This window comes from Manis pentadactyla, chromosome 10 (assembly GCF_030020395.1).
Source record: "Manis pentadactyla isolate mManPen7 chromosome 10, mManPen7.hap1, whole genome shotgun sequence".
Taxonomy (NCBI): domain Eukaryota; kingdom Metazoa; phylum Chordata; class Mammalia; order Pholidota; family Manidae; genus Manis; species Manis pentadactyla.
The window spans coordinates 9,396,617-9,601,613 of NC_080028.1; the positions used below are offsets into that span (position 1 = coordinate 9,396,617).

Sequence of the window (204,997 nt, forward strand, 5' to 3'; positions counted from 1 at the left end):
ACAGTACCGGGTTACTGCAAGTATTTCTGTAGAACAGACTTCTAGAAGTGGGTTTGCTGGCCAAAAAGTAGGAACATTTAACATTTTGCTAGGTATTAACTAATTGCCCTTAAAACCATATCATGTACTTTAACAACAGCAAGTGGAAGTGTCCTTTTCACCACACCCTCCCCAGCATTAGTTTTATCCATATTTAAAATTTTTGAGTGAAAATATTTTATAATATTCCTACAAGTTATTTATATAAAGGTAATTTGACATACATCTTTAGCCAATTGACCATGAAATTGAATCATCTCAGGACTGGGCAATCCACATCTTTATCTGATATATGACACACACCAATGAGACTATATCTCCTGTGCTTCTGTATTCTGGTAGGGAGGACGTTTGCATTTCCTGATAGTTTTCAGTCCTTTTCATCATTGGACAGGGCAGCTCTGACTACAAAAGGGTTTCATGTCACAAAAGTGTGCCTACTGTATGTTTCCATCATCAAAAACAGGCAAAACCAATTTTTGGTGAGGATGGTGATTCCCTTTAAGAGGGGGTAATATTTGAGTTGGGTGGGGCAGAAAAGTGGCTTCTGGTAAACTTCTGTTTCTTGACCTAGGTCGTATTTATATGTGTATGTTCATTTTATGAATTATGCTTTTTATTTTTTGCATGTTTAAAGTTTTTTTTAAAGTAGGCTAGCTCTACGTAAATGCAAAAGGCAGCTTAAGAGGCCAATGCCACGGACTTTTTATTTTTTTATGGGATCTTTTAAGAAATGCTAGAAGACCAACACTCTTGAAGGTAGAGAAGCCAATCTTACGTGGAAAGTACAGACATGAGTGACTCCAAGTGGAAAGTCACAATGCTAATGTGACGTTTTAGAACTTTAACCATTAATTTTGTTCATATGCACAAGAGCAATGCATCATTTTTAAAAAACCTATGGTTAAGACTAAAAGAGCGATTTCAATAATTATACAATTGCAAAGGGATAAGAGAGGAATATTGGGAATCATGCAGTGCTGAATATTCAGAACCATAGTAGATGAAAGCTTTCAAGGAGAAATGCTCAGTGGCAGCAAAGAAGACATATGTAAGACTGATGCCTGGCAAGGGGTCACAGCTGAAAGACAAGAGGACAAAAATGCCACTGAGTGAGTAATGATGCCCCATGCCAGGCACAAAGGTGACTCTGCCATGATGGAGAGAAGGTGTTCTAGAACCCTGACCTCAGCTCCTCATTGCCCATCCCTCAAGTCTGTTTTCTACCTTTTCTGTTTCTGTCCTGTCAGAATTTAAAGCTGGTAATACAGTTCTTAATTTGCATCAGTGGGGGGCATAGATTCTTCTGAGAACCTTAGAAAAATCCCTTCCATAAAAAATACACCTTAGCCTGGATCTGTACCATTGTGCAGAAGGATCCCCTTGCTAGGCTTCAAGCTGAACAGTTTCCTGCCTGCCTGACCCTGCGCTGGCTCCCCTACCCCCACCCCCATCCCCCACCACAGCCTCCCTCACCTCTTCTCTAACAGCTCTTCCTAATCTGACACTCAGCACTGAAGTTCACAAAACTGCTGTAGTGATTACAAGAGATAATGTCAAGATCACTCTGTTATTAGATTTGGTTAATAAAGGCTTTAGCCAGAACTGAAGGATGTACTTGACTAAAAACAACAATAGGGGTTGGGTCTGGGAGACAAGGATGATTTCTCCCTTTTCTCTTGCAGACGTTCATTTAACAGGATCACCCTTGACTTAGCTTATACCCCACATCCATCAGCCAACACTGTGGGCCCCACTTTACAGGGCAGTGGTGATGTAGAGTGGGACCCACATCATTGTGACAAACCTGCCCCTCATTCCTGCCCCTGATTCCTGATTCAGTCCTGGCTCCATTCTTTCCAGCTGTGTAATCTCGTTTTTCCATCTAAAAGTGGGGTATGAGGGTAAACCTGAATTGTCACAAGAATTATTAATAGGCGGTTGGCATCAAGGTTGCCAACTGCACTGATCTAGCAATAAGCGAAGTCTCAGTTGTTCCTATTACCTGCCCCTGAAGATTTACACCCTGTGTATATTTGTATCCTTCTCCAATTTTTTCTTTATTTTCCTGTATTAGAACACAGACAGGAGCTGCTTCTGTCCATCCCCCATGGAGCTGGCCCTGGACTCCAATAGCAGCCTCCATTTGAGGCTACTCTGCACCCAGCAGCTCTCTTTCACCTTGAGCTGTGAATCAGCAGGTTCCCACCTTCCCCTGTATGATCTAGACCAGTTTCTGAACCTCCTGGAGTTCGGTTCCCTACCTCCAAATAGGCATGCTGACCATCCCTGCTTCACAGGGCTGAACTGAGGAGAAATGGGAGGGCGAGCGAGGTCCTAAGGCCAGTGCCAGGCAAGTAACAGGCACTCAGAAACGGCTGACCAGAGAAGCCACCCTGGTCTAAAGCCCTAGGCGCTCTGTCCCTACCCCGCTCCGGGAGCTGGGTCCCTCTGACTTTGGCGGGCTCCCTCCTCCAACCGCAGCAGCTCTGCTCACGCCGACTCAGCACAGATTCCCACTCTAGGGATGCAGCCCTCAGCCCCAGGTGCTCGGCCCCTGCCAGGTCTGAGCGAGTCCCAACTCCCTGGAGGACGAGGGGCGGGAATGGAGGCAGAGGGACTGTTTCCGTGGCAGGTCAGCCTTTGCCGATGCGCAGGAAGCTGGAATGCTTCTCCTGCAATGGTGGCACTTCCCCACAACCTAAAATTCTGTCTTTGGATGGAACAACAGAGGCTTAGACTCCAGACTCCATTCACTTCTCCAAGAACTAATGCTGCTTTTTCCAGTCACTCTGGCCACAGACAGATTATATAACCTCATTTAATTAAAAAAAAAGTAGTGTCAACGGAAAAGTAGCACAAAAATATGGTGTTGCTGTGGAAGGCTGGTGCAGGCTGATGTTTGGGGCTGAGGAATGAAGCCAGAAGCTGTGGATCTGAGGAAGGAGTGTTCTTTCTCTAAAGGATGGAGAGTGTGGCCTGAGGGGAAGCCAGCCAGGAGAGCTGCTCGCCGGAGATGCCATAATACAGGGTTCTTTAGAACTGGCGCTGTACCCCACCACCAATGCCAGGGGGTGGCATGATGGACTCCTGCTGCTTCTCCCAGCAGTGTCAGGCCAGCAGGAGTGAACCTGGGACAGGTGCATTTGTACGTGAAGTGACTGGAGAGCACCAGAAGACTCCTCACTGCCGCAGGCCTCCCTGAGGCCCGATTTACACACTCGCCTCCCTGGGCCACGCAGCCGTTCCTACTGAAGGCCCTGGCCTGGAATCCTGGTTTGGGCTGTCACTGTCCTACTGCCAACCCAAGGGGTCAGTACCTTTAGGCCCGATCGCAGGACCTAATCCACTAGTTTAACTAAAAGAAACCCCTCAGCCACATCCTACTCTTCTGATCAGTAGGTTTCTCCCTACTTTCCTGACACATGTCTTTGGGGTGTTCACTTCCTCCTCCGGCTGACACTCTTCAGCTCATCCAGCTCCTTCCCCATTACCTGGGACTCAGCAATGGTCTCAGAGAGCTGAAAGAAAAAAAGCGGACCATTACAAAGGGCATTTCTAAGCCGTGTCTCAGGTCTGCAAGGCCGGCTCTGGGCACTGGGAGAGGCCTTCTGGCATTTCTCTAGCACTGCCAGCTGGCCTCCATGATGGGAACCCCTCTGTACCTGGGCAGAATGTAACCACCTGATGACCCAGGGCCTCAAGTCCATCAAGAACATTATAATCCACTCTGTCAACATTTTTGATTCCCTAGGGTTGCATGGCACTCACTGTGTTGAGCACTGCAGGCCTCAGGGGTTGAAAAAGGCCAATACTGCCAAATCCAGGGTGAGAGGATTAGGGTCTAGGTTGCTTCTGAGCTGTAGCTAACTAACATAATGGTAATTAGGGGAAATGCTTGAAAAAGAATGCAACTTTCCTCACTAGGCTCTTTCAATGGATTGTAGAGTAACAGGTGCAAGACACTCAAGTTAGGGCAGAGAGAGAGATCCACTCTCAAAACATTTCCCTCACTGGGAAGAGTGAGCCACACTTCCAGAGCAATACACTATCCCAACTGTTTTACTTGTATTATTAACTCACTGTGAGGTATCTCTCACTATTGTGCCTGTTTCATTGCTGAAGAAACTAAGTCTCTTCACACAGAGCAGTTAAGTAACTTGCCTAAAGTCAGACAGCCATGGTGGAGCTGGGCAAGAACAAGGCAGTTCGGCTCCAGAATGCCTGCCCTTAACTACTACGGTGTATGCTCTCCTGCCTCTCAAGGACCTTGACCTGCACCTCCAGGTCCAGCAGGCGGCTGTTTTTAACAGCCATAGGAAACCAACACCAATGCATGTTTGCCCCACAGGAGGTTTGCCCTGGGCACTGCCTAGTGCCTGCTTGGTATGGGACGCCTCCAAGCCGTGAGCACTGTCCTTCTTTCCGTAATGCCTCTATCCCAACCTTCATTCCTCCCTGTACCCTTCCACATTCAGCTCAAATATCCCTTCCTCTTTGATGTCCCTGACCAGACAGAATCACGTTCTTTTTTTCATGTGCTGGCGCCAGGCCCTGTATAGACTCCGCACTGTCATTATGTTTATTGTCCATCTTCCCACCAGTCTGTCGGCCCTTGGGGGTAGGAACTGGGTCTGATTTGTATCTCTGGATTCAAAGCAACTTACCTAGGCAAGCAGCCTGCCCAGAAGGAAAGCCTAGTCCTCCCTTCCCATCACCTTCCTCACCATTTCCAGCAGGATGTCTACTTTGAGCCGCAAGAGATTGTTCTCTTCCTCCAGCTGCTGGTTCCGCCTCCAGAGGCGCTGAGCCTCCCTCTGGTCCACACCTCCACTAACCCCCATCTCTGGTGGAAGGATAGAACCAGTAGTTAGGAGGGGGATTTTCTTCTACTGTCTTGTTGGACAAATGGCAGAAAATTAGCCCACCTGCTACCCACTGGCCATTTTCAAACTTGAGGCTTTGTCCCGTCAGGTTCATGGTGGGAGTCCCGTAGTCAAGGCCCAGCTCCACCTCCCAGGTTGACCGATCCAGCTGTGGGCGAGACACTACACGCTGGCTTCGGGAGGCGGAAGGCCGAGGGCTCCAGTGCCTCCTCTGCTAGCTATACGACAGCTCATTTCTTCTAATTGTTACCCAGCATATTTAACAACATTTTTTAAAGTCAGAAAATCAAATAAGGCACAATGAAATGTTTAAACTTTGAGAGAGAAGAAACATACTGCTTTATACAACAGAAGTTTTCCAAAAAAGCTATGTATGCTGATATTTTTAAACTGAATTATTTTACAGCTACTAGGCACCTAACAATTTAAGACAGTCTACTGAAAATATTTAGTAGTCAAAAACCCTTTTAAATGTAATAAGCCCCTAAGTTATCATTTGCTTACTATGGATATATATGTCATGAAAAAGGCATAAAATGTTAACACCCAATTAGCTATAGTGATTGTTCTTTAGTGTGATTTTCAATGTTTCTCCAGCTCGTTGAGCACCCGACCTTGCCATCAGGACTGCTACTGGTATGCAGAGATCAATGCGACCAGCTCTGCCCTCGAGGAGCTTGGAAACGGCCTTTGGAGCTGTAACATATCCTTTTGAATGTGGTTAATAGAGGGAAAACATCATCCTTTGAGAATGAGCTTGATTCTTAGACATGACTAAAACTGTCCTGGCCAAGTCTTGGGAATAAAATGCAGTCAAACTGGATACATCATTTGGAATCAGAAATCATAATGAGATTGACTGTCTTAGCAGTTTCTTGAACAAGCTCTGACAATAATTCCCAATTTTAGGAGTTAAAAACTGTTTTCAGCAATTGCAATTAATATGAATGAAAAGGTTGCCCTCCTATGAGGATGCCTCTCTAGAGGACCACACTTTCTTTAAGAGACCAGGCTTGCACTCCAGTCAAGCTGCACAAGAGACTGAGCCCAGTACTGACACTCACATTATGCAGGTTGGAGAGAGAAGCAGACTTCCGAGGGGGCGTCTTCTTCGGACTGAACGTATTCCCAAAGAGAGGCATCTTTGGCCTGATGAAAGAAAGGTCAATGTTCCCTTCTCCTAGGGTCAGAAAAAGTCAGTGGTACTAACAGTTGGATCGGTGACCTTATGCCACTGTCCTCAAATCATGAAAACATACATCTTTTCATGTGGCTATTAACAATCCTGGTAATAGCTTCCAAGTGTTGAGTACTCACTATGCGCAAGGCGGTATGTGAAAATCTTTGCAGGCACTAACTCATAATTCTCACAACCACCCTTAATTAGCTCATTTTATTAGCACCATATGACAGATGAGGTTTAGAAAGACTAAGGTCCTAGTGAAATAAGCCAGGTGGAGGAAGACAAAAAATATGATTTCACTTGTATGTGTAATCTAAAAACAAAACAAAAAAGCAACACACTCACAGACACTGAGAAGTGACTAGTGGTTACCATGGGCGAGAGGTTGGAATGGGTGGGTAAAATAGGTGAAGGGGATAAAGAGGCATAAAATCTCAATCTTAACATAAATTAGTCACAGGGATGAAGCACAAAATCTCAATCATAATATAAATTAATCACGAGGACAAAAATACAGCTTAGAGAATATAGTGAATAGTTTTGTAACATCTTTCTATGTTGACAAATAGTGACTACACTAGTTGGGATGAGGCTTTAATAATGTAGGTAACTGTCGAATTACTATGTTGTATACTTGAAACCAATATAATATTGTGTGTCAACCACACTTCAATTAAAGAAAGACTAAGGTCCTAAGTAGTAGCTAGTATTTGAAAGCAGGTCTGTGTGTTTATGTTAACCACATGCAAATGCCTAACTTGCCTGTCTTAACTTTGGACCCAAGACAGCATCACCAGATTTATAGTTTAGAGCAAGGAATGCAATTGTTCCCGTATGCTGGTGAGAATCACATGTGGGTGATAGTCTCTGCATATGTTCCATTTTAAAGAAATCAAACTATTTATAGCTCACTTTCAGATTGTTAATAATGTCCCTTACTCAGTCCATATGTCAGGTCTCCTGTCCTGTATGTTAGGTGAGGAGACCAGTGAAAGGAAGAGGCCACAACAGGGAAGAGCTGACCCTGACAGCCATACCTGCTTTCAGCATTACTACATCGTTAAGTAGATTTACTGACACTGCCCGTTTTGGCTGTGGAGGAAAAGGAAAAAATAAGCCTTTTTGTATTTCCAGTAAATACAGAAAAGTACACAAATCATGTGTATGACTGCAAGAGTCTCTCTCTCTCTCTCTCTCTCTCTCTCCTGTGTAGCTGCCCTCCAGATCAGGAACATTTCATCATCCCACAAGCCTCACTCAACAGCTTTATATCCGTAGATTCGTACAGTATGTTCCCTTTTGTGTCTAGCTCTCTTTACTCAATATCATGTTTGTGAGATTTATCTATGTTGTTGTATTTGGTGGTAGCTTATTTACATTGCAATGAAATATTCTACTGCATGAAGTAGAGGTTTGGACCATTTCAGTTTTTGTCTATTAAAATAGTTTTTTTGTGTATTAAAAATAGTGCTGCTGAGGCGGAGCCAAGATGGCGGTGTGAGTAGAGCAGCGGAAAACTCCTCCCAAAACCACAAATATCTATGAAAATATAACAAAGACAACCCTTCCTAGAATAAAGACCAGAGGACACACGACAATATCCAGACCACATCCGCACCTGAGAGAACCCAGCGCCTCGCGAAGGGGGTAAGATACAAGCCCCGGCCCCGCGGGAGCCGAGCGCCCGTCCCCCCAGCTCCTGGCGGGAGAAGAGCAGGCAGAGCGGGAGGGAGACGGAGCCCAGGACTGCCGAGCACCCAGCCCCCGCCATCCGGGCCAGAGTGCAGACACAGTGTGTGCCCAGGGGGCCCTGGATGCTAGGGAAACAGGGCAGCAGGACCGGTGAGCGGGTGCCTGAGGCCGGCGCCTGAGGACAAAGAAAAGCGAGTGGTTTTTTAAAAAAATTATTTATTTAATTTTTTTTTGGTGGTTGTTGTTTTGTTTTGGCAGGTGCTTTTTGGAAGTCTTAAAGGGGCAGGGCGGGACACTTAATCCAGAGGTAGGGAATCCGGGGATCTCTGGGCACCCTAACCCCTGGGCTGCAGGGAGCGGGGAGGCCCCTTACGGAGATAAATAGCCTCCCAGCAGCTCCTGCTCCAACGCGACTCCACCACTTTGGAGCAGCTGCCCGAGCCAGGCCACGCCCACAGCAACAGCGGAGATTAACTCCATAGCAGCCGGGCAGGAAACAGAAACCCTGTCTGCGCGCAGCTGCGCAGCACAAGCCACTAGAGGTCGCTGTTCTCCCAGGAGAGGAGGGCCACAAACCAACAAGAAGGGAAGTCCTTCCAGCCGTCACTCGTCCCAGTTCTGCAGACTATTCCTATCACCATGAAAAGGCAAAGCTACAGGCAGACAAAGATCACAGAGACAACACCAGAGAAGGAGACAGACCTAACCAGTCTCCCTGAAAAAGAATTCAAAATAAGAATCATAAACATGCTGACAGAGATGCAGAGAAATACGCAAGAGAAATGGGATGAAGTCCGGAAGGAGATCACAGATGCCAGAAAGGAGATCGCAGAAATGAAACAAACTCTGGAAGGGTTTATAAGCAGAATGGATAGGATGCAAGAGGCCATTGATGGAATTGAAACCAGAGAACAGGAACGCATAGAAGCTGACATAGAGAGAGACAAAAGGATCTCCAGGAATGAAACAATATTAAGAGAACTGTGTGACCAATCCAAAAGGAACAATATCCGCATGATAGGGGTACCAGAAGAAGAAGAGAGAGGAAAAGGGATAGAAAGTGTCTTTGAAGAAATAATTGCTGAAAACTTCCCCAAACTGGGGGAGGAAATAATCGAACAGACCACGGAAATACACAGAACCCCCAACAGAAAGGATCCAAGGAGGACAACACCAAGACACATAATAATTAAAATGGCAAAGATCAAGGACAAGGAAAGAGTTTTAAAGGCAGCTAGAGAGAAAAAGGTCACCTATAAAGGAAAACCCATCAGGCTATCATCAGGCTTCTCGACAGAAACCCTACAGGCCAGAAGAGAATGGCATGATATATTTAATGCAATGAAACAGAAGGGCCTTGAACCAAGGATACTGTATCCAGCACAACTATCATTTAAATATGATGGCAGGATTAAACAATTCCCAGACAAGCAAAAGCTGAGGGAATTTGCTTCCCACAAACCACCTCTACAGGGCATCTTACAGGGACTGCTCTAGATGGGAGCACTCCTAGAAAGAGCACAGAACAAAACACCCAACATATGAAGAATGGAGGAGGAGGAATAAGAAGTGAGAGAAAAAAAGAATCTCCAGACAGTGTATATAACAGCTCAATAAGCGAGCTAAGTTAGGCAGTAAGGTACTAAAGAGGCTAACCTTGAACCTTTGGTAACCATGAATTTAAAGCCTACAATGGCAATAAGTACATATCTTTCAATAGTCACCCTAAATGTAAATGGACTGAATGCACCAATCAAAAGACACAGAGTAATAGAATGGATAAAAAAGCAAGACCCATCTATATGCTGCTTACAAGAAACTCACCTCAAACCCAAAGACATGCACAGACTAAAAGTCAAGGGATGGAAAAACACATTTCAGGCAAACAACAGTGCGAAGAAAGCAGGGGTTGCAGTACTAATATCAGACAAAATAGACTTCAAAACAAAGAAAGTAACAAGAGATAAAGAAGGACACTACATAGTGATAAAGGACTCAATCCAACAAGAGGATATAACCATTCTAAATATATATGCACCCAACACAGGAGAACCAGCATATGTGAAACAAATACTAACAGAACTAAAGGGGGAAATAGACTGCAATGCATTCATTTTAGGAGACTTCAACATGCCACTCACCCCAAAGGATAGATCCACCGGGCAGAAAATAAGTAAGGACATGGAGGCATTGAACAACACAGTAGAACAGATGGACCTAAAAGACATCTATAGAACTCTACACCCAAAAGCAACAGGATATACATTCTTCTCAAGTGCACATGGAACATTCTCCAGAATAGACCACATACTAGACCACAAAAAGAGCCTCAGTAAATTCCAAAAGATTGAAATCCTACCAACCAATTTTTCAGACCACAAAGGCATAAAACTAGAAATAAATTCTACAAAGAAAACAAAAAGGCTCACAAACACATGGAGGCTTAACAACATGCTCCTAAATAATCAATGGATCAACAAACAAATTAAGATAGAGATCAAGGACTATATGGAAACAAATGACAACAACAACACAAAGCCCCAACTTCTGTGGGATGCAGCGAAAGCAGTCTTAAGAGGAAAGTATATAGCGATCCAGGCACACTTGAAGAAGGAAGAACAATCCCAAATGAACAGTCTAACATCACAATTATCGAAACTGGAAAAAGAAGAACAAATGAGGCCTAAAGTCAGCAGAAGGAGGGACATAATAAAGATCAGAGAAGAAATAAAATTGAGAAGAATAAAACAATAGCAAAAATCAATGAAACCAAGAGCTGGTTCTTTGAGAAAATAAAATAGATAAGCCTCTAGCCAAACTTATTAAGAGAAAAAGAGAATCAACACAAATCAACAGAATCAGAAATGAGAACGGAAAAATCACGACAGACTCCACAGAAATACAAAGAATTATTAAAGACTACTATGAAAACCTATATGCCAACAAGCTGGAAAACCTAGAAGAAATGGATAACTTCCTAGAAAAATACAATCTTCCAAGACTGACCAAGGAAGAGACACAAAAGTTAAACAAACGAATTACGAGCAAAGGAATTAAAACGGTAATCAAAAAACTACCCAAGAAAAAAAACCCCGGGCCGGACGGATTTACCTCAGAATTTTATCAGACACACAGAGAAGACATAATACCCATTCTCCTTAAAGTTTTCCAAAAAATAGAAGAGGAGGGAATACTCCCAAACTCATTCTATGAAGCCAACATCACCCTAATACCAAAACCAGGCAAAGACTCCACCAAAAAAGAAAATTACAGACCAATATCCCTGATGAATGTAGATGCAAAAATACTCAATAAAATATTAGCAAACCGAATTCAGAAGTATATCAAAAGGATCATACACCATGACCAAGTGGGATTCATCCCAGGGATGCAAGGATGGTACAACATTCGAAAGTCCATCAACATCATCCACCACATCAACAAAAAGAAAGACAAAAACCACATGATCATCTCCATAGATGCTGAAAAAGCATTTGACAAAATTCAACATCCATTCATGATAAAAACTCTCAGCAAAATGGGAATAGAGGGCAAGTACCTCAACATAATAAAGGCCATATATGATAAACCCGCAGCCAACATCATACTGAACAGCGAGAAGCTGAAAGCTTTTCCTCTGAGATCGGGAACTAGACAGGGATGCCCACTCTCCCCACTGTTATTTAACATAGTACTGGAGGTCCTAGCCATGGCAATTAGACAAAGCAAAGAAATACAAGGAATCCAGATTGGTAAAGAAGAAGTTAAACTGTCACTATTTGCAGATGACATGATACTGTACATAAAAAACCCTAAAGACTCCACCCCAAAACTACTAGAACTGATATCAGAATTCAGCAAAGTTGCAGGATACAAAATTAACACACAGAAATCTGTAGCTTTCCTATACACTAACAATGAACCAATAGAAAGATAAATCAGGAAAACAGTTCCATTCACAATTGCATCAGAAAGAATAAAATACCTTGTAATAAACCTAACGAAAGAAGTGAAAGACCTATACCCTGAAAACTACAAGTCACTCTTAAGAGAAATTAAAGGGGACACTAACAAATGGAAACTCATCCCATGCTCGTGGCTAGGAAGAATTAATATCGTCAAAATGGCCATCCTGCCCAGAGCAATATACAGATTTGATGCAATCCCTATCAAATTACCAGCAACATTCTTCAATGAACTGGAACAAATAATTCAAAAATTCATATGGAAACACCGAAGACCCTGAATAGCCAAAGCAATCCTGAGAAAGAAGAATAAAGTAGGGGGGATCTCACTCCCCAACTTCAAGCTCTACTACAAAGCCATAGTAATCAAGACAATTTGGTACTGGCACAAGAACAGAGCCACAGACCAGTGGAACAGATTAGAGACTCCGGACATTAACCCAAACATATATGGTCAATTAATATTTGATAAAGGAGCCATGGACATACAATGGCAAAATGACAGTCTCTTCAACAGATGGTGCTGGCAAAACTGGACAGCTATATGTAGGAGAATGAAACTGGACCATTGTCTAACCCCATACACAAAAGTAAATTCAAAATGGATCAAAGACCTGAATGTAAGTCATGAAACCATAAAACTCTTAGAAAAAAACATAGGCAAAAACCTTTTAGACATAAACATGAGTGACCTCTTCTTGAACATATCTCCCCAGGCAAGGAAAACAACAGCAAAAATGAACAAGTGGGACTCTATTACCTGAAAAGCTTCTGTACAGCAAAAGACACCATCAATAGAACAAAAAGGAACCCTACAGTATGGGAGAATATATTTGAAAATGATAGATCCGATAAAGGCTTGACGTCCAAAATATATAAAGAGCTCACCCACCTCAACAAACAAAAAACAAACAATCCAACTAAAAAATGGGCAGAGGAACTGAACAGACAGTTCTCCAAAACAGAAATACAGATGGCCAACAGACACATGAAAAGATGCTCCACATCGCTAATTATCAGAGAAATGCAAATTAAAACTACAATGAGGTATCACCTCACACCAGTAAGGATGGCTACCATCCAAAAGACAAACAACAACAAATGTTGGCGAGGCTGTGGAGAAAGGGGAACCCTCCTACACTGCTGGTGGGAATGTAAATTAGTTCAACCATTGTGGAAAGCAGTATGGAGGTTCCTCAAAATACTCAAAATAAACTTACCATTTGACCCAGAAATTCCACTCCTAGGAATTTACCCTAAGAACGCAGCACTCAAGTTTGAAAAAGACAGATGCTCCCCTATGTTTATCGCAGCACTATTTACAATAGCCAAGAATTGGAAGCAACCGAAGTGTCCATCAGTAGATGATTGGATAAAGAAGATGTGGTACATATACACAATGGAATATTACTCAGCCATAAGAAGAAAACAAACCCTACCATTTGCAACAACATGGATGGAGCTAGAGGGTATTATGCTCAGTGAAATAAGCCAAGCGGAGAAAGAGAAATACCAAATGATTTCACTCATCTGTGGAGTATAAGAACAAAGGAAAAACTGAAGGAACAAAACAGCAGCAGAATCACAGAACCCAAGAATGGACTAACAGGTACCAAAGGGAAAGGGACTGGGGAGGATGGGTGGGTAGGGAGGGATAAGGGGTGGGAAGATGAAGGGGGTATTAAGATAAGCATGCATAATGGGGGGGGCGGGAGAAAGGGGATGGCTGTACAACACAGAGAAGACAAGTAGTGATTCTACAGCATTTTGCTATGCTGATGGACAGTGACTGTAAAGGGGTTTATAGGGGGGACCTGGTATAGGGGAGAACCTAGTAAACATAATATTCTTCATGTAATTGTAGATTAATGACAACAAAAAAAAAAAAGGAAAGGGGGATTACTCCCTGATAAGGGTAAAACTAACTGTAAATCAATGATTAATGCATGCTTTAAATATCCTTAATTTTGATCATTTAAAGGGTGTCAGATGATCAGCTATGGAAGTACATTTTTCTGATAATAAACCTTTCTCTTAAAAAAAAAAGCAGTTCCTGTGTGGTGACCTCCAATAAGTTCTTCACAGTGGTATAAAGGGCATATCAAAGTGTAGGCAAAGGGTCTGTTTGTGTTTATACAGAGGATCAAAGCCTAATTTGGCTACCCAGAAAACGAACTAAGATACGATATGAAGAAGAAGTTCCAACATCAACATAGTCTGGAAGAGTCATTCCAGAAGATGATCATCAAAAAACTTCAACAAAGATCCTGGCACTGTTGCAGTTGTAGCTGCATTCATCCCACTGGTTCCTGGAATGGCCATTGGAATGAAGAAGGAGATATCTAAGCTGGCCTGTGCATACAGTAAAACAACAAATTTGACTGGATCTATACTGTTGGAACTCAACCAAGAATTAGGAGAAGAGCAAGTTGCAGCGCTCCAAAATCTTGAGACTACAGACTATCTACTGTTAAAAGAACACATGGGATGTGAACAGTTCCCAGGAATGTGTTGTTTTAATTTCTCTGATTTTTCTCAAACTATTCAAATTCAGTTAGACAATATCCATCATATCATAAATAAGTTTTCACAAATGCTTAGGGTGCCTAACTGGTTTTCTTGGTTTCACTGGAGATGGCTGGTAATTGTAGGTCTGCTTTGGTTATGTAACTGTATTCCTATTATGTTAATGTGTGTGCGCAATTTAATTAGTAGTTTAAAACCTATACATGCTTAAGTTACTCTACAAGAAGATAAGTCAAAGAAATAATCAATCTTCCCATGTTTTCATCCGTCTGCTACTTCTATAGTTTTTCTTCTTCCTTCCTAATTACAACCCTTAAATAGAATTCGTGCCTCATATCAAATTTACCGAGTATCATAATTCTTCCAAGTGGTAAAGATACCTCAAGACAAATGCTGGGCATAAAAGCCACAGGGCATAAATCTGCAAAGTAAAAAGCTAACCTTTTCAAACAATATTGCTTCTCTCTCACTTACCAACTTTACATTTCTCTGTATGGCCCTGGAAGATGGCTGGTTAGCCAGAGACAGGTAAGATTCCTCAAGGGAGGAACAACCTAAGACAGGCACAGTCACAGGGGGACCATCAGGTGAGAAATTGGGGATCAACAGAGGTGAGGCTTAGAACCTCACCCCCACTGTTTTGAGATAAATCTTCTGCATCCGTGGATGTTTTGTTGCCCTTGTCTAGCTTGGATTAATACTTAGTCTATAGGCACACACCTGATCATCTACATTTGCTTTCTTACAGCACTAAACTATGTTTTCTACCTTTATCTTGCATCTACCTACCACTTCAGCATTTTATTTAAAAAAATATAATAATAATAATAAGGGAGAAATGTGGGATTCACATATAAATCAAGTATAAAATCAAACGAATATTCATATTTGATCTGATTGTTTATAGTTCATAATGTGTGATCAAAACCAAAAGTTTCTGTGATGACTGCTCTTGTACTGTTCACCATGTAAGAACTTAACTCACTATGTAAGAATTTGTTCACCATGTAAGAACTTGTTTGTTATGCTTCAGAAGATCGGAGACCGATGAGAATTAGGCTTGGGGTGGATTAATGATTGTGCATTGAGTCCCCTATACAGAATTTTATTGTTGTTAACAACCATTTGATCAATAAATATGAGAGATGCACTCTAAAAAATAAATAAATAAAAATAAATAGTATCAATGTTATAGGTAAGGACAAAATAAATAAGTAAATAAATAAAATAAAATGTGACATATGTAAAAAAAAAAATAGTGCTGCTAAGAACACGCTTGGACATGTATTCCTGTATACTTAAGTAAACTTCTCTGTTTCTATACCTAGGGGTGGAATTGTGTCATACATTCATATATTCAGCTTTAGAAGCCACTGCCAAATGGCTTTCCAAAGTGGTTGTACCAATTTGAACTGCTACCAACAGTGTACAAGAGATCCTTGTGAACATTTGGAATTTCCTATATTTTTATTTTATCTATTCTAGTAAGTATGTAGTGGTGTTACATTGTGTGTTTAAATAGCTTTTCCCCAGTTGCTAATTAAATTGGGTACCTTTTCATGTACTCATTGGACATTTAGATCTCCTTTTTTGTGACATGCTTGTATAAGCCTTCTGCCATTTTTCTGTTGGGTTGTCTATCATTTTCTTGTTGATCTCTAAGGATTCTTTATATATGTCATTTGCATATATAAGGAATACTGAAATACCTTCTTCCAATCTTGGGCTTGCCCTTTTGCTTTCTGATTGGTTTCTTTTCAATTAAGGAAGTTTCTTAGTTTTAATGGATCCATTTCTTTTTAATGATTAGTGTTTTTGTATCCTATTTCAAGAAATTTTTGCCTACTCCAAGGTCATGATATTTTCATATACTAACTTCTGGAAATTTTGTTGTTTTAGCTTTCACATTTAGGACTATGCCTTATTTGGAATTAATTTTTATATTTGGCGTGAGACAGGAGTGAAGGTTCATTTCTCCCCATTTATTACCCAATTTTAACTTATAACACACAAGTAGCTTTAAAAGATTCCTTCTTAGAAACTGCAGATTGAAAATAACAATAATGAAAGTAAAAATGAGCAAAAAGAAAGCAGCAGAGCTCTCGCTTTTCTTACTCCTAGGCATAAAACTTTCCTTCACTACATTGTGTGATAAACAGTAATGAATTAATCATATCTGACAAGAAGTTGGCGAAGAAAAGAGGGAACTTGTCAAGACTATTTGAAACAAAGTTTCATGTCAACTATGATTAAAAGATAACTCATAGTATGTTTTCAGCAATGGGGAGATTAATGTCACTAAAATTAAAGATAAAAGTTTAGAAGCTTGTCTGGAGGTTTTACAATATGCAATACATAAGTATACGTATATATGATTTATAAATAAAAACAAAGATATTTAGGGGTGTGTGTTTGTAATTAAAAATAGCAGTAGACCCACAACCTAGGGACAGCATTTGGGCCTGGGCACAACACTTTAGGACTTAAGACGAACCAGAATGCTTCCAGCTTGGTGGTAGACGGGACAACCGTGGGGACCAAGATGCTGAGGTGAGGGAGTTTGAAGCTGTGCTACCACATCATCCAAAACCCAGTAGAAGGCCCTGGCATTGTTTCTGCTAGAGAAAAGAAAAAGGGCAGAAGAGGGAGGACCATTAATCTTATGTCTGTGGAGGGCAGGACAAGAATGAAATGGGAATATTCAGGAAGAAAGATTTTAACTCAGAAAAGGGCACAGTAACAAAAACTAATACAACTTCCTGCATATACACTGGGTTGGGCCCCATGCTGGGCACACTTCATGTATTTCTTTTATTCCTTGCAACAACCCCATAAGGTAGGCATTTTCCTTACACATCAGAGATGAGAAAACAATTTTCTCAAGGCCCACAGCCATGGTCAGTTGGCTAAAGGTATATAAAATTATATATCATACATATAAATTATATATCAGATTATCTTTGTATTAATAACTTGTGGGATCCATCATAAGAAGAAGCACTTTCACCCATCATATTGGCAAACTTTAAAAGATGAACAATATCCAATGTTGGTGAGGGTGTGAAGAAAAAGGCACTTTCATTTATTCTTGGTGGAAACAAAAGATGTTATAATTTTTCATTTAGGCAAAACCTAGCAAAGTTTTCAATGTGCATACTTTTTGGCCAACAAACCCACTTCTAAAAAAGTATCCTCCAGCAAGAATTTGACATGCTCACACAAAGGTTCTCTGCTGCTAACAGTAAAAAATAAATAATCCAAAATGTCTACTAATGGCTAAGAGTAGCCAAATACATTGTGACATTCTTTTTTTTTTTGGTATTAATATACAATTACATGAGCAACATTATGGTTACTAGACTCCCCCTATTATCAAGTCCCCACCACATACCCCATTACAGTCACAGGTAAGTCAGCATAGTAAGATGCTATAGAATCACTACTTGTCTTCTCTATTATATCGCCTTCCCCATATCCCCCCCACTACATTATGTGTGCTAATCATAATGCCCCCTTTTCCCCCTTATCCCTCCCTTCCCACCCATCTTCCCCAGTCCCTTTCCCGTTGGTAACCACTAGACCATTCTTGGGTTCTGTGAGTCTGTGGCTGTTTTGTTCCTTTGGTTTTTTCTTTGTTCTTATACTCCACAGATGAGTGAAATAATTTGATACTTGTCTTTCTCTACCGGGCTTATTTCACTGAGCATAATACCCTCTAGCTCCATCCATGTTGTTGCAAATGGTGGGATTTGTTTTCTTCTTATGGCTGAGTAATATTCCATTGTGTATATGCACCACATCTTCTTTATCCATTCATCTACTGATGGACACTTAGGTTGCTTCCATATCTTGGCTATTGTAAATAGTGCTGTGATAAACATAGGCGTGCATATGTCTTTTTCAAACTGGGCTTCTGCATTCTTAGGGTAAATTCCTAGCAGTGGAATTCCCGGGTCAAATGGTATTTCTATTTTGAGTTTTTTGAGGAACCTCCATACTGTTTTCCACAATAGTTGAACTAAATTACATTCCCACCAGCAGTGTAGGAGGGATCCCTTTATCCACATCCTCGCCAACATTTGTTGTTCTTTGTCTTTTGGATGGTGGCCATCCTAACTGGTGTGAAGTTGTAGCACATTCTTAACAGGGGCACTTCACTCATGGCCTCACTAGTTCTCATAGCCTTAAGCAGATAACTGTCATCAGTATATTACAGATGAGGAAAAGGAAGGGTCTGGACTAGTTGTCTCTTAAATCAGATCCAATAATCCACAACCAACTCTGGCTGAGACCCTAGGGACCTGACGCATTAATGTGGACCTAGAGATCCCAGCTGCCCACTTGGCCTAAGGCAGCCTTCTTTCTCATGAAACTCCCTGGAGAGGAGGAGCTCAACACAAAAAAAGTGAAGGGAGAGCATTTGGGTTCTCATCATCAGTTTGCTCCCCCACCCCCCAACTGGGACCCCAGAACTTATCTTCCCTGAGCCTTAGGCTTCTTTATTTGTAATCAAGGATATCAATAGTATCCACTCTCAGGTTGTTAGAGTTCTTTAATGTTTATTAAAAGCTGCGGCATTTGTTGCTCAAAACAACCCTGGGAAGTAGATCAAGTATGTTCCCTCTACATATCAGAAAACTGCGGCTTAGAGAAGTAATTTGTCCCCAATCACAGCGTGGCGTGGGAAGGCGGTGGAATTGGGCTTCAAATAAGGTCTACTCCTCTGCGCTAATAATAATTATTTCATCTCTGTGCAATGCTTTACAGTTTGCAATGGGCCATAAAATAGATTATCTTATTTTATTCAAACAAGAAGATAAGGGGCAGCCTTTGGCTTTCATTGGATTCTGAGAGAATGCGTCCCCGAGTTCAGAGCCTGCCAAGTACGTGCCACACAGGTACTCTGCCACCCAGGGCTACTGGACTCCACTAACGGTAAGGAACAAACGTTCACTCGCACGCCCTCGTTTAATCACCTTCACGGACCGGGCGCAATAACTACCCCAATTTACGTAGGCGAAACACCCTTCAGTAAGGGCGGCGGCTGGCCTGGGGTGAACCCGGCCTCCTCCCCCTGCCCCACGCCCTCCGGCCGCTCCAGCTACTGGAGACCCCGGGTCCCCTGAGGAACGCGCGGGCGTCCCACCCTGGGGCGACGACGGGTTTGGACCCCTACCTGACGCGTCCCAGCAGCCTGGGCACAAACGCACCGGACACGACCCGCGGCCGCACACCGGGGTCGGCGTCACTCGCACAGACCACAGCTGTGAAGCCCCTCCGCTCTCAGACCGCACGCGCACGCGCAGCACCGCCTCGGCCTCTACCACTGAGGGAAGTGGGGGTGCACGGGGTCCCCAAAGCGAGCTTAAGCGAGGCACCAGAAATGCTTGAGGACTGCCTCGATATATATTAAATATATTCCACAAAGGAATTGTCTTCTAGAGGCATTTTCATGCCCCATGCTATAGACTAGGACGAGGAACTGCACTCGCCCTCCCCACAAACCAATTGGTCTGGTCTCCCAGCCCGTAGGGCCGTCGCCGCGGTACGTGCCTGCTAGTGAGAGTTCCATTGTTGTGGGAGGGGGGAAGTGGTGTTTGCGCCCGGCGTTGCCTGGAGACGGCCGGGATTCACAGCCGCAGAATGGGCCTCTCCCCGACGTCCCTCCTCCAGACCACAAAGCAACGGGCATCCCTTCTTGGTGGGTGTGGGGGCAACGTGTGTCGGGTGTCCCATCCAGAACTTTACAGGGTCTCCTGAGGGGTCTGTGGCGGAACCGGCCCTGAGTTCTTCGGTTTCCGCCGCCTTCAGGTAGGACTTACAGACCGACCGTGACCCGCCCTTCCCGCCTCCCCTAGCCTACTTCCCACGCCCCGACTCTGATCTACTAATACAGCAGGGGAAACTGAGGCCCAGGGACCACTTCACGGTCTCATTGACCAAGGGACAGAGAACTATTGCAGTCCTAACAGTGTTTATTATTGGTTCCATTTGATAAATGAAGAAACTCAAGAGTCGTTCAAGGGATATATACTGGGTGCCTAGTGAGTACATCAAGTCATCCAATAAGGGGCAGGACCCGTGAGTCTCTGGCTCCAAGTGCAATTTTCTTCGAGCTACACTCAACTTCATTGAAAAGTGGAGAACTCCATGTGTTAGAACCAAAATCTGCCTGGTATAACCCAGCAGTGTTCAGTGGAAAAGTAATGTGTGCCTTATATATGTAATTTAGAATTTTCTAGTAGCCATATTTTTAAGTTAAAAAAAAATCAAGTAATATTAGTTTGAATAATATTTTATTTAACTCATGTGTCCCAAATATTATCATTTCAACATATAATCAATAAATTTATACTGCTTCATTTTAAAATTTAAAGTGATTAAAATTTTAGTTCTTTAGGCACACTAACCAAATTCCAAGGGTTCAGTTGTCACATGTGGCTAATGGCTACTGTCATGCACAGGTCTAACCTTTTCCTAACTTTCTACTTTTGCTTTCTTCTGCTTGGATGGTATTTTTTCCTCTCCTGCTTTATCTAATTTACTCCTGCTTTTCCTTCAAGTCTTGACCACCTTAATGAGGATTAATAATAAATGGGTAAATATTCATTATTATGTTGTCACATAGCACTGTGTACCTCCCTTCAAAGCAGTGGTCACAGTTATAATTCACAGCTATTTATGTAATTGTTTGATTATTGCACGTCTCCCCTAGTAGACATAAACTCCATTAGAACAGGGCTCAAGAGTAGTTTAGCTCACCATCCTGTCCCGATCAGGAGCACACCGAGTGTCAGGCACTCAGTAAATATCCATTGAATGACTGAAGGTTAAGGTAGACAAAGGTCTGTCTGACTCCAAGGTCAGCATTGTTTTAACTTGTTTAACATGTTTAAGTTATAACATGTGAACTTTAAACAGGGCACATTCAAATTTTGGCTGCTATAAGAAGTGCTTCATGAGGGTAAAATGTTTTTTATTCTTCTACTTTTCTGCCCCAGTACATTCAATAGTGCAGGGCACAGGTAGATATTCAACCAAGTTAGTTTTCTTCCCATCCTATTTTCCTCCCCAGGTGGTGACAGTAAGTACTTATCAGGTTTCAGAGAATACTTATCCTAAAATGGTATCATGAAAAATTCAAAAGGGAACAGAGTGTGTATTTTAAATAGTTCTTTTAAGAAGCATAATATTAAAGTCTTCCGTTACTCATGAGCAATAATGTTAAGCTAAAGCAACAGTCTTCTTGACAGGGTCGCCCTAACCTTGGCTGTTCAGAAAACACGTTGTAGTTTTCCAGTCATGCTGGGGAGTGGGTGGGATGAAAGTGAGAAATTTGAAAATGCACCTGCCTCCCTCTTACCCTCCCCTCACCCCATGCCTCTGTGGGTAAAAGCTAGGAGCAGGAGGGAGGAGATAGTATTGACCTGGGCCTGAACCAGCCTTTCCTGCAATCCAACTGACTGGGGACAACTTTTTCCTGTTTGGACTGGAAAAAGTGTGGTGAATGAGTCTAAAATGGAATCAAATATTGAATAAATATAATCCCTAGGGAGTAATTTGCCTAAGGGAGAAAGATGCAGAAGTAAATAATTTCAGTATTTTAAGTGCTGTAATAGATGAAAGCAGAATCCTGGACTTCACAGACAGGTAGTCTGGAGCCCCCACCTTGTCAGCTCTCTGGTCTCCTTATTTTGAAAACTAAAACAATTTTCACTGGGAGCTGGGTGGGGCGGTGGGCAGGCATCAGCAGGCAGACAGAAAAGGTATATATGCCTCAAAATCTTCAGTTAAGAATGGGCTTCTCAGACAAAAGCCTTAATTCCCCATGTTGCATACAGCATGTGCCTCGCTATCAGGCCTGCTTACCAGACGAGCACAGTCGTGCTTTCTAAGATGTTTCTGTGCTATTTGTGATTTTCCAGGAGGCTGGCTGAACAGAAAACAAGATTAGAGTGGGAAATGAGAGGATCTTAAAAGTAGAAACTTAACTATTTGTCAGTTTAAAAGAAACTGGACGATGGCTCATTTCAGGAAGATGGAAGTCATCAATGTCACCGCTTTGCCCTTGGTACCAGTGGACGAGGCCCTGGCCGTCTCACTCGCTGCGCGGAATGCAAGGAAGAGTGCTGTGGAGAGGGGCCTGGAGGACAGCCTGCCCTGTATCCTTCTGGGGTGCCATCTACAGTTGCGGCTTGAGTCTGTAACCTGCGTTATTAGTTTGTTCCTTACATGTTCATCAAAGCCCTACCAATCCTCTAAAAGAATTAGAGACTTGAAGGATTGTTTGACTAAGATAATCAGAAAGAGCCCCCAAAGGGAGTAATATTGGAAGTATTTGTTGAAAGAATGAGAAGGAAGAGGAAAGAAGCTCATTTATTTCCCATAGTTTCCTTCTTTCCCTTCATACCATGCAAAGAATCGTAGGTAGCCAAGAGGTCCTGGTCCAGCCGTTTGTGCTCTGACCAGTGAGCTGTGTTGTTTTTTTTTTAACTCCAGTTGGCTTCACCTCTCCTCACCTGCCAGCCCTTCTGCCCAGGCTCAGAGTTCACCCCTCTGGCATCATCCATTCTCTATCAACATCTCACTTCTCTAGCTCTGCCTTTGCTGATCCTCCGCTCACTTCCAGCCCTGAACTACATCCCAGGGACCCCCAGAACACCATCTCTGGAGGACCTTAGAGCTTGCCCTGCGAGTAACCCTGTCAGGATATAAATAAGCCCCGGGCTTTCCTTCTCCGAACATGAGCTTTGACTTTCAAGTCATGCTGCTGCCAGCCAACTGGCATGTGTCCCTCTGCATCCCATCCCTCCCACACCGCTCAGAAACCCTGCTCAGGATGAGTGCAAGTGATCCCATCAGAATCTCACTTCTCTGCTTCAGGGTCTCACTTTTCTGGGCCTTTTTCTGAGGTCTGTCCTCTCTTTTTTCTTAATCTCACACTCACCTCAGCCTAACCCTTTTCACTCCCTTTGAATTTGTCATATCCCTCAGCATCTTTGTCAGTCAAGTGTGTCCTCAGATTTGTAAGAATACTTGAAGGTAATGGAAATAAAAGTGAACCTCGTTTTATGTGAAGGCAATAAGGAGTGATAGGATTATGGGTCTTTTACAAAAGATAGATCTTAGACCAATTGAAGCTAAGACAGAAAGAAATGCAACTATAGAGAGGGTAGCAAGAGGAACCACTGAACTGAATAGAGATTTCAACAGTGATAAAAAGGTAGAGATACCCTTTGGTGCAGTTCTCCCTCATCTGAAAATTTCCCTTAAATGGATAATCCAAAAAATGGAAACAGCTCTCTGTGTGACTGTGTGCATCACAGCACTGTTTGTGACTGCAAAAAATTATAAACAACTTACTCAGATACTCAATAGCCAAGGAACAGTTAAATATCAGGGTGCATCCTCTAATTCATATATTGGTTCATATAATGACACTTAAAATATGATGAAAATTATTTAGCCCTACTGAAAATGATCATAACAATGAAGAGAAGTCAGAGTAGTAAAATAGGCATACACTGACATTATAATTTGCTAAAATTAAGTATGTATGTATGTGCTGAGGACTTGATAATGGGGGGAGTCCAGTAACCATAATGCTGATGTAATTGTATATTAATGATTAAAAAAATATATAAAAAATACAGAAATCTCCCCAAGTCCTAACACAAGTTGTTAAGGTAGTAGCAGAGTGGATAATTTATGTATTTTCTAAGATGTCTAGGAGGTGGTTAATTTTTGTTTATAATTTATAAAAGCATCTCTTCTAAACAAGAGAAAAGAAGTATGAATATTTACAAAGAAAATAATTAAGTGGAGAGAGAGCACAGAAAGGAAGTGAGCCGCCATCCTTGCCAGGCCAGCCTGGTCCCGTTTGCATGTGATCACACCCATAGTCTCCTTAGCTGACTCACCTCCCAGCGTGCCTCATTGGCTCCATGCACCAGGTGAACCAAACCATTGCTGAAATAGATCTGAGCCCCAACGCATTGGTCAACAGTCTGGTGAGTTATGGGTGTGAGGCAAGTCTTCTGGGAGGGATGGGCTGGGGACCCCTCCATTTATTTGACAGTACATTTGCTAATAGAGGTCTCACAGATAAATATTTCAATTAGTAAACTTTAGTGTTTAGAGCAGTTTTAAGTTCACAGCAAAACTGACCTGAAAGTACAAAGTTCCCATATACACCTATCCCCACACATGCACAACCTCCCCATCACCACATTTGTTGCAGTTGATAAACCTAAATTGACACGTCATTATCACCCAGTGTCCATTGTTTACAGTAGGGTTCTAGCATTGTGCCGTACATGCTTTGAGTTTGGACAAATGTGTAATGTCATGTATCCACCTTTGTACTATCATACAGAATAGTTTCGCTGCCCAAAAAGTCCTCTGTGTTCCTCCTGTTCATCCCTCTCTCTCCGCAGCCCCTGGCCACCACTGATCTTTTTGCTGCCTCCATAGTTTTACCTTCTCCAGAATGTCGTATAGTTGGAACCAATACAGTATATAGCCTTTTCAGATTGGTTCCTTTCAGTTAGTGGTATGCATTTAAATGTCTTTTCATGGTCTTTTCTTTTTTAGTGCTGAATAACATTCCATTATATGGTGTACCACAGTTTATCCATTCACTTACTGAAGTACATATTGGTTGCTTCCAAGTTTTGGTAATTACGAAGAAAGCTTCTGTTTTTTCATAATTTGTTATGAAGAAAAAAAAACATTTGTTTTCAGGGTTTTGTTTGGACATATTTCAGTTCATTTGGGTAAATACCAAGGAGTGTGATTCCTGGTATGTTTAGTTTTGTAAGAGACTGCCAAACTATCTCCCAAATGAGTGTACCATTTTGCATTCCCACCAGCCATCAACTAAAGTTCCTGTTGCTCCACATCCCCACCAGCATTTGTTGTTGTCAGTGTTCTGGATTTTAGCCATGCTAATCAGTGTCCTGTGCTATCTCATTCTTGTTTTAATTTGCAGTTCCCTAATGACATGTGATATTAAACATCTTTTCATATACTTACCTGTCATGTGTATATCTTCTTTAGTGAGGTGTCTGTTAAGGTCTTTGCCTTGCTTTTAAATGGAGTTGTTTGTTTTCTTGTTGGGTTTTAAGAGTTCTTCATGTATTTTGGATAGTAGTCCTTTATCAGATATGTCTTTTGCAAATATCTTCTCCCAGTCTGTGGCTTGCCGTCTTACACTCTTGACATTGAGAGCAGTTTTTAATTTATCAATTGTTTCTTCTCAGGTGCCTCTAGTGTTGTATCTAAAGTCATCACCAGAGCCAAGGTTATCTAGGTTTTTTTCTATGTTATCTTCTAGGATTTTATAGTTTTGCATTTTATACTTAGTTCTATGACCCATTTTGAGTTAATTTTTGTGAACAATGTAAGGTCTGTTTGATTTCTTTTTTTTTTTTTTTTTTGTATGTCGGTGATTGACTAATCAGCACCATTTAGTGTTCCTGACATGGAAGCAAAGTATGTGTTGCCACATGATCTTACATTTCGCCTGCTTCACTTGCTTATGTTACCGTCTACGTCTCCAGACAATGAGAGAGACTCAGACCAGATGAAAACCCAAGTCATTTGTTGGCATGCAGTTCTATAGATTGGGAAGACCTTCTCTGCCAGATTGCACTTGGCCTGACCTTTAGTCCACTGTGCTCCCCCAGCTCTCCTCCTCTCCCATCACATCTCTTTAGCTTCTTTGGTCAGTCTTAACCCTCCTACTTTACATCCTGCCAGTTCACACCACCTAAATCCCCTAACTCCTTTCGCCTGACAGTTTTGCTTCCCACCAAGTCCTGGCCTAGTGATTTGTCTTCACAGTTTCTAGCCTCACCCTCACCCCAGATTTTTCACTGCTGACTTTTGGAATCAGTTCAGCTCTTCAGTCAATCTTCTTGTCTTATATTTAAAATTTTAAATAGATTAAATTTTAAAAAGGTAATGCATACTTATTCTTAAATATTCAAACCCTCTATAAGTATATAAGTAAGCAGCAAAAGTCACTTTTCCCCCAGCTGTATTTCCCTCCTTAGAAATAACCATTGCTAATTGTGTGGTGTGTATCCTTCCAGAACTTTTTCTTACACATTAGAAATATACAACACATACATTTAGGATTATTGTTTTCTTGTTTTAACATAAATAGAATCATACCATAAATACTGTTTTATAACTGGCTTTTCCTTTTCTCTTATTGATTCATTCATTAATTTTTATTAGCATAAATGAAAATATGATTTATTAACATAATACCTCTTGTAAATTTTTCAAAGTCAGTACTGTTGACCTGTCCCATTTTCATGGCTGCATAGTATTCTGTAGGTGGATATGGCATCATTAATTTAACTATTCCCTATTGATGAATATTTCAGAGGTATTTTCATCATAATGAACATGTAAATATTTTTGTACATGTATCTTGGGTTCATTTGTGAGTACTTCTGCAAGATAGAGCCCTAGAAGTGAAATGTGAAATATTGATAAATACAGTCAAATTGCCTTCCACACAGGTTAAGCCATTTTTTACTGCTGCAGAGAGGAGACCACTAGCTTCAGTCTCCCCTGCCCCACTGTTGAGCAGGGCTTAGAAAGGAATTTTGAATACAAGCAAAATATGCACACACACACTATTTGAAATGATTCCACATAAGTTAAAAGACACTCTGTACACGTATATGTGGGAGGGGTATAGCATCAGACGCAGGGCTCTGGGTTAAGACTAACAGCTTAAATTCCTGCTCTACTGTTTCCTCAAAGCGTGACATTAGGTAAATTATTTAACCTTTATGAGTCCCAATTTCCTGTAAAATGTTGGTAACATTAATAATGTATCTACCTGATAGGGTTGTTGCAAGAATTAGGTGAGTTGAAGCTCATGAAAACCCTTGGATCAGGGTTTAGAAGAGTGCCTGGCTCACAGGAGGGACATTGTATATGTTTTAGCATGTAGGAAAAAAGCCTGGAAGGATACAGACCAAACAGTTAATGGGGTCAGCTCTGGAAAGGGGTGAGATGGGAGGTGGGTAAAATTTTATTTACCCCATATTCTTCTGTAATGTTTGAGTATTTTACAACAAGAATGTATTTATATGCCACTTCTGTGATTTTTAGGCATAATTTCTAAATTAGGAAAAAGAATGATGTTATCTTCCCCAAAGCAAGGTCTGGTAGCTTTGCAAGCCTGCCCACCCCACTATTGACCTATCTCCTCAGGTATCCCTCATCGCCAGTCAGACCAGGATGGGTCCTCAGAGGATCTAGAGGGAGGGACCCCTTGCCTGTCATCTCTGTTCCTCTGCCCAGGCAGCTGGTCAGATCTGCCTGCTGCCCTCAGAGCCCATCCCCAGGCTACCCTGCCCAACCTCTGTTGGCTGCACTTCGCCTCGCCTTTTATACACCAGGCCTTGACTGTGTGGTTGCTTCTCCTGAGTTGGCACCCACAGTCAGACTGGTATCTCCAGCTTCCATACTGCCCTACTGGATGGCACCCAGCATCATGCCTGGTACAGAAGAAGTGCTTAACAGATATGTGTGAATGGCGAGTGGGCCATCCCCTTAGAAGTCCCAGGTCCTCCTCGCCACTTCCCACATGGCCCAGGTCCTATTCTATTCCTTCCATGCCCTACATGCAGGTCTCCCTCCCGTCTCTGGCCGTGAACCTTGCTTAGCTCTTCCCAGTCTCACTTCCTCAAGAGATTATTCACCCACCACTGCAGCCTCACCATTTACCCCAGCAAAGCCACGCTCCTTTGCTCTCTGCCCGCAGGTCATTACCTCTGGACAGGCCTTCCCTCACCTCCACCCCAAGTCTAGCGTAGGTGCCCTCCTGGCCCACCCCACGGCAGCACCTCTCACCTTGTAATCCCTGGCTTCCCTCCGCTGGTCTGTGAGCCCGTGAGGGGCAGGGATGGCACGCACTGCTCCCTGCTGCTTCCTTGGTGTGGCATAGCCTTCGGCCTCTAGTAGGTGCTCAGGAAATACCTGCGGATGATGCATTCATGAATTTTAGCTTCTCCCTGTTTTCTGTCTCCTAGTCCTAGCTACCTAGAGGGGTGATAAGAAATCATCAGACTCCCCTGAGAGCTTTTTAAAAACTACAACTGAAAAGTGCTGCACGTGTATGCTCCCATTTGAGCGAAATGCCGCTGGAAGGCTATGCAGAAAATGAAGGGTGTTGGGTGAGGGATAGGAGGGAGGCATTTTACTGTACTATTTGATTTTGTGCCATGTAAGTTATATGCTGGTTTTTAAACTTTAAATAGAGAACCATTCAGGAGTCATAATAAGTAAACAGTTCAGGACCCAACAAAGAACTAAGGAATAAGCCTCTCTGATGAATCTGTAGATCTGAAGAATCCCCCAGCAGTGCTGGTCCTCAGTAGCTCTGAGAGGCACCTTCCCCAGGAACAACCCCTCTCGAAGGCCCTGAGGTCATCTCAGATGCAAACTGAACCCAGTGCTGGTCTCATCCTTTTACCCCTAAAACTTGCTTTTCTTCCAGTGTTCAACTATCCTTTCTGCTCTCTGTGTGTGCAAATCTTGTCCACCCTTCCAAGGCCCTGACGCTATTGACTACAATGGCATCAGAGACATCGCTCTGTGCTACATGAACACACATCCACCCAATTCATTCATCATGCCTATCTCAGTGGATTTTATTGGCACAGGAATGTTGGTAGACTTACTGATGTGACCCCTTTCCCCACATACACACATGCCATTTCAGGAGAATGGGGGGACGGCTGGGGAGGCACATCACAGTTTATCAAGCTAAGGAGACAAATGCCCCATCATTTCCCCCCACACTCATATCCCACCTCTTCTGGGCACTCCTCTGTGACTGCTCCAGCTTATATTAATCTCACTTGTTTGAATCCTTAAACATAGCAGTTTAGGACTCAGTTAGTCCATGCATGTTGACTTTTGACTCACTGAAGAGAGAGTAAATTCCTTGAGGGGGAAAAACACTGAATCATATTCTTCGTTAAGTGTTATCTGAGCACAGTGCTAGGCTCATGGTGGACAATCCGTACAACCTGTTGGGTCACTGACTTCATTTTTATTTTTTTCCTTTTTAGGAAGGGGTGGTGGCGGTGGAGGAGGAGCTAGATCAGGAGAAATCTCTTGAAAGGTCAAGGATATGATGATTAATAATAATAGTTGCCCTTTATTGAGCAGCTCTTATCTGGTAGCCTCTGTGCTAGTGTTTTAAGATGTATTAAATACTTTATAGCTGATCCTTGTAAGAACCCTGGAAGGTAGGTATCACTCTCCACCTTTTAAAGAGAGATTAAACAATAGTTTGTAACTTGTGGAGCCATGATTGGAACCTGTTGCAAATCCTGTTCTCAGAAGTGTAGCCAGGAGGGGAGTGGCAGCATGAGAGAGGGCAGGCAGGGGCGGGGGGGATATATTGGTGGTGACAAGGGGATGAGGTCAGTGCCACTGACAGCCACCAAGGTCCTGCCACTTACGGGAAGATAGCAAGGGGCTGTCACAGACTTTGCTCCAGGCCTTTTGCACACCAACAGAAGAAATGGCCTGGTCCTGACCCTCCCCCTCCCCCTCAAGATTTGCGTTAATCCCTAATGCCCCATTTCTTTTTGGTTTTTGAAGGCAATTGAGAGATTTGAGTTGGAGAAGAAGGCTTTAACAGAGAAAAGTCGCGGCAGCTTGGGAGACAAAGGTAAAAACCCCTTCTCGTAGCCTCGATGGTGTCTTCGTGGGGTTTGGTTCTTTCAGTATCTAAAATGCAATTAAGTAGGAATGTCAAGTTTCAGATGAGGATATTTTTGTCCTCTTCTGAAGGAGCCTGAAATCTGGCTTTAGACATTGGAGGGCAGGGCAGTACCTGCAGAGACTACCTGCTCTGTGACACACTGTGCCAGGTGCTTTCACATGTATTCCTCCTGTACGTCTTTGTAATGCCCCTGCCTGTGAGGTAGGCACCATTGAATACATTTTATAGATGAGGGAACAGGCTTGGGTGGAAGGGAGCAACTTGCCGAACCACACAGCTTGTCTGTGGCAGGTCTTGGGTTCATCCTGGCCTGATTTCAAATCCCGTGCTTTGTCTTCTACTCTGGGCTGCTTCTCTGGCTCAAGCAATCTAATTGAATAAAGAGGGAAGCGCAGTAAGTTGGCACACAGGTGGGATCTAGTGAAACTAACAGTGGGAGTATCATCCGGCGGCTCAGGTTAAATGAAAAATCACAATTATAATTACTTCCCAACAGTGGCAGACCCATGGCTGCTCACATCCTATTTGTCTTCTTTCAATCTTCTGCAGACAAGAGTCAAAGAAAATCACAGTACACTTGGAGAGACGTGGAATCCAGGAATGTCAAACCTTCTTTTACTAGAAGGGTAAGGATCTCTTGCTGGGTCTGTCTCTAACAGGTTTCTGCTGGGCATGACATAGATTTTATTCCTGGGGAGGGGATCCTTGGTACCTGGATTATTCAGGAAAAGAACAGAGGTCCCTTTTTATAGGATCTTACAGTATCTTAAGGCTTGAATTTTTCATAAAACCCTCAAAAGGGTAGAATGAGGAGTGATCCAGAGGTCGTTTGTCTGTTTATTTTTAGAACTTAGATGGTATCCCCCCTTAGAAACAGTGAGTTCAGATTCGGCTCACGTGGAACCCCTGTGCTGCGTGGCTGCGAGAGGCCCGTTGTCTCAGCTGGGCTAGTGAGTCCAGCAACGCAGACCCCAGGAAGCTGACAGTCAGGAGTCGCCGACCTGTCCAGCATCGTGCAGCTTGTCAAGGGCAGAGCCCCGCTTCCTGCTCAGCTCCGACCCGCTTCCTCTGCTGCCTCTGTGGCAGCAATCTGGTCACCTCGAAGCTACCCACTTAGGATTCTCCGAAACTTGCTTTCTAAACTACCCAGATCATATGTATTCAAACCTTTAAATGCCAAAGAATATGGAAATCTGCTATTTTTGTCCTCTTTTCACCTGTTAGCCTAGGAAATTCCCACACAGTGTAAAGCCTAAACGCTGTATCTGCGAGGAAACTATAACACTACCTGTGATGGGGGCCGAGCAGGTGTAAATGTCCTGCCCGAGGCAGTACAGCCAGTAAACAGGGCAGCTGACATGCGGCCCCAGGTTATCTGACTCCAAGTCAAAGAGATTCATCACCGAGTTCTTCCTTTGTCAGAGCCATAGCCCAGTTAGAGGGTAACGCAGTCCCTCAAAATGTCTCCCATAGGGTGCCTTTGGGTGATAGTAATTGGTTCCTCTTTCTACTTTCCGTATTTTTACATGTTTTATAATCATTATATTTTTTATTCAAAAAATCCATTGAATGATATATATTGAGAACCATATAGTCATATCCTTTGATCAAATATTGCTATTTTAAGAAATTCATAACAAATAACCCAAAAGGCACAGAAGTATATGCTCCAATGTTATTAATGACATTGATTGGAAGTAATCAGTGAGTAGTTAATTAAGTCGTAGACATCTTCACAACAGGATATACTATTTTAATGATAAATTTGAAAACAATGTAGCAATGTGAAAAATCTAACACTAAATGGACAAAGCAGGACATAAAAGTATGTATGTGTATATATGTAGTGTAAAGTGACTGAAGTTACATATATACACTTATATAAATGCGTGTGTGTATTTTTCCTTTTCAGGAAAATAATGTAAGTAGGTGTTTAGTGAGGGGGGCTGGGATCGTGAGCACTCTCATCTTCTTCAAGGTCCTACAAGGTTGTTATGTGGTTTTCATCATAAAAAGGGGAAGATAATTACTAAAATTAAATTGGCATTAAACTAAAAAAAGGGGGGGGAAGATACCCTAATGTTTTAAACTGTCAAAACGATAGACCCCTTTTTCATATTCTGCTTTTTTGCTTTAGAAAACACCAGATAAAAATCTGCTGGCAGAGCTGTACCAGCACCCACAATTTCACAACTCTCAGCCAAATGAGCTTCCAAACGGGGTGGACTTCTGTGGCCTGGTGGGCAATGTGGTCCGGGCTGAGAGAAACCCCCTTAGTGGCAAGGTAAGGAAAGAGAGCGGCGCTCAGCTTAGTGGCGCCCAGCTGTGGGCCCAGCTGGGCCCCAACTGTACAGTGACCCATGTGTCAGACAGACACAGCTATCCCTGTGTTTTACCCCAGGATCACATCGGGGCAATTGAGTTTGTAAGTGTCTGAGCTGAGATTAGAACCCGAGCCCTTGTTCCCTCCAAAGCCTAGATTCTTTCTACCAGGGTGCTGGTCTCCAGACTGTTCTGATCATGCGTCCTATTAGCAAAAAATTTTGCGTACACATCCTCCTGATATCATTTCTTTATGAATGATATACATGTTCTGTTGTCTGTTGCTCTGTTGTATATTAGGAAACGTAATTTCTTTCCTTTCATAAGTAGGCATTAGTTAGAATATTTCTTCCCATGCCCCATCGTACACCTTGGGGTGAGTTACGCACTTGGAGAGCAGTGTACCAGAGCATACTGGGTTCCGTAGGAGGAAGGGAGTATTCTAAGGCCTGGAAGAACCTGCGTGCGTATGTGAAGCTACACTGGTCACTCAGGAGGTGGGGGTAGTTGTAAGGAAGTGTGGGGATGGGTGGAAACCCAGGAAATGGTCTTGGCAGCCCTACAGCTGAGCTTCATCACCCTTCATGGTTATACATTAGTTCTGGTGTCCCCAGAGCAACTGGTCATTGTCCCCTCAGCTCCTAACTGGTCACCCCACCATTCCTGGGACCCAGCTTCTTAGTCTCTTCTACTTGTACTTCTCATAGCTGCATTGAACCACACGCCCCCATCTCTCTCTGTTTCTCTCTTTCTCCATCCCTCTCTCTTCCTTTCCCACCCTGCCTCCTTTTCTCCCTACCCCTCCAGTCCCCTTTCTGTCCTTCCTTCCCTCTTCTCCATTTCTCCCTGCCGCCCTTTCTCTGGCTGTGTCCCTACACCAGCTCCATCTGTCTCATTCCTCTTGTGTCCTGCATTCGGACTTGCTAAGAGTGATGAGGTGTTCAGGGCAGCCACTGCCCAGGATGACAGGGGTGTTTGCTGGCGTTCCTGAGCCAGGCTCCAGCATGGGCTGTGGTCCGCAAGTGGACAGCTGCCTTCCACCAGCGCTGGTGTCTGGGCCAGGTGCCCGACCCCCTGCTTCTCTCAGCAAAGCGGTGGATCAGCGGCAGGCACTCAGGCCATCAAATCCCCTCTAGGACAGTGTGAAAAACTGCTCACCATATTGTTATTTACGATCCCAAGGAACTGGAAGGCAGTACACCTTTGTGATTAAGTAGCTCTCTGGGTTCTAGCTTCTTCTCCTATAAAATAGGGTCTATAAAATAACTCCTTGAGGAGTTATTGTAAAGTTAAGTAAGATAATGTGTATAAAACCACTGAGCCCAGTACTTACTTAGTTTTATGTCTTAAGCTGTCATATAATGGTAGTTGTTATTCTTAATGTTATGAGAAACAATTTAATGACCAATAATAGAATAGTACAGTCTCCTTGGTTATATATATCATGGATTACTTAGCCATTAAAATTAATGCTTATAAAAAGTATATTTTAACATGCTTTGCTATGATGTTAAATGGAAAAATATCAGTATATAAAACTACACTGCAATGTTATATAAGCACACACAGAGGAAAATCTGGGGATGAAGCCCTACATAGTTATTACCAGGGTTCTCTGAGTGATAAGATTATCACTTTCTTCCTTTTTTTGTAATTATGAAAGGAGGAAAGCCTTGAGAACAAATGGGTTGTGTTTCATGGTTCTGCTGTTGCTGTGTGACCTTCCAGCCCACATCCTTGCTTGCCCTTGACAGGCACACCAGCACAGCCACATGTGTGTCCCATTTGCTGTGTAGGTAGTGCCCAGGACAGTGACGACTATGTTTTTTTTTAATGTCCCATTTTTGAGGTGCTCTGGAGAATGTTTTCCTTAGGCCTTAAGAACAACTGTACATCTCCTGGAATGCTTTCAGTCTTATAACTGCTGCTGTTTCCTAGGAACTTAGGGCAAATATGTGCCTCCTTTAGAAGGACCCTCTTCCGTCCTGCTCAGGGGCCACCCAGACTTCTCCTTGCCTCCTCACATCCTCTCCCACCGCCTCCGCCTCCCACTCTGCGGCCGCCTCGCTCTGCTCCGGAGAGTCTGGAGGCCAAAGCAAGACCAGGAGCCCCATGGGGACAAAAGCCCTGACTGCCTCGGGCAGGAGTGTGGCCCCAGCCCAGCGCCGAGCCTCGCCCGCAGCTCCTCTGAGGAGCTGCTCACACCCGCTGGCTTCACATTCCCACTGCTGTTCTGCAACCTGGATTCCCACCCTCCCCATCACTGAAAGCGGCACCAGTCAATCCACCATGACCTCTCGGATTGTCAAGTTCAAAAGATGCATTTCTGTTGCTATCTGAGGTGACCGCTCCACAGAACTGAACCAGAAGATGACTCCCTGCACTCTGAAGTCCTTCCCTGCCTTGGTTTCTGTGGCAGCTTTCTCCCTGCACTCAGGCAGCACACCTCAGCCTACCGAGCCCTTCACCATCCATGCTCTTCAGGACCCCTGCCTCTGCTCTGTCTGTCCCTCTGCACAGACCCCTGGGGGGCATCTTCTCTCCACAGCAAGCTAATCACAACTTAAGAGCTGTCACTACCTGCAAACTCTTTGCTGTGCTCCCGACTCCCATATCTCTCTGCCTCCTGCCCTGATGCCCTCCAGACTTCTCAGCCTCATCAGACCTGCTTCTCCTCTTGGGTTCCTTATCTTGCTGAAAACTACAACCTTCTATCAGGGCATCAACCAGTCTCCTCCCTTCTCCTCAGTCCCACATCCAAGCAGTCACTAAGAGTCAAGTACCATCTTTACTCTGCCTCCTCCTCTTTCCCACGGCCACCGTCAAGTTCAGGCCCCACGCCTTCCTGTCCAGATCACTGCACGGGCTGCTCAGTGTGCTGTCTGCCCCGTCCCCTCAAATGCATCTTCTACACTGCCTCCAAGGATCTTTCCAGAACACCAGTCTCATGGTGTACCTGCCCTGTTGAAAATTCTTCAGTGCCGGCTGTGCCCTTCCCCCATCCAGTTTCAGAGCAACCCTCGGTCCTGTCCCACAGGCACCTCATAGTCTGGCTCCGGCCTGGCCTCTTAGCGCCCATGCCCAGTGTTTCCACTGCAGAAACCCCTTCAAGTTCCCCAACCAGGTGGTGCTGTTTCACAGCCTTGGTACACGCGTTCCCCCTCTCAGAGGAGCTCTCAGTCCTCCCTTCTTCAGTCATTCTTACCCTTAAAACCTTCTCTGGTACCCCAAGCACAGATCAGCTGCTGCTGTGGGCTCCTATCCCCTTCAAGTCCTTCTCTCCGGGCACCTATCACACTGTATTATAAATGTCTGTTTACCTGCTAACACCTCAAGGGCAGGGACTCTATCACCATCCTGAGTACCTCATAGGTGCTTAATAAATATCCTTTGAAGGGCTTAAATGAAATCCCTTTTGAAAGGATGAAGGCATATGAATAAAATAAACAATAAAGAACTGACACACCCTTAACGAGTGTTTCCTAAGAGCCGGGGCACTAAGCGCTTTGTATAAAGATCACACCTCATTTAGTCTTTGGAGCAATCCTCAGGGTAGGGACTAACACCGCCATCTCCATTTTCCAGATGAGGAAACTGAGCACACACAGGTTCAATAACACTACTCAAGGTCACACAGCTCATAAGTGTTAAGAGCTGGATTTGAATCCAGGCAGTCAGGTACCAAAGTATGTGCTTAACTGCTCTGACTACACTTCCTCTCTAAGGAAGCTCAAGGAATGGTGGAACAGACAGTGAAGAGCAGGGCTCTCAGAGTTCCTTGCTAAGGAAGGAGGTGCTCTGCCGCTTGGTGGCTGTATTACTTTGGTCAAATGACTCTAGCTCTTTGGTCCTTGGTTTCCTTATCTGTGAAATGGAGATAATAACACATGCCTTGTATCGTTACTGTAGGGGTTAAATGAAAATGTGTAAAAACACCTTGCAAGGCAAACAGTAAGCACTCTGTGGATAAAATGAAAGTTCCTGTGGCCAGGATTCTCACCTGGCCCTGGTTGGCTAGCTCACTACACAGGTGTGGGCAACATGTTGTTACTGACTCTATATAAAGAGCTCTGCCCAGTGCTCTGCCAGACACGGTGGCACAGCTGCAAGGCTGCAGGAGAGCAGCGCAGAGGCTAGAGTGGCAGCGTGAAGGACAGAGGCCCAGAGGATGGCTGTGGGCACAGGGGCAGAGACTGGCTTGCTGCGTGCAGGCTCCCTCTTAGTGAACGGGATTTTAGTAATTGACCTGCCACCGTGGAAATAAAGTTGGGTATAACCCTTTCACCCCAAGAACGTTCTACTGTCATTTCTTTGGTCACACTGAATCCATAGTGAATTTGCCCGGGGCTGAAACCCATTGGCAAGACACACTCACTAAAAGGTAGTTTTTTTTTTTAATGGACTCCAAAGTGTGTTGACTCCAAAGAGGACCGGCAGAAGATGGTGTGATTAGTAACAACGACAAGCTGTGGAACATAGGAGGAAAGGCAGGTCTTGAGTGGAGATGATTAGGAATCTGACTGTGGCTATTCATATTCAAGTACCATCTTTACTATGCCTCCTCCTCTTTCCCACGGCCACCATCAAGTTCAGGCCCCACGCCTGCCTGTCCAGATCACTGCACGGGCTGCTCAGTGTGCTGTCTGTCCCGTCCCCTCAAATGTGAGGCTGTGGCTATTTAAAAAAAATAGCAATAATAATGTGAATTTTGTTTCTTTTCAAGTCTTTCTGTTCAGATAGAGAATTAGAGAAGTTCCTCTCTTCTCCTCATCTAAGAACCATATGGCTCGATAGCTTCTGGTGGATCTTTCATGAAAAGTACCAGGTAAATGCACATCCGATCGGTCTTTTCCATTGCTTAAGTTACTCCTCTATGGAACAAATCCCAACCTCTTTAACACGGGCTTTAAGCCCCTCTGATTGAAGCCCCACCACCAAAGCCTCGTCTGTCACCCATGCCTACCCCGCCGTGCCTCGCCCACAGACCCTGGGTGTGCCCCAACACACCAGGTCGCACAGCTCCCTGAGCTCTAGGAACTGGGCCATGTCACGTGGCTGGTCAATGGCAGGGCTGCGAGCAGAGTCAGGGGCTCCTGGCTCAGGGTGAGGGTGCTTTCTTCAACACTCTGCTTCTATATACATACTTTATAAATCCCATAAAATGTAAATAATAACAGGTTAAATATCTTGAGAATAAGAGTCCTAAACATGAGAGAAATACTTATTTAAGAAACATAGCCCTCCACTGTTTCAACAGGGGACCCTAGTGACCCTTCTCCGTTTTTATTCCTGATAGCCAAACAAGGAGGTCCAGAATAAGCTGTTCGACCGGATATCCCAACATTACGCCAATCTCTTGTTTCATGAACCCAGGTCCCACTATGAAGAGGCTCTCTTAAAAGTGAGCATCCACTGTTCAGGGAAAAAAATCACATTGAATATCTACTCACTCCTAATGCCAACAGGATGCCCTTAATGTTCTTTCTATGAGGGAGTAATTAGTAAGTTGTGATATATCCATAACACTGACTTGTAATGCAGCTGTTACAAAATACAAGGTAGATTTTATACACTGGGAAAGATGTGTATATAGATATTTAAGTGTAAAGCGCAATTTATACAACTCTGTATAAATGAAATATATATGTTTTTTATATGTATGTGCGCCTATGAATAGAAAAAAATCTGAAAAAATGCATACCAAACTCTTAGAATGGTTGTCTCTGGGGAATGAGGTTATAAGAGACTTTTTTTTCTATTTTATATATTTCTGTAGTATTTAAGCATGTAATTTTAAAATGAAAAGTACAAATACACATATCTACTTTGTATATATGAGTGTATGTATATATATGCTAAAAGGATTGCTAAAAAACAATATAAGTGAATATTTACATGATTTAGGATGGGGAAAGACTTAATATGATCCTAAAGAAATTACCATAAAGGAAAAGACTGATTAACTATATAAATTACTTATACTACTACAAAGTTAAAAGGCAAATGAGAAACTATGCAAAAATACTGGTAGCATGTATGTCACACAACATAAAGAACTCTTACAAATTCTTAGACCAACGGACAAAGTTCATAAACTAGAACTTCAGCAGGATAGGATAGAAATACAAATGGGAAAAAAAGGTAACCTTTAACAATAATCAAAAATACAAATTAAAACAGTCATTTGATACCCCTTTGTGCATGCTAAATTGCATAGGTTCAAAATTATAATTCCCAGTGCTGTAAAGGATACAGGGAAATGGCACACTGACAATGTGATACAATTATGCAAAAAGGCACTTATCCTAGCTAAGTCACTTAGGCTTTCTGTGCCTTCCGTTTCATTATCCATAAAGTGGGGATAATAATGCCTCTCCTGCTGAGTTGTCCTAAGGATTAAATGAGATGGTATTTGTGAGGTATCTGACATATTATCCAGCACGTGATAAGCCCTCAACATACCATATCTGCTGGAACTATTATTATGATTCCATCTTCTGGAGGCCATAATCTAATATACAGGAAAAGCTGCTTTCATTCATGCAGTCAAAACATATTCATAGTCCAAACAAATTTCTGACTATGGGCCAGACACAGAGATGGCCTAATAAAAATAAATGTTCTGCATAATTTGTAATGATACGACTTAGAAACAAGACAATATCCACCCATTGGGGATGTTTTAGCAAATCTTGATATGCCCTCTCGGCACAATATTATGAAGTCACTGTTGAAAAAAATCCCAGAGTTTATAACAACCTGGGTAAGTGCTTATGTCATAATATTACATGAATAAAGCCAGATATAAATGTATAATTTGAGTTCAACCATAGTTAAGAAGCAACTACAGTACCACCTGTGCTTAGAAGAAAAATCAGTAAGTAGTACTTGCTCTTTTCTCTGGGAGACAGCAAGATGGGTAGGGCAAATGTGTCTTGTCATTTTCTGGGCTACTCTTTGGCCAGGTTGCAGAAGAGGCTGAACCAAACTATGTGCAGAGGAGCTGGGGGAGGGAGGAGGTTGCTGACCAAGCATAGTGTGATGTTTGAGGGGTGGTCCCAGGTAAGGTAAGGAGTCCACCGAAATATGGGGCAGCTGCAGACAGGAACTGCTCCCCTCATACACAGGAAGGCAGTATGGTAGCCAGTAGAGTTTTATCACAGATCCTTTCTGAAGTCAGGGGCTCTTTTCTGGATATGGAAATGTCCAGAATATTGCCTGAGCTCTGCTTGCTTTCCCAGAGATTGCCATCACTTCTGAGTAAAGCCTTGTACACCAGCTTCTGTTGCTGCTTTCCACAGTCCTGGTTCAACACACACGAATTTAAGTCTGTCATCTGTAACACGATGAGCCTGTGGATTTCAGGTGAGAGGTAGCTGCCTTCTCCTGGGGAAAGCAATTCCAGAAACACTTTTCCCCCTGAGCCTGGGTATGTTATCCTTCACCGATGCAGTTGTCCTCTTCTCTCCTTGACATTAAAGAATGTAAAATGTGTGGTCAGAGCCCCAAGGAATACTGCTTCCTGCTTCCTCAAAACAGTTCTGAGACATTCCTAGCCTCCTTTTGGTGCCCAGCTGTATCTGCAGGGAGCAGGTTTCAGCATCTGTTTCTTCTAGGTAGTTAAGGAAAGTTGTGTATCATTGTTTACCAGCCAAGTACCAGCCCTGGTAGTTAACTGTGCTCTGTGGCCCATGGACCCAGCACTCTCGAACCCAAAAGCAGTACGCTGGTTAGATAATCCCACCCTTCCACCCCCGATGTGACCCCAAGGGGCCCAACTGTAGCCCCCATCTACTCGCAGCACTCACAGTCCCAGTCTGATGTTTTTGATCACTGATCCAATCACCTAACTCATCATTAGTCTATTCCAATTTTGTTTTTCTTCATGGTTCAGTCTCAGCAGTTTGCGTATTTCTAGGACTTTATCTATTTCTTCTAGGTGATTAAGGAAAGTTGTAAATCATTGTAAGGAAACGCTTACCAGCCAAGTTCCAGATGCCAGCCAAGGGCCAACTTTATAAGCAGTACTTTCTAAGGATAGCATTTTGGGCTCGCTATGTTAACTCTTCTGCACCCCCGTTTAGTCCTCTTAACATACGCAGCATCAAAGAAGTACAACAGCAAACAAATGGGGAGCAGGCATTCAGGTCCAGGCTGACCAACTGCAAAGCTAGGTCTCTGACCATAGTGCAGTCCTGCCTCCCATTCTCTGACTCTTTTGGCTGTGCCTCTTTCTCTAGTAATAAACTTCCCATCCACTTAGTTCATGCAATGGAGACAGCAGCTTTCCTTAGGGGCTGAAAATTTCTCAAGTAATCCTAGGTCTTTTCTTTCTGAAACCAAAGAACTAAGGGAGAAAGTGGGGTCCCTCTAATGTCTTAGGGTTCAGATTCCAAGAAGCCAAGACTGTAAAACAGTTTCCTTAAAAGAAAAGCATTAGTCCCATCACCTTCATATATTGGGGAGAACCCATTTCCAGCACTTAGCTCAGTGTGATAAAATGTTGAACCAACATTTACTAAGAGCCTGTTTATCATGTACTAAGTCCAATACTAAGCCCTGGAGGTGCAAAGATGAATAAGACTCAGCCCTCAGGGAGCTCATAGTCCAGCAAGAGCAGAGGACCTAGGCAGGAAAACAAGTAACCACAACGCCTTCACCTCTGTGTAGCACATCACGGGTTCACATGGCTGTGGTGCGGACAGATCCTCAAACCCGTGCTGTCAAAAGGGCAGGATGGGCTTCACCGTCTCCATTTTCCAGATGAAGAAACCAAAGCCTTCTGGAGAGGGAATGACTCACCCGAGACCGCAAGACCAGCGTGGGTGGGGCTAATGCTGGAAGGCCAGCTTCCCCAGGACCAGCAGGGGGCGTCTCAGAGGCCTCTGCCTCCTGTTCTCTTTTCTGGAAGTTTTCATCATCACTGTTCACTCCCTCTTAGGTATATATCCTTGCCTGCAGAGCTATAACCGTTGGGACTATTCAGCACTGGATCCAGAGAGATTCCAGAGAGAAGAATTAATGTTTCAGGGAAGAAGACAGATAAAGGGTGAGGTACCCTTATGGACTCCTGCTCTCTTCGCCTGCCGCACCTGGCCCCCATCTAGCTGGAGGAGGGAAGGGCGTTAGTACTCAAGGCCTCTCGGCGAGGCCAGGTTCTCTCTCAGGTACCCCCAGCCTAGCCATCACAATGACTGAAATGCTGATGCTTAGGAACCGCAGGTAGAGTCAGCACAACATAATTGTTGGGATGTGGGAGCAGAATTTTACATTATAATAGCAGATACTAGTTATTGGGAGTCTAATAGTGCCAAGTACTGTGCTGGGCTCTGTATCCTTTTTATTTAATCCTCACAACAACCAACTGAAGTCCACACTAAATCCTCTTCACAGAAAAGGAAACTAGAGTTCAGAGAAGCACACTGCCCGAGGCCAACTTTCTTATTGCCCTCCACAGGCAGGAAAGAGCACTGTGTGCCAGGCATGCATGGCCCCTGCCATGCAGTCTAGCGGGCAGTTTAACAGAGCAGTGATATTATGGTGGGTCAGGCACTGTGATGGGGATTACAGGCAACATGGGGAGGGGCATGCAGTCCAGCCCTGGGAGGGTCCGCAAGCAGCAGTGGGGCTGAGATTTGAAGGATGTGTATTTTAGGCAGGTGAAAGGGAGAACTACTGCTCCAGGCAGGGGGAACAGCATGTGAGAAGACCCAGAGGCACTGAAGGGAACAGAGAGGCAGTCCTTATGTCAGCAGTGAGAGGGTTATAATGGGTAATCATGGGTGTCTGAGTAAGGATTTAAACTCAGAACTGCGAAAGTAGGGAGACAAACTCTTGGATTAGGTGGGTATTTTCTCCAGCTAGGTGGGGTGTCTGCCCCTTTTTATGGGGCACCTCAGGAATGTAGCAAAGCCTTGTCTTTAATGGTCAAAAGGACCCAGACAGCAGACAACATTTGGCTATTCAAATCCCTTGGCAACATTCAGGACCCTCTGGGGGTGGGAGATAGAAGAAAAGAAATTACTTTTTTCTTAAATATGCTGAAAACTACATATTATCAAAGAATATGAGTCTGAGCACATAGCTATAATTTGATTAATAGTAAAAATAACACTAATGCATACAGATTTGTTCCCTGTTCCAGCCACTGTTTGAAATACGTTTTGTTTTATCCCCACCCTGTCCTCCTGAGAGATCCCATCACACAGCAGGAACTGAGGTGCAGAGAGGTTCCTGTGCCCAAGGCTTCCCCTCAGTGCTGGGGAGCCAGGATTCTCCCCAGACAGGCTAACTAACCTCCTGCTGTCAGACTTGGGTCTCTTTGGCCAATTAAACCCTTTCCCTCCCTCAGTCTGACGCCCTTAGGGGAGGTAAGGGCCCTAGGAAGGAAGGAGGCATCTCCTAAGAGACATTGCTCTCTCACACCTTGGTGGGCCTCCTGGCATGGAGGGGCCCTGGCCAAGCTGCTAGCCTGCTGCCTACCCAGCCATGATCTGCAGCACCTCACCAGACCAGCAGCACAGTTTACCAAGATGGCCCAGTGATCTGTAAGCACACTCCAGTTTAAGAAGCCTGGTCTAGGGCACAGGGGGAGCATACCAGGTAGCGCTTGGAGAAGAGGATGGCTGCAGTTGCTGGATGGAAATTATAATAGCCACCACTCAGCTGGGGCCAAGCACCCTCACAGCCTCCTTCTAAGCATGTGCATTTACTGCCCCACTGAATAGGTTCACCTTCACAGCACTCGTCATGGACACCCGGGAATTTCAAAGTGAAAAAAAAGCCTAACCTGTGAATTGTCTTCAAATTTTATGATATTTCAATGAATATTAATTTAACACCTTATGAGTTTACTTTTTTAGATGATTACTTTTTTAGTGTGTACTAGAGTGTTGCTTTTTTAAGTGTTTAATCCAACTTTTATTCATTTCAATTTTGCAGGATTCTGAATCTTTTGTTTTTCTTTTGAAGATAGTACTTTTTTTTTCAGGCTGGTTGAGGGCTTGCCTTGGGTACTGGGTCTGCATACATGATCTTCTTTAATTGGCTCATCAGCACTGCAGAGTAGTTGGTATTTAAACCTTTTAACAGGATCAGAGAGGTTAGGTAATTTGCCCAAGGTCACCCAGCATGTGGAATGACAGAGGACTCTGTTTTGTCTGAGGCCGGTCCTCCTGCTGTTTCTGTTGCCTCTGGGGAAGGGGCTGCCTCAGAGCTCCTGGTCTTCAGTGTAATCCCCAGGACAAGAAGGAACTGAAAAACAACTTTTTCTCTTCCCTAGGAAGACAGTTCTCTTTTCTGACTTCTAAGAGACACTTCCTCCAGAAGTCTGCCCAGAGCAGGAAAGCCCAGTGCCCTCAGGTGAGTGGGGAGGCCCAGACCCAGACCCCCTGCAGCCCCACAGGCTTCAGTGACTTCCAGTCGGCTCCTCATCTCTGCACTGTCTGCCCATAACCTCAGGGAGGGACATGGTGGTCCTCCAGTCCACCTGGAAGAGTGGAGTGCCAAAGGGTGACCACCGCAGTCTAGGAGGAAAGGACGGGAACCACTTCAAGGGGGGACTGCAGCGCTGGTGCTTTACGTCTTTTTCTCCCCATTGATCCTCATCACAAGCACAGCCTGGCTGACACCTGAGTGCGTTAGTTCTCTGCCCTGTTGACACCCCCTTCTTCGTCCCTCCCAGCACTACTTCTCCTCTCCCTCCCCCAGAGCTCCCTCAGTTGCAGGAGGCTCCCTCTCCCTCAGGACCTTGGGACCCCTGCAATCTTTTCAAACTGCTGGCCCTGCCCTACTCCTCCCACCCTGAAACACCCTCCTCCCAACCCAAATAAAAGGCACTTCCAAACCTCAGAAGGCTTCTTTCCCCCTGCCTCTGGAGTAGACTGACCTGCCTGGCTCTGCCATGTCTGACCAGGCCCGTCTCCACCTTCCCGGATTCCTGGGGCTCCTGCTGCACGGGCATTCTTTCGGTTCCTAGACTCCACACCCCCTACCAACACCAAGCCTATCTACCTGCCATTCCTCTTGTCCCAGGTATGCTCCCTCCACCACTGCATCATCTTTGTCACCATCTCCCATCGGTAGCATGAAACAAGCCAAACCTACCAATAAGGGTCTATTCTTTCTAGAGAGCTGGAAAAAATCAAAGCTCAAGCAAACTACAATTGAGGCCTTTTACTGCCTATTTTTCTAAGTAACACTTTACTGACTGACACACAGCCTCGGTCACTGGTTGACCATTGTCTTCGACTGTCTTTGCGCTGCAGTGGCAGAGTTGAGTAGTTGCAATGGAGACTTTATGGCCTGCAAAGTCCACACTGTTTCCGGATCTTTGCAGAAGAAATTTGCGCCCCCTGGTTTAGGGGACATGTACTCATCCTTCTATCTTAGCTAGTCCCTTGTCATCAGGGTCAGCTGTCTTGACCTTGGTCTGGGGCCTCGTTAACTGTGCTCATATCCCTCTCTTTCTGGGCATTTGAGTTAATTCTTCAGCCATTACTGTAATATGGCTGGCTCCCCAACTAATCTTCAAGCTCTACACCAACATCTCCATTTCTAATGCCATGCTTCATTCTTTACAAGTAGCATATGAGGCTTGATTCATTGTTAGAACAGCCTCCCCTGTTTGTTTGGTGCAGAGTTGGGGGTGTCCACCCTGCAACATTCAGCAAAGGAATGTTTGGGATGGATGAAGGGTGTGCCTTTCTTTTGTAAACTTTTTAATATTAAATATTATGTTAAAATGTCAACAGCTGCACATTCTGAGGATGATCATTTTTAGAAAACAGTCTGTAAGGGAACTTGAGGATCTGGAAATTGATGTCCTTGGAACTGGCAGCCCTGCCATTCCTTAGAAAACTTTCATGTCACAAAGGGGTTGAAGGTCTCTGGTTAGGAGCCTGGCCTCATGAGTTCAGATTCAGGCTCTGCAGCCTTAGACAAGTTACTCAACATCTCTAAGGCTTGGTTTCTTAGAGATGGCCCAGCCCGGCCTCCATGGAGTGACCAGAGTGATCTTTTATAGACATACACCAGATGAGGCTTTTCCCTAAAATCTCCAACAGCTTCTCCAGTGCACTACAAGTAAAATCCAGACTCCTTAGCCTGACTTGAATTGCCCTGCAAATTCTAGCCACCACCTCTCTTTCCAGCCTTCGCGCATCCATTTCCTACATTGCACCAGACATCAGCCTGCTGGACCTTCTTCTGCCTCTTAGACACTGCAGGCCTGTGCCCAGTTGGGCCTTTGCACTAATTGTCACCTTTGTCTGGACCATGCTTTCCTCAGAGCTCTTGAGGGAATGGCTGGCTCCTTGTCTTTCAAATCCCAGCTTCACTGTCATTGCCTGGGGCCCTTCCTGATTCCCCAGCTGCTCTGTCTTAATTCCCTTTGTAGTGCTCCCCACAATCTGCTCTTTCTCCTGTGGGATTTAGCTATTGTTTGGTGTCTGTCTCCTGCAATTCGAATGTAAACCCTGTGAGAACAGGACCCCTCTTCCTTTACCATTGTTCTATCTCTGGCTCCTGGAAGACCTAGCACAAGGAAGACACTCAACAAACATTCCTAACTTCATGAATGAGGTCATCTCTGTAAACCCTTGGCTCTGTGCTTAGCATAAGTGATGCTCTGTGAGTGTCCACCCCCAAAAGCATAGCCAAAGCACGCACTGCAGAGGGACAGCTGTCACTCAGAGACCAAGATCAAAATATCATTTAATGCTTTTGCTCTGCCTGTTGCACTGTGTAAAACAAATGTATTTTCTTTTTACTGAAATACATAAAATCTTCTGAGAGTTATTTCAGAAACTCAGCTAAAAGATTATATTTTCTGCCCTAGAAATAGAAATAATCAAAAGCTTTCCAACCTTGAAAGCAACTGACGTTTTACTGGGTAAACCAGGATGGAGAAAGTAGTCGAATTCTATGGTGAGGACAGAGCCTCTGTCTTGTTTGTAGCAGACACACTTCCCCATCTGTTCAAGGAAGTAGTTGGCTGTGTTCACAATATGCTTTTCAAAGGCAACAATCTGTCTGAGAGTCCACAGTTCAGTTACTTGAAGTCTGGCCTGTGGTCTGGCCCTTCTCTTGCCTGGTGTTGGGGATAAAAAATGCATCACACTGTATATCTGGCTTCTGTGCTGAGGCTCAGCTATAAATAAGGGTTCCTACCTATTAGAGACTGGGTCACTCATTCATTTAATAAATATTAGGTTAGTCAAAGAAGGCCCTTATGAGGAATCATCATTAGAGTACTTATTTGCAAACAACAGAAACTTATGCCAGCTACTTTAAGCAGGAGGAAATATATTAAAGGATGTTAGTGGCACACAGCTACCCAGGAGGGTTGGTGTGTTAGTTTCAGAGGCCATGCCACCAAGAAGAATGCCCATACTGTACCACCACGGCAAAGGTATGTGGCTGTGCTCAGACCAGTGTTACTGGGAACTGGATACTCAAAGCTGTGCTCTACTTCCCTTGAAAAACCAGCTCCTGTCAACTGTCTCTCCAAGAACTTGAGTCTGCATGCCACCTGCATACTCATGCTGCACCTTACCATCTTGAAGTCTCAGGCAGGTGCATTACAGCCAAAATAGAGCCTAGGAAATGTGCACCCCAGCCACAAAAGAAGCCAACAGAGCAGCTTAAGTCTTTCACCTTGGGACATGGGTCTTATGTACATGGAGAAGGGAAGGCACACATGTGACAACACCCCCAGAAAGTGCCATTTGAGCTGAGAACCAAAGGACGGGACTGAGTCAGCCATTAGAAGATTGAGTGGAAGGACCTTCAAGAAAAGGGCACAGCATGTGCAAAGGCCCTGAGACAAAAATAAAAAAAGAGCTTGAGATAGTCAGGGAACAGAGAGAAGGCCAGTGATACTATAGCCTAGTGCATGTGGGGAAAAGGGGGCAAGAGTCAGGGCTGGGGAGGTAGCAGGAGCTGGATCCTGTGGACTTGCAAAGGCCACTTGCAAAGGAGGATGGACATAATTCAAGTGCTCAGGGAATCCATTAAAATCAGGGGATGATGTGATCTGATTAATATTTTTAAATGATCACACTGTCTTCTGAATATGGAGAATATCATGGAGTGGGACAGAAGACCAGTTAGGAGACTTTTGTAATTGTCTAAGGAAGAGACAATGATAGATAGCAAGAAGTAGACAGGCCTGAAATGTGTTTTGGAGATAGATCTTTCAGCACTTGCTAATGGGTCGGCTTTGGGAGTGGGAAGGAGAGGTGGAAAAAGAAAGGAAGGATTCAAGAATGCTTCCCAGATGTGTGGCTGAAGCAGCGGAATGGTGCCATTTACTGAGATAGAATGTGTTGAGTTTGGGGTAATGGGAAGCTAGCAAGTGTTCACTTTTTAACCTTAAGATGGCTGTGAGAAGTACAATGTAGATGTCACATAGGTAGTTATATGTACAAGACGAGACTTCAGAGATTGCGTTAAAGAAAGAACAGTACTTTACATTGGGTTACAGAACAATTTCTACCTGTTTTATATATCTGTGACAAAATATGGAAACTAGGAGTGAATGGCCACCATGGAGCCATAAGCAAAAGCAGAAAAACACATTAGGCTTGCTTCCAGAAGATCTAAATTTCCATCTAGGTGATGCTACTTGTTATATAGCTTTGAGCAAATCTGAGACTCTGTGTTCTTATCTGCAAAATGGGCATCACAATTGGTATTAACTCTTATAGATTCAGTCTAGGGATAGGTGATGTCCTAAAGATTTTTGTCTAGTCATGGCCTATCAGAATGTCTACTCATTTCAACAAGAATTTTCCCAAGTTCCAGAGCATGGGTACAGTAAGCATCATTAACAGTAACGACCCAAATTCTTCCAGCTCATGCCCATACCTGCTAATATCAGCTGCAAAGCTCTCTCCCCTCCCAGACATTTCCGGACATCCCCATTGAATCTCATATTGGCTCACAGTCAGGCTCCCCTGCTGGTCTGTCCCATCACAGCTAAGCTCTCAGCATGCAGAATCGGTGCAGCCAGGTCTCCTCTGGGCCACGGTTGGGGGGCGGTCCCAGAGCAGTCTTAGTTCACCCCCCATCCCAGTGGTGGTCACTTTACTTCACACACTCAGTGGTGCTTGCTGGTCACAGCATGAGAGAATGGGTGAAAAAGTACTTTGGGGAGTCTGCTATGGGCAGATTTTCTTTGCACATAACCCCTCTAGTCCTTACAGTATCCCTGCAGGGTAGGTAATTATTATCTTTATTTGACAAAAGAAGAAATAGACTCAAAGAGATGAATAACTTGCCTCAGTCCACACAGCTGACCTCAGCACATTGTCAGTCTGAGTTCTTTCTGCATTACTATGCTGTCTCTCCAGTAAGTGATAGGGTCTAATAACTCAAACCCAAGCACTCTCCTTGTGTTTGCTGTCTGCTCTGCTGCAGACCTCTCTGAGGCCTGTTATCAATGAGTGGATGCTTCACTGAGCCCTGGGAATGTTGTCTCTCCAACAGATCCTAGTAACCACTTCAACACTATAAAAACCAGTAGCTGTTTGACAACCAGCTGCATGGTATATGGGAAGTCCTTTCCGCTTTCTCCTTCCCATTCAAGTATATTTACATAAAGCAAAGGAGTTTGTTGAGGCTGGTGGACTGCTTGTCTGCCACTTGGTGGGCCATCTGTTTAACACTGCCAAACTCCTACTCATCCTTAAAGACAGAATAAGAGTGTCTTCTCTCCTTGGAAGCCCTCCAGCTCTCCCCCAGACAGAATCAAACATTCCCCACTCCAGTTTCCTGTGGTACTCTGCTCGTACTAGTTGCAGCAGACTATTAGTTATTCCCCAAGATCTGTTGTTTCCTTCCTCTAGAAAGAGAACCTCTGGTTTTTAGCTGGGCACATACATGGCCAGAATAAAGATGACATTTCTTTGCCTCCCCTTCAGCTATGTACAGCCATGTGACTAGGATCCAGTTAATGAGATGCAAGCAGATACGCCACATGGCAATTTCTGGAAACCTTCCTTTAAAAAACAGTTCATGTGAATCCCTTGTCTCTTTGTCCTTTTCTCCATTCTGCTTCCTGAAATGTGAATGTGATGACTGGAGCTCTAACTGCCATCTTGGACCCTAAACACAAAGCTCCTATCTTAGAAAAGGTGGTATCATGAGCCGAAAGAAGTTGGAATCCCTAAGGACTTGCTACGGCAGAAATACCATAAAATCCCTGCCTACCTTCAGTGTGTTAGAGGAAAATTTCTACCTAGTTTGAGCCATTGTTATTTTGAGTCTCTGTCACTCACATACAAACCTAATCCTAACTTATATTACCTCTTTAATAAATGTGTGATACTTTCTACACCTTAGTGTAATTATCTATTCACTATTTCCTCCCTGGCCAGGGACTAGGTTTCAGAGTCGTCCAGTACCAGAAACATTAGTAGTTGCTCAATTAAATGTTTACTGAAGGAGGGGTGGTGAGGATTGAGTAAACAGTGGCAGCAGGGTTCACAGAGCACTTCCCGTGAGTGACCACTTGTTCACTCTGCGTGCATTGCCTGACTTAGACCTCATAAAATCCGATGCGGAAACCAAGACAGTCGAGAGTTCAGTGACTCGCCCAAGATTACCAGCTGGTGAGTGACAAGGCTGGGACTGGAACCCAGGCTGCCTCAGGCCCCCAGCCCATGTGTTTTCTGCCAGCAACTTCTCTCCACCATGCTCCTGGGATGGAAGGCTGAGTGCTCGTCCTGGGCCTGGGAAGTCTGCATGTTCCTCTGCTGAGAACAATGAAAAATATCTAGGAAACTGCATGTGCAATTTTTGTATACCTCTCACTACTACTTTTACTAAATTTGTTCTTTTTTTTTTTTCCCTCTCCAGGAGACTTCTAATGTAAATTCATCCAATGAGAGAATCTCTTATGGCAAGAATTCATTGGATAACTCACAAAAACAGAATACCGCAAAAGGTATGTTAACTTCCTAAAAGGGAAATGTAGGATTTTGATTTATTTATTATCTCTAAAATTCTAGTTTCTTGGGTTTATTTGAACATAATTTGCCACCCTGGTTTACATTTGTGGTTCTAGCCTGGGCCTGGGCACCAAGTAATATCTTATGAGAGGAAGCAATTGTCTTTTCAGCCCAACAGCACTGGTTAAACTCCTTTTGTGATGATGAGTTTAGCACAGTGCCAATATCTATGGGGAAGAGCAGTTGTTGACAAGGGAAGAAAATTAATCTAAGACATGCTCACTGCTTTTCTCCCCCATGAGAGACCAGCATTTGAGGTAGGAGTTGATTCATGCATAGGTGTTAATTTATAAAAGTGACTGAGTGACTGTGTGGAGGGGTCAATGTCAGTGAAAGAAAAGTTCGTTGCTCACGGTTCTGCTGGAAGCATGAGGTGTGGCTCACCACACAGGGCCGTGGCAGGAAGCAGCACATCAGGCAGGAGGAGCAAGGGGAAGGCACAGGCCACAGCCTTTGCTGGTATTTCCTTGGGAAAGGGTAGGCATGACAAGGTGAACTGGTTAAGATGGCTGGTTTGAGTAATTCTGGTGGGCTTTGGCGTAAAGGGGCTGTTCCTGGTTGTCTGGCACCTGGTCCCGGGTTAGTTTAGGCCAGGAGAAATATCAGCTTGGTGTGTGAGTTAGATAAAGGAAGTGCTTTAGAGCAGGGGCTCTGAGTCACAGAGATGTGAACACCTTTGGCCAACAGTGTCGCCAAATAGGCAAGTACAGAAGCTAAGAAAACACAACAGGAACTGTGTTCGTTAAGTATCATTTTAGATGACTTCATACATGTCATCATTGAAAGGGTATCTCGCCGTGACCCTCCTTACCCCAGAACGACTCAGGAGACAAGGGCCCATGCAAGAGATTTTACTACCTGAAAGAGAAAATGGCTGCCCCCAGAGAGAGGGTGAGGAAGCTCGTGGGTGAGGAAGCGTGTTTTTAAGGAGTAGGGGTAGGGTGTGTTCTTAAGGGGTGATTGGATCTTAAGGGGTTGGCGACCATCTGGTCGGTGGTGATTGGATCTTAAGGGGTGAGGGTCTAAGAGCCAGAATTTGCCTTCAATCATTATTCCAAAAAATTAAACTATCCTTTGAAATGGAGGCTCAGAGAAGCTACTATGTAAATAATAAAGCTGTTACTAACAAAACAAAACAAAACTTGGGGATCACTCTTTGAGAGCTATAGCCAGGGTTTCAAATAGAAGTAAATATTTGTGGGAGACTTTGCAAGTCCCCAAATATATGTATATTCGAATGAATACACATATTCATATATTCATGAAGATCCATGAGTCAAAGACGGAAGTACCAAGGAGAATTAAAAAATATTTTGAAATGAATAAAAGTGAGACCTTCTTTTTCTAATATGAACATTTAATACTATAGATTTTCCTCAAGACAAGTGTTTTAGGTACAGTCTTTTTATTTTTATTCGGTTTGAGATGTTTCAACTTCATAGCTATTACAAATAATGTTGCTGTGAACATTCATGTGCAATTTTTATGTGTATATATGTTTTCATTTCTCTTGGGCATATGCGTACCTAGGAGTGGAATTACTGGGTCACATGTTTAACATTTTGAGGAATTGCCAAACTGTATTCCAAAGTGATCATCATACGTATTTTAAAGACTGTAAAAGGAGGAAAATAGTCAATTATGTTTACTATACATAACTAGATTTATTATATATTCACTATATATTACTATATATAACCAGATAGTTGCAATTTCTATTACTTTTCCTTCATTCCTGAAGTTTCAAGTTTCCCTCTGGTATCATTTTCCTTCTACCAAAAAAAAAAGTCCTTTAATATTTCATTTAAAATAGGCCTGCTGGCAATTTCATCTGAGGATGTCTTTATTTCAGCTTTTCTCTTACAGAATATTTTTTCTGGATTTAGAATTCTAGGTTGACAAACCTCTTCTCTTAGCACTTTACAGTGTTGTTTCACAGCTGTGAGGCCTCAATTGTCTGATGAGAAATCCACAGTCATTTAAATTGTTGTTCCCCTTGAGTAATGCATAATTTGTGTAATGTATTTTTCTCTGGCTGCCCTCAAGATAATTTCTTTGTCTTTCAGCTGGTTGATTATGATGTGTTATGGGGATGGGGTTTCTTTGAACTTGTTTGGGGTTTGCAGAGCTTCTTGATTCTGTAAGATTATGTCTTTTGCCAAATTTGGGAAGTTTTCAGACATTTTTTCAATTAATTTTTTCTGTACCACATTCTCCTTTCTTTCTGGGACTTTGATGAACACAAATGTTAGACCTGTGCATATTGTCCCATAGGTCCCTGAGGCTCTATGCATTGTTTCCAGTCTTTTATCTGCATTGTTCGGATTGTGTGGTATAATAAAATAGAGATTTGGTCTTTGTCCCCAGTTGCTGGCACAGTGCTCTTAAAACCCTAGGAATTTCCTAAGTGATAGGAGTGTCTTTTGTTATTCATAATGAACATCTTTCAACCACACATATGCTAATAAGGTGACTGGTTTTGGGGGTCCCAGATTGCTTCAGGATGGGTCTGGTTACCAGAAAAAACAAACATGATCAGGGGGTGGAAACTGTCAGCCAATCTCTGGGGAGTAATAGGGGATCAGATATTGGACTGTAAAAACTATCGAGCAGTGTGATTTGGAGAACTTCTGGGTTGCTGAGCATAATATATGCTGGGAGGATGTGCCTGAAGAGGGCATGGAAGCTCCATGCCCCATCCACTTGGTGTCCTTACTCTGTCTATTTCTTCCATTTGGTTGTTCCTGAGTTGTATCTTTCATAATAAATCTGTAATAAGTATAGCACTTTCCTGAGTTCTGTGAGTAATCCTAGTGAATTATCTATTGGGTTGTAGAAACCCCCAAATTTGTAATCGGCCAGAAACAAGTGTGGGTAGAGGGCACCCCATTTGAGACTAGTGCCTAAAGTGGGGATAGTCTTGTCAGACTGAGTCCTTAAACTTGTGGAATTTGACACTAACTCCAGATAGATATGGAATTGAATTGAATTGAATTGTTGGACACCCAGTTTGTTTCAGTGATTGGGAGAACTGATACGGAAAAGCCACATATGTAGTGTCAGAAAACATCACACAAATTGGATAATTTCTGTTGATCTGTCCTCAAAGTTCACTGTCTCTTTCCTCTGTCATTGCAATTCTGCTATTGATCCCATCTAGTGAATTTTTTGTTTCTGTTGTATTTTACAGTTGTAAAATTTCTATTTGGTCCTGTCATAGCTCCTTTTTTTCTCCTGAGACTTCCTATTTTTTCCTTTGTTTCAAAAGTATTCACCCTTACTTCTTACAGCATTGTTATAGCCGATATACGGTCTTTTCTGATGATTCTTAACATTTCAACATTGGAGTCATTTCAAGGTTAGCAATGCTGATTGTCTTTTTCCTTGAGAATTCATCAAACTTTTTGTGCAAGAATTGGATCCTTTATTCTCATTTAATCACAGGACCCTTACTAATTCTGCTTAGCATTTTTAAAGGCCTCTTCTTCCTAATTATGTGAACATAGTATAGCCAGTAGAGAATTCAATCATGACATTTGAGTTAGTGTTACATTTATTGTTTGCATGTCTTTTTTTCTCACTAAGCTGTGAGTTCTTTGAAGATAATCTTCTAGCACCTAGCATGGGCCCAGCACATAGTAGATGTTCAGTAAATGTTTATTGGTTAGGAAGATAGATGGATAAGTAAATGGACAAATGAATGGCCACAGGTGTATATCTGGCTAAAACATAAGTGAAGTTGTATGAATTTACCTGAGCTGCTTCCTCTAGTATTTCCCAATGATCTGAATATACCCAGGCATTTTCACACTGATAGGAAGCTGAGATCTACCTATACTCTTTCTCATCACATCTGACAAACTCCAAAGATCATTTCTTTTTGCTAATATTGCATTGACAGGACACCATTATCAGACTCTGGTCTTGAGGAAAGCTACACAACAAGTCAAGAGGCTATCAGAAGCCAGAGAACATGATATTATGCTTTCTAAGCAGGTGAGCATATGATTGAAAATTTAATAGCAAAGATTATTTAAAAGGGACTGGGAGACAGGACCAGAAAAACTGAAGATGTCAGGGTAAGAACAGGTGCATTTCTTTTTTTTTTTATTTTTATTAAGGTATTATTGATATACACTCTTATGAAGGTTTCACAGGAAAAAACAATGTGGTTACTACATTTACCCATATTATCAAGTCCCCATCCATACCCCAATGCAGTCACTGCCCATCAGTGTAGTAAGATGCCACAGATTCACTATTTGCCTTCTCTGTGCTATACTGTTTCCCCGTGATCCCCCACACCATGTGTACTAAACATAATACCCCTCAATCCCCTTCTCCCTCCCTCCCCACCTGCCCTTCCGCACCCCTCCCCTTAGGTAACCACTAGTTCATTCTTGGAGTCTCTGAGACTGCTGCTATTTTGTTCCTTCAGTTTTGCTTTGTTGTTATACTCCACAAATGAGGGAAATCATTTGGCATTTGTCTTTCTCCGCCTGGCTTATTTCACTGAGCATAATGTCCTCCAGCTCCATCCATGTTGTTGCAAATGGTAGGATTTGTTTCTTTCTTATGGCTGAATAGTATTCCATTGTGTATATGTACCACCTCTTCTTTATCCATTCGTCTACTGATGGAGACTTAGGTTGCTTCCATATCTTGGCTATTATTAAAAGTGCTACTATAAACATAGACGTACATATGCCTTTTTGAATCTGAGAAGTTGTATTCTTTGGGCAAATTCCAAGGAGTGGGATTCCCAGGTCAAAGGGTATTTCTATTTTTAGTTTTTTGAGGAACCTCCATATTGCTTTCCACAGTGGTCGAACTATTTTACATTCCCAACAGCAGTGTTAGGAGGGTTCCCCTCGCTCCACATCCTCGCCAGCATTTGTTGTTCTTAGTCTTTTCTATGCTGGCCATCCTTCCTGGTGTGAGGTGATATCTCATTGTGGTTGTAATTTGCATTTCCCTTATGATTAGTGATGTGGAGCATCTTTTCATGTGTCTCTTGGCCATCTGAATTTCTTCTTTGGAGAACTGTCTCTTCATATCTTCTGCCCATTTTTTGATCAGGTTATTTGCTTTTTGGGTGTTGAGGTGTGTAAGTTCTTTATATATTTTAGATGTTAACCCCTTGTCAAATATGTCATTTACAAATATATTCTCCCATACTGTAGGATGCCTTTTTGTTCTGTTGATGGTGTCCTTTGCCGTACAGAAACTTTTTAGTTTGATGTAGAACGGGTGCATTTTTGATGGTAGACTCGGCTGACACAGTCAGGAGCTCTGCTAAGGGTAAGTCCTGGCTGGGGTAGGCAAAAGCCGAGTGAGCATTTTGTCTGGAGTTTTGTAGGGATTTAAACTACTTGCTTGAAGCTCAGGAGCCTTGGTATAATGGAAAGAGGGCACTGAATCTGTTTCCTACTCTATGAAATGGGGATGTAATTCCTAGGTCATGGTGTCCTTATGAGGTTTCCCTGAGGTAGTGACGATAATTAACCTACCTGTCAGGCACTACACTAAGCCTGTGCATGAAGCATATTTTGTTTTATTGTCACAGTCCTCTGAGACAATTACTCCTGTTACTCTTCAGTTATCATAAGGAAAGTGATGCTCAGAGCAGTAATTAATTTGTCCACATTCATAAAGTAAATAACAGATAAAACCAAGACTTGCAGCAGATCTGTCTGACTCTAAGCCTGAGCTCTTTGCCACCAGCACAGTCCCCAGAACATGAGAAGCACTGGATTAATGTGTGTTCTCTCCTCTTCTCCTTCCCTCCTCCAACTCTTGCCCGCAAACTCGGTGGATGGTAGTTTACATCAATGACATCTTCAGTCTTTTGTAGTGGGAAGAGGCCCTTTGGACCCTGAATAGGGCAAGAGGTTTTGGCGCTCCCCTAAGACACCAACTAGCAAGGAAGTCACATCATAGAATTTGGGCCAAGTTCAGCAAGTATTGCAGAAGATTTCTTGAATCTTCGTTTCTCCTTATTTATTACCACTGCCTTTTTCCTCTCAGCATTTAGCAGCAGTGAAACTTTTGAGAAGTTGCAGAGCATGTTAGAAAAGACAAACAGACATGGGTTCAAATCTTGTTGCTGCATCTATCAACTGTGTTACTTGAGCAAGTTGTTTAACTTTTCTGAGGTTCTTCTATAAAACGGGGAAAATAAAGCCTGGCAGCCTTATGGTCCTTACTGCTGATAGGATCTCTCTAGAGATAGAAGACAGGAGATGAACAATTCACCCCTACTCTGATCCGTCTTGGTGGGTAGGGGAAGCCCAGCAGTTAGAGCCGATGGTGGCAGAGTGTGACGGGAATGGAAAGCAGGTAAGAGCGGAGGGCCTGGCGGAGACAACGGGAAGGGAAGGGCCAAAGGCAAGCTGGCTCGGCAAGCTGTTCACGGGGCCTGCTGGGCGCTCCCTGCTGGGGAGCCAGCATGTGGGTGCAGGGCTTTAAGAAGCCCAGCATTGGTATCACCTGCCCATTCTTTGTTTTTAATACCATAGTTTTTATTGAGAAGGTAATCTTTGCCCATGGTGAAATCAAACATATTAAACGATATATAATAAAAAGTAAATCTCTCTTCCATGGTGTCCCCTATGCCCCCTTTCCAGAGGCAAACACTATTTTCCTGTGTAGCCGAGAAATGTTTGATGGAATATAAACCTTTTTGTTTTTTTAACACAAATTGGAATATTGTATACACTGTTTTGCACTTTGCTTTTTGAATCTAACATATAATAGCTAACGTTATTGATTGCTCACTACATATCATTGTTTTAAACATATCACATATATTAATTCTTTTAATCCTCACGCAAAATAGGTTTTATTTATTATCCCCACTTTATAGATGAGGAAACTAAGCCTCAGAAATAAGTATCTCACCCAAAGTCAAATAGCTAGTAAATGCTAAAGCCAAGATTTTCTTTAGTAGAATTCAGATACCGTAAAATTCAGCATTTTAATGTACAATTCAGTGGTTTTTGGTGTATTCACGAGGTTGTGTAATCATCACCATGATCTAATTTCAGAACATATTTATGACCCAAAAAAGAAACCCATACTCATCAGGAGACCCTCTCCGGTCCTCACTGCCTGGTCCTCTCTCCCTGTCGCCTCTGGAAACCTCAGATCTACCTTGTTTCTATGGATTTGCCTCTTCTGGGCATTTCCCATGCAGAGCAATGTGTCCCTCATGCTGCTTTGGCTCTAAACTTCTCACCAGGTGGCTCTTTGCTGTGTTTTCCTGAAGAAGGACAGTCCCCTCCCTCTGGTGAATTCTGATACCAGCTAGGATGGGTTTCTTTTTTATGTCCTACCGTATTAGGAATAGAAAGAGACCTCAGTAACTTGATAAAGACATTAGCATAAAAAAACTTAGAGAACACTGGAACAGCAGAGATGTTTGGAGTAACAGTAGGAACAAGCAAAGAGTGGTCATTTCCACCTCCCTTTGAAGTTGTTCTGCACCCTGGCATCCCTTACCTCCCTAGGCCTCAAAGGATTTCCCTTACTACTTGTAAGCTCCTTCATTCGTTTAGAAGGATTTTAAAAATATTTATGTAGCATTTTTAGATGTCTTATCATGGGCTTAGAGTGTCCCATTAACATTTTAAATGCATACACCCATGACCTAGCAATTCCACTGCTGATAATCTATCCTGTTGAAATGTTCATACATGGCCATTGTTACAGCATTAATCTGTGCTAGGAAAAACTGAAGAAAACTTAATTTTTGGTAGATAAGTAAGTAAATTGTGAAATGTCCATGATATAAGTTCTCTGTTGCTATTAAAAACAAGGAGATTTATACCTTCTAATATGAAAGAATGTCAGTCAATGATGTCTAAAATTAATAAATCAAGAGAATATTACAGGTGATGTATTTAGATACTGATAAGTGAAAAATTAATAGAATATTATGTATAGTATGATTCCATTCTTATTTTTGAAATATATTTTTAGTATAAAGTCAATATGTGCATATATAAAGGTTTGGAAGGATACACACAGAAAAAAGTTAGCAGAATTTGTTCATAGGAATGCAAGTGGCAATGAGGGAGACTTTTATCTTTTACTTTATACATTTTTGTATCATACGAATTTTTCACAATGAACATGAATTTATTTTACAAAAAAAAAGGTTCTTACTTTCAGAGATAGCAGAGAAAAATGATGTCTAGATGTCAAGGTAAAGAACTTTTAAAAAAGTGTATTTGACACAGAACAAGAAGATGGTCCCACCTTAGATGGTCCCGCCTAATGTATGCCAGAGAGAGAAACCAGGTTGGAAATCGTGTCTCAGACTTAATTGAAAGCGCTGAAGATGTTTAGATTGGAGAAGGTGACTTAGAGAACATCTGAGGGTTCTCAGAAACCATTATGTAACACGTAGTTCTGGAGGAAGATGGGTTGGAATTACAGAGAATCAGATTTTCATCTAGGGCAAGAAAAAACTTCCTAGAGTCCAAGATGTCATTTTAAACCAGCTTTACCCTCTGGCTCTGCCGCAGAACATCTGCTGGTTCTTGTTCCAGCTCTGGCTCTCAAACCAAGTCATTCCTCTTGCCAGATCTCTGATGCCAATCCTTCGTTTCAGCACCTACTCTGCTTTCTCCCTGCCCCCTGGATCTGATGTTCTAGAACTTCTCCCCTCTTGCAAATTTACCTGTCTTTGCCCAGCACTGTGGCTATGAGCCACCCCCTCTAATTATGCCCAGGTTCCTGTACCTAAAGCCCTTCCCTTGCCTCTCACCTGGGAGGAGAATCAGATGCTTACCAACAATGGAACTAGATGCTTCAGAAGGTAGTACATTCCCTGTTTCCAAAGTTAGGGAAGCAAAAATGGACAATTACCTGTTGACAATATTATTGAAAGGACTGTATCAGTTGGGATTCTTTACTTACAAGTAACAAAATATGTCCCTGGCCAACCTGAGCAAAAACTGGAAGAATGTTGAGTAGCTGGGAAGTCTGAAAATTAGTCCAGGGACTAGGGGAAGAATCACAGCAGTTTTTAACCCTTGGATCATCTCCCCAAGGTGACATCTCTAGAATGGATAAATCCCCATATGTTTTCAGTCTATATTTTACCACCACTCAAGGTTCAAAATCCAAGGAACAAGAGTTTTGATTGACCCAGTTTATTCCATGTGTTCTGGCCTCTAACTGGGAGAGAGAAACCTCTGGCAGAGCCTGTGAAGGGCTTTTTTTTTGTCTTGCATTTAATCTAAAATCCCTTCAAGCCGGAATGCAGTAGAGGGCAGGTTAACTCCCCAAACACACAAGAATCAGGGGCTGTAAGGAAAGGAGAGTGGAGACTGGGCAGCCAAAAGAACAACTCTCAGATAAACGTGGAATTAGATTAGTGGATCCTAAATTCACTTTGGAATTTTCTAGACTTTGGAAAAAAAATTTTTTTTTTTTACTAAGTCCATAAAAGCAAAATGATTGCTAGCTACTATCCTCATTTCATAAAGAAATTTCATTACCCTATTAATATAAAAAAATAGAAAAGATAAATTCAGAATAAAAGAAAGTCCTTAAAGTGAATATATGTACTTTGTGTTAGATTTATTACTTTTTTATTATTTTTAACAATAAAAAAATTTATTATTTTTTCCTTGTTTCCCTCATTTCACTGAAGAACAGTGAACAGAGACTGTTCCCATTTGGAACTGGGGGTTTAGGAATCACTATACTAAGTGATCTATAGGTCATATACGAACCCCAAGTGTCTGGGATTCCAGTGGGATCTTGTAGGGAGTGATTCTCAACTGGGGCAATTTTGTCCCATTTCTTGGAGACATTTCTAATTGCCAAACAGGGAGTGTGGGGAGGATGGAGTTCTACTAGCATCTACCAGGTAGAGACCAGGATGCTGCTTAACAGCCTACTATGTGCAGGACAGCCCCCCACAGCAAAGAGTTATCTGGCCCAAAGTGTCAAAGTGCTGCGGCTGAGGGACCCTGCTCTATACAGAAAAAATCTCATTAAGTGACAAAAATGGGTAGGATTAGAGAATAGTGTGTTAGGTGCTGTCACAGCCTTTATTCATGAGGCAGAATTTTTGTTTGGTTTAATTACAACTGATTTTTAAAAATAGAATGTATTTTTTAAATACAAAAGTGGTACATAATCATTATTGACATTTTGGGAAAAGGGCAGGGTACTGTCAGGAAGGTAAACAAATCACTCGAGGTCCCAGCCTGTTCTCTTTTCTGATGTACTTCCTCTTGGTTGTCTATTACCATTTCAGATGTAGCGCATCCAAACAGACATCTTGATTTTCCAGCCCCACTGCCTGTTCCTCCCAGGACTTCCCACTTGAACCCCTGGCTCTGACCTTTGGAGTCATCTCGAACTCCTCTCTTTCTCATACCAACTTAGAGTCCACCAGCAAATCCTGCCAACTCTGCTTTCATAATATGTTGCAAATTCCATCACTTCTTACCCCTTTCTGCAATTACCCGATGTCCCAGCCCAGCAGCCCCCACCCCGAACCACCGCAGAGGCCTCCTGATTGCTGTTCTCACACTCGCGCCTCCCCTGGCTGCCATGTCTCCCACATCATCAAAGGGATCTTTGGAGAAAATCAATCAGATGGTCTTGTACCCTGGCTTGAAACCTCCTCGTGGCTTCTGTCACACTTAGAAGAGATCCTCACTCCTTCCCCATGGCCCAGAGGCCCCCGCCCTCCTCAGCCACATCTTCATTCTTCTTTGAGGCACACAGGCCTTGATTCTGTCCCTCAGCCACACCAAGCTGTTGCTGGCTTCAGGATCTCTTGTACTTCCCTCCCCTTGACCTCGAACATCTCTGCACAGATCTTCCTCCTGCCATTCAGGACCTTCCAGGGTCACTCCTCCCTTGGGCAGCCCTCCCTGACCACCCTACAGAAAAGATTCCTTTCCTCCCAGCCTCCTGTCCCACCACTCTTCATCCCTTGCCCTGCTTGATTCTTACCTGAAGCACTTATTATTCTGTGATGTCACAGGCTGCTTAACAGCCTACTATGCACAGGACAGCCCCCACAGCAAAGAGTTATCTGGCCCAAAGTATCAAAGTGCTTGATTGGTTCATTTATTGTTTTTCTTTCTACTGTAATGCAAGCTCCAGGAGGGCTGGGATTTGTCTTATTCTTGGCTGCATCCCCAGCACCTAGAACAGTGTGTATATGCATGGTAGTCACTCAGTAAATATTCGCTGAATGAATTGGTAACATTTTGGTAACTATACTTCTAGTCTCATATCTATTTTTCTTTTTTTTACTGATTTACTTCATATGTATTATATATATATATTTCACATAAAATATATAATACTATCTACCCAGTTTTGCATCTTGATTTTTTTAATCTACTGTTACATCTGAAACAATTTTTTGGTACCAACTCTTGGTAAATATTTTAATAGTGGCATACTATACTTTATGGTAGAGATATTGTTATCTTTTACTTGAACATTTAGGGCATTCTAATGTTTTGCTACAGTAAATATCTGTGCAGCAAACATCTTAGTGCCTAAATCTTTTTAAATTTAGGTTTTTTCCTTAGGATATCATCCTAAAACTGGAGATACCAGGCAAAGGACATGAATGAACATCTTTATATTTCTTAATACATGCTATAAAAATGACAGTATCCTTTATCTTTTTTTCCTGTCTTTCCTATGCAGTCTTACCCTGCCTGCAAAAGCCCTGAGCTGACCTCAAACCTCTTCAACATTTATGGGAAGAGCCCTCTGATTGTGAACTTCCTTCACAACTACTCCAGGCTGCAGCAGCATGGCAAAGATGTGTTGGTAACCAGGAGGGAAAAAACCAAGGCCATCCCATATCCTTTCCTCTGCAGGCAGGGCACACATTACTTCAGGCCCCTGCTTCCACTCCCAGAAGCAAGGGTGCAGGAAGAGGCATCAGCCCTTAGCATAGTGTCTGGCATGTAGCAGGTACCCATCAAGGGTAGCTATTGATACAAGCCTAAAGGTCAGAATCTTGCTCATTTTAATTCCACATCTGTCTCATGAACTGACTGTATGGAATCCTGGGCAAGTCAAATTTCCCTGTGTGCAAAATGTCTTCCTACCTACCACCAGGATGAATGGGCTAACTAGGTACTCTAACGTATTTTGCAATTCATGCCTCCCAGATGCTCACTGACACCAGACCATGTGTTGAACAGAAATTTTGGTGTCTAGGAGTGTGTTTCTTCTAGCACTCTCCTAACACACACCCCTTCCCCAGACCCATCAGCAGATTCCTGGCCCCATTAGCATTTATCCTAACGATTTGGTAAAAAGCTCAGGTCCTAAGAAAGTAGGTATGACATGTGTTGGTGTCCTGAGTCCCAGTTCACCATAGTGGGTCAGAACACGGACTCAGATAGTCCTGGACTCAGGAACCACCTCAACTGCTTACCAGAAAGTGACCTCAGGTAAGTTCCAGCTTCTCTCTGAGCCTCATTTTTTTATCTATAAAATGTGATAACAGTGCCGGCCTCATAGGGCTGTTAGGCAGAGTACAGGCACCACAGAGGTAAAGGCTTAGCACAGTGCCTGGCAAGTAACAAATGCTTGAATGTGACCTATCTGCATATAGCTACACATCAGGAGGAGCTTTCATAATGATCTCAGTAACTCCTGCCCTAAAGCTTCATATCATAAACTTATTTATATGTCTATAGGCAGAAAATAATGACAGCTCACATTTCATAGTACTTTATTATTTATGAAGTGTTTTCCCATGTATCACCTCATTGTTCTGTAGACATTGTAGTGTAGTGGGGGGAGCCTGGGTTGGGAGTACAGAGCCCTGGATTTGAGTCCCAGCTCAGCAACCCACTGGCTTAAGATCTCATGTGCACAGCCTCACCTCTGAGCTCAATGTCTTTCTCAGCTCCTTCCTAAAATAAGGATAATTATACCAAACCAATAGGGTGCAACCAGGATTGGCTGACTTACATCTGGCACTAAATAAATAATAGCTGTCATTATTGTTATTAACATCAACTAAGGTAGGTATTATTATCCCTATTTTACAGATAAGGAAATGGGGACATAGAGGATGACATATCTTGTTGGAAGTCCTAAACTCAGGATAAGTGTGACTGAGATTCAGCCTGATTCAGAAGGGGTGGGGAGGGTGGGGAAGGCAGAGAGAAATTTTCAGCAGATAAATCATGAGATACAGAATGAGGCCTTTGGCCTGAAAGGGAAAGGAAGTTGGAATCCCTGTGTATTCACCACTATGATAATAGAGTAAGAATTTTAGATAACAGTCTAAAAAAAGCATTTCCTAGCCCTTCCACCAGCAGGAGGAAAGAGGGGCTTATTATAAAATGGGAATGGCCTAACCATGGAGAGGATAACCTCTTGCTTTCTAAAGCTTGCCATGGTCAAAGACCAGGAAGAGTAATTTCCTGCTTAGATTTCAATGATCTCATCCAGAAACAAGGTCACTCCCCCCACAGCTTGCTATCCTATCCTCCCTCCTCCCCATGCACTAGGTGCATCCCACTAATAATGCTCAGTCAATGCCAACTGACAGTGTGGGGTTTCCCTTGACGATAAAAGCCACTGAGTCCAGCCTGACGTACGCTGACATCATCAGCCTGACCCTGAACAACATGAAGAAGCGGAGGGACAAATTCCACCAGATGAACCAGCTTCGCGGGAGTGAGTGGAATTATTTTGATAATTACCTAAAGGCGCTGCAAGACAACGTCCTCAGGTATTTAAGGGGCATTAGGGACGTGGCACTGTTTCGGCATTTGGCTGTTGTAGCGCACACCATCATGATTTTTCACTGGGGAGCCGAGCCCTGTAACCGTCTAAGCATATTCAGCTTTCCTGTGCTCAGAATGTAAACTCCCTAATAATCACAATGAACCTTCCATTTTCATTCCATTGACCAGAACTTAGTCCCATAGCCACACCTAGCTGTGGTACTAACAAAGCAAACTAATTTAGGGTTAATATTAAATTAATGTAGAATATTCAAGATTAAGTCTACAGTATATATATTTCAGAAATATATAAGGACATCTTTGTTTCATGAAGACATCATTGTCAGGTGAATTACAGGAATGTCAGGAGAAACTTTGTAATTATGTGTTAGCAGTTCATTGCCAAATAAATATATTCACTTTTTGTTTGATAAGGAGTTATCAAGAAGCTCAGCACACCTTCTATTACTAAAGCAATTCTCAAAGTTTTTTCACCAAAAAAAAAAAAAAAGATGGCCTTAAAACACACCTGCGCTGTTAGACATCAGGGCAGGGTTACCCTTGGGGAAGTAGGGTATGACTGAGCAGGGGCACAGGGGGACCTCTGAGGGCTGTCAATGTTCTGTTTCTTAATCTGGGTGCTGATTACATGGGTACGGTCAGTACATGAAAATTCCTTGAGCTGCACGTTTAGAGTGTACACTCTTTGGTATCTATGTTATACTTCAAGAACCTTTACAAAAATGGCAGTCATCTACATCTACTGGTTTACAGGTCATAGAGAACTTAGAGGACTCTGGCAAACTCCAGGAATGCCGTGAACCAATCCAGAATGGGAAATTCTGTAAGACAAGTAACCTGGTTTCTTCAGCCCTGAAAAAGCAAGGAAAATAAGAGAAGAAGCAAAAGCTATTAGTATTTAGAAAACACTGAAGATTTCTATCAGTCAAAACATTATTGGATCTTGACTTTAACAAACCAACTATCAAAAAATATTTATGAGATAATTGGAAAAATTTGAACTCTGATGGGTTTTAGATTATATTAAGTAATCCTTTTTAATGGTGTGTTCCTTTGTTTCTTTTTAGATATTATATTGGCTTAAAGAGACATAATGAAGTGTTTATGGATGAAATAACATGGTGTTTAGGATTTGCTTTAAAATAACCTATTTGGGGTGAGGAGAGGGGGCAAGGGGAATAATAGATGAGTCAAGATTGATGTTATGCTGATAACTATTGAAGCTAGATAATGGGTAAATGGTTTAAATATAAAGTCTCTTGTATATATTTTAAATTTTAAATAATAAGGCGCGCGTGCGCACGTGTGTGTGTCATGGTGACCATAACAACAAAAAGTGACAAATACCCACATAGAATATTACTTGTAGGTGGGCTAGAACTCCTTTGGGGCATTAGTTAGCACTTATTTCCCTAAAACAGAGTATCTGTTAGGAGCACTGGCATTCAAGTTGGACAGACAAACTCCAGTTAGAGTTATGAACACTGTAAGAATTCTTAATACATGGAAGACAGAGCTAATTCTGTGGGAACTAGGTGCATCATTTACCCTGTGTGAGGCTTGGATACCTCATCTGTAAAACAGGGCACTACTCACAGAGTAGTTGTGGGTGGAAGGAGATGTCTAGCTCTGTGCCTGGCTCAAAGGAAGTGCTCAGTAATTAATGACTGTTAAGAGTTAATACATGTGACCCCATACCATAAAAACCGCACGGTCCAAAGCAGCACAAGGACTTGGAGTTGCAGAGTTTGGAGCTGGAGGGGTCTGAGGCAACCCCCTTCGGAAAGGCGAGCCAGCAGATGTTTTGCAGGGGTCCCTGCTCTAGGTGGAGGACGAGCCTAGTTTGTACACGTAGATGGAGCTGTTCAACAAAGGGACAGGGTCAGGTGCGGCTGAAGAATTTAGCTTTCTTGTGAGTCCAGAGCCTTGATCTTCAAAGTTGTTTAGGGGCAGAGCACCAACAGTTCAAAATACTGTTTGCAGAACTCTGTCATATTTCACCACATGATTCTGTCAAACAAGCTAAAGATGCTTTTACTAGTGGAAAATAGGAGCCTAAGACCTTTGTACACCTCAACGTCTCAAGAAATGACAATATAGAAAATATAGCCATGGAATTACATCCAAGTTTTCCTGTTAGAAAATGCCATCATAACAAGGACAAATGGAGGTGGCTGCCTGTTCATTGTCTCTCCATTGCAAGCAGAAGCAGGCTCCAAAAGGTTAAGAAAAAGTTGTGGTAGACAGGTCCCCAAAATAAGAAAGTTTTGTCAGCACAGTCTTTTTCCTTGACTTGGGAAAAGACCCACACTGTGGCATAATCATCGGTCTAGGCCAAGCTGAATGCTAGTTTTTTAATACCAGTGTTTCTAAATTGATGTTAGAACAGCAGAGAAGTATATGACAGCATCTTAGGCACTTGGCATATATTTACTGCTATTTTGTCTACCTGGAACTTGCTTCTTCATCAAGTAAATACCTACTCACGTTTCAAAAGTCAGTTGGTCTATTACCTGATTCAGCATTTCTATTGTGTATCCCAAGCTTATCTGAACACATGCCACTGAAAACCTCCTATAATAACACCACCAGCAACAGACGCCCCCTGAGCACTTCCTGCATCTCAGACACAGTGCTAACCTTTGACCTGTGGAGACTCAGTTAATCCTCACTACAACGTTAGGTTCTATCTGTGTTGAGATGAGTACACTGGCATAGAGAAGTTCAGTAAATTGCCCAATGTCACACAGCAAATGGCGGGGCCCCAGTTTGAATTCAGCTTGCCTTTAGTGCTCAACTTCCTCTCAATAACTGACTTCCTCACCTGTCTTCCTGATTTGAGTATGTGTTCCTTGAGTTCAGGGACCCCATTTTATTCCTCTCCTTGTGTCCCAGGGCTGGTACGATCCCTGGCACACAGCAGGGGCTCCATGGCTGAGTGGCTGTGGTCAGCTCTCTGCTTCAGTCCGTTGCTCTTGACAGAAGTAATGAACGAATTTGTAAATATTTGCCTCTTTTTACATATGAAGATAGGAGTGAAAAAATCATGCTGACTCTAGTGTTTTTACGTTTTTGTCTTTGTGATCACCCCACAGGGAGGTAAAGAGTATAGATCAAAGAGCAAGAGATAAAAAAAAGGCAGACCATGTATTCCTCCCACCTTCAACCTTCATTAAGGAACCCCCTGAAGAGAAGTCTAGAGGAATCCATCAGAATGAGATTGTGTTTCTTTCAAGGTTTGTTCTAACAAAGACATGGAAAAGTAGAAATATAAACACTGTAAGAATTCTTAAACATGGAAAACAGCACCCACCTAAAAGTTCACTTGCTTTTATGTGTTACTTCTCATTTTACTTTTATTACTATTTATTATTATTACTGGTAGTAGTAAGACCTTCCAATGATTTTGTACTTCCTTTGTGCTAAGCAGTGTACTTTATGGATTGTATAAGTCAGAGCTCTTCTGTCGCAAGCCGGGAAACCAGCTCAAACCAGCTGAAGCAGAAGGAAAATCTAGTGGCGTCCGTAACTACGAAGGCCACACACAAGCTAGCTGCAGGCGCGCCAGACCCGAGGGTTCAGGGATGTTCTCAGGAGCGCTCTTGCACCGGCTAGCTCTCTCTCTCCCCCGCTTCTCCCCTCTCCCTCTGAGGGTCAGCTAGTTTTCCAAGCTGCCAGGCAGTCCCAAGCCTATGACCTTATTACAGTACATGACCTAAAGGAAAAGGGACACCATCTCCAAGCCCCATAAAAGTATCTGATGGCTCTGCTTGAGCTCTCTACCCCGCTTTTTGTCTGGACCAATACCATGTTCAGGAAGAAACACAATATGGCTACGATTAGCTAGGCCTGAGTGTCCTTACAGCCTGAGAGAGCAGAGCACAGTTAATGCCATGGGGTAGAATGGGTAAGATGCCATCAGATGAAGACAGCATGCCTACTTTATTTGTATCTAATCAAAACCCTGTTAGATATCATCATTCCCATTTTACTGAATAGAAAATAGGCACAGAAAAGCCAAGTAAATCCTGACTGAAGACCTCCTATGCCAGGTACTAAGGATACAAAGAAATAAAAAATGGAAAGATACTGTCCTCAAGGGCTCACAGCTGAGAAGGAGGAAAAAGATATGTAAATAGATAACATGCAACAAGTTACACAGGTCCTAAGAGAGGACTTCAAAAGGGAACACAGTAGGAAGCAGTCAGTTCTTTTTGTTGCCAGGCAAGGGGGAGGGGAAGAATGAACTGACCTTCTAGTCAGAAAGCTCCTCAAGCCAGTCTGCAGAGCGACCAGCTCACCATTGGATCTGGCTGGTCAGGAAGTCTGGGAGAGTTGAGGACAGAATGGAGGGGTTCTCACATGTCACGTCTTCTGGATTCTGCTGTCCTGTAGCCCATAGGCAGCCATCCAAATGTTGCCAATTAACTGCACCTGGGGAGGTCTCTCCCTGTGCACTAAGTGAAACTTCAACCCAAATGGGGGAGAATTCTTGACTCTGATTGACAATTCATGAACGGGTCAGATGAGTGTGGGTAAGGGAGAATTCATTCAAGTGAGAGTAGTAGTGAATGGCAGGAGCCATGCAGGCAGCAGAGACCAGGAAGAACAGAGGGAGGAAGGGAAGCTCATTGAACTCCTGCTCAGCACAGGGTAAATCCCTTGCCAACTCCTGAAGCCAGGGTCACCTGCATCCAGGGTCCTCTTGAATCTGCACGGCGTGGGAACTAAGTCCCTACCACCCCAGGATTTGGAGGAGCTGCAGAGCACTGGATGGAGTGAGATTATATTCTGAGAACTTCCCAAAGACAAAGGAAGGAGATTTGGGGGCAGGCCACTAAAGAGCATGATCGTACAGCTGCAGCCCTGTCCGGGTCACCCAGGCGACGGGAACAGGCAAGCCCAGATCAGGGATCTTAGTAGCCCCTCCCTACTTGCCTGAAGTAGGACAGAGAGAGTGAAGACTTGTGCTTAACTTTACAGAGCTGAATGAAATAGTGAAGTAACAAAAATACCACTGGAAAAAAGGGTCTCTTATTAATCTCCCAAGAGGCTTGGAAGAGCATGGAGACAAAACACAGTAATTTGAGCAGCAAGAAGGCTTTATTTAAGGCAAAGAACACACTCAAAGAAAAGGGAGTGTGGGCAGCCTCAGAGAGGAGGTACCATGAAAGGCTTAGGATTCATGTCTTCTAAGGATTTCAAGAATTGGGTAAAGGACCAAGGGAGCGTAGGCTTGACATATGGTCTCATAATGTCTTTCTTCAGTGAGAAGCATTATATCACCATCCATAGTCAGTCCTCTAGATATTCTATGGAATTTATTGATCCTGTTCACTTCCAAGATAGTGGTTACCCTCAAACAGTGGAAATACTGTCATTTAGAACTGCTTGCCCTGCCTTAAAGATATGGTTGGTTGTTAGCTAAACCATAAAATATGTTAGGAATCTTCCCTCCTAACTCCCTGGTTTTTAAAATGGAATCTTAGCCTTAAGGTGGAATCCCTCATAGTCTTGCTATACTATTTAAATCTTGACATTTTCGTCATAGGCAGGAAAAATTAATCATAATGTTTGTCCCATGTTTCTGCCTGCTCTACCTCACAAGAGTCTATGCTACAGAAATTACAATTTTGAATTCTGAAACTTACAACCATTATTCTAAATAACATGCTAACATATATATTTCTTTATTTTTTTTCATTTTAAACATTATCTGTTGATAATTTTTTTCCATATTGTTAAGAGCTATCAAAAACCAAGTGGCATTTTTTGTCATATTCTAATACATAGTATCCTGTAAACTATGTATATTCCATTAATATATTCTGTTAGATAACGTAATCATGACAAGACAAATGCAGTTTGCTGCTTGTTCTTTTTCTCCTCATTGCAAACAGATGCAGACTCTAAAGGGTTAAGAAAAAGTTGTGGTGGATGATCCTACAAGTGAGAATATAGTCTCCTAATTTTTTCCTTTTAAAAAAATCTTGTAGTTCTCCTTCTCAAGCCCTCATCCTCCTCCAATCTGGACTGGGGTGTTCTAGGTTTGCACACAGAATTGAGCTTTTTTCACCATCATCCTAGGACTTTCCTTTGTGAACTTTACTTTTTTGGAGTTCCTGGTTCCCAGGTCACATGTCTTTCTTGTTTTATTTCCTCATTTTGCTGGAGCACATCTTCTACTAGTTCTTGAAGAAAAGGTATTGAGAAGATTTTTTAGTTTTTACAAGTCCAGCATGGCTTTGCTCTTGATTAATATTTGGCAAATGTTTTACTGGGACTAAAATTCTAAATTAAAAGCCAATTTACCACAGACTTTTGAAAAAAAAATTTTATCCTACCTTCTAATTTTGTTATTGAAAAGTCTGATGACATTCTGATTCATATGGCTTTGTATGTTACCTTTTTCCCTCATGGAAGGTTTTCAGATACAGTCTTCAGTATTCTGAATTTTACAATTACATGCTTTGGTATAAGTCTTTTTCTCAATATGTTTCATTAGGGTTGGGCAACCTCTCAGACTTGAAAGTAAAGTTCTCCAATTCTGACAATTTTTCTTTTTATTTCTTTTATAATTTCCTTCCTTTCATTTTCCTAGCTATGTAGAACTATTATACTCAGTTTTGGACCTCCTGGACTTATTCTCTGATTTTCTTATCTTTTTTTTTTTTCATTAAGGTATCATTGATATACAATCTTCTGAAGGTTTCACATGAGCAACACTGTGGTTACTACATTCACCCATATTATCAAGTACCCCCCACACACACCGCATTGCAGTCACTGTCCATCAGTGTCATAAGGTGCTGTAGAGTCACTAACTTGTCTTCTTTGTGCTATATATACTGCCTTCCCTGTGCACCCCCTACATAATGTGTGCTAATCATAATGCCCCTTAATCCCCTTCTCCCTCCCTCCCTCCCCACCCCCTTCCCTTTGGTAAACGCTAGTTCCTTCTTGGAGTCTGTGAGTCTGCTGTTTTGTTCCTTCAGTTTTGCTTCATTGTTATACTCCACAAATGAGGGAAATCATTTGGCACTTGTCTTTCTCCACCTGGCTTGTTTCACTGAGCATAAAATTCTCCAGCTCCATCCATGTTGTTGCAAATAGTAGGATTTGTTTCTTTCTTATGGCTGAATAGTATTCCATTGTGTATATGTACCATATCTTCTTTATCCATTCATCTACTATTGGACACTTAGGTTGCTTCCATATCTTGGCTATTGTAAAAAGTGCTGCGATAAACATAGGGATGCATATGTCTTTTTGAATCTGAAAAGTTGTAATCTTTGGGTAAATTCCAAGGAGTGGAACTCCCAGGTCAAATGGTATTTCTATTTTTAGTTTTTTAAGGAACCTCCATATTGCTTTCCACAATGGTTGAGCTATTTTACGTTCCCACCAGCAGTGTAGGAGGGTTCCCCTCTCTCCGCATCCTCGCCAGCATTTGTTCTTAGTCTTTTCGATGTTGGCCTTCCTTACTGGTGTGAGGTGATATCTCATTGTGGTTTTAATTTGCATTTCCCTGATGATTAGTGATGTGGAGCATCTTTTCATGCACCTGTTGGCCATCTGAATTTCTTCTTTGGAGAACTGTCTCTTTATGTCCTCTGCCCATTTTTTAATTGGATTTCCTTTATTTTTTAATGTCCATGTAATCTGTAATTAAGTCCCCTCTTTCATTTCTGATATTAGCAATTTGTGTCCTCAATTTTTTTTCTTTAGTTAGCTAGATTAGAGGCTTAACAGTTTTACTAATATTTTCAAAGAATCAGCTTTTTGTTTTATTTTCTCTATTGATGTTCTGTTTTCAATTTGATTGATTTCTGTTCTAATTTTTATTATTTCTTTTCTTTTGCTTACTTTGGACTTAATTTGCACTTTATTTTATCTAGATTTTAAGGTAGAAACTTAGATGATTGATTTTAGAGTTTTCTTCTTTTCTAATATGCACATGTAATGCTATAATTTTCCATCTAAGCACTGCTTTCACTGCATCCATAAGTTGTGTTTTCACTTCATTTAGCTTAAAATACTTTAAAATTTCTGTTGAGATTTGTTCTTTGGCCCATGTATTATTTAGAAATATGTTGTTTAATCTCCAATTATTTGGGGATTTTCCAGTTATCTTTCTGTTAATGACTTCTAGTTTGATTCCATTTGGTCTGGGAGCAGACTGTGTGTGATTTCTTTTTTTTTTTTAAGTTTGTTAAGGTATATTTTATGGCTATCTTGATGAATGTGCTCTATCTTGATGAATGTTACACATGAGTTTGAGGAGAATGTGTATTCTGCTATTGTTGGGTAATGACATTTATAGATGTCAAGTATATTCAGTTGATTGATGGTGTTGTTGAGTTCAACTATGTCTTTACTGATTTTCTGACTGCTGGATCTGTCTACTTATTCTCCTTGCAGTTCAATCACTTTTTGCCTCATGTAGTTTGATACCCTGTTGTTAGATACATACACATTAAAAATTATTATATCTTCTTGGAGAACTGACCCCTTTATCATTATACAATGCCCTTCTTTATCCTTGATAATTATCCTCACTCTGAAGTCTGCTCTGTCTGAAGTTAATATAGCTAGTCTTGCTTTCTTTTGATTACTGTTAACCTGGTATATTTTTCTCCATCCATTTACTTTAGTCTATAACCACATTCTCTTTTAAGGAACATTCCCAGAAGTCTCAAACAACATTTTCTTACATCTCATTGCTAGAATATGATACATGGCTCTCGTACTACATGGCTTCTTCCTTTTCAATGAATTATTTTAAAAAACATTTTAAATGCTCTTCTATAATTATATTATTATTACTTTATAATAATCTGAGGCATAATTTGCCACAAATTTGCTCAATTTAAGTGCACAATTCAATGATTTTGTAGTAAATTTAGAGTTTTGCAACAATTACTACAATCCAGTTTTCGAATTTTTTCATCACCTCAGAAAGATCCCTCATGCCCATTTGCAGTCAACTCCCTCCCTTTTTAATAGCCTCCCTGCAAATACCGTATAATGGTACCATTTTATAGGGCCAGATATTTAGTCACATGGTATTGTTAGTTTCAAAGGAGGCTAGGAAATGTATTTTTTGTTTTTAGTCTGGTTGTACTGTCATATTAAACAAAAACTGGCTCCATTGCTAAGGAAAAAGAAGAGAGTGGATGGTGGGTTGGTCACTAACCATCTCTATTACAGATAGATAGATGGCGTTATACTCTCCCTTTTAGAGATGAAGAAACCAGAGCTTAATGAGTTGAGAAATTTACCCTAGGAAACCTTCCCATCTTAAACCTTCCAATTTAAAATTTCCTTTAAACCAGAGAAAGACCACAACGTTTTGATAATAACAGTTTAGCTTAGGACCCACCTGTGTGATCCGTGGAATTTTGTGGGATCAGTTGTGACTCATTAACAATCTTTCTGATATCCACCTTCTATTCTTAGAAATATAAAAAGCCAACTCTAATTTACCAATATTATTATTATTCTCTCAGACTTTATTATCCTTCAACTATGTCTTAATCTAGCTAACCCCTAGCTGACCCTTAAAACCCCACTCAGACATCACCCCCAGGAAGTCTTCCCTGACTTGCCTTCTCAGGGTACCCATTATGTACCCTGTGCTTTCCTGCTCACATCCCACAGAATATAGCCTACTCTAGGCACAGATTTGCTTGTCCAGTTCCCTAGATTGCAAGTTTGTCCCTGAGGAAAGGATCTCACCCTAGATGACCTTGTTTTCCCAGGGCCTAACTCAGTGCCTGGCACACAATAGATCCTCAGTCCTTGCTGTGTGTTCAGCACTCTGCTTCGGTAATTTGCTATTGCCAGTGCTATTGGTTGATTCGTAAACTCTTTCACTACCTATTCAGACTCCAGTGAAAACTTTGAAGGAATCACAGTAATATCTGAGCTGATTTTTGTTGATGCCTTTTTTTGTTTCCCACACAGGAAGGGAAAGAAGGAGAGTGAAAGTAAAGGGAGACAGAAGTTGAACTACTCTCCCTTCTCACATTCAAACTCTGGTGAATTATCTTCCCTGGAACTAGGAAGTTCCTGCAGAACCAGGTAGGGTAGAACAACAACAGAAGAAAAAGGAAATTGTGACTAAAGACTGAGAAATACAAATAACTATTCCCAGAATAAGGAAAGAAACATTCCATTGGGGCAGCCAATATGGAAAGCAGTATGGAGGTTCCTCAAAACAATAAAAATAGAAATACCATATGACCTAGTAATTCTACTTCTAGAAATTTACCCAAAGAAAACAAAATCCCTGATTTAAAAAGATACATGCACCCCTATGTTTATTGCCACATTATTTACAGTAGCCAAGATATGAAAGCAACCAAAGTGCCCATCAATAGATAAATGGAGAAAGAAGATGTGGTACAGAGACACAGTGGAATATTTTTCAGCCATAAAAAAGAAAGAAATCTTGCCATTTGTATCAATATCAGTGAACCTAGAGGGTATTATGCTAAGTGAAATAAGCTAGGCAGAGAAAGACAAATACCATATGATTTCACTTATTTATGGAATCTAAAAACAAAACAAAGTGAATAAAAGCAATAGGCTCATAGATACCGAGAAGTGACTGGGGGTTACCATGGAGGAGGAGTTGGTGTGGGGGGGTGGGGGGGTGGGGAGGTTGAGGGGGATAAAAGGGCATGAAAATTCTCAATCATAATATAAGTTGTTACAGGGATGGTAGGACAGCATGGAGAATATAGCCAGAGATTCTGTAATATCTTCCTATGTTGACAGATAGTGACTGCACTAGTAGGGATGAGGATTTAAAAATATGGGTAACTGTTGAACCACTATGTTGTATACTTGAAATCAACGTAAGATTGTATATCAATGATACTTCAATTTAAAAAAAAGTAAGAGAAAAAAAAAGATTCCATTATATTTTTCCTAGGCTGAGTGAAAAGCAAGAGGGGGATGGGGAGTTTTTACTTGGGTCACTACATTTATTCATACATTTATTCTTTTACCCATTATTTTACTTAAAATATTATAACAATATTGATTATAATACAATAATAATGGCTACCTTTTATTAATTCTTTGCTTTGTGCCAAGCATTAAGCTAAACATGTTATAAACAAGACCTCATTTTACCCTTCACAATAGCCATATGAGGTAGAGATTTCCACTGCATTTTATATAACAGCAAGTCCAGGTTTGGAGAGGTTTCAAAAGTTCCTTGCAGTAGACACTAGGTAAATAATAGTAGCTAACACACAGTCCCTGTTTGCAAGGGGCTGACAGTCTGGTAGAGAGAAGGCAGATATATCAACCAAAAATGCCGTAAATTCTAGAGGTGCTGTTAGACAAAGGGGACAAAGAATGCAGTGGCCTAAGAGCCATGCAGAAACACTTTACAGAGGTGGTGTCCCTTGACCTGAGCCTAGAAAAGATATGAAGATGTTTGCCACACAGAAGGAGGGGGCTGAGACAAGAGGCCGGCATTCTCAGGCGGTGGAGCAACGGAGGCAAAAAGAGGCAGGAAGTAGCATGGCAAGAAGCCAAGGAAGTGTGTAAAGGCGTTTCAGGAGAGCTGAGCCTGGAGAAGATGCCAGAAGATCACGAAGGGATTACTTCATGAAGCACCTTATTGTCTAAGTTGTGGAGAGCTAATGAAAGATATTAAAAAGAGGAACCACATGGTCATATTTCGATTTTTAAAAGTCCTGATGGCAGATAGTGGTCTTCATGAAGGAAGTATATTGTATTTGTTTGGGATTTGCAAAGTCTCCCACAAATATTTACCTCTGTGTGAAACCCTGGCTATAGCTCTAGATCAACAGTCCCTAAGCTTTCTTGATCTTGTATCTCTCTCAGTAAAACATCTATGAGAACTCAGCCCCTAATAATATATTAATTATTCAGAAATCATATATGTAATTATATATTAATATAATATATATATCACAAAACACACAGAAAAATAGAAATTAAAAGGATGAGATTTTAAAAATATAGAAAGAAACTCCTTGGGGATAAAGTGACACAAAAATCTCAGTCATAATATAAGTTGGTCATGGGATGGAAAGTGCAGCATGGAATGTGGTCAGTGGTTCTGTAACATCTTTCTATGGTGATAATAACTGCCCTAATTGGAATGAGGATTTAATATATATATAACTGTTGGACCACTGTGTTGTATACTTGAAACCAGTATAATATCGTATACAACTGTTCTTGAATTTAAAAAATACACTTAAAAAAAATAGAGAGAAACTCCAGTTATCTTCTCCCCATCATGGATCCATCATGTAGTGGGGAAGACACCTCTGTACAAGCCCCAGGTAAAAATTAACCAGGTAAAGGAGTTACTTTTAGTTTTCCCCACAGGAACAGATGTAAGTAAAAGTATGTAAGAGTAGTAAGAGCTTTGATTCTAAAAAGATCTGGGGTTTTGAATCTTTGCCCTGCACCCTCTGTGACTTTAGGTCAAGCTACCTAAGTTCTCTCAGCCTGTTTCTTTGGCATAAAAAATGCAGATGGTTGTTATGTGTATAAGATTTAACCCATATAAAGAGGCTGGCACAGAACCTGTCAATAATTACTAGGCATTATGAGAGTGTTTTCATAAAGCTTCTCACATTCTTTGATTCAGGAAGGACCAAGAGTTTCACGTTCAGACAGAGCATAGCCTGGGTCCAAAAACAATCCTCTAGACACCTCTTTCAGAAGTTGCTAAGACTGGTGACCAAAGAATGTTAGGAGCCTGAAGAGCAGACTTGCTCTTCCCATTACAAATACTAAAAGGGAAATTGAGAGAAGAGGTCTTTGCCCTATAAACATATTCCATCAGTTACCCCATTAAAGGCTCAGAACAGTCCAGTGAGCTAAATTTTATTTTTCCTCTTTTTCAAAGGAGGCAATTAAGGCTCACTTGAGTCAAGGCGCAGACTCTCCACAGGTCTCTTTCAGAAATCCATACTACATCATGGTACTCCTTTGCTTAAAACCTGTAGTTTCCCCTCATCCCCTAGGGATCCTAGGGAATAAAACCCAAACTCTTAGATGTGGGGCCTTCATGAGGTGGCCCCTGCATACCTCTCCCCTCTCTTCTCTCTCCTCACCTCCACTCCTAACTGCCTCTCACGCCATACTGAGCCCCCTGGAGGAAATGCAAGTCTCCATCCGAGCCCTGGCCTCCTTCCAAGCCAGCTCCTGCTGCTTCCGCAGAGGCGGTGCAGATGAGGTCTCCTCTCCAGGAAGCTTTCTGACACATACACAGAAGATCAGGGCTAAATGCTTCTCGAAACTCTCAGACCTTTTATAACATGAAAACTCACTGATCCCAAAGCAGTGCAAGGAACTGTTGGGGGTTGAGTTCATTCTCCTCGGTTCTTGTCCCCACAGCAACAAAGAATTGAAAGGTAGAGACACAGTAGTGAAGCAGGATGAAGTTTTATTTGAATACACTCCAGAGGAGCAGGCTAGAGTCAAAGTAGATAAAGGCAGGTTTATTTGATTACCCTCCAAGGGAGGAGTGGGCCAGAGTCAAGATACACAAAGGCAGGCTGCTTACAGTGAGGCTTCTTTTTATAGGTTTTTTGGCAAGGCAGAGAAGACCTTGATTGACGTTCTTTGGCTTGGGGGCTTGATCTAATTGGAGGACTGAAGGCATGCGCTGCACTCTGACATTTTTATCTGGGGAATTTTTGTCATCTGTGCCCTTTAAATCACTTTCAGTCCCTGTGGCTTCATTTAATTAATCCTCTGAGTTATCTCTGGCTCTCTGGCTTTATCTGATTAACTCCCTGAGTTCTTGATGGGCCCCACCCTCTTTTCACCCCATTCATACCTGTCTTTCTACCAACTGAACACATTGGAACACTCTGGACTGGGAGGTTTGGGGCAGACCCATTTTGGAGAAAGTGTCCAGCAGTGGTTTCACAGTGTGGGTAAAATTGCAGTATGTCCAGAATGTCTCGCCTGGCCTTAGTGCATCTCCATATACAGTTTATCTCCAGATTATCCTGTGGTTGTATTAATTTCCTCCTAGTATATTCAGATACTTTACATAGTCTATCTATTTCCCCCTCACTCGCCAGCCTTCTGACCTGCCTCACTCTGGGTGATTCCTAGGCTCTATATAATCCTGGAATTCCTTTCCTCATTCTCTGTATCTCACTGGTTTTCTGACCTATATGTGTTTATGGTTCATCCACAGAGAGGTTACCAAGAAGTCAAAACCAATAAAGAAAAAGGAAATACGTCTCTCACTTTCCAGCTCACTTGGATGAATTCTTGTCCAAGAATTGGAAGAACTTTTCAGATGAAGCTTGCATGTATTTGTTTTAATCTAAAATAGAAGCAAGAAAACAACAAAAAATGATAATATTGCAACACATTTAGTCATTCTTAGTTCATGGGACAAAGAATTTTAAAGCTTACTCCTACCCTGGGCCAAAGTCAGGATTTCAATTGAAGTTAAGTCACCTCATTCATTCATGCATTTACTTACTAATTCCTTCATTCACTTGTTTATTAATAATAATACTACAGAATATATACTGTTGTATAACATAGTAATAGTAATCATAGGAGACATCATTTATTGAGTACTTACTATGTGCTGAATATTCTGTTAAGTCCTTTTTTAGATATATCTCAGTTAACCCTCCTGGCAGCTCCCTTCCTGAGGTAGATATTTTTACCTCCATTTCTCCTAGGAGGACACTAGGGCTTGGAGAGATTGAGTAAGCATTTGCCAGGTGTCTATTTGGACCATGCCTGTACCAGGCCCTGTGAATACAGAGATGAATAAAGACATAGTCTCTGTCTTTAAGGGGTGCACAGTCTGGAAGACCAGGTAGGATGTATAACCAATAAATGCATTAACACTTTGCTGGAGATCAATGTAGAATCTAAGAAAAGCCAAGTCAAAAGAGAGTCTCTGAGGCTCGAAGGTACAGGGACCAGTGTGTGGAAGGACCTGCAGCTGAGCTGAGGGGCTTGGCCTTTATCATTTGGGCCTCAGGGCGCAAAGTGACCGAGATTTGTGTTAGAACAGTCTGCCTGGAACAGCCAAGGGAAAAGAAAACAGATAATGGCTATCTGCCTGAATCAAGAAGCAAGTAAGTACATTCTTGGGACCTATAGTGTCTCCCACAGATAGGGGTCTTCACTTGAACCCTGAGTGTGACTCTCGGTGACCCCCTTGGAAAATATTACCCAGATAAATGGATGGAGGAAGGCTAATAAAGAAGGAGTTCAAACAGATAGTAATTGCACAAGTTGGAATGAGGGTTTAATAATGTGTGTAACCATTGAATCACTGTGCTGTATACTTAAAGCCAATATAATACTGTGTATGAACTATACTTCCATTAAAATAAATAAATAAATAAGAAGAAACTCAAGCTTTGGCCCCAGGAAATTCTGGGCTTTGAGTCCTTGCCATTCTTCATAACAAAGTTATGAAGCATAGTATCTGTGTAGCTTGACCTTTCTGAACTTTGTTCTTGAATGCATAAAGGGAACACCTGCCTAGGAGGGTAGTGTTGTGATGGTTAAATGAGATAATTTGTGCAACCATCACAGCACAGGGTATTTCACTTAGTAATTCCTATCAACTATTATTATTGTTGTTGTCATCATTGCTGTAAAAAGTACACTCATCTCCTGAAACTAGAACATACTGAGCACCTGCCATGTACAAGGCACCATACAGCTCAGATAACCAGGGCTCTCTCGCCTTCCTTTCACTATCCAAGCCACAATCGCCTCTTCATTTGGAATTCCTGTAAGGAACCATATTCTCTCCTATTTCTAGGCCTTTTGCCTATTGCTCCTTTTGTACCTGAAAATCCCTTCTCCCTTTTCACTATTAACTCCTAACATCACTCATTCCTGCATCTCCTTCAGGACCTTGCATAGATGCTCCCTTCTCCAGGAAGCTTTCCCTGATACACCACTAGCAAAGTTGGTGCATGTAACCCTCCAATATTCTCCCATAGTCTATTGTGCACCCTCATTAGTAGCAGTTATAACAGACGATATATTGCCTGTTTATCTTTATCTACCATAGCCCCCACCCAGAAAGAAGGTCTCCTGGTTTTCTGGGCCCAGGACAAACTGCATTGCTGTCTTTCAGGATAATCCTTTGCACAGCTTGGGTCCAAGATCATCCCTGCATGAACTCCTTCCAGAAATTACTGAGAACTCATAACCATAGACCTCTCAGGAAGTTCAATATAAAAAGGCCTGTCTGTGCTCTTTGTAAATATTAGAAGGGAAAATACGGTGAAGAATTTTTTGCTCTTTATAAGGGGAGGAGAGTAGAAAATCAAAGGAAACTAACTTATAAAAAGCATTTACTGTAATGTGTGACAAAGTAGTAACTGTGTGATAATCCAATTCCATCATTCCCAGTGTCACTGAGAACCAGTATTCTCGGTATGACAGAAGGGAAATTCAGATGTTAAACTAGAAGAGACGAAGTTAAAATCCTATAATCCTGATTTTTGAATTGACTATAAACTGAAGATATATTTTATGTTTAAAAAGCAAACAGCTGTCTGAGGAATAAGGATGGGAGATGAACTAGAGAGGGGAGGGAGGAGAGGATGGAAGGGATTACAAAGAGGCCCAGATAAACTTTTTGGGGTGGTGGATATGCTCACTATCTTTATTCCACCAAAGGGTTCACACTATATATACACTTTAAATATGTACAATTTCTTGTATGTCGTTTATACCTTAATAAAGATACTTTTTAAAAACACCTATTTCCTAACTCTGTCCATTGAAATGATGTAAAAATAAAGATTGACCCAGTAGCAATGACACAGACTGTGGTATTGAAATACTATTTGCACTAACAGGATCCAGGGATTCTTGAAGAAATGTCTGGTTCCAGGCCTATGGCAGGAAAGTCATGAGATGAACAGGCAGCATCTTGTCATACTAGACACAAGTGGATAGAGCTCTAAGTGAAACAAGATTAATTATGTGTTCAAAATCATTGAAACTGGGTGATAGGGATATTATTTTGCTTTTGTACATATGAAAAATTATCCATAATTTAAAATTTAAAGGCATTTACTATGGACTACACACTTTTAAGCATAGTTTCACACATTATTTTATTGTTTTCTCACTATAGCCCTGTGAGTGAAGTACAGGTTTCCCTTTTCAAACTGAGGTGTTTCTTAGTTGAAGCCACCATTACCCGTGGCTTGGACTTTCACAATTTCCTCCTAGTTATTCTCTTTGCCCTCTTTCTTGCTTCCTCCAATCCATTCCCCAAACATTTCAGATGTATTAACCCATTTAATTCTCACAACAACTCAGTACTGTTGTTATTCTTGGCTTTCAGATGAGGAATCTAAGGCACAAAAAAGTTAAATAGTTTCTCCCAAAATCGCACAGCTAGTAAATGGCTGAATTTCAGTGTTAAGTCTGGCTTAGCTGCCACTCCTGTGTGTGCTTATACTGTACTTCTATAAATGGGAAATGAAACTGCATATGAATATACTGGATCTGCCATATATTGGTGTAGCATCAGTTAAGAACACAGACACTGGAGCCAGACTGTGAGCCTCAAGTTGCTTAACCTTGTGGTGACTCAGTTCCCTCATCTGTAAATAGGGGTAATAATAGTACCTACCTCCTGGTGTCTCTGTGACAAACATTAATCTGTAGAAAGCAGTAAATGCTATTTAAGTGTTGGCTATCGTCAGATGTTAACCCTTTTGTCTTCTCCCCTTTGCTTCTGGAAGCACCTTTCTCCCTTGCACTTTTCACTCCACAGAACTTCCTAAATAAACCTCTGTGTTCCCTATGCCTTTCCCACCCTGTCAGTCTGGCAAGTCCTCACTTATCCTTCCCAGCCCCAAACTAAGGGTCACCACTTCTGTGAGGATGCCCCAGGGAGAAGTCTACTTGGTTCTAAACTGCAGGTATAATCCCTCTTATCTTGCCTTGTGTGTGATTATCTTTTTCTTTATCTGTCTTCCCTACTAGATTCATGGCTTCTTGAGGGCAGAGACTTGTCATTATTTCCATATCCATCAAACAGCTGGGATCGATCAGTGTTTAATAAATGTTGGGTAAATAAACTATCACATACATGCCTCTCTGGGCAACTATGTGCCAAAAGTTGTAAGTTTTTCCAATTTGGAAAATAAGTCTAAATAAATGAGAAAAACCCAAATGACTGGTATGTATGTATATGTGTGTGTGTGTGTGTGATATACTACTGTAATTGTCTATATATTTATCTATATCCTCCGCTAAGGTTTGTTTCTTGTTTGTTGTTGAATCCTTAGTACTGAACACCTAGCACAGTGTCTGACAAATTGTAGGGATTCAAAAAACATCTTTTGAATGAATGAAATACGTTTAAGGGCAGATGTACCCATTGAAATACTTTTTTGTATGATTACTCTTTATTCTCTAGTTCTCTATGGAAGCATTTCTCAAATTTGAACTCTTAAAAACTCCAAAAAATATACATATCCATAGGCACCAATTTGAGGAAACCCAACTGTACACAGTAGAATCATATGCCCCTATTTGATTATTAGGTTGTCCACAAAGGGGCAGTAAAGTGTAAGGGATTAAAATTTCAGGTCTTGACGGTCTGTAATCCCACTGTCTTTTTTGTTCTTTCTTAGACTATCATAAAAATGACACAAAGTGTTTTAAATTTGAAAGAGAACTTGTGCACTTGCTGAAGGGTTTGAGAAATGGGAAAGCTAATTGATTCAATTACTAATTGGTTACTGATGCACATAAAAGCTCTGGCTTGCCATGGTCTATTTCTAAGATAGGAAACCAGCATTTTTCCATGCAGGGTTTCTTTATTTAACTGTAGTTGTTTTTGTAAGTCTTCTATGGCTTCTGATTTTTGTGTCATACTTTAAAGATTTTTCCTTTTCTGGGATAATAAAACGTCTCATGTTTTCTTCTAGCACTTTTATTATTTTATTGTTCAGATTTAATTTCTTGATCCATCTGGAATTTATTTTGGCATAAGGTGTGAAGTGTGGTTCTAATTTTATTATCTTTCCAGATGGCTACCTCCCTGTTCCAACACCATTCACTGAATTCACTATTTCCCCACTGATCTGAAATGCCAGCTTCATCATATTTAGAACATTTGTATATGAAAAACTAGTCTTTTTTTGGTCCTGGTTTGAGTGAAAAGGTCTTCAAGTGTACTTTTTAGGGGTTTGTTTTATAAAAAAATTTTTAAAGTTGTATATAATTATCAATATCATATCCAAACAATATTTTTATGCTTACTTCATGAATTTGTCATTACCAAGCTCATTTCAGTTTCCTTAAGTGTACTGCACACAACTTTCAAATATTATGAACATTTCTCTCTCCCAGCTGTCACTACACCAAACTACATATGTTATATTTCCCTAAATCGTCTTGCTGTGCTCTTTGCAGCTCTTCTATACGATTGCTGTCCCCATCTAACTAGTTGCTCAGAAGTTACTATAGTTATTTCAGGTGAGGCCTCAAGGCAAAAGCCTATCGTCACTATCCAGTTCATCCCCCAAATTAGCATTAATTTCCATTTAACACGACGGACAGGCTATGTTTCTGGAAAATAACACATTTTGAAGAGCTATGGCAATTATTTGTTGGCTCTTTAAACATCCACTCGGGGGGAAAAAAAGTCCTACAAAATGCCAACTGTTATTGTGGGAATTTTTTGCTATTTATTCCAGGAAAATGATTCAGACACTTTAGAAAAGGGGTCGCCCTGTACTAGGTCTTGAACCCACAGAACTGTTCGCACAGATACTTATCCAAGATACATCACAGCCTCCACCTCAACAGATGCTCTCTCGAATGTTTCACGACTCCTCAACAGTCTCCGTCTCAGGGGAGGAGGAGGACGCCGCCAGAGCGGGCTCTGCGGGCACGAAGGCGGGCCTGAAACCTCTAGCTAAAAGCTGGACCAAAAATAACGTCCCGCGTGTTGTCTATTTAAAAGTTGAAGTTAAGATGAAAAATTACTCTCCATCCTGAATGGGCCTTCGGTGCCTCGCTCACAGACGACAGAGCGGCAAACGGTAACGGAGTCAGAGAGAGGGGAGAGAAGTAAGGGGTGCTGCGACGTCAGTGCGGCCGGGGGTGACACACCGCGGTGGAAAGGAACCCCACCCTGGAGTCCTCTCCCTAACCTCAGCATCTCCCCCAGCTCAAGGGACGCCCCATCCCTTCACTTCAAAGCCCCTCTGCTCAGCAGATTTCCTCCACCTGGCGCCCCTCGGCGGGCCCAGCGCGCCACCTCCTAGGCTCGATCCCCGCCCGGCTCCGCCCCGCCCACCTGGGCCCGCCCCTCGGCCCTCGGCCCGCCCACAAAGGGCGCGCGCGGGGACTCCGCAGGTTGGCGCAAAACCCCCTGGTCTGCGGCGCGCGGGCAGCCCGTCTCAGCGTTCGGCTGCGAGCCCGAATCCCTGAGGACCGGAAAGCCCGGGCGGGGGCAGAAGGGATTCCCTTCGGGAACCTTGGGGAGACAGTGGGTACAAGCGGGGTTTGTGGCAGAAAGGGAAAGCGTGTGAGGAATCTGAGGGGAAACTCAAGGGCGCCATTCTTCGGTAACGCTTGGCGGTGGTCGCCGGCCCCTGGACGGATGATGGCTTTGGGCGTCCGCTTCCCCCGTGGGAGGGAATTCCGGTGACCACAGGGATTGCCCACATCTTTTTAAAAGCAGTGCGAACCCAAGTCTCTAAGTGGCCCCCTCGGCCCCATCATGAGGGAATCGGGTGTCACGAAAATGTCTGGCGGCCTGTGCTGACCAGGCGTCCTGCAGGGGGGCGGCCGCAGTGACCGGGACCGCACTCCCCGGTGACGAGGGCAGCTTCAGGCGCCGGCAACCTAGGGGTCAGGGGGCCCTCCTTGAGATGCGGGGTTCAATCCGTCAGTGGCTACTTCAGAAAAACACAGAACCGTCTTTTCGTTTTATCAAGGGAAGAATTTTTTTGTCTTCGATGAGGAACGTCAACGTGGAATTTTTGGCGATCTTATACATGAGGCGCTGTCTGGGGTATTCCAGAAGATTCCATGTACGCTGCTCGTTTGCTGCGAATACTTTGCTGTGTGGCAGCGTGGTAGCGACCACAGCTCCCCCATAGTAGCTCGCTGCCCTTCTGCGGGGCCCCAATGCCTGATTTTGGTGTTAACTGAGGAAATGGAATAGATCAAGAAAACAGATTACTTGAACCACATTTTATTCTAGTCATGCGTTGTACGTTCCTGAGAGCTTAAAGACTTTTATCTGCTTATTGGCCCTAATATTATCATATAATACTGGGTATCCACTTACATGATACATCTTTAAAAAAATCATGAAACTAGTTAAATACTATAACACAAGATACATCTGATGTTCTATGAAAGGAGAGCCCATTCAGAATTAGCACGCAGGAGGCATTCATCCCATATGAGAAAAATAAGATCTATTTATTGAGTGTAGACTAAGTTCTAGGAGCCAGGGAAGGTACAAGAAGCATGACATAAGTCAGTGTTTTTAGTGTATTGCTAACATAAACATGAAAGCCTAATTAACATTGTGCAATTCTAGCATTCTAAGACAAGAAAGATATTATCAGACAGTAATGACAAACTGTGCAATAGGAAATCAAAAGATAAAAAGTGACCAGTTTTGAGGAAAGACAGAAGAAACTAAGTCATCTACCCCCACATACATACACCTACAAAAGAAATAATATCACATGCCCAGCAAAAAGTAGATAGGCCAGCCAGTCACTCCAAACAAATGTTTCTGTAATTGTCCTGGTCCTCAGTGACTTTGAAATGAAATCCAGGGCATCTCTGGGCAAAGGCTTTTGTCCTGTAAGATCTATGACTACTTAAATACTATTTCTTGTTTTCCCAGAATTGATTCTTTTTCTGCTGCTTGCCTTCCAATATGAAGGAGGATCAAGTTGTGCTGGAAGAACCAGGGTTCCAAGATGAAGAGGTATGGCTAGAATGTTGTAAGATATGTAGACATTCAGTCATTCCACAAAAATGAAGTTCCTTCTCTGTTAGCTACTATTTTTAGAAACAGTAGAAATAAAACAGCTCTAGAGAGAGAGGCAGTATTACAAAGATGTAACAACTTGTTTGGCAAGGAATGTTAAGATTAGCTACTTAGCAACTGGCATGAAAGTATTTTAATAGCTACTGGTAGGGTCATACTGGTATTCTGTGCATACTGGTACTGAATAGCAGAGGAAGGAGTACAACCGCTGGTGGGGAAGAAGGTTGAAAAAACATGTTTAAAAATAGGTTAAGTGTTATTCCACTCCTTTGAGTTAAAGTCTTAAACATTTGGAGAGGCCATGACAAAAATACTGGGCTTCCCAGCCCGTTCAATGTTGGTGCTTCTTTTAAGTATGCAACAGTGTGTTTGAAAAGAGATTATTGATCCTAACTCAATCTGTCTAGAGACTTGGAATTTGAGGCATTTTTCAGTGACTCATGGTGTTGAATTAACTCTTTAAAAGATGTGAAACTACTGAATATGAAGAATCAAAACTCTGTTTTTTTGTTTCATTTCCTTTAGGAATCCTTGTTTCAAGACATTGACCTGTTACAAAAACATGGAATAGTAAGTAGCTATGTGAAATTGTCGAATTCAGGGTTTCTCAGCCTTGACCCTTTTGACATCTGAGATTGGGCAATTCTTTGTTGTGGGAGGCTGTCCTATGTACTGTAAGGTGGGTAGCAGCATCCTTGGCTCTTAACCACTCACTATAACCCAGTAGCACCCCTTCAATTGTGACAATCAAAAATTTCTCCAGACATTGGCAAGTGTCCCCACAGAGCAAAATTGCCCCTGGAGAACCACTGATCGAACTGGAGTGTTCAGAACTATCTACATCAATCTTCATCAACGGAAAATTCAGTCCTATGTCAGACAGGTGATTTGCCTAAGTGATGTTGACAGAAATCCAGACTTGGAGCAATTAAACTAGATGAATTTCAACAGCAATAGGTTGATTGTAAAACTTCCCTGACATTATCTTGTGAAGCCCAGCATTTAATCCCTTTCAGCTGAAATTACAAAACAGGAGCAAGAGAAAATCCTGTTCCTTTGGTGATGTAGTTATTTGCATTCTTCAAGAGTAGAGGGAAAAAAATCTCTAAAATTTTTAAAAGAACATATTGGTAATGAAGTTCTGTAAAAGGAAAGAGCTGAACTGAGGGGGTGAACGTGTGATAAATTTGCTAGCTCTTCTACCAACAGACGTCTCTTTTGAATTCCTTGTTATATTGCCATGGTCTCACTAACATTCTTGAGAAATCAGGGCACAGCCAGAACATTTGGCAGCATGCTGGGAATGTTCTACTCAGATATTTCCAGAACATTTGGCTTCATGGTGGGTGGGTTCCACCTGGATGCTTGTATAAAATTGGCATTATGGTGGAAGGAGATGGACACAAAAGCATGTGACATAGTCTGGGAGCCTTTCAGGCTGGCATTTGACCAATCTGCTGTGCCCATTCTTTTATTCACAGAACGTGGCTGACATTAAGAAACTGAAGTCAGTAGGAATCTGTACCATCAAAGGGATACAGATGACAACAAAAAGAGCCCTATGCAATGTCAAAGGACTTTCAGAAGCAAAAGTGGACAAGATTAAAGAAGCAGCCAACAAACTTATTGTAAGTAAAATCAATTCTTTGTAGTTTTAGCTTAGAAAGGCCCTAACAGTCTCTGTAGCCTTCCTCATTATGACCATGAGAAGCTACTGTGTGTACTCTGAGTTCCTATAAATCACAATATATTATACTCCCCATGTTAGCTGTTTATCACTTCAGCTTCAAGGTAACAGCAATTAATTTCTGAAAGATTGAGGCAGGGCTTAAGAAACCTAGAACACTATGAAGTAATTGTCATTACCAAAACTTTTCTTTTTTTTCTCCCTTTATTTTCTTTTTCTCTCTGTTTCTCTGCCTCCCTTCTTTTCATTTTTGTTTTTGTCTTATTTTTGTTTTGTCTCCTCAAATATTATATCTCTAGCTATTGCAAAGCACTCAACACCAAAGAAGTTTGTGTATTCTCTGGGGACAAGCCACTTGATAAGAGAGCATTGGGTTAGAAAAAGACTAACAGAGGTTGGGTCTACCTGTATGCAGTTCAATAGATATGACCAAGAACATGCTCAGTGAGGCCTTGAGCTAAAACTGTATCTTGTAGCTGGGCCCACAAACTATGGGAGGCCCACACAGCTGAGAAGCTGCAAGCAATACCATATGCCTATGTAGAGCTTTTGCATGTGTGTGTGTGTGTGTGTGTGTGTAGAGCTTTTGGGAGTCACTGGAGGCCCTAGCTGTGGAAATATGACGATTCAGAAAGATAGTCACTCAGTCTTCCTCTTTGCAGAAGAGCGAGCCTCTCATTTCTACATGTATATGTGACGGTCTCATTGCCAGCAAGTCTGACAGCCATTTGGTGTCTTTCCTTAGAGGCAGTTGAGACAAGATAGTGATGACAGTGGCAGTGTGGATCTGAATTTGGACAGGATCCAATTGAATTGCTCTGAGTCCAGCTCAGTTGCTCCAGTTTCTCAGTACACGCAGGCAGTGTACCTACAGAAAAGTTCCCACAACTGCCAGAATGTCTAAGCAAGCCCTAGAGCAATACCGAGGGTTTGGGAAACTGCAATTTTATAGCCCCTCGGCATTAGTCTTCTTTTCCTTGCAAACTAAATCCTATTACCAAAGAAAAGAATCCCTGTCCTTCTCCAGCACCCAGAGTCTTACCCTTTCTAAACTAAAGTTATTTATTCTTAAAGAGGAAGAAAGAGATTGAGAGTTAGAGCTGTTGGAAGAAGAGGGAAGGAGGAAGGGAAGAAGTAAGGAAAGAAGAAGGAAAGATAGATCACTTCATAGTATCAGAGTTACCTGGAATGGCAAATAAAGAACACATAGGCATGGGCCCAGACTCACTAAAGTAGGACAGGGCCTGGGCTTTTTCTTCCCCTTTCAAGTTCTCTGAAGATTGAGGACTGTAAGATAAATTTTAGCCGAAATAAGCAGGCGAAGAGAGGCAACAAAGGGCCAGGTAGTTTATGTGAGTGCCACTCCTGGGTGATGTGCCGCAGTCTGGGTATCACAGGCCGGGGAGTCACACCTGGTCAGGGAGGTGGGGGGCTTATAAGGGGTTAGGAGGGAGAGGAGTGGGCAAGCTATCCTAGGGGGCGTGGAGGGGCATGATTGGCTAAAGGTGACATAATAGACAACTAGAAGCTTTTTTTCCTTCCAAGAGGGAGGAGGCTGACATCCGGGTCTTAGTTGGCACATCAGGATGGAATTCAGGAAGAGCTGTCCCCTTTCCATATAAGGCACGGACCTTGGGGTCTGGTCTGTTCTCCCCCTATGGCGTCTCTCTGTTCTGTTTGCATGTCCTTGTTTTTCCTTCCTCCAGCCTAACAAGGACCACTGTCCTAGTATAAAACAACAAAGAACGAAATACATTAGACCACATCAAGACCTGTTTTCACTAGCTGTAGCTCATTAATACAGCAAACAAGTAGTATATCTACCATGTAAATATATTGTCTTATGAATAGTGAAAACTGGAATTTCTGTGCTCTTGGCAACTTCCAGAGCTGGGGGAAACTGTTGTTGAATGAAATCAACTGAATTGTTTAGTAAAATACCATTTTGCTTTATGCCATAAATATATCTCATTTAATTTTTACAGCTATCCTATGAGAGAGATATTATTATTATCCCCATTTGACCCAAAAGAGGAAGCTGAAGTACAGCAAGATTAAGTAATTTACCCCACATCATAACTAATAAATATTAGAGACATTCCTTGAACCTAGGTAGGGTGGCCTACCTAGAGCCTATGTTCTTACCCATGATCTTGTGCTGTCTTCAAAGACAAATGAACTATAGCTTATATCAAATGATGATGCTGATAATCAAGTATATAGTTTTTGGCAACATTTGAAATTAAAACTATCATCTTAGATCTTTTCTGAACTTTTCCTTTTTTCTTTCTCTAGGAACCAGGATTCTTGACTGCATTTGAGTATAGTGAGAAGAGGAAGATGGTTTTTCATATCACCACTGGGAGCCAGGAATTTGAGTGTGTATCTCATATTTTCATAACCATTAAGCACAGTCTTTGGAATACTGTATTTCTTTTCCTCTATCTGGTTGTTATTTCTACCATAAGTAGTAGAAATAACTTCTTTTGAAGTAATCTTTTTTTTTCCAAAAGGCAACTGAAAGCCAATAAATTCTAGACTACTTGTAGAAACAGGATCAAATTTCTTACAATAAATCAGACCCAAAATATAAGTAGTTTCTGAATCAGCTTGTATTATTCTACAAACCATTTTAAAAATCAGCTTAACTTTTCATTTCCTTTTCTTATCTGTTGATGAAGAAAATTCCATATTACTTTTTAAAATTCATTGTTTGATTGAATATTTTAGAAAAAATAATCTAGTATTGTTTTGCTCTTCAGCATCACCAATTTTAACTTCTCTTTTTATTTACTATCTTATGGTTCCTGAGACCTAATCATTGTCTTCCTAGTGTAAGTTGACTACAAGTGATTTTTCCCTACCTTTCTAAGCAGAATTACTATTTCATAAGTTAGAACAGTGGCCAAGAGCAATTTAAACAGAAGCAGTATCTCCTTAAAGTATTCCTCAAAACCCTGGCCTCACACGATACCCCAAGAAAAAAAGATTTCATAGTCAAATATGTCTACACGTGGATGTCTACTAGGCAGCTCAGATTTCTCATATCCAAAACCAAACTTCTGATAGTTTCTCCAAATAGGCTTCTCCCAAAGTCTCCATATCTCAGATCTGTTGCTCTCCTGATCTTCAGACTTAAAACCTTGTGTCATCCTTGGTGTCTTTTGTTTCCCTCTCATACCATAAATCTAATCCATTAACAAATCCTGTCTGCTCTACCTTTAAGTGTATTTAGTCAGAACAAACCATCCAGTTTCTCCAAAAAATAAATTACAAGGGATAAAAAAAGGAGATGGAGTCAGAGAGAAGACCTAGAGATTAAAAGAGATTTAAGACACATTACCTAATCCCAATATGTATTTTATTTGGATCCTGATTCAAACACACTATAAAAAATGAGACATATATGAGACAGTTGGAAAATGGAACACTTACTAGATAGTTGGTATAAGGAATTACTAATGTTTTAGGTGATAATGGTAATGAAGTTATATTAAAAATATATAAAATTTATCTTCATCTTTTAGAGATAACTGCTGAAGTATTTAGGATGAAATGGTGTATTGTTTAATATCTACTTAAAATAATATGAAAAGGGAGGGAAGTGGTTGGATGTTATATGGAAAAAAATTGACCATAGGTTCACAGCTGGTAATTGTTGAAGCTGAGTGATAGATACACGATGGTGCATTGTTATACTATTTTGTCTACTTTTATGCTTGAAATTTTCCATAATAAAAAGTTTATATGTATATTTTTAATGTGTGTGCTTATGTGCATACCGAGAAAAAGAGGAAATAAGAAATTATTTCTCCCCCCTTCTCCACTGTTGCCTCACTGTTCTAAACCACCTATTACTCTCTCCTCTAGATAATTATAACAGCTTCTAACTAACCTCCCTCTTTGAGAACTTGCCCTTGCTATTATTTATTCTTCATACCAGAGCCAGAAAGATCCCTTTAAAACATAGATTAGAAATTATGACACTTCTCTGCCCAGAACCCTCTAATGACTCCACTCAGAGCAAAAGCCAAAATCCTTCTCATCTCTAATCTAATCTCATCTTTGGTTCTCCCAGTTTCCTATGCACCAACCACATTGATTTAGTTGCTATTCCTAGAATCTGCTAGGTACAGTCCTGCCTTAGGGCCTTTGTACTTAGCATTGTCTCTGCCTGAGACACTTTCCTCCCATATTTACGTGGCTTGCTGTCATCTCTTTCAGGTTTTTATTAAAATGTCCACTTCTCAATGAGGTCTTCTCTGATTGCTTTATTTGAAAATTTACATTTCCTACTTTCATCTTCTGCATTTCTTATCCCCTTTCCATATATAATTTTTATCCATACTATTTAATAACACCTGACATACCACATACTTATGTTTATTGTCTGTTCTCCCCTCAGAATGTAAACTCCACAAAGTGAAAGACTTTTGTCTTTTGTTCACTTTTTTTATCCCAAGTGTATAGAACAATCTCTAGCCACAAACTAGGTGTTCAATACATATTTGATGAATAACTGAATGAATAAACAAATAGTGAAATAAGTTGGGGAAGTGTTTTATACTATATATTTCTCTTGGAGATTTACAGTGCACACTACCCTATTAAAACATTTAAAATCCTGCAGTGAAACAAACACCTCTTTAACCAAGCATTGCCCTCAAATTAAAAAAAAAAATCACAGAACTTTTTTTTTCTAGTAATAACTAGGCAAGTCTTTGGGAAATCGTAGTGCAAGTCAAATTAGTCAAATCAGGCTGATCAACAAAACAACTTGATTCAAATAACAACTTGATATTCTCCAGTTGCTCCGCCACATCATGGTTTAAGAACCATTGGGCTAGAAAAATTACTGTCATAATAAGTTTTCTGGTGTCCTTGATGCTGGGTTTGGGGTGCAAAAAAGATTACTCATAAGCTAGAATTTTTAGAATTAATACTTGATTTATTAAAATGTTATACATTTTTTCTTAAGTTGCAAGTCCATTGATAAATCTAGTAAATTTTAAGGGAGTTTTTATAATATGGCTAACTAAGTTCCCTTAAACATTTAAAATTATATTTGTGAATTTAATGTATTTCTTTTAAGAACTTTGTGAAACTGTTAAAATCTTCCCACTTATATAAATGTCTTTTGTAAGTCTAATAAATTAAGCTTATAAGTATAATGAGTTTTAAGCAATCTTAAATGTTCAAATACTGTGTATAAACTTAGTTATCAACATAGAAACTTCAGGTCTATATCATTTAATTGATTAGAGGCTAATCTGTTATTATAAAATGGTAAAATTCTCTTAAACTTTAAGAGTTCTCAAATACCAAATATCCACAGATTATTCCCAATTTATTTTAAAAATAGTAATCTGTGAGTTTGGTTTGTGTCTCTATTTTTAAATCTCCCTAGATTTAAAAACACTATTTCTATACTTAATTCTAAGTTTTCCTGAGTTTCACAAAAGGAACAATTCTGCTATCTCAAATAATTTGGGGTACCCTTTCAGGTAAATTTGTGTGTTACCTTTTCAGCTGACTAAGATTGCATATCAACCAGAAGTTTCACCTGAGATTTTCCAGAGCTCTAGCTTTTCAGGGTAGTTTTCTCAAGATGAGGAGGTACAAGCAAAGCTCTCCCTAATAGTTGGCAGGCTTATAGGATCTCCAAGTTGGTGCCCTCCAAATAGGGTGGTGTTTCTCAGTCCATGTCCTTTAGACTTAAGTTATGCAGATCAGTATCTAAGTTTTTCTTTTCCTCATTAAAGTCCATAGTCTTCATTAAATTTGTGGATAACTTCTAATATTGCTTCAATTTCTATTTGAATTGCTGCTCTCTTAGGAGGTGTAAATGTAACTCTTTTGGATTACCCATCTCTCTAAAAGCTTTGTCTGATCTCTGACCATGTACCAAAAGTCTTGCTAATAGAAACTACAAAAAATGTTTAAAATGTTCCTTCCAGGTTTTAGCACAGTTAACACCATATTTGTTGCATTTAATGAATAGATGAGATTATGTTGTAATCATAGGTCTTTTCACATCAAGAATATTAAATGCACTAAAACAGTGGGCTACCAGTAAAATGTATGCTATAAAATCTGACATTCTTCTAACTGCTAGCATTACCTGTAACATCTTTGAATATTTCCTATTCTGACATGTTCTTCATAGAATTTGGTTTGTGTGCAATAAACCAATCATGGTGACAATCACCTGATTCTCCTAATGTCTATTTTTCATGTTTCTCAATATATTTTTTAAAATTAAATATTCTGTTGACTTTTAGAAACATAATCTCAGCGCAATATGAAAAACCCACATTATTAATAACTAAGGCCATTTACTCAATCTCCAATTCAGTTCTAAAGAATAGTGAGACATAAGGCTTATGTAGCCCATTTCAAATTGGTACCGAGAAGTAAGAACAGCAGGGTTGTAAGTTGTTTTGTTGATCCACTTGCCATACACAGTAGAATCTGTCGCTAAAGAAGTGGAGTGCCATTTGTTCAGCCAGGAATTCCTGTTCATATTGGATAGATAGAAAGATAAATAGATGGATAGAAAAAATATAAATGATATTAATACTTTCTCCTTTCTTACTATCTCTATTTCTGTTCCTATTACCAATGCTTACTTTCTATTTCCAGTAAATTGCTGGGAGGTGGAATTGAAAGCATGGCAATCACAGAGGCTTTTGGAGGTAGGTAGAACCTTAATATTTTGTTATATGAAATATATATATGTATACAAATATTAAATAAGCAATAGTAAGTTATGATGAAATCAATTCTTATAATACAGAATCACTCTGGGCTGCAGTTAAAATATATTCCAATCCATAAGATGGGTCTTATTGGCATTTTCATATTTTTATCTCTTAACTCCTATAGAAGAGAATAGATTTTCTTTCTCTCATTCCTTCAAGAGGTAATTGAATAATGAGATCAATCGTATTTCTAGGAAATGCACGTCTCATAAACACAAAGAGTACATTTTTTTTCTTTCCTGATCATATCCTCTATTTTTCTTCATAACAATTCATGCATAGCCATATTATATATGATGACAATTCTAGTGTTTGCAGTCCTTGGGGAACTAAATCTGTTTTGTTGTTGTTTTTTATGTTCTGTTGACGTGGAAAAATACATCTCTTTTCTTTATTTTTGTTGACTCACTCTTAGTGGCTTTCCTTCTTGTGTGTGTATTGATATTTGTGAGCTTATTGTTTGATTTTAATCCATGGGAGTTCACTGGGCCTAAACTAGTGAGTGGAGAAGTTTTCCTCCAGAACGAATTTGCTTTTGTTGTAGCTCGGGCCTGCCATCAGTCTGAGACTACTTGAGCTCCTCCTTGAGGATCTCAGTTCAGTGGAAGAACCCCAGGCTCTCCTTCCTGTGGTAGGGTCCTAAACTTTCATTTATGTGACTAAAAGTGAAAAAATTCAGGGTTTTTTTCTATGTAAGGAAAAACCTAGTTCTTCCCTTCAGTGTGTTTCTCTCTTGTGAGTCTCCTTTACTACTGACACAAAATAACTCACTGCTGACACCTCTGGTCACCAAAGGTGTGGAGGTTTTTCCCCACACCAACAAGCAATTCTCAGATACCACCAGGGTGTCCAAGAATTCATCTCCGTTCTGACACTGTCTACCTGGAGGGAGTATCAAATTTCACAGATTAAAAGCTTGGTTCCATAAGATTGCCACCCCTGTTCCCCACTTCAGTCAAAACCAAGGTTATCAACTGTGCTTCTGACCAACTATAGATCAGAGATTCCAACACCCCCCTCCTTGGGTTCAATTTTGCTAGAACGGCTCACAGAACTCAGGGAAACACATTTACCAGCTTAGTAAAGGATATGGTAATGGATACAGATGAACATCCAGATGGAAGAGATGCATATGCATCATATGAGGGAAGGGGCACGAAACTGCCACTCTCCCAGCACCTCCATGTTTTCACCAACCTGGAAGCTGTCTGTACCCCATACTGTTGGGATTTTATATAGGATTCCTCACATAAACATGGTCAGTTAACTCCATTTGCAGCCCTTCCCTCTCTGGAGAAGAAGATGGGGAGGCCTGAAAATTCCAGGCTTCTAATTATGACTTGGTATTTCTGGTGACCAGCCCCTTCCAGGAGCCTACCCAGTGTTGCCTCATTAAAACAAAAGATGACCCTAGTACTCTTATCACTTAGGAAATTACAAGGGTTTTAGGAGCTCTGTGCCAGGAACTAGGGGCAGAGACCAATATATGTATTTTTTCTATTATCTCACAGTGACTATTCCTAAGGAAAAATTGGTTTAAATTAATTTTTATACAAAGGACAGTTTTGTGAAAAAATACCTTTAAAAAGTTATTTTTATCACTAGTATTCATATTTGCACATTCCATTCATGACACAGTGGTACTTTATGTGTAAGATTTGACAGTTGGCAAAAAAACATATTCTAAGGCCACATTTTATTCTTTATGAGAATTTGTAATAATTAACTATATGGGGCTTTTTTTTTCTTCATTTCACAGAATTTCGTACTGGAAAAACCCAGCTTTCTCATACTCTGTGTGGTAAGGATACATTACAACAAGAATAACAGTAACAGTAATAGGTATTACTTACTAACTTAGTTTGTGCCTGATACTTCATATATCTCATGTAACTGAAACAAATTTGCAAGGAAACTAAAGCTCAGAGAGGTTAAGTAAACTGCCAATGGTTACACAAATACCAGAGCTGGTCTTTTAATGTGTGATGCTTGAGGTAATGTTGTATGCGCTGGACTCGGAACACCTGAATGGATATAGGAAGGAGGTAAATGGGTCTATGAGTGTGTAGGTGGGAGAAGCATTCACTTGTCTGTTTTTTCCATTCCATCTTTTCTGTATCTTTTTTTTTTTTTTTTAAATAATTATTTTTTATTGAAGGGTAGTTGACGCACAGTATTACATTACATTAGTTTCAAGTGTACAACACAGTGGTAGAACATTTATATACATAATTCTAGGTTCCAGCTATCACCCTACCAAGCTGTTACAATATCTTGACTATATTCCTTATGCTATACATTACATCCCGGTTACTTATTTATTTTACCATTGGAAGTCTGTCCTTTTTTTTTTTTTTTTTTGTGAGGGCATCTCTCATATTTATTGATCAAATGGTTGTTAACGACAATAAAATTCTGTATAGGGGAGTCAATGCTCAATGCACAATCATTAATCCACCCCAAGCCTAATTTTCGTCAGTCTCCAATCTTCTGAGGCATAACAAACAAGTTCTTACATGTAGAACAAACTCTTACATAATGAATAAGTTACATAGTGAACAGTACAAGGGCAGTCATCACAGAAACTTTCGGTTTTGCTCATGCATTATGAACTCTAAACAGTCAGTTCAAATATGAATACTCATTTGGTTTTTATACTTGATTTATATGTGGATACCACATTTCTCTCTTTATTATTATTATTTTTAATAAAATGCTGAAGTGGTAGGTAGATAGAAGATAAAGGTAGAAAACATAGTTTAGTGTTGTAAGAGAGCAAATGTAGATGATCAGGTGTGTGCCTGTAGACTATGTGTTAATCCAAGCTAGACCAGGGCAATAAAACATCCACGTATGCAGAAGATTTCTCTCAGAACAGGGGGGGTGAGGTTCTCAGCCTCACCTCTGTTGATCCCCAATTTCTCACCTGATGGCCCCCCTGCGACTGTGCCTGTCTTAGGTTGTTCCTCCCTTGAGGAATCTTACCCGTCTCTGGCTAACCAGTCATCTTCCGGGGCCATACAGGGAAATGTGAAGTTGGTAAGTGAGAGGGAAGCCTTACTGTTTGAAAAGGTTAGCTTTTTACTTCTTTGCATATTTATGCCCTGTGGCTTCTATGCTCAGCATTTGTCTTGAGGTATCTTTACCACTTGGAAGAATTATGATACTCGGTAAATTTGATATGAGGCACGAATTCTATTTAAGGGTTGTAATTAGGAAGGAAGAAGAAAAGCTATAGAAGTAGCAGGCGGAAGAAAACATGGGAAGATTGATTATTTCTTTGACATATCTTCTTGTAGAGTAACTTCAGCATATATAGGTTTTAAGCTACTACTTAAATTGCGCACACACATTAACATAATAGGAGTATAGTTACATAACCAAAGCATACCTGTAATTACCAGCCATCTCCAGTGAAACCAAGAAAACCAGTTAGGCACCTTAGGCATTTGTGAAAACTTATCTATGATATGGTGGATATTGTCCAACTGAACTTGAACAGTCTGAGAGAAATCAGACAAATTAAAACAACCCATTCCTGGGGACTGTTCACATGCCATATGTTCTTTTAACAGTAAATAGTCTGTAGTTGTAAGACTTTGGAGCGCTACAATTTGCACTTCTCCAAATTCTTGGTTGAGTTCCAACAGTATAGATCCAGTCAAATTTGTTGTTTTACTGTATGCACAGGCCAGCTTAGATATCTCCTTCCTCATTCCCATGGCAAGTCCAGGAACTGGTGGGATGAGTGCATCTACAGCTGTAGCAGTGCGTGGATCTTTGTTGGGGTTTTTTGATGATCATCTTCTGGCATGAGTCTTCCAGAGAGTGCAGATGTTGGAAGTTCTTTTTCATATCGTATCTTAGTTCATTTTCGGGGTAGCCCAATTAGGCTTTGATCCTCTGTATAAACACAAACAGACCCTTTGCCTACACTTTTATATGCCCTTTATACCCTTGTGTAGAACTCGTTGGAGGTTACCACACAGGAACTGCCCTTTTTTTTTTTTTTTTTTTGCTTTCTTTTTGGTATCACTAATCTACACTTACATGACGAATATTATGTTTACTAGGCTCTCCCCTATACCAGGTCTCCCCTATAAACCCCTTTACAGTCACTGTCCATCAGCATAGCAAAATGTTGTAGAATCACTACTTGCCTTCTCTGTGTTGTACAGCCCTCCCTTTTCTCCTACCCCCCCATGCATGTTAATCTTAATACCCCCCTACTTCTCCCCCCCTTATCCCTCCCTACCCACCCATCCTCCCCAGTCCCTTTCCCTTTGGTACCTGTTAGTCCATTCTTGAGTTCTGTGATTCTGCTGCTGTTTTGTTCCTTCAGTTTTTCCTTTGTTCTTATATTCCACAGATAAGTGAAATCATTTGGTATTTCTCTTTCTCTGCTTAGCTTGTTTCACTGAGCATAATACCCTCCAGCTCCATCCATGTTGCTGCAAATGATTGGATTTGCCCTTTTCTTATGGCTGAGTAGTATTCCATTGTGTATATGTACCACATCTTCTTTATCCATTCATCTATCCATGGACATTTAGGTTGCTTCCAATTCTTGGCTATTGTAAATAGTGCTGCAATAAACATAGGGGTGCATCTGTCTTTCTCAAACTTGATTGCTGCGTTCTTAGGGTAAATTCCTAGGAGTGGAATTCCTGGGTCAAATGGTAAGTCTGTTTTGAGCATTTTGATGTACCTCCATACTGCTTTCCACAATGGTTGAACTAACTTACATTCCCACCAGCAGTGTAGGAGGGTTCCCCTTTCTCCACAGCCTCGCCAACATTTGTTGTTGTTTGTCTTTTGGATGGCAGCCATCCTTACTGGTGTGAGGTGATACCTCATTGTAGTTTTAATTTGCATTTCTCTGATAATTAGCGATGTGGAGCATCTTTTCATGTGTCTGTTGGCCATCTGTATTTCTGTTTTGGAGAACTGTCTGTTCAGTTCCTCTGCCCATTTTTTAATTGGGTTATTTGTTTTTTCTTTGTTGAGGCGTGTGAACTCCTTATATATTCTGGACGTTAAGCCTTTATCGGATGTGTCATTTTCAAATATATTCTCCCATACTGTAGGGATCCTTCTTGTTCTATTGATGGTGTCTTTTGCTGTACAGAAGCTTTTCAGCTTAATATAGTCCCACTTACTCATTTTTGCTGTTGTTTTCCTTGCCCGGGGAGATATGTTCAAGAAGAGGTCACTCATGTTTATGTCTAAGAGGTTTTTGCCTATGTTTTCTTCCAAGAGTTTAATGGTTTCATGGCTTACATTCAGGTCTTTGATCCATTTTGAGTTTACTTTTGTATATGGGGTTAGACAATGGTCCAGTTTCATTCTCCTACATGTAGCTGTCCAGTTTTGCCAGCACCACCTGTTGAAGAGACTGTCATTTCGCCATTGTATGTCCATGGCTCCTTTATCAAATATTAATTGACCATATATGTCTGGGTTAATGTCTGGATTCTCTAGTCTGTTCCATTGGTCTGTGGCTCTGCTCTTGTGCCAGTACCAAATTGTCTTGATTACTATGGCTTTATAGTAGAGCTTGAAGTTGGGGAGTGAGATCCCCCCTACTTTATTCTTCTTTCTCAGGATTGCTTTGGCTATTCGGGGTCTTTGGTGTTTCCATATGAATTTTTGAATTATTTGTTCCAGTTCATTGAAGAATGTTGCTGGTAGTTTCATAAGGATTGCATCAAATCTGTATATTGCTTTGGGCAGGATGGCCATTTTGACGATATTAATTCTTCCTAGCCACGAGCATGGGATGAGTTTCCATCTGTTAGTGTCCCCTTTAATTTCTCTTAAGAGTGACTTGTAGTTTTCAGAGTATAAGTCTTTCACTTCTTTGGTTAGGTTTATTCCTAGGTATTTTATTTTTTTTGATGCAATTGTGAATGGAGTTGTTTTCCTGATTTCTCTTTCTGTTGGTTCATTGTTAGTATATAGGAAAGCCACAGATTTCTGTGTGTTGATTTTGTATCCTGCAACTTTGCTGTATTCCGATATCAGTTCTAGTAGTTTTGGGGTGGAGTCTTTAGGGTTTTTTATGTACAGTATCATGTCATCTGCAAATAGTGACAGTTTAACTTCTTCTTTACCAATCTGGATTCCTTGTATTTCTTTATTTTGTCTGATTGCCGTGGCTAGGACCTCCAGTACTATGTTAAATAACAGCGGAGAGAGTGGGCATCCCTGTCTAGTTCCCAATCGCAGAGGAAATGCTTTCAGCTTCTCGCTGTTCAATATAATGTTGGCTGTGGGTTTATCATAGATGGCCTTTATTATGTTGAGGTACTTGCCCTCTATTCCCATTTTGCTGAGAGTTTTTAACATGAATGGATGTTGAGCTTTGTCAAATGCTTTTTCAGCATCTATGGAGATGATCATGTGGTTTTTGTCTTTCTTTTTGTTGATGTGGTGGATGATGTTGATGGACTTTCAAATGTTGTACCATCCTTGCATCCCTGGGATGAATCCCACTTGGTCATGGTGTATGATCCTTTTGATGTAATTTTGAATTCGGTTTGCTAATATTTTGTTGAGTATTTTTGCATCTACGTTCATCAGGGATATTGGTCTGTAGTTTTCTTTTTTGGTGGGGTCTTTGCCTGGTTTTGGTATTAGGATGATGTTAGCTTCATAGAATGAGTTTGGGAGTATCCCCTCCTCCTCTATTTTTTGGAAAACTTTAAGGAGAATGGGTATTATGTCTTCCCTGTATGTCTGATAAAATTCCGAGGTAAATCCATCTGGCCCGGGGGTTTTGTTCTTTGGTAGTTTTTTGATTACCTCTTCAATTTCGTTGCTGGTAATTGGTCTGTTTAGATTTTCTGTTTCTTCCTGGGTCAATCTTGGAAGGTTATATTTTTCTAGGAAGTTGTCCATTTCTCCTAGGTTTCCCAGCTTGTTAGCATATAGGTTTTCATAGTATTCTCCAATAATTCTTTGCATTTCCGTGGGGTCCGTCGTGATTTTTCCTTTCTCGTTTCTGATACTGTTGATTTGTGTTGACTCTCTTTTCTTCTTAATAAGTCTGGCTAGAGGCTTATCTATTTTGTTTATTTTCTCGAAGAACCAGCTCTTGGTTTCATTGATTTTTGCTATTGTTTTATTCTTCTCAATTTTATTTATTTCTTCTCTGATCTTTATTATGTCCCTCCTTCTGCTGACCTTAGGCCTCATCTGTTCTTCTTTTTCCAATTTCGATAATTGTGACATTAGACCATTCATTTGGGATTGCTCTTCCTTTTTTAAATATGCTTGGATTGCTATATACTTTCCTCTTAAGACTGCTTTTGCTGCGTCCCACAGAAGTTGGGGCTTAGTGTTGTTGTTGTCATTTGTTTCCATATATTGCTGGATCTCCATTTTGATTTGGTCATTGATCCATTGATTATTTAGGAGCGTGTTGTTAAGCCTCCATGTGTTCGTGAGCCTCTTTGCTTTCTTTGTACAGTTTATTTCTAGTTTTATGCCTTTGTGGTCTGAAAAGTTGGTTGGTAGGATTTCAATCTTTTGGAATTTTCTGAGGCTCTTTTTGTGGCCTAGTATGTGGTCTATTCTGGAGAATGTTCCATGTGCACTTGAGAAGAATGTATATCCCGCTGCTTTTGGATGTAGAGTTCTATAGATGTCTATTAGGTCCATCTGCTCTACTGTGTTGTTCAGTGCTTCCGTGTCCTTACTTATTTTCTGCCCAGTGGATCTATCCTTTGGGGTGAGTGGTGTGTTGAAGTCTCCTAGAATGAATGCATTGCAGTCTATATCCCCCTTTAGTTCTGTTAGTATTTGTTTCACATATGCTGGTGCTCCTGTGTTGGGTGCATATATATTTAGAATGGTTATATCCTCTTGTTTGACTGAGCCCTTTATCATTATGTAGTGTCCTTCTTTATCTCTTGTTACTTTCTTTGTTTTGAAGTCTATTTTGTCTGATATTAGTACTGCAACCCCTGCTTTCTTCTCACTGTTGTTTGCTTGAAATATGTTTTTCCATCCCTTGACTTTTAGTCTGTACATGTCTTTGGGTTTGAGGTGAGTTTCTTGTAAGCAGCATATAGATGGGTCTTGCTTTTTTATCCATTCTATTACTCTGTGTCTTTTGATTGGTGCATTCAACCCATTAACATTTAGGGTGACTATTGAAAGATATGTACTTATTGTCATTGCAGGCTTTAAATTCGTGGTTACCAAAGGTTCAAGGTTAGCCTCTTTAGTATCTTACTGCCTAACTTAGCTCGCTTATTGAGCTGTTATATACACTGTCTGGAGATTCTTTTCTTCTCTCCCTTCTTGTTCCTCCTCCTCGATTCTTCATATGTTGGGTGTTTTGTGCTGTGCTCTTTCTAGGAGTGCTCCCATCTAGAGCAGTCCCTGTAAGATGTTCTGTAGAGGTGGTTTGTGGAAAGCAAATTCCCTCAGCTTTTGTTTGTCTGGGAATTGTTTAATCCCACCGTCATATTTGAATGATAGTCGTGCTGGATACAGTATCCTTGGTTCAAGGCCCTTCTGTTTCATGTATTAAATATATCATGCCATTCTCTTCTGGCCTGTAGGGTTTCTGTTGAGAAATCTGACGTTAGCCTGATGGGTTTCCCTTTATAGGTGACCTTTTTCTCTCTAACTGCCTTTAACACTCTTTCCTTGTCCTTGATCTTTGCCATTTTAATTATTATGTGTCTTGGTGTTGCCCTTCTTGGATCCTTTCTGTTGGGGGTTCTGTGTATTTCCGTGGTCTGTTCGATTACTTCCTCCCCCAGTGTGGGGAAGTTTTCAGCAATTATTTCTTCTAAGATACTTTCCATCTCTTTTCCTCTCTCTTCTTCTTCTGGGACCCCTATAATACGGATATTGTTCCTTTTGGATTGGTCACACAGTTCTCTTAACATTGTTTCATTCCTGGAGATCCTTTTGTCTCTCTCTATGTCAGCTTCTATGCGTTCCTGTTCTCTGGTTTCAATTCCATCAATGGCCTCTTGCATTCTATCCATTCTGCTTATAAACCCTTCCAGAGTTTGTTTCATTTCTGCGATCTCCTTTCTGGCATCTGTGATCTCCTTCCGGACTTCATCCCATTTCTCTTACGTATTTCTCTGCATCTCTGTCAGCATGTTTATGATTCTTATTTTGAATTCTTTTTCAGGGAGACTGGTTAGGTCTGTCTCCTTCTCTGGTGTTGTCTCTGTGATCTTTGTCTGCCTGTAGCTTTGCCTTTTCATGGTGATAGGAATAGTCTGCAGAACTGGGACGAGTGACGGCTGGAAGGACTTCCTTTCTTGTTGGTTTGTGGCCGTCCTCTCCTGGGAGAACAGCGACCTCTAGTGGCTTGTGCTGCGCAGCTGCGCGCAGACAGGGTTCCTGCTTCCTGCCGGCTGCTATGGAGTTAATCTCCGCTGTTGCTGTGGGCGTGGCCTGGCTCGGGCAGCTGCTCCAAAATGGTGGAGTCGCGTTGGAGCAGGAGCTGCTGGGAGGCTATTTATCTCCGTAAGGGGCCTCCCTGCTCCCTGCAGCCCAGGGGTTAGGGTGCCCAGAGATCCCGGATTCCCTACCTCTGGATTAAGTGGCCCGCCCTGCCCCTTTAAGACTTCCAAAAAGCACCCGCCAAAACAAAACAACGACCACAAAAAAAAAAAAGAAAAAAAAATTTTTTAATTAAAAAAAAAAAAGTTTTTAATTAAAGAAAAAAAAAAAAAAAAGGTGGTCGTTCGTTTTTCTTTATTCTCCGGTGCCAGCCTCAGGCCTCTGCTCCCTTTAAGACTTCTAAAAAGCGCTCGCCAAAACAAAACAGCAAAAAAGCAAAAAAAAATGGTCGCGCGCTTTTCTTATGCCCTCTGTCGCCCAGCCTCCAGTGCCTGCTCACTGTTCTTGCTGCCCTGTTTTCCCAGTATCGAGCGCCCTGCACTCTGGCCCGGATGGCTGGGGCTGGGTGTTCGGCAGTCCTGGGCTCCGTCTCCCTCCCGCTCTGCCTGCTCTTCTCCCGCCCGGGAGCTGGGGGGAGGGGCGCTCGGCTCCCGCGGGGCCGGGGCTTGTATCTCACCCCCTTCGCGAGGCGCTGGGTTCTCTCAGGTGCGGATGTGGTCTGGATATTGTCCTGTGTCCTCTGGTCTTTATTCTAGGAAGGGTTGTCTTTGTTATATTTTCATAGATACATGTTGTTTTGGGAGGAGATTTCCGCTGCTCTACTCACGCCGCCATCTTCCGCCCCTCCCTCCTGTATCTTATCTATAAGAACGTCATAAAATCTGTTGAGGTGCTCACTTTGGCAGCACATAATACTAAAATTGGAACAATACAGAGAAGATTAACATGGCCCCTGTGCAAGGATGACACGCAAATTCATAAAGCGTTCCATATTTTTCCTATGTTGACAACCGCACTGATGGGGGTGAGGGTTTAATAATATGGGTAACTGTTGAACCACTGTGTTGTATACTTGAAACCAATATAAGATTGTATGTCGATGATACTGCAATAAAAAAATAATAAATCAGGCACAAAACCAGAAAAAAAAAATCTGAGGCCTAGAATCCCTTACTTTCATGGAGTAAAATCAGCCCTAAGAATGACTTAAAAACAAATTTTTCTAAAACATAATAAGCAAAAATACCTCCTTTTACACAAAGACTTTACTCTGCATTCCTTTGACCTAAATAAAAGGAGCATGGCCAAGTGGTTAAGGAGGGGATTCTGGAATCAAAATACCTGGTTTCAGTCTTGCCTCTACCATTGACAGCCATGTGACTTTGGGCAAATTTCTTCACCTTTCTAATTCCTCCCATCAGTAAAATAGGAATAATGATAGTGCCAAGTTTAGAGTTGTTTTGAAAAATAAATAATGCATGTACCTACTATGAAGCAATCCCTTAGTATTAACTACTACATATAAAGAAACTGCACTTTAAAATTTGACATACATTAATTGAAAGATTATTTAAATGAGTTATATAGCATGTTATATTTATAATTATTTCTTATAGGAATAAAATATTTTTAAAATTCTACCTCTGTGCTTTAGGAGAATTTTTATTAATATCTCCCATTGTGAGAGATATTGACATTCTTTGTTGAATTAACGCTATGCTGGCAGAATATTTATAATTGTATCGTTGGTAATATAAAAATATGACATGCTGTTTAGAAACTGTTAGAAACATGCTGTTTAAAAAAGAACCATGATTCTTTGCTAGATTGACTGAAGAATTGCAACCAGAATAAATCTCATGTTAATTTATATATTCATTCATACAAAATTTATTCACTCCTATTAACATTAATTAATTTGTTAATTGCTTCCTAGTGACAGCTCAACTTCCCGGAGCAGGTGGCTACTCAGGAGGAAAGATTATCTTCATTGATACAGAAAATACTTTGTAATCCTTTTATTTAAACAAGTTGCTAACATAATAGTATTAGATATTATAAGATATAGTAATGTTACTACTATAAAAGAGAGTTTGTTTAAAATGCATCATTTTAATAATTATCCCATAAACCAGCAGTAATGAGAAAAGCCAAGGAGAAAACAGTTGCTGGTTGAGTTCTCAAATCACTTTTAAAAGGTTTTACTTCTCTAAATGGGTTTGGGTAAAATTGGCAAAACGAATACATAAGAGGAAATTATATTTTGTTTGTTTTTAATCCTCTTCTCCAAATATTTTACTTAATAGTTAGAAAGAAAATTACTGTCATGGTTCAAAATAAAGTTAAAGGTATGAAGAGAACAAAAGCACAGAAGGAAAAGGGCAGAACCTGTTGGGTATCAAAAGAATTGCAGTTTAACTGAAGCGTAAGGTATTTCAGAATGCAAGGCTAGAAAGGTGACATGGGTCTTTGACATTAAGCGCTTTAAAACTGGATGATGGGTGTTAAATTAGACACTTTTGCAATATTCAAAGCAAGTAATGAGAACTTAATCTGGGTTGGAAGTGGTAGGAATAAAACAAAAAGGACAAGAAATACTAGGGAGGAAATTGATAGGATTTGATGACTCTATTTGGTAGACAAAGGAAGAGAGGTTTGAGAAACACTTAGGTTTTTTGTCTAGATACTGGGAGCATAATGATGCTAATGACAGAATTGGGAAGATCATGTTTCAGAGAAAAGGTGATGTTTCATACTAAGGTGTTGGATCTGAGGTACAGGAGGACCAGCTGTAAGACAGTTGGAAATGTTGGACTCAACTTGAGTAATGAGTAGGAACAGAAATATAGACTGAATAGCCACAGGGGCAAGAGAACTTAGAGAGAAAAAGGAGAACTGAGAACATAATTTTCAGGGGTGCCTAAGTTTAAGAAGAAAGACTAAAAGAGGAACTCATAGAGACAGAGTAGTAGGCAGAAATCCAGTTGTGGAAGCTGAGCAAGAGGAAAATTTCAAGAAGAAAAGGGTAGTCATCAATGTTCCACAAAGAGAAAGAGGGGAGAGACTGACTCAATGTGCAAACTGAGGTTTGAAATTAAAAGTCCAAGAGAGTATTTGCAGTAGAGTAAGATGATGGAAGCTTGTTGCAAATAAACAGTAAAGAATCAAGGCAGTGTGTTATTAACCAATGGATAGAAGAAGAAATAGAGTAGATCAGGTTCAGAGGAAATTCTTTTTAACAAAAGGGAAAATCTGCACAGGTTTGAAAGGCCATTCACAGTGATGCCTCCAGGCTCCCCTAGCTCATTACTTACTACTGGCCACTATTAGAATCAAAGCGGTCAGTCTGTTCTAGTCCAGTCTTATTGCCTCTAAAACATGCTTTGCTATTGAAGTTTGAAAACATTGTATGTCAGCAATTATTTGGATTTAACTATATTCTCTTTTTCTTTGTTAATTATGGTTTCTTGCATGCCAGATATTCTTTTCTGTATTTTTGTTTCACTGTATTTTGTTTCACTATTTTACTCAAGTTATTCTCTCAGAAAATCCAGGTGGTAAACTTTGAGCCCTGTCATGTCTGAAAATGTTTTTGTTTTGCTCTCACTCTTGAATGTTAGTTTGGTCAGTCATAAGAGAAATTTGCATGGTATATTTCTATCCTGTTGAGCATTTGCTTCCTCTATCCCTATAATCTTTCTGAATCATGCAAACTTTAAGGCTGTCTTTTGAAGGCGTGACTTTTCTAATCTTTTCTAATTACCCAACTTAGAAAACCTTGTCCTTAATGATCTATTATAGAATTTACTATCTAAAATACTCCAGCAGAAGAAAAACAACCAGAGAACTCTTTTCAGAAGACTATTTGGAAATACTGGGCATGAGAAGACTCATCTTTCAGAGACTTTGAACTTGGGAAAAGAGGGTGGAATGTTGTAATGGGCTATATAGCAAGAGGGACTCAGCTGGAGTTCACGTACTTTCAGAAATGGTTTATTAAGAATGGCTCTTAGGGAGGAATGGTATTTGCGGATTAGCAGTCACTGTTTGGGTAATTTGGATTTTATCAAAAATGGTAGAGAGGAACAGTTAGGTGCCAAGTGAACAGCTGAGGGGAACAAGGACATCCAAGGGCCTCAGTGGAAATTCTCATTCTTTCAGTGTCTCTTACATTTTTACAACTCTTTATTAATATTTTTCTTTTGATACTTTTATGTTTTGCCTACTTAATTGCTTTACACTTACTATAGGATGGATTGTCTTGTGATTCCTTGTATCTCCCAGAATGCTTTGCATTGGTGATTGGTTAGTGTGGTAATCAGTTAAAAAAACATTTGTAGATTGATTTGAACTTCCCTTCAGCATAAGCCCAACTTTTACACTTCTGGCCATATAGTAATGTAGTGAAAAAACTGACATAGTGCAAAATGTTTGTACTGCCTCTTCCAGTTTCTTGTCTTCTTTGACTTGTCCACCAAAAACATCTACTGGGTATACTCAGCAGCAATTGAAGGTTTTAGTGGCTGTCACTGAAGCTCTGAAGAAAAAATTTATAGTTCATTAGGATGTAGATGACTGGAAAATCCAAAAGACAATTCAATTCGACATTTAATGAACTAGTTGCAAGTGACATAAATAAGATGATAAATGATCCTTGCTTTACAGTTAGTTACAGTATGGTCTGTATTATACAAACACTGTAAAAAAAAAGTGAAATGAGACCACAGACGTGCATTTTATTTTACCTCTCTTCACTTTAGAGAATGCTGTAGACATAGTGTTGGGATCACCAAAGACCTAAAGAAATGTTTATTACTCCTTCATAGTTTAAATAGATACAGTGATTATTAGCACCTTCTAGAATACCAACACAGGTACACTGAATTTTACTTTTAGTGAATTTGCTAATTTCAGAAAGCTAACACAACTCCTTAGAAGGTGGATTTTAAACCCTAAGTAAACCAAAAACTGTACTTTGAGAATTCCCTTCTGATCCTTGGAGTTACTTTTTTGACCCTTTGGTTCATGTAGTCAGATTTGTCATTTGTTGGCAACACATGATTAATGCTATATTAAACTATTTCATATTGAACAAGGGAGGAGTGTGAAGAGAGTGAATTAATTCACTTTGAAGTGACTTGAATTATAATTCAGTGATATAATCTTCCTAGAATAGATATATTTTTATAGAACTGAGAACAAAAGAGATTCACAAATCTTAGTTTTCTAGTTTTTCTAATAACTGATTTGTAACTAATTTGCTGCATAATCCTGAGTCATTTGCCAAATCTGTTTGTCAGTGACCTCATTTGTAAAGTGTTATTAGGCTGTAACAACTAGCTTCCAAGGTAATTGTAAAGATTAGATAATTTAATTAATTATTGCCTCATAATTTCTATCACTGTTATCACTAAGTTATTTATAATTGAAGCACTTATGAAAAATAAAATCTGGTAGAGATTTGAATTATTAGCATCCTCCAGAATACCTTTGCAGCCATATTGTTTAGCCTATCAGTTTGCTTATTTAAGGTACTATTTTTTGTAGTTGTTGTCTAAACTTTTTGGAATTGATTTATTGGATCCTTAATCTTGACACACTCCAGCCGCCCTGATCGCCTTCGGGACATTGCTGATCGCTTCAATGTAGACCACGATGCAGTACTGGACAATGTACTTTATGCACGTGCATATACTAGTAAGAGCCCCATGCAGTTGGAGGTTTGGGCTATTTTAAGGTTGGCAATACTCATTTATTATTTCATGATATTGCATTTTGGCACAGTTCTTTTTCTATTTATTTTACTTTTCTCCAAATTTATTTCACAAATTTTATCATCTGGCTCATAAGTCCTTAGATATTAAAATGCCCTCAAATTATTTATTTTTTGTCTTTGAAATGGAGAGTAACATTCTTTTTTGAATAATGTAGCATTTGGCATGTATGCTAAGGCAAAATACAAACTCATATTTAACAAAGTCATAAATAATTAAGAAAATCCTTCAAGGACTCTCTTTTGCCTGACTCCCAAGAACATACATGCATGATTCTAGCTTCTAGCTTAACATTTTCTCATTTCTGCGTTTCCCACCAGGTGAACATCAGATGGAGCTACTTGATTATGTAGCTGCAAAGTTCCATGAAGAAGCTGGCATTTTCAAGCTATTGGTACAAGCTTTTAAATATTGCTCTTACAGAGCTACTTAGCATATTATTTTTCTTCTATTGATTCCAATTCAAATTAACTTCTTTCTTCCATTTCCAAATGCATATTTATTTTTACATTAATCCTGTGCAGATTATTGATTCAATAATGGCACTTTTTCGAGTGGATTTCAGTGGTCGTGGAGAATTGGCTGAACGGCAGCAAAAATTGGCCCAGATGTTATCAAGACTCCAAAAAATCTCAGAAGGTAGATTTTTAAAAATAAATGACGCTTTAGAACAGCATGACTGTTTTCTGATGAGTAGGTTTTACAGCTCAGAATAATGTCAGGAGACAATACATTTTTTAAAGATAAAATTACCTTCATAGGAATACAGCTGTTTTTTTAAAGCCAAAAATAGTGATTCTAATACAATAAGATGCCTAAATGACAATAACAATAACTTTAAATAAATGTTATAAATGGAAAAAGTGGGAATGTAATCGTGTTTATAAAATAATTTTTATGGCACAGTATTCCTAAATTCTGAAATCTAAACAATGAACTTTTTACAATTATATTGCTATTCTTTTAATTTATTAATTTTATTTCTTGATGCAGAATATAATGTGGCTGTTTTTGTGACCAATCAAATGACTGCTGATCCAGGAGCAACTATGACGTAAGCCCTAATATTCTGCTTTTGGATTTGACAAAGGTTAATATCAAAAGGGTTAGAGAACAGAAAATAATTCCAAAATGATCAGTCTTGATGTGGACACAAAAGTCATAAATCACTTTAATTGTATGGGGCATATTACCTTATAATCACAAGTTATCACTTATTTGTTACCAGAATCTATTTTTCTTTAGGTCTTTAAGAATAAAGCAATAGTTTAACATCTTCAGAGATACTTTGGCCTCCTCTTTTGTCTAGGACTAAAAGGATATTTGAGGACAATAAGAAAAAGATCTTAGGGAAATAAAAACTTATATTCCATATACATGAATGGTGTCTGTTGCACTGATAAGCTATTAGCCTAAAAAACAAAAACCAGGCTTTCTATAAGATATGCATTTTATATATATATATATATATATATATATATATATATATATATAGTACATTATATTCATTTTTTTAAGTATCATTAATATACATTGTATGTTGGTTTCAGATGTACATCACAATGGTTCAACAGTCCCCATGATCAACTTACACTGTGATCGTGAATTATTGTGCCCTTTTATCCTCCTCCCCTATCCTTCTCAGTGTCTATGAGTTTACTGCCATTTTGTTCGTTCTGTTTTGCTTTGTTTTTATATTCCACAAATAAGTGAAATCATATGGTATTTGTCTTTCTCCGCCTGGCATGATATAACAGGTCCTATGAGAGCAGTCTCATAGTTTGAAGTTTGAAGAAACAGAATTTCAGTCCACACTAGGCATATTCAGAATCTGTGGAAGTAATTGTGCATATGACATACCTATTTATGGCTCTGCTTAAAAGATGGCAGTGAACGTTAAGGCAAGGAGAGCTCAGGGAGGATAGGGAAAACAGAAAACCTGAAGACAAGTTAGTTGCCACCATCAAAAAAATTTGTGTATCTGAATAAGCAATCAAAATAACCCTAAATCCATGATACTGCTTTTAAAAAAGTCTTTTCAACAACTTTTTATTTACAAAGATTTCTAACCAGGGAAAAGTTGCAAGACTAGTACAATTAATATATATATATATATATATAATTCACCTGGGTCTATCACTTGTAAACATTTTCCCACATTTTTTCTCTCTCGTGTTTGTGTGTGTGTGTATATATATGTGCCATGTGTGTAAAATCTTTCTCCATACATACACACACCATATTCATATATACATACATGTATATTTTTTGTTGAGGCATTTGAGAAGTTTTTTCCCCTTAACCTTTGAGAATTATTTACAGACATCATGACACTTCATTTCTTAATACTTCAGCATATTTCTTCTAAGAACTATAGCATTCTCTCACATAGCCATAATATAGTTATCAGCCAGGAAATTTAACATTGGCATGCTAGTGTTATATAATATACAGTTGTATTCAAATGTCTCCAATTGTCTCAATAATGTCCTTTGTAGTTGTTGGGATTTTTTATTTTGTTTTCAATTCAGGACCAACTGAAGATCTTGCATTGCATGTAGCTGTCATCTTTCTTTAGTCTCCTATAATCAGACCAGATCCTCAACCTTTGTTAGACTTTCGTGACAATGACATTTTGAAGAGCACAGGCTAATTGTTTTTCAGAATGGCACTCAATTTGGAGTTGATTTCTTTTTCCTCATTATTTAAAATGTTAAACACTTTTGTCAGGAAAACTATATAAGCAGTATCATGGCCTTCTCCATCATATGAAGATGCACACGATGGTTCTTTGTTCCTTATTAGTGATGTTAAGTTTGATCGTGTGATTAAGATGGTATTCACAAAGCTTTTCCATAGTAAAAGATATTTTTCCTATTTGTAATTAAGTAATTTGTGGGGTAATACTTTGAGACTTGTATAAATATTGTGTTCTACAAAAAGCTTTTGCCAATTGATTTTAGCATCTATTGAAGACTCCTGCTCAAATCAATTATTACTCTGAGGGGTGCAATACACAGTTTTATTACTTTAAAACTGAGCCAATACATCATTTAGTAGTGGGTAAATGAGTTATTGACATATATATTAGAAGATACGAGATATGCTAGTGTAAGTTCTGTAAATTGACTGAAATGAATATATCTCTTTTTAGGCATTTTCTAAACTAACCCTCAAAGTATTTTGCTGCATCTTCTGCAGTTTGATGTATCTCTCATTTTTCAGTACCCTTTTATGAGTATTTTCTACTTAACTATAGGATATTCCAATGTGAAAAATATCAACTACATGAATGGTATTAAACAAGTTAAAAAGATTGAGGTGGGGGAAATTAATCATTTACTCATTCAATAAATGTTTATTGAAAATTTGTGTATCAAGATTCTGGGAATTCACTAGTGAACAAAAGTGAATATGTGCCTTGTCTTAACAAAAAATAAAATACATGATGTCTATTTAACTCAAAATCTTAAAGTCTTGGTAGGTCATGCATTGCCTGTAGTCCTTAAGCAATTAAGGCTTGGTTTTATAGGGCATCTTTCATACACAGGACATGAAGTACTTTACGAAGAGAATAATTTTAAACTGAAGAGAAATGGAGGAATTTTAAGGCTTGCTTTAAAAAGAGAAAATGACTCATGGGCTCAGAGGGAGGAAGTGGGTTGCATTCAAATAAAACAGTACAAGTTAAAGAGCAATGTTCTTTCTTCAGGTGTGGGGAGGGAACATTACCGAGGCCCAAACTGTCGATCTAGAGTTAGAAGGCAAAGGAAATCTGTGGAAATTAGGTCAGATAGGGGTTCTTTTTTCTTACATTTGTAGAAAGTTTCAAAAAGTAAAACCATTTTGAATTGACTCCAAAAAAAATGAAAGAGAAATAGAGAGGTGACAGAAAAGAAATAACTAAAAGAGTCAGAGAGGGGAGGAGATTTATAATGAAGTGAACCAAGTAAAGAGAGAAGGTAACAAAGGCTAGTATTTTTGCTGGGTGAATCAGCTTTGAAACATCTCCACCTAGCCGAGTTGTAAGGAAACAAGGTTCACTATAATTAGTATATTCTAAACTATATTAAATTATAATAATACAAATTAAATGCATGTCTTCATATAAAGCACATAAATTGCCACAACTAAATGAAAAAAACCAGGACAGTTTTAAACTAAAGGATTTCAAGTGCTATTAGAAAACCTCCCATAAAGAAAATATCATTGTTTCTCAGTGTGGAGGAAATCCAAGCTGCAACTCGCCTGGGACCTGTCAGAGAAATATCACTATAATTGGTGTGAGTCCCCAAGTACACTGACAGTAATTGAGGCTTATATCCCATGCATTATACTTGATGGCACATCGTATTAAAAAGGAACAAAATTATAGTGGCGAGGAGCTGTTGCATGATGCAGCAGAGAGTAACTCCTAGACCAGGCTTACAGATACAGATTTTATAACTAGAATGATCCAGCTGATGAAGGCCTGGAGATAAAAGGTCAAAGTATCAGCCTGTAAAGCTCCTCACTAGGGCAAATAGTAAGATGAGCAACAGTAAGACCATGATGTTGCCACCTACTTTGTTATGTATTTGTTTTGCTAAAACAAAATGTCATTTTAGAACATTTGCAGTCTTACAAATGTGTAGTCAGTTTATTCTTTACAGATGTCACCTACTGATTGAAATCATTAGCATCCAGTAAGAGGCAATACAGTGAGAGAAAAAACATTAAACCAAGGTCACTAGTGCAAGTCATTTAAACTTTTGGATTTCATTTTCCTCTCCCTCAAAATTAAGAGGAGTTACATTTACGGATTGCTTACTAAGTGCCAGACACCTTCATACATCATCTTATATCATCCCTACATAACTCAGCCTCCTTGGACCTCCCTATTCTTTCCATGAAGCCAACATCAGTATATTTCTTCATCCCTCCCCATCCCTGCTACCCCCCAAAAAACAGAATTCCATTTTCAAAATGTTTTAGAAGTGTAGATTTTTCTGCATATTTTGGGAGGAAACAGGAGAGGAGGATTACTTAGCAAAATTTTTTAAACATACCCCTTTTTAAAAACCATCTCTTCTCTTTCCCCCAAACTCTTCTCCTTTGGCAGTACTCTCCTCTCCTTATTGTCCCCTAATCTCAAAGCATCCTCCTCATTCTTGGGCGTGTTCTCTCCTCAACAAACCCTTTCTCAAAAATTCCATTCTTTGATTTTATCCCTTAGCAAGTCAAAAGTACTAGGAAAACCAATTGTCCCTCAAACTTGCCCTTGCCCAGGCCCCTCAAGGTCCCCACTCCAACCGGTATTTAAGGTAAATACTATTATTATTCCTTATTTGTAAAGGAGGAAACAGTCTCAGAGTACTTGCTCAATCACACAACTCAAAAATGAGAGCTAGGATTTTAACCCAGTTTTCTGACTTTAGAATTGATGCTCTTTTAAGCCTCACTGTGCTATACTCCCCATCCCACTCCCAGAAAAGTTATCACCTGCCCTACCATCACCATAATCCTGTACGTAATGACCCCAGCATCTTAATTTGAAGTTGGGAGGTCAGACTGTTCTGGGTCTTACCCTCAACAGTATAATATGCTGTATCTTGTTCAACCAGTGGGGAATAAATACAACAATCTTCCTTGGCCCCTCTTTATCTCTAGTATCCACCCCCATCTCTTTCTCCTCCTCATGTACTCTCATCCCTTGAGAAAGGGAGGAAAGAAAGGAGAAGAAAATATAAAAGAAGGGGAAATAAGAGAAGGTTAAAGGAGGATGTGGGTGGTTTTCTGAAGCTGTTTTTACTTGGTCAGAAATAGAAGTAAATTAAAGCCCTCTAAAAGAATGTGGAATGCTATTACACCTTCTTGTATTTTACCTCAAGACTTGGTTATAACTGCTAGAATACTCAGGAAGTTCAAAGAAACTTTTAAGAAAAGTTTCTTGGTCTGCATGTGACAGAAATTGACTGTTTTAACTCAATAGTTTAGTTAAATAATAGTTATATTTATTAAGTAACTCTTATGTGTCATGATTACTATAAGGGTAGAGCCTATGTGTATAAATGACCTGACACAGTTCCTGGCACATAGTAGGCTCCCAACAAGTTAAATTAAATATATCTTGAATCTTCATAACAGCCCTAAGAGATAAGGTCTTTCTGTTCCCATTTTACCATTAAAGGAACTGAGATTCATAAAGGTAAGTTGCTAGCCTAAGGTCCTTGAGTCAGGATAGGGAAAGCAGACAATTATAGTCACTGAGCTAATGTTTACCTATTTCATTTTATTCTCACAACTGTCCTACCAATTAGGTATTGTTATTATCCCCCATTTAAAATGAAGAAACCGACACAGAATAGTTTAACAATTTTCCTGAGGTCACTTGGCTGGCTGGCTAAGCCAAAATTTGAACCCAGGTCTAACTCCAATGCTCATATACCACATAGCACATATGCATGGGGAAAGGTTGTATGCTTTCATTTGAGAGGCTTTGCAAGGATGTATCCATTACCCTTCTGAATTTACCAGAGTTCAGGGCACTCAGCCTTACAGAGAGAGATTTGATTTGTTCAGCCTGAGAGCCAATCCATTTCTTGGGAGCAAAGTCACTTTAATCAAGCACATGAGACTCAGTGAAAGATTAGAGGGCTCGTTTACTGATAATGAAAAATGTAACTAAATTTGAGATTCTTGTGATCAGTGCTTTCTTTCCCTGTATGCAGACCATTATAGGAATCCAAATTTTAATCCAAAATTATTTACTAGGTAAGGAATCCAAGCAAAGGGAAATAATTAGATGAGTTTAAGAAAGTGTTTGCCATATAGGAAGGATTCGGTAAATCTTGGTTATTATTTATACCCATCTACACCACAGGGGGCAGAAACTATGAATCTCCTAAACTTGTATGAAAATTTCTAAATATGTACATATGTGAATTTTTCTAAGGGAGGGTCTATATGTTTTATTAAATTATCAAAGTATTAGTGGCCTACAAGAAAGATTAAGTGCCATAAATTCTGTACAAGATTCTATACAGAATCCTGAACACCTTGGTGGAGCAAGTAAAATTTGAACTGGGTTGGTATTCTCCCAGAGCTAAGGCTGTTATGCTATGCAGCAGTCTCTTTTGATTAACTACAACCTCTTAGTTTATGAGTCATTTTTGAGGACTATTTTCTCTCCATAATATCTTTCCTATATGTTTTCTTAGTACTTTTGAAAATTCTATTTACTTCCCCATTTAGTTAATTCAAAATTATCTCTCTTTGGAGATGATATTCTTAGCCTTCAGGCTCTTCACCTAAAACAATCAGTGACAAGCAGTCGTATCTATTTTCTTTTGTGCATCGGGCACCACATTGGTAACAGCAAACAATAATTTGCTAAGAAAAAAATATGGCTATATATCAAGAAGCTCCAGCTTCCTGCTCTTCTTTAGGTTATCTTTAAGGGGGTGGGGGAGGATTACTTCAGTTAGGGGAAACCCATCTCCTTTTACATTTGCCTTTCTGTCAGAGCATCCTTCAAAAGTTCCTTGAATTATAGCTTCTTTAAAGATACGTTGCAAACCTGTCCAAAAGGATCTAGACCAGGGAGACCCAAGTTGTCTTGTCCTCTGTATTCATTCAACAATATTTATTGAGTGCCTTCCATATCATAGGCACTTTTCCAGGCTGTGGAGTTACAAAGATAAACAAAGATTTAGAATATACTAGGGGAGTGAGGCCCATGAATTAAAAATTACAATGCAGTGTGCTTTAATAGAGGAATATAGACAGGGGTATGAGAGCACGGAGAGGACAAGGTCTCCACTGTTTGAGGGGATCAGGGTAGGTTTCCACAAAGGGATGACACCTGACAGGTGAGTAGGAGCTAAATGAACACAGTTGCAGAGGGGCTTTCATTTCAGAGAAAAATCATGTGCAAAGTCACCGAGGTGTAAGAGGGCTTGCTGAAATAAGAAAAAAAAGGAAGTTTGAGAGGGAAGAAGAATGACTACAACTGTAGATGAGTATGTAGGCGGCAGACAGAAAGAAGTAGAAGTTGAGGGAGCTTCTTCCTGAGAGCCCACGTTTCCTTGTGAAGCAGCAGGCAATGTCATCCAAGATGAGGGGACAAGAATGGAAAAGGAGGCTTAAGATTACTGAAGGTTTGGAAAAGAGGATGTGAAGATAACCATGCTCATGTACGAGAATTACTAAGCAGTATGGCGAGACCATCTGTGAGAAGCAGTAATGTAATTGTTAAAACTTCTCTCTGCCCATTTAGTTAACTGACGATCCTTTCTTGTCTCCTCTTGATAGAACTTTTTGTGGAAGCACCTATCTTTCTACAGTCCAATATTCTCCTTGGTATTTTTGTAACTTCCATATGTTAAGTTCAAAAAATATTTTTGAGCACCCACTGTGTAGCTAGTTTCTACAGAGCTAGGTACAATGTCATCTGCCCTTAAGGAGCTTAGTGACAGGTAACAGAAGAAGGATTGAGGGGGGAATATAGTATGTGAATAATAATAGCAGCACTAAAGCTTTTTTGAAGGGCTCACTATTAGGATTATTAAGAACTTTTTTCACTTCTTGCAAAGTAAGTGTTAATCCCCTAGTGAGTATATCTCTCAAGATGAGATGTATTTGTAATATATCAGTAATATTTGTAACTACCTTGCAATTGTAATGTTTTTTGAATCCATATGATCAGATATAGTAAGATAAGTAAGATTATCTTTTCTGTATCCTGTTTTAGAACAATAAACTTCAGGCAACAGTGATAAAGACAAACATATGTCTGAGATTTTTCTCATTGCAAATTCATACCAGTACAATATTGAAGGCTTCCAACAAACAGTTAATGAACAAGAAGGAGGTTCTCAATCTGCTCTCATTTAAGTCATGGCATTATGAGGGAGGGTTGGGTATTTCTTACTAACTAGGGTAGAATAGTGCTTCGTACATAGTAGACCACTAATAAATATTACGGATAAATGAGTAAATGAATAAATTTAATCATTGTATTTTGCAAAGAAGAATAACTGCTTAACCCCAAGAGTTCTCCTAAGACAGTGAATGATGTTTTATTTGTGTTTTCTCTTGTTGAAAAAAATCAAACAAAACAGGAACTACTTATAGGAATCTCAGAATCCTGAACTAGATGGCAATGGGGTACATAGTAGCTCCAAACTTTACCCCATTCCATAGTTAATAAGCAAGCTCTGCTTGCTCACAACACACACCTACCTCATCCCCTGCCATCCTCCTTGCAATGCAATTACAGATATTACTGTTTATAGCCATATGCTGGAACGTGAAAAGGTGTTTTATTAATTCAGTTTTCAGGCAGACCCAAAAAAACCCATCGGGGGACACATTCTGGCTCATGCTTCAACAACAAGAATAAGCTTGCGAAAGGGAAGAGGAGAACTGAGAATTGCCAAGATTTATGATAGGTAAGTATTTTCTTATTCTTAACCAGATCCTTGTGCATATGGCGTTAAATAGAATTTGCCTCTGCTGAGAGGCTGTAATTATGCCACTGGCAGACAATACATGTTTGAATTTCCTCCTAAAAAATTATTCAGTTCATTGGGATGTCCCTACTATGTGCTAGGTTCTAGGGATTCACAGATTCTCTGGACAAATAGGCTTGGTCCCTGACTTTCCAAAACTTACAGTGAAATTAGATATTGAAATAATCAATTCCAGTTGAAGTGTGGGAAGTGCAGGGAAAGTACAGAGTATGATAGGAATATATTCTCCTCCTTTCTTTCTGCCAGTTTTCTTTCTTTTTTAAAAAAATTAATTAATTAATCTTTTATTTTGGTATCATTAATATACAATTACATTAGCAACATTGCAGTTACTAGATTCCCCCATTATCAAGTCCCCACCACATACCCCATTACAGTCACTGTCCATCAGTGTAGTAAGATGCTATAGAATCACTACTTGTCTTCTCTGTGCTATACTGCCTCCTCCATGTGCCACCCCCCCATTATGTGTGCTAATCGTAATGCCCCCCCCAAGTCCCTTTCCCTTTGGGAATTGTTAGTACATTCTTGGGTTCTGTGAGTCTGCTGCTGTTTTGTTCCTTCAGTTTTTGCTTTGTTCTTATGTTCCACAGATGAGTGAAATCATTTGGCACTTGTCTTTCTCCACCTGGCTTATTTCACTGAGCATAATACCCTTTAGCTCCATCCATGTTGTTGCAAATGGTAGGATTTGTTTTCTTCTTATGGCTGAATAATACTCCATTATGTAGATGTACCACATCTTCTTTATCCATTCATCTACTGATGGACACTTAGGTTGCTTCCATTTCTTGGCTATTGTAAATAGTAATGTGATAAACATAGGGGTACATATGTCTTTTTGAATCTGAGAAGTTGTATTCTTTGGGTAAGTTCCTAGGAGTGGAATTCCTGGGTCAAATGGTATTTCTATTTTTAGTTTTTTGAGGAACCTCCATATTGCTTTCCACAATGGCTGAACTAGCTTACATTCCCACCAGCAGTGTAGGAGGGTTCCCCTTTCTCTGCATCCTCACCAGCATTTGTTGTTCTTAGTCTTTTCGATGCTGGCCATCCTTACTGGTGTGAGGTGATATCTCACTGTGGTTTTAATTTGCATTTCCCTGATGATTAGTGATGTGGAGCATCTTTTCGTGTGTCTGTTGGCCATCTGAATTTCTTCTTTGGAGAACTGTCTCTTCATATCCTCTGCCCATTTTTTGATCGGGTTATTTGCTTTTTGGGTGTTGAGGCGTGTGAGTTCTTTATATATTTTGGATGTGAACCCCTTGTTGGATATGTCATTTACAAATACATTCTCCCATACTGTAGGATACCTTTTTGTTCTGTTGATGGTGTCCTTTGCTATACAGAAACTTTTTAGTTTGATGTAGTCCCAGAGTTCATTTTTGTTTTTGTTTCTCTTGCTCAAGGAGATGCGTTCAGGAAGAAGTTGCGCATGCTTATATTCAGGAAATTTTTGCCTATGTTGTCTTCTAAGAGTTTTATGGTTTCATGACTTACATTCAGGTCTTTGATTCATTTCAAGTTAATTTTGTGTATGGGGTTAAACAATACTCCAGTTTCATTCTCTTGCATGTAGCTGTCCAGTTTTGCCAACACCAGCTGTTGAAGAGGCTGTCATTTCCCCATTGTATGTCCATGGCTCCTTTATCATATATTAATTGATGATATATGGTTGGGTTTATATCAGGGCTCTTTATTCCATTTGTCTATGGGTCTGTTCTTGTGCCAGTACCAAATTGTCTTAATTACTGTGGCTTTGTAGTAGAGCTTGAAGTTGGGGAGCATAATCCCCCCAGCTTTATTCTTCCTTCGCAGGATTGCTTTGGCTATTTGGGGTCTTTTGTGGTTCCATATGAATTTTAGAACAATTTTCTCTAGTTTGTTGAAGAATGCTGTTGGTATTTTGATAGGAATTGCATTGAATCTGTAGATTGCTTTAGGCAGGTTGGCCATTTTGACAATATTAATTATTCTAGATTGGCTCTTATCAATAAGGCAAAAAACAACAGTGTTGGTGAAGACGTGGAGAAAAGGGAGCTCTTATACACTGTTAGTGGGAATGTAAATTAGTGCAGCCAATATGGAAAACAGTATGGAGATTCCTCAAAAAATTAAAAATAGAACTATCATATGATCTGGAAATTCCACTTCTGGGTATTTAAACTAAAGAAAACAAAAACAGCAGTTCAAAGAGGTGCATGCGCCATTATGTTCATTGCAGCATTATTTACAATAGCCAAGATACGGAAACCTAAGTGTCCATCAGTAGATGAATGGATGATGAAGATCTATCTATCTATATGTAGATAGATATAGATATATAGGTAGAGGTATATACAGTGGAATATTAGGCATAAAAAGGGATGAAATCTTACCATGTGAGACAACATGGATGGACCTAGATGGTATTATGCTAAGTGAAGTAAGTCAGAAAGAGAAAGACAAATACCCTATGATTTCACTTATATGAGGAATCTGATAAGCAAAACAAATGGACACACACACAAAAAAACAGAAACAGACTCATAGATACAGGAAACAAACTGTTGGTTACCAGAGTGGGGAAAAGCTTGGGGGTCTGGTGAAATAGATGAAGGGGAGTAAGAGGTACAAACTTCCAATTATGAAATAAATAAATCATGGGATGTAATGTGCAGCATAGAGAATATAGTCAATAATATTATAATCACTTTATATGGTTAATAGTTGGTAACTAAACTTTATGGGGATCATTTTGTATAAGAATACTGAACCACTATGATGTACAACTGAAACTAATAAGATATTTTATGTCAATTATACTTCAATAAAAAAAGAAGAATTGTCAGGTACACAGAGTGACTTGTACAAAAAGGAACCCAGGCTTTTCCCTGAATGTCACTATAGTTAGTGCTCCCACAAGTAACTATAGCTAGCCCTCAAGTGTATATTCTCTCTTTAAAATGTTTGAGTGCATAAAAACCCCATTTATTTCATTCCACTTAGCATATTTGAGATCAGTGGATATAAAAAACCAAGAACTCTACGTAATTCAAAGGGAAAACAGATTTTTAAAAAATTACCAAAAAATGAAAAGGCATACAAATGGTTGAATTTCTGAATTGTTTTTGATTCTGTTTCTAGAACCAAACCAAACCAAAGCAAAACAAAACAAAATCCCTGGTTCAAATTTGTAGATACCTGGCTTGGCTTCCCTCTTTCTCAACATCTTGTCTTTTTGTATGTGGCTGAGTATTTTCCATCAAGGCCAAAAGGTTATTTTCTAATCCTGCTCAGGCCTTACACAACTCCAGGTTTAGTTTAGCAAGACCTACTTTACTTATAATTCATTTGCTATTCTCAGGGAAGACCCTTCTGCTATTTCCTAAGGGAAGTACATTTCCTATAGTGTGCTCAAAGTATATGGTCTAATCTCCACCCTTCCAACAAAACAAAATCAAAACACAAAAAACAACTTTGAAAGGCAGCATAGGCTACTGGTTTAAGAACATGAGCTTTGGAGTCAAATACCTTAGTCTGTAATCCTGGCATCTTCACTTACCAGCAATGTGACCTTGGGCAAATTCTCTCTTAACGTCAATCTTCTCATCTGTAAAATGTGAATGATAATACACACCCAACAGGGTTATCATAAAGTTTAAATGAAATAATATAAGGGAGCCAGACACACAGTAATTAGTAAGTAATTAATGGAAGCTATTATTACTATACAGTCACCATAACCTGGATGTAATAAAGCATAAAGTAGCAGTAGGCTCTTTCTCTCATGGTCAGTGGTTTTCAAATTTCTATTTCTACTCTAACCTTTTACTCAAGTTTTAAATATTCGTTTACAACTGCTTGCCGAACTCCTCTACATGAATATCCCACGGGTTCCTCAAACACAACATCCATCCCTAACTTCTTTTTCTTCTCCTCTTTCTTATACACAAAACAAGCTTCTCTGTTTTCATTTTTTTGTTCATGCTGTTAACTCTGCCTTGAGTACCCCTATTTCTGTCTCACAGGCCTCTTCAGACATTTTCTATGAAGCCTTTCCTAATCAACCTAGCCAGCATAATGTTTCCTTTCTATCTCCTTTCTAATGTTAGCTTTCTATAATATACATACAGACTTTACAAAGCTTACTTTGTATATTTGTTAATATGTCTTAGCTCATCTGTTGAACTTGATAGTAAGGACTCTGTCTAATTTTTATAAGATCTGTAGGTTCTCGTACATGCTAAAATATGGTTTTCAAGAAGTTAAAAACATAACTTTTTTGCCAATAAATATAAATTGGACATGTGTCAAAGATTTTATTCAGCTACTTAATTGAGGAAAATCACTGATTCAAAGGATAATTTGAGGAACAGAGATTTGTGTAGTCAATCAAAGGAATGCTGAAATAAATTTGCTAATAGATGCAAAACCGGTCGATATCCTACCAGGCAAAAAATCATATTTGAAGTTGTCTTTTCTACTAGAGGGGAATTAATTGTTTCACTACGCAATGAAATTAATTTCCATTACTATAGACTAGAATCATGTGCATTGCTCTCAGATAAGAATTATCTGCATTGCCATCAGCTTTCTACAAATTAACCTCTACTACAGAGTTGTAGAATAAATTAAAAGTTAAAATTTAAAGACCATATAATCATGACCGACATACAAGTAAGAAATATGAAGAATCTTATTAAACTCATTAATTAATGCAGGAACCAATAAGATTTTATAACCAGATAAAAGGAAAAATCAAATTACCACACAGAGTCAAATAAGAAACCTTCAAATGAATTATAAATTGATCAAAAATGGGGGTCAGTGTCCATAGAACAATAACCAATTGCATTCTTGTAATTTACACTTCTATGGACAAAAATAATTTGTATTACTCATAGTTTTCTACAACTTACAGAGCTGTAAAATAGCTCAAAGACAGTGAAAGGCACAAAATCCTCATAGAATTGGATAACCTAGAAGGATGTCCTAGGTAACCTATTTTTCCACTGAAGTAATGTGTAGTTCATCTCAAAGTCTCTGTTTTCCCCTACATTAGTCTCGTCAATTAAAAAGTCTATATCCCTTTAGAATCAGATAAGCCCTTGAGGGTTCGCTATACTTGCCTATGCCCAATATGCACTGAAAGATAGTACACCAGTTACTCCTTTTGCTTATTTCCAAGTGTGAGGTAGTTTCTCTTGACATTCAGAACCTTATGAATAGAAGTTCATTAAATGTTTGTGAGGGTTGATAACACTAGTAGGTAAATTCTATAGTCCCCATTTAGGTATACCAACTCTGATGTCTCAGGAGTATCAGACTGATAAGAGTACGATGTCTGTGACATGACTCATAGAAATAGAGCTTTTTATAAACTTCTGTTCTCTTGTGTTCTGTTAGTCCTGAGATGCCTGAAAATGAAGCCACCTTCGCAATAACTGCTGGAGGAATTGGGGATGCCAAGGAGTAGGTGGTGAATTGGTGCAAATTGCTTCTTAGTGCTTATTATGAGCTGAAGAAATAGAAAAGCAGTCTCAAATTTCAGATCTTGAAGAGTTTGTTTTTTTAACATGTTACTAAAGAAGAGTCAGCAAAAGAGATTTAAATTGTGTATTTATCTTTAAATTCCCTGGTTCATAATAAACATACATTGTATGTCAATTCAGAAAACTTGTGTGTGTGTGTGTGTGTGTAAATAAACATATTAAAAACTAGTTGGGGAAGGGACACCTGATTCCCTCACTTTAGCCAAGAGAGCCACTAAACAGATGGAAAGTCTAAGAGCTCAGAAATGTCCCAGTTTCCTGCAGTCTCCCCTTGAGCACTTACAGAGGGAGGGGGTACACTTCCAAAGGAGGGAAGAGTTCAAGGAAGGAATGTTTATGGACACACAAAAAAACTTTTTATACTTAAAATATCAAAATGTACCCTCACTTTTATAGTAAAGAAACTTTTACAGAAAAGAAACATTAAAATAAGCTAAATTTTAAATCATTCGACTTTTTGATAAGCTGAAATTACTCTTAAAAATGTATTTCTGATAATAAACATTTTATTGGGAAGATATTGGGAAGATAAAAAGGAAGGTAAATTAGAAACATTACAATTTTGGAACTTTACAATTTTCGGTAATAAATGTAGTATGACTTGTATTTTAAATTTGGGATAGAGAATTCAAAATCTTTTTAAATCTATTAAAGTTAATTTAATGTAAATTTTCTGAATACTAATTTTAGAAATGTGTAAAAGAATACTTTTTTCTAATTGTTAAACAAAAATAAAATCTAGTTTTCAAAATGTATGTATAATAAAAATACTTAAAAATTAAAATACTAATAATATTTACTATGGCAATATTTATAGACCTCAAAAAGATTTAATCTCTTATGTTGCATTAACTTGTATGAAAATTCAAGAACTGCAAATACTATTTGTTACAAAAGGGGAGAGGGGCTCAAAGAAGATATTTTGTTGAGGATTCTTTTGGTTGTAAGCCATAGAAACTCATATTAGCAGATGCAAGCCTGGAATTCATTGGCTCATGCAACTGAAAAGTCCCGAAGAAATGCTGACTTTAGCTCCAGATGAAGCCAAGAACTCAAACAGCATCATCACAACTTGCTCTCCCTGCCTCCTCCCGCTCTGCTTATTTCCATGCTGCTATTGTTCTTAGACAGGCTTTCTCCACACAGAAGCCAATATCCTGCTTGTAGCTATGGGTTTATACCCCACCAAGTTAGAAAACCCGCTAGAAAAAGCATGCCTTTTTCCTCCATAGATTATTCATTCTCTGGAAATTAGCCAACGCTAAAGTCAGCATTTCAGTGGCCTTCATTTGCTTTTCATTAAGACACTCAAAGGAAGGCAGAGGAATGGCAAAGCTTTAGAGAAGAAAAAAGGACAGGCTTTAGTTTAGGTAAGCTCTGACTGGAGATTGTTGGCGTGGGGAGACTGGAGGATTAACCTGGTAGAGACACAAAAAACAGATAAACGAAATAACACTGACATCAGAGAGACAATTTAGTAAATTTATAATAATTAAACTATGAGATGATAATGGATAGGCATTTGAACAGGTAGTGAATATTTGATGTGGGATTGAATGTAAAGAGAGGAAGAAAAGACAGTCACAGGTGACGGTTGACAAAGTTGTCTGACAGGACAGGACATTCTGTTTGTATCATGAACAGGAATGGAGAAGTGTTAAGTAGAGTTTAGGGATATTACTTGGGAAGGTTAGTATATTAATTTGCTAGGGCTGCCATAACAAAATGCCTCAGACTGGATGGCTTAGACAACAGAACTGTCTTGTCTCACCATTCTGGAAGCTAGGAGTCCAGATCAAGCTTGGTTCTTGAGGGCCATGAGGGGGAATCTGTTCCATGCCTCTCATCTAGCCTCTGGTGGTTTCCTGGTAATCTTTATTGCTCTTTGGTTTGTAGGAGAATGACTCCATCTCTGCCTTCATCTTAATATGGCATTCTCCCTGTGTGTGTGTCTTTGTGTCCAAATTTCTCCTTCTAATAAGAAAACCAGTCATATTAAATTGGAGGCCCACCCTACTCCATTATGCCTCAACTCATTACATTTATAACGACCCCATTTCCAACTGGGGTCACATTCTGAGGTATTAGGGGTTAGGACTTCAACATATGAATTTTAGGGGGGACACAATTAAACCCATAACAGCAGGTACAGTCAAGGGTTAAACATTAGGATGCACAGCACACAGTCTGAACTCAATACCAGCTACAGTCAGAAACATGGAAGCCAAGATCTGGGGAAACCTAGTATCTATTTAGACAATGAAGAGCAGATTTTCTTTCGCTCCATTCTCCCGTCCTCAGTGCTGGTTTTGTTCTCCAAAAGCTCCCCTCATAGTCAAAAGATGGCTCTAGCAGTTCTACCTACACATTCTAACAGGACATCTAGAAGAAGACAAGGCAATCTTTTCAGAGTAAGGAAACAGCTCACTCATGCACTTGGATTCAGCTCATGGGTTGGCTGGAGGGTCTAAGATGGCCTTGAGCACCTATCTGGAGTCTTTGGCAGGGATGGCTGAAAGGGTAGGGCATCCCGCTGTCGTCATTCAGTAGTCTAGCCTGAGTTTCTTTACATGGCAGCTGGGTTCCAAGAGGGCAAGTGCTTATCAAGCATCTACTTGTCTCATCCTTGCTAACATCCCATTGGCCGAAGCAAATCATGCACCAGACCCAGAGTCATTGTGGGAGGGGACTTAGGCAGGGAGCTTGAATACCAGGAGGCGTTTCCTTAGAGGTCATCAGTGTAACAGTCTTTTATAGAATACTATGTTGGGCAATTTGGGGGCCAGGGAGAATTTATCTTTAAGAGCTTATAGTATGGTCAAGGACCTGAGACATAAACTCTTGGGAAGTTAAGTAGCAACACAGGATTTAAATATGTAAATAATAGTTTTAAGACTAAGGCTGAAGGCAGTCACAGATAGACAGGTTTCAACCTGGGAAGGAGAGTTAGACTTTTCCCAAGAGGTCTCACATGTGGTGAGTGTTTCATGCCTCAGAGTTAGGCCTTTAAGTCTTCACCTTAAATATGTCTAGTGCCTCAGTATTAGTTTCTAGAGAGATGCCTTAGTCTGACTAAGCACACATGCTGCCAAGCAGAACATACCAGGATGCCAGTGACATTGCAGAATATAATATAGTATCAATGAGACCAGATGTAAAGACTGACCTGAACAACCCATCGCCTCAGTGAACACATTGTTGTGAAGCTGAAGCTGAAGCTGCTTGATGAACATGGAATCCAAATAAGGCAGCTTGGATCTAAACCGCCTTATTAATGGGCTCTGCTGGCCCATTACATTAATCCTCATTCATTCATTCATGTGTATATTTTAAATGTATTATCAAGTATTTAAGACAAAAGGTATAAAATTTAATGCAATCAATATGTGTGAAATGAAATGTTACCAATATAGTTGAAGACTCCTGAATATTCTCTAGGATTGAATCTCTTTCCTCCTCCACAGAATTATTCACTTTATTGAATTTGTTGTCAAATACTACCATGCATTTCTTTATTCTTACATAGCATATATATGTACCCCTAAGTAATAAAGCATACTGCCATACATTCAGCCAATATTGAGACACCAGTCAGTATATAGTAACAGATTAGTCAACAGTCCCTGAGATGTGGCCATTATAGGGAAAATCAGCATGTTATTTCACATGTGGCTGCATCCCCACTGGCAGTCTCTGTTCTTGACTGGCAACCATCTTGAAGTGGAACTGAGCACTCCATAGTGTTTTAATGGCACCTCCATTAAACAAACACCCTCTACTAAGGCCTGTCAAGCACCTTAGACATTCACGTCTTGACAAGGCAACCTCCACACTGGGTAGCTCTTGGATGGCTGCTTTACCAACCTCTCTTCTACCCCCTTCCCTAAGCAGTTTCACTCCTTGGGCGAGAGCAATAAGCCTGTCCTGAACCCTACAATCCCAATCCAACTCACAAGTATTGCCAAAGGTGTTAACTCCCTCATTTCCCAATCCAATAACTGGCCTACAATAAGTAGAGGAGGTAAAGCCACATGAATCTGTTTACACTGACTTAATTTACTCTGAGCAGGAGCCAGTTTGGGGAGAAACAAGGGACCTGTAGCACTGTAATAAATTCACAAAATACATGCGTAGAATTACATGTGTATCCAAAAGCAGAAAGTCCTTCCTTTTGACTCGACCCCATTTTTACCCATATCTGATTATCAGTCTGAATCACCCCAGATCAGGGTGTGTGTGTGTGTGTGTGTGTGTGTGTGTGTGTGTGTGTTTAGGTTTGGTGTCCTTGTTTGGCACAGTCCTTACTCAGAGATAACCTTAATCCTATTTGGTTTTCCTCCAATGTATCCTACTATATTTTTGCCTCTGTAATCAAAATTATGTAAATACCAGAGCTTTCCTTCTCATTATGTATTATCTTAGAGACAGCAGTTGGTGTTTAACTGACCTACTGATGATTTCACTCTTTGTCCTTATGTTCTGATTTTTGGTGCCAGCCTGTTTTTCTTCACATTATTAAGTCTATGTATCTCTAAAGTGTAACTGACTGTAACATAATTTTATATACTTTGTTGTCAGTTCTTCTTTCTGTTCTATTCCACAGCAGGACATTACCAAATTTCCTGTGGCTTCATATCTTCACTCAGCTCCATATCTGATCAAATCCCCATATCTGTTGGGGGGAACACAGAGGAATCTATTAAAAGTACACAAACCCATTCCTCTAACTCCTCAGCTACTAAGGAATTTGGTCTTGATTTTAGCATATACTTACTCACTCCCCTCCAGCCTATGAAGGCTGACTTTTCCTTTTTATGTTTGTCAAAAGCAAATCAAGAACGTCAATCACCTGTTCTTCAGGTTTGTATTCCCCAGCAAAGACAAGGCCTGCTGCAGTTCAGGAGACTGTTAGGGCCTCCCAAGCACCAGCAGTCATAGTACAGCTCTGGCAAGTCTGATCTTTAACTCTTGAGCCAAAGCCAGAAGAAGAGCTCAGAGAGTAGGGCCAGCAGATAACATGGCAGACGGTCCTTGGCCACAGCAGTTTGCTTGGGTCAGTCTTACGGTTTCCCCAGAACTGAAAAGCTGCCGCTAAAATGGCCTTGGTCACTTACTCTGGTTAGTCCAAGCCTGTGATAACTTTCTACCCCAGCAAGCAAGGCAGAGCCAGTAATGTCAGATGTATCTGGATTTCAACTGCTGAAAACCCTGGGATTGGCTGCAGCCTTCTTTGCAACAGTAAGCATGGGGGCTGGGGGTGGGTAAGGGTGAGGCGTAACAGGGAATTTGGGGAACCAGGAATCTAAAGAAAAGTCCATCCCTGTGCCTTACAACCTACTGGAACATCTCTGAATTTTCTCTTCGGACCTAGAACCAGTTATTTCACATGTGGCTGCATCCCCACTGGCAGTCTCTGTTCTTAACTGGCATCCATCTTGAAGTGGAACTGAGCACTCCATAGCTTTTAATGGCACCTCCATTAAACAAACACCCTCTACTAAGCACTAGTGAGAATTACTGATTTTACTGAAGGTAAAATAATTGCCTTATTGCCTCCTCCGCACTTCCCCCATGCATAGATCTTTGACCATCTATCTTCTCAGATTTTACACTCCCATACCCATCATTTAGCATTGTTTTTAAATTCATTTATATTAAACAAACCAAAGAGCCTTCAGCTATTTGTATCCCTTAACATAGATGGCTGCTAGGGAATTATAACAATTTTTTTTGTCACCAAAAAATTTTTCTTTTTTTACCCAACTAGAAAGGTCTAATTGCTGAGCAAAGGGCAGGATGGATGTTATCATCCCTTGCATTCCAAAAGACAAGTGCCAAGGATTTGTGTACCTGAGTGTAACATTTGTCACATGTTAATTACAATCCCCTTTCTCATTTAGAGTATTTAAGATGCATTAACACTATTAATCTCTAGGTTCGTCAGTCATTCTGTCTAGTGAGCTGTGTAGTCTGAACTCTGTTCTTCCTGAGCTTGCTTCTATACTGTGTTGAGGAGAGGAACTGAAGAGCCGCCCCCATTATCTATAAGGAGAACAGAAAAAAGATTGTCTTCAGGTGTGATTAATGCTACCTGAAAGGACAGATCACTTCCCGAAGGTTCCAAGCCAGGGAGGTGGCAGAGTGGACCTTGAGTTTTTCTGTTTGCATGCACAGAGAGGGATTAACAAAAATTACAGAAGTTGGCCAAAAAAAAAAATCGTGGGTGAAGAATAGAGAATAGAGGAGATTTGCTGAAGCACGGAGTTATGAAAGGTTAGGACCAGAATTTGGAAGGTCTTGAATGTCAGACTATGGAGCTAAAGCTGGGTCCTTAGAAAGGACCATAGAAGGGTTTAAAGCAAGAGACTTACACAGAACAGTAAAGCTGAAAAGTACTTAGTGAGTGGAGCTTCCATTCTTGTATGCCTCTCTAATGTATAAGCCACATTCAATTAGAGTCAATGATTGAACAACTCTGGGCCTAAATTTTCCGCCAGGCAACAACTGACAGGACCAAGAACCATCCGCTTTATATGGAGCATGGCTCTGCAGCTCCCTCAGACTCTAACCGGTCTGGGTTCATCTCTTTAGATTCGTGGTCTCCAAATAGTACCCCTTAGAAAATTATGAAAATGTATTTTAGGTAACTAAACTTTTCATTGTAAGTTAGGTCTCTGCTCAAAGGTCACTTGATGGGGAGGGTTTTCCAGGACACCCTATGTAACACTGGGTCACCAGTATACTCCCGCCCTCCACACATACATACACATTCTCTTTTCCCTGCCTTCTTTTCCCTTTTATTTTAGTCAGCAACTTCCTGACATAAACATTTACTGTCTTATTTCCCCCACTAGAGTGTAAACTCCATGAGTGCAGGAACTCATTTGTTCAGTATGGCCCAAGAGACATGAGAACGGTTTGTCACGAAGTGCCTTTCCTTCCGGTCCTTTTGTAATGTGGGAAACGGAACAGACCCCACTCAGGGACCTCCAATCTCCCCCTTTATGTACACCTGTATAAACAAAAGACACATTAGATGAGCTTCTCTCCAAGGGCCCTAGCAGCTCAAAAATTCCATGATGCTATCTGGCCAAGCTTGTAAGGCCTTAAAATGTAGTTTGAGGGGAGAAAGAAGCAGGTAGGGAGCTAAGTCAGCTTAGAGGGAACTGAGAGAACGCGTCCTCGCCTGGTTAGAAACGTGTACTTGTTGTCTTCACCGAGTATCGGTGTCTGTAGACCATCTAATCCCGGGAGAGCGACAAACTCCTGCCTCAGGCCTCCTGCGGCAGCGCCGTTTAATAGCAAGCAGGGGACAGCGGCATCTACTTTAAAAGGAGCTCCACCCACATTTTGGTTCTTTGTTAACCAACTGTGCTCAGCAATGTAAATACTGTTCAGAAAATGCACTTCGATGTGACCCAAGTGTAGCAGAGTGCTTTAATCCAGCTGGGACATCGTCGCCGGATCAACTCCCTAAGGAACGGACAGGGCGCCATCCATCATGGCTGCCGGCGACATCGCAGCGGGGAAACCGAAAAGGAAATGGCGCCGGGACGCGCGGCCAGTCTCGACAGGCCGAGGGCGGAAGGGCCAGAGAGCCGGTAGGGCCATCCAGGAGAGCCAGCCAGAGCTGCTGAAGTTCCTCCTGAGGTTCTGACACCTAAAGGCACCGATGCTTGAGGACTACAATATGGACGACAGTTATTGTCTCTGCAGAGCAACTTGCACTGACAGGCCTGAGTTCCGTCCCGCGGTTGAAACCCAGCAAAATCCTATTCTCCAAACAGAATGCGTTACGCACACAGCGCATCTTCGCAATAGTGGGACGGCTAACGACGCAAAGAATGTTACGTCGCCCGGGAGGCTTTCCCCCCACCCTCCACCCCACGTTCCATTTCAGGCGGCGCGAGAACTCTACGCCCACGTCGTACTTTGCTTTTCCTTCTACCGACCGCAAAATGCGCCCATTGCCGCAACGGACGTAAACTGCTTCCAAGAATACCTGTAGTAGTCCGCGAGGCCCTCGAGCTATTCCAAGACGCCGTTTACGTAGCCTCCGACGTACGTAGCGTTAAGCTGGAGCAGTCTCAGGGCCGGCCGCCATTTTGTGCAGTCGCTGGGAAGGAAGGAGACGCTTAAGCCGCGGCAGTGCCGGGTTTGCGCGTAGCCAAACCTACCCACTGTTTTTATATCCCCGATTCTCTGTGTTTTGCTCCCGTCTCCGACGAGAGAGGCGGCGACGGTGGCGTCTGCGACGGGAGACAGCGCGTCGGAGCGAGAGAGCGCCGCGCCTGCCGCCGCCCCAACAGCGGAGGCGCCGCCGCCATCGGTCGTCACCAGACCGGAGCCGCAGGCCCTCCCGAGCCCGGCCATCCGTGCTCCGCTCCCAGATCTCTATCCGTTTGGGACCATGCGCGGAGGCGGCTTTGGGGACCGGGACCGGGATCGTGACCGTGGAGGGTAAGGGGGGAGGAGGGGAGGAAAGGCCTCGGGTGTGCGTGGGTCGGGGGAGGTCGTTTCCTGCGGAGACCGAGCGAACTGCCGGCCTGGGAGCAGCGCTTCCGACTCCTGGAGGCGCGGTGACCCGGCACATAAGAGTTGTAGGTCCCGGGCCTCCGGTGGGCTTGGGCCCGGGGGTCCCTGGTGACCTGGCAGGCGGGCGGCGGCCTGGCGACCACCCAGCCCCTCCTTTCGGACGGCCGTCGTGGCGCGGCCTCACCGCCGCAGACCCGGCCCGGGCTTCGCCTCGCTTCGCGTCTTCCGAGCCCGGCCGATTTGGTCCAGTCATTTGATCTCTCTAGGCCTCAGCGTTCATCTGTAAAACACGGATGTTCTTGTTGAGAGAAGAGGAGGAGGTCTCCGAGTTCAATCTAGAAAAATCTTGACGCGAAATGGCTTCCCTATGTTATCTACCGCCAGAGATAACTTAATGGAATTGGAAACCTGGTTTGAAACTAGAGACTCAGAGGCCGACCTCTCGTTTTTAAAATACCTTTAAGTCATTTTTAATTACCTATTAAAAATAACTCGAAGAAAGTAGCTTGGAAAGTAAAGCAATGGAATGACTTGCCGTCTAAATGATCGTGTTTGGGGAAGGAGGGATTTTTTTGTTTGTCGTTTTTGTAGGGTTTTTTTCCCCTCCCTAATTGGCCCGGACCATTAACTTCTCTGCAAAGCCAGAAAGTTTATGACATAGTAATGCCACGGTTACTGGGTTGGAAGCTTACAGGATTAAACCTGCAATCTTCCCAGATACCGAGATTCAAATCTTAATGATGGGCAACTAAAATTGTTCTAAGAGATGCATGTTCCTTGTGCTGTTACTTTTTTGTAATAAAAGTTGTGTATCTGGATAAAAGTAATGTGACGCCACTTATTAATGTATATATGTGACCTTGGGGCAAGCTCGTGAACCTTTGTGAGCCTGTTTTAAAGATGGGGATAATAGTCTTTATTTAAAGTATTGTCCTCAGGAATTGAGGTACTTGAGTTCTCAATGCAGTAGGTGTTTTGGTAATAATTTCTCCAACCAATTTTGTCTTTTGTGGTTCAAATCCACAAGTGCCAGACCTACCTAGGCGCAGCACCTCAATTATCACTTTACAAAATAAAAAGGATTATTGATTTATACTATTAGGAAGGAAAATAATTTGGCCTTAGCATTAAATTTGGAGAGCTAAAAGTGTGAACGTTTGCCAAATTGTTTCATAGTATAACTAAATTTAGAAGTGAATTTCAGTACAACCACTTAGGGAAAAAGCTTATTTCCTAGTAAAGTTGAAAGACCCAGTGATTCTCTTAGGCTTCATACTGCTTGCTAAGGCCTGGAGAAACCCTTGTACATGAACTCCAGTATCCACGTACAAAATGTTTATACCATTATTGTTTGTGACACAGCATGGGAAATAGTTCACATGTCTGAATAAATTGTGGGTATTTATACAATAGAATACAGCACTAAAAAAGAAAAGTTGAATTTACATGGTTGACTCAACAAGTTGACTGAAAAGCAAGCTGTTGTGGGAGGATAACATAAGTACAAATATGACAAGACTGAAAAGCAAGGGAAAGGTTAAAATTCGACGTAATAACTAAGGTAGAGGCTCAGTTTGAAGTAGCACATGTAGGCTTACCAAGGTACTCGTAGTACTCTGCTTGCTGTAGGTGTTTGGTTTGCTATTCCACTTCACTGTATATGTGCCTTAATAAAAATTATTTGGAAAGAAAGTCAATTCATCCCTAGTTTATCCCATATTGACTATCAAATTGAGATTTTTTTTTAACTTTAACAATTACTCGTTTCAAACAAAATGGCACTCTTTCATAAGGTCTGTGCCCTAACTCTACCTTTACCATGAACTATTATGATTTGAATTTATATTTTTTCTTAACTGAATGTTACTAAGCCAAATGGGTTAGTATTTTGAAAAGGGAATGAGTGAGGTCAGTGTATGTGCATGTATAGTACAAAAGTGTGCCTTGTACATTTAAACTAACATGTCTGCATGTTAGTATGTATTGTCTTAAAAGCTGCATTTATTGCTAGGCCAAATTAAACTGGTTTTAACAAAAACAATGAGCAGCATAGAGCATAGTATGCCAGGGATTAGGAGATTTGCATATTTAAAAGATGGCATGAATGTGCTGAAAATTTTTCAAGAAAAGTAAGAGGTTCTTTAGAATATTTAAGTCAGCATTTAATTAGAAAGGTGGAAGGCAGCGTATTTTTAAAGAACCCCATGTTTCAGATAATCTTTAGTGCAGGACAGTGTGTCTTGGATAAGTAGCCCAGGCAATAGGGAGACAGGAATAAGTTTTTGTTTTAATAAAGACTACTTTGAAAAAAACCTTCAAAGGAAACAACACAAGTTCTATTTTCTACATCATTAGTTTAAGCTTTAGAATGCAGCAGCATTGAAATGGCACCTTCTGGAAACCACATAAATTTATATAAACTAGGTCTATAAATTGTTCTCTAAAAATTGGCCTTTGGCCAGTTTTCTTTGCAAGGCTGACATCTGTAAAGACTTGGCTTTTCTACTCTCAGAATTGTTTTTACTTTCATTTACAAATGAGGAGGGGTCCATTGTGGTCTTTGGTCTGTTCATTATTGCACTTCAGGCCAGAGGGCATACTGAAGATGTCATTTTCTTTAATATATAAGTCTGTCTATCTATCTATATATATTCCTGTGCAATATGATTTTCATGTTTTGACGTCTAATTTCACCACTTAAGCAGTAGTATAAATGGAGTCAGCCAACTTGTGGCTATTGAATGTAAATATTCAGTGGTCCCAAGAAAATTTCTTGACGTCAGTCTTTGTACCTTGGTATTTAGAGAAATGTTCAGCTGGGTCTTTAAGCCGAAGAATTTAAGAATGCTTAAGAATGTTTAAGGAAATTGAGGCCCTTTAAAATAGTGCAACTATTGTCGGTCAAAGTGAAACCATCTGCAAGATGCTTTGAGTGGGTTAGAGCGGTAAAGGGAAATTCAGTACAGTGTTTTCAGGAGTAAGGAAATGGGGTGATGATGTATGCTATTTGTGTAATAAACAGTTCCCCACACAGTAAGTTGTAGTGTGGAGATGAATACCTCTTAGTGTTAGGATTCTGCTAGGAAAAGTAAAACTTTACAAGTTTCACTGTTGGCTGTATTTGTAGTTCAGTTGAACTTGTCTGATGTGAAAGTTAGATAAAGTAAAAAGATTGGTTTTTAAATAGTCCCTGAGTTTCTAATACCCTAAATAAAACTATTAATGGTTTCTTAGATTTTTTATGTTAAGATTTGTATGATAGTATTTGTGTCTCAGAAAGGGTAATTTTTTAAAGGTCTGTTTCATCATATAGCAATGTTCCTCTTCCTTGAATTTGTAAATTCATAGTACTATTTGCCTGGGAACATGTTGAAAGGGAGAGATGAAGAGGAAGGAAAGGTAAATAAGTCTTTGTATTAGCTATTCATTATCATAAACTATAAAGGTGAAGACTGCCCGACCAGCCTTCAAGGGATCCTAGTACATTTTCTCAGCAGATTAACAGACAGTAGGAGTGCTCATCCTGTTGTAAAGGAATAAAGGGTCCAAGAAGCTTTTAAAACTATGGGTTTTAAAACTATGGGTTGACTTGCTTTAAGTTGTATTTCTCTACCTGTCCACACTCTTGCTCTTTAAGCTTTAATGTTTTCCCTTACTTATGTGTCTGAATATTACACAAGAATAGATGTGTTTTACAATATTTTTATCAATCTCTAGCACGGTTTAAAATGATACCTGGTATATAGGTGATAACCCAGTATTTGTTGAATGAATACAATTACGCTAACTTATATTGTGTTTACTATGCCAGATACTGATGTAAGCACTTAACACTCATTCATCTTCACAGCAACTTCTGAAATAAGTGGTGGTAGTATTTCTACTTTATATGAGGTGTGGAGAAGTTATATTTGCTCAAAGTCATACTGTAAGGGGCAGAATCAAAATTCAAGTCTTTTCTGATTATAGAATCTGGTTGTAATCCCCATGACATATTTCTCTAAATACAAGAATTTTTAATTTATTACCTATTGTAACTTGTTGGATAGTAAAAGGAAGTTTTACAAACTTCTCCATACCTTCAAATAAGAGTAATAAAATACTTTGGAAGATGATGGTATCCTAAGGGTCTCTTCCTTTGCATGCTTTTATAAAATACACCTAAGGTATATTGCTTTAAAAATACTAATAAACTAAAAATTTTATGTTTCTAGATTTGGAGCAAGAGGTGGTGGTGGCCTTCCCCCGAAGAAATTTGGTAATCCTGGGGAGCGTTTACGCAAAAAGAAGTGGGATTTGAGTGAGCTCCCCAAGTTTGAGAAGAACTTTTATGTGGAACATCCAGAGGTGGCAAGGCTGACCCCAGTAAGTTATTTTGAGGGGTGGGTGGGTTTGGGATATTACTTATATACCATTTTCATACATAGTGAACCAAATTGACATGTTAGCCAGAGTTTATTCATAATACGTTTTATTCTGGTGTGGTGGTACTTCTAAAAGATTTTTAATAAGACTACTGATAGTCCTAAGAGGAACCAGTTTAAATACATACCTAATATTTGGTTTTCATTTGTTGGTTATGTTTACCAACCAGTTTGTTATGATTTTAACTATGCAATGAAGTCTTTTCATCTGTGAAGTTAATAAATTTGAGATACTCGCATTCTGTACTCCTTCCTGTTTGTCTTTTTAAACCCCCTGTGATTGTTTTGGACTCTTAACCATGAACTGCTCTTGTTCAGAAGAAACCAATGAAAACAGCACTGAGTCCTAATTTCCACATTTTCTACCTCTTCCTAGTTCTGATCATGGTGAATTAATGTTTCTGAGTATCAAGGGAACTGTTAATACCTGTTTTGTTGGTTCACATAGTTGGGTGAACTGGAATGTATATATGAAAGCGCTATAAGAATTGTTACACACATTTTCCATTGTAATTGTGGATTTGATGATGGTGATTGCTCAGTTGGATGAGAACATAAAGTTTTGCATGTTTAGAATAACTTGTTTGCCTTGTTTTCTCTCATAGTATGAGGTTGATGAACTACGCCGAAAGAAAGAGATTACAGTGAGAGGAGGGGATGTTTGTCCTAAACCTGTGTTTGCTTTCCATCATGCTAACTTCCCACGTAAGTGTTTTTCAATCCAGGATTTTAACTGTTAATTTTGGTCAAATAGTAAACATGGGTAATAGGTTATTTGACCCAGGCTCAGGATTTTGTTGAAAAGATAAGTGGGAACCTTTCACAAAGGTAGTAATTTATTTTACATAAGTAAAAAAAAAATTTTTTAAGCCTCAAGGTAGAAGTAAATGCTATATTGTTGCGTAGGAAGTTTTTTTTAATGCTTATCTATTCTCCTGTTTAGAAATACCCCACCCCCAGAGTTTTTCATCTCCTAGGGGCTTTACCTCTACCTTTTAGAAAACATCTGCCTTTAAGTAGATGAACTTAATTTCTAGTTTGCATATACAGTTGACCCTTAAACAGCATAGGTTTGAACTGAATGGGTCCACTTACGTGTGGGTTTTTGCAGTAAATATATTAGAAATATATTTCTGGAGACTTGGGACAATTTGAAAAAACTTCTGTAGCGTGATTTATTATGTGAATATAGTATCTGATATATATAATGGAAAATATGTGTTAATTAATTGTTTATGTTATGGGTTTTAAGGTTCCCAGTTGACAGTAGGCTCTTAGTAAAGTTCTTGGGGAGTCAAAAAGTTCTACATGGATTTTCAGCGGCAGGGGTCAGCATCCCTAACCCCCACATTGTTCAGAGGTCAACTGTTATTTGCATTGTGGCAAATAGTGACTGCTGTGCTCATACCCTGTTAAGATACTTGAGGGCAGTGGTTTTCAAGTTTTGAGGGTAAGTGTAGTAGTCAGTAGGTCAAGAGATACAGTAAAGAAAAAATACCACCACGTGGAGAGATGTAAAACTGGGTGAATTTGCCTTCAATGAGTTTAACTGTTTTTTAGAATTCTTTCTGCTGTGTCACTAGTTTTACTTAAAAGCGGTAACATGTGTTGCCTTACAGAATATGTAATGGATGTATTGATGGATCAGCACTTTACAGAACCAACTCCAATTCAGTGCCAGGGATTTCCTTTGGCTCTTAGTGGCCGGGATATGGTGGGCATTGCTCAGACTGGCTCTGGGAAGACATTGGCGGTATGTACCAACAAAGGAAAAATTTTGACATAATTTATGTCACTATTCTGATTAATCCAGTTTCTTGATTCAGATAGTATAGGTTCAGCCTTTTTTTTTTTTTAAAGCTATTTGAACTATGTGGAAGCATTTTGTGTTCAAATTAAATTGTACATGTGTAACAGTTGTGAGTTCTGTTTTCAGTTACCTAGTTAGGCATTATCAATTTTGATAATTTAGTGCTATTAAAATAATGGCTTAGTTTTGGTATAAGACTTTCTTTTTTCCTTCCCAGTATTTGTTGCCTGCAATTGTTCATATTAACCACCAGCCATACTTGGAAAGGGGAGATGGCCCAATAGTAAGTGTGTTTCAGTTTGTTTGTAAATCTAATAACTACAATTTAATGGTTACTGGATTTCAGGCATTATGTTTTACATGTGAAATGCCTTTTCAGATTTCATTCTCAACCTTACCCCATATTTGGAAATGAGAGTATCCCTATGTTACTGATAAATTTTAGACACAGTGCAAGCTTGAATTTGAGCTAATCTTACTCTTAACCACTATGCATACTGCCTTCATGTTTAGGCATTTACTGTGCAGTTAATTCAGATGCAGTTCTTAACTGTTCAGTGATGCTGTGAGGCATGCAAAAGAAATATGAAATGAGGTCCCTGGCCTGTGGATCGAAGTCAGGTTTGGTGTGTGTATTCTCTGTAGGTAATACTTCTGTAAATGCTAACAGGGCTATATGGTTTTCTAGTTTGATTACTTTCACTTAAGCTATTTCCTGTGAGATTTGAGAAGTGGTCTTCAAATATGGCCAGTAGAGTTAGGTTTTTATCATTAGCTAGTATCTAATGGATCAGTACACAGAGCAAGATTCATTGTTAACAGTGATGTGATACCCATTTCAAAGTGTCTTGATTTTGTATTGTTTTGGGTAATTTTTCTCAGATTATATTAAGGTGTCATTTTTGCCTAATGAGCTTGGCTAAGAGCTTAAACTCGAAGGCATCAAAGTGTCAGCTCTGCAGTTTTTTTTGTTCATCTGTTTACTAATATATGTAGTTTTGTTGCAGGGATATTTTAAAGTCACTTGTTCTTTTTGTGAGAGTTGTTTAGTTAAAACTAGGTAATAAAATCTCTAAACTCACTTAAAAAGCACACATAAGCCATGAGGAGTCACGTCAAAAGCAATTAATTCTTCATGCCACATGCTAAACTAGTATAGAGCCATGCTTTAGTGTGCTGTCCTAGACTCCCTTCCTAGCCCTCTACCCCATCACATACTTTGAAAGTACTAGATAAGACAAAAGAGAAAATTAGATTACCTTTTTATGCTTTTTTTTTTTTTTTTTTTTTAACTTGGGATAGGTGTCTTAAGTGTGTGTTTGTTTCAGTGTCTAGTTCTGGCTCCTACCAGAGAGCTTGCCCAGCAAGTACAGCAGGTGGCTGATGACTATGGCAAATGTTCTAGATTGAAGAGTACTTGCATTTATGGAGGTGCTCCTAAAGGTCCCCAGATTCGAGACTTGGAGAGAGGTAATTTTTTTTTTTAATTTAGCATATAAGGATTATTTATCTCATCTTACCAGTTTCTGTGAATGAAATTGAGAAGGAAATAATAGGTTATCCTGAAAAGATTCATTATTTCAGCAACTTAGAAATTCTCAGGTAAAATTAAAATGCTATTTTTAGAAAATTCAACATGATTTGAGACTTGAACTTTGTGGAGATGTGGTGATTATATGTGAATTCTCTTTGCATTATGCTTTTCCACGTACTTTTTAAAAATTCAGCTTTTGCTCTGTAGCATTGAGTACAATCACTAGAGCTGGTATTGCTTGGTTTGCTGAGGTTTGGATAATGCATAAAGAATTATTAGTTGGCTAGATCATTGGTTTTGTTTTACAGGTGTTGAAATCTGTATAGCTACTCCTGGACGCCTGATAGACTTCCTGGAATCTGGAAAGACAAATCTGCGCCGATGTACTTACCTTGTGCTAGATGAAGCTGACAGAATGCTTGATATGGGCTTTGAACCCCAGATCCGTAAAATTGTTGACCAAATCAGGGTGTGTAAAACTGATCATATGCTGTCTTCATGCCCTTTGCCTGTCATGGTCTCTTAGCCTGAAAGAAAACCTTTCCTTTCCTAATAGCCTGATAGACAGACCTTGATGTGGAGTGCAACCTGGCCAAAAGAAGTAAGGCAGCTAGCAGAGGATTTCCTTCGTGATTACACCCAGATCAACGTAGGCAATCTGGAGTTGAGTGCCAACCACAACATCCTCCAGATTGTGGATGTCTGCATGGAAAGTGAAAAGGACCACAAGTATGAGAGATTCCCATTTGATAATGCTAGTAAACCTTTCTGATAATCCTCCAGAGTTAGTGTTAAGATAAACCAGTGTTTTTTGAGGCCTGAAAATATTAAAAACATTGGTAGTTTTCCAACAGTCCATCCTTTGTATCATTCATCAGAGCATTGTGGTTAAAGGCAGGGATTGTGGGTCTTTAGATTTGAATCCCAGCTCTGATAATTACTGGCTGTATAGAAAGTACTGTGAAAAGAAAGTACTATAGCTTTGGGGTTGATATTGCAGACATAATACATCACATAAAGTATAGGGAAGTCCGAATGACTGCTGTTGGTCTTGTTTTCAGGTTGATCCAATTGATGGAGGAAATAATGGCTGAAAAGGAAAATAAGACAATAATATTTGTAGAGACAAAAAGACGCTGTGATGACCTCACTCGAAGGATGCGCAGAGATGGGTGAGTGCAGCATTGAGGTATTAGCATGTTTTACATAGTTCAGGAGGAATTTCTGAATTTGTATGGTGAATCCTACATATTTCAGTAATGCCTATGGTACACTTTATATTTACTTGGGCACAGTCATCAGTTAATGTAGCCTAACAAACCTTCACAATTCCATATGAGAGCATTTATTTTTAAAGCTTAGTTTCCCTCTTTTTTAAAGATTTCTAAAATGTTGGTCACATTTTTCTGACAGTTGGCCAGCTATGTGTATCCATGGAGACAAGAGTCAACCAGAAAGAGATTGGGTACTTAATGGTGAGTTCAAAACTGAGCATTGTCCATACTCCATTTCAGACTTTCTATAAAGGAACAGGTAGTAAATACTTCCTGCTTTTTAGACCATATGGTGGTTTGTGTCACAACTGTTCAACTCTGATGTTGTAGCACAAAAATGGCCATAGACAATATGTAAAAGAATGACCTGGCTCTGTTCCAATAAAACTTTATTTGAAAAATAGGCATTGTGTCAGATTGGATCCAGAGACCAGAGTTTACCTCACTCTGCTCTAGTTGCATTATGGGCATTTTTCCCTTTAAGGTCAGTTACTGGCCCATTACACTTTGTCATAATTTTTACCACCCTTCCTTTATTAAGGTCTTGTATTTATAGGTAGATTTACCAGCCCACGAGCTCTCAAACCCTTAGCTTGCAGTATTTTCATGGAGGTTTTGTCACATGTGCTCAGTCTTTATCTCATCCAGCCTCTCACCCCTCTGAGGGTGGGGGGTGAGATGAGGATGAAACTTCCCAGCTTCTGATCATGGCTTTGTTATCCAGGAGCTTGTCCTGGGTCCCACTAAGAGGTGTCTCATCAATACAAAGACACTCCTGTACCCAGGAAGTCCCTGAGTATTCCTGTCAGGAAACAGGGTCAAAGACTAAGTATTGAATAAAAGATTCTTCCAGCACTTGCTACTTCTAAGGGTTTAGATGCTCAGTGCCAGGAACTGTGGGCAGATACCAGTATATATTTTTTTCTATTATTTCACAGGGGCAAAGTATAGTTTCCCCTGTGAAGTTTCATCTTTTAAACTTGTCCCACCCCACACTGGTTATGTTTCATTTGGGAGATAACTTTGGTGTCATAATTTAAGGGGGAAAAATTCTAGCTCATGTTAATTTTGTTACAAATTGCCACTCCTTATTAATGGTACTTCATTATTAGAGGTAACTTTGCTTATTAACTCCCCAGCTAAAGGTGAGTGTAATAAAGGTTTTCAAAAGAATTACTATTTCCCTTAGATTTAAAAGAGCTTGGCATATTCTGCCTATTACTTGAAATTTTAGTATGGTAGGGTAAAAGGCCAGATAACTAGGAATGTTTATTTGGTCATTTTTGAAGACCTGTCACTTAGGCTCAGGCTTGATTGTGTAACTTGCCTTTCATGGTACCATCCTTGTTTTTGCAGAGTTCCGTTCTGGAAAGGCTCCCATCCTCATTGCCACAGATGTAGCCTCCCGAGGGCTAGGTTTGTATAGATAGGTGTCTCTGTCAATGGTATATGTATCTTTTGGTCTAAAGATTTGTCATTTCAAATTAGAGTTGTATAAACATGTGTTTAGATAAATATTTAAAAGAAAAATGCCAAGCGTGATTTTTTTTCCCCCCCCAACACTTTTTTTTTTAACCTTGGTGTTTTTGTTTTTTATTTTCATAGTCTCTTCCTGCTCCTAACAAACAGGCTTTGGTCTGCAGCAAGGCCTAGGCATGACTCTTCAAAGAGTTAGAGGGAGAGGAGACATTCAGTTGAACAGCTCAACTTCATCCTGGGTTTATTGTTTTTCTGACTAAATAGAATGAGCCTGGTTAAGCCTAGCTGTTAGAAGCTGATTTCGTTGGGTGTTGTTTTCCTTTTACCAGTCTGTCTGTGCTAGATAGGTGCAGGTGTCCAGTTCCATCAATGCTAACATACTACGGGATTTAGTAAGGCTGTAAATATGATACTGTTCAGCAGTTAGATCCTCATTGCCCAATTTTATTCATTGAAGTAAAATTGTCATGGGACCTCAGTTGTCCCTTCCTCCCACTCATATCATCAGTGTGCTGTCTTCCAATTTAAGAACTTAAGTTGAAACTGATGTTCTTTTGGAGTTTTTGACCCATTAGGATTTAAGATACATAGAAATATTTTGTGGTTCTTGATCCCATTATTCTGAGCTAAAACAGGTGTAACTCAAAACTTGTGTATTAAAAAAAAGATGAGATTATTTCTAATACAAAGATAATCTTTAAATTACTGACAGGTACTTAATTTCTTGCCCAGTAAGGCAAGAAATACCATACTCCCTTGTAATACCTAACAGAACAAAAATTCAAACCGAAGTACAAAATAATGAAGTCTTTATACATTGCACTCATCATTCCCTCCTTCAGAGGTGGTGACCTGCAGCCATGACTGAAAATTGTCTCTGCCCTCTGAGGTCATGTCTGGATCTGTGCCGTTAGAACTTGGGCCTGTTGGGAGAAGAGACTGAGCCCTGAAAGCAGTTTACATAAAAGCTTTCAGTGACGATCGTTTTTAAACAGGCTTGCTATGTGCTGGTAGCTTCTTTGTGCATCTTGCCTAGACATTTAAAAATATTTGTCCCATCTCCCCTGCATTTCTAAACCAAATCAATTGGCTACCATTAGAATAACTTAGACTCTTCATCCCACCCCCACTCACCCAAGTGAGGGGAGAGGGAAGGAACTTGAGTCTGTTTCTTGTTACTCAACATCAGTGCTTGTTTTGGGCCCCTTTGTTTGCTGCCTTATAAAAATCAAAAGGAGGGGGAAAACCCACCAAAATGGCAGAATGCTGACCAAGGTCCTACAAGATCCTGGAAAGTGAAGGCTTCTACCTCACAGACAGGGGTGCGCTTTTCAGCTGAGTCACCAGGCCTTTTTTCACTTCCTGTCGAGCGATGGCCTCTTAAATGTTCCCTTCAGGTAAGTTCTTTGATTCCCATAATATTATATTAGTCATCCTGAGGAAACCACTATTCCCTTCCCACTGGAATATTTTTAATTTTTTTTTTTGTTTTTGTTTTTTTTTGTTTACACGCTGTTAAACTATAAAAGTATTGAATTTATTTTGTTTTGTTTTTTAACAGAAGCTTTGATATCAGCTGCAGCTCACTCAGTACATGGCCAAGGCAAATCTACATTGGCCCGAAGCAGCTCTAGATGAGCATATTGGCTGGTCTCAGTCCCTTCCAATTAGTGATTTGGAGATTCAGGCCATGTCATAGGCTTGTCAGAAAAAAGGCTCTTACCCTAGGCAGCTGGCCAAAACATTAACTTTTTTGATTTCTTACCCTGCTACAGCATCTTCTCTAAAGGCAACAAGATAATATTGTGGCAGTGCACAAATAACACCAGAGCAGGCTTGCCTGGAGAAAACCAAATTCTGCACTTGCTCTTACATGCATGCAGCCAGCTCTTTGTGCACATACAGGACACCTTTATAGTATGAAGAACTTGCACCGTGTCTGCCCACTATTGAACCCCTCCAGAAATAATCCCCCTGCCTAAGTATTTGTATCTGAATGGTTGACTCCAATCCCCAGTTCTTTCTGCTAAGAAAGCACATGTCTGTGCAACCTGTAGAGTAATCAACGTGCTCTGCTGCCCATGGTTATACACAGTGGGATTGATTAAGGAGCATTATCTTAGCTCTGAAGATGTGATTATGCAGTGTCATTTCCCATTCTCTCACCTGTCATCCCTCCTGGCCCTATAAATTTTTGTTTTTCCTTTCTTTTCATCAATGACCCTAGCCGGAGACTCACGCTGCCCCCTGTGATAACTGCCTTCTCGTCTTTCTGGTGTGATTTCAGGACTTTAGGGGTCAGTAACGACTGAGGAGCCTTTATTGTAATAAGAAACAGACATAATGCCCCTTTCTTTGCAGGCCCTTTAACAACAGCTGATTTTTTTTTTTTTTATCATCTCCCCTTCCCCCCTGAAATTAATCCAGTCTGGGCAATAGATGCAGTCTGACCCTTTGGATGTAACTTACATTTTTTTTTATTAATTATTTTTTTCTACAATCACCCCAATTATCCTTGGGGGAGGCGTTGGAGGACCTGAAATTTTTACCCGAACCCAGGTTCTCCGGCGCTTGGCAACCAAATGGGGCTACAGAGAAGCATCTAAGCCAGTTCACAGAGCGAGCGTGTGTGGGGACTTCTCACTGCCACGGACCCTTGATGCATGCTCCCCGCGCTCCAGTGGTCCCGTGTCAGAAGGCGGAGTTTTCGAAAGGAGGCCGCCAAAAATAAAAGGCAAAGAGACGGGATCGGCTGCAGCGGTTTCCCAAAGGAGGAGGGAGTGTGCATCGGTCTGGTAACAAACAGAGAATGTTTTTTAATTATTTATATCACAAAAATCTGTGTTTTATCTAGGATATTTTCTGAATATTCTTTGTAAAATGCAGATTTTTTTCCACAAAACATTAGGATTCTTTGTTATATTAAATTTGTTTGTTTAAGTAGGTAAAAATATACATTTAGCCGAAAAGCATTACACTAACATTTACATACTTTATAAACATTAGGAGGTTATGCAGCCCAATTCCCAGCAGTGGACAGAACATTAAACTTGTGTCTCAAGGTTTCATGGTTTTTCCCACACTCTTTGGCTATTTAATTTCCCAGGTTATGTAGACAATCTTTGATAATTGAAGCAAGTACTGAGTTGAAATAACCTTGAGTTGAGAAGAAAAAAAACTTCATTTGGCAGAGCTGGGCTTGGTAGTACAGTGAAATTTTAGTGTAATGTGCTCTTGTGGTGATGGAATGGGGGAAGATCGTTTGAATATTTCTGCAAAGGAAAAATAGGTGTGTACTTTGGCTGTGATCAGTTTTTTATAAAATGTAAGAGCAAAAAATTTTTGATCTAAACATTTTTTTTAATGTAGTAATAAAGTATATGAAGTTTCTTTTTTCATTTTGCTCTGTGACTGGTTTAAAGGTAAGTTTGTTACATTACTGGTAGATTTTGCCAGGCTTCTCCCAACAGAGTAGAAGTGGTTTGGCCTTGTTACTTAATAGTGGTACCACTTTATTTTACAGTCCAGCTTTGGAAAGGATGGAACTTTAATTTGGTACAATTCCTGTCAGCTTATTGGTGAAAATACAGAAGAGCAGGAGTTTGGATGGTTGAATGGGATTCCCCTAGGAATTTACAGTTGATAAAGATGCCACTTCTGTGCATGTGCCAAGAATCATTAATCCTCTTTTACTCTGTTGGGATGAGTCTCTTTTTGTTCCTTTTCAGGGTGTTTACTAACTTAATCTTCTTTCCTCTTGCTGTCGTCTGCATTCGTGCTTCCCACCTGCTGTTGGCATGTCCTTTACCTTCTCCCTGCCACCCCAACCTACACACTGACTCATCGTTGGCTTGGAAGATGTGGAAGATGTCAAGTTTGTGATCAACTATGACTATCCAAACAGCTCAGAGGATTATGTGCACCGTATTGGCCGAACAGCCCGTAGCACCAACAAGGGCACTGCCTACACCTTCTTCACACCAGGGAACCTAAAGCAGGCCAGAGAGTTGATCAAAGTGCTAGAAGAGGCTAATCAGGCTATCAACCCAAAACTGATGCAGCTGGTGGACCACAGAGGAGGCGGCGGAGGAGGGGGTAAGGGTAAGTCCTGGAGTTTTCCAGGTACTGCCAAGGTATCTTTTTGTGTTCTTTGTGCCTTGTTTTTCTAATTCCTTTGAAGGCTTGTTGCTTAATAACAAGTACAGTTTTTAATAGTTTGGCATAATCTCTTCTAAGTAAGACAGTGCAAGGACTTGTCATGTATCCTGCTTTTGCAGCACAGTTTTTCTATAGATATAAAACTGACCTTTGTATTTTGAAGTACATGGTTCATATTCACAATTAAGCTAAATTTGGTTGCTTCTAATACCTTCAAAGACTGTAGTGCAGTAGTATATTTTCTGTTCTTTATATGGAGAGATTAGTAATTTTAACACCATTTTATGGGAATAGAAACATTAGTAATTAGATTTTAAAATTGGGTAGTTGCAAAATATACTAGGATCTGGGTTTCCTGACTACCACTTTGGTATTTTTTTTTTTCTCCGACTTGCTGCATGTTGAAGCTCTACATCAGAATTACCTTAAGAGGTTTCTAAAAAACCAAAATTTTTAAAATAAAGGTGTGTTTGGAATTGAGCTAAGAATCTGAACAACTTTACCTAAAGCTTGTGAGATAATTTTGATGCAGTTAGGTCTACAAAGCCAACACATGAGAACCACTGTGCACTATGAGAGGATCCCCTCACGGTGGTGTGGACTTAACTATTTATTAGCTGCTTGCACCCCCCTTTTTTTTCAACCTATGTATGGTAAGTTGCCTAAACTTCTTTACCATTGTTCTTATATTTTAAAGTGTGTTCCTCAAATAAAGGGACCTAAAAGGGTGAAAAAGTTGAATATCCTTTAATGTTTACAATTCTTTTGAATAAGTCCCGTTAAAGAACCAAATTCTGGGTGTATTTTTAAAGTAAAGATTTGGAGGCTGGCAAATCTTTAAAGATCAAGAAAGAATGTTGAATATTTTTGTACCCAGTAGAATTTTTGTGCTTGGTTATTGTATTATGTTAATCTGGCATTAAAAATTCCTTGTATCCTCCCATCAGGAGGTCGTTCTCGTTACCGGACCACTTCTTCAGCCAACAATCCCAATCTAATGTATCAGGATGAGTGTGATCGGAGGCTTCGAGGAGTCAAGGATGGTGGCCGGAGAGACTCTGCAAGCTATCGGGATCGTGGTGAAACCGATCGAGCCAGTTATGCTAACGGCAGTGGCTATGGAAGTCCAAATTCTGCCTTTGGAGCACAAGCAGGCCAATACACCTATGGTCAAGGCACCTATGGGGCAGCTGCTTATGGCACCAGTGGCTATACAGCCCAAGAATATGGCGCTGGCACTTACGGGGCTAGTAGCACCACCTCAACTGGGAGAAGTTCACAGAGCTCTAGCCAGCAGTTTAGTGGGATAGGCCGATCTGGGCAGCAGCCACAGCCACTGATGTCACAACAGTTTGCACAGCCTCCGGGAGCTACCAATATGATAGGTTATATGGGGCAGACTGCCTACCAGTACCCGCCCCCTCCCCCTCCCCCTCCCCCTTCTCGTAAATGAAACCACTCAAGTGGTAGTGACTTGTGCAGACTTAACTACATTTAAAGGAACGCTGTCTTTCCATTATTTTTCTTCCCCATTTCTTTCTTTTCCTTTTTTTCTTTGGTCCCCAACCATTGTGATTTGTCTTTCATGCAGATTAGTTAGAATTCACTGCCAGGTTTCTTCTGCCCGCCAAAATGATCCAGTCTGTAATAACAAGATTTTGTAAAAATATATATATAGCCGACTGGAAGAATTTTTTCCCCAACTTGTTGCATGTTGAGGATATTTGAGCTATTTTTCATCTTCAAAGAAAAAGTAAGGTATTAGGCCCTTTGGTGGGAGCCCAATTTTTGTCCTGAGTTGGGGGGTGGGGGAAGGGTAGAGGGGTTGAATTCTGGAGAGATGGCATCTGTGCTTACAAATCTCTCTCGTTACTGGGTTAGGAAACCAAGAAGGGAGTTGCCAACACATTTTCCATAGTGCTGCTTCAGTGTTTCTCAGGCTGGAACGGGTTTCTCGGGCCTGATGAGTTCTTAAGACAGTGCTTTGCCATTGTCATTTTGGCTGAGTACTTAAGTGCGTTTGACAGTTAATCCCCAATTGGTTTTGTCTCCCTTAAGCTCTGCCTTCCTCCTTCCCAGTTACTGAAAAATAACCATTTTAGTGTCAGGTTAGGAATTGCTGAGTCTGAGTTTATTTAGTGTATCTTTCAAATTAAAAACTCCACGTGTTTACTGCAATGGTTAAATGTAGCATCTCAGCATCTGGGTAGAAGCTGCCCATTTTTCTTCCCCAAATAACCAGGGACCATCTGTGAAATTAATTTTGCAACCAGACAGCTGCTGTGAACAGAGTGAACATAAATGCTCTCTGGAAATTTACTTTATTATCAGTGAAGTATACATTCACCTGCAGTGTAAAAACTAAAAACCACCTTTAATTATAAACAGAATATACTCAATGGGTAAATTTTCTTTTTAAACTCAGTATCTGTAGAGCTAGAATTAAAATGTTTGCCACTAAGCCCTTTTGGCCAAATTATCTTGAATAGAGAATATTAAGGGTTTATTAAGAACTCATCCTCTTGATACTCTGTTCTCTGCGGTGCTTTGTAACAGCTTTTGGGTGCCGAGTTTTCTCGGCATCCTTTTGCACTCAGCTTTTTAAAGGTAGGTAGCGCTGAAGAAAGTTATTGGAGGACTAAAGCCTAAGTCCTTGTACCTTTCCTCCATCTGAAGGTAGGTGTTAAGTGATACTATTTTCCTGAGATTGCCTATGACATGTAGGCCTGGAAAAGAATTTTCTGCTCTTTTATTCACCATAACTGGACAGGGAGATCAGACCACCCTAGCAAACCTCTTCCATATCCAGTGTGGAACTATTACTTTTTCTGTGCTGTTACTGTTACTGTTCATTTGCAGTGTAATCAACGGGGGAAGACTCCATTGTGTTCTTTGGCTGAGGCCCAAGAGTGCTTGCTGGTTTATAAGATCTAAATACTTGAGATATTTTTCCTTTTAAAATTGTTCAGGGGGAGAAAAGGGGTTGTTTCTGAGGGGTTCTGAAAGTATGGTTGAGTGTGCAGCTTACAGGTACGTTATCAGCATAAGTGGAACTATATGCATATAAGAACTTTGACATGTTTTTTTCCCCCCACTTTCTCCTTCCTTAACTTTCTTTTTCCCCTTCTTAACAGAGGTTGAGGCTGAGGGAGGATGGGTAGGCACAGGAAAAACATGGCAAAACTCTGTGCTTTCAAACCAAAGTGTCCCGCTGCCCACCCTACCCCACCCCCACCCCCACCCCCCAAAAAATGTGTCTAAGTACTGAGCAGTCCATTGTAGATACTTCTTTCTACACAAGAAATCTATAGGGTTTTTTTTGTTTTTTTTTTTTCAAACAGAGGTGCCACCACAGGGTGTGTCCTACTCTCCTGCAGGTTTTAAAAGCATCCTTTGCAGGAAAGGTCTCTGCGCAAGCAAGTGGTATTTGGCCTGTTGCTTGCTTCCCTTTTCCACCAGGGGTGTTGTGATCATAAAGTCAAAATAATAGTATATTATTCCAAATCTCAAAAGCCTATTGTGGCCTGAGCACAGCTGAAATCTAGCGAGGTTTTTCCAGTATAGCTCCAGAGTAACTGCTGCCTCTGTTTGTCACTCATAATTCAGGTTCTGCCTTTGCTTGCGGACATGGGCAGAAGAGTCCTCATCTGATGCTAGTTATTGCTGTCATGGTTGAGACTCATTTAGGGGAAGGATTTCAACATTAAGCAATGGGGCTGCTTCTCCCCAGTCCCTCCTTAATAATTCACTGTGTGGACTTCTCTCATCTAAAAGGTTGGTGGCTTTTGCTTGGGATCAGTGCTTTCTTACTCGTGTTCTTGCTGGTCTCTGAACACATTCCTGTTGCATTAAGACTTGAAAGATTTGTGTGATGTTCAGGCACAGGACGCTAAGAGCTATGTTACTATTCTTAGTTTGTAAATTGTCCTTTTGATACCATCTTGTTTTCTTTTGTAGGTATAAATAAAACACTGTTGACAATAAAGTGTGAACTTTTTATTGCTTAAAAATTGTGCTAGTCTTAACAGTATTTGCATCAAGATCAAGGTTGGGGATGTGGATTGCTTTAGTTACTTAGCACCTAAAAATGTGAAAGGGAGGTGGGATTGGCCTTAAAATGCCAGCAATTTGAGTCAGGAGCAACAAGACAATACCTAGTAGGTAAAAATCTTAGGTGTGTGTTTTCTCATCAGTGACATGGCCATAACACTAATGGTGCCCAGCTATGGTTATGTGGATTAGAGTACTGAGTGTGGGGGTTACTGTGAGCCAGCACGAGGCTCACAGGTGAGGCTTCAGAGGTGAGGCACAAAACTAAATCTGGCCAAAGCTGGGAAATGTGGTTTACTTGTGTTTGGACAGCTTTAGAAGTGAACATTTCTCATCTGTATGCTGTATTACCTTTGTATCAACTCCCTAAACTTGTGCAACATGGGTAGTGAAAATCATTGTAAGAGCATACTCTAGTAATTGGACTGATACTCACTTGGGGTGTTTGCCTTATACACAGAGGGGTATCTTTTTAGATTGGGATTGACTGTTCTTAGCATGAGTCTCGCACTGAGGCCTCAGAAAGCAATGGTTTAGTTGACCCAGTCAGGAGGTAAATACCTAAGGCTTTGTGATCCGGTAGACATCATGAAGCACCATAGTTGTGTAATTGGTCCAGCCTCAGAGACACTGACGAGGTCTTCTAGATAGGATGAACAGTGCTTCGCTGAAATTCACACTAAGCATTTTTCTGGCTTTAATTGCAGTATTTGGTCTGTTGTAAGTTGCCCCAGAGAACATTTCAAATGTGTCCTTGTTAAGGTGTAGAGTTCCTCTGAGGGCCCTCAAATAGGCATTGGAAGACTTAACTTCTTTCCTTTCAGAACTAGAAGTGGAGATGAAATCAGATTTACTATAGTGATTAAAGGACTCCTTTATAACTTTGTATACAATCTTAGTATCTAATGCCCAGTTCACAGTCGGTATTCAGGTAAAAGCCAAGGGAAAAACTTAAAAGGTTAACTAGAGACCCACAGACCCCCCCATCTTGGTTACTGACGTGTAATAGATAGGCCATTAAACAGTGCTTGGCCTTGAGTCCTCTACCCACATTGCACATCAGCACCCCCTCTCAATTCCCCTCTGAGATCTGTTGGTCACTTGGTCACTGATGACCTCCATGGACAACTACAGCTGCCCCATAACTGCTATTCCCTGCTCTTTACGAGGGGCTGGCAGATTTTTTAAATAACTGCTCCAATAGGTGCCCTCGGTCGTAATGCAATGCAAACCCCTCACCATGGCCTGTGGTGTCTTGCTTGGCCTCTGGTAGCTCCAGGTGAGACCACACTCGGTAGTCTTTCTGTCCTTTATTACATGGAGCTGGTAACTGCCTTGGAGGTTATACATAAGCTTGTTCTCTCTTGAATGTTTTTATTTTATTTTCCTAAGCAAGTATGTCCAGTGTCTTCTCAGCTGTTCTCCGTACATGGTGTTTGCACAGTACGTGATGACACGTTTCCTGAAAACATGCCTTCCACCAGTTAGAGTATAAGCCCCATGAAGGACAGAGACTTGCTCACTTCTGTATCCCCTCAAGTCCCGAATGGGTGATGCCAATGCCAGCAACCCTGCCCTCCTAGCACCTACCTTTGGTCACATACAAGTAGAAGAAGTCACAGTAGAAGATGGTCTGTACTACTCCAGACACCACAGCAATTTGGTCATAGAAATTCTCAGTCTGGTACCGCCTGATCCAGTTAGCCAGGTAGAGTGCGCGGTACAGCCCAAGGAAAAACAGGTAGTGAGTAGTAATGGTCTCGGCCTCTCCAGTCTTGCTGATCATGAAGAGTTGGGGCAGGATGGCCACAGATTCCAGGTAGATAGAGAAAGTCCAGAGGATCTGAGCCAAAGAGAGAAGTGGCCAGAGGAGGTTGATTGAGGAGGAAGGCCCCTGTTTCAAGAATTCATGTTCTTGAAATTGCTAATACTTAACCAATGTATCAATATATAGTACAAATTATTTTTAAGGGATCTAAGCAAAGGGCAATTTTTACAACATTCCATGAACATTTCTCCATGAAAAGGATACGACTTTTACTTCTTGCTGAGCTTTGTATAAACGCCTTAATTGAAGCCATGGTTTCTCCAAACAGTCCGTGAACCCGGCAGACCCTCCTGTGATGACTGCTGCGACGCAGCTTGGGCCACACCCCAGATGTGCCATGTTGACAGTAGGCTGCCCCAGTCAGACCAGTCGGACGGATCTCAGGAGGTGCTGTGATACCTGCTCTGAACATGGCTGTTCAGATGGGCCCATTTTCCAGTGCAGCAGTGGGATTAGCTTATTGCCGGTTTCTTAACAGTATGAGTAATAGTTGACGATTGTAGCCGAGAGCAAGCCCAGGCATTACCAAGGTCTGGAGGGAAGGATGTTTACCTTTGGGAATTGGTGATCTGGGACCCTTTCCTTACCTCCAGAACAGTGAAGTTGTAGTTTTCAAGGAAGGAGAGGCCAATGACTGGGACCAGAAGAAACTCCAAGCGGAATGTGTCATTGTCACTGTCAAACGTTTTCCGAAATTTCCCATAGATCATGTATACTGTGACATAGGCGCAGAGGAGGAAAACCACCTAAAAGGGGAGACACAGAAATGGATGAAGTCATTTCCCAGCCTGTTTGCTGGGCTTTGGAGCCACCCTGAGTTGGGACCTACCAAACTCAAGGGCTTAACGCTCTGCCCTAAGGCAGAGGAGGCGAAAAGTGTGTGCAGGTCTCTTGGGTCGGTGGCGCAACATCTGAAGATGATGGCCGTTTTGTTAGTGGCTCCATGGTTCTGACTGGGACAGAGTGCTTCCACTAAGACAGGCACACAGGGGCCTCCTCACTACCGAGCACCAGGCAGGAAAACGGCTTGGTCTTGGCATTTAGCAGTGGCGTTTCAGGGCTCGTAAAACCTCAACTTCTTAGACCTGCATCAGTGGCTTGTGCACCTTCCTCCATAAGGATTAATATCCTTTGAACCAGTTGAGTGCTGTTCCCTCAGAAAAGCTTTCTCTAATTACAGTAGCTGTCCTCCAGTGTATAATGATTTTATCATGGCCAGAGGTGCTCAAACTTGAATGTCAGAATCACGTAGATTCTGATTTGGTGGGTCTGAGTGGACCTGAGGATTTGGGTTTCCAGCAAGGTCCTAACATGCTGCTGCTGCCGTCTGGGACCACACTGGCCTGGAGAACTACCTGTACTCAGAACTAAGGTTACTTCGTAGTCTTTCTCCCCAGAATGGGCACATGCACCATGTCACAGAGCCCCCTGTAAAGATATTCACGGCTGCCCACGGCATATTTCATAAATGTGTACCAGTCTGTCTGCCCTATGGGAGGGCGTTCATGTAAGAGGGTCCAGGTCCTGTCTGCCTCTGAATCCTTGGCCCCTAACTTGGGGCCTCACACAAGAAAAATGCTGGAATGAGTGAATGAGTCAGTGAAGTTGTGATCACTTCTTAATTTCACCGATGTGGAAACAGGCCTCTGAGGTTCCTAGACCTCATTCAGCCATGCCAAGAGCTGAATCTGCCGGCCCTTCCAGGACTGCCCTGGTCAGACCCTTGGGCAGAGACATGAATTAAGTAGGTGGTATTTGCTACTTGTGTGTTGAATTTAAGTGGTAACAGTGATTTCTGGACTTTAGACTGAAAGTTCACACCAATTTCAACACCCCACAGGTAACATCCTCCATTCCACCAATCCTAGGAACAAGAAGCCTGGAATCCCAGAGGTATCTCAGATATGGCAGAGAAAGAGAACTTGCTTGGGTTAAATATAAATATCTTCTGGGTGCTTGGTACCTTATATACATTATTTCATGTAATCTTCACAATAGCCCAGCAAGATAGGTAGGATGCCTCTTTGTAGACTTTCTTCCTTAAAAACAAGACTGTTGGACAATGTGTTCAACTAAAACCTACATTTCTCAGGCTCCTTTGCAGATAAGGATGGTCAGTGACATGCTGGCAGAATTCACTAAGGTAGAGGATGGGGGAAGCTCTTTAAAAGGGGCTTACTTAGCTGACAAGCACCCTATTGCTCTTTCTGCCTTTCCTCCTCCTTCCTGCCCAGAATGTGATGTGATGGCAGGAGCTCTAGCATCCCATTTATGACCCTGAGGCAACCTTGAGGATAGTTATGACATTCTTGGCTAGTTATATAATTTGCAGGGCCTCTTGTTCAAAAAGAATATTGAAATGGCAACATTAAATCAAATGCTGGGGCCTTCTGAGCAATTGCAAAGATCACACACCCATGAGTCCTGGCCATGCTAAAGATGGCAGAGCAGAAACTTAAAAGGAGCTGCCATCCCAGCCCTGGACTGCCCACCTCCAGATTTCATGTTATGGGTGAGGTAAAGATAAACTCTTACCTTATTAAAATAACTCCTATTTTAAGTCACTGTTACCAGCCTCCAAGTGGTTACATCCCACTTTACTATGAAACCTGGGCCCCTTCCACTGAATAGCTGCCCTAAAGAGCTAGGATGGTTGATTACAAGCTCAGAAAATGCCTTGCCCCAACATGACCTAAGAGTTATGCCCAGAGCCTGGGACATCAGAGCAGAACTGAGAGTGATCAGTTTCTGCCATAAAACAGGGCCATGCTTCAAAGCAATAGCTTCCCATCACAAAATTAAATCCAAACTGTTAACCTGCACCATCTACCCTCACCCAGCCCTCTGCCGGCATCTCCACCTCCAGTGGAAGGCCCTTGCCTGCTGCACTCCTGCCGTGCTGGTCTTCTGTCTGTTCTTTGAATATACCAAGCTTGTTCCTAGCTTGGTGGCCTTTGCACCAGTTATTCCTTCTGCTTGGAATTTTCTCCCTAGTTCTTCACACAGCTGGTTCCTTGTGTCACTCAAGTCTCAGCTTAACTGTCACCTCTTCAGAGAGGCCCTTCCTGATCACACTCCCTGAACAGTTCCCTGTTTTTAAAACTTCATAATTGAAGGAAATATCACCCTATTTTAATTATTTGCATAGCATTATCCCAAGCCAGAGTTTTATTATCCACCACCCCAGTTAGATTGCAGATTCCATGGGAACAGAAGACTCCTTGTCCTCTTCAGGTCCCTGGCTCATAGGAGGTGCTTAGTAAATATTTGTTGGATGGATGGATGAATAAGTTTTCTGAGCGCCAAGTTTTCTAAGCTAGGGATACCATGTTTGATTTTTTGCTTATTATTTAATCATAATAATAGCTAACTTTTATTGAATGTTTAATGTATAACAGCTATTGTGTATTTACATTTACTAGCTTGTTTAATTTTCATACCAAAACCCTCTGAGTAAGTACTAGTATTATCTTCATTTTGAAGATGAGGAAACTGAGATACACAGGGGCCAGAGGCCTTGCCCAAGCCCAGGTCCCACAGCTGCTAACAGCAAAGCCAGGAAACAAACCAGCTCTGCCTGGCTCCACAGCCGTAGTTCCCACGCATACTGTCATGGTCTGTGGGGGCTCAGCAGACCCCACTGCCATGGCCACCCATCCCCCTCACCTTCATCACTGTGTTGTAGATGGAGATGAAGTTGGTGAACAGATCCAAGTACCTGGTGGTGAAGACGAGAGCGAAAAGGATCTGGCTCTTCCCGGAGATGCCTACGGCCAGACAGGGACAGGAGGCTATGAGAACACAGGCCCCCAGGCCCACGCACACTGGACAAGCCCAGGAAAGGTTAGCCCAGAGCCTGAGCAGGGAAGTGTCCAGGCACCCTTGCTCTCTGAGGGTCAGGAAACACCCCTTCCCACTGGGTCAGTTCAGTTCCACCGAATTAGACTGTAACCTGTCTCCTGGTCTCCAAATAAAGAATGCCGAGTTCCGAGCACCTGCACGTGCCTGCCTCAGTTCTTGCTCTGGGGAGGGCATGGGGGTGGTGTAAGTCAGGCTTGGTGGGGGTGGTGTTGAGACTTCTCTTCACTAACCTGCAGGTTCCACTGACAATCCCCAGAGCTCCATTATTTTGGAGAACAACTCACTGACTTGACAAAGTGTTGATTCACCAGGGAGACCGGAGCAGGCGAAGGAAAGTGCAGGGCTAGGGGAGCATTCTATTTTATTTTCCAAATTTTAAGGATTAAAAAGAGTTTTATTCTAGTTATAAAAGTTATAACAATTGTTCACTCTTTGTAAAAGAAAAAACAGGTAGTATACAAAGGCATAAATGAAAAAGCAGCAGTCACCTGAATCCAAAAGCCTCAGTGTACATCCTTGCAGATCTTTGGTGGCACACGTAGACATGACTCAGCTGTGCACACATGTGACACATACAGACACACTGCGCTGATAAAACTGAGGTCATACTTTCCATGCTATTTCCTCGCCTGCTTTGGCCTCTCTCTTAACTTTCTATTTTGAAATAATTTTAGATTTACAGGAGAGTTGTAAAGACAGTACAGACAGCACCCATATATCCTACAGCCAGTTCCCTCTAATGCCGACATCTTCCTAATCACAGAGCATTTACCACAGCTAAGAAATTAACACTGGCACAGTGCTATTGACTGAAGTCCAGACTTACTTCCGATTTCACCAGTTTTCCCACTAATGCCCTTTTCCTGTTCCGGGATCCCATCCAGGAATCAATGCTGCATTTAGCTGTCATGCTCCTTGGTCTCCTCTGGGCCACATCTGTTCTGATACAACATGGAGGTGGTTCCGGGGTGAAGGGAGCAGGTGCCCTGCCTCCCTCTTCTCCGGCCCTGTCAAGCCCACCCCAGTTGAGAAACTTGGCCGGAGCACTCCGTCACTGCTGCCCGTGCCTCTGCAGCCAAGGCCAGCTGTGCGCCCGCACCCAGCCCCTCAGGGCTCAGCGGGGCACTCCATCCACCCTAAACCGCGCTCTTCGCTCTTCGTCTGGCTTCTGCCTCCTCTGGTGGCCCCCAGCCTCCTCGCCACCTCACCCTCGGAGGCCGCCTCTCTTCCCCCTCTGTCCCTTTGCCTGCTCACCCCGCGCCACAGGCATCCGGCTCTGGATGCTGTCTGAGCTCTGACCTGTGCGTCCCTGCGTGACCAAACCCACCGTCTCCCCTTCCTCCCCCATCTCCTCCCCTTCACGAATGCCAGCCCTGACCCTCCGGAACACTGGGAGCCGCCATTGAGCATCTCCCCCCTCTGTCTCCCGCAGTATTAGCCCCACTGCCCCCTCTCTGATGCCCCTCACTAGGCCCAGCCACCCTACCCACGATGGATTGGTCTCCCCAAGTCCTTACTTGCAGCCCACCCTTCCCCCAATCCCACCCGGCAACCAATAGGCTATTTTTAAAGTAGCATTCTGCTTGACACCTTTTGTGGCTCTCAAATGCTCTCAGAATAAAGACCAAACCCTAATCGTGGCTCATGAAGGCCTGCCTGGGCTGCCCCCCTTGTCTCCCCGACCCCACATCTGATTGCTCTTCACTCCCTCCCTCCAGCTGTGGTGAGATCTTGGATTTTATTCTAATATGAATACTGATTTGGTTTTTATACTTGATTTATATGTGGATACCACATTTCTCTCTTTATTATTATTATTTTTAATAAAATGCTGAAGTGGTAGGTAGATACAAGATAAAGGTAGAAAACATAGTTTAGTGTTGTAAGAGAGCAAATGTAGATGATCAGGTGTGTGCCTGTAGACTATGTGTTAATCCAAGGTAGACCAGGGCAATAAAACATCCACGTATGCAGAAGATTTCTCTCAGAACAGGGGGGTGAGGTTCTAAGCCTCACCTCTGTTGATCCCCAATTTCTCACCTGATGGCCCCCCTGCGACTGTGCCTGTCTTAGGTTGTTCCTCCCTTGAGGAATCTTACCCGTCTCTGGCTAACCAGTCATCTTCCAGGGCCATACAGGGAAGTGTAGAGTTGGTAAGTGAGAGAGAAGCCTTATTGTTTGAAAAAGTTAGCTTTTTACTTCTTTGCATATTTATGCCCTGTGGCTTCTATGCCCAGCATTTGTCTTGAGGTATCTTTACCACTTGGAGGAGTTATGATACTCGGTAAATTTGATATGAGGCACGAATTCTATTTAAGGGTTGTAATTAGGAAGGAAGAAGAAAAGCTATAGAAGTAGCAGGCGGAAGAAAACATGGGAAGATTGATTATCTCTTTGACATATCTTCTTGTAGAGTAACTTCAGCATGTATAGGTTTTAAGCTACTACTTAAATTGCGCACACAAATTAACATAATAGGAGTATAGTTACATAACCAAAGCATATCTGTAAGTACCAGCCATCTCCAGTGAAACCAAGAAAACCAGTTAGGCACCTTAGGCATTTGTGAAAACTTATCTATGATATGGTGGATATTGTCCAACTGAACTTGAACAGTCTGAGAGAAATCAGACAAATTAAAACAACCCATTCCTGGGGACTGTTCACATGCCATATGTTCTTTTAACAATAAATAGTTTGTAGTTGTAAGACTTTGGAGCGCTACAATTTGCACTTCTCCAAATTCTTGGTTGAGTTGGATTTTATTCTAAATGTAATGGGAAGACTGGGGAGCTGGGCACCAAGGAGTCACAGAATTCAGGGTTTGTTCCTTTGTGTGCCTGAACGGTGCCTTATCTAACTATTCCTCTAGTGCTGGACGTTTGCAGAGGGGGACAGTTATGGTGAGTGAGGGTGGGCACTACCGAGGCCCCCAACACTCTGCAGAACACTGGGTCCATGTTGCCGACCTTCCCGCCAGCACGGCAAGCCTGAGCCTCACCCCGCTCACCTGTAAAATGGGTACCCTGGCACACACGGGCAGGACTCACGTGAGGACCAAATAGGATTCAGTGAGAACACGAGTGCCTCCTTGGTCTGGCACTCTCGGACCAGGGGCAGGGCGCTCGCTATGGGTGAAGGAGCCCCCCAGGCAGGTGGTGTCCAGGAGGCCGTACGGACCCGAGGCCAGCTCTGGGCTGTGCCTGCTGCTATGCCACCTCACTAAGCCCTCTCGGAGGCCTTGCCAGAGAGGCCCTCAGCCTCATTTCGGAGAGTCCACGAGGCAGCCGTGCTGGGGGGCTCTTGGCTGCCTCCCTCACACCTCCCCTCTCTCCATTCGCAGCCTGCCAGGCCCCTGGGCTTCACATGTTCCTCAGTGCTTTGAGAGCCCTGGCCATCTTGAGCACAGTGGTTTTCACACTCCTTTGAAAGCAGTGAATAACTTCCACCAAATCAAGCTGTGCATGGAGACCCAAGACACAGAAGGCACCGTGAGCCAGTACCTGGTCAGAGTCCCAAAGGGATCCACCGAGCACCTAGGGGACCCATAGACAGGGTACAGCCCTCCCTCCCACTTAATAGATGGGGAAACTGAGGCCTAAGGTCCCACAGTCACCAGCAGAGCAAGAATGAAGCCCTGGTGTCGTGTCTCAGGGCTGGGTCATTGGGGGTCACACCAGGCTCTGCTCCTCAGGGCTGAAGAGACCAGCAGCCCCCTCAGATCTCACCCAGGCTGGGGCAGGTTCCTCTCTGAATACAGGCCCCACCACCCAGCTGCCCTTTTCCTTGCCCCACAGCGCTCAGCATTCCAACAAACCATGTGGCTGCTGCCAGTGCTGCTTGTTAGCGGTCTCCCACTTCTAGGAAGTCAGGTCCGGCAGGCCCCGCTGCCCATGTTATATTCCAGCACCTTGTACAGTGCCCGGCAGCATGGCTTGGGGGAACAACGCCCCCTACTGGGCACGGCTGCTTACCCTGCCCAGGGCCTCCAAGGAAATGCAAGGTCCAAGCTGGATTCTCCCTTCACTGAACCCCTCTCAGCGTTGCTGGCTCACTTCCCCCTGAGTGAGAACCTAAGGGGCCGGGAGTGCCTATCTCTCCAGAGCCCCCAGCCACATGGCCTCCAGGTCTAGACCCCTCTCTCCACAATGCCTCTTACATCAGCACCTACCCTCATGCCCACCAAGTCTCCTAAACTAGCAGCCTCCACACAGCTTCCAGAGTGAAGTGCTTCAGGTCCCCTTCCCAGCCCCCTCCTCTGATCCCAAACCTTCCATGGCTCCCCAGTCCCAATTTGCTAACCTGACAGACAAGGCCCTTTCCCATTTCACCCCACCCTGCACCCCCCTGGACTCTTCATTCCGGGCTACCCCTAAATTGGGCTGCTCACTCCCCAGGACATTCCCTGCCTCTGTGACTTCTGGGCTTTTCACTCCCAGTGCCCTCCACACAGCACACCCTTCCTGGAAGACACCCTGACCATCTCCAAGACCCAGCACAGAGCTGCTCTCTCCATGAAACCTTCAGGGCTCTGCTCTCTGCCTCCTGGTCCCCCCAAGAAGCCCCTGCTCCTCTACCTATCCCTCACCCCAGGGCCAAGCACAGGGTGGGAGCCTGCAGGACACCATAGGACAGAGACGGCTGCAGGAAGCCTGAGTAACCTCGCAATGTACTGGGTCTGTTTGGCCACTGCCAGTCCGGTTCTGAAACTTCGCCAAACCCCCAGCAGAGCCCCCGGACTGCGGGGCACAGGGACACTCCTCCCACCCTCCTCGGGCTTCAGCCCAGGGGCAGCTCCAGGCCCACCTGCGCTGGGCTGCGCCCCTCCTGCCACATCACAACCGCCTGTGCCACACTCATCCAATCTGGGAGGATGTCTGGGCCAAGACAGGGGAGAGTGGTGGCAGGGGGAAGGAAAGAGAAGATGCTGAGAATTGGGGGCCCCTTCCCGTGTGCGTACCTCCCCCACCCCCACCTCGGTTCCCACCTTGGGCCTGAGTGAGTGTGGAGAGAAAATGGGCGTGGAGCAGATGCTGCTTGAGCAAAAGGGGGCAACTGGTGGGAGGGAGGGGGTCACCCCTCCTTATCCCCCTCCTCCTCCGACGTGCCTGGCAGTTCCAAGGCGGAGAAGGAGAGGCACAAACCCACCTTTCCCCTCTAATCTCCAAGGGTCATCCTTCTTTGAACTGGTACAACTTTAAATTTTCTTTGAAAGCTGACCTGTGTAAACCAGCTTCCAGCGCCCCAAGGCCAAGTCCCGACCCTGAGCAGACAGTAAGGAGGTCCCCCTCAAGCCTGCAGGCAGGGAGCACGGGGCTGGCTGAGGAGGCAAGGTGGCCCAGGCTCCCCCGGCCCCGAGTCCCACCCTCCCGCCCGCGGCGCCCCTCACCCGTGCAACACTTGGATCTCCAGATCTTTCCCAGGAGCAAGATCATGGCCAGGAGGTGGCTCAGGTCGCCGAGGATACGGAACACGTTCATGGTCCAGCCGCCGGCGAGCACCCGCGCAGCCAACTCTGGGAAACTTTCAGGCGCGCCAGGCGGCTGCCACGTCCCCGGCCGCAGCCCCTGGGTCCCGCGCGCCCCTGCCCGCGCCTCCGAGCCCCGCGCTTCCTGCCCAGGCGCCGCCGCCCCGCCAGCGCACTCCCGGCCGGGCGGTGACGTGGCCAGGCCCGCCGCCGCGCGAGGGCAGCCAGGAAGCGCCGCCGCCCGAGATCCCGCCTCCCGGCCCATCCCTGCGCCCCGGGGCCCTGGGCGGGGCCGCAGCCCACCGCCCAGGCCGCTGGGGCCGGCGAGGCCAGGCCAGGCGGGCGCCGTGTCCCGCCCCGAGGCCCCAGAAGGGCCCGCGGGGAGGCCAGGCGTCTGCTTCCCTCCTCAGAACCCGCTGTCCTCCTGCATGTGACCCTGGGAAAGCCTCTGGGCCATTCTCTGCCCCCGCCCCTCATCTGCACATAGGGTCGCTGACATAGGTGTCCCGTGAGGTGGGTCCTGCGTGCTTGTGCTTGGCGTGAGCCTAGCAGTGGGGAAGCACCCATACATGGTGACCCCCTGCATCCGTTGTCATCCTAAGGTGCGAACTCCTTCCTCCTTGGGTGGGAAGCTTGATCCCCTGCCCTCTCACCTGGTAACTTGGAGAGCCGCCTTGTCCTGACCTCACCTGTTAGAGGGGGACGATGGTAAGCAACGACTTGCAGGCTACCCTTGCCCAAGCCCGGGTGCCATGGGCCATCCTCTCTTTTGGCGTCAGTTGGTGGATCTGGTCAAGAGGTCAAGTCTGACGGGGAGACGACCCAGGGCCCTCACTAGTGTCTCCTTCCTGTATGACAAGATGTTGAACAGTTACACTGGCCAGGACACACCCCAGAAGGCTGTGGGGTGTTGGCCAGCAAGCTGGGAGGCAGGGCGGTGAAGGGTGAAGGACCACCGGTGGGGCAGGCGTTCCCCCACTGCTGTGTGGCTTCAGCAGTTCAACCACCCACTCTGGGCCTTGGTTTCTGCATCTGTAAGAGTGGACCACATGAGTTAAGCACAGTTATCACCTTTGTAGCCCCTTCTTCCACTCAGGCCAGGCCCTTCATCCTGCCCTACACGACAGGCCTTCCCCAACCCCCACCCGCTGCCATAGGCAGAGAAGCTTCGTCACAATGAAATCTGTCATTCCCTTACTGTCATCCTTCCATGCCCACCTTGGCCACACCTCTTCCCCTGCCCCAGGACCACCATGACTCCCAGGGCAAGGCAGTCCTTTGAGACTCAAAATGTGGTCCAAGGACCAGGAGCATCAGTATTGCCTGCTGGCAAAGCAGAACCTCAGATCCCAAGCCAGAACTACAGAATCTGTGGTTAAACAAGATCTCCTGGTGATTTGTGTGCATGTGGAAGTTTGAGAAGCATTGATCTAAACAACATTATGAGGGAGGTACTGTTATTATTCTCTTTTTACACTGGGGCAATCAAGACATAGAGAGGTTGAGCAATTTGCTTAAAGTCACACAGACACAGGAAGTAGAGCCTGGATTCCAACACACAGTCTGACTCCAGATTCATTGAATTAATTCATTATTTCACACTGTAGGCCGTCATGGGAGATGGGTGAGCAGGGGTGGGCAGTGGGGCTCCTGCCCTGGCAGGGAGGTTGTGGTGACAATAGCCATCAAGTATTGAGCACCGATTGAGTGCCAGACATGGGGGGAGGCGCGTTAGTCAGGTTCTCTCCATTCAGCCTCAACAGATGTCTCAGAGTCAGGCTTTAAATCCTCACTTTGCAGGTGAGGGGATGGTCCACGCTCCTTGGGGAGGAGGGGCGAGGCACTCATCCTGCTGCCGACAAGTTCTGAACGGGCCTCTCTATTCCCTGTCCACACCCCTACCCCACCCCCACCCCAGTCCCTTGTCTCTCCTCCAGCAGTTGCACCGAGAAAGCGGTGGCTATTTAAATCCTTCAGGTGAGGCTTTGGTTCTCTCTGCCCAACCAGCTGGCATCTCCTTCTCAGCACCCACCTCCTCCTGAAGCCAGGGAAAAGCACGTGCATTTGCCATTTGGTGAAACATCTGTCCTCCAGAGAAGCAGCCCCAACTGCCAACAGGGGCTGGAACAAACTAGAATCTTCCTCTTTCCTCTGTTTCTCCAGGGGAACCACAGGGGAACCAGCCAAGGCCAGGGGAGGTATGAGGAGTGCCCACCGTGGTGGTGGAGGGGCAAGAACTCGGGCTGCAAGGCCCCTGGGCCGAGAGCGCGTCCTGGGCATGCCGCAGGAGCCAGGAGGATTGCTGACCGGTTCTGTGGCCCCCCTGGCATCTGGTCTTCCCAACTTCCCTGTGCCACTGATACTCCCTTTTGTCTCAGCTTCAGGGAGCTCCTCACCCCCATTTTAGAGATGAGGAAACTGAAGCTCAAACTTGTCTCTTGCTCCCCCTGGTCACACAGACCTTTTTTCCCCAAAGTTCTAACACTCCATCCTTAGTAATCAGCCCTGGCTTTTTTCACACAGGTGGAACATATTTTGGAGCTCCCTGTGAAGAAGAGGGAAAATCCCCTACTCATCTAAAACGCTTGACTAGCCCATGCCAGCCCTCGGGCCCCCTGCACCGTCAGACACTCCCTGTTCCTGATGCTGGGGGTTCCAGGTACGTCCCGCAGCCCCCCCAGCCTCCTTTCCTAACACCCACCCAGAAGGAGTCTGCTGCAGAAATGCAAACTGAAGGAAAGCAATGGCATGTTCAAAGATCTATGAGAAGAGAATGGGGAAGTTGCTCAATCATAGAAAAAAATGTAATAATAATCTTTTTTCCTTCCTAGTCCTAGCCTTTATTATAGTTCACCAAAATACTGAATATCCCTGTGGATAAAATGAGAGTTCCTGGGGCCAGGATTCTCACCTGGCCATGGCTGACTAGCTCACTGCACACCTGTGGGCAATACATGGCTGTTGACTCTATATAAAGAGCTCCGCCCAGTGCTCTGGGCGTAACAGGTGGCGGGGCTGCAAGGTTGCAGGAGAGCAGAGGCTGGAGTGGTGGCAGAGCCGAGGACAGAGGCCCGGAGGACGGCTGTGTGGACAGAGGGGCCCAGGGGCAGAGACGGGCTTGCTGCAGGCAGACTCACTCTGAGTGAACGGGAGTCTAGTGACTGACCTGCCGCCTGGAAATAAAGTTGGGTATAACCCTTTCACCCCCAAGAACGTTTTGCTGTCAATTTCTTTGGTCACGTTGACTCCATAGCAAATTTGCCTGGGGCTGAAACCCGTTGGCAAGACACCCTCCAACTGCCTCAAATTCTCTGTGGAAGGAAAGTGTGGATGTAAAGTGAGAATCACCATACCGAGGACACTCCACCACTTAATGAGCCTCCTTTGTCTGGGGTGGTGCGAGAACTACACCCGGTTCTGGGACTCCCTTCAGGTCCCGAGGGCTCACTGGCTTCTTAGAGAGGGGGCGCTCCCCCGTGTAAGGAGTGAACTCTTCACAGAGAGCCCCAAGCCCTGTTCGGGAGGCGCAGACAAGTCCATTCCGTAAGCGGGTCTGAGTGGGCTGAGGGCAGCCTTTCTCTTCCTGTGGTTCCTCCCCCAGGTGCTCTCAAAACTCCTCCTGCTCAGTATCTTTTGAGAATAATGCAACGAGCCAGGCAGGCCCTTTTTACAGAGCAGGAAACCAAGTTTCCAAAACCTCTCTTCTACTTTCAGTTCTAAGCACATTTATTGAAGAACAGCAGTGTGCCAGGCACCTTACCGGTTGAAGGTAGACTCATCTTTGAGGTGTCTTTGGGACTCTGTGCACGGATATGGCACAGAAGGGAGATTAATTACCCTGGGTTGGGGAGAGTGGAGGGCGGTTGCAGTTAGGAAGGCTTCAGAGGATGCCCTAGTGGGTTTTGAAGGATGAGTAGGAGGTTGCCTCAAGGACAAAACCTGGCGGAAGAGAGCAGAGTCCTGAGTAGAGGGGACTACATGTATAAAGGTGCAGAGATAATGACATGACCCACTGTCCCAGCACATTTTATTTGTACTGCTCTTTAAAAAAGGCCAACGAAGGGGAAAGAAGAAAAGGATGAACGTCGAGATTAGACAGACTTTTGCTCAAGTCTCAAGCTTTACCGAATCTAGGCAATTTATTTGATCTCTCTGAGCCGTAGTGTTTTCATCGATAACCTGGGTATAAGCAAGTACTGACTTTATAAGGTACTTAGCTAGGTACTAAGGCGCTTTGCAGGGGGTGAACCAGGCCCTTGCTCCCCCGTACAGGACACCGAGGCCCAAAGAGAGCGGGCATACCAGAGCCAGAAGAAACCACGGAAAATCCGTGTTCTCAGAAGGCGATCACTCCCTCGCCTGTTTCTTCCGGGAGAAGTACAAAAAAGACGATTAAAAATAACCTCTCGGCCTGAGGAAGCCTTCTGGGGCTCTGGAAGTGTTCCGTCGCTTCCTCTGAGTGGTGGTTACTCGGGTTTTATACATACGTAAAATTCATCGAGCTGTACTCTTAAGATGTATGTATTTCTGTTTGTAAGTTACACCTCAGTTAAAAAGAAAAACATCACAACCCTGGCGGCAACGCCTCCTCCCCTCGCCGCCGGCGACAGGTGTCGGAGACTCCAAACGCCACTCCGCGCGCGGCGCAGGCCCAGCGCCCAGCTCCTGGAGTCGTGCGCCACGCGCCTCGGCCCGGGCGGGGTTCCCACGGCAACCGCAAGCCGCTCGCCGCGTCTCCCGAGTGACGGGGCGCCAGCAAAGACCCGGAGCGCGGATTTACGAACCGGAGCCACGCAGCGAGGCTGGAGAGAGACCGCCGCTGGCCAAGAGCGGAGGGGAGCGGCTGGGTGCCCTTCGTCCTTGCACCGGCATTCCGAGGGCATCTGGCGGGCACCGCTCCCTAGCCCTGACTGTGGTCACAAACTGCTGCTTGAACACACTCCTGGGGATTCACTCTCAGCTTTCCAGGGGGGAGACGGAGGGCTTGGTTGCTCCCCAATATCACAGGGCAAGTCAGGGGCAAGGCAAGCCCCGCACCCCAGTGGCCTGCTTTCCTGCTTGTGCAGCACAGCTGAGTGGAAGGCACGGAGGACGAACCCCATTGGGGTCCGGTTCCAGCTCCGCTAGTAACTTGCCCTGCGGTCTTCAAGTCCCCTCTCCTGTCTGGGTCTCAGAGATGCCGACAATAGCTCAGAGTAGCTGTTACCAAATATGCGAAATAACGAGTGTGAAAGTGGTTTATAATCTGTAAAGTGCTTTGTACATGTCAAGGGCCATTACCATTGCAATTCTATTGCCTTCCTGTCCTCATCGTTACTGTGGCCCCAACTGCAGCCTTGGTGACAAGGAGCTGCACAGTGAACCTGGGGCTCAGAACTCTCCATGCCCAGAGGTTTCCCATCTGCAGGTGAGAGTTCCCTCCCTGCCATTTCCCCTTTCCCAAGTAAGGGGCCCAGGGCAGCTCTAGGACACCATGGATCCTTTGTCCCCAGACCACCCACTTAGGGGGGTTCACAGAGATATCACCTTCCACCCACCCCTGAACACCTCTTCCTAATCTTCCTCTCTGTGGTTGAATTGCAGAGGTGCCCCACAAAGAGAGAGTGTCTGCAGGGCCCAGGACATGGCCCCTGCACAGGGCCCCATGGTTAATACCACTTAATGCCCTTTGAATGCCACATGTCGGGCATGTGTTTGTACAGGTGTGTGTATGTGTGTTGTGAGGCTCTGTATACACTAGGATGTGTGTGTATGTACATGTGCTGGGCGTGCATACATCGGTGTGTGTGTGTTCTTGGGATTCACATTTGAGTATGTGTATGTAAATGTGTGTATTTCTGGCTGCATGATATATGCTCGCAGGTATATGTTGTGTATTTGTGGCATATGTATTTACACATGCATCTATTTGTGTCTGTGCTGGTGTATATGCATATCTAGGTGGGCATTTGCTGGTCTGTACTTGTGGTGTGCACACGTGGATGTGGAAGACCATGAGGTCTGTGTGCATGTGTGGGAGCATGCTGGGGTCTTGGTCGCTGGCACTCTTTTCTCCCCTGTCGGCCCTCACCTGAAGGCTGTGGCCAAGGCTTGCTTTTGCCCCCTCTGCAGACCTGTGGCTGCCCAGGTCACTGGCTCGCCTGGGTCTTTGCCCAGTGTGGGCTGGGGGGAAGGGTAGGTGGGTGAACCTGGGGCTCATGTGCCACCCTCTCCCCGCCTGGCCTCCTCCCCTCCCCACAGCAGGAGCAGCAGCGGGAAAGGTTGGCGGAGGGGGGCTATTTTGGGAGCGTCTCCTTAGCAACAGCTGCCACGGCCGTCTGTGGCAGTTTTTCTATAGGTGCTAAAATATTCCACCCTGGTGACTACTGAGTGCTGGGGGGTGGGCGAGGGTGGGAGCAGAGGGCCAGTCGGACCCTATAGTCCTCTATCCTCAGGGCATAGCCTGCTGGGATGGGTCCTGGCCCTCTGGACCCCCAGTGACCCTTTCCCCATCTCTGGTCCTCACCCTTCAGGGCTGCTAGGACTTCAGAGTTCTGAGGCAGGCCAGCTGTGTCCTGGGTCTAATTTTTAATCTAAGCAGCTGGACAACCTAAGCAGCTTGTCCCATCTGTAGAAGGAGCTGGCCAGACTTTAAGGAACTCTCTAGGCCCAAAACCCTTGGACTCCATGACTGTGGCAATTTGAAGTGTCCCTTTTCCTGCCCTCTCCAGCTGTCCACCTGCCTGGCCCAAGTCCCCTCCCCTCCAGACCTCCCAGCTCCCTGCACAGGCTCTCAGGGCCCTCAGAGAAGTCTGACTGGGCTCCCAGACTGAGCCGGTAGTGAGTCCTCAGCTGGCCTGGAATGACCTTTCCCTAGAAACCAGGAGCTGGTTAAATCCTGGCTCAGACACCTGCTTACTCCCTGGCAAGGCACGTCCTCCCTCCACATCTAGTTTTAGTTTCATCACCTGTGAACTAGGGACAGTCATAGAAGCTACCTCATAGAGATATGAGGCTCAAATAGGAGAATGGAGAGTAGGCAGGAAGCTCTGACAAAATGTATAGATGGACGAAGGCTTTATCATCATCCCCATCAAACTTCAGAGCAAGTTTCCCCTTCCAGAGAGTTGCCCCTGGCCATCCAGGCCACACCTCTTGTGCCTCATTCCCAACGGTAACAAGTGCCTGCTGCGCAGAGTTCCTCTAAGGATCAAGGGAGCCAGGCCTGTGAGGGCCTAGAGTGGCGCTGGGCTAACAGTATGCCCCCAGCAATGCTGGTTCTCCTCACTCCATCCGGGGCGCTTTGGGGTTAGATGATGACGGTCTACTTGCCTTTTGGGCGCCCAGCCCAGACTGTCACATTACAAATGAGGCCTCTGAGGTCCAGAGGGGACAAGCAACTTGCCCAGGGCCACCCAGATTCTGACATGGAAGCCTCCCCTACACCCACCAGCCTCTGCCTACCTGTCTTGTGTCCCTGCCCCTCCCCTCCACCCTGTCCACATAGGGCTAGCAGCTATTCAAACAAGGGAGGGCCAAACAATGGCGAATTCTTCCTTTAGTCTTTATTCCTCCTCAGAACAGTGGAGGGGTATTATCCTATGATATGATAGGATATCCTACATATGAGGAAACAGGCCTGGAGAGGAGAGGTGAGCTGTGCAGAGTCACACAGGGTTGATGGTGGAGAAGGGACTCTTTCCTGGGGTCCCCAAACCTCTCCCTGCCTGGAGCTGCCCTTTCTGCCTCTCTCCGCCTTTCCCAGCCCACCCTGGGCCTCCACAGGACCCTCCTTACAGGAGATGAGTGTTGTGCTACAGCCCCAGGCCTAGCAAGGTGACTCTGACCAGCAGTTTCCTCTCAACCCCTATGACATCACAACCACCAGACTTCCCCTCTCCCACATATCATTGTCCCCAAGCCCCTTAAACTTGTGTCCAGTATCCTAGCATCAGGTCTGAGGCCACAGGGACAGATGCTCTGGGTCTACACACACCCCCATCTCCAGCTCCCCTTCCTTCCTGCCCTTCCTCCCTTCCCCTGCACCTTGCACTCCTAGGGCAGCCACCAGGCCAGACCTCTGGTTTGGTGAAGAGACCACAGGTCATTTGCCTCATCCTCAGCCTCCCATTTCCAATATCCATGGAAAGCTATGCTAGGTACCAGGCACATATCTACCACTGACCCAGCATTCAGATGGCTGGAAGTCCCCCATCCATTCACATGCCAAAGACTCGTGTCAAGTAACTTCAGCCCCCGGTGCCTGCTCACAAGGGCTCAGCAGAGTAATGAGGAAGATGGCCGTGGAATAGGGCATGTGCTGTGGAGATCTGCACACTGCTGAAGGAGGACGGGGAAGGCATGGTCACATTTATTGAGCACCTACTGTGAGCTTTGCCCCCATGAGGGAGAAGGATGGTTAGAGATCCTATCTTACAGGTAGGTTAAATAAAACACTTGCTCAAGATCGGGTAGCTCCTAAGTGCTTTTGAGCCCAGGGTAACCTGACTTCCAAGCCTGCAAGAACCAAACTAGTACCCAGTGCAGGGGCTGGCATGTGGTGTGCATGAGTGCTGGATGAATGAATGAATGGGTGATGAATGACTTCTGCTGGGGACATCAGGAGGCCTTCAGGGTAGGTGGCATGAAGGCTGGACTTGGAGAACAGCAGGAATTCTCTGGGCAGAGAAGGAGGAAGGGCACTTCAGGCAGAGGAACAGCACATGCAAAGGCAGAGAGAAGTGGAAGCATCTTGTGTTCCAGAATCTGTAGGAATCCGGGTGTATGCGTGGGTATATGGGGTGCAGGATAAGGTGGGGGCCTGATTGTATATCACGCAGAGGAGTCAGGACTAGATGCTCTCAGGTGGGAAGGAGCCCATGGGGACAGGACAGTCACACTTATGGTGGTTCGTGTGCTGTTGCCTGGGCTGGACACATCCTCAGGTATCAGCTTGGAGAAGAAGTCGAAGGAGATTTCATATTCAGTGAGTCCTCAATCCCGCTCAGGCTCCTCAGTTTCTGCCTGTCTTAACTGGGAGAAGTCAGAGATGGCCAGGTTCCCAGGGAAGTTCTTCTGGCTGTCTACCTGTCCATGTTCCCTCATCCTACCACCCTGGAGGAGGAGCGCCTTTGGAGGGTGGGAATGAGGCGGCAGGATGGCCACAGGAGTGGCCGGCTCTCTAGGGGCTGTGGGATGCTGGGTCTGCTCCACACAGTCCGGAGTGTGGAGCCCAGTCCCGGAGGGCACTCAGAGCAGGAGAGAGAAGAGCCCATATCTTCACTTGCAAAGACAGTTTGGTGTAATGGTGACATAGAGACCACGAGATTGGGGTTTGGTCAAGCCATGCCACCTCTGGGTGACTTTGGTCAAGCTGTGACGTTCTCTGGTACTTAGTCTTCCAGGCTGTAAAATGGAACGGTGCTGTCTGGGTGATTGTGAGGGTCCTTCTAACAGGGCCCCTCTCTCGCCAAGAGCGGAGTGCGTAGAGTCCTTAACTGCTGGTACTTCAGGAGAGGAGGGGGACGGCCGGGCTGGGGGAAGCGGCCCGACGCCCCTGCGTCCAGGGCCGACCCTCTCCAGCCTACCCCAGTCCGGGCTCGGAGGAACCCTGCAGCCCTACCCCTGGGGGCCTGGAAAACCCGGGAGCGAATTCTCGGAATGGGTTCTGGGAGGAGCGCTCCTGGAGGGCGGAGGAAAACCCGGGCAGGATCTGGGGCAGGAACGGGGCCAAGCAGCCCCTCGCCTCTGCCTCTGCCCCGCGCGGCGGGCGGGTGGGAGGGGGTGGGATGCCAGGCTAGGCAGTGAGGAAGGGGCAGAGCCAGGACCCGCGGGCCGCCTGGAGCTCCGGCGCCCCGGGGGGGCGGGGGGCGGCCTCCGCAGTGGGGCGCGGGTCACGTGTGAGGAGGGGCGAAAGTCTCGCAAAGCGGGGCGGCGTGCCGCGAGTTGGGAGTTCTCGGCGCGCCGCGGGCGGCGGGAGCTCGGGCTCCCGGGCGAGCCGGGGACGCGGCAGGGGCGGGGGCCTGGGTCCGAGACAGCGGGGGCCGCACCGAGAGTGGGAGGGAGAGAGAGAGACGGAGGACAGAGACCGGGAGGGAGACAGACAGAGACGCGCAGGGGCGAGGGCCAGGGCAGAGGCAGGAGGAGGCGGGGGAGAGCCCGGGGGGTGACGGAGACGCCGCCAGAGACCCCGCAGGGAAGGGCAGGGGCCGAGGCGGCCGGAGGAGAGCGCAGCGGGGCAGGGAGCGGAGCGCAGGGCGGGGGACGGCGCGAGGGACAGCGAGGGCACAGCCGGGGGCGGCGGAGCGAGGGCCCCTGCGGCGGGGGCGCGAGCGCGGGCGGCCGAGCGCCATGGGCCCCGGGACCCCCGCGCTCTGACCCGGCCGGGGCCGACGATGCTGACACCGCGGCAGCGCCGAGGACGCGGCGCGGGGCAGCGCTGAAAGTTGGGCAGCCCACGGGGAGCCGCGCGGGACGGCGCGGAGGCTCGGAGGCCCGGAGACCCGACAGACAGACCCGCAGGCGGCCGGGGCGGGGGCGGGGCCGGCCCGCCGAGTTCGCGGGGAGGGGGCGCCCGGACTCCCCTCTCCCCGCCGGGACGCCGCCCGCCCGACCGCGCCGTGGGATGTAGCGCCCGCTGGCCGCTTCCCGGACGCTCGTCGGACCCTCCGCCCCGCGGTAAGCCGGGCCTGCGCCCACCGCTGGCGCTGTCCGTCCGTGTGTGCGGCCGCGTGCGCGTCTGTGTGTCCCGCCGGGGTCGGCCCCTTTGGCCCCGTCCGTTCAGTACCTTACTCCGAACCCTGGTCTCGGCTGCCAGGCGCGGGTTCAGCGCGGACGGCGACTCCGCGGGAGCTGGCGAGCTCCGTAGGTCTGTCTGTTGAGAGCCTCGAGGCCTGGGTTGCTGCCAGGAAGAAGAGAGGTGGGTGGAAGAGGCCTTGACCTCCTGCCCCGCCACGACCTCTCCCTACCTCCTACCATCCGCAGTTGTTGGAGGAGCTTTGAGGCAGGTGACTTGTGGCAAAGGTTGGGGGTGGGGGTGTCCTGTCCATCTCTCTAACTGCAACCTGTTTGCAAATGGCCCTCTGATCAGACAGAGAACAAAATCCCACCTCTTATGTTTTGAGCACCTACTTGGGCCAGGTGACCCCAGGGTGGATGGTCAGGAATCCAGTAAAGGAAGCATTTCATGGTTCACAGTGGCAGAGACCTGAGGCTTGGAGAGAGGCAAAGACTGCTTTCCCTCCCTACAGGAGAACCCCAAGGAAAGCAAGGCCTGAATGGGGTCCCCCAGCGGGGATACTTCTCTGCAACACACTGAATGTCTCCCACCAGCGTCCCACCACACTCCTGCCCCCAGCGCCCAGGCTCCAGGGTGGGGAGAGGATGCAGGGAGGCAGTGGGCAGGGTGTGGCGGAGGGATTTGGGGCAGGGCAGCCTGGCATAGAGGGCAGGTGAAGGCCTCAAAAGCTGTAGGCTGGCAGCAGCAGGTTGAGGGGACAAGAGCTGAGGAAGGGACGCCTGAGGGCAGCACATGCAAGACCCAGAGAGGAGCCAGACTTGTGTGTGTGTGTGTGTGTGTGCCTGCGTGCACGCACATGCACGTGTATGTGTAAAATGTCTATTCCACTTCTCCCACACTTTCCAGTCCCGTGACCTCCAAAGCTTCAGGACTTTGGGGGGCTGCTGGCAGGACTTTGGGGGCCTGAGAGCTACCCTGTGGCCCTGGCTCAGCCTGGGACGAGGGGAACAAAGCAGAAGAGGGTGGTGGGCTAGGGCTGGGCGGCCACGTGGAGCAGCAGAGGCTGCTGAACATTAAGCTGACCCATATCCACATTGGAGCCTGGAGGGCCAAGCCTAGAACATTCGACTGTTCCCCACTGGGAGGAGAGGCTCTTTCTGGGCTTTTCTGCACTAGGCAGTGGGCCTCACATACCTTATGTTCAGACTCCTAGAAGTCAGCTTGGCTAGCTGCAGAACCAGCACCCTGGGCAAGTCACTTTCCTCCCTGACCCTGAACTTACACATCTGTGAAGTGAGGACACCACTCCCTGCCCCACTGACCTCACAGGGGCTCCCTGGGCCCAGATGGGCTGAGGGCTGTTCACAGGTTGGGGGAAGTGCTGGGCAGATGGAAGGAAGAACTCATTTTACCTTTGGGAAGATGAACAGCTGATGGAGAGTGGGGAATATGGCCTGAGACAGAGGACTGGCTGAGAGGAGTGCCCAGGCATCAGAGGGGAATCTGGGCCTTGAGAGCTATTCCCCAGGAGCCTTTGGGTTGCCCTTGAAAAGAAAGCTCCTTTCCCAGAAAAAGCCCTTGGGGGCACTGGGAGCAGACAGAATTGCCCTTAATTGTCTGCTGGGCGACCTTGGGCAGATGGCTTGACCTCTCTGGGCCTCAGTTTCTTCAACTGCAGAATGGGGATGATGGTACTGACTTCACTGGGTTGATGAATGATTTTCAGACTATGTCAGGTCTCTGAAAGCAGCTTGCACAAGCCTGGAGCATAGTAGGTTCTTAACAGACATTTGTGGAACCCAGAATGAAGTAGCTCTGGGAGATGCTGCGAAAAGCTTTCTTAGCTTGGGATAAGAAGGAAGGGAAGGAGGAACAGTGTAGGCTTACAGGGCGGGCTGGTTCTTAATGTGGATCTGGGGGAGGTGGGGGCGAGTGCTGAGGGGGGTGTGAGGAGGAGGGGGCCCCTCTGCAGGGACCACTGAGTCACGAGGACATGTAAGCGACATGACAACCAGCAACACGGTAACCAGGAGACTAGCGGTGGTGGGAAACGGAGCCGGAGCCGTGTGCTGGGGGGGCAGGACTGGCAGCACTGGGGCTGGTGCGTCTGGGGAGCAGCCAGTCTGGTTTTTCAGAGTGAGGAGGGGAGGCGCCAGGACCAGGTGGGCTGGAGAGAAAGAGGAGGCGGGGTGCAAGGAGGAGAGGTGACTCCGGGGTCTGCTGGGCAGGGGCCCTTCTCCCTCACCTCCCCAGGCTCCTCACTCCTCTCCTCCACATCTCCACTTTTCATGCCTCTCCCCCTAGGATGCCAAATTTGGCTCACGCAATCTGTCGTCTCTCTTCTGAGATTGGCACCGGGACCAAAGCCGAGCAAGCGCATTACATCACCGCTGCTCCCCCTGCACGAGGAGAGGAGAGGGAGGGCCAGAGGGCCAGGGGGCCAGGGGCCAACCCTCAACTTTCCTGTCTTCCTGCTTACTCTTCTCACCTCAGGCCCAGGTGTGGGGGGTTTTGGGGAGTAGCCAGGCAGGATCTGGAGGCACAGCAAGGGCTCCAGGCTCGGGAAGATCCCTGAGCCAGGGCAGGAGGTCAGACCACTTCGCTGGCCCCTTGGCTAGAAGGGGCCTGGTAGGCAGGGAGCCTGGGGTCAGGACTCCAATGTGTCATTGCCTTGCTATGTGACCTTGGGTCGGTACCCCCACCCTCCGTCTGTGCAGTCTGCATGTGTGTAGACAGAGAAGAGTCAGCCACTCAAGATCTTGGAAAGTCTCCTGAAAGAAGATGCCCTCGAGTCCTGTTGCTCTCCTGCGTATAGACCGGTAGTCCTGAATTTTGAACGGCTCTCTCTGACCTTGAGCACTCTTCTCATTGCTTCCATTTCCTTGCCTGTAAAATGGAGACACAAGAACTGTCAAAGGCACTAGAAGTGAAAGAGGTACCAGACATGAAAGAGGGGGACAGTGCAAAAGGCAGGGTCTGGCTCTGAAACCACAGACACTCAGGGGCTCTGTGGCACCTGAATGCTGGGCTGCAGGCAGGGAGCAAGCCGACCCCGGCCCTGGCGGGGACATGGGACAGTGTCTCTATTCAGAGAGAAGGCTGGGAGCTTAAGGCACTGGCCTGATGCCCTCATTTTACAGAAGTGGAAATTGAAGCCCAAAGAGGGAAGTGGACCCACTCAAGGTCACAGTGATGGTTTCGGGGTGGAGAAAGCAGAGCTGGAGCCTGAACCCAGAGCTGCTGGTGCCCAGACCTGCCTGGGGAGAGACAGGCACACAGGCAGGCACATGTGGCAGGCCCGGGCAGGACCCAGGGGCTCTGGGCACCCACTTCTCACTCTGGCCCCCTCCCTTCTCTCTTCCTGCTCCCTGGCTCCCTTCATCCCCCCATTGCTGGGCATGAATCCCATCCATTCCTCTTGCTCTATTTGAAGATCTCCTTTTCAGACTCATTTTAAAGCCAGTTTCAGGCAGTCCCAGGCAGGGACAGGTTGGATTTGGGGTTTAGCTGAAAGATCATGGCCCCTTCTAGAAGACTTCCAGAGCTGGAGGTGAAGAAAGATGGGGAGCTTCTGTGGATGTTTTGTGAAATAGTGAGCTCCTCATTCCCAGAGTTATTCAAGCAGAACCAGATGAGTACCTGCCAGGGATCCTGACCTGGTGACTCCTCCTTTATGGGTGAGGTTGAATGACATCCCCACCTCCAAAGTCCCAGGAGGCTTTGCTATTCCCCAGGAGGAGCTGGGAAGCAGCACCCATCATTTACTGACTTCCTAGCAAGGAAACTCACGTTGTTGCACTAGGCACTAGGCTGGGAGCTCTTGCAATGCCTTCTCGTTTAATCCTTCCAGCAACCCCACAGTGTTGATTTGATGTCCCTGCGTTACAGATGGGGGAGCCATGGCTCAGAGAGTCTATGTGATTTGCCCAAGGTCACACAGCAGGGAAGAAGAGGAGCCTGGACTTGAGTCTGGGCCAGTCTGATTCTTGGGGGCTGTCCCTGGGACTTCCTTGGGAAAAGAGCGATAAACATCCTTCCCCTGGGCTGCAGTTTGGCAGGAGATGGTGTGTCGCCCCCACAGCATGACACCCCCTCAGGGATCCCCTGGGGGCTCCATTCTGAAGACAGACAGACATGCACCCGAGGGGAGAATTTTACACATGGAAAAACTGAGACTCGGAGACAAAAAATGACCTGCTCAAAGGGACCCAGGGAGTTCGTTTTGGGCCATTCTCTGTCCCCTGCTCCAGTGAGTGAGGAAGGAGCTTTGGGCTGATGGTGGCGTGGGGTCTGAGATGCCAGTGCAGACTGCTGGGTGGGTGGCAGAAGGCTGAGAGAGAGCTGCTCTAGGCGAGAGCTGTGGGTGAGTCAGCCTCAGGACCAGGGAGAGGGAGCAGGTAGAGAAACCAGCAGGAAAGAAGGGCCCACCTCTGTTCTGCCTGGTCCTGCCCACAGATGTCAGTGTCATATGCCCTATGAGGTCAGGGGACACTGTGGGTGGGACCTGCCTGGCAATAGGATCTTGCAGCCAGCAGCCTTGCATGTGGTTCCCTGTGTGACCTTAGGTCAGTTTCTTACCCTCTCTGAGCTTGGTACAACATCGGTGAGACCAAGAATCTGGACGGAATGATCTGTTTCTGCAAAGTGGCTGCCATTGGGCTGACATCTCAAAATACTCCTCCCATCCCCTTGAGGACCCCAGGCCCTGGACAAAGGGCGGGCAGGAATCCAGGGGGTTGGAATAACCTTTAAACCTCCTAGGCGACTCAGCCCTCCTTGGGGTGTGGGGGGAATCTCCGGGCACAGCCCTTCTTCTCCTTTTCATCTTTATTTTTCTCCTGCTCCTTCTTCCCTTTGCTACGTGGGCTGATCGCTGCTCAAACTTTTAATTCAGATGGTAATTGAAATAATAATATGGGCTGAGGCCCCTCTGCTTGTGACGCTGCAGCTGGTGGAGCTCAGCTATGAATAGATCTTGAGTCACACATGCGCGTTCCTGCAGGCGCGCACCCAAGGCTCACAGGGTGGTGGGTGGGGTGCAGCGTGGGGGAGCAGGGGGCGCTCATGCTCTGGCTTGCTCTGGGTCTCAGCCCCCTACTGCCAGAGGCCTGGGCCAGTTCTGTCCCTGTGGCCCCTCTACCAGGTCCTTATGGCTAACATGGAAGACTTGGGGCCTCAGTGGTTCCTTTGGTTACAGAAGGGGAAACTGAGGCTCAGCTAGGGGGAGTGGCTGGCTGGCCACAAATAGAAAGAGACTGGGACTAGATTTGACCTGTTTTGGCAAAACTCTCCCCATAGTTTTGCCCGATTCTAAGACCAATTTTGCAGGACAGAGTGGCCAGGCAGAGGGGTGGGGGGCATGCTGGGGTGTGGCCTTGTCTCTTCCTTTGCCTTGCCTTCTCCCAACCACACACACTTGCATGCACTCTTGCATACTATCACACATTTTTGTACACACACACAGACACACTCATACACGTGAATTTGCTCAGATAGATGGTGTTATTGCTTGGTGGCTGGGGTGACAAAGGTTTTATCAGGGCTCCTGCTGCAGGAGGGGGGACAAGCCCTTGTGTGCCAGGGGCTTTATATTTCGTGATGTCCCGTAGTCCTCCCTGCTACCCTTGGAGGACCATCACCCCCACTTTTCAACTGGGAAAACTGAGGCTCAGTGAGAAGCCCAAGGGCTGGCAGGTAGGAACAGCCAGATATTGTTTGTCCTCCTGGGAAGGTCCCCAGCTTCAGTCATTCTGGGACTGCCTGGCCAGTTGCTGACCATCCTAGCAGATGGAACATCTGGCTTCAGTGGGCAGGGTTGGTGAGGTGCCCATGAGGGGCATTGGCAGGTCAAGGAGAGGGGCTCCCAGGAAAGGTGGTCCTTGGTGTCCCAGACCCCAGCCGGAGCTGTGTAGGGAGAAGGCATTGTCGTGGAGACCTACTGGCTGGGAACTTTGTTCTAGGCCCAGCCAGGTGGGCCTGGCAGGTGGCCTCCAGAAGGGCAGAGCATGGCAGGGGTATGACCTACAGCTGGGTAGGGGGCTGATGGAGAAAACTATCCCCAGCGTTACCCAGCAGCCCCATTCTGCTTTTCCTTCAGCACTCTCCTGGGAGATGGAACAGCTGAGCCCAGAGACCACAGCGATTTGTCCAAGGTCACACAGCAATGGGAGCAGAGCTGGGGCTTGATTGGCCCTGGGCTCCACCCGACTCGTCTGCTTCCACCCCCCAGGACTGCTGTCACCCATTCCCCCCTCAGACACCCTTTATCTGTCACGTTTGGAGGAGGGAGGGAAGGGCTGGATTGCTTCCTCCCCCTCTCCTGGGAAAAATCCCCAGATTGGAGAGAGGAGAAGGGGTAGCAGCCCCTTGTCACAGCAGACACAGCTGAAGGAAGACGTTCGCCTGAGGCAGGCAGGCCTGGGCGTGGGTCCCGGCTCAGATACTCACCCCATGGGACCTTGACCAGGTCACTGTCCCCCTGGGGGCTCTCTTTGCTCCTCTGTGAAACAGGGCAGCCTGCGATGAGGGTTGGGGAGGAGGGCTGGGGCTTTTCCTTTTGTTGCTCCTTGTGTTCTCGGAGTACACCCCGGCTTCTCCTGGACTGCAGGGTGGGGGGGCGGGCCTTAGCTGGGCCAGGAGCAGCAGGTAAGAGGCCGTAGGTAGCCAGGCCGGGACCGCGAGGGACCGATCATACTTGACTGATAGGGAAATCGAATCCTCGGGGAGCGTGGTGGCCCAGTCTTGGCCTGGTGGCAGAATTGGTGCCATGTTTTGCCACTGGCCTCTGGGGCACTGCAGCAGTGTCTGTCCCCCACCCGACCCTGCAGCTCCTCTCCCAACCCCCCACCCCAAACTCCAGGTAGGAGCGTCTTCTCTCCCCCGGGAGGCCTGGGATGAAGTCAGGCTTGCCACCTTCCCAGTGAGAGTTAAGGCGCTGCTCACCCTAGGGGACAAATGGAATGGGGGCCAGTGATTTGGGAACCCCATGGGGCCATACAGGGGAGGTGGCAGGCACAAACTAGGGGCCCCTGGCTGTGGGTGACATGGAAGGTAGCAGAAGAGGCTACAGTCGCTCAGAGCCTCCCACACCCCTCTTGGTGGGGAGCTCACCATCTTCCCAGGCAGCCCACTGTGTCTGGAAAGTTCTAGTAATTGATACTTGCCTCCCACTTTGGCCTTCAGTCTGCAGGCCTGAGGGAACCCTGGGGCCTGGAGGACTCGGCCTGCTTCTGACAGGAGGGGTGGCTGGCTTCCCAGTTCCCCCAGCGCTTCTCTTCCCCATCTCAGTAGTTTCAGCTGAGGCCTGTGGATGGGCAGACAGTACCTGGGCCCAAGTCCAGCTCCATCCTGCGCAGTGGTGTGGCCTTGGGCAGCCTTTGGGCCTCCCTAAGCCGCTGTGCCCTGGCCTTAGGGTGGGCTTGTGCCCCTGCATCTGCGGGTTGCTGGGAAGATCCGGTGAGCTGTGAGTGTTCCATGGCCTGTTGCTGACGTGAGCTGCTGTGCAGCTGGACGGACCATTCCAGAGCAATTCCCAGCAGATTTCCAGGCCCACGGCCCCCACACCACCGGCCCTGGCCTTCAGATACCGCTCCTCTGGCTCCCTGGGGCATCCATGCGCCATCTCCCTGCTGATCCCTCCAGATCAGCTTGGGTGGCGGTGGGGCTGGCTGAGCGCCATTGCCAGGCCACGCAGCTGCAGATCCTGAGGCCACCTGACCCTGGGAAGAGCCTCTCTCTGGCTGGGCTCCAGGGCCGTCCCCCAGACAGTGGGCAGGAGCTGGGCAACAGGGAGGAGAGGGGACCTGGTGGGGCAGAAAGTGGGCCATGGCCTCAGGCTGGAGCTGGCCTGGGTCCCTGAGATGACAGGCGAGGAGACTGAGAGGAGAATGGACAGCCAGCCGTGGAACGGAGTTGCAGTTACCAGCTGAGTTAGTGATAGCTCCCCACACTCCAGTGGGACTACCTGAGGAGGGGTGAGCTCCCTGTCATGGGAGGTGTGCAAACCACTGCTGAATGGTATCTGTTAGGGGGATAGCAGCAGGTTGTAACACAGGGCCAAGGGAAGGGATGGGACCCAGAACCCAGGGTCCCTATTGTTTGGGCCGCATTGCAGAGGTCCTGTGACCCTAAGGGCCTAACAGACCGTTCCAAGTATTCTCCTGCGGCCTTCAGCAACTCTCCACATGCTTGTGGCCCCGAAGCCCGCGGGCCAAGCACGGGCAGCTGCAGCTTCAAGACAAAACTTCACTCCACGTCTCAGCCCATTCACAGCTCCTAAGCACCCTGCAGGTCCGTGCTTTTCAAACTGCTTGCAGGTCCTGACCCACTAGTGGTTGTGAAATTGATTTGGTGAGCTCAGTATATATATTTTTAATGAAATTAAAAAAATTTGTAGGTAGTGCAGTAAGTATTCTGTGATGCTCTTGTTTCAGCTTTTAAAAAATATCTATCATGTAATGAGTAGCAATATACAATATGTTTGTTTTCACTCTGGGTGTTGGTCAGAAAGTTTAGAAGCTCCTGCTCTGGATGGAAACCCTGGAGGGGCCCCTGACAGAGGCTTGGGTGTCCAGATTCTTTTTTCCCAGGATGCTCAGTTCCTAAGCGTAAAAGTGCCGAGAATTCTAGGATGCTGCTATTCTGTCCTTAGACCTCCCTTCCCTGGGCCAGTAGCTCACTTAGCTCCAGGCCCCCAAGCCCACAGTCAGCCACCTGCCCCCGGGCCTAGGTCCCGCCCTCTGCCCAGCCCAGTCCTGCCCAGTCCCCCTTCATCCTTCTGCTCCCTGCTTGCCCACCTCTTCCCCAGGGATCTTCTCTCTGAGCCCTCTGGCCACACAAACCCTTTGCCTCCTGTCCTCACATGCTCACATGGGGAGCTCAGCAAAACAGTCTTGTATCTTAGTCACTTGCCTTCCCTAGCACACAGTAGGTGCCCAGCAAATGGCCATTCATTCCACAGTGATTTATTGGGCACCCTTTGACACAAGGCACTGTGCTGGGCTGGGGACACACCAGGCGCAGAGCAGATGCTGCCTCAGCTCAGCAGATATTTAGTGATGAATGAATGAATGAATGAATGAATGAGTGGAATCTGGAAGTCTCTGGCCTTAGGAACCAGCTGGGCAGATGGTCAGAAATGAGGAGAAAGCACGTAGCACTTTACCTACTTGTAGTGGGCATTCGGAGTGACAGTCACTCGTGCTCTAGATGAGCAGGTGCGTGGAGTGGAGCCGGGCTTGGTGCCCCTCCCGCTGGCTCTGGCCCTTCTGAAGCCCTCTGTCCTGCCTGCCTCCACTACCCCCGTGCCCCCTCCCACTCCCTGGAGCTTCTCTTATGGGCCCTGAAGCCAGGCTGCCCTGCTCAGCCCCAGGAGGCGCCCTGGGGACACCTGCGGAGAAGCCAGTGCTCTGTGGGAGTGGGAGGTGCAGGCCTGAGGCCTCAGGCGTCCTGCCCCCCCCTCCAGTGCCACAGAAGGTCTCCTGGTCTCCGCTCAGGAGACCTCCGCTGAGAGGTTCTCTCTGACTTCGATGACAAAAATAGCTCCCCCTCAGTCACATTCTGTCCCGTCATCCTGCTTAGGTCCTTCACGGGAATTATGATGGGCTGAAATTATCTTGTTTCTTTGTCAGTCATCAGATGTTTATTAAGCATCTGCTATGTGCCAGGCCCTGGGGTTCAGGAAAGAGGTAGAGATTCAAGGTCCCTGCACCTAAGGAGACTGCACGAAGTTGGTTTGGGTTGGATAGATGCTGTGAGGAAGATGAGGACACAAACAGTGAGTGCCTGGAGGGCCTCTTGGAGGAGGCAGCCTTTGAATCAAGACCTGAACGGTAGGAAGGTACAAGCGGCAGGGTCTTAGAAAATTTCAGCCAGAAGGGATAGCCAGTGTGAGGACCCAGAGACGGGAATAAATGTGGTGTGTTGAAGGGACAAGGTGCCTGTGGTTGGGAGTTGGGGTGGAGGGTGGAGGGGGTGAGGTCAGAGAGGCCAGGCCTGTGCCATGGGAAGCCCTGAGAGCCCTAAGCAGAAGAGTGACGTGGGTCCTCAGCCCACAGGGGGAGGAGACTGGGCAGAGGCACCAGGCTTGGAGCAGGGAGAACTCTGAGGGCCCGATGGACGGGGTGCGGGCCAGCGTCCAGGTCCCAGTCCCGAGGTTCACCCACTTGCGGAGGCTCCTGAACGCCACACGGGGATGAAAGAGCAGCTCCCACCTCCAGGGTGCGATGAGAATCAGAGCAGTGGCCAGGTCTTGGGAGTAACGCTAAATGTTAGCTGTTACACTGTTACTATGAAGGTCGGGCTTCTGGAGCGTTGAAGGATGCTGCCAGGTGTCAGGCCTGAGGGACACCCCCCCAACCCCAGCATCACAGGGACGTCGCAGACTGAGCTGCGGAAGGCAGGTGGGGGCAGGACGAATCTGCTCTGGAGGGCGATTGGGGTGGGTGGTATTTAAGCTAAGGCTGAGCCTGGGCACTGCATGGGGTGTGAGTACAGAGGCTGGAGGGGTGAGAGACTGAGGGGACACCTGGAGAAGAGCGCTCAGGGCCCAGAGGGCTCAAGCCTATTGGAACTGCTGGGAGTGTGGTGGACTCAGGGGAGACCAGGAAGGGGCTGCAAAGAGAATGGGAGGTGGTGGTAAGTTACCCCTTTCCAGAAGGGCTTCTGCACTTTACAGTTTATAAACCCGTACCCTCCACAGTCACCATTCATCTTCACAGCATGCCTGTGAAGTCAGTGTTATTCCTCTCTATTTTATAGATGCAATTCAGAGAGGTTTAGGCATTTTGCCATGGCCACACAGCACTGAAGTGAAGTGTTCTCAGGCTTTTTGGGGCCACAGTCCCTTTTGATTACTAAATAATGTATGACCCTTCTAAGAAAATCACACATAGGTACACACCAATTTTAAATCTTTCTATGTGTCTTTTTTTCTATAGGTAATACATTCATATGGTTCTAAAATTAAAAAGACACAAACGGGAATACAGTGAGAATTCTTCCTCCCACCCCATCCCCAGCCACCTGCTTCCTCTCCCTGAAGCAGCCAGTGTCACCAATTTCTTGGGTCTCCATCCACAGACAAGCACAGACAAGCCAATACGTTTATATATAAATTCTCTTCTCTCCTTTCTCACACAAACGGTAGAACTCAATGTTCATCACTTGCCTATTTCACTGAAAAACACATCGTGAAGACCCAGGACGCTCCTCACAGGGCTCCCCCAACCTTTTTCTGGCTGTGCGGTGTGCCATCCACGGATGGGCATCAGGCTGCTTCTAGGCTGGGCGGGGCAAACCAGGCGCCTGTCTCCCGGAGAGCGTGTGGCCTGTAGGCCGAGGTCCCGGGGGCACACACGAGTGTCACAGGCAGTGCCCTGGCTCTCTGAAGTCACCCAAGGCCACCCAGAGCAAGGGAGGGAGGGAGTCTGGGACTCCCTTCCCCACCTGTCCTCCTCCCTGTACCCCCTCTTAGGCTCAGCCTGCGGGCCCAGCAGAGAATGCAGGAATCCTGTGTGAGCCTGAGTGAGGAGCCCCCACTCCCCAGAGAGCTGGGGGCCCCTCTCCCCCTGCCAGCAGCCACAGCTCCTGGAGTCTTGTTTGCTGAGAGGCCAAGGACAGAAGGGCAGTGTGGTCAGGGCGGGGGCGGGGGAAAGGGGCTCTCCACACACCCCCTCCTCCCCATGCTGGGGTGCAGGGATGGTGGGGATGGCGGGGATGGCGAGGGCAGACCCGGGGGCACCAAGGCCATTTCTGCTCCTGGTCCCAGTCACCAGAGCTCCCCCATCCCCAGCGCCTTCCCTCTCCTCTGCCCACAAGGAGTCTTCGTCCTTTCTGACCCTTTTTGGCCAGGAAGAGAAGGACGTCCAAGTGGAGAGGGAAGGGAGGCCGTTGGCCTCAGGTGGGCAGGGCTGGTCCAGGCCAGTTGGGCAACTCTTCTCTTGGTTTCTGGGATGCGGCTGTCCTGTTCACCTCTCAGCTGCTGTACCCCCACCCTTGGTCTAAGGCCCTTGTCTCTTCTCATCCAGGCGTCTTGTCCCAGGCGATCTCATCTGCTCTGACAGCTTCAGGGCATTCAATACCAAACACATCCGGCTCCACCGAGCTCTTGTGATTGCACGTGCCGTGGACTTCACCTGGACATTCTCAGCTCCCTAAACCTGGTCCTCTTGTGATGCCCCACATTGCCTGTTCCCGACACCCGCCACTCAAACCCCATCCAACCCACCACCACGCCCTGTGGGCTATTGGTCCAGAATGTGTCCCGAATCTCTTGACTTCTCTCAAGCAACACTGCCACCACCCTGGCAGCTCCAAGCCACCATGGTCACGGGCCAGGGCTCAGCATTGCCCCCTCGCTGGCCTCGGCCTTCCGCTGTGTCCCACAAACCCCACCCCACTGTGTGTGCCGCACTCAGACAGTGGAGGCCTCTGAGGCCACACAAGGGCAGGGGTGCCACTGTGGCCATATTGAGGATGTTTTATTTCTTAAGCCTGGTGACAGATACCCAGAGTTTATTTTATTATTCCTTATTCCTATTTATCTTAAAGATTTCACAAGAAAACTTAAAAGAAATCAAACCAGGCAAAACCTGACTGCCCACCTGTTCCCGTGGCATAAGGATGAAATTCACAACTCTTCCCACCTTTGACCTCTGGATCCTCATCCTGGGCAGCTCTTCAGCTTGCTCATTTCACTCTGTCTGCCTGGACTTGCTGCATAATCTACATACCAAACTTTCTGGAATGTTCCATACCTCACCTTTCACACAAACACACGATTCTCCTGACCAACTTGACTACTTACTATTCAGGTCTCAGTTTAAATGTCACTTGCTCACAGAGATCTTCGGGGACCTCCCCAAATGAGAGCCCTTTGTCTCCTGTCATATCACGCCCCACTTTTCCTTCAAGTAACTTAGAATTTATGACGGCCCATCTGCGCAAACACGTACTATGTGTATAGCATCTCTCTCCAGCTCATCCGTAAGCTGCATGAGTCCACAGCCTGTGCCTGACCCACAGCAAGGGTACAACAAATAGTACTTGAAAGAGCAATTTTGGAGGAAGAGTGCACAGTGGACTAGAAGTCACAATGTGGGGGGCTGAATCCCGTCACATATGAAAGAGCTGAAGTTGTTCTGGGACAGAGAAATTTTGCAGACCAGTTCTCACTTTCCGATCCCCGTAGGAAAGAGGACCATGAGGGTTTGGGGTTGCCTCTTTGGTGGGACTGTCTAGCCAATAGAAGGGGCTCCTGCCAGGGGTGGGCACACCTGGTTGCAGCAGGGGACGGGGTCCTCCAGCCACCAGCTCCTGCCATTTGGTCATGACCAGAAGACATTCTGGAAAACTTGCTTTCTAAGCCTGTTCACCTGCTGGCTGAGAGGTTGGGAGGGAGCAGCGGGGTGCAGAGCTGGAGGAATGAGCCCGTTCACCCCACACTGCTCAGAGCCTCTTTGGAGCCCAGAGTCATCTGTGTGTCTAGGGTCTGGCTGGACCTGAAATCAGGGACCCAGTTTGTGACTTCAACTTGTCCTGTGACCCAGTTTTTCTTTTCCCAGTAGGACTGACTTGGCAGAACCTGACACATAGTAGGGAGAGTTAAATGTTTACCTACTGGAAGAAATATGCGATGTGACTGTTTCTTTGAGGCAGGAGAACAGAGTGTCCAATGAATGTGCTCTGGCATTGATTGCCCGGGTCCATATTCCTGACTCTGCCACTTGTCCAACTTGTGTTTAATGTTGGACAAGTTGCTGAACCTCTCTGTGCCATGATTTTCTTATTTCTAAAGTACGGATGATAATAGTACCTTCCTCTGAGGTCATGGGGAGGATGGCAGAAATTGATGAGTATAAAGTACTCAGAGTAGTGTCTGCACAGAGGAAGTGCACGCTAAGTTCTCTGTGTGGATTTTGTGATATCATACGACCAGCCACTGGGGCAGAGGCTACATGTGCAGTGGATTTCAGGGTATGGAAGGTGTGGGGGTAGAACAGCATTTATTGAGCACCCACTGTGACCTGAGCTTTTCTGACAATTGACAGTCTGCATCTGGCCCTCACGAAAGCCCTGCAAAGTAGGCATCACCCTGTTCCTTTGCAAACGAAGACGCTGAAGCTCAGGTTGCTCTGGGAGCCTGCTGGAGCTAGCAGAATGGAGCTCACTGCTGGCCCAGTAACGTGAGACTGAAGTCACTGCTCTTACTCACTGCCCCCTGGTGCCGGTGCTGGAAGACAAACTGGGCAGGGCTGTGTGATGGGTGTGGGGTGGGCTCTGGCTGCTGTATCTGAAATTCCAGAGGGGGAATCAGAGGGAGGACTGCTCAGCCTCGGGAGTGATTGGTGCCATTTATCAGTCACTCCCTGTGTTGGGCATGGGATATGCATGACCCCAGTTATTCATTACAGTCTTATGAGGTAAGGCTTATTATTAGGCCTGCCTAAAGATGAGGAGTGCAGAGACCAGAGAAGTTAAGTAACTTGCTCAAGGCCACGAAGGCAGAAGTGGTACAGAGAGTTCAGAGTCTAAGCTGCTGTGCTGGGAGGGGGAAGATGTAGGCTCTCGAGATCCCTGAAGACCAGCTAGTCAGACCTCCTGGGGTCTGAAGAGCAGGACAGGGGCCTGCAGAGGACAGCGAGTGGCAGGGAACATCTGTCAGCATTTCTTATGGCTGGAGCCATCCTCAGCTGCCTTTAGCTCTTTGAGGAACACAGCTCGGCTGCCTCTGCCTTGAGCACTTTCCTCCTGCAAAGCCCTGTGCGTAGAGCTGAAGGGACCCCCACCCAAACCAGGGGGTCCAGGCCTGGGAGGCTCAATCAGAGCTGGAGTCGGGGGCAACCACAGCACTCCTCTCGGGGCTGGGAAACGGGACATTGGTGTTAATTCCTTCCACTTCCTCCAGGGAAATCTCCCCACTCTCTTGAAGCCCTCGTGGGTACGCCGAGTCAGCCCTCAGCCCTCAGCCCCGATGCCCCGATGCCCAGCATGGCCCCGCGCCTGCTCTCCGGGCCCAGGCCCTCCAGGCTCAGCCTCAGGAACGCCCACCGGGCCACCTGCCTCATTTCAGGCTGTGCTGCGCACCTTGTTGCATTACACCTTCCCAACTCTCCTGCCAGGGAGCAATTGTGGTCCCCCATTTTGCAGATGGCGAGCAGGAGCACCTGGCTGGAAGAGTTAGTGGTGGAACCAGGACCTGAAGCCAGGTTTCCCGACTCCCAGTCCCGTGTTCTTACAGCGCCGTCATCTTCACCTTCACCTTCATCTTCATCGCCACCGCCATCGTCATCATCAGCATATTCTGTTCATTTTACCTGCAATGCCCCATTGAACCGTCAGCTGATGTTTCTATCATGTAGTCGTTACCAGTTTGGCCTCAGTGGCTCAGTGAGGTGGGTACCTTTATCATCATCTTCATTTTGCACATGAGGGAACTAAGGTCCAGAGAGGACGTGCTAGGAGGCAGCGGTGCTGAGGCTGGAAACCAGACCTTGCCACTCCAGACGTGAGGGTGGAACCAGCTTGTGGCTGGCAGTGCCACCAGGGGGGGCTTCAGAGGCTGGAGGGGGCTCAGGCTGGGCCTGGCAAGCTGGGGAGAGGCACGAGGGATTCCGCTTGAACAGGGTTTTGTGGGACGTGCAGGGTCCCCAAGACCAGAGGCGGGGGGCCAGGGTAAGCTGGGAACCCAGATCCAGCCAGACCTGAGTCGGATCCTGGCTTTGCCATTTCCGCTGTGTGACCCTCTACCTCACCCCTATTTCCCCCACCTTCAGCCTGTGATTGCTCAGCTGGGAAGGGAAGTAATAACCTCCCTTGATGCTGTGGTAGGTGATTAATAAATACTTGTTAAATAAACAGAGGATTACAGTGACACTTCAGTGAGGTAGACTGGGCAGTGCTGGCACAGAGCCGGTACTGCCCAAGGGTCCATTGCCTGAGAGCAGCCACAGAGAAGGGCTGAGCTGTGTGACCTTGGGCAAGTCACTTCACCTCCCCTGCTGTCTCACCGCATAACAATGAGATGCACAAAGGCCCTGCCGGCTGGCTGAGAGCTCTGAAGAGGGGCCTCCTGCCTGCCCCAGGTCTCAGGAGCACCGGGGGAGAACCCACCTGGGATGCTGCCACTTCATCAGCTTTTCTTTTGCAAAAGGAACTGTAGGAAAGGAGGGGGCGTTTTGTGTCATAAAATCAGATGGCAGACTGAAGAGGTGGCAGGAACGGGGTCTTCCTCCTGCCTCCTCTGGACCCCCAGCAGGCAGGGTCCCCAGGCCTTCTTAGCACCCCAGGAAGGGGCAGGATAGCTATGATGCCAATGAGTTGACGATTCTGCTGGTCGCCTTCACTATCTCCCCCCACCTGCGTGTCCCTGGCCGCTGCTGACCACGGTGCCAAAGCCCTGCTCTTGGCCTCAGTTTCCCTAGTTGTCCAGTGACTAGGGGCTCCAGATTTTGGATATTCACAGCACAGTAAAATTAAAAGGAAAAAAAGTGTGGTGACTGACACAGCATTGTCAATCCTTCACTTTGCCAAAAAAGGACATTAATTTTTAAAAAGCAGTCAGCAACTCTCATACCCATCATTCCCCAAAAGAAAGAATGTTTGCCATGAAAGGAATCCCAGGATGTACTCCTAGAATAAAGGACAGTGACTGAAGGAGGAATTGGCCAGGAAGGAGATGAGGTCACCCAGGAAGGCACAGGGACCAGCCCCCAGGGGCCCCAGCATAGGAAACTGTGTCCCTCCATGTGTGTTCATAGGTCCCCTTCGGTGCAAGCGAATTAGACCAGCTCCAGGCCTTCTAGAAAAGTGCCGTTTAATTGTAGGCACAATAAGGCACCTGAACAACCAGGGTGCTCGCTCTCTCTTGCAATGAAGCATCTATATTCAGAGGAGGACGGCTCCCGGCAGTCAAGGCCTCTCCCAGCTTCCGAGGTCTGTGTCCCTTCTCTTCCCCGCTTTTCCCTGGAGCCCTGTGCCTTTGCCGGGAAGCCCCGTGTGTCAGACAAGGGAAAGAAAACCTGGCCTTACCGGTGGTTATCCCGTGAATGTGCAGCGCCAAGCTCTGTCCTTTGCACTTTCTGGGCGGGCTGTGTGCCGGTCAGCCCACGCACTGGCGGGCAAGCCTCTCGCTCCTGCTGAGGCATCCTGGCGGTGGGCAGGCTGGCTTATTTGAGTGGGTCAGTGCAGACAAGGGGCTGGTGCCCAGCAGCCGAGGGTCTCCAGGGGCACAGGCTCCTCCATGGTGGAGGGGACGGGTCTTGGGGAGGCATCTGTGTCTGGGGCAGCTTTCCCAACAGCCCAGGAGCGGGTATTTCTGAGCACCGGCCTGCGCTGCTCAGCAGAGCAGTGCAGGACCTGGCCCGTCGCAGGGGCTTGTGGAACGTTGGTGTGATCAGGAGGGGAGGCGCAGGGGTGGGGGCAAAGCTGTGGCCCCAGCAGGCTGCAAGTTGGGGGTCAGGGAAAGGTAGGGGTTGGGGCATGTGTTAAAGTTGGGGTTGGGAGTGTGGGGTGGGGACATGTAGAGCTTCAGGACTGGCCCGGGGGCATGGGGCTTGACAGAGAATCTGTCACCCCCAGAGTAGTGCTGAAGGGGGCCAACAGTCTATAACCATGGAGAGATCATCTCCCTCATCCCTCACCCTAGGGCTCTGCTGGAGAGTGGGCGCCCCATGAAAAGCCCTCTCCTGCAATACAAGATGCATCCCCCAGGTCAGGGCCAGTCCCTTTGGGCAGAGAACCAGGGTCCCCACCACCCTGTGTTTGTGTTTGACCTTAGGAAGGGCCTCAACCCTGGGCCTCCCAGCTAAAGTTAAAACTGCTTCAGGACAGGCATTGGAGGCATACAATACCTGTTAGACAGATGGGTCTCACTGGTTCCGTTTTCCAGATGAGGAAACTGCGGCTCAGAGCAGTCAGATAAGTTGTTCAAGTTACATGGTGGATCCGGGACTTCAATCCAGGACTGCGACCTGGGAGCTCCTTTTAAGGGGGGAAGGGAGAAGAACCCAGAGTTGGGGTGGGGTGGCCACGGGGGAGGGGTTGGGGGGCAGGGCTCACTCTCCCTGAGCTAAGAGAGGGAGTTTCTCCCTGGAAGAGGCAGGCTCTGAAGCTGTTGATCTCTAAATTACAGCGTTGGCGCGCACCGGTTGCTGCGGCAACCGAGTTGTCCTTAACTGGGGAAGTGTATAAACATTGCCACAGATGCACAATTAGATCAGGAAGAAGAATAGAACAGAAAATAGAAACTTCCAGCCTTATATAATTCTGGGCCAAAATGTTACCGGGAACCCAGGCCCAGTCCTGGTCTGCCAGCCGCTGGGGCCCTGGGTACCACCAACTCTCTCCTGGGTGCCCAGTGGAAGGGAAGTGGGGACGGAGGATCTGCCTCCGTGGGCCCAGCTGGCGCGCCTGCCACCCGGTGAGGTGAGGAGCCGCCTCCGCTGAAACAGCTGGGGACGCTGACAGGCGAATCCTGCCTCTCGCCAGCTTCCTCCCGCTCCGGGAAGGCAGGCAGGAGGGTGACTGGCTTTAACTGAGCACCTACTGTTTCCCTGGGTCCTGTGAGGCAGGTTTTGATCCCCATTTTACAGATGGAACAACTGAGGCTCAGAGCCGTGAAATGAGTTGTCCCAGGTGACATAGCTGGGCAGTGGGTGCGTTTGCCTCCCCCAATCCTGTCTCCACACAGTGACCTCATCACAGCACCCGAGGGCTGAAGGGTGACTGGCTTGGACTCACTCATTCACCAACTGTGTGGCCTTGGGCCGGTCACTTCTCTCAGAGCCCCTGTCCCTCACCTGTGACCTGGAAATAGCGATGCCTACACAGGAGCAAAGTGTGAGGCCTCCCTTCCTCCGTCTTGACCACCACCACTGGAATCTTCACCCACCACTGCTCCCAACAAGTTTGGGGGCAGGACAGGAGCTGAGGTGGGACTGTGGGTCCCAGCCCTTCCCAGTGGGACTTTCTGCAAAGACGGAAATGCCCTGTATCAGCTCTGTCCAGTATGGTAGCCATTGGCCACATGCGGCTACTGAGAACTTGAAATGTGGCCAGGGCAACTGGGCAGCTGAAGTTAAACTTTTATTTAATTTTAAATAAATGTAAAGAGTCACAGGTACCTGTGGCTGCCATATTGGACAATGCAGGAGAATGCCCAGCCCCAGAGGGACCCAGAAGGGCAGAGGCGGAGCGCAGGGGGTGAGTGGGGGCCAGAGCATTCCCCGCTCCCTCTGCTGAGGTCACATGGGATGAGGGGGGAGGGGAGGGGCAGTGTGAGGGGCTGGGACTAGGACCTGGATCCCTGTGGCCTCAGCTTCCCATCCTGCAGACCCCAATCCCAGAGCTGGGCCTCCAGAGCTGGGCCCCCTGTGGAGGCCCAGCTCAGGCCCGGTCACCCCCTCCCTGTCGTCAGAACCATCTTAACTGCCACATCCTGCCCACCAGGGCAGAGGACGTCTTGGGTCCAGGCCCAGGTCCTTCCCCTCCTGAGCGTCTTGGGGCTGGCATTTGTGCCCACTGAGCCTGGGCTTCTGGGGCCCTCAGAGGGGGCTCCCCTGCATCTCATGTCTGGCTTGTCCTCCCCAGGCCCTGCATCTCCCCAGGTGACCACGCCGGCTTCAGGACATGCACGGGCACAGCCGAAACGGGCAGGCCCACGTGCCCCGGCGGAAACGCCGCAACCGCTTCGTCAAGAAGAACGGCCAGTGCAATGTCTACTTTGCCAATCTGAGCAACAAGTCGCAGCGCTACATGGCGGACATCTTCACCACCTGCGTGGACACGCGCTGGCGCTACATGCTCATGATCTTTTCTGCAGCCTTTCTCGTCTCCTGGCTCTTTTTTGGTCTCCTGTTCTGGTGTATCGCCTTCTTCCACGGTGACCTGGAGGTCAGTCCAGCAGTGGCCTCGGCAGGGGCCGCAGTGGGCAGTGGTGGGGCGGCCCCAGCAGCCCCCAAGCCCTGTATCATGCACGTGAACGGCTTCCTGGGCGCCTTCCTGTTCTCAGTGGAGACACAGACAACCATCGGCTACGGGTTCCGGTGCGTGACGGAGGAGTGCCCGCTGGCAGTCATCGCCGTGGTGGTCCAGTCCATTGTGGGCTGTGTCATCGACTCCTTCATGATCGGCACCATTATGGCCAAGATGGCCCGGCCCAAGAAGCGGGCGCAGACACTGCTGTTCAGCCACCACGCGGTCATCTCGGTGCGCGACGGCAAGCTCTGCCTGATGTGGCGCGTGGGCAATCTGCGCAAGAGCCACATCGTGGAGGCCCACGTGCGGGCCCAGCTCATCAAGCCCTACATGACCCAGGAGGGCGAGTATCTGCCGCTGGACCAGCGGGACCTCAATGTGGGCTACGACATCGGCCTGGACCGCATTTTCCTGGTGTCGCCCATCATCATCGTCCACGAGATCGACGAGGACAGCCCACTCTACGGCATGGGCAAGGAGGAGCTGGAGTCGGAGGACTTCGAGATCGTGGTCATCCTCGAGGGCATGGTGGAGGCCACCGCCATGACCACCCAGGCCCGCAGCTCCTACCTGGCCAGCGAGATCCTGTGGGGCCACCGCTTTGAGCCCGTGGTCTTCGAGGAGAAGAGCCACTACAAGGTGGACTACTCGCGCTTCCACAAGACCTACGAGGTGGCCGGCACGCCCTGCTGCTCTGCCCGCGAGCTGCAGGAGAGCAAGATCACCGTGCTGCCCGCCCCGCCCCCCCCACCCAGTGCCTTCTGCTACGAGAACGAGCTGGCCCTCATGAGCCAGGAGGAAGAGGAGATGGAGGAGGAGGCAGCCGCCGCCGCTGTGGCTGCGGGCCTGGGCCTGGAGGCGGGCTCCAAGGAGGAGGCGGGCATCATCCGAATGCTGGAGTTCGGCAGCCACCTGGATCTGGAGCGCATGCAAGCCACCCTCCCGCTGGACAACATCTCCTACCGCAGGGAGTCTGCCATCTGACCTCCGGGAGCTGCCCTCCCTGCTTCCCGTAGAGCCTCTTTCGGGGTGGGAGGCCAGGACGCCCCTCTGCACTCAGGACAGGCCTGACTCTGGCTCCGTGGACCTTCTGGAGGGAGTTGGGGGCTTCAAGAACTGGGGCATCCCTTCCTACTGACTCCAGAGCCCAGGCCTGAGAAGGGCCCAGGATACCCTCAGTCCTACCAGCCCAGGTTCCCCAGCACCCACCCACCGGCAGCTTGGGAACCCCAGGCCCACCACTCTTTTCCCACCTACCCTTCAAGGACATGCCCCTTTGCTCTCAGAACCTTGGGGAAGGCGGCTGGACTGCTAGGGGTGGGGGGTGGGCATCATGGGGTTCTGGGGTAGGCAGTGGGTTAGTTTGGGGGGAGGACGGGGGGGTGTTTATTTTGCATGACTCTGGCCTGTTGCTCATGATTTACTTTTGTAAATATCTATAAATGGAGAGCTGGAGGCACCAAATCCACCTTCTGCCATTTGTACCCACAGGACAAGGAGGTATAGTCCCCCTCTGTGCCCCCCTCCCCATCCCAGCCCATCGAGCCTAGCCCCCTCCCCTGCCCAGCTGGCTGGTGAACAAAGCCAGCCATCTTGGTCCCCAGATGGTGTCGGGTTTGTGTGCAGTGGTGGGACCCCAGGGGGCAGGGCGAGAACCACCCCCCTTGTGGTCCCTCCAGGCCCCCCGGGCACAGCCCAGATGGACAATGGAGTTTGTAACTATATATTTTTAATAAAGTATATGGTCCACTAGGGGTAGGCTGGTTGAAGATGGAAACTGGGAAGAAGAGACAGAGAGAGGCCAGCATGATGTGAGTGTGTCTGTGTGTCCCTTTCTGAGCCTTGGAGGGAACTTTTCCACCTGCCGTTCTTCCTGGATGGGAAGGGTCTTGAAGGGGCTTCAGAGGACCTGCGTCTGAGTCAGAGCTTTGCTACTTCCTGGCTGTGTGGCTGTCAGCAAGGCGCCCATTTGCTTTTGGCCTTGGTTTCATCATCTACAGAACCTCCCTTCCAAGATGGTGGGCAGGGGAGTCCTGTGTGGATGTCAAGCAATCCTTTATAACTCAGGGGCAAGGGGAAGGGCCCCCCTGGTTTGCACCTTCTGCACACACGTGCACACACCAGTCTGAGCTGATGGGTTGGCTACAGGGTGCTCCTGTGGGAAGGGCTCTAGGAGGCAGCCAGAAACCTGGTCTAGTTGGATTTGGTCTCTGACTCACTGTGGGACCTTGGGTAAGTCCCTTCCCTTCTCTGGGCTTCAGTTAGCCCGTGCTGTGTACCAAGCCACCCCCAAACTTAGACAGCAATGGTTTCTACTTTCTTAAGTCTCTGTAGGTAGGCTTGGTGGTTTCTTGCCTGCTTTCTTGGGGCTCACTCCAGTAGCTGTGCTCTGGGCTGTAAGGTCCAGGATGGCCTCACCCGTATGTTGGCCAGTTGGCCTGGCTGTTGGCTGGGGGGCCTTGGTTCCCCTCCAGGGGCCTCTCCTCCTCCAATAGCCTGCACCAAATTCCATCATGATGCCTCAGCACAGCACCTACAAGGGCAAAGGCCAAAGCTGCAAGTCTCTTGAGCCTGGTCTTAAACTTGTATAACATCACTTCCCCTGCATTCTCCTGATAATCCAGATCACGAGGCTGGCCCAGATTCAAAGGGTAGTAAATTAGACTCCCTCTGGAGAGCATGTTAAAATCACATTGCAAAGGGTGTACATGCCAGGGTGGAATTATGACCATACTTGAGAGTCTATCATAAAACCTTGGAGTTTGAAGGGTTCTTCAGCTCTAACTCTATTTTATATGCTGACTGTGTACCCAACATTTGGGGTGTAAGGAAGCAGAGGGAACCCTCCTTGTTCCCAGGAATCTTCTGTGGAAAGGTGCCAGCTACCTCAGGAAACACAGGGAACCACCAGGCAAGCTCACTTACTATGAAGTGCTGTGAGCTGCTTTGTGAATGACCACATTTCACCAGCACTGGCAACATGGCTGCCATTTGGGTACAACATGCGCTTTAGGAGTTTAACAAGAAAACCGATGGCCTCTTTCCTGGAGAAAGAAGCCAGACTGGGATCCAAGTCCCTCAACAAATGTCATAACGTCTCCCATTGCATGACATCTTTCACATCCTTTAGTTCACTGAATTCTTACCAAATCCCAGGTAGGTAGAACAAGAATTATCTAAATTTATGGATGAGGAAATGGGGGCCCAGAGAACTAAGGGGCTGGCTCCAACTAAAGTGAGGACGGTCAGAGGCTGAGGGGACTACTTTCCCCTCACATCCTCCCCCAGGCAGGGGTGTAGGGGGGGCAGATTTCCCAGAGTGCCCCTGTGGCCTTTGGAGGCCTCAGAGGGCCTGTGGAGTTCACTCAGCAAGAAAAAAGCACAGCGACATGCTCTCAGGCCCTGGTGCCCTTCTGCCAGGGGAGACCACCCCGGGACCTCGCCTCCCACCCCAGGGGCTCATCAAGATGTCCCTCCGTCCAGCCCTGAAGGCGCCCTGACACACCCTCCCCAGATCTCATCCTCTCCTGCCTGCTTCCTGTGATACCTTGGTGCCCCAGGTAACTAAAGAACAGTAAATAAAGGGGCCTTTGCCCTCAGCACCCTTGGACTTAGAGCCTTCCGCCTGGGACCTCTTAGAGGTCGGCACGTGGGGTGACCTCGGAGACACAGGATAGGCGAGGTTTTACAAGGGCCAAAAGGCAAGGACTTTCTGGGGTGCCCAAGTGGGGTGCCAGTGCGACACAGGGGAGGGGGCCGCAGGGGTGCCTGAGCCAGAGGTGAGCACACGGCCGCAGGAAGCTCCACGGCCCCCGGGCCCCCCTGCAACCCCTCCTGGCTCCTCTGCGCTGCTGACTCACCTGCCCCCCCAGCTGCTCCCCCCTCTCGCCCTCCCACCTGCCTCCCAGCCTGGCAGGCAGATCCTCGCATCCCTCTCACTCCACCCTAGGCTCCTGGTGGCGCTGATATAGGGGAAATTGCTGTATCTGGGGGTGCTGAAACTTTAACTATCACGGAGCTTGAAATCATGGAAATGGGCAGGCTGAGGGGGCCTTGGGGGCGCCGCCAAGCCCCTCACCCCACCCCACCTTTCCTGTGGAGCCAGGAAGGGGAGACAGCACCCCCTGCCCTGCCCTTCCTCTTCCCCTTGAGTCCCAGCCCCAGAGAGGTGGGTGGCACGGAGAAAAGGAAGGGGGGTATCAGGTGGCAGAAAGCGGGGAAGAGACGGGGGCCGGGAGAGTAAGACGGTGGCGTTTCATCTTGCCTAAAAGCCTCACCTCATCTTGCCTAAAATCTCACCATTCAGGCATAATTTTTTTCTGGGTACTGACTTTTCTTGGTATTGGTGGATTCTATATATTTTCCATCTTGATAACTACATAATGTTCATTGAATCATAGTTCTCAGCAGACCTGTTTACAGGTGGGGAATCTGACGCTTAGAGAGGGGAGCAACCTTGAACCCCACTCTCCTGGAGCCCAGCCCAGTGCCCTTCCCACTGCTACACCCAGGACCAGCTACATAGTTTGTGGGGTTCACTGCAAAATGAAAACATGTGTCCCTTGTTTAACAGTTGAGAAAACTGTGCCCTTAAAGGCACTAAGATACAAAGTATTTCCTGTTGTCTAGTTATCTCCTCTGATCCTGGGCATGACACGTTGTCCCACAAGTTCAAGAAAAAATTAAGAATTTCAAGACAGAGACTACAGTGAATTAAACTAAGCTTGGGTCTCCCACCCCCCGAAGCCAGCCCTCTGATGAATTCTGTTGGCCTAGCCCTTCTCCTCCTGTATCCTGATGAATTTCAACTTTTCTCTATGTTACACAATGTGGTGAGCAACATTTTTGTGCAGATTTTTTTTTTTTCTTAGGGCTCTTTGCTCAGACTAGGTACTAACAGAATCTCAGGCTGTGTTCACCACAGACTCTCTCAAAATGCAGTGCCCCGCATTTGCATATTTCCACAAGGACAGTATAAACTTGGGTTCCAAGGATTGGAAAGGGGAGACGTGTCAAAACCAAACTTCTTTCCACAGCTTCTCAAGAGGCGGCCTGTTGTGAGGGTGAGCACAGGTGAGGAGGAATGGCTGGCCATGGGCTCAGCAGTGGCACCAGGGCACAGGGCCAAGGGCAGTGGCCTTTATGTGGATATTTGTAGACAGGAAAGATCATGGGTGTGAGAGCCAGAGGGTCCCCGCTTTGAATTCTGCTCTGCCACACACGTGCTATATGATTTGGGGCAAGCTGATTTATTGTCTCTGAACCTGTTTCCTCATCTGTAAAAAGGGGCCATTTGTATCCATCTCAGATGCTTGTTTTGTGGATTAAATGAGATCACATATGTAACCAGGCTTGGCATGGTCTTGGGCACATTATTGGACCCAAATAAATATGAGTTGCCTTCCAGAAAGGATTTTGACAGGCTTACCATATAAGATAGACAGTTTGAAAACTGACCTCTGAGCTTCCTGGCAGCCATGTCAAAGAGGAAACCTGATAGCTCCTTAGCTTTCAGTATATGATGACTGGGAGCTAAAGAAAGAGCTTGGATTCCGACTGACTGTGTGATCCTGGGTAATCTTTTCCTTTCTATGAACTTCATTTTCCCCATCTTTAAAGTTAGGTGGTTGGACCTAGTGACCTCCAGGGCCCTGACATGTATGACAACCTAGGGTTCTATCCCTTGTCCTTTAGAAGATGTCAGGAGGTCTTCGGGGTAAGGGTGAAGGACAGGACTGGCTGTTGGTAACATTGGGAGGATGCCCAAGTCTGTCTTCGCCCTCTCCTGCAACCCCTGGTAACTTCCAGGCCCACCCTCACTCTATTTACTGACTGCCTCAGATCTGGTATAAAAATCTCTACACAAGTCCCAGTGGGAACTCCCAACTGAATGCATCTGCCTAGGTCCTGGTCATCAGCAAAAACATCAGCCCCAAGCCATTACAGAGTTCAAAGGGTTTCTGTGCCATGTGTTCATTCCTGCATTCAACAAATATTTGTTGAGCACCTACTATGAGCAAGGAAGACCTTGGTCTAGCTGAAGGGATTCAGTGCTGAACCAAATAGGTCAAGATGTAGTTGGGGCCTGGGCCTCCAGCCCTTCGACCCTGGACTGTGGCGCTGGGAAAGAGCCCTGGGCTAGGAGCTCTGAGGCCTCTGGCCTGTGTCCTGCCGCCATTGGCAGGTAGGACCATGGGGAGTCCCTGCCACTCCCTGCTCAGGCTTGGGGCAGCAGCCAGGGGCCCCTGGTTTCAGTTGCCACAGCAGCCAACTGCAGCCATAGGTGCCATGGCAATGGGGCAGGTAGTCCTGAGCCCCTGCTAGGGGGAGGCCTTTGTCTGCTCTCACAGTGCCCACAGTGGGGGGGAGGCCAAGAGGGAACCCCTGGGTACCTCACGGACCAGGGAGTGACAGGCCCAGAGAGACGCCACCCAGGACAGGTGCAGGGCCCAATCCAGAACCAGGCTCCTAGACCAGACCCCTATGGCGTCCCTGGGTTCACCTCCTCTTGGGATGTGGCCCCTTAATGAGGGTCTGAAGGCCAGCACCGGCTCCTCTTGCTTCTGGAACCTTCCCTTCTGGGTTCCAGGACCTTTCCAGGCATGTCTGAGTCCTTCCCTTCCTCCTCTCCTCCTGGGTCTCCCTGTCAACACCTGGTCCAGGGGCTAAGGGTGAGTGTGCGTTGGTGGGAGAGGGTCGGGGAGTGGTGACTGTGCCGTGAGGAATGCAGGTGATAGAGGTGGGGGAAGGAGAAGACACAGAGACCAAGAGAGGCAGCGACAGAGTCAGAAATGGAGGGGCACAACGGCTGAGAGAGGGAGGCCTACAGAACAACAGACAGCAAGAGGGCCGGGGGAGGCACCGAGGCCTTCCGGAGGAGACACATGCGCCCTAAGTCAAAGGTGGAGGGCAAGCAGTGGGTTGGGTTGGGCGCTGTGGATATGGAGGGGTAGATGGTAGCCTCCCCCACAAGGCCTGGCAAGTCTATGGGGAGGCAGCCAGATGCTCTGGGGGCCCCAGGATGGAGACCCCAGCCCTACATCCAGCCAGGCAGAGAGGAAGGTGGAGACCCGTCCCCCTGGGCTGTGGGGAGGGGTGCGCTGAGTGAAGGGAATCCAGGGAGGTGCTGAGGGGTTGCAGGAGCTCCATGGGAAAACCAGAGAGGCCTAGGCAGCCCTGCCAGTGGGGCAGCTGACAGGGCAGTGCAGGGACAGAGGCCCCCCTGCAGTGCTGGGCCCCTGCTGACACCTGCCCGGCTGGACCAGGAAGCCACAAAAACCCGGGTTGGTGATGAAGAAAATCCCGGAGGCCAGAGGAAGCCCACTTCCCAGCTTCATGCGTGAGAGACAGGGGACAGGTCGACCCCCACTCAGCAGCTGGGTGACCTGAGCCTCTCTCTTCACCTGCTGGATGGAGATGTAGGCATCGGCCCCTGGAGACGCGTTCAAAGCCCTGCGGGGTGGCCACAGCTGGCAGCTCAGCCCACTGGTCCCACGCAGCCCACCCAGCCTCTTGCACAGTTCAAGCTTAACCTCAACAGCCCCCTTAGTCCCTCACAGGATGACCAGAACAATTAAATGCCTGCACGTTATAGGCTGCAAAGCCCTTTCAGCTTTGATTTCTCACCTGATAGCCCCTGTCAACCCTGCTAGGGGGATTCTGTTATCACCCGCGTTTTACAGACAAGGTACAGGGAGGTGGCGCGTCCTGCCCGAGGTCAGGCTGCAGCTCAGGCCTTTCCCGCACATCAGCTGACGGCATTTCAGCCCCTGAACCAGAGCGGAGGTTGGCAGACAGGACAGTGAGGCCGGGGAAAGGGGTGCGGGTTGGGGAAAGACAGCTGCCACTGGGGGGCTTGGCCGGGGAGTGAGTGATGGAGGAGGAGGCGGTCAGGAAGCTGCGTGTGGCGGCTGAGGGGGCTGGAGGGGGACGTGCGCAGGGACGGGAAGCTGGCAGACCAGGGCAGGCCCAGGGGCACCTGGACCTCCACGCAGCCTTTCAGCCTCCTCCGGGGCCTCTGAGGGGCGCTGGGTGGGGCAGCAGGACCAGGAGGAGCAGCTTTCTGGCTCAAAAATGAGACAGGGAGGCCGGGTGCTGTCAGAGCAGCCTCAGCAGGGGGGCCGCAGGGCAGTTAGTGACAGAACCGGAAGGGACCGCATGGCTGCCTTCCGCATGACGGGCGAGAGGAGGGAGGACACGGGCAGTCGAGCGCGGTGACTGGCGAAGGTGGACAGCCGCCAGAGGACCGACAGGGCTATTTACGGCCCAGGCGCCACAGGGGAGGGGTGGGGGCTGCAAATGGCCTCGAAGCCTGGCTGCCAAGAACCCAGGTTCAGGGGGACAGAAACCAGGCTGCGGCTAAGGAATGGCCCCACTGACTGTCCACCAGGAAGGAGGTGGCCAGAAGGGCAAGGGGGGGGTGCCCCTTCCCCAAGCTGCCTCCCCAACCCAGCTCTCTGTCAGCCTCCCCCAAGGACATGCCCCAGAGCATCAGAGCTAGACAGGCCCTTTAGGACCTGACCCCATCTCTTCCAACTACAGATGGGGAGACAGAGGCCTAGAGAGGGGAAGGGACATGCCTGTGGTCATGCGGTGGTTACTCAGATGCCCAACAGACGCATAACATCCCGGGCCTGACCCTCTTCTCCTCAGGCCCATCTGTGAAATGGGGATGACAGTGCCTTTCTGCCAAGGTGGGGCTTGAGCTCACTGACCTAATGTGGGCAAAGGGCTAGGCACACAGTAGGTGCTCAGGAAACAGTTTAGCCTTCTGCTTATCAAGGTCATGCTCACAGATATGAGTGCAGTTAGGAGCACAGCCTGGGCCATGATCCAGACCCAGGCTGAATGTTGGCTCTGCCATTGCTACTGAGAGGCTTTGGACAAGTGACTTGGTCTCTCTGAACCTGCATCTGTTCTGTAAGATGGAGGAAGCCCCAGCTCCCACCTCATGGGGCTGCTGGGAGGCAGAAGGGAAATAACGGGGGTGGGATGTGTGTGGTTTCAGGCCCCCGCCTCTTGGCAGCCGCTGTCCTCAGCCGCTCTCAGCTGTGGCCCTGCGCCTCGCGCCCACCATCAGTGTCCACACCTCGCCACGCCTGCCTGGGTAGAGAGCCTGGCCTTGAAGAGACTGAGGCGACCTCCCCCATCTGGCAGGGAAGTGACTCCTGCTTGCCTCAGGCCCCCAAAATAGAGTCCTATTTTAGCTTCCAGCTCCTCCGTGGAGAGGCCCAGAGCATGGCACGAGGGCGTGTGGCTGCTGAGGACCTGCCCCAGTCTCTCCCCACCCCCTTCTGCCAGGCACTGCCAAGCTGTGCCCTTGGGCCTCTGCTGTCTCCTGGTAGCTGCCCCCTCTCCTGGGCACCCAAGACTCTCCACCAAGGCTGGGTTGCCTGCTCCTCTTGGCCTGGTTCCAATTCCAACTGATGGTCTCAGTTCCATCCGGACACTGTTTCTCCCACAGGGCCCTGGACCATGATGCTGATCAGGATCCCAGAATTCAAATGAGGTCCCTGGTCCTTCAAGCCAGTCCACGTTTTCAGTGCCCCATCCCGGGACAGCAGTTCTCCTGGGGGCAGAAGGAAGGAGATGGGACTGCTGGGTTAGGAGTACAGCCACATGATTTATCTTTCAGCCCCCCGAAACCTCCTCCTCAGTGTTAGGCACTGTTTCCTACCTCAGTGACTTTGCACCTGGGGTTCCCCTGCCTGGACTGCCCTTCGCCTTCATCTCCAGCTGGGATTGGAATGCACACTGCCTAGGTCCAGAGTCCATGCTCTTAACCACTCTGTGTCACTCCGGAAGAATTTCCAGCAGAGGGTTGGCAGGCACCCAACACAGCCTTATGAGAGGGACAGCCATCGTCCGGCAGAATGCTTTCAGTTTCTTGAGATGCCAGGGCACTTCACTCTTTCCCCAGTTTTACAGATGAGGAACGGGCACAGAGTATGAGCAGCTTGCCCAAGATTATATACTAGTGAGGGGGGAAGCTGGAATTTGAGCTTGGGGGTCTGTCTCCAGAGCCCACACCCGGTGCCCTTAAAGCTGGCTCTGGGCATGGGCTTAGAAGAGGCTTGTTACAAGGAAATGAATGAACACATTGATGAGATTCCAGCCCGTGGGCCCACTGCTCATCAGCTATACATCTTTAGGCAAATCACCTCTCGGACTGGTTGCCTCACCTGTCAAAGTGGAGCTAAGAACTTCTTTCCCAGTGGAGACAGCAGGTAGGGAGCAGCCCACACTTGGGGCCTTCAAGCTTCAGATCCTAGTTGGGGGAGTTGGCAGTGGGGAGAGGGGGAGATGGGTGGGAGGCGGACTGTGTGGCAGTGGGACAGGTGGAAGGCTGGGGCTGCATCTCGGTACACGAGCCCCCCAGCCAGGTAGGTCCTCTTGATTAAGGTGAAGCCAGAGGCTCGAGCACCATCTCCAGAATCCCCCAGGCTCCAGGCTCACAGCTGCTCAGTTTCTAGGTGGGCAGGAGAGGGCCTCTCCCAACAGTTCCAACCAGAGTCCCAGAATCCAACCTCATTGGCCAGGCTTGAGTCACAGGCATGATCACTCTGATTGGCCAGGCACCAACTGTGGGCATGAAGATGCTTCTTGTCTCAGTGGGGGAAGGGCAGCCCCCGTGGAGTGGGGGTTGTCAGGGAGACCAGAGGGGCTGAAAGGAAGCAAGCCAGGAGCCAGGGACAGGAGACGGCAGCCAGACAGGCAACAGTCCGCCCTCTCCGACCTCATGTCTGGTCAGATGAGAGCACAGAACCCGGGAGTGAGGGGACAGGCTGAGCTGGGCTGTGTGACCTCAGGCAAGCCACACCATGTCCCTGAGGCTCAGCTTTCTCATCTGTGAGATAGTGGCAGTAACAGCATGAACCTCACAGGCTGTTAGGAGAGTGTAAAGGGGATTCAGCACTTTGCTTAGCTTATGGCAGTTGTTATTTTTATTCACATCTTCAAAGTTCACGTTTCGATCCCTGGGCATGGTTAACCCTGGCTCAGCACCAGACGGCTGGCAAGTCCCGTTGCAGCCATTACCCGCT

The 204,997-nt window shown here is 44.5% G+C and overlaps 6 protein-coding genes, 1 long non-coding RNA gene and 1 other non-coding gene across 15 annotated transcripts; 6 read left to right on the top strand and 2 right to left on the bottom strand.

Annotated features, from left to right (window-relative positions):
- Positions 1-2,844: 2,844 nt before the first annotated feature.
- CBY1 (chibby family member 1, beta catenin antagonist) lies at positions 2,845-19,622 on the bottom strand. 3 transcript variants are annotated; one of them, XM_036891543.2, is made up of 6 exons: positions 19,468-19,622; positions 16,786-16,909; positions 5,990-6,074; positions 4,968-5,073; positions 4,767-4,885; positions 2,845-3,560 (listed from the first exon to the last, which is right to left on the bottom strand). In XM_036891543.2, exons 3-6 carry the CDS (start codon positions 6,065-6,067, stop codon positions 3,480-3,482), a joined length of 384 nt encoding a protein of 127 aa, XP_036747438.1. In that variant the 5' UTR covers positions 6,068-6,074; positions 16,786-16,909; positions 19,468-19,622; the 3' UTR covers positions 2,845-3,479. The 3 variants fall into 3 exon arrangements, with proteins under 3 accessions (XP_036747438.1, XP_036747439.1, XP_036747441.1); XM_036891544.2 differs by having other exon boundaries at positions 16,786-16,906; positions 19,468-19,614; XM_036891546.2 differs by lacking the exon at positions 16,786-16,909 and having other exon boundaries at positions 19,468-19,611.
- A 258-nt stretch (positions 19,623-19,880) lies between these two features.
- FAM227A (family with sequence similarity 227 member A) lies at positions 19,881-83,266 on the top strand. Its single transcript, XM_057486361.1, has 18 exons — positions 19,881-20,102; positions 22,217-22,453; positions 24,219-24,301; positions 29,931-30,000; positions 30,604-30,680; positions 32,192-32,338; positions 37,100-37,201; positions 37,673-37,777; positions 39,618-39,741; positions 41,318-41,425; positions 43,658-43,737; positions 50,236-50,323; positions 54,289-54,383; positions 62,079-62,236; positions 63,979-64,131; positions 67,243-67,383; positions 74,114-74,230; positions 78,357-83,266. The coding sequence occupies exons 2-18, from the start codon at positions 22,312-22,314 to the stop codon at positions 78,427-78,429; spliced, it is 1,863 nt and encodes a 620-aa protein (XP_057342344.1). The 5' UTR covers positions 19,881-20,102; positions 22,217-22,311; the 3' UTR covers positions 78,430-83,266.
- A 1,241-nt stretch (positions 83,267-84,507) lies between these two features.
- Positions 84,508-124,961, top strand: DMC1 (DNA meiotic recombinase 1). 3 transcript variants are annotated; one of them, XM_036891481.2, is made up of 14 exons: positions 84,510-84,671; positions 86,052-86,135; positions 86,724-86,768; positions 87,680-87,826; positions 90,181-90,263; positions 94,528-94,580; positions 96,406-96,447; positions 105,958-106,030; positions 109,627-109,718; positions 110,116-110,189; positions 110,320-110,434; positions 110,789-110,849; positions 119,110-119,226; positions 124,699-124,961. In XM_036891481.2, exons 2-14 carry the CDS (start codon positions 86,085-86,087, stop codon positions 124,766-124,768), a joined length of 1,023 nt encoding a protein of 340 aa, XP_036747376.1. In that variant the 5' UTR covers positions 84,510-84,671; positions 86,052-86,084; the 3' UTR covers positions 124,769-124,961. The 3 variants fall into 3 exon arrangements, with proteins under 3 accessions (XP_036747382.1, XP_057342345.1, XP_036747376.1); XM_036891487.2 differs by lacking the exons at positions 119,110-119,226; positions 124,699-124,961 and adding an exon at positions 112,327-113,362 and having other exon boundaries at positions 84,508-84,671; XM_057486362.1 differs by lacking the exons at positions 119,110-119,226; positions 124,699-124,961 and adding an exon at positions 111,346-112,320 and having other exon boundaries at positions 84,508-84,671.
- Positions 104,911-105,018, top strand: LOC118915610 (U6 spliceosomal RNA). Its single transcript, XR_005026154.1, has one exon. It is a non-coding gene; the product is annotated as a U6 spliceosomal RNA (small nuclear RNA).
- Positions 124,962-132,911: 7,950 nt separating the features above from the next.
- DDX17 (DEAD-box helicase 17) lies at positions 132,912-152,043 on the top strand. 2 transcript variants are annotated; one of them, XM_036891393.2, is made up of 13 exons: positions 132,912-133,304; positions 137,594-137,744; positions 138,409-138,508; positions 139,423-139,556; positions 139,831-139,896; positions 140,942-141,083; positions 141,456-141,616; positions 141,704-141,876; positions 142,209-142,319; positions 142,561-142,622; positions 143,778-143,837; positions 147,759-148,001; positions 149,006-152,043. In XM_036891393.2, exons 1-13 carry the CDS (start codon positions 133,255-133,257, stop codon positions 149,509-149,511), a joined length of 1,959 nt encoding a protein of 652 aa, XP_036747288.1. In that variant the 5' UTR covers positions 132,912-133,254; the 3' UTR covers positions 149,512-152,043. The 2 variants fall into 2 exon arrangements, with proteins under 2 accessions (XP_036747288.1, XP_036747289.1); XM_036891394.2 differs by having other exon boundaries at positions 132,914-133,304; positions 147,759-147,995.
- KDELR3 (KDEL endoplasmic reticulum protein retention receptor 3) lies at positions 152,040-163,501 on the bottom strand. The gene is made up of 5 exons (XM_036891396.2): positions 163,187-163,501; positions 157,603-157,703; positions 154,524-154,682; positions 153,699-153,951; positions 152,040-152,934 (listed from the first exon to the last, which is right to left on the bottom strand). Exons 1-5 carry the CDS (start codon positions 163,275-163,277, stop codon positions 152,894-152,896), a joined length of 645 nt encoding a protein of 214 aa, XP_036747291.1. The 5' UTR covers positions 163,278-163,501; the 3' UTR covers positions 152,040-152,893.
- Positions 163,502-163,567: 66 nt separating this feature from the next.
- On the top strand, positions 163,568-166,197 carry LOC118915361 (uncharacterized). The gene is made up of 3 exons (XR_008991895.1): positions 163,568-163,777; positions 163,867-163,972; positions 165,788-166,197. It is a non-coding gene; the product is annotated as an uncharacterized LOC118915361 (long non-coding RNA).
- Positions 166,198-173,533: 7,336 nt separating this feature from the next.
- On the top strand, positions 173,534-195,707 carry KCNJ4 (potassium inwardly rectifying channel subfamily J member 4). Of its 3 annotated transcripts, XM_036891479.2 has the most exons (3): positions 173,534-173,920; positions 189,129-189,373; positions 193,569-195,707. In XM_036891479.2, exon 3 carries the CDS (start codon positions 193,608-193,610, stop codon positions 194,937-194,939), a length of 1,332 nt encoding a protein of 443 aa, XP_036747374.1. In that variant the 5' UTR covers positions 173,534-173,920; positions 189,129-189,373; positions 193,569-193,607; the 3' UTR covers positions 194,940-195,707. The 3 variants fall into 3 exon arrangements, with proteins under 3 accessions (XP_036747374.1, XP_036747372.1, XP_057342358.1); XM_036891477.2 differs by lacking the exon at positions 189,129-189,373 and having other exon boundaries at positions 173,535-173,920; XM_057486375.1 differs by lacking the exons at positions 173,534-173,920; positions 189,129-189,373 and adding an exon at positions 193,074-193,181.
- The last annotated feature ends 9,290 nt before the right edge of the window (positions 195,708-204,997 follow it).

Bases quoted from the DNA above. Each gene is read 5' to 3' on its own strand.
- CBY1 (XM_036891543.2), bottom strand. From the start codon at position 6,067: ATGCCTCTCTTTGGGAATACGTTCAGTCCGAAGAAGACGCCCCCTCGG. The intron at 4,886-4,967 runs GTGGGCTAATTT...TCCTTCCACCAG, and splicing joins AAATGGCCAGTGGGTAGCAG to AGATGGGGGTTAGTGGAGGT. The intron at 3,561-4,766 runs GTGAGGAAGGTG...TTTTTCTTTCAG, and splicing joins TAGACATCCTGCTGGAAATG to CTCTCTGAGACCATTGCTGA.
- FAM227A (XM_057486361.1), top strand. From the start codon at position 22,312: ATGGCTCATTTCAGGAAGATGGAAGTCATCAATGTCACCGCTTTGCCC. The intron at 39,742-41,317 runs GTGAGAGGTAGC...ACTCCCTCTTAG, and splicing joins GATGAGCCTGTGGATTTCAG to GTATATATCCTTGCCTGCAG. The intron at 64,132-67,242 runs GTATTTAAGGGG...ATCACCCCACAG, and splicing joins CTGCAAGACAACGTCCTCAG to GGAGGTAAAGAGTATAGATC.
- DMC1 (XM_036891481.2), top strand. From the start codon at position 86,085: ATGAAGGAGGATCAAGTTGTGCTGGAAGAACCAGGGTTCCAAGATGAA. The intron at 87,827-90,180 runs GTAAGTAAAATC...TTCTTTCTCTAG, and splicing joins AAGCAGCCAACAAACTTATT to GAACCAGGATTCTTGACTGC. The intron at 90,264-94,527 runs GTGTGTATCTCA...TTCTATTTCCAG, and splicing joins ACTGGGAGCCAGGAATTTGA to TAAATTGCTGGGAGGTGGAA.
- DDX17 (XM_036891393.2), top strand. From the start codon at position 133,255: ATGCGCGGAGGCGGCTTTGGGGACCGGGACCGGGATCGTGACCGTGGA. The intron at 141,084-141,455 runs GTAATTTTTTTT...TTTGTTTTACAG, and splicing joins GATTCGAGACTTGGAGAGAG to GTGTTGAAATCTGTATAGCT. The intron at 141,617-141,703 runs GTGTGTAAAACT...CTTTCCTAATAG, and splicing joins AAATTGTTGACCAAATCAGG to CCTGATAGACAGACCTTGAT.
- KDELR3 (XM_036891396.2), bottom strand. From the start codon at position 163,277: ATGAACGTGTTCCGTATCCTCGGCGACCTGAGCCACCTCCTGGCCATG. The intron at 153,952-154,523 runs GTAAGGAAAGGG...TCTTTGGCTCAG, and splicing joins ACAACTTCACTGTTCTGGAG to ATCCTCTGGACTTTCTCTAT. The intron at 152,935-153,698 runs GTAGGTGCTAGG...CTCCACTTCTAG, and splicing joins CTACTTGTATGTGACCAAAG to TTCTGAAAGGAAAGAAGTTA.
- KCNJ4 (XM_036891479.2), top strand. From the start codon at position 193,608: ATGCACGGGCACAGCCGAAACGGGCAGGCCCACGTGCCCCGGCGGAAA.